The sequence below is a fragment of the Trachypithecus francoisi genome, unplaced genomic scaffold, assembly GCF_009764315.1.
Source record: "Trachypithecus francoisi isolate TF-2019V2 unplaced genomic scaffold, Tfra_2.0 Lachesis_group7, whole genome shotgun sequence".
Lineage (NCBI taxonomy): Eukaryota > Metazoa > Chordata > Mammalia > Primates > Cercopithecidae > Trachypithecus > Trachypithecus francoisi.
Window position 1 is genome coordinate 46,971,643 of NW_022681472.1, and position 257,768 is coordinate 47,229,410.

General features: G+C 36.6%; 2 protein-coding genes, 1 non-coding gene and 1 pseudogene across 4 annotated transcripts in view; 3 read left to right on the plus strand and 1 right to left on the minus strand.

Moving 5' to 3' along the window:
* The window catches only part of LRRC69 (leucine rich repeat containing 69), a 132,561-nt gene extending 115,490 nt beyond the window's left edge, over nt 1-17,071 (plus strand). The window contains exon 10 of the mRNA XM_033203669.1: nt 16,700-17,071. Coding sequence (XP_033059560.1) covers nt 16,700-16,819 — 120 coding nt within the window. The 3' untranslated portion in view covers nt 16,820-17,071. The remainder of the gene's footprint in view (nt 1-16,699) is intronic.
* On the plus strand, nt 3,289-8,699 carry LOC117079584 (annotated as a pseudogene). The gene is made up of 3 exons (XR_004435506.1): nt 3,289-3,317; nt 4,570-4,705; nt 6,788-8,699. The product of XR_004435506.1 is annotated as a nucleotide triphosphate diphosphatase NUDT15-like (transcript).
* A 29,504-nt stretch (nt 17,072-46,575) lies between the features above and the next one.
* On the plus strand, nt 46,576-185,095 carry SLC26A7 (solute carrier family 26 member 7). Its single transcript, XM_033203672.1, has 19 exons — nt 46,576-46,711; nt 46,831-47,136; nt 73,071-73,181; nt 79,213-79,385; nt 102,836-103,000; nt 119,456-119,608; nt 123,299-123,381; nt 125,529-125,676; nt 127,326-127,439; nt 142,588-142,665; nt 143,678-143,773; nt 149,768-149,874; nt 150,891-150,957; nt 154,026-154,163; nt 157,277-157,325; nt 176,259-176,359; nt 180,743-180,797; nt 180,882-180,985; nt 182,026-185,095. Exons 2-19 carry the CDS (start codon nt 46,944-46,946, stop codon nt 182,059-182,061), a joined length of 1,971 nt encoding a protein of 656 aa, XP_033059563.1. The 5' UTR covers nt 46,576-46,711; nt 46,831-46,943; the 3' UTR covers nt 182,062-185,095.
* Nucleotides 185,096-255,548: 70,453 nt separating this feature from the next.
* LOC117079719 lies at nt 255,549-255,652 on the minus strand. Its single transcript, XR_004435571.1, has one exon. It is a non-coding gene; the product is annotated as a small nucleolar RNA U13 (small nucleolar RNA).
* Between the last annotated feature and the right edge of the window lie 2,116 nt (nt 255,653-257,768).

Sequence of the window (257,768 nt, forward strand, 5' to 3'; positions counted from 1 at the left end):
AATTCTTACTATGGCTGCCTTCAGGCACACTCTAGAGTTTGCTCTGTTAGTCTGCTTCTTAGACTCTATGCTGAAAGTCTTTCATTTTATTCCGCTGTAAGCGGAACAAAGGCTCCTGCATACAAGTATGCCATGTCCTCAAGAACCTCCAGAGCCTGGATTAGGCCTTTCACCTTTCACAGCCCATAGCTTCCCCAGGGCCAATCTATGAGCGTGTGTAAATGCTGATAATGTATTCTTACTAGCATTGTTAGTTGTTTCGTAAGTTTACATTTCTAACTCCTGGATGAGATCATCACTACTTATGTTCAGAGATACATTATCTTTCTCAAAACTGTGATTGTGAAACTTCCTTTCATGAACTTCACTATATGTGTTGTTCATGATGAGGTTCAACAAGGGCAACTTTTTTCCCACCAACTTTTTAGTTTGAGACATTGGAAAACAACACATAACTTGAATGAATAATACAACGAACATTTGTATACACTTTACCTAGAGTTGCTGATTTTAAATATTTTCTTCCATTGGCCTTGTCTCTTACTATTTTTTGCCTTTAAGGATGCATCTTGTCCAAAACAAATTTAATATTGAAACAAGCCAAGAATGTAGCCTACCTAGAAAGATTGTATTATTACTTTCTAGGGCAAAAAAATAAAAGAACAGATTCTAATTATCAAAAATATGAATGAATAAATGAATGAATGGATAAATAAATCTGTCCTTCATACCAAGTAGAGAGCTTTTATCAAGAGTTACAATGAATAATACAATATTTATGGGCCAGAAAATATGTAGGTTATTTTAGCTATACTAACCCATGCTTAGGACATGGAGGCTCACATTACTGGCCTGTTTACTTTCCAAGAAGCAAAGTAGAGATTTTATAACAGCCACTTTACGTAGTTCATTTATAATCCTGTAGAATGAAATCCGGAAACAGTCATCGGAGTTCACATCACCTGATGTCAGGTATTTACACATCACCTGATGCCAGGTATTCACATCACCTGATGTCAGGTATTTACTCTGAACTAGCTCTGTGGATCCTGATAGACAGCCTGATAGACAGTATCCACAGAGCTAGTTCAGAGTAAAAGATCTAAGTCAGCTATGGTTGTGTTGTGGAGCTACTATGATTTTTCTCACAATGTCCTTTACCAGAGTTTTTGACACTGCCAAGTACTGTAAAATGTTGCATGTGAATTGGGAGACTAAAAGGAAGGCTAGAAGTATTTTCCTCTTGATCCAGTATGTACAAATTATGTTTGTACTAGACATATTCATGTGTGCTTAAGACAAAGAAATAGAAGCGGAAGAATCTAATCAGAGGAATAATTCTCAACTCAGTTACATGTATATTGGGCTCTAGTGTAGTGGTTGCCTATAAAAGTTCTCTATGAATAAGGAACAGTGATTTAAGTTGTTCAGTTTTTCAATACCTCAATGCTCTTGCTATGGAAATGTCTTTGTCAAAGTTGAGTTGGTGTTTATATTAGAAAGTTTTGAAGTCTTCATGGCACTTAACAAAATTTGTAGTAATTGATTTATTTGGTGTTGGTGTCTGTCTCTACCATTGAATACTAAGCTCAAGGAATTCAAGAACCATTTTGGTTTTGTTCATTGTTATAGAGAGAGAGCTTGGGACAATACCTGATAAATATTTTATTTCTACAGGATGATAAATCAGATCTGGATTTGAATACCAGCTCCTCCTTTAATTAGTTTGTCAACATATTACACCTCTATGTATCATAAGAAAAATCTGGCAAAGGTGCTGCCAAGGAGGGCTAATGTTAAGATTTTTAAAAGCCCAGAATCTAGAACTAACCAGGTAGCCAAAGAGAACATTAAAATAGTAGTTGAGCAGGAATTTGAAACTTAAAACCATCTGCACCTTAAATACAAAGAGAAAAGAGAGCTCATCAGTGGGAAAATGAGGATAGAAATGTATGTTGGTCCTCAAGAGGGGAGTAAATATGTAATCTTGATCACATATGTAGCTATCTGTGAATCGTTCACATTATCATCTGGAATGGATTGTTATATTCAAGAGACATTTAATGAGTACAGCATGTCAGATTACTTGGAAACAGTTTTCAAAACATCCTGCTTTCCACTGGCAATGTTCTGAACACCTTGGACAAGTTGCCATGTTTAATTGTGCTCTGACAGATTCCTCTCAAAACCATCTGATGTGCTGCTACTCTTATTTCATGTCTCTCTTTCAGAAACTACAACCTAATACAAGCAACAGCAGCCAGAATTTATTTGGTACTGAGTGTGCGTCTGGTGCTCTGCTAAATATGTCACCTGGAATACCTCAATTAATGTCCAAAATAACCACATGACACCTATAAGAAATCCCAGGCAATGAGAAATCAAGTAATTTTGCCAATTTCAGAAAGCTGCCAAGTAGAGGATATGGGCAGGGAACTCATACGAGTTATTCCTGATCCTTAACCAGAAGGTCTAGGCTATGTTTCTTATGCTTTTCCAACCTAGTTATTCCCCATTTACTTCAGCTGAACTTAAGACATTTATGTTAAAGATCCTTCTTCTGTCATCATTTATTTCTCCCCTGAAACTTTTAAATTTTTTTCTAACTATGTGTTAGGCTATTTGCCAGGGCTGGGAATACAGAACCCTGACCCTTGAGAAACTCACATGTTCCCAGGAGAAGTGGGATAATAAGGACTGGAATCTGACAAGTTAGGTTTGATGTCCAGCCCTACCACTTGCCACCTGTGTCCTCTTACTTGCCTCTTCAAGGCTAAGCTTCCTCATCTGTCAAATGGCAGTAGTAATAATACCTGTCCTACAGAAATGTGGTTAGGGATCATGAGGTAATGCATAAACAGTGCTTAGTACAGTGGGTGCAGTGGGTGCTCAACAGAGGTAGCATATAGTAGGTGCTTAATAAGTATAATTTTTTATGTGTGTGTGTGTGTGCGCGCATGTGCGTGTGTTTTGTAAACCAAGGCTTTCAAACAAGAAAGAGAGAATGATTGCATTCTTGTGATAAGTAGATGTGAAGCTACACAGGATGCTGTGAGAAGAAGGCATCTGCAGTAAATGGGATTGTCCCTGGTTTAACCTTGGTGCCTACCACCGTGATTGTGTTTGGAGAATCCATAATAAATGTTAAGTTATTTTAAGAGGTATTTCTTAGAAATGTGCTTTGAAGGCTAGGGAGGCATTTAGAATAGATAAAGAACTAGTGGATAGGCATTTCAGGCTAGGCCATTGCTTGTGCAGAGGTAATATTGTGCAAATATAAATTGCACAATGAGTACAGGGAAGTCACGGAAGGTGAGGTATGAGAGATGAAGTTGGAGAGAACAGCGGTGTGAGGTTACAATGACTCTTGTGTGTGAAGTTTGAGCTTAATTTCAAAAGCTAGTGTATAAGTTTCTGGGGCTGTACAACAAAGTATCACAGACTGGGTGGCTTACACAACAGGAATTGATTTATTAACAATTCTGGAGGCTAGAAGTCTGAGAGCAAGGTGCCAGAAGGGGTTGGCTTCTCCTGCAGCCTCTCTTTTTGGCTTCTACATGGCTGGTTGCTTCCTGTGTCTTCACATAGTCTTCCTTTGATATGTGTCTGTGTCCAAATTTCCTCTTCTCATAAGGAAGTCAGTCATATTGGATTAGAGCTCACTTTACTTGACTTCGTTTTAACCTAAGTACCACTTTAAAGACCCTATCTCCAAATACAGTGACATTCGGAGACACTGGGGTTTAAGACATATGGATTTTTGGGTAACACAATTTAGTCTGTAACAGCTACTTAGAGTTGTTGAAGTAGTGGGTTAGCAAGATGACATTTTTGCTTGATAAAGAGAGGCTAGACCTGGTGATGTGGATTTAAAGATTGTTTATATAAGTGTGACACTCGAAGCCCTGGGAATGAGGATTACCCAAGGAGATCTACCCAGTAGGGTGAGAAAACCAGAAGGACAGAACCTTGGAGGACAATATTATTAAAAGGTGGCAAAAGCAGGAGTCAGCAAATGAGAATGAAAAGAAACAATCAGGGACAGAAGAGCAAAACAGGGAGAGTGGCACGAATTCTTCAGCCATAAAACACAGATGTGCAATAAACAGGGCTTTCTTGCTTTTTCTTCTGCTGAACTTAGCTTTTATTTGGGCCCCCATTCTACTGGAAAATTTACCTAGTTAATTCAAGGCTTATGTGGTAATTTTAGGATTTCCTAACTCATTTCAGGTTTTATCTTGATCACTTAGAATTTCCTTCCCCTCCTTTCTCCCTATATTATCTAATTCTTGGAGTTTTTAAGTAGTGTCATGGTATTAGTAGGTAGGAGCCTTATGTTCTGCCAATGTCCTGTTTCATGTAGGCATCCTCTGGGTGTATGATCTTCCTATCTAGATCGAAGCTCCATGGTGGTTTCTACTTGCCATTGGTCATGCTTCTTCTTCCATGTACCCTGTGTCTTCTTGTTCTGATATTGAAGTCCCTTTGGTTTGCTGGTTCTCTTTCAACCACTTCTATACTATTCTCTAGGTGTGAGAAAATTTTGGCTGCTCTCTTACTCTGTTATAGGCTCAAGAATGAGCTGACTAAAGATGCCAAGTTGACAGATCCAGGGCTGAGGAGAAGAAACAGCACTGAAAAATTAAAAGAGGAAGGTGGTGTCCTTTGTGTCATTAAATGGCAGGGCTGGAAGCAGGTTGCATTGGTAAGAAGCCTGATGGGGCCAGGCATGGTGGCTCATGCCTGTAATCCCAGCACGTTGGGAGGCTGAGGCAGGTGGATCACCTGAGGTCAGGAATTCAAGACCAGCCTGGCCAACATGGTGAAACCTCATCTCTACTAAAAACACAAAAAATTTAGCCAGGCATGGTGGTGGATACCTGTAATCTCATCTACTTGGGAGACTGAGGAGGCAGGAGAATCACTTGAACCCAGGAGGCAGAGGTTGTAATGAGCTGAGATCATGCCATTGCACTTGCACTGCAGCCTGGGCAACAAGAGTGAAACTATGTCTAAAAAAAAAAAAAAAAAAAAAAGCCTGGTAAGAATACAGAATTGAAACCAGCAAGTCTTGACGAATCTCCAAGAAATGTAGCTGTAATAGGTAGGAGTGCTATAGAATATTCTTTGGAGGGTGAGGAAGGCTTGACGAAAGATTTTGAAAATGGGAAGATATGTGCATGATTGTAGGCTGTGGAAAGAGCTAGTAAGGAGGATGTAATACTAGTCTGTCTTGTACACCAATTCAGGAAAATAATGCTGTGATTAGGTACTGCTACTTTAAAAAAATTAGTATAATTTTCAATAGAATGTTACTGCGTGATGAACCTTATCTATTCCATCATCTTAAGGGAATGAGTAAACCAAGAAGAGGAGATATGAAGGGTTTTAAACAACTAGAAGATGGGTAATGGTAGTGGTTTTCCACTTACAAAATGCTTTTTCCATATTTTTTTCTTTGAACATCTTTATTGAGTTCGTACTATATGCAAGGTACTGTGCTAAGCTTTCTGGATCCAAGATGAATAAGATGCAGTTCATAGTATTGAGGAAATCACAGACTATTAAAATGTAACGTTAGAAGCCTTATCATAAAGCATTATATACCCATGCTATGAAGTCACAGACAGAACAAAAACTACTTTGGTGGAGGCTTAAAGGTAACTTTCCTCAGGGGGTGACATTTAAGTAATAGAGTTTCTGGTCCTCATATTAACTTTGTGACTTGGTTTTCATTGTCTTTATTCACAGTTGAGGTAACTAAGACTAAGCAAAGTTAAGTAGTTTGTTCACAAATTTCAAATCTATCAAATAATAAAATTAGGACTTTAGCTTACCCGACACCTCCTGATACCACCTTCTATCTCTTTTTCCTGCACGAGAACATGCACATTTTCATTTTGAATCATAAGAGAAAGTGCAAATAAATTTATTGATTGATGATGATACCATTACTCCCAATAGCTACCTTTGTATATTTGAAACACTGTCATGTGAAAGAGAGATGAGGCTTTTCTCCTGCTGACTTGGCAGAGTAGAAAATAGAACCGCTGGCCATTCAGGTCAGATAGATAGAACTTTCTTACAGGATTTTAAACACAGACATGCACACACACAGACACACACATACATACACACACACACACAGGTTAACATCAATCATCACTGAGGAAACAACAAACTTGGAAGCAAGAATAGGAAAATAAGGAGAATTGATATCTATATCATTTCTCTTTAAAAATTAAAAGAGAATACATTTTTATAAATTAAATATGTCTGAGGGCATTATAAAAACATCAACATAATGGCATAAGAATATAGCGTGAATTAAAAACATAATGGTTAAAAGAAAAACCCATTAGCTAGGATCTACACCCTTTGAATGTCCTAGCTCATGGCAGAAAATGCTCAAATATTGAAAAAAGACAATTTCCAATTGAAAAAGCACTTTGAGTGCCAAGCACAACAAACAAGAACAAATCCATACATAGACACATTTTGGTAAAACTATATACCACCAAAGTTGAACTATTAAGAGCTAAAGATGAAATGTTAAGAAAAGATAGATCACTTACAAAGAAGCAGCAATGAACTGACATCAGATTTCTCACTTACACTAACAGATGCCAGAAAAAACAATGGCATACTATTTTCAAAGCACTAAGGGAAAATAACTCAAAACATAGACTTACATATGTAGATATATTGATAGGCAGAAGGCATGGGAGTGTCAGAAAATCATAACAAGAAAGAACTTTTAAAGGAAAATAGTTTTGCTTTGTAAAAGCCATTGATTCTAGACAGTGCAGAGCCGCGGGGGCCGCGGCCCAGAGTCAAGAGTCGGAGTCGTGGTGACCAGCTGCAAGCATCCGCGTTGCGTCCTCCTGGGGAAGAGGAAAGACTCGGTTGGAGCTGGCAGTTTCCAATTCCCTGCAGGTCATTTGGAGTTCGGTGAGACCTGGGAAGAATGTGCCCAAAGGGAAATCTGGGAAGAAGCAGCTCTTCACCTGAAAAATGTTCGCTTTGCCTCAGTTGTGAATTCTTTCATTGAGAAGGAGAATTACCATTACGTTACTATATTAATGAAAGGAGAAGTGGATGTGACTCATGATTCAGAACCAAAGAATGTAGAACCTGAAAAAACTGAAAGTTGGGAGTGGGTTCCTTGGGAAGAATTTCCTCCTCTGGACCAGCTTTTCTGGGGACTGTGTTGTTTAAAAGAACAAGGCTATGATCCATTTAAAGAAGATCTGAACCATCTGGTGGGATACAAAGGAAATCATCTCTAGGTGGCCAAGAAGATTTCTTGATTTTCTTTAAAAACACAAGAATAAGGTCTGGTTAGGGAATGAAATATGTCTACATTTCAGAACAACTCCATTTTATCTAAAAAAGATCTTATGATCGCCAATTTATTTGCAATCTCTTAATGTACCCACCACCCTTTCAGCCAGTACTTGAGAAAATTTTTCTGAAATATGTCATTGAATTGTATTCCAGGCACAGAATATATGATAAATACTGATATTATGGGTGATCTGCTTTCCATATTTACCTATGATATTTACTGTGCAGTTTGTCATTACTAGCTTGCATGGAGTAGGATGCAGTCGAATTTGCCTTAGTGTTTCTGTTCAAATAGAGACCTGAATTCAAATATTGTAGTTTAGGTTCAAACACAGTATGCCTATTGCAAAATTTACCAAATTTATTGATTACCTCTTTTATTAAAGAAATGTTGGGGAGAGGGTAATAAATATATTGTGACAATCTTTGCAACTTACAGGGAATACGACAGGTCATTAGGGTATATTTCCCAGGTTTCCAATTGAGAACCTAAACCAAGACAAGTGAGACAAACCATCTAATATCTGTATCCTCCTATTAACAGGCTGTGTGATGTTGAGTTTCTCTCTCACTCTCTCTGAGGTCCAGGGTCCTTATATGTAAAATGAAGAGATTCGTCTAGAGCATTGGTTCTCAAAGTGTGATCAGGGGTCCTCAAGAGCCTTTCAAGGGTATTCTAGGTCAAAGCTGTTTTTATAACACTTAGACATCATTTCATCATTTATAGTTTTTCCTTTTTTTTTATTTGAGAAGGAGTCTTGCTCTGTTGCAGTGGCACGATCTCAGTTCATTGCAGCCTCCGCCTCCTGGGTTCAAGCAATTCTCCTACCTCAGCTTCCTGAGTAGCTGGGATTACAGGCACCCACTACCACACCTGGCTAATTTTTGTATTTGTAGTGGGGATGAGGTTTCACCATGTTGGCCAGGCTGGTCTGGAACTCTGGAGCTCAAGTGATCTGCCCACCTCAGCCTCCCAAAATGCTTACAGGTGTGAGCCACCACGCCTGGCCATCATTTATCTTTTTCACTCATTTTTTTCATGAGTGTGCAGAGGAGTTTTTGAGAGGCTATCTGTTGTGATATTGTAATAGACTGAATGCAAAAGCAGATATGAGAATCCAGCTTTCGTCTGTCATCAGACATTGAAGAGATTTGGAGAAATGTAAGGCAGCAGTACTCTTTTCACTAATGATTTTTGTTGTTGGTGGTTAGAAAAATGGTTATTTTTTAGTGGGTTTTAATATGGGAAAAAAAACAAAAATAGCTATTTGTCAAAACTGTTATTTATGTGTTTATACATAATGGGTTTTTGTTACCTGTAAATGATTAATAAAAATTTTAAGAAAAAAAAACCATTGATTCTAGCCTTATAAAAATCATTAAACTAATAATATTTAGTAAGTATATGATAGTAAAAAAGTATATGACAATGAAATTAGAATAAATGTGTACAGCTTGTTAATCATGCTAAATAAATTTAAGGATGCTTAACATATTTAAAAATTGATAAAGAAAATTGAGATTTAAATATATATTACTAGATGTTAGCAGTTAAAAAAAATTTAAATGCCATTTTTAAGTTCCTTGTTCCCAGAGTTGAAACAGAGTGAAAACATGCACAGAATACTTGGGGATGATAATCAGATTAACCACACTGGTAAACAATTGCTTTTATATATCTCTAGATTTTTATGTTAAGTAGACAGCAATTATACAAAAAAATAGTTTGCCTGGAAGCCTTTCTTTCTGTTAAAAATTTTTTAATTTGTTAATTATCTCTTCAGAAACTAAACTTAAAGACTGCTGACCTTTATAGCAAATGCTTTATCAGGAAGGGAGAACATATTTGATAATGCCAACGTCTGGTTGCCCCTGTTGTGCTTTACCCAATGTTCTGCTTCTTACGGGGTTTACACTCAAAGGAGGGAGACACTGGATGATAAATGAGTGTTCTCAACATAAAACACAGAACAACCAAATATCAAATTGTAATTGCTTCTATTCAGGTGAATGTAAAATTATGTCATGCTTGCTTTATGAAATAATGAGATGAGGATTGGAAAATAGTCAAACAATTTTGTTCAGTCTCAAATACCAATCTTGATCATAATTCATCCAGATACCTTTGTCTTTTTCTAAATGCTATAGTTCTGCCATCAAAGTTGAGTTAGTCCTTAGCAATTACAAAATGATCAATAATTTCAATGTAGTTGATATTTGAATATTAGCTACTAATGATATAAATCTTTGAAATAGCAACAAAAAATTATCCTTTTTAGTTAGTACTAACTTTATCCGTATTTGAACAATGACTTAGACGTAACCTAAATAGTCTCATAAAATTCTTTCCAGACACTTGAGTGATCCTGTACCCAAGACATGCATTTAATAGTTTTCATTTCTTATAGTCTCGTTAGTTGAACTTAACATTTCCCCAGATTCCTTTAAAGTTGAATAATTTAGGGAGGGAATGGTTTGGAACATGAACTCTCAACCCTGTGTTAAATGATGTAATGTAATTAAAACTACCCTCAAAAGAGATTAGACTGAGTAGGTCTCCCAATACATGAGCAAAAAACGTTCATCTACTTTATGAAAATAAATGAAAATTTGTAACTTTAATTCCTTTTTTATGACAAGCTGCCAGTAATGAAACATAGGATTACATTTAATAATTTTACTCATTACTTACAAAGTAAAATCTTACTTTGCCGTAAAAGGTTATTACTGTTAATATACCACTGACATTCATTTATGAAACTGATCATTTCAACCAGTCAACTGTGAAAATGAATGTAGGTTTTAAAACATTTATGCCATGGTTGGTCAAGTTAACATACATTAGGTACTAAGAGGATCAGAAAGCATTACATTTCTAATTCTAAACAGCCATGAAAGTCATAAGTATTTATTGTTTAGAAAAATTAAAAGGGATATATATTTCTTATTGTTTTATTCCAAAAATAGCAAAATAATGAGAGCATAAATGAGCTCATACACTGTGTCTTGATTACTTTTACTCCTATGAGAACTCCTCGAATACTCTTACCCTTTCAGGGAACTCTCTCTTTTGTTCTTAAACTGCTGGATAGAGTCACAGTAGTATTCTGTATCTATAATTTTCTTTCTTCTAAATAATCTTAAATTGTGTTCAGCTTTAGTTTAGTTTTCTGAAGCTGTATATCATCAAAATGTTGAACATTCCTTGAGGATATTGATTATGCAGAGGGTGCTGTGGGAGAGCAGGACCACTGTGTGGGGGAGGGAATGCTGCTTAGCTGGCTGGCTGGCTGGAACATGACGGGATTTTCTTTGTGGTTTCTGTTCTTATCACAGTCCAAATGGCCCTGAGGGTGGAATGACCATATAATGTATCATCTAAGCCGAGATGCTTTTGAGAGTAAAAGTGGATTTTGTTAATAGCTGGAAAAACAACAGGAAACCAGGACTGTCCTTGGCAAACCCCAATGTATGGCTACCCTTGCTAAATGGAGTAGTTAACTTCAGAGCAGTGCTCATGTCACTTAACACCATGGCATGGCAGTGACAAATTATATTTAGTCATTCCATAAATTTTTGAGGGCCTCTTTAAACAGGGAACTGAATGCTAAGTACAATGCAAATAAGTAGGGGACCTAGTCTGTCCCAAATGATTTAAAATCTGAATTTAAATGCTAAAGATGTAAAAGATATTAGCAATAAAATCTAGATGTTAAATGAGTGATAGAGACCAATTACTTTAGGATTCAAAGCGGAAGATGAGATCACTGTAGATTGTCTGGTCTGGGAAGTGCCCAGAAAGACACTGGGACTTGTATATAGCCTTAAAATAGGTGGAATTCAGATACATGGAGAAGACAGCAAAGAGGACATTTTAGGAGAAGAGAATGGTAGGGAGGAGAATAAATCATGTTCATAGGGCAGTGAATCAGTTTGGTTGGTTTGTGGATAGGAGTGGCCGGAGGAGACATTATTAAAAAATTGAGGTCACATGCCATGAACCTATCAAAGGATTAGACTAAGGGGTTTGAACTTGATCTTGATTGGAAATGAAACCCTACTGAACATGTGGGGGAAAGCTGGTGATAAAGGTGTGTTTTAGAAAGAGTCACTTGGCAATAGTGTGCTGGCTTAATTGAAGTTTGAAGAGAAAAGAAGCTAAAGATAAGAGGCCAGTTAGAGTGGTTGCCTACTGTGGGTGTAAGGTGTGGTGGTGGAAATGCAAGGAAGGAAAGTATCACGAGGAAGGAAGGACAATATAAATTGTTGATTGATTGAGCATGGGAAACCTCTGAGGGGTATGAAGGAGAAAGAGGAGTCCAGAAGGGAGCTGGTTTAGAAGGCAAGACCCCAAGTTTTATCTTAGACGTGTTGAGTTTCAAGTGATGCCTGGATAATTCAAGTGAATATATTTAACCCTTAGTTGGAGACAGATTGGCATAGAAAAGAAATGTACTTCTTCAGTATGTTATTTGAAAACATGTGTACTTTCCAACAACTGTTCATTCTTCTAAACCATTCTGTAGTTGCTATTAAACTATAATAGAAATCCTCACTAATGAAAGAGCCTGGGAATCATACAATGACTAACACTAATCTATAATTTAGTGAACTTAGATTCTAATCTTGTCTCTACCTTGAAATATGAGGCCTAAGGTAAGCCATCTACCTTCTTACTATATCAGGACTAATTTCCTTACTTAGACAATGAAGGGATTAGACCAGTCTCTTCCAGCCTGAAAATGTCTTGATTCCATAAGCAGGGAGGGCTGCCATTGTTATGCTTTTCAGGTCCTGCTAATTTGGAACATGGTAACAGTATTAGTTTTCCATTGAAGCTGTTAACAAATTCCCCAAAACTTGGTGACTTGGCAGAAATGTATTTTTTTTTTTTTAATAGTCAAGTAGATCAGAAATTAAACATGGGTCTCACTGGGCAAAAATCAAGATTTTGCAGACTGGGTTTCCATCTGGAGGCTCCTGGGGAGAACCATTTTCTGGCCCTTGACAGCTTCTAGAGGCCCCCCATATCCCTTGGCTCATGGTTCCTTTCTTCCATCTTCAAAGTCAGTATTGGCAAATCTAGGCCTTCTCATATTACCTCACTTGGACCTTCTCTTCTGTCTCTGTCTTCCACTTTAACAACTCTTGTGATTACATGGGGCCCACCTGGATAGTCCAGGATAACTTTCTTACCTCAAGGTCCTTAATTTCACCCAACCTGCAATGTCCCTTTTGCTATGTGAGGTGACATGCATATTCATGGATTTTAGGAATTAGGATGTGGACATCTTTGGAGGGGACATTATTTTGCCTACCGAGATACCTTTTCCTGAGAAAACAGGAAACCATGTTATGCTCTTTTTCTATTCCTTGTGCTTCATATAATATTGAAATCTTATCCACACTTTTTACTGTGCCATATAAATATATATTGCAATAATTTTTAATTTCTCAAAGTGTAAAATATGGCAGTGATGGTTACCAATTATGTTGAATGATTTTAAAAAATTTCTCAATTCTACCACTCAACAAACATAAAACTTAGCAAAGAGTGATATTTGAATTTATTTTTTTATTTTTTTATTTTTTTTGAGGCGGAGTCTCGCTTTGTCGCCCGGACTGCAGTGCAGTGGCCGGATCTCAGCTCACTGCAAGCTCCGCCTCCCGGGTTTACGCCATTCTCCTGCCTCAGCCTCCCAAGTAGCTGGGACTACAGGCGCCTGCCACCTCGCCCGGCTAGTTTTTTTTTTGTATTTTTAGTAGAGACGGGGTTTCACCGTGTTAGCCAGGATGGTCTCGATCTCCTGACCTCGTGATCCGCCCGTCTCGGCCTCCCAAAGTGCTGGGATTACAGGCTTGAGCCACCGCGCCCGGCAATATTTGAATTTAAAGTGGAAAACTACTTTTTAAAAAATACGTAGAGAATATAATCATGTGTTTGTTTGCTTTAGAAAATAATGCAAATATTAATGAGTGAAAAAGTAAACTGTATTATAGCATTTCACTTTTTGAAGCTTTTTGCTAGAGTGATATTTTTTTCAAAATAAAAGCATATATAATCACAGACCAACTCCTTTTCCTATTCACTGACCTTGACTTGACAGAAAGGATATTTCATTGAGTGTTTTGATTTCTATCTATAAACAGTGACAAAAGCAGTATTTGTCTTTGACAAAATCATGAGTTTTTGTTAATTGAGGTTTGTGAAGAGAGGTCTTCTATAACAGGGAGTGTCTTTATTCCTTTGTAACATGCTCATTTCAAATGGACATATGTCGTACCAGTAGAAACAGTTGCAATGATGCCACAAATAGAAATACAAATTTAAAAGGGCAGCAAGTGGTAAGGTGGTACAAGAATTTCATGTCATGCAAACATTACTAGAGATGATTAATCTAGGTGAAAAAGTATAATACCAAGGAATTATGCTAAGTTGTTTTTCTCAGTTAAGTTTCTAGAAAACAATAAATAGCCCTGAAAAAATACTGTATAAGAAATAGAAATTATTAAGTTAGAGAATAATCAACTTCAAAGTTTCATGTTCACTATACAACTAACAATGGGCCTTTGGTTAAAAATCTCAATCTAATCTAAAATCTCAATCTCAATCAAAATCTCACCAAAATATTCATTTTATTCTAATTAACTAAACAATGTTTCCCCCAAAAAGGGGAAAGAGGGACACAGACACTTTGCATTCCTGCTTGCAATAAGAGCCAACCTAAACTCTGCCCATGCAATGTCTTAATGACATGAGGGAAATGGCTAAAACCACACTGGAAATAGAAAATGCCTTTAATACTTTCTATTATAAACTTTTCACCTCATGAAGAAACTGGACAAAGCAAATCAGATGTCTAACTTGTTTCCTTAGTTTATATTTGTTTCTTTCTCTAACTTCCTCCTGTTGGTTCCTAGCTCTATTTTTTGTTCGGGTTTCTTAAATAGGAGCTGAGGAAAATGTATGTAGCAGTTTATTTTCCATAGTTCTTTAATTCTGGCTGAGATATGTTACAGAAGTAGGCAGGATGAACTGGTTGGGTGAGATGGTTGTCTAGTATATGTAAAAGGAAAAGACCATATTTAGTCTCTGTCTTTTGTCATTTGTTCTCCAACCACAATTTCATCACTTAATCATTATCATTATAATCTAGTTAGGGAATCAATATTATATCTTATAGAGTAGATTTGAAATATTATACGTGTCTGTCATTCAAAAATACTTATGAAATCGTTTTACTTCCTGACTAATGTATTGTTGATATTCCATGATTTAACATTTTATGGTCTATTTATAGTTTATACTGTATTGTTTCTCCAATACAATGTGCACATTCTTGAATTTATGCTCTCATAGTTCACCTTCCTGAAATGTCCTTTGGGTTCTCCCCAGGCAGATACTTTCTAGTCAACTTTCAAAACCCAGCTCACCTTTTTCTTATATTGTGAAATCTTGCTTAATATACAGCCTATGGTGTCTCCTTTCTCTGCATTCATGTAGAACCTGTCTTTGGACTGAGCCATATGTTTCTATTTGTGTGTGTGTGTGTATGATTATTGTCTTTTCAACTAGATGCTAAGATTCCAACTAGATGCTAAGAGGCAGGGATTGTTTGCATATATCTTTGTAGCCTGACACTTTGCCTAATGTTGTGCAGATTTTAGGTAACTTATAATTTGTCAGGACTCTTGGTTGCATGTTAAAGAAACCCAGCTCATATACCAACTTAAGCAGTGAAGAAGGTCCAGGGATGAATCTGGTTGAAGATTTTGTCATGTCTAAATTAGGTTTCCAAATTTATCAATAGGAATCTGTCCTTTATTTATTATCTCTGCATTCCTTTGTTTTGGCTTTGTTTTCCAGTAGCAGCTGCCTAAATTGTGTCTTTTGGGAGTAAAGGGAGAGCTTCCTTCTCTCAATAGATGCAGAGAAAGTCCTGGGGCTGATGTTCATTGGCTTCCTTGGACTGTCTTGCATTATGTGCTTACCCGAGAATAATCACCATTGTCAGAGGGAAGCAATTGAGTCATTGCCTGGGCCTGAGTTACTTGGTCATATATTGAGCCAGGGAGTAAGAAAAGTTGCTCTCTCATTCCCCCAGCATATACACTGAGATTGGAGGAGTGGTAGTTGCCCAAAGGAAAAACAGGGCTTTTGTGCCAGTACAGTGGGAAATGGATCCCAGACAGGAAAAACCAAGACGTCCACTGAGGAGTTCAGTACCTGTTTGCTGATTGATGAATTAATATCTTTGTAGGAAAGAAGTCAGGTTTGTAGATATTCTGTACCATTTTTCACCTTCATCCAAAATATTTTACGGTTAGGATAGTGCTGTGTATCCTCTAAGTGCTTCACAGCCACTGTTGGAGATGGGTGTGAAGGGGATATGACTTATGACTTTGGTTCCCTGCTGATATATCACCAGGATTAAAAGGCTGTTACTGTCTGGAGGGTGGATTAATAACTGTGCTTACCTGTTTGAACCTTTCAATAGGATCTCAGAGTTCTTTTGTGGAAGAGTGAACAGAACAGCCATCAAATTTCTCATTGTGGGTTGTGATGGTATTGGCCAAATGGTTTCATGGTAAAACTAAGTAGCATTATCAACCAATTAAATATTTCCCAGTTACCAGTTGTGGGAGTCTTTTGGATTCTCTCACAGAGCTGTGTTGATTTCGGAAGATGATTATAAAACATAGAAATGGTAAGCTTTTGAGGTTACCATTATTTCAAACATAAATGGTCAATATATGTACACTAAATTGGCTAACAGGGTTTTGACTGCTTGTTTTGTACACTAAGAAGTAAGATTAGAAATATTTGAAGTACAAAAATTTAATTCATGTATTAGGCAACTTGCCTGAGACCTAGCCAGTGAAGATCTTAATGAATAGTGCAGACAGTGAACAAAGAATTTTAGGAAGATTAATTTCCATGGAAACTACATGCTGGGCAGGTAAAACCAAGATGCCCATTAGGAAGTTCAGTAAATATTTGCAGATTGATCAATTTAATACTCCTGAAGGACAAAAGTCAGGTTCATGTAGATTCTATATCATTTTTTCACCTTCATTTCAAACACTTTATGGTTAGACTACATAATGATATGTTTGAATAAAAGCACACATGATCTTTCATCATTGGATTTTGTTTAGCATTTGAGTATGACTTTCTTAGCTAGTTAAGTTTGCGTTTTTATGTGTGAGAAAAGAGCAAATCAAGCATAAATAGAATAGTTTGTCCTTTAGAAATCAATGTTCTGAAACCTCTGAGAAAGCAAATATTTATTTTAATGAAAAATATTTATTGAACACTGACTAAATTTTATTTTTAATCTTTACTTTTTAGGACTGGAAGATAAGCAAGAATCTGCAGCTGGTGCCTCTCCGAGTGTTAATTTGTTCTTACAAATGTTTTACTCAGCGTGACCCTAACCTCTTTGGAATTGCTCAGGTGCAGAACAGGTGAGGTGCTCCTTCATAGCCTCACTCAACTTGCCCTGTCAGCTCTGCATACACAGATTATGCCCTACTTAGGATACCATGCTGTGCCTGTTCTCTTTGTCAACGTATTAAAGGAAGAAAAATTCCATTGTGATGTTCCCAATCTAAGCACTACAATCTGCCTTTAGCTTTCTTAGATTCTAGGTGTGCTTTTTTTGGCTTAAAAAAAGTAAAAAAAAAAAAAAAAAAAAAGAAAAATAAAGATTTGTGTGGCAAGTGAGTAATTTTTTTCCTGCTCTTTTATGACTACCACTCCCCTTTTTCTAGGTGAGTATTAAGAGACTTTGATGGGGAAAAGTATTTATTTTATGAATGTTTTGCAATTGAAAAGCAATCACTGTTTTGTACTAGATAGTCATATTACATTTGTGTGATTTCATCTGAAGCACTAATATCTATTGACCTTCATACAAAAAAATGAGTAGAGCCTGGAAACTCTGATTTGGTAACTTGTAATATCACTTTGTGACTGTTTTTAATTTTTTTCTCTTTTTAAAAAAAACTTTTACATGACAAACTGCCGAGGCAGTAGTGCAGAAATGAGAATTTTGCTCATTTTCTTTGAAGGACAACAGAAAAGTAGAAAAATAAGTTATGAAAATATGTGGTATGCTTTGCACAGACCAGTGGTTCTTGGAAGTGTGTTCTATTCAGCACCATCCACATCAGTTGAGAACGTGTTAGAAATACAAATTATCTGGCTCCATTCCAGAACCACTGAATTAGAAACTTGGGGAGTGTGGCCCAGCAATTGCTATTTTAACAAACCCTCCACATGATCTCTTTGCATGCTCTAGTGTGAGAACCACAGGATAGACTTAGATAAAGCTGCTGCATGTTCAGAAAAGTGAGAAATGTCATTATAATTTTATATATAAACCCCACCAGAAATCTATTTCTTCTTGTCACTACCTATAGTCCTTCTGGTGGAAAGGTGAGTGGAGTCTCTCATCTTCCAGGTAGTTATTATCAGGTTACCTTTATAGCAAGGCCTTTTATGAGTTTAATTCAGGTTCTTTATGCATCAGAGTTGCCTCTAGCATAACTGAGAAATGAAATCAATGGAGCACAACAAAGAGATCCTCAAACCAGAGAGCAGAGTTCAGGCCCCACTGAGACAGAGGTAGGGCCTCAAGGTAACTTTCTAAAGGCTCCATTAACCAAGAATGCAGTTTAAACAAAAATAAAAAACCAAGTACAAATGAAAGACATAGGAGCTCATCAAAAATGCATTACAGGGGTAAAGTCTGCATGCTTATTTTGAGGGAAAATTGCTCAGTAAATTGATTTTGATTAGGGAAATAATTTCTTATAACCTAAGCTGTTGAAAAAGTGTTTTTGTTTTTTTTTCTTTATTTCTTCTAAAAAAAAAAAAACTGGGATACATATGCAGAACATGCAGGTTTGCTACATAGGTATACGTGTGCCATGGTGGTTTGCTGCCCCTATTGACCCATCCTCTAAGTTTCCTCCTCTCATCCCCTACCCCCCAACAGGTCCTGGTATGTAATGTTCCCCTCTCTGTGTCCATGTGTTCTCAACGTTCAACTCCCACTTATGAGTGAGAACATATGGTGTTTGGTTTTCTGTTCCTATGTTAGTTTGTTGAGGATGATAGCTTCCAGCTTGATACAAGTCCCTACAAAGGACATGATCTCATTCATTTTTTATGACTGCATAGTATTCCATGGTGTGTATCTAGCACATTTTCTTTATCCAGTCTATCATTGATGGGCATTTTGGTTGGTTCCATGTCTTTGCTATTGTAAATAGTGCTGCAGTAAACATACATGTGCATGTGTCTTTATAGTAGAATGATTTATAATCTTTTGGGTGTATACCCAGTAATGGGATTGCTGGTCAAATGGTCTAGATCCTTGAGGAATCGCCACACTGTCTTCCAGAAAGGTTCAACTAATTTACACTCCCACCAACAGTGGAACACTCACCAACAGTGTAAAAACATTCCTGTTTCTCCACAGCCTCACCAGCATCTATTGTTTCCTGACATTTTAATAATCACCATTCTAAGTGGAGTGCGATTATCTCATTGTGGTTTTGATTTGCATTTCTCTGATGATCAGTGATGTTGAGCTTTTCTTCATATGTTTGTTGGCCACATAAATGTCTTCTTTTGAGAAGCATCTGTTCATATCCTTTGCCCACTTTTTTACGGGGTTGTTGGTCTTTTTCTTATAAATTTGTTTAAGTTCCTTGTAAATTCTGGATATTAGACCTTTGTCAGATGGGTCAATTGCAAAATATTTTGGTCCCATTCTGTAGGTTGCCTGTTCAGTCTGATAACAGTTTCCTGTGCTGTGCTTCTAGAAGCTCTTTAGTTTAATTAGATCCCATTTGTCAATTTTGCCTTTTGTTGCCATAGCTTATACCATTTTGTCATGAAATCTTTGCCCATGCCTGTGTCCTGAATGGTATGACCTAGGTTTTCTTCTAGGGTTTTTATGGTTTTAGGTCTTACATTAAGTCTTTAATCCATTTTGAGTTAATTTTTGTATAAGGTGTAAGGAAGTGGTCCAGTTTCAGTGTTCTGCATATGGCTAGCCAGTTTTCCCAGAACCATTTACTTGAATAGGAGATCTTGCCCCATTGCTTGTTTTTTTCAGGCTTGTCGAAGATCAGATGGTTGTAGATGTGTGGCATTATTTCTGAGGTCTCTGTTCTGCTCCATTGGTCTGTCTGTCTGTTTTGGCACCAGTAGGATGCTGTTTTGATTACTGTAGTATAGTTTGAAGTCAGGTAGCATGATGCCTGCAGCTTTGTTCTTTTTGCTTAGGATTGTCTTGGCTGTACAGGGTCTTCTGTGATTCTATACGCAATTTAAAAGTTTTTTTTTTTTTTAAATTCTGTGAAGAATGTCAGTAGTAGTTTGATGGGAATATCATCAAATCTATAAATTACTTTGGGCAGTGTGGCCATTTTCATGATATTGACTCTTCCTATTCCTGAGGATGGAATGTTTTTCTATTTGTTTGTGTCCTCTCTTATTTCCTTGAGCAGTGGTTTGTAGTTCTCCTTGAAGAGGGCTTTCATGTCCCTTGTAAATTGTATTCCTAGATATTTTATCTTTGTAGCAATTGTGAATGGGAGTTCACTCATGATTTGGTTCTCTGCTTGTGTATTATTGGTGTATAGGGATGCTTGTGATTTTTGCACATTGATTTTGTATCCTGAGACTGCTGAAGTTGCTTATGAGTTCAAGAAGTTGGGCTGAGATGATGGGGTTTTCTAAATATAAAATCATGTCTTCTGCAAACAGAGACAACTTCACTTCCTCTCTTCCTATTTGAATACCCTTTATTTTTTTCTCTTGCCTGATTGCCCTAACCAGAACTTCCAATACTATGTTGAATAAGAGGGGTGAGAGAAGGCATCCTTGTCTTGTACCAGTTTTCAAAGGGAATGCTTCCAGCTCTTGCCCATTCAATATGATATTTGCTATGGGTTTGTCTTATTATTTTTAGATATGTTCCATCAATACCTAGTTTATTGAGAATTTTTAACATGAAGGGATGTTGAATTTTATCAAAGGTCTTTTCTGCATATATTGAGATAGTCATGTGTTTTTTGTCATTGGTTCTGTTTATGTGATGGATTACATTTATTGATTTGTATATGTTGAACCAGCCTTGCATCCCAGGGATGAAGCTGACTTGATTGTGGTGGATAAATTTTTTCATGTGCTACTGGACTGAGTTTGCTAGTATTTTACTGAGGATTTTCACGTCAGTGTTCATCAGTTTTCTTTTTTTGTTGTGTCTCTTCCTGGTTTTGGTATCAGGATGATGCTGGCTTCATAAAATGAGTGAGGAGTCCCTCCTTTTGAATTATTTGGAATAGTTTCAGAAGGAATGGTACCAGCTCCTCTTTGTATTTATGGTAGAATTCAGCTGTGAATCCATCTGGTCCTGGACTTTTTTTGCTTCAATTTCAGAACTTGTTATTGGTCTATTCAGGGATTCGACTTCTTTCTGGTTTAGTCTTAGTAGGGTGTATGTGTCCAGGAATTTATCCATTTCTTCTAGATTTTCTAGTTTATTTGTGTAGAGGTATTTATAGTATTCTCTGATGGTAGTTTGTATTTCTGTGGGGTCAGTGGTGATATCCCCTTTATCATATTTATTGTGTCTATTTGATTCTTCTCTCTCTTCTTTATTAATCTAGCTAGCAGTCTATTTGCTTTTTAAACTATTTCAAAAAACCAGCTCCTGGATTCATTTATTTTTTGGAGGGTTTTTCGTGTCTCTAACTCCTTCAGTTCTTCTCTCATCTTAGTTTTTTCTTGTCTTATGCTAGCTTTTGGATTAGTTTGCTCTTGCTTCTCTAGCTCTTTTAATTGTGATGTTAGGATGCCAATTTGAGATCTTTCTAGCTTTCTGGTGTGGGCATTTAGTGTTATAAATTTCCCTCTTAACACTGCTTTAGCTGTGTCCCAGAGATTATGGTACATTGTCTCCTCATTCTCATTGGTTTCAAAGAACCGATGGGCTTCCCTTTGTAAGGTGCCCTGGACTTTCTCTCTGGCTGCCCTTAACAGTTTTTCCTTTGACCTTGGAGAATATGATGATTATATGTCTTTGTGTTAATCTTCTCATGGAGTATCTCAATGGTTTTCTCTGTATTTCCTGAATTTGTAAGTTGGCCTGTCTTGCTAGGTTGGGGAACTTCTCCCGGATAATATTCTAAAGTGTGTTTCCCAACTTGTTTCCATTCTCCCCATCTCCTTCTGGTACTCCAATCAATCATACGTTCGGTCTTTTTAAGAAATCTCATACTTCTTGAAGGCTTTGTTCATTCTGTTTTATTCTTTTTTTCTCTATTCTTGCCTGCATGTCTTATTTCAGTAAGGTGGTCTTCAAACTCTGATATCCTTTCTTCCGCTTGGTTGATTGGCTGTTGGTACTTGTGTATGCTTTAAGAAGTTCTCGTGCTGTGTTTTTTAGCTCCATCCGGTCCTTTGTGTTGCTCTCTAAACTGGTTATTCTAGTTAGTAATTACACTAACCTTTTATGAAGGTTCTTAGCTTCTTTGCATTGGGTTAGAACATGCTTCTTTAGCTCATTGTTGTTTTTTATTACCTATCTTCTGAAGTCTACTTCTATCAATTCGTCCATCTGATCCTCCGTCTAGTTCTGTGGCCTTGATGGAGAGATGTTGCAATCATTTGAAGGAGAAGAGGCACTCTGGCCTTTTGGGTTTTCAGCATTTTTTCATTGATTCTCATCTTCATGAGTTTGTCTAGTTTCAATCTTTGAGGCTGCTGACTCTTGGATGGGGTTTTTGTGGTGGACTTGTTGTTGTTGATGATGATGATGATGCTGTTGTTGTCACTTTCTGCTTGTTTGTTTTCTTTCAGTAGTCAGGACCCTCTTCTGTAGGGCTGCTGCAGTTGGCTGAGGGTTCACTTCAGGCCTTATTCATCTGATTCGCTCCCATGCCTGGAGATGTCACTCAAGGAGGCTGGAGAACAGCAAAGATGGGTGCCTCCTCCTTCTTCTGGGACCTCTGACCTCGAGAGGCCCCAACCGCTGATGCCAGTAGGATTGCTCCTGTATAGGGTGTCTGACAAACCCTGTTGGAGGAGCTCACCCAGTTGGGTGGCACAGGGAGCAGGACTAATTTAACAAAGCACTTTGTCCCTTGGTGGAGAAGGTGTGTTTTGCTGGGGGAAAATCCACTTGTCTAGGTTGTCTGGATTCCTCAGAACTACCAGGAGGAGAGGCTAAGTCTGCTGGTCCTTAGAGACTGCAGCCACCCGTCTCCTTAGGAGCTCAGGCCCAGGGAGATCCAAATTCTGTCTCTGAGCCTCTGGCAGGAGTTATTGGAGATCCTGCAGGGAAGCCCTACCCACTGAGGAAGGATGGGTCAGGGTTAGACCTGAAGAAGCACTCTGGCCATAGACTGACACAGCCAGTGTGTTGGGCTGTGGGACAAGAGTTGGGACCAAGCCATCCAGACTCCCTGGCTCCAGCAGGGAGAAAGCGCAGCCTGGAGCTATAGAAATGGGGGCTGCCTTTCCCTTGCCTAGGGAGCTTAGCGTGTTAGGCAATTGTGAGTCCCAGTGCTGGCTGCTGCCCCTCCCGCAGGGAGCTCAAATGGCTTAGACAGCAGGCAGTGGCAGCAGATGCTGGTTGCTCCTCCTCCTGAGAGTTCATTAGGCTTGAACAGATTCCAGCTGAGAGGCTATAAGAATCTGTAAGTTCCAGAGTTGGGATGCTAGGTCCCAGTGCATGGGTTTGCAAGTGGGATCTTCCAATCTGTGGATTGCACAGTTCCGTGGAAAAAGCACAGTTTCCCCAGCTGAGTAGTGCACTCACTCACTGCCTCCTTTCTCTGGGGGAAGGGATTCCCCTTCATATGGCTCTCAGGTGGGCCGCTGCACTACACTGCTCTTCCTTCTCTCCGTGGGTCATGCCAGCCTTCTAGTCAATTTTGATGAGAGAACCTGGATACCTTGGTTGCCGGTGAAGGATTCACATGCTTATTATTATTATTATTATTTTTTTTTTTTTTTTTTGATGCGAGCTTCTGAACCATGCTGCTTCTAGTAAGCCATTTTGGCCCTGCCCCCTAGAAAAGTGTTTTGTTTATCATTTTTAACCCCATGATCTCAGCTACAATGTATGTGTCATCTTGGTCTTGGGGAGAAAATTTTATCTATCCATCTATCTCAGGTGGCACAAAAGAAAATGTTGGCTCCCTAACTTCTCCTTTCTACTCCTGTCCTTGTCATATTCCAAGGTACTGCAACCTGGTTTCTGCTCCTCCATATCATGGCAACTGGCCTTTCAGAGGTCATCAGTGACTTACTCCCAGTCCAGCTCCTCCTCCTCTGACTGGTACTACATGGAAGGTTGGGCTTGATTGACTGTCTTCTGCCTCTTGGAATTATATGCCTGAGGTCCATTCCTTTTCCCCATCCCTTTAACAGAATCCTCTTCTATATTTCTCTCAAAACCGTGTGTTGCATAGGATTCTCTACTCAGTCCCATTTTCTTCTTTTTGAGCGCTTTTTCTTTACCAAATGAATCTCTACTCTCACCAGTTTCATTTAGCTTCATTTATCACATCTCGGTAAGTAGTGTCTGAATCTGTTTCTCCATTTTAACCTGTGTTTCCAAGCTTCTCAATTTCAAGACATCTAAAATAGAACTTCAAATGACTTCCAGACATTTATTTTCTAATAGTAGTAGTCCTGAAAATAACCTAGACAACAAGGAACATGCAAAGAGATATATTTTCTGAAGAAAAACTAATGAGAGTTTCTGATGTTATTTTGGAGATTTTAGAAGCTTTATCAAATGAAAAATGGAGTCCAGCTTCATTTAAAATTTTCTCAGTAATCTCCACTAATAAATATGTTAAGAATGAAAACAATGCTTTTTAACATGAAAGTCTTTAAAAAGCTAATATACATAATGGCTTCTTATGATTACCTCTTCTTAACAAATTCTTATTTTCCCATTTATTCACTTATTAGACCAATATTAACGAGGGGCTACTATCTACCGGGCACTATTCTAATGATATGGCATGAACAAAACTGGCAGGGCCCTTGCTTTCATAAAACTTACTTTCTAATGGAGGGAGACAAACAGTAAACAAGGGGCTAACAATATAATGATAAGTACTTTGGTGAAGTAAAAGAGGATCCAGAAGATAGAGAATTATGGGAATACTTTTTATATAGGGCCTGAATCAGATAAGGTAATATTTGATCAGAGATCTGAAGCAAGTGAATGAGTGAATCCTATGGATATAATGGATAGCAACCAGTTGAATATTTAAAAAGCTAAAAGCCCAGGCTAAATGTGTGCTAAAAAAATTCATTACTCTGATGTCAGGAAATTTAGTGTTATTGGTTGCATGGTCATGTATCAAGTGTCACCATGGTAACCAGACTCTGGAAGGATGCGTCTACTTCTGCCCTGTGGGGTCAACTCATGTTCTGAATCACTGATTAATTAAATTAGAAACTTAATCAATCTCTCTCCACATATACATGTATGTGTATGTGTATGAGAGAGTAGTTATCTTGTCAATCTATAATCCATCTGAAACTCTCCTTTTGGGATCTGAAACTGCAAAATATTTTCTAACAATTACAACCAACTTTTTTATTCTGATGAAGTTAAAGCAACTGGAGAAATAACTTCTTGTGAATTATCTAGCTTCAATTTTTTGCCTTTTTTGTCTCTTCTGTGGCTGCTCTTTGGAATTTTTGTTTTTCACTCACATTTGCCTCAGAGAATAAAAAAGAGAAACTCAAGTTTCTTTTACTGTTTGTTATAAACTCTTAACATCTATGTTGTGGGGGAGTAGCTTCAAACAGAAGAATATATATTATTTTAGGATTATTAATGAATTCTATTTATGTCCTCAGTTATTAAGAGTAATTCAAGTGTGGTCTGTGATTCTTTATATTTGTGTATCTTATTTGTAAATGCAATCCAAATGGATTTTCTCCATTTAATTACTCAATATTACTAACAACTTTTCACAATGGTGTTAGTTGAATTCAGTGGATAAAGAGTTGCTAAATCTAGCTAAAGCATTGATACTATTTTTCTATAATCAAAGCAATAAACCATTATGTATAATAGCTATTTTAGGACTTTTATTTTAAAAAGCATTGTTTTCTTTCTTAACATATTTATTAATGGATATTACCAAGAAAGTTTTTAACAAAGCTGGGCTTAATTTTTTTATTTGATGAAGCTTCTAACATCTCCAGAATAACATTGGAAACTCTCATTGGTATTTCTTCATAAAATATCTCTGCATGTTCCTTGCTGTCTAAGTTATTTTCTAGACTACAGCTATTAGAAAATAAGTGGCTGGAAGTCACTTGCTCTTGCTAAAGAACTATTTTGCCTCGTGTCTGTGAGAATCTCCCTAGGCAGTTTAAAGTGCAAATTTACTGCTGGTACTTTGGGAGCCTTCTGTAGGCCACAAGGCTCCAAATTGCATGAAACCTCCTGACCTGAAGTTCAAAAGGGATCTGGAGACTCATAGAGCAGCCATGGCACACCAGAATTAAAGAATTAAAGAAGGGACTTGTAAAAGGTCCTTGTCTCATTAGAGTCAGTGCCCTGAGGGGCCAGAGAAATCACCTGAGATGACAGGAGACATGTGCCTTGCTTCTAGATGCATGGCTGGAGTGAATGAAGATAGTTAATATGGCAACGCAGTAGTAAACGTAGGTGTTGGCAAGTGAGAAAATGAGCTATGGAAACTAAAAGAGCAAGGCTACTTTAGAAGGTGGGTTGGGGAAGGCAAAGGATCTATAATCATAGATTCAGGCCATCCACAGGCAGCTGAGAGTTCTGACACATTCAAAGGTAAGTGTTTGGGCCTTAAGAAGTGAGATGGGGCTCATCAATATCACTGCAGACTAAAGGTGAGCAAGCTGGTCAGCATTAAGCCTGGATCATGAGTTGCAGGCAGACAGCCTGGGGTAGGGGCTGCATGGGCCAGAAGCTTCACGAGAGCCACTTTATGGGAAGTTACTGGCTTTTATTCTTGTAAGTAATTTGATACATATTTGGAGAGAGAGGAAGAAAGTGAGTGTATTGGAAAGTAGGGAAGTTGGATCATGGCCATTACTCCCCTAGTAAAATTAGAAAAAGCCTCCAGTCACTTTAATTATAACCAAAGCCTGTGATTTCTTTCTGGTGTGACTGAAGAAACCAGGGGTTACTTGTGGTTTATTATTTTATCTTTCCAAATAGAGGACAAAAAAGTGCGTTTAAAATGTTTTAAAACTGACCAATTAAAATGCCTCATTCAAGTAAGTAACATTGGTTTGAAAAAGAAAGTACTACTTCAAAGAATAAAATATCCATATCTCACTGAAAGATTTTGACTTTATGTTTCTAAGTGCTCATCCAACAAATATTTACTGCTACTTCTCATAAAGAAGACATTATCCAAACTTAGGAGATGACGGACAAAGCCTCAGAGAGCTTTTATCTCTCCTAGCACAGTGACCAGAAAGGGATTCCTTTAAAATGTCAGACCAAGCTCTTCGCTGCTCGAATCCTGCCAGTCCCACTCTCCATATTCTATTTCCTCTGCCTGGATCAGTGTTCCCTCAGATGTTCTGGCTCATTTCCCCACAACCTTTAGGAAGTCCCTCCCTGGCTACCCTGTTTAAAATTATAATGCCTGCCCCAACATTTCCCTTATCTTTCTCCTTCATCACCTTCTGTTTCACTCTACAGTTTACTTACTCATGTATTTATTGTCTGTCTTCTTCTACTACAGTGTAAACTCCATGAGGGCAGGGTGTGAATTTTTCCCTCTAACATTTTATTATGAAAATTCTCAAACATACAGAAAGTTGGAAGAACTTCGCAATGAGCACCCATATACTCATCACCTAGATTCTATAATTAACATTTACTGTATTTGCCTTATTAAATATCTATTTATTCCTCTCTTCAGTCATCAGTCTATCTTATTTTTTATGCATTTTGACATAAGTTGTAAACATCAGTATATTTCCCTTCTAGTATTTCAGTGTGCATATCACTAACTAGAGTTAAATACTTATATTTTTAGCTTTTTTACATGAACATTCCTATGCACAAATCTATAAGACTTTGGCAAATACATTCCCAAACCTTGATAAAGATATGGAGCATTGCCACCACCCCAAAAAATGTTCTCATGTCCCTTCTCTGTAAGGTTGATGAATTTTACAAATAAAAATATAGAGTGCCCTGGTAAATATGAATGTTAGCAAACAATGGATACCCTTTTATATGGTAATGTCATAAATATTGCACAGTGCACATTTTTACTAAAAAAGTATTTGTTTATCTGAAATTCAAAATTAATCTGGCAATGCTGCTTTCTGGTAAATTCCATGCTACCCCTTCACCTCCGGCAAACAACCATTTTTCTGATTTTTTTTTTCACCATAGATATTGCCTGTTGTAGAACTTCCTGTAAAAGGAATCATACAATATTTATTCTTTTCTTCTGGCTTTTTTTCCACTTAGTATAATGATTTCAAGATTCATCCATATTGTTGCATATATCATGAGTGTGTTCCTTTTTGTTACTGAATAGTATTCCATATTATAACTGTGATACACTTTGCTCATCCATTCTCCAACTTGGGCTTGTCCAATTTTTGTTTAATATGAGTAAGCTGCTATAAACCAAAGCATACATAGAAACATTCATTAGCTGCCAGTTATGTTCTAGACAAAGGTCAAACTCCTTGACATCCCTTACAGGCACTTTGTGGTTTAGCTTTTCTTACCTCTTCTCTGGTCTCACCTCTTGCCATTCTTTCCTTAAGCTCACTTTCCTCCCAACTGTCTTCCTTTCAGTGCTCTGAACCTACCATGCTATTCCCACTTGGGGACTTCTCTATGCAATTCCATCTAATTGGAAAACAGTTTTTCCCTGATGATTCCTAGCACGTTTTGCTCCTATTCCTGTATTTACCACAGTGGGACCAGAAGCAAGTTTCCTCACTTCTCAAGGCCTCTATCAGTGACCTCTCTACTTGTAACATAAAATATAGTTCCTTTTCAGGGGCTTATTATAAAGATTAAATGAATCAAGTTATGAAAAGCACATAGCCTGGCAACACAGTATATGTTCAGTCAATGTTTGTAACAGATGTCATGGAGGACCTTGAATTTCTAGAAGCTTATGTTTATGTGTATTCAATACTACAGAACAGGGAATGGTTAAAGGTGATGGCAACAGTGCGGAAGATGAATTAAGAGGGTATAATCAAGCAAGGAGGAAAAAGACCAAATTGAATTTATAAGACTAGTCTGCATGAGTACACTAAATGACAGTTGAGTTTATGGCAGTGGGAACTGAACATGAGATAGATTTAGAAGACCTTTATTTTAGAGATAGAACCAACTTACTATGCATCAAAGAGCAAAGTGGATGGAGACATGAATAGCTAGAAACTTTCCATCTTATCTAGGTTTTATTTGGGTATTTGTAAGAACGTGGGTGCCAAGTAGCAAGGTAAGAGATTTGGAAAGGGGCTCTGGATATGGTGGAAAAGGATGAGTTTAATTATATGATAGATATGGGAAATTAAGGATGCTAACTGGACATTAGTGGAAATGCTCAACAGGCCATTGGAAAGAAAAATATAAGCAAAGGCATGGATTCTGATAAGGAATGAACTATATCCTTATATCGTCAGATGACTATGATTTCACTGCTGTTCTACAAATTTAAGCCCTCTTTTAGACTCGTCTTATATGGGGTTTTAGCAAGTGAACAATTAACTTATTTCCTTAGATGTTGTAGTCTTAGATACCAAAGATACAGGGACGTGTACAGAAGGTTCTTGTAATGGGGAGAAGGCCAGAATCACACACGGGGAGCCTGTTGCAAAGTCAGAAGGCACACTCTTGGAAGGGGACCACTTAATAAGGTCTGGCTGTGTCAGTGATGAAATTTCTTTTCTTTTCTTTTCTTTTTCTTCTGATGGATTAAGAGTCTGACACTTTGAATCACTGTGTTCCAATTTGCAGCTTCTGGTGGATTATTTTAAATCCTAAAACTATAAGAAAAAAATGGAGCCAGTAGTTTTGGTTTCTGATCTCCAAGCAGGGGGCAAATACTGTATGACACAGGGAACTGTGTATGTATATGTGCATGTGTATGTGTGTGTGTGTGTGTGTGTGTGTGTGTGTTCGTGCGCACATGTGAGCATTGTCTTTCTTCCCTGTTTTGATTCTTTACCATGGCTAGGCAGGAACTGGAGGTCAGAGAATTATCTGACATTACTCCAATGGCTTTCCTTTGATATAATAAGAACTTCATAGTCATAGTGATGGGTCTTCGTGTCATTTTTTAGAAAAGTAGGTATAGGAAATCTTCATCTATTATTTTGTATAATTTTGTTATTATGTAATAAAAACTACCTAAGATTTTCAAGCTCACAAGTTCTTTTAGGACCAGAATGACTAAGAAAAATAAAATGAATCTGAAATTAGGTTTTTCTCTGAATGTATTTTTAAAGTACATATGCAATAAATAAAGGACCACTTTCCTGATAGAAATTTTCATGGAACTCAAGTCTTTCAATGTAAGCATTTTCAGATTTATCTAACCAAATACATTTATTTCTAACCAAAATATGCTATTTCTATTTCCCATCATATAGAGTCTGTATTATGAATGAGAATTCTAATACACTGTTTTTAGAGCAATATTTAGAGAAACTCAGAGAATCTGTGATGAAAAGATATCGGGTATTTTACTGCTGATTCAAAACTTCACTTTCCATGAAAGGGAAACTTTATTGTTAAAACAAAAAAAGTCCTTTTCCAGTCCTTTTCCACTACAACATACTATGTTCCTTACAATATTAAGTATATTCCCTCTTGTATTTTACCAGTAGATTTTCCAGGGCATGTGCCCCATAACCAGTTTTTTTGGGTTAAACATGTCTTGCTGAATTTGAGAGGCATCTAAAAAATCACATTGGCTTGATTTGGGGAAATCAGAGTGCCAGAATGCTTGAATAGCTGGCAAAGAGTGGGGAGACCTAGTGATAATGTTTTCAGACATCCTAGATTGGCCTATTTCATGGAGCTAGTGTTTGTTGACAGAACATCCACAAGGCTCAAAGCATTTTATAAAAGAATCAGGCACTGCCTGTGCCTAACAGACTTGTAATACACCTCTATGAAGCTTCAATCTAAACAAAATGTTGCTTTTACTAGGGGAAAAGCATTTAGAGAATACAGATGATTGAATGAGTTGATCTCTTGGGGCTCCTGTGATTCCAATAAAGGCTATGCATTTTTGAAAGCTGGTGATTACTGACAAATTAAGGCTTGACAATTCTAGCCAAGAATGTGCTTAATGTTCATCGGGAGAACTGAATTATATTGGGAATACTTCCAAGTTGGTGGAGAATGCCTTGGGTTTTAAAGATGCTTCCACAGTCTTGCCTGATTGTATTTAAATTGTGCTTTTTGATATCCTGGTGAGACCCTAATGAAAAAGAAACCACCAAACAGAGGATAATTTATTTCAGCCTAGTTAAGATTCATTGGATCGAGGCTTGCAATAATGCAAAATAGGATAAGTGCAGAAGAGGAGAAGAGAAAAAGAAGAGAAGTAAGAGAAAAAGAAGAGAAGCAGGAGAAAAGAGAAGTAGGTCACTGAAGAGAGAGCGTGGAAGAACAGTAGACAGCTTTTCCCTTAGAAAATGTGGGAGAGGGGCGGGGTGTAGTGGCTCATGCCTCTAATCCCAGTACTTTGGGAGACCGAGGCAGGCAGATCACCTGAGGTCAGGAGTTCAAGACCAGCCTGACTAACTTGGCAAAACCCAGTCTCTACAAAAAATTCAAAAATTAGCTGGGCCTGGCAGCATGCACCTGTAATCCTAGCTCCTTGAGAGGCTGAGACAGGAGAATCGCTTGAACCTGGGAGGTGGAGGTTGTAGTGAGTGGAGATTGTGCCACTGCACTCCAGCCTAGGCAACAGAGCGAGATTCTGTCTTTAAGAAAAAAAAAAGAAAAAAAAAAAAAACAGAAAAAGAAAATGTAGGAGAGGGGTGTGGAACCTTAAATCTCACCTTTCAGACAAATATGTTCTTGAAAGCTGTAAAGGCAAAGCAAGTTGTCCCAAACTACACCTAAAACTCTCAGCTACCTCTGTTTTAGTTCAATGTGTTTTATTGTCAGTCCACCTATGCTTTGGTCATAGAGTCCTCCAGAAAGCCAGAATTGCTACAACAATCTTTTGAACTTCCTTGTTGTTACAGACATACTATTTTTAGACATGTGAGTGAGTTACTGTCTTCCAGCCCCCAGAACAACCTTCCATTCTCTTTTACTGCCTTCACTCTGTCTGTGGGCTCTTCTCCAAAAATCTTAAGCATGATATTCTAATCTGGGTTTCCAGAAACATCTGCTTATTCCAAATTGGTCAGGGGCAGAGGTAGAAAACTGAAACAAGAATAGACTTAATACTGGTTTATGTGAATCTTGAAATCATTTTCCTAATCAACTTAGTTTAACTTCTTTTTCACTAGTATAATCCTCAGTTCTCTGACAATTCTGGTATCTGTTTTTTTCATGTCCTTCAATGGATGACTACCGCCTTTCTGGGTGTGAAATGTTGGTTAGGAATACATTTTGGAGCTCACAAGTTATATAACTTAATCGGCTTTAAGCAAGTCTATTGGACATATCACAAACTTTTCTTTTTAATTCTGCTCAAAATGTTCAAGCTGTTATTTTTCAGAGTGGCCCACCAAACCCTTCATTAATTAGTGTGTGCACTAGGAAGCTCTTCTAGGTCTCTTAAGAAGTAGAGTAGTTGCCAACCATTTAGCCATTACTAAAGCAATGACACATAGTTATTGTTATTGCATTCATTAAAATTGGGTGGCCCTTCTGTTTTTTTTTTTTAATAAAAGTGGGGCACAGAGACTTGGTAGTGAAAGACACCTGTTTTTGCCTTCTTTTCAGCTTCATAAAATATTTGCTCCATTCTCAAGTCCCATGAGGGAATTCAGAAATTAAATGTTGAAGTATTTGATGCTGTTAAATAAAACAGCCAAACTTGAATGAAAACCCTATTTTTTTTCAAATGGGAAAATTGAAAATAATCTTTTCATTCAATGAATAGGCTTGTCATTGTTGTGAAACAGTCATTGTTTCTTTCTCTTTCTCTCTCCTTCCTTCCTTCTTCCTTCCTTCCTTCCTTCCTTCCTTCCTTCCTTCCTTCCTTCCTTCCTCCTTTCCTCCCTCCCTCCCTCCCTCCCTCAGTGGTGTGATCTTGACTCACTACAACCACCACCTCCTGAGCTCAAGTTATCCTCCTATCTCAGCCTCCCGACTAGCTGAGATTACAGGCATGAGCGACCATGCCAGGCTAATTTTTTTTTTTTTTTGTAGAAAGTGGGTTTTGCCATGTTGCCCAGGTTGGCCTTGAACTCCTGGGCTCAAGCAATCCTTTCACCTCAACCTCCCAAAGTGCTGGATTACTGGCATGAGCCACCATGCCCAGCCCAAGTACCTGGAATTTCAGCAGGGTAGAATTATGTCTCAACTCTGGTAATTGAGGGCTAAGTCCCTAAAGTCCTAAAAATAAACAGCAAGAGAAAAAGAAGAACTAGAGGAGATGGAAAGAAATATTACTGGAGGTACATTCTCACTCATATTTAGGACTGACTTCAAAGAATCTGGCATGCAGTTTCTAATAAATTATCCATGTTCATATGTTTATTCATTTCGATCAAGATGAAAAGAGAAAATCAGAATTCCCACCAGTCTAGGAACACTGTGAAATAGTGTAAGCTATGAAAAATTTATGAGAGATTTTGGGTGAAGGGGCGTCTGGGGGAAGAGAAAACTGCAAAAGGTCTGGGAGCCACAGAAATATTTGGTAATTGAAAATTATTGTCTGGGGATTTAAAAAGTATACCTAAAAAAGATTAGTTCTTTAAAAGGACTGATTTCAAACTGATGTTTAAAATATATGTATTTCTCACAAACTCAGGAAATACTTCCAACAATCATTGATTAATAACTCTTGAGCCATATCTGAGTTGATATATTACCAGTTTTCATGCCAAGTTTACTTAATCTAACCATCTTTTGACCATTAGGCCATGGGATTCCAGTTTGTGACTTTTATAATTTTCTCATATAACAAATAGATTAAATGGGGTCAGAGTAAAATCTCCCCTAAAAGCTACTTGGGATTCTTAACTTAATTTCTCTTGACATTTCTGGAAGTGAACAAAAGCTGCCCTATTCATTACGTTCTGAAAATTTTACTTACATGCATAACTTTATGAACTATAAATCTCTCATCTCTTTGAAAAGCCCTCAAGACAGAAGCTACGTAATGTATCTGGAATAGACACTGATCCCCAATTAATACAGATACAAAATTTGTAACCAGATGTTTATATCTTAATTTGTGTTTTGGGAAAGTTTCTTTTCCAAAAGAAAAGCATAGATATTCTTAACTGCATGAAAAAGAAAATAGAAACCTCTAACCTAAATAGAATGAATGGCAATTTGAGGCTGGTAATTGAGGAAGTCTCAAGTTTCATATTTCCAACTTTGCTCACTTATCCCTCCCCTTATGCCAAAGTTTTCAGGGAATAATGGAGTTAGGAGAAGGTCTTGGAATTCCAAAGTACATCTGAGTAATTTCATAATTAAACCCTCCTGGTATGTTTATTTAATAAAAGTAGGTAAGGACAGCAGATACCCAATGCCCTCATGTTGTCGAATGTGCATCATTTTAATGAGATAAAATGAGATGAGTTGATGTAATGGGTTACAGAAAATTTTACCATCAACATTATCACTGATATAAATTCAATAACTTCTGTGCAGATAAAAACCTCACAAATTTTATCCAGGTGTTCTTAATTGTTCATTATTGACTTCACGGCCACTAGATGACACTGTTGCTTTAAGAGTTAGTGCAAGAAGAGCCATTAATGTTGTAAAAGTTATACAGGAAGCACTATTGTAATAAACATATCATTTATAGTTTAAATGTGTCTGATTTCCCAGTTCTGAAACTCAACTAATACTGATTGTCAATATTATTCCAAATGGTTCTGACATTACTCTTTTCTACATAAAATTTATATATGCACAGAATAAAACAAACAACTACAGCCTCTACTCCCAGTGCCATTCATCACCACACCAGTGTCTAATATTTATCAACTGCTTAATCTGTAACAACATTTGTGCTTTATACTTTAGGTCAATTATTTCATTTAATCCTTCTGTCAACCAAACTTGCAGAAGATTACAAAGCTAAGAAGTGACAGAACTGGAATTCAAACCCCATTTGACTGTTACTACTACCTGCTGCCATTGACAGATGTGCTCCCTGGTAACACAGCAAGCTGGTGGCCAGGGGTAGAACATACCCTGAACTCTGTCATGATATTTCCAATCCAATTCACTACACCAAAATCCAGAGGATGCCCATTTAAATTTGTGTGTCTGATAAAGGACTTTTTTACTGTATGTCTCAAGCAAAACTGTGAATTTCAGATATACAACAACGTCATTTATTTTTTCTGTGAGTATATTCCAAATATTGTGTGGGACATAGCTACACTATAATTTTTTCTTGTGTATCTGAAATTCAAATTTAACTAGGTGTCCTATATTTTTATTTGCTAAATCTGGCAATGCTTAGCTATTACTCCAGTTAAGTTGGGGCAGTTTAACAAAAAACTCAATTTCTTACCTCTCCATTTCAGATTCTCTCCTTTCTCGATACTTCTCTCTGAGAAATATATATTTGTCTTTTTAAAGAACGCGCCTGTAATCAGTGCCCTTTATCCCTTTACTTCTTACCTCTTTCCAGACTTGCTCCATCTGGCATCAGCCTGCCTGCCTCATTTTCACTCTTTTTCTCTCTACCATGTCTTTTTCTCCTCTATAAACATGATTAGGGATTTCTGCCTTTAAAAACCTCAAGTTTTAACTGCACTCTATTTGATTATACTTCTTAAAAGCATATCCCCTATTTCCTTATCACTCATTCACGCTTCAACTGCAATCTGGTTTCTACACCCAACATTGTAATAAAGCTCCTCTTCCAAACGTCACTCAGCGAGTTTCTAATTGCTAAATTCCAGACGTTTCTAAACCTTCATCTTTTTTTGTTTTCTCTGTATTTGATATTGTTCCATCTCTAATCCCATACTTCACTCTATTGGTATTATTTCCGAGGGTTTAATCATCACCTTATTGTGGTGGATTCCAAGATTTCCATTCTCATTTCTCTTGTAATAGTGTTCATAGTATCACCATATACAGTCACATGCAAACATTCCTCTTTGACATTTTTGGACCCCCAAATTTTTGCTATATTATGTTGCTTTTACCACTGCTGTATTATTGAATCTTTGCTTTTGATTTTCAATCTAATTATGTTATAATCAAAAGTAAAAGGAGCCTGTAAAGGGATTAAAAATTCATAGGAGAGATATTATATTCCTTTTTTTTCTATTTCATTTTCGTTATCTCGTGATCACCCTGGGGCTGGCAGGAATAAAAGGCATATTCTTGGGTGGGATTCTTTATTTTTCTTCATTGTGGATAAGTTGAGCTCTCTCAAATTTATATATATATGTGTGTGTGTGTGTGTGTGTGTGTATATATATATGTAATTTGCCTTATTACTAATATCAAGAATACATTCAAAAAGGGCACTTTAGACCTTGAACTCTTAAGTCTTTGGTCCTTGGTTTTAAAGACTCCTACAATCCCAGTTACGTTAAGTATCTTGAAATATATCTCTCTCTCATTCTTGAGTCTTCCTTGGGTATGGAACCTGTGTCAAAAAATTCTGATCATCCTACATAATTTTTAAAGCAACCTATTAAGACAGTGACTCCAAATAATAAGAACGTTTGTAGGGTAGAAGACATTGGACATATATATTTAATTAGATGGATATTTTATTTTAAATACCAGTTAGTAAAAACCCATAAAAATAATTCCTTCTCTATGGACATCTACAAGGATTGAAAGACGTAAGTACTATGTGCTACTAAGCGTATTTATTATTTCTTATTTTGGCCCTAGTTTTAAGTGCAATAAAATCTTGTTTTTATAGATTATATATACCCAGAGTCAATTTCTTAAAAAGGATATATAGATGAGGCCGGACCTTGTGGCTCATGCCTGTAATCACAGCAGTTTGGGAGGCTGACGCGGGCGGATCACGAGGTCTGGAGATGGAGACCATCCTGGCTAACACCATGAAACCCCGTCTCTACTGAAAATACAAAAAAATTAGCCAGGCGTGGTGGCGGGTGCCTGTAGTCCCAGCTACTCGGGAGGCTGAGGCAGAAGAATGGCGTGAACCCAGGAAGCGGAGCTCGCAGTGAGCCGAGATTGCGATGGCCCCACTGCACTCCAACCTGGGCGACAGAGCGAGACTCCGTCTCAAAAAAAAAAAAAAAAAAAAGATATAGATGAAAATATTTCTGCTAGCTCTCCTAAGAAATTGCCTTAGATTAAAAATTCCTAAATCAGTAATGATAGATTCACACTATGCACTATGTTGTGGTTACATCCACTAATGCCTGTGGCAGGTATGGATCTATGCAAACTTTCTTACGGAACATAATGCTTCAGAATTCCTCTCCACTTTGCATTTCAGTATTTCAATTCAAGAACTAATTCATCTTTGTTGACATAGGATTGACACAGATAGATTTGAGTTGTTTTTCAAGGGGCTAAGTAGACAGGTTTGAAAGGAATTACAAACTGTGTAAGATTGTCCATCCCAGGAGAAAAGGAAAACATTTCATTCAAATTGAATAATGGTGGGAAGTAAGACATATATGGTATTATTCCTTTATGTTTTTAATGTATTAATGCATATTAAAAACAACTCAAAACTGCTGAAAGACTTAAACATTATCCAAATTATCTTAGCAAATAATGAAATTTATGGAAGCTAACAACTAACATCTATCAGTGCCTCTCCTGTGTGCCAAGCATTGTCCTTGGTACTCTACTTATCTAAATTCTTCCCTCAAAGACCTTGAAAAGTTGGCATTGAGTTTTGGCTTCGGTGGGATTGAATTTCAGCTTTGCTTGCCAATGTTCTGGTTGGTTGTCTGGTTCCATATTAAAATACTGCAAGTATTTATTTGTCTGTTATGCTCCTTTTGACATGAATAAAAAGTAAAGTTCCATAAGGATTGGTTTACTTACTCTAGTATATGTATTTTACTGCTAGTAATATAGTGTATATGGTACACAATATCATCCCAATCTGTGTGCAATGTAAACTTTGAAACATCTAGAGTAAATTTCAGTAGTGTTACTAATTAATGGGGAGAATGAGAACTCTGGAACTATTCCCTATGTGCTATTTCTTGAAGTAAAAGAAATGCTGTGTGGAAGGTCTAAAAAGTTTCTTAAAAGTTTGCATTTTCAACAAACTAAAATGGCTTATAAACTTATTCTGCATCTTCCAATAAATGAGAAACTTATAATTATTCACTGTCCCTTTTCCTATTATAGTACTTTGACCCCCTCTGTCTGAGTTATACTTGGGCATTTGATTTGACTTCCCGAGACACATAAGCTTGAGCACTACAAATTTCTGAATATTATTATGTGCTGTTTGTGAACAAGTCATTAGTGGTAGCCCATTTTTAATTAGGTTTTCAGTTGTGGAATGTAAACTAGCAAGTGAAAACAAGTGCAAAAGAAAAATATATTCCATGGCTTTAAGATCCTGGGAAAGCATGAATGCTCTAAATTCTTACTGGAAATTCAATTGATCCAGAAAACTAGACATCAGTAAGTGTTGTGGAAGTCAACACACAACAGTGTTGAGTGAAACCCTCAAAAGATGAGTTTATTATAGGTCCAGGGCCATGTAAAATGGTGACCCAGAAGAGCCTCATTGGCACATAGAAAAAATACTGTCCAATAAAAATGACATCATTAGCAATGATTCTTTGACACTCATACCCTAATAATTCTACTTTTAGGGAAACAATCAGAAATCTGGGGCCAGGCGCGGTGGCTCATGCCTGTAATCCCAGCACTTTGGGAGGCCGAGGCGGGTGGATCACGAGGTGAGGAGATTGAGACCATCTTGGCTAACACAGTGAAACCCCGTCTCTACTAAAAATAAAAAAATCAGCCGGGCGTAGTGATGGGCGCCTGTAGTCCCAGCCCTCGGGAGGCTGAGGCAGGAGAATGGCATGAACCTGGGAGGCAGAGCTTGCAGTGAGCTGAGATAGCACCACTGCGCTCCAGCCTGGGCGACAGAGTGAGACTCCGTCTCAAATAATAATAATAATCAGAAAAATGAAGAAAAATATTGAGAAATATAAATATCTTCTGAATTCTTATCAAAGTGTGTTGTGCATTTTGCTCTGTTGATCCTTAACACGAAGAATACAAAGCCATGAAGCTTAACAGTAAAAGCAAATTTTTAAAGTCAACTTTAAAAGTTGAGTTTTAATTTCTAAATAATATACATGAGAATTGTTGGCTATTTTTTAATGTTGCACACTTACTCATATTTCTATGGACACAATAATTGTCTTGAAAAACATTCTTTGTTGCAAGGAAGATGGAACCCTAAAAATAATTATCAGCCCTCCATCTTAGAATAATCCCCTCCTTTGCACATAAAAAGCTGAGTGACCATATCTTAAAATGATGGTCCATATCTATAAAATGACCATATCTATAAAAGTGACCATATCTATAAAAATGATTTTCACATTGCTTGTGTCCTTTTAATTAGGAATGACCTTTTGGTACTATTTCAACCTTAAGAGATTTAGTGAGGCTAACAAGATAGAGGCTAGTTTTGAATTTCCCCTGGTTTTGAAATTTCCCCCTACATGTCAAACACTATTTGGCAGTGTTCAGTAAATTTATTTTTGGACTTATACCTTTGGAACAATACAGGCTGTATGGAATATTTTAGCCATTTTTCTTCTCAGTAACACAATAGTTTTGAATATTTCATTTTTTCCTCTGCAATTATTATCCCTTCCAGGTAGGAACTCTCTATCTAGTTCCAGTCTAATGAAGTTTTTAGACAAACTTCAATATCTTTTAATAGAAGTACTATATTGAAAAGTTACATGACTGCTGAAAACATAACATATTTGATTTCAGTAATTAGTTTGATATGAGTTCTCCATATCTTTTTGGACAACATGAAAAAATTCCCTTTCATTGTTCTCAAATAATCCCTACTAAGGAATAAATTTTGATATGAAGTACAGGGACTTGTAACTATGTCTGGCTTTTCTTTTTCATGAATGATTTTAATAAAGGCTTATATACAGCATTCTTAATCAATTTTTTAGCAATGCCATGGAGTAAATTGTATTCCTCCAATATTCATATGTTAAAGCCCTAACCCCCAGTGTGATGGAATCTAGAGACAGGGCCTTTGGGGGACAGTTAGGTTTGGATAAGTTCATGACAGTAGGGTCATCATGGTGGCAATGATACCCTTATAAAGGAAGAACCTGAGAGTTTTCTTCCTCTTTCTCTCTACTATGTGAGAATGCAGAGAAACGGTGGCCATCTGCAAGCCAGTAAGACAGCCCTCACCAGGGAGCTGAATCAGGTGACACTTTGATCTGGAACTTCTCAGCCTCCAAAACTATGAGTGATAAATTCTTGTTTAAGCCACCCAGTTTATAGTATTTTGTTATAACCACCTCAGCTGATTAGTACCGATAACAAAGTTTGGAGGAATAGCTAATATAAGTGAAAAGCATAATTATCAGTATTGATAATAACAGATTCAGATTAAAAAGATTTTGATACAATGAATTAATTGCCTAGATTCAAGATATCAGACAAGGTTTAATATAAAATGTTGTGCTTAAATTTTTATAAAAATCTCCTACATAAAAAAAATATAGAGAATATATCATTTAAATAGCGGTGGATTTGCAAAAAGTTAAAATTTAATTGTGTGGTAATGTTTATGCTTTTAAAGTCAGAATACAGCTAAGAATTGTGTAAAATTTTGGTATCACATTCTAAGGTGGAAATTGGCAAGCTGTAGCAGGTCATAGGGAGGGTGATCATGATGTTGGACAGTTTAAAAGGCATATTATATAATGGATAGCTTCAGTGTCTAGCCAGTTTTGAGTAATTGGGACTAGATTTACCCTCCTGCTTAAAACAAATAAAAATAACCTGATACAATATATAAAATAGTGGTGTCAAGATTTTGGACATCAGTCAGTAGAGGACTGATCTTGGAAAGATGGAAAGTAAACAGAACAAGCATTAAGATTATCCCATCTTCTTTTAGAAAAGTTTGCAACCATGGTGCCGAAAAGCGGTGGTGGAGAAGAACTCAGGAGGAGGCTGGCAGTCTTCATAGGTTGAAGAGAAGGAGCTAAGTTTGGAGACTCCAAAGCAGCTAGATTTCACATGGCAGAATACCAGAGAGAGGAGAGACACACTGACTCAGAAATCTGCACATGCAGAACATTCAACTAAGTAATGATCGGCACATGAATGGGAGGAACCTACCAACACTGGGGAATGATTAAAATGAGTAGTCTTAGGAACTCACATAGCTTCCATGTTTTCATCACAGTTCATGTTTTCATTAGCCAGAGTAAAAAAATAATCTCACAATCCACAGACAAAGAAGTAGCAAGATGGTAGATTTAAACCCAACCACATAAATAATTACAGTAAGTGTAAATGGTCTAAATAAAGCATAGGTCATCGCATTGGAAAAAACAGCAAGACCCAACTGTATACCACTTAAAAGAAACCTGCATTAAATATAAAGACATAAATAAAAGTAAAAAGATGAAAATTATATTATGAATAACTGATGGAACTTAGTATGTGTAGTCGCAAAATGAGATACAGAAGAGAGACAGAAACATAATCTTCCAAAATATACATATTTCCTTTAGCATAGACGCTACTGTTTCTAGAAATAGGATTGCTAAAGCAAGTTACAGACACACAACTATGTAGTGCTTAGGGAGGTGAATTTCCTACATATGTATTGGGTAAATCTCTTTTTAAGCATCTTCAAGTCTTCTTAAGCCATGATATGGCCATAGTTTATTTTACTTATTGTTTATCAGTTGTTAATCAGAAATGAGAAAAGGCTTTTATTAATCCTCAATTAATTATTTTTTACTGCTTTCTCCTTTGCCTTGCCTGTTCTTCTCTTCCTTTCTCCTCTTCCTTTTCTTCTTCTTCCTTCTTTTCTTCTTCCTTTTTCTCCTCCCTCTTTCCCTCTTTTTCTTTCTTTTTTTATGATTTCTTTGAAAATGTCTTATATTATTGTAAAATGTGTTTGAAGACATAAATGATTCTTTCCCTAGGCATTTTTTTCTTGCTGCTTTTTTGTGTTTGTTTGTTTTTGAGAGATGATCTTGCTCTGTTGCCCAGGCTGGAATGCAGTGGCATGATCATAGCTCACTGCAGCCCTGACCTCCTGAGTTCAAGTGATCCTCCTGCCTCAGCCTCTTGAGTAGCTGGGACCACAGGCATGAGCCACCATGCCCAGCTAAATTTTTCAATTATTATTATTATTATTATTTGTAGAGATGAGGTCTCACTATGTTTCCGAGACTAGTCTCAAACTCCTGTGCTCAAGTTATCCTCCCACCCCTGCCTCCCAAAGTGCTAGGATTTTAGGTGTGAGCCACTGCACCTGGTCCCTAGGCATTTTGTGACTTCAATTGATTTATATTCCTTTTGCCCCTATTATGTATCAAAATAGATCACATAATATGAAATAATAGCAGAAAGGAAAAACACACTAAAGAAACTATTGGAAAGTTCTATTTAATCCAAAGAAAGCAAAGTAAGACATGTTGGCAATCATTGTTAAGAACATAGAACTTTGCTCACTCTACTGTACTGGTTGGCCTATCATGAGAAAAATATTAACAGCACTGTTAAGGACTGTAATTAACTTATCTATGTGCATCCATATTTGAATGTAAGAGTATTTTTGAAATAAACAGCACCATAGAATATTAGAACTCTTTAGAGGGTTATACTAAATTAATTAGGCCTGAAGCTGAAGAACTAATTATGTGTTACGTGTCATTGGGATTGGGTTCTTAAGTAGCAGATTTTGCCTCAATAATTGGGGGAAAAAAGTTCTAACAATTACAATGTTAGAAAATTGGAATAGGTTATTTTTCTAAGCCTTTTAATTTTAGAAATTGGAAGAATTAAAACAGAGGTTGGATTCAGGGATGTGCCTATATGAAACTTTGGGTAAATTAAAAAAAAAAAAAAGTACTCTGTTTGGTAGACTTAATACCAATTACGCACTTTGTGTGGACGTATCCCCATGCCAGCTATGTGGCTTGGTGGGGTAGAATATGGCCTTCCTTAGGATCAGCCTTCATTTTTCCTCTCAAGTGGGAGCCTTTTACAGTGTCTTCTTAGAAATGCTGTAGATCAACTTCCTGAGGTAGGTATGAGTTTGGGGTTGATAACTTCCAATGTCTGATCTATATTTTTCGTTGTAACTAGATATAAATCAGGGCCTTAGGTGTCCTAATCTCCACAGAGACCACATTCAAAGAAGCCTCATGTCAAAATCAAAAGTATTGTGAGAAGAATTTCACTCATTACTTATGTCTCTCAGAAACCATTAAACGTGATTCAGTTTATAACCTGCATAGCATTTCTCAAAAGTCTCTTTCTTCACTTGAGCCTGGTCAAATTCCCTCACACTTCATAATTGCCCCAGAGAGCCTCACATGCCAACCCTCTATAAATTCTCTCTGAAGCCCCAACCCATGAGGGTGTCTATCTATCGTTTGTCTCCTTTGTTTCTTCTGCATTTCCCATCTGGTTTTTCTTCTCTTCGTGCTCCCAGATTTTATAATATTAGGAAAAAAACTGTGTTAAAAAAAGAACTTTCCTTAGATTGTGAGAGAACTGGGAGAAGTTGAGCAAACAAAGATAAAAATCTCATCTTATTTTTCTCCTAGAACTTTTATTCTCATTTTCTCTCCACTTGGTTATCTGATTCTTTAACAGCACAACCTGGAAACCAGTATGAGATAAACTAAATGATTTTTGGGTACTTTTGGATGAACATTTGTATGTTAATACTTACTGAGTGAATCCAATGTCTGCAGCTCCTTCTACTAAACTCTAAATAAGAAGCAAAGCAATTTATGTGAATAATCCCTACTCAAAAGGAATGTACAATCTCATGAGTCAGACTGGATAAAAATCACATGAAATAGATTTAAAGGAGGAAAACCAATAAACAGTGAAAATGACTACAGCTCTATATGCACAAATACACTGAGAGTTACCTGAATGTTCATTACACAGCATAAACAAAACTGTGGAAAAACCAGGGAAAGTTTCATGGAAGAGGTAACCATTGAGTAAATGTTTAGAAGATGTAAAAGATCATGTAACTAGGGAAATTAATATAGAAATAGACTAGTGCATCTGTAATCCCAGCTACTCCGGAGGCAGAAGCGGGAGAATCGCTTGAACCTGGGAGGTGGAGGTTGTAGTGAGTGGAGATTGTGCCACTGCACTCCAGCCTGGGGGTTAAGAGTGATACTCTGTCTAAAAAAAAAAAAAAAAAAAAAAAAGGAAAAGTAATGGCCAGGAGATCATGAGTATACTTACTTGCTGCAACAGAGAGTCTCGGCAAGCTGAAATACTCTTTTTTTTCCCTCAAAAGGAATGCCACTCTCCATCTTCTGAGCTCCCATATGACTCATTGCATGACTTGACTGTTATTTATCACATTCTGCCTTGAGTTAGTTACACATGTTTTGATTTTCTTCATTAAATAGCAACTCCTAGAATATAGAGATACTAGCTACTCCTTTCCCTTCCCTTTTCTGTAACACTTCACACAGAGTCTAGCAAATTGTCATTGTTCATTAAAAACCTGCTGAATTAGAGTTAATGAGAAGCTAGTGAGTAGAAGGTGGGTAGGGGAGCGGAGAAGGACTGCAATGCTTCCACTAATGAGTTTAAGTCTGATATTGGAGATAACTGAAATTCAAACATACCAGTGATGTAATAAAAATGAGATTTTACAAAAATCTTTCTGTTAATCCATGTATGAAGTGGAAGATAACAAGTTCATCTTTTTATTTGTATAGGTATTATCCCAGATGTTTAGGAAGAGATATTCCATATAGATGGTACATAGTGTTGAACTGTAAGCTACTTTTACTCATTGAAACTTTTGAATGAATACACTTAGCCTTCTTGAATTTTACAGGCTGTTCAAGTTGCTTTGAGAATCTTATGTGTGTGAATAAATTTCTTCATAACGGTTCTTCTTTCTTTCTGGCATTGCTGATTGTAAATAGGAGTGATCCATGCTCTGGTTTGGCATGTTTTAAATAATACATATGCACATGGAGTTTGAAAAAAAAAAAAACATCTGGAATTGGAATTCCAGATTTAAGCTTCAAAAAAGATTTTTAGGAAAGATTTATTCTAATTTTAAGAAATTTTTAAATTGAGAGATTTCAGAACTATTTTATTTAACTAATTTCTACTCTCTCCTGGTCTTAAAATGTTTTAGAACAATTGCTAGTGCCGTATGATTTAGGTACTTCTATTCACCTTCAATTAATAAAATCCTGTTCATGTGAATTTTTTGTTACTGGAATTTAACACAAATTTTAAAATGATTGAAATTGCACAACTAATAGATGTTGATTGGTGATTTCAGTTAAGCTTTCAATTATTTTTCTCATATTGTTAACATATATTTGAATTTATGACCTAGATAGGATTTGAAAAAAAATCTTGTGTTTACTTTTATTATAAAGGTAATACATAATCAGTGTATGTATAGCTTCTGAATTTCTTTGGGTATATAATTAATGGAGTATATAAAACAAAAGTAAATTGCTTTTTGTGAAGGAAAAGCAATATAATGTTTCAAGCATGAGTTTACAATTATTTGGTGAGTCCATCTCTCATACCAAGAGGATAGGATTAAAATGCTACAACTTAGTCTCTAAATGGGGATTTCTTTACAGGTCCCAAACTTAAACTATTGAATGGTTTAGAAATTTAATATAATGTAAACAGTTGGACAACCAAAGCAGTTTCTATTTTGTAAGTATAAATAAAGTCCCCCCAACCCCCCCATCCCCTCCCTGTCTCTTCGTTGGATTTAAAAAGAAAGGTATTTTTGCACAGACACAAAGCCAGAGATGTCATCTTTAGAAGATGGAGAGTAACTCTTCACTTTAATTTAAAGACAACGGGAAAAAGTGCAGCAAGAGACCTTAGAAGTAGCCAAGGGTTCCAAGTACTTTGTTATTATAAAGGCTTCCAGAAATCAGATTTCTATTCTCCAAACAAATGGGCATTAAAAAGGGCTCAGCAAACTATGTACATGGTATTCTTTTCCTTGGCTATACAATTTTAGTTAGTATATTGCCTTTTTGGTTTAATTCCAATGGCACAGTTCATAGATTTAAGTTTTCTTTTTTCTTTTGGAGGCTAAGCAAAATGATCATAAAATAAAAATCTTTGACAGTATGTTCTACTGTAAAATATAACACTCCTTCTTAAAAAGAGAACACCTACTCCCAAAAGTTATACAAAAAGAAGGCAGCACCATAAAAAAAGCTAAGGACACTTCAAACAGTAGTTTGAACCATATGACATTCCTCAGTAAATTTCAGTTACAATAGAATGAATTACAGGACTTAATGAAACCATCAGAGAAAACTGAATAAACAGTTTCAGAGACAGGGAAGATCCCCTGTCACAAATATGTGCTCATTGCGATACTTATTTTCTTAGCCCATGAGATGAAATTTCAGTTTGTTTGTGAGAACTAGTTACTCCTTTCCCAGACTGGGCAGTAGCTATCTGAATGTTTCTGTATGAATGAAAACTCGTCTGCCAGGGAATAAAAATGGTAAGGACCTTTAGCAATGCCCTGTTATGTTTCTGAATTTTGTAGAACTGGCAGTCATCTGATAATGTTGAAAATATATAGCTCTCAAAGAAATAGGGCTGGATTCTCCGAATATGTTTTGCACAACAGATCCCTCTGGCAGTTTTATGATTTTGCACAGCTTGTAGGGAGAGACTGGACTAGCTGGATGTTTCCTGGTTTCATTAGCATAGCCCAGCCCACTTCCAACACACGCCCAGAAGTACCTCATTAACCATTGGGATTGCAGCCAAAAACATAAGACTACAGTGAATATAAGGGGAATTACTGGCGAGAGAGCTGTAGACCAACTTAACACCGAACCCATTACTTTTCCAAGACCAGAAAAATATATTACATGTACAGGAACTACTTCTCCTTCAGATAAGAATTCAAGGTTTTAATCTATAGTTTTAAAATCTAGAATAATTAGCTGTATCATAAAAAGACAGCTGCATATATTGAAGTGCTTCTGTTAATCTCTCTCTCTCTTTCATTTACTTATTTTCTGGGCAGCTTTGACATTGTCAACCACAGACGAATATGAGCTTGGCATTGAAAGGAGGTGTTCTGCAATGATTTTTTTTCTTGTTTAGAGAAGTTTACTTCTACAAGAAGAAATCTGAAAAATGACAGGAGCAAAGAAGAAAAAGAAAAGCATGCTTTGGGGCAAGATGCATACCCCCCAGTGTGAAGACATTATACAGTGGTGTAGAAAGCGACTGCCCATTTTGGATTGGGCACCACATTACAATCTGAAAGAAAACTTGCTTCCAGACACTGTGTCTGGGATAATGTTGGCAGTTCAACAGGTGACCCAAGGTAATGTATTGCATTTGAATTTCCTGTATTATGCAGAGTAGATGTCACTTTGCTTTCTTGGAATAATAGTATGACCTAGAAAAAACAATTTAGCTAAAGAAATGGATATTAGCTGTGGGGAAATAAGCATATTGGATATCTTTGGAGAAGAGTTTTCCTAATTGTCTTTTTTCCTCTGTATTTTGATAGCTATTAAGCATTGAATAAACTTTTGAATGACATTACATTTTTTCACTGTTAAAATTCATACTGTTGTAGAGTGAAAGATTAATAATTATGGGAGAATCAGTTTTTATAACATGATCTGTTGATATAGTTTCCTACTTTCACTGAATCAAGCTATAAAATTCTCCTGGCTTGAACACAATCGTTTTGGAACCTAATTAGCAGCACACAATTACCTGTTGTAGCCTTGAGAGTTGCTATAAACAAGGAACAAAGCTTTCTGTACATAAAGGAGGCTCTCTGCCAAGATTGGTATTTGCAAAGAGAATCCTGTGTGTCCTTAGAGCTTATGTTTTACTGTGTATGCTGATTTACTTCTGTATCACATTACCTACTACATCTATTTCTCAGTAAGAAATTTAAACTGGTGAGAAGTCTGATTTTAACTTTCCCAAAAGCAGATTAAATGATATTCTGGATTTAGATAGGTGTTTCTATTGGTGAGAGCTACCGACCTAGTGTGCATGTGTGTGTATTTGTTTGCCTTAAAGATATATCCATTGCAGTTCTTGGCTAATTCAAATAATTTTCTACCTGTAGCAAGGAAAGGAACTAATTTCTGAACCTTGAGAATTTAGAGCAGTTTCCTTGGCATAGACACTGCAGGTTTATATTTCCTTGCAGTTTCACTACCTCCTTGGCTTTAACTATTATTTATATTGTTAAATTATAAGTACTCTTTTAATTAAATTATTCTGTAGCTGGAACAAACTGGTTTATGTATTTGTGTTTTTAGTATGATTAGGAACATCTGCACTAGTGACTTTAGGATCCATAACACTGTCATACTTTATGGGATTCCATTTTACTGAATAGTCTTATATTTTTAATGACCATTTCGCCAATAGCAATGCATAGTAATCTTTCAGAAAAATGCAAAGTAAATAACAGGTTTGAGCATTTTTGGACTTGCTTTTATTCAGTTCTAAATTCAAAACGAAACACTACCAATGTACTTTGAAAACTTAAGTGATGAACTTTTTTTTTTTAACCAGATAGTTTCAGCATGTTTTAAATTTATTTTGCTTTAATTTAATGTAAAATGAAAGAGAATTATGTTTTTAATAATAATTTCAGTTTTTTACCTTTGGAAAATATCAGGTTAATAAGACAATTTGAGGATAAGATAAAGTTATCTATGGTGTATCATTAGTGATATTATGTATGTAGAAGTTTCAGTAATTAATTATACAGTTTTTATTTGTGTATAGATTTTGAGGGATTTTGTTTTATGACTCATGTATTTCACTGGTTATGAAGGGACACATTAGCCAGCCCCAAGACTGATAAGAAGCACAGCACGTACCCAGCCCTAGTGTCTCGGGAAGTTATGAATCTGGCTGCTGGTTCTCTTGGAAGGGCTACCAGTGAATGGATAAGACTACACTACAAAAACTTAAACATTTTTGTTTGTGAAATTTAAGACTAATTATTTTTAAAATGTCTATTCTTTTAAAAACAATTTTCTCAAACTTTTTCATGACCATGTACTATGTATAGAGAATTAAAAAGTGAAATGCCATAAGCTACCATTTGTTGTAAGAGGCAGTGCCCTAAACCCCTACATACATTATCTCCCTCTATCCTAACAGAATCCCGAGTCACAGCAGTCTCCTCTCCTTCTTCCACAGGAGAAAATGGAGGCTTAGAAGAGTTAGAAATTTTCCCCAGACCTCATACCTGATAAGTACTGGAGTCAGGACTTGATTCCAAAGCCAACACCCTTAACATTTTCACTTTATACTCTACACTGCCAAAATAACCAGACTTTTCATAACACCAATGTTATTAGTAATAGAAGACATTTCTTTAGAAAGGTGTGACTATCCTTCCCTTCAAATCACTTTTGCATTAAGGTTTCATCCCTGCAGTTTTTAGATTCAAAGGCAAAGTGACAGGAAAAATAACTAGAGTGGGATACAGTGTAAGGAAGGCATTTAGATATCATTTCCTCTTGTTTGTCTGAATACAATATTGGCAGTTATTATCAGCTCAATTTTCTAAGGAAAATTAGAAGAAAGAGGGATAATTTTTGTTCTTGCATCATAACACAAACAATAGGATCAAGCACCATTTTTTTTTAGCTTTACCGATTTTTGAAGCAGCTTTTCAGTTACTCAGCATAGTTGAATTATATAAAATTGTCCAATTTAATGTTTCTTTTGACCTACAAAGATGGAAGGTTTATGTTTCAATCTAGTAGTTGTTTTTAGTTCTTCTTTCTCAAGAGTGCACTTGAATTAAGAAGGATAATGGAAATTCATTTGAGTGTTTTCTATATGTCAAATACCAAGAAGCTGTTTTAAATTTATTTTAATAAAGTACATCTTTACTTTATTAAAGATTCCCTAATTGTTAAATATAGATGCTTTTCTATTATCAGTAGCATTTTCTGTGTTGACTACAGTCTTTCTGAAATCCTTTATTCTCTTGGTTTTTAGACAGCACTCTTGTTTTTCTCCTACTACCTGTCTGTCCTTCTCTTCTTAATGATTCACTGCAGATGTTCTGCCTCCCACCAAACATTGGTGTCCTGGAGATTCAAACCCTGGCCTTCTCTAAAAGCATAAAAGATGCTAATCACCTATTAATGAAACTTTCTTCTCAACTTGAGATCTACATATTTATTTATTAATTTTTAAAAATCAGCCAGATTATCAGCAAAATGTGATGTATACACTGCAAGACTACCTTTTCCAGCTTTCTTTGAGGGTAGGTGTTGCCCTGTGATTATATTTTGGCCAAGGGAAAATAGGCAGAAGTATACTTCTTCCAGTCCTAGCCCGTGAAAGTCATGTATGATCCTCATATCCCCTATATGCTGGCAGGTATTAGTGCCCAAGGCAAATTTGAAAGCTATGTATTGGAGGTAGCATTGACTCTATCAGCCTTGGTTCCTGAGTGGCCTTGGAGATCCACATATTTAAGTATGCCTAACCTAGAATGTTCTAAATGTACTTCAAATGCAGTGTCTTCTAAAACAAACTGAATGAAATCTCCATTTGAAGCAGAACTATAATAATAACAACAATAGTTTTTAGGCACAGATGCAAGCAGTATTGTAAAAACCCTTGACATATATACAAAACTGAAGCTGGGAGAGGACAAACAACTTGCCTGAAGTCACACAGCAAATGAATGGAAGAGGTAGGATTTGAACTCAAGTAATCTGGTCCTGAGACTATGCCCTCATCTTTATACTAAACTTCTTCTCTTAGACAGTCCTGCGCATCATTCTCAACTCTTTCCTTTCTTTTGCCACCCTGCCCACTAGCATACGATCAGCTGCCAGGTTCTTTTGTTTCTATCCCCTATCATTTTAACCAAGTAGTCTTGTTTCATGGGCCCTGCAGCCGCTGTAATTCTCTGTCTGAACTATTGAAACCATCATCATCTTGTGGGTCTTCATTCCTTACTCTGTCTCCGCCTGTAGGCCATATTCCATACTGCAGCCAGAATAATCACAAAAATTGGAATGCATCGATCCTGTTCAGAATTGTTTAATGAACCTCTATTTTCTCTAGAGTAAAAGTCCAATTCTTCAGCATGTCCTATTAGATCAGTAATAATCTGGGCCTCTTGATACAAAGCTCTACGCAAAGAGATCTCTCCTCTAAGAATCCCTCCCAATCTCCTAGGAAGACGTTTTCTTCCCTCCTACCCTCTTTGTACTTTTTACATATCTCTTTGATAGGCATTAACATATTGTATTATAATATCTTGCGACAACACTTTCCACACTAGTCTGTAAGCTCTGGAAACAAGACAATTTCTTAATCTATATATTCTTACCAGCTTGTATATTGCTTGGCACATGAATGTTTTCTGGAAGAATTAAAACATTCTAGAAGTCACCAATTGTTCCATTGTAGCATGCTATCACTCTAGAGAGGAAAATGAATTTAAACTAATCTTATGTTTTATTATACAAATAAATGTAATAAAGATACTGATAGTAAAAAAAATACTTTAAAATACAAGTAATTGATTTTTTCCAGTGTCTCTTACTTTCTTGAAATTACAAATTTGCAGGTCTCCTGACAAATCTGGCAAAAGATATGTTTTCTTTGTGCCAAACAATGTTAATTTTTTCTTCAGCCAACAGTGACAAATATGAATAGTTTATATAAAAGTCCAGATGCCCAGCTTCTCTTGAAAAATCTGGGGAGACATGGCCATACAGGGCCCACATCCCCATGTGGCAAAATCTGCAGGCCCGTAAGAAAGGCTACTCACTTTTGCCACAGCCCCCACTACTCATATGTTCACTGCCACCCTTCCTGCTGGTATGCCCATTATCTATCTAGCTCTATGAATGGCTAAATTTGTTTCCCCGCCAAGATACTTTCTAATATATTTTGTTGAAATGCCTCTAATTTGCCCTTGAATAAAACCTTTATAGGGAGATGATATAATTTTAGCTTCTTCACCTAGAACCACAGAACCTTCAGGTCTGTGAACCTGGACTCATATATTTCAATATACTTCATTTCTTTATAATCATATGCATTGTCTGTTACGATTTTTACAATGCGTTCTGGGAAGGAGTCCAGCACCTTTACTAGACTGCCAAAGGGGTGGTTACCCCTCTCCAGAGTAAATAGATATAATATAGAGATGTATAAAATAACATGTAGATGTATTAATTTCAAAGAAAGAAAGATAAAATAAACTTCAGGTCCTTCTTTTACTAAGTTCAAATATTTCCTAAAACCCACTTGTATTTTTAAAAGTGTTTTTAACATTTGGCAGTTCTCATTAGTAACATCAGGTAAGAGCCTTTATATTTAGTATCTGCCGTGATGTTCTTTAACTGATATCTTGAAGACCTTCACTGTCAAATATATTTTGTAGATAAGCCAACATTTGTAGAGAATGTCATTGACTTAAAACATGTCACCAACACGGGTGGCAAGCTAAGCAGTATAAGACTCTGGTTTCTAAAGCATTTAGTGCACATTGCAGCCTGAATGACCACTTGGGGGAAAGAGTTTCTCTGTTTCCAACATGCAAACTCAAGCACTGAGACAGGGTGGAGACCTGAAATGCATGACTTTCCATATGAGAACCTAATCCACTGGGGTGGAATATGAGAATGTTGGCCTTGCATTCCAAGGGATCACCTAGACTTTTTCTTCCCAAACCATGTAACTTTTAAGCTGCCATAGGGTTGCCTGGTGTTCAAACCACAAGGTTTTGGGCTGCAGACAAAGATGGATGTTCCTTATAATTATGCAGAATGTGTGGCATTGCTGGCACCAAACCTTGTGTGTGGAAGCTGAGCTTCATTGCACTCCTGAGGGCAGCTTAGTGACAAGCAGAACAATAAGTGGAAATTCCTGAGGCATACTGCATTGCACAGATTAAAGGCTTGTTTAGGAATGTTTCCCTGCATGGTCTCAGCTTTGGGGATACAGAATCCTAGCATTAGCCACGCATCTCTAACTTAGCTCCCTTAATCACTGTATCTTCCTGCTAGTAACTTTTCTCCAGGAGCAATGGCATCCAAATATTCCTAAATGAGTCTAAAGTATATTTTCCTTACCCCATGAAAATACAGAAGAGCTGTGACACATTTTTGTCTTTTCCTTCTCCATTTCCCCTCATCCCATTACCCAATCCCTCACTATAGCTCCAAGCTTCATTTGGTACTTTTGACTCACTTTTTATTTTTCTTTAATGAAAAACAAGATGGTTTAGATGTTAAAGGACCCTGTATTTATTTATGCACTTAGCATAATGCTCCCTATAACATTTAGAGCTGTCCATATGGAAGAACCACAACCTTTAATTTTAGAATGTTGAAAACATGGCAAGATTTGCAACAAAATACATTGGCAGTGAGTGTCAAAATGAGATATGTGGTGTATCTTCTGTTTTTATCTGCTATGAACCATCCCTGCTCTTTTCAGTAACTATATATCAGATTAGTTTGGGCGAACAACCCCTCTTCCATATTTAGTACAAGTGATTTAGGTGAGGTTCTATTCCTGGCACAGTGGATGGTGTCCAGGCTGATCAGGGGACTGAATGCCTCTAGACCAGGATTCTCAAACTGGAGACCTATTAGAACCACCTTGGGGATTAAAAGAACGCTAATACAAGGGTTCCATCTCTAGCAATGAAACCAGATTTTCTGGAAATTGTGCTCAGGCATTGAGACATTGTCTTTCTTCTATTCTTCTTTAAAAATGTTGTGGTTTCTAATGTGAAATAGATGACAGCAGGATCTAGCCATAGTTACTGGACCAGGTAAAGGTTTGTGGGCCAAGATGTGATGATTAGCATAGTTCCATACACCTGGCCAGTGACTGATTCAAGAATAAGTTCTGACCTCTAGGCATAAGGATATGAGTTTATTATACAAGGGGTCAGCTATTTATAATTAAAATGGTAATGGCAATCTAAATGACCTGAGTGGTCAGTCTGGGTCCCAGCACATGTATGAGACCTTTTAGGTGGCCAAAACTTCCTTCGTGCTGAAACTGATGACCGTAGAGGTAATGTGCCTCTACAGTTTCCCAGGACCTCCAAAGCCTGAAAATGAAGCCAATCCAGCAAAATGCATCAGAGAGAAACTGAGTCCTGATGACAACTACTACAGCCCTGACTCTTCATTTCCATGTGCACTTTTTTACTTTGCTTATATAGATTTAAGTTGGGTTTCTTCTAGTCACCTTAATGACACATTTGAGTGCTATTATAGTGTGAATGTGATATATACATTATTTCTAATATTTTGAAACCCAGAAAGATAGGTATTATTCTACTGAAGAGCATCTCATGAAAATATGAGCTCTGAACATTAGGTGAATTGGCCCACTTCTAGGACTGCTAAGATGGATTAAAACCTAAAACTGCACTGCTCCATTCCTCATTCTTCACTGGTATCTGTTCCCCAGCTTGCTTCTAGCAAGACAGACATAGCCTGGGTGGGACCAGGGCTGACTCTGAGCCTCCCTTCACATCTACTCCTCAGACTGCCCCTTCCCATGATGACATGTCACCTGCCTTGATAAAATAAAATCCTGGATTTCCTACCAGAAGAGAGCTTTGCTGGTGAGAAGCAATACAATGAGCTATTGCTCTTTCACCTGAGGTTCTCTCACGGCCCTCTGCTCCACAGAGTAGCTTAGGAGGAAAGAGGGAGGGGAGACATACTTTAATACTGGCCGAAGCATCCATGAATAATAGATTTTACCATGTAGCAGAGGTGACACACGGATGAAATGTTTGAATGAAACTTTACTAAAGGCTAGAGAGCAATGAAAAGGGAAAATAACCAGGCTTACTGCTGTCTGCTTGGTTTGATCCCTCTTGTCTCAGCTCTGTTTCCTCTATCAGAACAGATGACATCTCTAATGCTTATTATCCCCTGTTCAGAGCACTCCTGTGGACATTTAACCTCTCCTTTTCTGAGTCCAAGAGGAAGGCCTGCTTTGGGCTCTCCTAACCGTTTTAACATTGGAGATACCTGCACACAGGCAAGACTTGACTCCTATTCATAGCCAGGAGCCTCAGACAGCATAGTTTCTTCTCATTTAACACCATTTCTCTAAATAAAAAAATTAAAAAAAAAACACATTTTTCCTCTTCATTCTTTGTGCTTAACTGCCTTTTCCTTCTATACAGCTTGTTTTTCATGAGCTAATCCATTTGTTTTTTATTTTAGGTTTGGAGGTACGTGTGTGCCCATTGTCCTCATGGCCACTTCCCTGATAATAGTAGATATAACCAACAATTGCTAAATGTTTAAAGTGTGCCATAAACTGTGCTAAGGATTCATTGTCTATTATATCAATTAATCTTCATAATGACCCTAAGAGTTTGATACTGTTATCTGTATTTAACAGATGAAGAAAAGTAGATTAATTTGCTAAGGTAATCCAGTTAGCATAAGGCAGAAGGAGTGTTTAAATGCAGGTCTTTCTGACTCCTAAGCCTGTGCTTCTACCTTAAGAGCCACCAAAATTTACCCTGCTAGGTAGGATGTCTCTCACATACAGTTTTGTCCCTCTGTTATCTATCTTGAACTGGAACAAAACTAAATTTTGAGTTAGATAGTGGAAACCTTGTTTTTAAAATTCCTTCAGCAACAGTGCAAATACCTTTTTACCTGCTCTTTCACTCTGTGTTGTTCCCTTGCTTCACATGATCTCTTTGGTCTCTCTGTTTCCTTACTGTCTTTATTCTCATCCCTTTCTATTTCTAGCTCCTTCCTGAAACTCCAAATACTACCCCGGGACTGAAACCACAGGTGTGCATTGATTAGCTTCCATAGTATTGGGAATCAATGTTTAAACACCAGAAGACTTAATTTTAAAATTGAAGGCTTTCCCTCCCTTCATTTAAATATAGTCATCTAACCACACAGGTTCCATATTCCCAAATGGCAACAATAGGCTGAAGTTGACTTTTGCCTGTACCCTTTATATGGACATGAACTTTCTAATTGCCATACCCTTCCACACTCCCGTTCTTTGTACATCAGCACTGCTTAACAACTGCTGTTTTATTCTGCTCAGCTCTAGAACAGACATTCTCAAACTCAGCTCAAGCACAACTTGAGAAGGATTAGACTTGTGAAAATGCTTTTCAAGGCCTTTCAATTTCTGCATTTCATCTTTCCAGTCACACCTTGTTTAAGTTCCCTTCAGCATCATATGTTCTATCTATATTGGACTGCACTTAGTATTCTAAAGGATCATGCTTCTTTGCCTCAGGACATTTGCACATGCTGTTTCCTCTAAAATGAATAATATTCCCCTGCCTTGTCCGTTTCACCTGATTATAACCTACCATATTTCAGGAATGGGTTTAGTTCAGTAATTCTCAACCATGGCTGCATATTAGAGTCTCTTGTGGCACTGAACAAAAATACTCATGTCCAATCTCCACCCTAGATTAATTAAATTAGAATCTCTGGATAATTTAGGGCTAATAATTTTATGTTCTGTGCCTCAGCTTACTCAACTAATGAAAAAAATAAAAATAAAAATGAGCAGCCAGGGTTGAGAACTACAGGCTTTCAGAAAGCACTGTTGATACCTCTATTTTGTTTTTCCATGGTACCTATATCCTTAACTAACTTTATAGCATTTGTTTTTGATTCATATTTGATTTAGCACTATACTAGTCCATTTTGACACTGCTGTAAAGAAATACCCGAGACGGGGTAATTTATAAAGGAAAGAGGTTTAATTGACTCACAGTTCCATATGGCTGGGGAGGCCTTAGGAAACTTACAGTCATGGCAGAAGGAAAAACAAGCACCTTCTCGACAAGGCAGCAGGAGAGAGAAGAGAGCAGGGGAAACTGCTTTTTATAAAACCACATGGGACAAACCACCACTGTGATCCAATCTCCTCCCACCATATCCCTCCCTTGACACATGGGGATTATGGAGATTACAATTAGAGATGAGATTTAGGTAGGGACACAGAGCCAAACCATATCAATTGCCTAAGCCATATGTTCCTTGAGGGCAGAGATTATTTACAGTTTAGGAAGACCAATCACCTTGGCTTTAGCACTGAAAGTCCTGAGTTCCAGGAAATATTTTCAGCTCCTATCCCCCAGTATTTGGCACAGAGTAAGTACTAAAATATTTGTTGACAGTGAACAATCATAATTGAGATAGATGGATGGGGTTTTCCTATGCCCATGCTCCTTCTGGTGGCTCCTCTCTTCATGGGAACTTTGTCTCTTTCTGTTTCTATTACTTAAGCTCTTAGGTCTGTTGGACTTGGGGTTTCTTGATCATAGTGATTCTTTATGTTCACGCTTGTGAGACCTCACCTGTGTAGCAAGTCACAGGAGGAAAGTATGATGTGATTGGCCTCAACCTCTCTAATGATTAGAAATACTGACCTTGGAGTAATAATGGTTGTTTGTGGACCAAAATAATGTGTGTTTATAGAAATTTGTTTTCACATAATTATGGTTGTTGAATATATGTAAATTTACCCCAGGAGACTCACTTGTAATAACATTTAACCCTAATCTCGCTGATATTGTAAACTAGACAGCTGGTTATACTGTGGTTTGCTAATAACTATTCGAAGACCACCACAAACCAGTTACCACAGAGAAATAATTTTCATCATTGCCCACATGATTTGGGTTGGATTTTTTATGTGTAATTCTTGGAAGTACTTACCACCACCTAATTATTTTGTTTTTAAGAATACTAATCCATCTTGCTAGGATTCTTTATTCATTTCTATTCAAAAAATATTTGAAAGAATACAGCTTTTTGCTATGTTCTTGGAAAGCAATAGAGGAGTATAAGACAACAATCCAGCCCACAAGGGGCTTATTATTTTTTCCGACTTCAGAAATGCATACAAAAATATATGAGACTATGATCTTGTTATTTTAACCTTGAAGATACCATTCTGGTGTGGGTATTTAAGGGTGGGAACATTTTCTTAATGAAAGTTTGTAGAGTATTGGTTTCAGCCACTTTTTGCCTTGAGTAGATTGTATAACCCAGGAAGTCGCCAAAGAATTCTGTGTTTTTATTTAGGAACATGAAGACTAGTACAATCTCATCTACGTAACATAACATGAAATGACTATTTCGTGGTAAAAATTGGATCAACAAACTGGCAGTCTTAAAAAGCTATCAAGGTTTGATTTGCTACAGATATATATTATATGATGTGGACTTTTAAGAAATCGAGTTCTGCTAATCACTCCTTCCCTAGAAAGGATCTCAAGGGAACTGTACACAGAGGTAAAATCTAGGGAAGGGCAACCACTGTCCCACTTAATCAGCTGAGTTAGTGTGCAAAGCATAGCTCTAGCAAAGCTGGAGTGGAGCAAAGCAGTTTCGACCTGATATCCAAGAGGAGTTTCTTTCTTTCTTTTAAAGCTAAGGTTTGGATGCACTTGTGGGGAAAAGAAAGAGAAACTTAGAGCTTACCTTGAGGCAGGCCCTGGTCCTTTTATTATGCCAGTAGCATGGATTAGGAAATAGCAGAAGAGAGTAAAACATACCATTGACATGAACTCCTCCTACCAGGAAATGTATCCTCTTCAGAGTGTTCAACTTTGACCCCTCCACTTAGCAGCATTCCTCTTGGAGGAGGTGGTAGACACAAGAGGTCTGAGAATTTCTGCTCTACAGCTTGAGCTGAGGTTGTGGGACTGTGTCTGGATAGAATCAAGACATTGCTAAAGGTAGGATTTAGGTCCCGTTCGGGGAAGTTAGCTAAGACATGTAAACTCAGCGTGGTGAGTGTAAAGTTTAGCACTTGAATGTCAACCAGTAGGACTAGTTGACACAAAAAATAGAACTGGGGAATCAAGTATCTGACGCTTAGGCAAAAATGAAGAAACTAGTCAGGATTAGAACCCAGGGCCAAAGTTCTGGGTAGAAAGGAGTCTGAATTACAGTCTAGGAAGCCAACAGCAATGATAGATCTGTGTTTTCTAATTTTCTACCCAGTGTCTGAGCAGTCTCCAGATTTTGGTGGGTAAACCTGAGCTCATGGAAGACAGTGAGAAGATGCACCTGGCTGACAAGAGAAGTAAGGGAAGAAGGCATCAGCCAGCAGCTGTCATGGAAGGTCATGTGTTGGTTTCCCCTGTCCTTGCATTAGAATATCAGGTTGGCCTCTTGGCCTCTTGTGGATTATTGTAGACCCACAGGAATAGGAGTTATTTGACTCTTTTTTTCTCCTGAATATGGAGGGTCAAGTGATTAGCACAATCTCAGCTCTTTATGCTCTTTAGTTTTGAAGAGGGAGTTTTATTGATATTGACTTTAAGAATTACCTCATTATTAAAAATTTATGGACTATAAAATGTTTAATACTTTGATAATACACTCATAAATCTTGAAGATTATTGAATAAAGTGCTTAATATAAATATTTTAACAATTATTAATATAAAACCAATATTTTAACATTTAATAAGTAAACCGTTATTTAGGATAATTCTGAATAATTGTTAATAATGTAACCATGTGCCACTATGCATAAATCTTACCTTGTGCACTGTGAATCTCTTTAACTTACAAACATTATCTGTATTCAAACCGATTCTATGTCAAGTTTTTTCAATTGCAACACAGTAATCGATAGTAATTTTAGGACTACAATTTTACGGAAAGGAAATTGGCTCTGAGAAGTAATTCTCTGGTCCCAATTAGATTCATAATATATGCTTCTCAGCTGAAAGTTATTTCAGTTCTGCAAGTCTCTGAAGTAAAAACTGAACTATAAAGGGACAACCATCAGGCAGATATGGATGATATTGGTAGGCAGATATTGGAAATCTGTTCTAATGGTTTCTTTTTTGTACTCATCATTTTTGCTGCTTTGACTATTTATGACCATGCTGCCTTGACTTTATAGCCTTGGTTCTTTATATTAATCATAGATACAAGCACTTGCAACATTGTATCATTTAACTAAACAAACCGAATAGGAGATTTCAGTTTATCTCTTATTTTAAAAGAGAATCCTTCTTGACTGAAAGCAACTATAAGTGCAAATTTCTCCCTTTACTATGGCATTTAAATCTTGAAGATGCCATCTTAAGAGGATAATAATTATATCCAAACCTATACAAATGCTGACATTTATTTAACTCTTTCTTTGTGCCTGCCCTGTGTTGGGCCATAAGCTCACTTTCTTCTGGGCTTTGCCTGGAATATTCTCTTAGTTCCCTTCTTTCCTTCCTATCACCTTTGCAGGGTTCCTCCTCCAAGACTTAAACAACAGTACTGTAATCCTTCTGAAATGGGTCAAGTCTCTTATGTGATCCTGTGACTTCCAATACTTCTTTCTTTCTAAAAACTTCACATGTAAATATTTATTTACTCTGCGTATTTCCTGTTAAACTCAGATCTGTAGGTGCAGGGATAGTATCATGTCTGCTTCATTTATCACTTAATTTCTTGTGACTAGTTAAGCGATTAGCACAAAGGAGTTGTTCAGTAAATATTAGTTGAATAAAAAAATCATATTGATAGGGATTATCTTTCCTTTTTTTTTTTAACAGTAGAAAACTGAAGTTCAGAGAGGTTAAATAACTTGTATAAGGTCTCAGCCAAAAAGAGATGAAATTGAGATCCAAATCCATGTTGCTCTGCTTTCCTAAATGTTACTACCCCTAGGGCTGGTCCAGAGGACAGCTAGTTAGTGCCAGATGCATTGGGCTTTGCGCTACAAAACCAAGTAAAATAACATGGGAATCCACTTATCCCAGGAAAAGTTCCGGCCTGCTGAGAATCATGCATCTACAGCTTTCCCTGGAATTGAAACACATGTCTCCAACAAGCTCAAATGAATTCTAACATTGTCCCCCAGAAACACCAGGAGAAAAATCAGAATCATTTAACTGAAGCACTCCTAAATGTCACATACAAGGAGGGAGGCTATGGTGTCAGCACAGATGTATCCCTGGATAGACAATGGCCCTACCAGCCTGACACTTCAAAACAAAATAGGAACTTCATGGGAACCTGCAGAATAGAAGCTAGGGAAAAAGAATAAACCTGGAAAACCAAAATGCTACTCAACCCACTCCTTATACCTGAGCCTCCTGGAAGATCACCACACTAGATTTGCCTCCAATCTCTCCCCAGTGCTCCCCATGATGTTGTTTCTATGTTGATACCTCTTTATTATAGGCTATTCTCCCACACTAGCCCACTATTGGATTCAGACACTTCCAAATTGCTTCTTTAAGAGTATTTGCTTTCATGGTTTCCCAAACCTCATTAAGTACTGTATATCTGTTCAGGAGGCTACTTTCCAAAAATTTTTTTTGTTTATAATTGACATGTAATTGTACATGTTTATGCAGTACAGTGTGATGTTTTAATGTATATAAACATTGTATAATGATCAAATCAAGGTAGTTATCACATCTATCACTTCAGATCTTTATCATTTCTTTGTGGTAATAAATTTCAGAATCTTCTTTTCTAGCTATCTTGAAATATACAATACATTTTATTAGCTGCATGCTACTATGTAATTGAACATCAAAATTTATTCTCCTATCTAACTGTAACTTTGTGCCCATTGACTAATTTCTCCCCACTCTCTCTCCCCCATCCCCTCCATGGCCTCTGGTAGTCACTATTTTACTCTTTACTTCTATGAGATAAACCTGTTTAGATTCCAGATGCAAGTGAGATTATGTGGTATTTGTCTTTCTGTGTCTGGCTTATTTTACTTAACGTAATGTCCTCCAGGTTCATCCGTGTTTGTACAAATGACAGAAATTTATTCTATTTTTATAGCTGAATAATTCTCCATGGTTTATACTGCAGTTTCTTTATTCATTTGTCTGTTGATAAATACTTAGGTTGATTTCATCTCTTGGCTATTGTGGATGGTGCTACAATAAACATGGGAATGCAGATCTCTCTTCAACTTACTGCTTTCAATTCCTTTGGATATATACCTAGTAGTGGAATTGGTGGGTCATATGGTAGTTCTATTTTTAATTTTCTGAGGAAGCTCCAAACAATTTTCCATAATGGCTATGCTGATTTACATTCCCCCCAACAGTATATAAGAATTCCCCTCTTTCTGCATCCCCACTAGCATTTGTTATTGATTTATTTTTTGTCTTTTTGATCATAGCCATTCTAATTCGGGTGAGGTGCATCATTGTGGTTTTGATTTGCATTTCCTTGAATATCATTGATGTTGAGCATTTTGTCATATACCTGCTGGCCATTTGTATGTCTTTGAAAAAATGTTTATTTAGTGGTTTTTTTTTTTTTTTTTTTTTTTTTTGCCTATTTCTTGATTGGATTATTTGGATTTTCTGTGTGTGTGTGTGTGTGTGTGTGTGCACGCACCCGCACTTTTCCAGTTTTTTGGTTTTTGCTATTGAGTTGTTTGAATTCCTTTTATATTCTGAATATTAACTGCTAGTTAGATGCATAGTTTGCAAATTCTCCCATTCTGTAGATTGTCTCTTCACTCTGTTGGTTGTTTCCTTTGCTGTGTAGAAGCTCTTTCATTTGATATAATCCCATTGATCTATGTTTGCTTTTGTTGCCTGTGCTTTTGAGATCCTATCCAAAAAATCCTTGCTCAGACCAATGTCCTGAAGCATTGTATTTATAATTTTTTTAGTGGCTACATAGTTTTGGGTGTTACATTTAAGTGGTTAATTCATTCTGAGTTGATTTTTGTATATCATGTTGTTTTGGTTAGTATGGCTCTGTAGTATATTTTGAAGTTAGGTAGTGTGATGCCTCCAGCTTTGTTCTTTTTGCTCAAGATTGCTTTGGCTATTCAAGATCTTTTATGATTCCATGCACATTTTAGGCTTTTTTTCTGTTTATGTGAAGAATGTCATTGATATTTTGATAGGGATTGCATTTAATCTGTAGATATCTTTGGATAGTATGGACATTTTAATGATATTAGTTATCCCAATTTATGAACATGAGGTGCCTTTTATTTGTGTCTTCTTCAATTTATTTAATCTATGTTTTATAGTTTTTATTGTAGAGATCTTTCGCATCCTTGGTTATATTTATTCCCAGGTATTTTATTTTATTTTTGTAGCTATTGTAAATGAGATTGCCTTCTTGAATTTTCTTGAATTCTTTTTTGTATAATTCATTTGTAGCATACAAAATGCTTTTGCTTTTTTTGATTGTTGTATATTGATTTTGTATCCTAAAACTTCACTGAATTCATTTATTACTTCTAACAATATTTTGGTGAGACTTTAGGATTTTCTAGACATATGATCATGTCATGTGCAAATAGGGGCAATTTGATTTCCTCCTTTCCAATTTCAATGCCCTTTATTTCTTTCTCTTGCCTAATTGCTCTAGGTAGGACTATCAGTACTGTGTTGAATAAAAGTGAAAATGGGCATCCTTGTCTTGTTCCAGATTTTTGAGGAAAAGTTTTCAACTTTTGTCTGTTCACTATGATGTTAGCTGTGGGCCTGTGATATGTGGTCTTTATTGTGTTGAGGTATATTTCTTCCATACCTCAATTGTTGAGAGTTTTTATCGTGAAGCGATGTTGAATTTTATTAAATACTTTTTCTGTATCTATTGAAATGATCATATGGATATTTTTCTTGATTTTTTTATGTGAGATATTATGTTTACTGGTTTGTATATCCTCAACCTTCTTTGCATCCCTGGGATGAATTCTAATTGATCATGGTGAATGATTTTTTTTTTATTGTGTTGCTGAATTCAGTTTGCTAATATTTTGTTGAGGATTTTTTGTATTTAACTCCATTAAGCATATTGGCATTCCCCCCACCTCTTTTTGTTGTTGTTGTTGTTGTGTTCTTGTTTTATTTTGGTATCAGGGTACTGCTAACCTCATAGAATGAGTTTGGAAGTATTCTCTCCTCTTTAATTGTTTTGGAAGACTTTGAGAAGAATTGACATTAGTTTTTCTTTAAATGTTTGGTAGAATTCAGCAGTTAAATCATCAGATTGTTGGCTTTGCTTTGATGAGAAGAGTCTTTATTATTGCTTTAATTCCATTACTAATTATTGGTTTGTTCAGGTTTTCTATTTCTTTTTGATTCAATCTTGGTAGGTTTTATGTGTTTGAACATTTATCCATTTCTTCTAGATTTCCCAATTCATTGGTCAATAGTTGTTCACAATAGTCTTTTATGACCTTTTGTATTTCTGTGGTATCAATTGTAGTATCTCCTTTTTAATATCTGATTTTATTTATTTGAGTTATTTCTCTTTTTTGCTTGGTTAGTCTAGCTAAAGATTTGTTAATTTTGTCTATTTTTAAAAAACCCAACACTTTGTGTTCTTGATCTTTCATATTTTAAAAAATCTTTTTTTAAAAAAATATTTCTGTTCTGATCTTTGTTATTTCCTTTTACTAATTTGTGGGTTAGTTGTTTTTCTAGTTTGTTGAGGTATAACATTAGGTTGTTTACTAGAGATCTTTTTACTTCTTGGATGTAGGGATTTATTGCTATAAACTTCTCTCTTAGAACTGCTTTTACTGTATCCTATAGGTTTTGGTATGTTGGGCTTCCATTTTCATTTGTGTCAAGGAATTTTAAATTACCTTCTAAATTTCTTCATTGACGCATTATTGTTCAGGAGAATGTTGTTTAATTTCCATGTATTTCTACAGTTTCCAATATTCCTTCTGACACTGACTTCTATTTTTATTTCATTTAGGTCAGAAAAAATACTTGATATGATTTCATTTTCAAAAATTTGTGAAGAATTGTTTTCTGACCTAATATGTGGTCTTTCCTGGAGAATGTTCCATTTTCTGTTGAGAAGATCTGTCCATTGCTGAAAGTGAGGTGTCAAAGTCCCCTACTATTACTGCATTGCAACTGATCTCTCCCTTTAGATCTATTAATATTTGATTTATATATTTGGGTGCTGCAGTATTGGGTGTATGTATATTTGAAATGGTTATTTCCTCTTGGTATATTAACCCATTTATCATTGTATAATGTCCTTATTTGTCTTTTTGAAATCATTATTGACCTAATGCCTATTTTATTTTAAATAAGTATGGCTACTTCTGTTTGGTTTTGGTTTCCATTTGCACAGAATATCTTTTTCTATCACTTCACTTTCAGTCTATGTGTGCTTTAGAGATGAAGTGAGTTTTTTGTAGGTAGGATATGGTTGAACCTTATTTTATTTTAATTCATTCAGCCATATTCAAAGTGTCACTGACCGTGACACACTGTCTGTGTGTTTCTTCATTTGATAATTTAATCTATTTGCATTTAATGTTATTATTGACAGGTCAGAATTTACTACTATCATTTTGTTTCTTGTTTCTGGTTGTTTTGTAGTTTCTTTTTGCCCTTTTTCCTCTCTCACTGTCTTTATTTGTGACTAAGTGACTTTCTCTAGTAATATGTTCTGCTTCTGTGTTATTTATTTTTAGTGTATCTGTTACAGATTTTTTCTTTGTGGTTATTATGAGGCTTACAAAATATTTTTATAGTTATAACAGGCTATTTTAAACTGATACCAACTTAATCTTGATCACCAAACAAAAAAAAATGAACAAAAACAAACTTTGTACTTTCATACCAACTCCTCCCATTTTGACTTTTTGATGTTTCAGTTTACATATTTTATGTTGCCCACTTCTTAACCCATTGTTGTAGTCATTATAGTCTTTAATAGTTTTGTTTTTTAGTTCTCATACTAAAGATATAAGTGGCTTATATACTATAATTACAGTATAAGAGTATTCTAAAATTTTTGTACTCTCACTTTTACCAGAGAGTTTTATACTTTTTGATGCTTTTTTGTTACATGTCAGCATACTTTTCTTCTAGCTTAAAGAACTTTCTTTAGCATTTTGTGTAAGGCAGGTTTTGTACTGATGAATTTCCTCAGATCTTGTTTATGTGGTAGTCTTGATCTCTCCTTCACATTTGAAGGTTAACTTCACTTAGTATATATATATTGGTATGGTATTCTTGGATATAGTATTCTTAGATAACAGTTTTTTTTGTTTGTTTTCTTTTAGCACTTTGAATATACCATTCTACTGTCTCCTGCCTTGTGGGGTTTCTGCTAATAAATCTTTTGAAAGCCATATTGAAACTCTGTTCCATGTGATACATTTCTTTTGCTACTTTGAGTATTCTTTATTTGTCTTTGGTTTTTGCTAATTTGACCATAATTTGCCTTGGGAATTTTCTCTTTGTGTTGAATTTTACTGGTTACTTCCAAGGTTCCTGTTCCTGGATGTGGCCATCTTTCTCCTGATTTGAGAAATTTTCAGCCTTTAATTTCTTAAATATGCCTTCCAGTCCTTTTTTTCTCTTTTTTAAGTGTTCCTAGTAAGTGGAGATTAGTTCACTTGATGGTGTCCCATTTTTCTTTTTCTCTTTTGATTGGATAATTTCATATGTTCTGAGTTTGAGCTCGCTTATTCTTTCCTCTGTTTCATCAAATCTACTGTTGAAGCTTTGTACTGAGATTTTCAGGTTATTGTATTTTTTATTTCAAGGATTTATCTTTTTTAAATTGTTTATATTTATTTGTCAAATTTCTCATTTTCTTCCTGGATTGTTTTCTAAATTTAATTTTTTATTTTTTTGTAATTTTCTAAATTTTTAAAAAAGTGTTATTCTGAATTCTTTGTCAGCCATTTCATGGATCGTCAGTTCTTCTTGGTCCATTATTGGAGCTCTGTTGGCTTCTTTTGTGGTCTCATATTTCCATGAGTTTTCACAATCCTTGTATCTTTACATTGATTCCTGCGCATTTGAGAAGATAACCACTTCTTCCAGCTTTTGGAGGTACTCTTTGGTGATACTAGTGCTTTAGTACTTAATATTGGAACTTAATCGCAGGTCTGCTATTCCTTTCCATTCTGGGGAGAACCTGTAGTGAGCACCTGAACTTAAATGCTGCACCCAAACTAAATCACTGCCTTGCCATTGTTTCCTGGCCTGGGGAAAATTTACTATGATTAGTGGAACTTAAACACTGCACTATAACCAAAACACAGAACTGCAGTGCTTTGCAGGCCTGGGAAAGACTTAAAGGAGCACCAGCACTTAATTGCCAATGTTTTAGCTGTTCCCAGTACAGGGGACAGCTCCACTTGAGCACCAGGGATTTGTGAGAAATCCAGCCAGGGTTTCAGGCCTCAGGTGGTTATTTTTTAAAGCTCTCAATGAACAAATATTCTTGCCACCCACCAATCTCTGGAAGCCATTGACCATGTGAAATAGGTAAACTGAGTGATTCAGGAGTCTCTCTAAGGGATATTTCTTACAGAGGAAGTTACTATGAACATTCTGAGAAATTCAAATTTCTATGAATTGAGTTCTTTTCCTTGGTCAGATAAATTGTTCTTTCCCCTAGTTTTTAGGACCTTTACCCTTAAGATCTCCCTGAACTTGCCAGCATCATCTTAACTTGGTAGTTGGTTAAAATAGGACTGTATTACTGGTTATCCAAGAGGTTTCTAAAGTACCAAGGATCTTGGTAAGGTTTCTGCTAACCAGCACCACTGTCTGCAAGTACCATCAAGAAGAAAATCTGATATGGCTCTTCTCTGTCAAGATCTGAACCACTCAACTCTGCTGTAGTCATAATGACTGTTTTCCCAGTCCACTATAACTAAGGTATTATAATTTATCTTGCTTTGTGCTACTAGCTTTTCCTGTTGTTGCATGTCTACTTCTCATCTTTAAGATAGTGCCCAAATATTATTTTCTCACTGGAGCCTACCCCAACCATTCTATTTCACATTTCCTCCCTTCCATGCTCTCCAAACTTTCCTCATGTCTTTTATTCTGCTCTGATTTTTCTTTTTTATAGCACTAAATAATATATATATTTTATGTCAATTGTTTATTGTTGTATGCTGCATATTCTCTTACATATACTATGAAAGCAGGGATTGTAGCCTATTTTTAAAAAAGATTTAGCCTAAGTGGCTAGAACAGTGCTGAAAAATAGTAGATAATTCTACTAATGCTTGTTAAATGGGTACATATTATTTTAGCTGCTTCTTACTAAGCTCAAGACAACTTGGAGACCACCATTTTCTTATATACTTTCTTCATCTGAATGCAAAGTTAGAGATAAAGAACCAAAGTATATGGAGAGGAAAATTCTTATCCTCTGCTGCTTCCAGGCTAGGAGGTGGTCTAGAGAAATCTTATAGAAAGTTAGACCTTCACAAAAACACTGAAACATGCCGGGGATAATTCCTGTCTACATTTACCTAGTTATGGGTGTTCATGCGGAAAGAGTATCAGGATCTACAAGAAGATTTTGTGCTTAGTACCTCCTAAAAAACTAGCCTTTATCACTGTTGGGTTGTTCCTGGCCTCTATAATGAACTTCTAATACAAAATTTAAATGATATTATAGAGATTCAGGGATTATGAATTAGAAGTACAAAAGTTGTAATATTATTTAATATTTATTAAGAACAAGTGATTTGGCCGGGCGCGGTGGCTCAAGCCTGTAATCCCAGCACTTTGGGAGGCCGAGACGGGCGGATCACGAGGTCAGGAGATCGAGACCATCCTGGCTAACACCGTGAAACCCCGTCTCTACTAAAAAAATACAAAAAAAAAAAAAACTAGCTGGGCGAGATGGCGGGCGCCTGTAGTCCCAGCTACTCGGGAGGCTGAGGCGAGAGAATGGCGTAAACCCGGGAGGCGGAGCTTGCAGTGAGCTGAGATCCGGCCACTGCACTCCAGCCTGGGCGACAGAGCGAGACTCCGTCTCAAAAAAAATAAAAAAAAAGAAAAGAACAAGTGATTTGATCCTGTGCGGAAAGGAAGGTTGAACTCTCCAGCATCAAATGACCTCTTACTTTCTGTCTCCCTCTAAAAATTGTCACTTAAATTAGTTGTGTAGGGTGTGTAGGGTGATCATAATAAAGCACCATAAACAGTGTGTCTTATACCACAGGAACTTATTCTTGAGGCTAGAAGCCCAAAATTAAGGTGTCAACAGGTTTGGTTTCTTCCAAAGGCCATGAGGGGAGAATCTGTTCCATGCATCTTCTCTAGCTTCTGGTGGTTTGCTGACAAGCTTTCACATTCTTTTGCATCTGGAAACAGCACCTCAGTCTTCACATGATGTTCACATGCCTTCATCTTCACATGGCATTCACACGACTTCATCGTCACGTGGTGTTCACACGCCTTCGTCGTCATGTGACATTCACATGCCTTCATCTTCACATGGCATTCACTTGTCTTCATCTTCACATGGCCTTCACATGCCTTCATCATCGTGTGGCAGTCACACACCTTCGTCGTCACGTGGCATTCACTTGCCTTCGTCATCATGTGGCCTTCACATGCCTTAATCGTTTTGTGGCATTCACACGCCTTCATCATCACGTGGCATTTACTTGCCTTCATCTTCACATGGCGTTCACATGCCTTCATCTTCACATGGCATTTACATGCCTTGATTGTCACATGATTTTCTTCCTGTGTGCTTGCATGTCTCTTCACTTGGTCTTCTTTTATAGGGACACCAGTCATATTGCATTAGGGTTCTACCCTATTCCATGATGAGCTCATCTTAACTAATTATGTAAGATATGACCTTTTTCCAAATAAGATCACATTCTGAGGTAATGGTGGTCAGGAGTTCAACATATAAATTTTAGGGGAACACAATTCAACCCATAACAGCACTCGAATGTGCTTTATGAGGAGGACAACATTTCTGGGGCAGTAAATTCTACTGTAAGAGCTGCCCCACTGAGTTGTGTTAGCTCTAATTTTCTGGGTCATATTTGAAGCTCCATAACCAATGGCTATAGTCTATAAAATATTGTTGGTCTTGTATTCATATCTGAGGGGAACAAAACTAGTGCTTCTAAGTCCTAGCTGTCTGACCTTACAATAAAAAGGTAAGACTGCTAGGCCAACAAAACATAGAGTATCTAATAGAGGGGTTTTCTATGTGTAATTCTAGCACCAATTTGTAACTTTGGATACATTACTCAACTTCTAAACTCCATATGTGTTTCTTTGGTTTTCTGAACACTTGCTATAATGTCATGTAAATATAAATAAACTAGTCTGAAACTGAAATAAAAATCTGAATGTTAATATAGAAATCTTCTCTGTGATAAATAGTTCCCTTTCTCATCACTAGTGATTGAGTCACTTTCTAGTGATCTTACTCAAAAGATTATAATAGGAGCAGAGCCAGAGATTGAGCTACTTACCTGCTTTCATGGTCCTTCTTGGTCTGGGGTCAGGCACTGTGCCTAGGGAAGCCAATCTCAGCACAGCGTGGGTTGGAGGGACAAGGCATACTGGTGGCAAATGTTCAGCTTCACACAAAGGGCTTCTTTAAAGATTGGTAGTGTTCACAAACCCTGAGACTACTGGTGATTTTGATATGGGAATCTAGAATCTCTTCTCCTATAACCATTATCATGCCTACAAAGTATGTTTTCCTAAAAATTACATATTTCAAAGTCTTCTCATGACCATCCTTTTGTGACTGTATCAGCCTTACACTACCATTAAATAATTGTCCCTCTAAAAATAATCAGCCATCTAAAGATTTCATACATCCCCTCAACCATCCTCTTTTGGGACAATTTAGCCTAACACTATGTCTATTCCTTGATACTTTTGTTTTTGTTGCTTTTGCTCTTATCTAAATTAGATTAAGTTACAAAAGTATCTGTCAGCATTTGCAATATTTTTCCCCAAAATAATAGCATTAGAGAGTTGTAATTTTGCTCTTATTTGAATTGAATGCCATGTTTCATTACAGAGAAAGTAGAGATAATTCTGCTAATTTGTTAGCGACGTATTAAGATATTCACTATTTTGGGGGGACTTAACATATTTTAGCTTGTGTGAGTGTGTGTATGTGTGTGCACGTGTGCATGTAGGAGAGAGACTAGGTATCCAGTTTATATCATGAACCAGCATAATAAACGAATCAGAAAAAGGAAACTTTATCCAGCTGTCTCTCCTTTTTTTGAAGTACTTCTGTGGGGGAGGGTCTTGGGCCTTGTAGTTCTTATTTGTGGAAAGGATACTTGATGTTTTACAGTACTGTATATCTGAATTAGTTCATTCCTCCTGTGTTTTGGCCATTGTTCATTGACACATTAACAGAGAAGCAGATTTACATTCAGGGTGAATGATATTGTTGTTTAAAGTAAAAGCTCAATATCTGTGTAATGTGAGATAAAGGAAATGTCTACATGATTTCTGATCTTAGATGTTGTTCTAGTAGAATCTCCTGACATGATATTTTGTATTTAATTTACAGGTCTAGAGATCGTTGAAAAATTAAATATATTTTACATGATTATTTCCATTTTATTTTGATAGAAACATGAGATCTGGGAAAATCCAGTTTTTAAACTAAGTTTGTTATGGATTTTATTTGGGATAAACACGGAGAGTGATGAGTGTTATTGTAATAAGGTAGGCAGAAAAACAGGAGGTAGCTATTCACGCTATTCACAGGGTAAGATAAGAGGATCCAGCTGCTTCCAACTTTATGTTACATTTACCTGTTGCAAACAGAGCAGCCAAATGGGTCTACCTCTGAACAATTTTGATCCTGTCAGTATTGACCACAGTTATCAGAATGTAGTGACCATATGATTAATCCAGGAGCTTTTGCTCAATATGCCTTTCTTCCCCACTACTGATTTAGTCGATCTGTGTGATCTTGTAAAATGTGGGCTACATTTTTTTTGTTACTCAGAAACACTCTGCATTTATGTATCTTAATAGATAACTTTTTATCATGTAACTTATTCTGAAAAATGGATGAGAAAAAGTTGTTTTCTAGCTTTTCATATGACTGATGTAAACAGTACATTTTACAAAGTTGCATGCACTAAAAATGCCAAAAGGTGCTTCTTGGTAGAGATGGGGATATTTAGCCTGCCAATGCTAACATATCTTCAAGACCTGCCCCTTAACACCATCCTTTCTACTTCTCACTGTGCCTTTATGAAATTCTAGAACAGCCTCTGCCACTGACTCTTCTATAGTCACTTTTATCATATTTTCACCAGCCTGTAGGAATACATTACCAGCAAACAAGCAACCCAGATGGTTTTTAAAAAGAAGAAAGGAGTAGTCGTTTGTTGACTTTTCATATATTTTAAATGCAGCAAAAATAGCTTCTACTGCTTGAAAAATATCTGAAAGATAACTACGGAGCTTATTAAGAAGGGGATTTCATTTAATTTAAAAATGGTAAAAGTTCAACAGTAAAAATTATTGATATTAGAATCAGACAGCCAGGCTTTATGGTGTGAGTAATTACCCGGCCTCATATTCAGAGACTCCAGAATCTAATGCCGCCTCCATTCTCGAGTGCCTTTGTAATATGTAAAGTCCTTTATGCCCAATTTAACTGAAGCATTTGAATGAATTTGTCGTTCCAAGGACCAGCCACAATCCAGATAATTTTATGAACCCATACTCATAGATATTTTGGTCACATTTAAGCCATTAGTGGTCATTTACACATGTCTAAGAACATTTTCTATGTGCCTGTTTCATAACAACTCTGTAGGCAATAGTATCTACAAGGAATAAAAATGAACAGTTGTGAATTGTTTCTTACTCCTTGAATAAGAAAAATTTATTTCTTTTTCCACTCAGACACTGTACCTGAAATATAAGCCAAGTTCTACTTAGTTGGGAAGCACATGAGTTTATGCATCAGCCCTACCTCTGTGACACACAGTCCCAGGCTGGCTGTGCATCTGGCCAACCAGCCAATGTTGAGTATGCGTCCATGTTTTTCCAGCCCTAGTTCCCATTGCATTTCAGGCTTCTCATCTGTCAGGAGTAAAGCTTCTAGTCTCGCCTATCTTACAGATGCTATTGTGTAAATAAAATTATATATGTGAAATGCTTCTAAAATTTTAATGTGCCTGGAGATATTTTACAATGTTACTGTCAAACCTACCATTTAACAGCAAGACAGTCTGAACCACTGTTGTTTTTTTTTTTTTTTTTTGTAGACACCTCTGCAATCAAAGGAAAAAACATTCGCCCAAAAATAATGGTTTTTGGAATTACAAAAATGAATTAAGGAGTGACTTTTCTTTTATTTAGGGCAATAATGCTAGTCTCTTGTTGAGCAAGTAGAATAAAGTATGATTCATTTTGTCTATAAGTAAACTAACACCTATTCTATTGTGTAACAGACTGTGTCTTGGGGTTATAAGGTGGTTCTAATTACCCTAGTCTTCTTCACAGGATTGGCCTTTGCTGTTCTCTCATCTGTGCACCCAGTGTTTGGTTTATATGGGTCTCTGTTTCCTGCCATAATTTATGCCATATTTGGAATGGGACGTCATGTTGCCACAGGTAATAATGCCTATGTTTATGCTTCTAATATTACTCGCAAAAGAGACTTAGTGATTATTACTGATTACATCTCCTTAGCAGTGTTAACATCACTCTGAAAACCTCAGCAAATATTAGAGCAAGATATTTACTCTCCATACAGGGTATATCAGATAGTCAGTATACCCTGTGGTTTATTGCTATATTACTGTATAGCCAAGGTTATTGCTAAGGATTCTTTGCATTTTTGAGTTGCAAAGATTCCACAAAAGAAGGGAAATGGGGCATGGTAGTACGTGCCTGTAGTCCCAGCTACTCGGGAGGCTGAGGCAGGAGAACCACTTGAGCTTAGGAGGCAGAGGTTGCAGTGAACCGAGATAGCGCCACTGCACTCCAGCCTGAGTGACAGAGTAAGACTCTGTCTCAAAAAAAAAAATAAAAATAAAAATAAAAATAAGAAGGGAAATGTTATGAATTCACAATGAAATGAGAGAAAGTAAGCACTTGGGAGAAAATACAAGACTACATAAAATTTAGCTACTCAAAAAACAGTGAAAAATATTTTACATGTGTTTGATATGTGGACTAAATGATGATATTTTAGGTTTACTCCAGGCTAGTTTATACAATGCTGTTTACTTTGTGTAACTTTTACCTTACCTACCTCTATATTACCAAATAAAATATGAATGGTGATTTGGTATTAGATAAACCTGGGTACATGCCTTATTTGTTGTTTGCTATTTACATGGTCTTAGGCAAAAATTTAAGCTCCATTGCAGCTTTCTGGATAGTAAAATTGCCTTCCAAATTCTAATGATTACTAGTAAGAACTAGATAATTGATATACAGTGTCTAATTTAGTACTTGCTACATAATAAGATTTAATAAAGTTAGCTATTACTATTACAAAATGGTATCTTAGTCTTAACTATTAAGGAAATCATAAAATAATTTTAACTAGAAATATCTATAGAGACATTTCTATTTATTTGGGGATTATGTGATCTCAGCCTCTGAGTAATAACATTTCATGACCATTTCTTCAATGGTCAATTTGCATTATTGATTGTATCAGTTTCCTGTTGCTGCTGTAACAAATTACTGTAAGTTTGGTCTTTAAAACAAAATACAGGTATTATTCTACAGTTTGGAGCTCGGAAGACTGAAATGATATTCACAGGGTTAAAACTAAGGGGTCAGCAGGGCTGCGTTTCTTTCTTGGGGGGCTCAAGGGCAATCCATTTTCTTGACTTCTCTAGTTTCTAGAGGCTCCCTGCATTCTTTGGCTCATGGACCATTCAACCATCTTCAAAGCCAGCAGTATTGCATCTTCAAATTCTCTTTGACTCTGATCTTTTGCCTCCATTTTCCATGTTTAAAGGACCCTTGTGATTACATTGGGCACACCTGCATAATCCAGGATGCTCTTCTTATTTTAAGATTAGCTGCTTAGCAACTTTAATTTTATCTGCAATGTTGATTCTCTCTTACCATACGGCATAACACATTCAGAAGTTCTGGGGATTAAGATGTGAACATATTTGAGAGGTCATAATTCTGCCTACCACATTGATACATATATTTTCTGTTAACATAACATTTTATTTATGTAGATTTGGCTTTTTAGATTAATTAATTTTGTTTTGAGGGAAGGACCAACATTTATCAATCACTTACAACATTGCTGCCTAAAGTGTGCCTCATGAACCAGTAGGTTCAGCATTATGTGGGAGCTTGTTAAAAGTGCAAAGCCTTTATTTCCATGCCAGGCCTACTGAATCAGAGTCAGCATTTTCATAAGATTTCTGTGTTATTTATACATGTAATCTGTAGGTAACATGTTATAGTATATATATGTATTTATATGTTTATGCATATTTGTGTATGTAGATATATTTAAGTTTGAGAACCGTGGATGTTCTATTTGTTAGGTGCTTTATTAAGAGCTTTACATATGTTATTTTGTTTTGTTCTAGCAGAAGTCTTTTAAATAGAGATTATTACCTTTACATTGCAGATGAAAAGAAAACACTAAAATTCAGAAAGTTTCTGTGAGATCACAGATTAAAAGTCACAGGTGCATGGATTACAACCCAGGTGTGACCAAATCTAAAGCACAAGCTTTTAACTTTACAACCCACTGTTCAAGAATAAGCTTTTCTTTTGTATTGATGCAAAAAAGAGAAAAGCACAATAACTAATTATAAATTATTAAAGCCTATTTTTTCAATTATGTTGTTCCCTAATTTCCTAATGATTTGTTTCCATTTTTGAAAACATTTAAATATATATTCTTAGCAATAAAAAAGATTGTTTTAATACTGACCTCTAAAAACATTTTCTCTATGAAACCCAAGATAAAAGAAAAAGGCAAAACAAGTTTGTTCAATACAGTGTAATTGCTTTAAGAAAACAAAAATACACAATTTGAGCATACTTAAATATACACTTACACAAAATGTTCGATGTCCTAAGAAATCACTGCAAACATTTTATAGATATTTCATGCATTATTTTGAAATTATCATTTACATAAGAGTCTGTATTTAACCAGTTATGAACAGCTATCAGAATCTTATAGTCTACTTGATAAATAATATGCATTTCAAAATATACAAAATTTACAGCCTTAAATGTAGTCATTCAGCATTAAAGCCGGAGACTAATTCTGATTTCCCTTCTGTTAAGTCGAATGGGCTATGACACAATAAATGCTAAAGACATTTTATTTCTCCATTTGTACTTCACCAAAGACAGCCAGTTAGACTTTCTTATTTGTTTTTTATCCCCGTATTTAGGATTCTTTGGGTCACTAAAAAATAAATGATAATTTTCCCTTATTTTGCAACATGTATACATCAGGGAAAATAGACTAATTATTTTTTGACCTCTCTTTAATCTTGGACATATGGACTGAGTGTCACCAATAAGTTCCTGCAAATTAATATACAGAACATACTTCTCTTTTAAATGATTTAATTTTGATGCATATGCATCCCACTTCCACAGTATTATTAACGTATTGCTGTCACTTTCTTGAAGAAGAATCGCTTTATTTGGGATTTTGCCTTCAATTTAGGTGGCTGGAATGCAATGCTGACTTACTAAATACAATAATAAATTATGTTAGAGACATCTTTAAAAGTAAACTATTCATAAAATCAGAGCATAAAGATGTGAAACATGCTGTTTTGCTCAACAATGTGAACTTTCTTATTTTAATGTAAAATAGTTTTTTTAAAAAAGAAATAAATCTGTTGATTACTTTTTGTGGCTTGCAAAGAACATATATTGGAATAAATACACAACAGTCAAAAACCTGGGTATTAATCCAATGAAAACAGCATTACTGTAGAGAACCAATATGTGACAATTAGTAGGATAATCTTAAACTTTTTCTAAATTAGGGAAATTTATTTAAAGAGCAAAGTTTAACAATTTAGGGAGGCTATTGTGAAGACTGTATAAGGTACTTTTCAGAAGAAAAAAATAAACAATTATTTACTGATGGATTACAATATGATAGGACTTGAGGTAGTGTTTTTTAAAATATGAAATCTCATTTATTCTCTACCAAAATTTTGTAACTAGCTATTTTATCATCATTTTACAAATAAGGAAGCTGAGAGAGGTTGGGTAATTTGACCAGGATCACAGGTTCATATTAAGTAGAACTGGGATTCGAACTTGGGTCTGTTTAACTCTAGGGCTCATAGTCACTTCCTATGAGACCCTGTGACCCACAGTACTATTGAGCTATCAGGTAGAAGTAGTGGTATATAAGGGTACCACTAATAGGCTGCAAGCCTAACCAGGGTAAAAAGTTGAGCAAATGAGGCAAGAATAGAGAATTAGTAGGGAGGAGACAAAGACAAAGGGGAGACCTATAAATAGATAATATAGAATGTCATCCACAACAGCCACACATATTCACTGGCAGTCCCACTTCCCTTGATTGTCCTTCACTACCTCAGGAACAGCAAAGCATTATCCTTGCTGAAGAGGCAGTACTCCCATGTCCATACTGGTGTAGGCGTGTCCTCGCCATTGCTGTATGCATTGCTGGCAAGTCCTCTGTCTGGAGATGTTCTTGAAATTGACTCACACACAGATGAAGCTTCCTTTTGTTCGCCTAACAAAGCCTTTTAGATGGCCTTCTCTTTTACCATTTGATTCCCTCCCATCTTCCTCCAAATCCCAGGAAAAACAGGTCTAAAATAAAAAGTTAACTCGTCTATATGTTTTTTAAAAATTCTGTAGTCATTTGTTCAGTGGCTTTTGTACAAAACATTTTGCTCTGTGCTCTAGGAGATTTAAACACCAAAAGACAAACTCCTTTACTCTCAGAAGTATCTGATTTGATCTCTGGAGCATCGTGTTGTAACATACTCTCAGAAATCTGTCCTATCAAGACCAGATTCTATGGTGAATGTTCTCTACTTGGTATTTCCCATCCTGGGTGCTAGAATCTTATTTCTAAAAATCAGGTGTATTGCATTAGTTTCTTGATGTACTCTTAATTTAGTACTTTATGATAAGGACAGTGGTCATGATTTATTGATGATTTATTGAGAATGACTTATCTCATTAAAAGAATATTATTCAATCTGTTGTCTGTATTTACATACCACCAACTCTACGGAACAGAGAAAAGCATACAATGATAGACCATAACAGAGCATGCTGACTTTAGTCTTATTAATAATTATATGAATAGCTACCATTTATCAGGGGTTAACTACATGTCATCTTCTGTGATGTGTGCTATATTACATTATTTAAGCCTCATAACAATCCCATTGGGTGAGAAATACTGTTAATAGACAAAAAGATTGAGGTGACAGTTCTGGGATTTTAGGCAAAGTTTTTTGGAGGCCACAATCATCGTGTTTTTCTGAATCCATAGCAGGTACCGCCTCTCTTATCTAGTAAAACCAAGGATTGGCTGTGTTGAATTTCCAATGAGACCTGTTTCTGTTTGACTCATGTCTGTCTTGCCTTATGCTGCTTTGTGCATGGTTTGTGTTGGAATGTCTACATGTTGAACAGGCCCTTTTCACGAAGTCTCACTTATGACCTGAAGCAAAGTAAGATCTTGAAGTAACGAGAATAAATGTTTGCACAATGCTGCAGTTTGTTTCTATAACCCAAATTCGCCAATCCCTCTTTGAGAGAATCAGCATTTCCATGTTCACAAGGCTGCATTCTCAGGCATGCTGTGCCAAGATGAAGGCTTCAGAACTCTTGGCAGGAACAGGGGAACACACTGAAAATCGTCCCATACATTTGCAAGGCCATGGCAATTCTTGGGGAATACCACCAAGCCTAATCTAAAAACAGTAGACAGAAATGGTATGTTTAATTATTTTATGGGCCACAATATGTTGTTATACGATAATAAAAATATGCTCTGCTATGAGACCACAGAGGGTGGAAAGATTAAGGCTAGTTGGAAAGATCTGGGATGAATCCTTATTATATATGGGATTTGAGCCAGACCTTGAAAAACAAGTAGGATTTGCACAGGCAGAATGAAGAAGCAAACGTTTCAGGGAAAAGGCTGAATTTACTGAGGTTTTCATACCTATCATCTCATTTATACTCCCCTTAGACCCTGAAATGTAGGTATTAGTACTCCCACTTTATGGATGAGACCATTTATATCTGGTGTAATGTGCTTTAGGTTACATTATTGGTAAATTGAGAGTTGAATTTAAATCCAGGCCGTCATCTTATTTCCTGTCCCAGGACATTCTTTATGCCAGTCTGCAGAGAGGTGGGAAAATGTCTGAGCCAGGCGAGAATAGCAAATAGATGAGTGGCTGTAGGTTGAATGAATAAGCATATGTGGAGATAAGTTTCTATTTCATCCATGGAGAGAGGTGAAGAGTGGAGAAGCAAAGGCACAGAGGAGAGGAAAGTGTTTCTTTCTAACAGATTTGTTTGGTTTCACAATGTAGCTTCAACTTTAATGACAGAATCCCACAATTTTTGTTGAGTCTTTTAACTGAATTACTAACAGAAGATTCCCCACACCACTTGGTTTCAGGCACCTTTGCCTTGACATCTTTGATATCAGCCAATGCCGTGGAACGGATTGTCCCTCAGAACATCCAGAATCTCACCACACAGAGTAACACAAGCGTGCTGGGCTTATCTGACTTTGAAATGCAAAGGATCCATGTTGCTGTAGCAGTTTCCTTTTTGGGAGGTGTGATTCAGGTAAGTGATACTGACACTTGAGCACAAAGAAAGGGACACAGCGGCAAAGGAAAGGCAGTTGGTGTTTTATTTTTATTCTTGTTCATGAATTTGTCTTTCCAGATGGATAAAGGCCTGATGTGTTTTATCATTATGGAAATGCTGTTTAGAGTCATTACTGTATAAATGCTGGTTGAATGAATGAACTAGAATCAATAAATTGAAGTTACACAGGAACAGTTTTTGATCTTTTAAGAATGAACTTTCTAAAAAATGTTTTAGAAAATGGAATGAGCTTCCTGGTAAGGAAATGAGGCAATTCCTGTGTCCACATATGACTAGGTCATCACTATAAGGGAAGGTTATACGAAAAATTTCTGCAATGGGAAGGAGATGTCACCAGATCTCTAGTGTCCTTCCCAGTTTTCAGATTTTATGATGTTATTACCTACGCAATAACAAATGGTACTTGGTTTATGTCATAGGTTTGCTGATCTGAGGTCACTGGACTCAGATCTGTACCACCAGCATCATGTTGCTGCCAAGATTGCTACAGTCTATGTCTTCAAAATATCAGAATATGTAATTTGATGTTTCTAATCAGTTGTCAAAATTAGAAAGCTCAGAGGTGACTATAAAATAAATGTAGACAGGCACTGAATATTAACATGGAATTGCCTGTTTGATAGCCATTTTCGCTTACTCTCTCATGGTCAACTGAATTACATGTGCATAAACTTCTTGGGTGGCTGTGTTTTGGGTTGGGAGACTCTATTTTACACTGTAACATTATTTACAAGGTCAAAGATCTTGTAAATACCAAGAAGGGAGAAAAACAGTTGATGATTGGCTGGAATTAGATGGTAAGAGAAAACATGTGACCTAGAAGAAAGGAAGCATTAAAATTCTTAGAGTTACGTTGCCTTCTAGCTATATGAAAAGGCCAAAAGAATTAAGGATGTAAAATGAAATGAGGATAAGAACTCATGTCTTCATAGTGCTTGAGAGAAACAGACTAACATTTGAATGGCAGCTCATTTGCCTAGGAGACTGGCCAGACTGGTAGACCAATCAGTATTTTCTATGGCTTGTATCTGAGCTATCATAAAATAAAAACTAGTTGCTTGGGTACCCTGTAATTTTCTGTTTATTTTTCCAACCATGGATGATGTCAACCTATTCTGAGGCTTGCACAGGTAGGCTTAGTGGTTTTTCCTCCTTGCCTGGCCTATATGAGGTTCTCTGAGATCTGTCGTCTATCTCCATCTTTGAAATAATCAGCCCTGTGAACTGATAGATCAAACATGGATACATTGCCTTGGATTTGGCATATGTTTTCCTTAATTTCTATTCATTTAAAATAAAAAACATCTTTGTATTAACATTGCAAAGATAATATTGTGTCTCTTTTCTGTCCCTCTATTTTTTCACTCATATTTCTCTTTGAATTTATGGTTTTTACTAGAGTCGGATATTCTCTTACTCTACAAAGCATGAAACAAGTAGTTTTAGGTTATTTAATAGTGTAGTATTAGTTTTAGGTATATGTTAGTATAGTAAAAATCTAAGAGTATACATAATTAGCAGTAAGATCCAGCAACCTTCTGCTTAGTCTCATTTTAACCATCTTCTGAAACTTTGAAACAATCATCAGGTATTCTGTTATTATCTAGTATATTTGGATTATGACTTAAAATGATAACATCTAAAAGTCAAAGCCAGGATTTTAACATAAAAAATATATGTCTCATTTCCCCAAAGGAAACTCCCTAGAACTATAAGAGCAAAGTAGAATATTATTAAAGATAATAAAAATAATATTGTTTTCATGGCCTTTTATTACATTAAAATCAGATTCAGAGAGTTGCATATTTTCTCTTGTAACTTCATCAAACATCTGCTTTTCTTCCTCTTTAGCTCTGATCTTGGATATGTGACTTACGTTTTAGCCAAATTTTAAGCAGATGGCTGGACTTTATTTGACCTCCAAACTCTTCTTTCCATTGTCAACTAGAAACTTCAAGAGTTCTGCATCTTTGGGATTTAGTTGATCAGTCATTTTTCCTTTTATTACTTCAGATTTGAAATCCACTGAATCAAAGTATCCAGTTTCTACAAACATATGAAGTGTGTGCTTGCCTTATTTTATTTATTTATTTGTGTATTGTTTTGATTTTGCTTGCATATTATTTGGTTTCGGGTTGATTTTTTTCCCTCTGAAGATCCAGCTGAAAGAATTATTTAGGTTAATAAGATTATATTGTTACAGTGTCTGAAACAATCATGTCTGATATGATTCACAGTTAGAAATGCTCTCAGCTGCAAGGAACAGAGAACCCTCCTACTGGAGGCTTACACCATGAAGATATTTATTGCTTCTTGTATTACAGGAAGTTATAGAAGTAAGTTCTGGACGGGCTTTGGTGTCTGGCAACACATTCAATTGATAAACTAATCTGCTTTCTGTTATTACATAATAAGGGCTCCGTGACTTATTGGGTGTGTTTTCTTTTTGCTTTCTCTTCTTGTAACTGACAAGTAAGTTTCTCCCCATAAAGTGTAGCTTGTATTTGTCTAATTTTCCCCACACACAACCCTTTCTCTACTTCTTTACTTGACTTACATTCTTTAACATTATTTTGATGATTCTAGTATGTCTATCTCTTTAATTTTAATTTATGCATTTTTAGAAGAAAGAATAGCATAGAACAATAAAGGAATTGGAGTGAAACTAAAATGTATACTTAAAGCAAACTGTCTTCATTATATAAAATTTTTGATTTTAGTTTGCTCTTTGCCTTTTTTTTTTTTGCTTTTCCTCCAATGTTTTGTAAGTCTATAATATTTTAGTTTGTTTTCTATGTAAGACATTATTTAAAGAACAAAGTTCTTGTGGGTATTAATACGATCTTAATGCATTTTAAAGTCATCATTGTACCTAGCATAGAACTCTACATGGTAGATTCTCGGAAAACTTGTTGAATTAAAAAATGAATGATCTATTCAGGAATCTGAAAACCAAGAAATAGCAAACATAATGCTAGGTAATAATTTAATGATTTTAAAATATAAACTGAGTCTGACGTTTGTTAATTTTAATTATTATTATAGCAAGATGGGACTGTAAAAAAAAAGGCACACTCAGAACTGTCACTTCCCTTCCCTATTACTGTTATGTCTGTATATATCTGGATTTTCATTTTGTTAGGAACATCTCTTCAAGGTGAATTCCTAGAATGAGATTACTGGGTCAAAAGGTAAATCCAAAACAAAAACAAATGCAGTTTTGTTAGACATTGTTAAAATCCCTTCCAAAGGGATTGTGTCAGTTTACATTTCCACAGCAGTGTATGAGAGTGCCTCAGACTTACCAACAGAATGCGTTCTCAGCCTTTTGAAATTTAGTCAAGCAGGTGAAAAGTAGTATTCAAGGTAATTTGAATTTCTTTAATTATGAGTGAGGTTCAACATCTTTTCATATGTTTAAGATCATTTTGTGCTAATTTTGTGAATTGTCTATTTATATCTGTCTCATATTAGCCCTTTCTCTGTGACAGATGTTGCAAGTATTTCCTTCTAATTTGGCAGTTGTACTTTGACTTTATTTTACTATGCAAATTTAAAAAATTGTATAGTCAAATTTATCAGTCATTTCTTTTATTGCCCATTATTTTGAGTCCATGTTAGCTTTTTTTCAACACTGAGTTTACAGAGAAAATCATCCATATTTTCTTTCTAGACTTACATGATTTAAGTTCTTTTTTTTTCTTTGTATATATAGATTCCCGATCATTGTGGAGTTTATGCTTGTGAATGGTGTGTGATACAGATGTAATTTTATTTTTTTCTAAGTTGCTGCCTGGTTGTGCCAGCAACGTTTATTAAAAAGTCCATCTTTACCTCCATCACTTAAGATGCCACCATTATCATTTCCATATGTACTTGTATCATTTTGGGACTTTCTTTGCTATTCTACTGTCTTTAAATCTATTCTTGTGAAAGTAGCACCCTGTTTTGCAGAGACTTTATAGAATGGTTTAATGTAGGGTAGGACTAGTCAACCTTTGTATTTTTAATTTTTGTGTGTCTTCTTGGCTATTCTTGCATGTTTGTTTTCCTTATGAATTTTAGCACAAACTTGCGTAACTGTATAAAAAGAAACTTGCTGCTACTTTTATTGGGATTGTCTTAAACTGACATCTTTATGATGTTGATTTGTCCTGTCCTAGAACAGAGGATGCTTTTCATTTTGTTCAAATCTAATTTTGTGTTTTTCAGAGTGTTTTAAAATTTTCCTCCTACAGGTTTTGCACATTTTTTGTCAAATTTATTCCCACGTATTTAATCTTCTTTGTTGCTATTGTAAGTGGAGTTTTCTTTACCATTATGTGCTCTGGCTGGCTATTGTTCCTGTCTTTGAAAGCTATTGATTTTTGTATGTTAAATTTGTATCCTCATATCTTACTGAATTCTTTCAGCATTTGAATTAGTTTTATTGTTCATTAATTTGCTAGAATTTTTTAAGAGATATTTTTACTTCTTTACAAAATCATATGACTAGTGATTGCTCTAATCCAGTTGCTTTGGGTTTTGCAACCTCTATTATAACGTTAGATAATTGTGAAAGTAGTGGGCATTCTTGCTCTTTCATGAGTTTACTTACAATGCCATTAACATCTCCACAAATTATAATGCAGTCCTCACGAATAAAGTTATATGTTTCGTCATGTTAAGAAATTATAAACGGTGTTCTATTTTTGTGCTTTTAATAGAAACTAGAAAAAATGTTGAATATTGCTGAAGCTTTTTCAGCATCTATAGAAATAATCTTACTTTTATTCTCTCTAAACTATTATTTATTATATTAATGGGCTCCCTAATATTGAAACAACTTTAAATTGCAAGAATAAATTCCAGTTGGTCATGGTCTATTTTATTCTTAATGTGGTGTTGGATTCCTTTTATTAATTTTCTTCTTTAGTATTTTGCATCATTTTTCTTTAGTGGTACTGGTCTGTAGTTTTCTTTCTTGTAGTTTTCTTTTCTTTCTTTCTTTCTTTATCAGGTCTAAGTCTCAATGTTTTACTTTCTTCTTAATGTCCTTTCTCAATGCTTTTAAGCATGTATAGCACTTTTGGAATATCTAGTACTGCAGGTTTTGTAGAATTCCTCTTTAAAATAATCTGTTGCCTGGTGCTCTTTTGTAAGATAATTTCTTGATGATCTTCTCCAGTTTTTTCTACAAAAATTGATCAGTTTAAGCAGCCCAGTTCTAAAACAACCAGAATCGGAAATCTTTATTTTATTGGAAAATTATATTTTTTTCTAACTTTTCAAATTTATTTACATGTAGGTCTTTCATCTGTTGTAATTTAAAAAAAATTGTTTCAATGTTTTACCCTTTGATATTTTCTGTTTTTGTATTTGTGCTTTTTCCTTTGTTTTTGATCCAGATAGCTAATGGTTTTTCTATTTTGTTACTTTTTAAAGAAAACCAGGATTTCGAAATAGTAGGTCTACTTTTTTCCCATTTCTATCTCTGCTTTTATCTTTATGATTTCCTTCCGTTTACCATTATTTTATTGTTTGGTTGTTGCTCTTTTTCTACTTTCTCCATCTAGGAATTCAATTTATTTGTTTTATTTTTTTCATTTTTATTGATAAAAGCATTTAGTGCTATGAATTTCTCGGTGCTATTTGTTTGAAATGTATTCTGTTGATTTTCATATATATTGTGTTTTGCTTCAGTATTTTTTAGGAATAAAAATTCTGTGATTTCAGTTTGTATTTCCTCCTTTACCCAAAAATTAAGAGAAGAGATTTTAATTTTAGGTGGGTGAGGCTTTTTGCTTTTCAGTTTTGTCAATAATTTCTAGTGTTATTTCATTGCAGTCAGGGAGTACTGTTTATAATAGTTTATGTTACCTAATTTACTAATGTTTTCCTTGTAACCTAATGTACGATCTTTTTTTTTTTTTTTTGTGAGTGTTTCATGAGCACTTGAGAAAAAAGATATAGCCCTGATTATCAGAGTGTAAGGATCAATATATAGCTATTAGGTTCTTCCTTGTTGATTATGATTATTCACTTTTTGCCTTTTTGATCTTTCTTGTACTGACTGAGAAAGGTGTGTTCATTACTGTAGGCTGCCTTAGCTAGAATAATGGTATTGTAGTGGTTTAATTATCTTTTAGGTGAGCTATAAATGTTTGTGTCATAAACATAAGACCATCCAATGTCTCTTACTCATTGGTCTTCAGACAAAATAAATACTTTCTGTCTCTTCTCTGTTACCATTTGATTTATATTGCTAATATAAACAAAGTGCACTTATACAACAATAATGTAATGTGATAGTTTCTGTGTTGTACATTAGAGTGTGGACCTTTTAAAAACAGCGTTATTGAGTTGTAATTGCCATGCAATAAATTCTACATATTTAGAATGTTCAATTTGATATTTTGACATATGTATATATTCATGAACCTATCATCAAGACAATAAAAATATCTGTAATTTCACAATTTTTTTTCTTGACCTCTGTAGTCCCATTCCATTGGCTCCCCTCCTCACCCAACAGTAACCACTGATCTACTTTTTGTCACTATGAGTTAGTCTGCATTTTCTAGAATTTTATAAAAATGCATTTACTGTCCCTCCCCCCCCCCCTTTTTTTTTTTTTTGGTCTGGTTTCTTTCACTCAGCAAAACTTCAATTGCTGTTTATATTGTAGATTTATTGCCATGGTTTTGTAACAGTAGGAACTCTTGTGATTAGAACTCATGCAATTTCTGACAGTTGATAATGCAGTGAATTGACTGGTGTGATAATCTTATTGTTTCCAGTTCTACCATCTATTTCTAAGGCACATTGTCTCATAAGAAAGTCTTTTAGTGGAATTGATGCAGTTTTGTACTATTAGTACTACTTTACACATAGAAAAGAAAATTTTTCTAGCTAAAAACAGTAAAAACAGTAGCAGCCAAGAAAGGAATTGCTTGCACACTCACAATAATGAAATGTTAATTTCAAGACAAGGTGGAACCTTTTAAAGTGCCAGTATCGATAAGCATTTCTACTGGGGACACAAACACATAATAAAAGCCAATGCACTTTAAAAACCATTGTTCCCCTTTCCCTGTAGCTTTTATTATTCCCTGTGATGAGCAATTTGCATATTTGTTTTTCCAAGAGCTGAGAGGGGTCTGGGATTGTCCCTTGACCATTCACCTCTGGAAATTGTCTCAAGTTCTACTTTTCTGAAGGAGCCATAGGACAAGATTTCTGCCATGGGGAAATCTAGTTTGTCTTTTTGATTTTTCTTGCACTGAGAAAGGTGTGTTCATTACTGTAGGCTGCCTTCACTAGAATAATGATATTGTAGTGGTTTGGTTATCTTTTAGGTAAGTTATATATGTTTGTGTCATAAACATATATTCAACAATTGTAAAAGTGTGGGGTGACACAAGGTGTGGTGTTTAGTGACAAAGCCTTGTATTATGATACTAGTGCATTCTGGAGACACATGGTTTTACGCCTTCAAGGATGATAAAAAGACAACTGTAAACTAAATAGGAGATTCTTCAATTACTTTTGGTGTTGTGCTAAACATTTTCTTGCATGTTTTAAATAAGAGGATCAGGAGTATAGAAGGGACGCAGGATTTAAAACTAGTTTATCCTGCCTATTCAACACATCATACTTACTCTTCTCAGAAACATCATCAATTTCATTCTTTTGTAATGCAGGAGGAGGACAATCTGAAATCTCTTTTGATGACGTTTCACTGTTTTACAACCATTACAGCAGAAAGTCATTACTCTGTTTAATCTAAATCTTTTCACCTGTGTTTGTATCTGGCAAAGCTAAGAAGTAATAAACTTAATCAAGTTAGAATTATAACATTCTTAAAATTATAAAAAACTTTCCTCATTGACAAGCTCTGTTCTAAGCTTACTACATGTATTCATATATTTAATCCTCATTAACATTTTAGGAAAAATTACTTAGGAATAATTCTCTATTATACAGATAGAGATACTGAAGGTAAACTGACTGATACAGTTTGGCTGTGTGTTGTCACCCAAATCTCATGTTGGATTATAATCTCCAATGTTAAGAGAGGAACCTGATGGGAAGCAATTGGACCATGGGGGCAGATTACTCCCTTGCTGTCCCTGTGATAGTGAGTTCCCATGAGATTTGGTTGTTCAAAAGTGTATGGCACTTACTCCTTCATTCTCTCTCTCTCCTGCCACCATATGAAGACATGCTTGCTTCCCCTTTGCCCTTTTGCCATGATTGTCAGTTTCCTGAGACCTCCTCAGCCATACTACCTATACAGCCTGTGGAACTGTGAGTCAACTAAACCTCTTTTCTTTTTTTTTTTTTATTATTATACTTTAAGTTCTAGGGTACATGTGCATGACGTTATATCATGTATAACTCCCCAATGCAATCCCTCCCTCCTCCCCCCTCCCCATGATAGGCCCCAGTGTGTGATGTTCCCCTTCCCGAGTCCAAGTGATCTCATTGTTCAGTTCCCACCTATGAGTGAGAACATGCGGTGTTTGGTTTTCTGTTCTTGTGATAGTTTGCTAAGAATGATGGTTTCCAGCTGCATCCATGTCCCTACAAAGGACGCAAACTCATCCTTTTTGATGGCTGCATAGTATTCCATGGTGTATATGTGCCACATTTCTTAATCCAGTCTGTCACAGATGGACATTTGGGTTGATTCCAAGTCTTTGCTATTGTGAATAGTGCCGCATAAACAACGTGTGCATGTGTCTTTGTAGTAGAGTAATTTATAATCCTTTGGGTATATACCCAGTAGTGGGATGGCTGGGTCATATGGTACATCTAGTTCTAGATCCTTGAGGAATCGCCATACTGTTTTCCATAATGGTTGAACTAGTTTACAATCCCACCAACAGTGTAAAGTGTTCCTATTTCTCCACATCCTCTCCCACCTGTTGTTTCTGACTTCTTTTTTTTTTTTTTTTTTTTTTTTTTGAGACGGAGTCTTGCCTCTGCCACCCAGGCTGGAGTGCAGTGGCCGGATCTCAGCTCACTGCAAGCTCCGCCTCCTGGGTTTACGCCATTCTCCTGCCTCAGCCTCCGAGTAGCTGGGACTACAGGTGCCCGCCTCGTCGCCCGGCTAGTTTTTTGTATTTTTAAGTAGAGACAGGGTGATTGCCATTCTAACTGGTGTGAGATGGTATCTCATTGTGGTTTTGATTTGCATTTCTCTGATGGCCAGTGATGATGAGCATTTTTTCATGTGTCTGTTGGCTGTATGGATGTCTTCTTTTGAGAAATGTCTGTTCATATCCTTTCCCACTTTTTGATGGGGTTGTTTGCTTTTTTCTTGTATATTTGTTTGAGTTTTGGTAGATTCTGGATATTAGCCCTTTGTCAGATGAGTAGGTTGCAAAAATTTCTCCCATTCTGTAGGTTGCCTGTTCACTCTGATGGTAGTTTCTTTGGCTGTGCAAAAGCTTTTAGTTTAATTAGATCCCATGTGTCAATTTTTGCTTTTGCTGCCGTTGCTTTGGTGTTTTAGACATGAAGTCCTTCAAGCTACCAATGACTTTCTTCACAGAATGGAAAAAAACGGCTTTAAAGTTCATATGGAACCAAAAAAGAGCCCGCATTGCCAAGACAATCCTAAGTCAAAAGGACAAAGCTGGAGGCGTCACGCTACCTGACTTCAAACTATACTACAAGGCTACAGTAACCAAAACAGCATGGTACTGGTACCACAACAGAGATATAGACCAATGGAACAGAACAGAGTCCTCAGAAATAATACCACACATCTACAGCCATCTGATCTTTGACAAACCTGAGAGAAACAAGAAATGGGGAAAGGATTCCCTATTTAATAATGGTGCTGGGAAAATTGGCTAGCCATAACTAGAAAGCTGAACTGGATCCTTTCCTTACCCCTTATACGAAAATTAATTCAAGATGGATTAGAGACTTAAATGTTAGACCTAATACCATAAAAACCCTAGAAGAAAATCTAGGTAGTACCATTCAGGACATAAACCTCTTTTCTTTATAAATTACCCAGTCTCAGGTAGTTCTTTACAGCAATGTGAGAACAGACTAATAGAGTGACTTATTTAGTATCTTGTAATTAGGAATTAGCACAGTAGGAGTCAGACTCCAGTATACACTTTCTTAACTGCTTCTATGCAGATTTCTAAACTAGTGTTGACAAAGGAAACAAGGAAACTTAATCCATCTACTTCTAGGGCCAGGCATTGTTCTAGGTCTTTCCCATATTTTACCTCATTAATAATAGTGGCAGCCTGGGTACTCGGCATGTGCCATGTGGCAGGACAATGTTCTTGGCTCCACAACGATGTGCCTGTCATTCTCTAAGCATGCCAGGCCCCATTCTCATGCCACTTGTATGACTCCTCTGTGTCTTTCAAGGTTCAGCTCAAATATAATCATCTCAGAGAAGCCTTCCCTGGATCTCTGGACATGCTTATATGTGATTCCTCTTGGTGTTCCTGTAAGACATTGCTCATGTCCTACCTCATAGGGCTTCTCAATCTACCAGGAAATAGTTTTACACATTTGCCTCCTTTTCTAGACTGTGAGTCTCTATAGAACAGAGACTATTTGTCTCTATAATTCCAACAGCTGGTACTTAATAAATGTGAGTTGATTAAATTGAAGAGGAAAAGGTCAGTTAAATGTTAGTGGCATCACTATGTTAAATAACAAAAATTAAATTGAGTTTTTTTTTTCATCCTTTACCAGAAGATAGGGAATGTGTCTGTATCTGTTTAAATTGTAAAACAGTTCTTGATAAACAAATAGTAATAAACTTATACTTCTCTAATTTGCTTATGGTTATTTTGTTGGATCCATCTAGCTCAAGTGTGGAGACCTAGTCAATAAAATCTCCCACCTTTTCTTATGAATATTCTCACACCTGATGAAAAACAAAAATACAACAACTCTACAACTCCTTACACCTCTGTGTCTTTTAATAATATCGTGCTTCCTATCATCCCACTTTATGACTATTGTTTTCTTTAGCTCATATTTCTTAGACAAATATGAAGGAGGAGTCAAATTGTCCATTCCTAGCAGTTCTGACTTTCATAATATCTAGCATCAGAGGCTAGTTTTTTCTTAAAGTGTCTGAGAACTGAAAAGATGATGGTGCCCCTTCAACCATGTAATTCCTAATAAAGATGATTCCAAAGTCCAGTGAATTTCTGATCAATTCCACAAAATTCAGATAGACATTTCCTGAACATATGATCAGTTTGTGGAGTGTTGTATACTTGGCTCATCTCTCTGCTCTCCATTCCTGCTCCTGCTCTGTCTAGTTTAGGTGACTTTTTCCTTTTTCCTTTACTATTCCTGTTATACTGACACTTTAAATGGCCATTCTAACATGAGATTAGTCCTACCAAAGTGCAGATCTGATGTTTGAGCCAGTGTGCAGCATAGTTCTTGGCAAGATCAGGTGTTTAATGAATGTATGGAAAAGTGATGTCATTCACTCCTGCAAAACTCCCTTTTCACTACTTTTACAGTGGACTATATTCTGACTTCAAAATGTCTTGCTTTATTTTCTGTTACTCACTTTTGGCTAGTTTCGTTCCTTCTAAACTTGCTCTGGACATATCCCATGCTGCCCTGTTTGATCCTCATACTCTTCCCTCTTTTTTGAATGCTTTCTAATGGTTTTCCTCCTTAAGTGTCAAGCTTACAATTTTAACCCTATCCAGCAATATTCCCTTCTCCCTCTGAAATCCAGTGGCACATTTTCTATTTCTCTCTTTTGTATGTGTGGTTTACATCTTTGTCTTGGTGTGGTTATTTGCACACATGCCATACATCTAAAACCCAGCTGTTTGGTGTTCTTCTTAGAGTCTTTCTTTTTCCCTATGCTGATGTACACAGAATTCAGGAACTCTTTGTGAATAGCACACACTTTGGTGAGAAATTTAGACTTACCTGAAGATTCTGTGGAACAGGTGGAGGGGGTTTTCTTTTCTTTTTTTAATTTTTAATAACTTTCACTTTAGGATGATTTTAGATTTGTAGCAAAGCACAAAAATAGTACCCAGAATTGACATATAACCCACAGAGTTTCCCCTGTTACTAACATCTTACATTAGGATGGTATATTTGTCACAATTAATGAACCAGATTGATATTTTATTATTAACTAAAGTCTATATGTTGTATTCAGATTTCCTTATTTATTTATTTATCTTTTTTTTTTTTTTTGAGACAGAGTCTCACTCTGTTGCTCAGGCTGGAGTACAGTGATGCAATCATAACTCACAGTAACCTGGAACTCCAGGGCTCAAGTTACCCTCTCACCTCAGCCTCACGACTGGCTAAGACTATAGGCACCTGCCATGCCAATTTTTTAAATGTTAGGCCAATTTTTAAATTTTTTTGTAGAAATGGGGTCTCACTATGTTGCCTAGGCTGGTCTCAAACTCCTGGCCTCAAGCCATCCTTTCATCTTGGCCTTCCAAAGCACTGGGATTATAAGTGTGAGCCACCGTGCCTGGCTGTTAATTATTACCTAATGTCCTTTTATTGTGTGTTCCAGGATCCCATCCAAGATACCACATTACATTTAATGATCCTGTCTTTCTTCAGCTTCCTCACTACTGAACATTGCTGAGACTTTTTAAATTTTAATAATCTTGACACTTTAGAGGAGTACTGGTCAGGTAGTCTACAGAATGCCCCTCAATCAGGATATGTTTGATGTTTTTTACCATGATTAGACTGGCCTTATATATTTTTAGGAGGAAGAGGTGTGTGTGTGTGTGTGTGTGTGTGTGTGTGTGTGTATCTACATATAATTGTGATAAAATACACATAACATAAAGTTTACCATCTTAACCATTTTTAAGTGTGTAGTTCAGTAGCATTGAATACATTCATAATGCTGAGCAGCCATCACCATCATCCATCTGTACAACTCTTTTCATCTTGTAAAACTGAAACTCTACTCTCATTAAACAAGTGACAGTCTCACCACATGATAAACTATAACAACACTTATCATTGTTGATGTTAACTTGATCACCTGGCTGAGGTAGTGCTTGTCAGTTACTCTATTTTCTCACTTTCCATACTGTATTCTGTGGAAATAAGTCATTATGAATAGCCCACACTTAAGGAGTGGAGGTTATGTCAAGTGGGGAGTTAATGAGTGGGTATTGTCTGCATAAATTACTGGAATTCTGAACAGATTTGCCTATTCTCCCCTATTTATTTATTTATTTAGTCAATCATTTATATTAGTATGGACTCTAGGATATTTGTTCTGTTCTTTGGTTATAATCCAATACTACTTTATTTATTTTGCTCTTCAAATTGTCCTGGCTTTGGACACTGGGAACTCTTTCAGTTGGCTCTGTATCTGGCCTTGACACTCTTATTTGTTTATTTACTTTTTTAACACTTCCTTCCTTTCTGGTACTATAAGATAATCCAGGTTCGTATTATATATGCCCTGCTCAGTCCTAGAATCAGCCATTTCTCTAAGGATCTCTGGTTTGTTTTATTAGAGAAAGTTGTTAGACTTTAAGATTTACATGGTAGGTATTCTCATTGCTACCGGGGTGTTGTTGCATCTAAGGCTTTTTATCTGACAGAGCAAGAAAATATTTTTATGTATATTAAACATAATATAATTATGTTTAATTATACAGCAAATCTTATAAGGCAAATCTGTGCAGAATTCCAGTAATTTTGCCTCTTAATACACATGCTTAAACCACTCGCCCAACTCTTAAGATCATAATAAAATATATGTTATGTATATTAATTATATTATGTATAATTTATATGTACGTAATCATATCTATATGTGTTTATGTATCCATCTATGCCTATATTAAATTAAACATGAGTATATACTTAGGTCTCCAACCCTAATGCATTACCACAATGATCATTCTAGCTTTATGGCCTCGTTTGTCTGAAACCTCCCCCTCCAGCAGTGAGAACCTGGCTCCCACCACTCAACATCCATTTGCTTAAGTTAGCAATTCCATTATATAAAATATATAATAATATATTGCAATATAATATATATTGCAATTCCAGTATATTTGCCGGTGGTGGATCTGTGTGGGTACAGGTCTGCAACAACTTCAATTCTTGCCTTCTCAGAGGAAATAATTCAACTGAGGTGCATAAGGCAGAAGGAGAGACCAAGCCAAGTTTTAGAGCATGAACAAAAAGCAAATCAAGTACACTTGGGAGAGGGTCAAGCGGGCCACTTGAGAGACCAAGTGCACTATTTGACCTTTTGACTTGGGGTTTTATATGTTGGCATGCTTCCGGGGTCTTGTGTTCCCTCTCCTCTGATTTTTCCCTTGAGGTGGGCTGTCTGCATGCATGGTGGCCTGTTAGCACTTGGTTGGGAGGGGAGCATGTGCAGTGTGTTTACTGGAGTCATACACATGCTCACTCGAGGTGTTTTTCCCTTCCCACGCAAATGTCCCTAGGAAGTTATAAGCCAGTTAAACTCTGCCATTTTTCCTCTTAATATGCATGGTTGGGCCCACTTACCCAACTCTTAAGATCTTAGTGAGAAGCTGCTGATAACCAGTGTCAGGTGCTTCTATCTATTGGGAGATTTCCTTTCCCTGGTGCTGGCTGGGACCAATTATTATTTTAGAGAAACAGTTTAACAACTGCCTGACCACCACTTGATGGTCGCCTGACATTCCAGGTTGGGGCGGAGGGGGGCCCTCTACTGCCCTGCTCATGTCTGACTAGCTACCTACTGTAACATTTCCCCCCACAAGGGTCCAAGACCCCAATTTTTTTGGAGAAAACAGAGAAAAATCTGGTGGTTCTATGGATCTTGGCCTTTTGCTAGCTGTCAAGGCAAGGTTGACTCTATTGGTTGTTGAAAGTGGTATCCTGCCAAGTCCAAGGGGGACAGGGACAGGACTTTTCCTCTGTTGTGTCCTACTGATGGACAGTTTATCAGTTCCCTGTAGAAGGGTGATTTGGCAGGATGGCATCCCTCACTGAGGATCTGGAGCTTGATGGCCTGAAAGCAAGAGGAGACAAATCGGGTTATTGGATTTAGAAGAATGTTAAAACGAAATAAGGGGTGAGGACAGCTTCCCGATAAGATCTCAAGAGTTAAGTGAGTGGGCTCAAGAATGTGTATTACTGGGTATATACCCAAAGGATTATAAATCATGCTGCTATAAAGACACATGCACACGTATGTTTATTGCAGCACTATTCACAATAGCAAAGACTTGGAACCAACCCAAATGTCCACCAATGATAGACTGGATTAAGAAAATGTGGCACATATACACCATGGAATACTATGCAGCCATAAAAAGGATGAGTTCAGGTCCTTTGTAGGGACATGGATGCAGCTGAAAACCATCATTCTCAGCAAACTATCACAAGGACAAAAAACCAAACACCACATGTTCTCACTCATAGGTGGGAATTGAACAATGAGAACACTTGGACACAGGAAGGAGAACATCACACACTGCAGCCTGTTGTGGGGCTGGAGAAGGAGGGAGGGATAGCATTGGGAGATATACCTAATGTAAATGACAAGTTAATGGGTGCAGCACATCAACATGGCACATGTGTACATATGTAACAAACCTGCATGTTGTGCACTTGTACCCTAGAACTTAAAGTATAAAAAAAAAAAAAAGAATGTGTATTAAGAGGCAAAATGGCAGAGTTTAACTCATATATGACCTTCCAAGGAAATTCAACTGGGAAGGAAAGAATGCCTCAAGTGAGCATGCATGTGACTCCAGTAAACATACTGCACATGCTCCCCTCCCAAGTGCTAGCAGGCCAGCGTGCATGCAGACAGCCCACCCCAAGGAAAGGATCACGGGAGAGGGAACACAAGACCCCAGAAGCATGCCAACATATAAAACCCCAAGTCAAAAGGTCAAACAGTGCACTTGGTCTCTCAAGTTGCCTGCTTGGCCCCCTTCTAAGTATACTTTACTTTTTTTTTCCATTCCTGCTCTAAAGCTTTCTAGTAAACTTTCACTCCTGCTGTAAAATTGTCTCAGTCTGTCCTTCTGCTTTATGCCCCTCAGTTGAATTCTTTCTTCCGAGGAAGCAAGAGTTGAGGTTGCTGCAGAGCTATACCCATGTGGATTTGCTGCAACAGTGGTTTCAGAATTATTAACCCCTACCCCCATGGGAAACAACTTCAGCAGTTAGAGTCTAGTGTTTCTTTTTGCCTTTAGTCTTCCAGACTCTAGTCATTTTCAAAATTATTTATGTTAGCACATTCTTTTGCAACTCATTTCAGTGAGGTTGTTGCATCCATTTAGCCAGTCTGAAAAGACCACATATTATATGATTCCATTTAAATAGCCTTCTGTAAAAGGCAGAACTTATAAAGCCTATGGAGACAGTAAAAAGTACAATCATTGTCAATTAGATTCTTTATCATATTCTACATTCCATTCTGAGAACTCCTGACCTCCTAAATGATTATATATATATACATACACACACATACATATATATAAATGTAGAAAAATACACAAGCACACAATTTACCATCTTAGCCATTTTTAAGTATATAATTCAGCCATATTAAATACATTTACAAAGTTATGTAACCACCAACCACCTCCACCACTTGTAAACCAAGTAGTATCTGAGATAGTTCTCAATCAATTTAGAAGTTTATTTTGCCAAGGTTAAGGACATGCCCAGCGGAAATGAACATGGCGTCACAGAAAAATGGTCTGTGGTCTGTGCTTTTCTCCAAAGGATTCCGTGGGCTTCAATATTTTAAGGGGAAAAGCAGGCTGGAGGAGAAAGAGGGAGGATGTGGTAATCCACATGTAGCAAGGGAATAGGAGCAGGTAGGGGAATTATTAACTACGTATTCCTCTTGCCCTCAGTATATCAGCACTTTACATAAGATAAGGTAAACATAGAGTGGCTACCTGTGGAGATATTTAACCTTTATCTGTAGCTATCTGCCTAGTAACAAAAGGAAAGGCACTTTCTTGCATGACTCAGCTTTCAGCTTATTTCTTTTCCTTTTGGCTTATAGATTTGAGGTCCCAAGTTTTTATTTTTCTTTCACACATATGTCTCCATAACTTTTTTCAACTTGTAAAACTGAAACTCTATACTCATTAGATAATAACTCCTGTTCCTCACTTCCTCTAGCCCTTGGAAACCACCATTCTATTTTATTTCTCTGTGATTTTGATGACTCTAAGTATTTCATGTAAGTGGAATCATACAGTATTTGCCATTTTGAGACTGGCTTATTTCATTTAGCATAATGTCCTCAAGGTTCATCCATGTTGTTACATTTTTGGAATTTCCTTCCTTTATAAGGTTGAATAATATTTTATTGTTTTTATATACTACATTTTGTTTATCCATTCATCCATTGATGGACACTTGGGTATCCACTGTAGCTACTCTGAATAATGCTGCTATAAATATCAGTGTAAACATATATCTTTGAGATCTTGCTTTCAACATTTATTTTGCGTGTATACCCCCAAGTGGAATTGTTGGACCACACGGTAATTCTATTTTTCATATTTTGAGGAACCATCATACTGCTTTTTGTATTGGCTATACCATTTTACATTCCCAGCAACAGAACACAGGTTTTGCAATTCCTACATGTACTTGCCAAAACTTATTTTCTGTGTGTGTATGTGTGTATGTATGTGTGTGTGTGTGTGTGGGTGTGATAGTAGTCATCCTAATGGATGTGAGGTGCTCTCTCATTGTAGTTTTGATTTGCATTTTCTTAATGATAAGTGATGTTGAACATCTTTTCATGTGCTTATTAGACACTTGTATACCTTCTTTGGAGAGATGTCTATACATATCCTTTGCCCGTTTTTGAATCAGATATTTGTTTTTGTCGAGTTTTGGGAGTTGTCTATCTATTGTGGATATTAACACTTATCAGATATATGATTTTCTCCCATTTTGTGGGTTTCCTTTTTATTCTGTTGATAGTGTCTTTAGATGCACAGATTTTTAAAGTTTTCATGAAGCCCAATTTGTTTAGTTTTTGGTACCCGTGCTTTTCGTGTGATATAAAAATAGCACTGCCTAATCCGATGTTGTGATGCTTTTGCTCCATGTTTTGTTCTAAGAATTTTATAATTTCAGGTCTCATATTTAGATCTTTGAACCATTTTGATTAATTTTTGTATATGGTGTTAGGTAAGGGTCCAACTTCATTCATTTGCATATGCATATACAATTTTCCCTGCACCATTTGTTGAAAAGACTGTCCTTTCCTTCATTGAATGGTCTTGTATGCTTGTCAAAAATCATGTGACCATGTATGCATGGGTTTATTTCTGGGCTATTTTATTCTATTGGTCTATATATCTTTTTGTGCCAGTACCACACTGCTTTGATTACTATAGCTTTTTAAAATAAGTTTTGAAATCAGAAAGTATGAATACTTCAGCCTTGTTCTTCTCAAGACCTCTGGTCACATAGAGGTTTTTTTCTTCCATATCTCCGAATAAGACTGAATTGTTTTCCTAATGTCATCAGCAATTTAACTCTTTCCCCCAAACCTGAATGCATTACTCAGCATACAACACAGGGCTCTTTAACATTTCAGGCCCCACCCAAACAACTTTTCAGATTTTACCATCCAGTCACCTGTATCATTCTTCTTCATGGTCCTAGTTAACAGTCCCCTTTACCAAAATCGTCATTTCACATCTCTATACAATCTTTTAGGATTGAACTGTATCGTGAGAAGCTGTGTATTCTGCAACAGTGCTGTGCCTAACTCTTAGTAGGTATTCGATAAATATTAATTGAATGGGCCAATAAGTGATTTGGTATAATGTAAAAGCCAGATACCAGACAAACCAACATAACCTAAAATGCATTCTATATTCTATTCACTTGGCTAATATAATTGTTTCCTATGTACTCTTTGTTATTTTAAAATATTTGAAGGCTATTTGCAAAAAAAAAAAATTGGCCTGAAATCTGAGATACATTCAATTAATGTGGAACACATGGTGTTTACAGAAGCATTACCAAATAGTATCATGCTAGTGAATCTTGATAATGTTTGTCAGAGGATTTCAGCATTAGCCCGCAACAACAGCATTACTACAAATAGCTGAACTATACTGTATGAAATTAATTTCCTCATGAAATATTGCATGGCCAGGTTTTGGGGAGTTGACTAGCTAGATTAGAAATATTATCATCCATATTACTGGTAAAAGGAGATGATGTGGCTGTTTATTAAGTAATTAGCTTTAAAAATCCTTGATTTTTTAATTGATATCAAATTTAAATACTGGGTCTCCAAGCACAAGATTCTAGGAAAGCCCCATTTCACATACTTCAGTTTGAAGACAAACATGGTTCAATCTATGCGACCCTCTTGCAAAGCCTGTGTTGCTTGTGTACTTGCGACCTTTGAGCTGTGTGCACCAGCCTCTGTTTGCCAGATTCCTAATGTCAGTGTGAATAAGCTACTAAAATTTGAGTGGTAGGAAAAGAGGGAGTTCTTAAATCTCTCCTCCCCATTCTCCGCTAGTTCCCCTTCCTTTACTACTTCTCTTCTTCCTCTTCCCTCTAACACGTCTGCCATTGTCTTGGGTAATTAAGAAGTTTGTCATCCAGAAGAGAGAAATTTCTCCTCAGTTAAACCTCATATGTTTTTAATCATCCTTCATATGCCCAGTGGTTTGTATCAGAAATGAGGTCTTTAAGGAACTTGACCTTTCAGAGTCAAGAACTCTCCATGTTAAAGATTTATCTTTTGGTAGGAGGATTTTTTTTAAAGTATAATGATGTATACAAATAGAATGTTACAATATACATTCTATATATTTTGAGTCTTTAGATATTTTAAAAGAGCATAATTCATCTTTTCTCATTTGCATTGCAAGTAGGTTCCCATGTTTTTTAATACTTGAAATGGTTGAACTCTTTTTATATCTTGAACTTCTTCTGGACTCTTTTGTTTGTAATTTTTTTTTTTTTTTTTTTTGAGACGGAGTCTCACTCTGTCGCCCAGGCTGGAGTGCAGTGGCCGGATCTCAGCTCACTGCAAGCTCCGCCTCCCGGGCTTACACCATTCTCCTGCCTCAGCCTCCCAAGTAGCTGGGACTACAGGCGTCTGCCACCTCGCCCGGCTAGTTTTTTTTTTTTTTTTTGTATTTTTTAGTAGAGACGGGGTTTCACTGTGTTAGCCAGGATGGTCTCGATCTCCTGACCTCGTGATCCACCTGTTTGTAACTTTTAAATTGTGGAAATGACAAAGAAGCTGCTACTAGAAGATGGTGGTTTAGCTTCACGCGGTATGGTAGGTGACCACTTAAGGTTAGGTAACCTTTGTTTCCCAGGCAGGGCAAATCATTTAACCCTCTCAGTAGGCACTGGAGTTTAGGAAACGAGTGGAAAACAGAAGGTAAAATGATGATGGTTCTATACAAGGCCTCAAGATTACTTGGCATACTGATGCAAATTTTCCAACCTTCCAAGTATGCATAAATTCCATGTACACACACTGGTTTTGCCACTTCACAGACTTGTATTCTACATTTGGCCTAAATGAAAATTCAACTCTTGTTTTCATCGTACCTCAGTAATATGCTAATTTCATCCTCGTGGCTTGTAAGAGTCAATGTCATAAGTTGGAACTAACTTATTAGTAGAGAAATTGGGAATAATTGGTTCAATGTTTTTCATAGCTGATTGTGTTTTCAGGATGAAAACCAACTGACCACAAATCAAAAGTTGCCAAAAAAAAAAAAAAAAAAAAAACACCATGTTCCACTTGTGCCAACACAATTGATTGCTTGGGTATTTCCTTCAGAACATCTCTCTTTGACAAATACAGTCACTAAAAAATTGTTAGTAGCAGAAGCTGCTGCTTTGGCATCCTGAGTTGGCAGTGACAGATTGCCTGATATCCACATTGGCATCCCATATTATTTTCTTTATTATGTATTGAGTGAAAGGTGGCTGCTAAACTGTAAACAATTTAAATACATTTCCTTCTGCATTAGACTCTTAAGTTTTACAGAGTTAGAAAATGTAGTGTGGCCCTTTCTACATTTGCAAAAGTGGTGACTGGTTTTCCATACTAGGTAAATATGTATGACGTCCCCTGTTGTTCTTCCTACATCATAGGTTAAGCATTTTATAGGTTTCGAAGCCCTTGCATATATTATTTGACACTCACCTTACACAACTCTACAAAATAAGGCAAAATTAACTCTAATAATTTATAGATGATAATGAGGCTTGGAGAATTTCAGTAAGTTTTCTGTGATCACAAACCTAGGATGTGGTAGAACTTGGATCAGAATATAGGTTCAAATTTTCAGATTTGAGCCCAGGAAAATCCACTGTAATTCAGGTTCAGAGCATTATTGCTTTTGGTCAAGGGGTTATTATATTATGATCAAAATAAAGAAATAGTATGTTTTGCAATTTATGCTTTAGTGGTGCCAGATATCAATTTATATTTCTCATTTTCATCACTGTGACCTCTTGATAAAAGGAGATCTCATTGTTATCCTTCCCTCTGATTTCTTTAAGAGTTAATCTCATTTGCCAACTATATATATATATATATATATATATATTTTGAGACAGGGTCTCACTCTGTCGCCCAGGTTGGCATGCAGTAGTGTGACCACAGCTTACTGCAACCTCTACCTCCTGGGCTCAGATCACCCTTTCACCTCAACCTCCTAAGTAACTGGTACTACAGGAACTCGCTGCCACACTCAACATTAATTTTTTTTTTTTTTTTTTTAGGAGACATGGTTTCACATGTTGCCCAGGCTTGTCTTAAACTTCTTGGCTCACATGAGCCTCCTGCCTCTACCTCCCAAAGTGCTGGGATTACAGGCATGAGCTACTACACTGGGCTTGCCAACAAGAATTTTAAGACCTGGCCTAAATATTGTAATTAACACATTAAGAGGTTATATCAGCATGACCTCTTTTGTTTCCATTTTCTAGTGCTTATACTTGTGAATGTAATTTAGCGTTACTTTCAAAATAGTAAATTTTACTTTTTGCAGTTTCTATGACAGAGTTTACACAGTTGCATTAAGCCAAAGTGTGGGCCATCTTCTGAAATCTCTCTGGCAAAGGAAGAACACTCGTTATTGAAGTATCAGGAGTTAGAAGAGGCCAGGTGTGGTGGCTCACACCTGTAATTCCAGTACTTTGGGAGGCCAGGGCAGGAGGATTGTTTGAGCCCAAGATTTTGAAACCAGCTTAGGTAGCACAGTGAGATCCTGTCTCTACAAAATAAATAAATAAATAAATAATAAATAAATAAACAAAAATAAATAAAAAGAGCCAGGCATTTGTCTGTAGTCGCAGCTATTCAGGAGGCTAAAATGGGAGGATCACTTGAGCCTGGGGGGTGGAGGTTGCAGTGAGACATGGTCATGCCACTGTACTCCAGCTTGGGTAACAAAGTGAGACCTTATCTAAAAAAAAAAAAAACAAGAAAAAAGAGAAGAGTTTTGCTGCTTCCTGTCATTCCTGTCAACTTTTGCCCAGCGGAATTCAATGCACAGCTTCTACATAGAGGTGATGATTCTGCCTGGTCATGAAATGGTTTTGAGATGGAGGATGATGCTATGAAGAGTAAGGAAATATTGAAGGACAATGATTTTTATACTGATTTCTGGGCTTCTTAAGACGTGTATCTTTACCCTATCTGTCTTTTCTGGTGCCACATATACAAATAAGTCCTAATGTTTTCTTATTAAATATTAGCCCTTAATAATCATGCCTAGTGTTCCACTATTGGAACGTAAGCTTGTGGGAATTATTTATATCCTACTGCTCAAGGTCATCATCAACATCTGATTTTTCACAAAATAAATTTGCTGCCTCTGGCATAAATGGGTTACTACTTGACGGAGTATCTGGTCAAAGAGTATGTTCCCATTTCTCAGAACCCGGGAGAATCTTGAGGAATGGCTTTCTCTCTTCAATGCTTTTGAGGTTTTATGCCTACTGGGTATAAAGTAGTGAATCATGTCTTTTCCTTTTTAAAATTTTAAATTACAGATATAGTAATGCAAATTTGATTTCTCTTCCACATAGACCCATATATTAAACTGATTTGAGTGTATTTCCCTTTTTTGAAACACATAGAATTAGGAAAAGAGAAAAGTCTAAATTTAGAAAAACATTGTGTTAATTTTAATTGAGATACTGGCATTGTACCTAATAACATTTGAAACCTTTGAAACCTCTTGGAACCTAACAATGTGCTCAGGGAAACTCAAGATATTGTATATATACAATGTAAGAAACTTGTTACACATCAGTTCCCTATGATTCTATCAAATGAAAATGAAAATGTGTCAGACATTAACCCCTCTGGGAACTTTGGGGAGTTTCATCTGAAAGTTCATCTCACTCCTCCCTTCTCCTCTTAGGTGGCCATGTTTGTGCTGCAACTGGGCAGTGCCACATTCGTGGTCACGGAGCCTGTGATCAGTGCAATGACAACTGGGGCTGCTACCCATGTGGTGACTTCACAAGTCAAATATCTCTTGGGAATGAAAATGCCGTATATATCCGGACCACTTGGATTCTTTTATGTGAGTTTTTCATATGTTTTCATACATATCTTTTGAATGTGCAACTTTCACAAAGTAGAATTTGGTTAATTACAATACTGAGATTTTTCTGTATTAAAGCAACTTGGATTTAAATAAAATCTTATAGGATATTTTGAGTGTGACTTAAGGTGTAAAACTAATTTAGTGAATAATTTCTACTAATCTTGGAAATTATTCCTTGTAACGAACACTTGAATATGAGCTAATTTGGGGACATAATTAGAAAAAAAATAACTAGAGTTTTTTGTGAGCCAAGTATTGTTGCCAACTTCTAATGGAAGTCATCCATTGGAATTATGGCCCAGTTTAACAGTAGTGCACTCCCCCACATTCTTTCAGTATTGCAACCCCTGGTATGGATTAAATCAGAGGCCTGGTCGAAATTGGTGTCTAGAGCCTCAGTAGCAGACAATCAGCTATTAAAAACCACCTGAACCTGAGAAAGAGAGCAGCACCTGGCCATTTGCAACACATTTTTCTAACAACACTCCTTTGTTCTTGGGTTTGTTTATGAAGTGGACCTAAAATCTGTAACTGCTCAAGAACTCATTTCCTATTAGAGGTTTATTTTTTAAAAAGTCTTGTTAATGAATTTGATGACAACCAAACTTTGTTTTGTTTAACTTTGTGCATTGCTGTATACTAACATTAATTTTTTGTTTCATAATGAGAGTATTGTCATTCTTAATTTTCTTAAATATTAATGGCTAGAAGGAGTTCAATGAATGGAGTATGGTAATTTATCTATGTGTTATTGAGATTGTTTCTGGCATTTCTGTATCATACATGGCCCCACGAGGATCCTCTTTATTTGCATATTATTCTCTGCACCATTGATTGTTTTAGTAGGATAAATTCCTATAATATAATTATTAGATCAAAGGGGTATAAATTTCAATATGAAAAGTTGTATCCATTAATATTTTACTCTGACCTTATCATTGTCAACTCTGGTTATGGCTATTTTTTAAATGACCATTTGATATGTGAAAAAAATGGTATCACTTGTCTAAGTGTGTTTCTCTGATTAGTTGGTAAAGTAGTCAATAAAAAGCAATGGGCAACACGGAACTGGAAGCTGGTTCTGAATTTCTATTTCTTACATAATATCCTGCTCAATGATTCATTCATTGTAAGAATGATTAACACTAAAACAAGAACACTGGAACTGGGTCTGGAAGCAACATAATTCCAAGCTCCAGCTCAAACAAAAGCCGACCAAAGTAGCTGTAAGCTGTCAGGTGACTGGTTGAAAGTTTAAGACTTTCAGTGACAGCAGGTCTACATGACAGAACCAAAGCAGTGATAGTTTCTGTCTTGACCTTTCACCTGGAAATGACCTGCTTGTCCTCACATGTGCAGCTTAAAGAAATGACTGTCCATTACCACTTGGCCTCTTGAATCATATCTGCATACACAACGATCATCTTTTTTTTTTCTAGTTGTGTTCAAGAAGCAGGGTAGCCTGCTGTGAGAATGACATTGGTCTTTCAGCTTGCTTCTCTGGTGGCACTGTGTATAAACTTCTATTAAACCCTTCAGTTAAAGGATTTTGTGTGTGATTTTGTTTTTCATTTTGTTTTTTTGTGAGGTAAACTGCAAGCTACTTTAGCCTAGTCTTGTAGGTCAACACTGTGGGACTTTTTGGAGGTGTTTCTTTTTTTTCTTGAGACGGAGTCTCGCTTGTCACCAGGCTGGAGTGCAGTGGCACGATCTTGGCTCACTGCAACCTCTGCCTCCTGAGAACCCTGGGAACCCAAGCGATTCTCCTGCCTCAGCCTCCTGAGTAACTGGGACTACCAGTGCATGCCACCATGCCCAGCTAATTTTTGTATTTTTAGTAGAGACAGGGTTTCACCATGTTGGCCAGGTGGAGGTCTTTCTTCAAAACTTTACATTGAAACGGAATCAGATTTGGGCCTATTTTTAGACTGCTAGCTTTAAATTCACGTTACTCAGTTGATGGAAATTGCTATGCTTTGTGTTGATGGAAAATGAAAAAAAAAAAAGTTGCTCTTGCTTTTCAATATCACAGAGTCCTGTACTGTCAGGCTGTTAGATGGGAATGGTGCTTTGGTTCTTTGCCAAGGTTTCAAATGGATGTTGATATTGCAATGCCAAAAATTCTGGTGATCTGAGTGTTAGATTAAGAAATAAATCTTACATCATGCACAGGTTGCACTGGGATATTGAGAAGTGCGCTTTGGTGTACGTAGGCTGAGAGAATCTGATGATGGCTACACTTGCCCCTGGATCATTTAAGTGTTACATAAAGAAGCAGTGCTGAACTCAGCAAGGATGTAGAGCAGAGGATATCATACAGGCCTTGCCTAGCATGTCAAAGAACCTACAGGAAAATGAGTTGACAATTTGCATGACTTTTCACTCTTTGACATGCATCCTGCCTCTGAGTTTTCACAATTGTTATATCCTTTTAGAAAGCAATTCAGGCTGATGAGAGATAAAGCACATGTTACTGATATTCTTGGAACATAAATTGGATATCTAGAATATTTAAGACTCTTGCACAATGAACCAGTCATGATTCCTAATAGTCTCAGGTGGGCTACTCATTTTTGTCAAAAGAATCCAGTTTTAGTCAATCAAAATGTCCATTGATTATTCTTAGGTTGAGGTCTGCAGATTGGGGTCTCTTTATTCTGCCACTATGTGGTTTCTACAGTGCCTTCCTCCCAGGGGATGTCTGATTCTGCACTATTCAGAGAATCTCATTCCCTAGTTGAGTTGGATGAGTATGAACGGCTAATATTTCCATCTCTTTGGTTGCTCTGGGGTGGCAGGTGTCCTTGCCACAATGAAATATTTTTAGGGAGCAATTTGAATCAGATTCAGGTAGGGATTTGTGCTCAGTTCTGCCCTCTTAGATGATAGATAACAGACTTCTCATAGGCTTGAGGGATAAACATGCCATAATGCCTTCCCCTTTTCTACATCTGGCACGAGGAACACACGCCCCGACTCCAGCAAAGCTCAGGTGGTTGGGCTGCTCTTTCTTTTCAGCTGAAAGTTGTTAAAGAGTTTCCTCAGGTGAGGAGTTCTTCCAGAGTGTTAAACATTACTAAGGCTTTCCCCTAGAACTCTGAATGCCCTTTGAGAATTTCTAGGGTCCGCATATTCAAAGGGAGCCTCCAGAATAGGAACTTACCCTTTTATTTAACCTTCCTAAATTCCTTCACAGGTAACTCTTTACTTTTTAAAATTGTTCTTAAAGTTTTATCTCTATATTCATATACTTCTGGTTAAACTATCTTTCTTTTAGTATTATGGCTGGTTCTTAGTAAACTTTATTTTTATTTTTTTATTTTTATTTTTATTTTTAATTTTTTTATTATACTTTAAGTTCTAGGGTACATGTGCATAACGTGCAGGTTTGTTACATATGTATACTTGTGCCATGTTGGTGTGCTGCACCCATCAACTCGTTAGCACCCATCAATTCATCATTTATATCGGGTATAACTCCCAATGCAATCCCTCCCCCCTCCCCCCTCCCCATGATAGGCCCCGATGTGTGATGTTCCCCTTCCCGAGTCCAAGTGATGTCATTTTTCAGTTCCCACCTATGAGTGAGAACATGCGGTGTTTGGTTTTCTGTTCTTGTGATAGTTTGCTAAGAATGATGGTTTAAAGATTACATCAATGCGTTCTTTTTCAGGTATACATTGGGGAAAAAAATTTTTTTTCTCTGAGGTAACTTTTAGCTCTTGTTAGTTTATTAGGGCTCATACAATCAGGTAGACACTGATTTTTTTTTTTTCCTTAGAAAGAGGCAACAGAGGAAAGAGCTTTAGAATCATAGAAACCAGTCTTCAGACCACAGCTCTAGCCATAACTTGAGCTAATGACCCAGTGTCTTTGATTTCCAGTTTTCTTGTCTGTTTTGTACACTGATGATAATTATACTTCTTGGAATTCATTTCCAAAATGAAAAGCATTGAACATAGGTGTTCATTAAGTGGAAGTCATTATCTTTCTCACTAGTAGTTAATAGTTCAATGTAACAAATTATGGATTTTTTAAAGTACCAATTAAGTAACAGATACCAATGCTTTTCTTCTGTAGAGGACCCTTAATCAGATTTTTAAAAAAGACTAAATAACAAAACAAACTTATATGTATTTTAGTGACTTAAGAATGGCTTGAACATTTATAAAACCTTTAGAAACAAATATATCTTCTGTTAGTGGGGGTTGATCATTACAATTAAAGAAAAGCTATGTTTTTTAGTTTATTTTTATTTATAAATGTTTTCAACAGTTCTGCTCAAATCTCCCTCAGCAGTTATAAACCCATTTAATAAATTATAAACAGTGTTGCAATATCTTTTAAAAAAAGCAGAAACAATAATGTTATAAGGGTCACTTCTGTCTTGGGATCCTGGCTCAGAAGTTAAATTGTTCTATTCTTGGCTTCCTTTAAATTCAGATATTTGACCAGTAAGTTGGTTCCTTGCACAGATAAGAAGAAAAAGTTTAATTCTTATTTACAAAAAAATTTTAAATTGAGGAATGATGAAGTATCTTTTTATCAGAAAGGATGTTTTCCTCCAAAAGGCACAATAAAAATTACAAAAATTCCTAGTTTGTATTAGCACATGTGGGTTTCTTTGAGATGGCGCCAGTATCTCAGCCTGCAGCAGCCTGTGATAAATTTGGCAAGGATACTTTCATTGGCATGGCTTTATATGAGCACTGCTCTAAATAATTATGTACAGTTACGTACACTAAACCCAAGAGCAAAAGACAAGCTTGGCAATATCTTCAGCCATCCTTCTTGGAAGTTTTTATGTCCTTCCTTAAAAATGGGTAGTTTCAGAGCTGGAAAACAGTTTAATTCCCACCCCAACCCCTGAAGTACAAGCAAAGTACTTTTCTAGTTTGTACTGCAAAGACTGCAAAGGAGGAACCAAGAACATTAATAAAACGGGATAGAAATGTCAGAAGGAAGTCAGAGCCAATGAAACCTTTTCTTTTATAGAGAATGAGATCACAATTAAATATGTATAAATGGGGTTTATAGGTGGAGAATAAATCTACTTTGTAGACTTAGGCCCTGTGGGATTTCTGAATCAAGAACACGCTTTGATGGTTTGTGAAAGCTCACAGTTTCTCTGCAGATATTGTGACATCTCTATTGTGAATTGCAGGAATGTTCAGTATGCCCTGAAAAATGGACAGAATAAATTAAGGCGGAGAGAAAAAGAATGTTCATCTGTAACTTGATTCAATCAGTGATGCAGGGGATAGAAGACGTGGCAGGTTTAATTTGGATACAAAACAAGTATATGGAAATTTGTAGCCGAGGTTACTTTAGGATTCTAAATCAGAAAGCAAATATTTTTGCAACTCCACCATGTTAGGCTAAGCTCTCTCCATCTCTTACAATTCACTGAAAAATGCGTCACCACAAAATGCAGTGCTCAAGTAATTCAAATTAAACTAATTTACCAAACAAGAGATGACTGGATGCCACCTGGACCTTGGAATGCCTGGTTGTATGTTTGGTCCAAGTGAGTGTTGTATACTCATGATGTCTTTGGCTATTTAATATACCACACTTCCCTTAGACCACATTTGTTCTGAGACTTATTGTATCCCTTGAAATAATAGCAAATGGATTTATTCCCAGTGTATCATATAGTTATTGATGAGAAATTCGGGTATAATCATGTAAAAAAACTACCAGAGTGTTGGTTTTTCTTCTGTCTTGTGTGTGTGTGTGTGTGTGTGTTTTTTTTGTACTGATAAAAATACAGCCTGTGATTAATATCCAGTTTAATCTTTTTCTTTTCTCTTTTTTTTTTTTTTTTTTGAGACGTAGTCTCACTCTGCCACTGAGGCTGGCGTGCAGTGGTGCCATCTCGGCTCACTGCAACCTTCACCTCCCGGGTTCAAGGGTCCAAACAATTCTCGTGCCTCAGCCTCCGGAGTAGCTGGGATTGCAGAAGTGCACAACCATGCCTGGGTAATTTTTGTATTTTTAGTAGAGATGGGGTTTTGCCTTGTAGGCCAGGCTCGTCTTGAACTCCTGGCATCATGTGATCTGCCCACCTTGGCCTCCCAAAATGCTGGGATTACAGGCATGAGCCACTGTACCCAGCCTATATTTTTCTTGTTTTTCTATTTATGTTCACTACTTTAGAGGGAGGTGGGATTTGAGGGGCTTGATCTTATCAATGCCTATTCTAAAATGTTTAATGATATATAATGATATAGGCAAAGTTGATAAGAGACATCACATTCTTATGAACAAGGAGGACTTGTGCAAACATCAAGTTTTAAAGGATCAGAGTTGGTTTTAGGTGCCCCTGAGCAGGAATTTAGATCTGCTTGGACGTAGGATTCAAATGTAATGAGCTTGAAAGCAAGTTGGGGTGGGGAGACGGCATGCCTGGGCAATCATGACTCATGTTTAAAGGTTCCAAGGATGTGAAAGCTGCCTTAATTGTCCAACAGAATAATCAGAATAATCTGGAGGGACTTTACAAGCTACACATGAGTATGAAGAGATCAACATGCATCCTTGATTAAAGAACCGCTAGAACAGATTTACTCAACAAATTGATCACGTCGCAGGCATTGAGGATACAGTTGACAATAACATTTTTGTTCCCATGGAATTTTATTGAAACACTGAGGAAGGATGCAAAGTATGGAGAGAGGAGACAAACAAATTGGCAAATAAAGTAATCTCAGATAGTGTTAATGAAGGAAACAAGGCGGTGTGACTGAAGGTGGCCAATGTGGTCAAGTGACAGGGTTGGGTCTGCTTAGATAAGATGGCCTGGGAAACCTTTTCTGGGGACATGGCTTTTGAATGGAGGCTACAAGGATGAGAGGGACCCAGCCATAGAATGATTTAAGAGTATTCTACGAAGAAAGAGCAGCAAATGCTAATTCCCTAAGGTAGATACAAGCTTGGGATGTTGGAAAGACAGAATGTGTTTGCTTCTAAGTTTCTTTCCGGTGGAATTTCAGAAATTTTGTGATTCTATTTCATTAACTCCTGAGGTTTGGCTACAAGACCAGACCCTACTCTTGTTTTATATGTGAGAAAAGACCAAGAACTACATGCCAGCTCCATTGTTCAATTTCTGTGTGGCCTTAAGCAATTTAGCTAACCTCTCCAAGTCTTATTTTCCTCATGCATTAAATGGAAATAATAATACTCACCTTGCATTAATTAAGAAATTAAATGAATCACTGTGTATAAGATGGCCAGCATAGAGCCTGAAAGTGTTAATTCCCCTACTCTTCTAGGAAGTGACTAAGTTTAAACAGTTTCCCCATTCCTTCTTCCTGAGTTCCCCCTGCACCACCCTCCCTCTGCCTGTGATAGGCAAAAATGTGAAAATTCCTCTCCCTTCAGGAATGGAGGGTGAGGGCACTGTATAGATACAGGTAGGCTTTCACCAAATACGTTTATGTTAAGAAAGGCCATGGTCTGTGTACTAACAGCTTTCAGAATCAACTTGGAAGGCTTATTGCTTCCCTTGTACTAACGTGACTCTGCTGCTGATGTTGAAGGCACAAGGCTGGAGGGTGAGAAGAGCTCATATGCCTGAGAAGCAGCCAGGTGCCATTGAATACCACCACTAAAACCCCAAATCTAAGACTTCATGCTCCACAATAGTCTCCTCTTCAAAGAGATAGCATCTTCCCTCCATAACCCAAGGGAAAACGAACCAGCAAGGAGATTTGGAAAAATTCTTTGCTGGACAGAAAAAATCATGAGAGAGGCATTGGTAAAACGTGCAGGTGTTTGTCTAGGGTTGAGGGGACCTGTGTCAAAATCCTGATTTTGTCACGCACAAGCCAAGTCACCTGGGGCAGGACACTAGTCTTCGGAGCCTTGGTTTCTATTTCTGCAGAATAAATGTGTGGAACTGGTTGATTTTTAAGGTTTTTTTCTGGTCCTGACAAGTGTCTTCTGAACATTTCCTTTGTTAGGCACTTTAGTTTTAATCCTCACCACAAATATTAACTATGCCTAATTGTCCTTTGGTAGATGCTCGTTCAGTTGGCTGTCTCTCTTAACAGTACTGATCACTTGGTAATTATTATTGAAAACTTTCTGTTTTGTTTCTTTTTGTGTTTTAGAATACTTCTACCTCAGCTAACATGAAAAGAGGGGAATTTGCTAGGGTCTATCTGTGATTCTAAGAACAAAAGCTTGGCATCCCCTCTGCCTTCTGTATTAGCTTGCTAGGGCTGCCACAATAAACTGTCATAGACGAGGTCACTTAAACAACGTAAATTTAATTTCTCCCAGTTCTGGAGGCTGGAGATTCACAATCCATGTGCTGGCAGGACTGGTTTCTTTTGAGGCCTCCCCGCTTGGCTTGCAAATGGCCTCCTTCTTGCTGCTTCCTCACATGGTGGAATCCCTGGGCATGCACAGCCCCTGTGTCTGTGTGTCCTGATTCTTAGGAGGATGACAATCATATTGGATTAGGGCCCACCCTAATGGTTTCCTTTTAACTTAATTACTTCTTTAGAGACCCTGTCTCCAAATAGAGTCACATTCTGAAGTACTGGGGGTTAGGATTTGAATATATGAATATTGAGGGAACGCAAGTCAGCCCATAATACTCTCTTTGAGTTGTCTCAGAAGTGAGCAGCATTAGATTTGGTGCTGGCGTCTTATGGCTACTGTAACTTGTTATCACAAATCTGGTGGTTTAACAAAACAAATTTATTCCCACATTTCTGGAAGACAGTTCAAAATCAAGGTCTCATGTGGTCCACACTCCCTCTGGAGATTCTAGGGGAGAATCCATCCTTGCCTTTTCAGCTTCTGCTGGCTCCTGGCATTCCTTGGCTGTGGCTGCATCATGCCAACTTCTGCCTCTGTCTTCACACGGCCTTCCCCACTGTTTGTTCTTCTCTCCTGTCTCTACAAAGATACTGATCATGGGATTTAGGGCCAACCCAGGTAATTGTAGGTGCTCTGATCTTGCGATCGATCCTTTACTTAATTACATCTGCAAAGACCTTATTTTTCCAAATAAGGTCACAGTCGCAGGCACTGGAGTTTAGAATGTAGACTTTTTTTTTTTTTTGGTGGGGTTTGGGGGGCTACAATTCACTCACTACAGTAACCCAACCATGTATGGTGAGGGGGTTTTATGTTTTTGCTTGTTTTTTGTTTGTTTTTTTTTTTTAATTAGAATGAGACTGAAGTTATCCGTGTGATGTAATCAATAAATAAAATTAACACCACATTTCAAAGCTATTTCAGGGCCGTGACTACCACTCAGTGCTCTGTGTTGTGAGATGAGGCTTCTGATAGAAGTACCATCTAAATGGATAGATTATTAATAAATTGTACTCAACATAGGACTTTACAGTAGATAATATGAGTAAAATAGTTTATTCAGTGGTGCTACTGTTGTCTTATTTTAATATACACTCCTTTTGAGACATAGAAAACAGTTCTTTTAGACACCTATCTATATGCTGATTATGCCAGATGCACTTTCAAACCAAAGTATGCACATGTGTTAGCTGGCATATATGGATGTTACCATCGTTTCTGGAGATAGTTCTGGTTTTGTGGTTTGAGGACTGACTCAAAGTCATATATTGGGAATTAAGAATTGTAGATTGCGGATTTGTAGTTTATATCTACTATTAAAATAGTGTGCTGATAGATTTACTACAGTGTGCTAATTTTGCTAATGCTCTGTTGTTTCTCTAGTCAAACAGAAACTTATTTATCACAGATCTTTAGTGCCAAGATAGTGCAGGAATGATAAACAATGCTACTAAAGGGTTATGTGTTGTTTTTTGCATAGAAATATTTATTCAAATAATGTTTTTGGTCCCTTTATGGATAATTCAAAAATGTATTCATCATTACTAGTGAAGAATTATTATCAGTAATATCATTATGCTTTAAAAATATTTAAATCCTTTTTTCTCATGTCCATTTTATTAGAGCAAAACCTAGACCAACCAGAATGCTGAGGAAAAGAATGTTTTGATTAATAGAATTTTCTGGTTAATAAAGTATTGAGCAGAAAGTTTATGTAATTTTTAATACTTGTTAGTATTTTTTAAACATATAAGATCTTTCTATTTGTATTACGAAATTTAACAGAGTGGATAAACTTTGTATTTTTTTTTTACTGCATAGGTATTTCTTTACAGTGCCTTGTTTAGAAATTTATGACAGTCGTGCAAAGAGAATTCAATGTCTGTGGCCCCAGGGAGACCTTTATTTATCTTTTCTTAACTAAATACTGAATATAAACTTTTTCAGCCTTGATGTTGCTTCATTTTTATAAAATTAAAATTTGACTATATCAAAGATGGATTACTTAAAATTACTGCAATGGTAGCTTGAATATTTGACTCAATGTCTTGCACATAACAGAACCTCAATACACAAGTTGAATAAATGAATACTTGATAACTGCGAATCCCCCTAATATGATGTAATCCAAGTGTTGGTAGTGAGAAAGTCTGGATCTTTTCTCTTCTTGTTATTCTACTTATTCAAGGTAAAATCTATGCCTATTTACAGACTTATTGTTACTATTACTATGCTAGACTCAAGTATTCATTCATTCAACAATATTTATTGAGTATCCACTTTTTTCTGAGACACCATTCTGGAAGTTGAGAATCCATCAGTGAAAAAAAAGGCTTATAAGGAAAGGCAAATTAGGTAAAACACATTATATAAATATATTTATATGTGTGTATATGTGTGTGTGTAAATGTCTATGAAGTACTTTAGAAAAAAGCCTCACCTCTAAAGAAAATAATGAGAAGCAATACATGTGCTGTGGGTAGGTGATTTACCTCAAGATGGATTGTTTATGCATATTGATATTTTTTCATTTTATATCATTATATTAAATGGTAAATTTATTTATTTATTTATTTATTTATTTATTTATTATTTATTTATTTTGAGACGGAGTCTCGCTCTGTGGCCCAGGCTGGAGTGCAGTGGCCAGATCTCAGCTCACTGCAAGCTCCGCCTCCCAGGTTTATGCCATTCTCCTGCCTCAGCCTCCCTAGTAGCTGGGACTACAGGCGCCTGCCACCACGCCCGGCTAGTTTTTTGTATTTTTTTAGTAGAGACGGGGTTTCACCGTGTTAGCCAGGATGGTCTCGATCTCCTGACCTCGTGATCCGCCCGTCTCGGCCTCCCAAAGTGCTGGGATTACAGGCTTGAGCCACCGCGCCCGGCCAAAATGGTAAATTTAAACAACCAATATTACAGTCTCAAAATGAGCTGAACTCTCAATATGTAATGAACTAATATTACAGTTTTATTAAACTGACTGGGCAGTTCTGGTTAGATAGCTTACTTATTTATCCATACAGATATAAATATTACCTTTGCTTCTCTGTGATCTGGGGAGAAAATGCTGATCCTCAATAGGAATTTTTATCTACTGGAGCTTAGTGCATGATAGTGTATTCAGATGACTGGATTTATTCCAGAAATTAGAAATTTAATGTGTGCTTAGGATGCCTGGAACTCTATTAAATGAGCATATGTAAATAGGTGTGTGTGCGTGTGTGCATGTCTACCCTTAGCCCCATTCCTATCTCTTTTTCCATATGCCACCCATCTATCATGAGCCTGTTTTAGCTTGTGATTCTCTCTGTCGGTCCACATGACAGTCATTAGAATGACACTCCTCACCAGCCTCCTTTCCTATTGTGTTCTTCATGCTGATTGTAATGAGCTATCCACCCCCGTGTTCTTCTGGAGCATCTTGTGAGATGTGCTTTGCTTGATGAGCCGTAGTTTAATCCAGACAGACAATAAAAACCCTGGGGGGGTTTCTCATTCCGTTCATTCTGGGGTGGTCATTTCTATTACTGCAAACACATGTTCTCAAAATGCACACTACAGCAAATTTGGTATGGCTTGGAAGTTTTGCATATTTCTACTCTTTCTTATACAGACAGTGTCATGGCATACTTTTAATACCCTATAAAACAGCAGAAAAAATATTCTCTAAATGCTTTAAAATACTTGGAAAATACTTGGATATTTGTCTTCTTCTTGACAAATCATCTAAATAATATTCTCGATTTTATCCTCAAATCATGAAAAATCATCAGAAAGCATTTGGACAATTTGTTTTTTGATATCGTCTCTATCCCCATTCCCTGTAGAATATTTCTCATTTTGGATTTTTATCCTGGGATTGATTGAGTAGTGGGCAACTTTAAGAAATGAACCCTGTTCCTTCTGTAGAAATCCTGTGAACAGTTATCATCCACAACATAGAGACAGAGAGGAAAAATGTCATCTGCATCTAAAATAATGATGATATTGTAGTACCTACTTTTCTTTTCAAGTAGCATGGAATAAAATAGAATTATGTGAAAAAGATAATAAGTAAAGCTTCCTGACCCCTAATGTGTTTATTAATGTATCTGATTACATAACTAGTGGGTTTTTTGTTATTGTCCTTTTAACCATATGGATTAAAGGGGGTCTGGATAGCCTGCATTATCCTAATTCTTTTCACCCAGTAAGGCTCCACTTAATTGAGTACATTTTCTTTATCCTAATTCTATTATCCTAATTCTTTTCAGCCAGTGAGGCTCCACTTAATTGAGTACATTTTCTTTGCTCAAAAGAGTTAACATATTAATGATAAAATTCAATATGCAGAATTCAGGCTCAACCTTATGCACCGCCTTTATACCAGGAGCTTTTGATCCTTGGGCCAGATGGGCTGAGTTTTTTGATGAGGAAACCTACTAAGCAGAATTTTATGATATTCTAAGGAATATAGTCCATATAAATTCTTTTAACCCATTATCTATATTATGTTTTGATTCAATATTTTGAGTTGTGGTCAAATTATATTTAATACACTAAATAGAAAGGACAAAGAATACAAAAAAGTTAGGTTACTATAAGAATAACCTGTGTGTCAGAATAAAACTAATCTTTATCACCTGAAACTAGACTTGACAAATTCACTGTGGACAAATAGAAATGAAGTTACAAAAACTGGATTCAGCATGTTCAAGAGAAGGAGAAGTTAAGAGACATTTTGAAAATAAGCATATAAGGACAATTTAAAACCCTAAAGCTATCGAAGTGATATATTTTCATAAGAGAAAACATGGAAGATACAAATAAGCTCTTATGCAGAGCTGTTAACATTCCAGATACATTCATACATATTTAGAAGCATGAAATTTTATTTCATCAAAAGTAATATCTGTATTAGCTTTCTAGGGCTTTCAAAACAAATATCACAGACTGGGTGGTTTAAACAACAGAACTTTATTTCTTACAGTCCTGGAGACTGTGATCGAGAAGTCTAGATCAAGGTGATGGCAATTTTGTTCCCTTCTTAAGGCCTCTCCCCTTGGCTTGTAGATGGTGGCCTTCTCCTTGTGTCCTGACATGGTATTTCCTCTGTACAAGGTTCATGTCTGTGTTCTAACCTCTTCTCATAAGGATACCAGTCATTTTGGATTAGGGCCCACCCATATGACCTCATTTTACCTTAATTACCTCTTTAAAGGCCCTATTTGCAGTATAGTCACATTCTGAGGCACTGGGGGTTGGGACTTCAACATATGAACGCGGAGGGGGCCACACAACTGAGCCCATAACAATGTCAAACCGTGCACATTTATTTGAAACTTTTCTTTTCCCACTTAGCATTATAACAGGAAGGTCTTTCCATGTCAATAAATATACACTTTGTCTAAAATAATGAATTTAATGGATGTAGACTATTATATGTATACATGTAACCTAGAGAATTCAACCAGTTCTCTTTTGTTTTACTCTTTAAATGGTTTCCATTTTTCAATGCTGTTTTAAACAATGTTTCAGTGAATATCTTTGTAACAAGGTCTTTTTACATGAGCTTAATTATGTTCATAGCTTAATGTTTTGAAGTAGAATTGCTAAGGCAAACAATAGAGCAGTTCCAAAGTGTTTATTTTTTCAGCTTTATTAAGATATAATTGACAGATAAAAATTGTATATGTTCAAAATGTACAATGTGATGTTTTGATATATGTATACATTGTGAAATGATTTCCACACTCAGCTAATTAACATGTGTATTGCCTTCAAAGGCTTTCTATACATGTTATCAGATCACCAAAGGATTGCAACAATTTATACTCACAAGGGCATGTAAAAGAGTTCCCATTTCTTCCCCCAGATTACACATTTAATTTATTATTATTTAAGCATCATTAATAATTTGATAAAAGAAAAAATGCTTTCTTATTGTTTGAATTTACAGTTCTTTGATTACTAGTGTGATTGAGCTCTTTGTTCATGTTTATTGACCATTTGTATTTCTTTTGTTATCTGTTTATGTCCTCTGCTAATTTTAAAATCTTTATTTTCTATGACATCAGGTTTTACATTTAACCTCTTTTAATCTAGAATTTATTTTATTCTGCTTAGTTTTTGTTCAAACATGATATATTGGATAATCTTTAATGTTGGATAATGCAACTATTATGTGTTTCTGGGTTTTTATTGTTTTAAATTTTTTCGTATATATATACACACATATGTATGTTTTATGTTTTTAAGTTAGAGACCCTATCTCTCTCTATATATTTATTTAATATATATATTTAATTAATATGTATTTATATATATTTAATACACACACACACACACACACATATTTAAGCTAGAGACGGGACCTCCTTCTGTTGCCCAGGCTGGAATGTAGTGGTGCAATCATAGCTCACTGTAACCTAGAACTCCTGGGCTCAAGGGATCCCCCCGCATCGCAGCAGGCTCTTGGGTAGCTAGGACTACAGGGGCATGCCACCACACCCAGCTAATTTTTTAAATTTTTCATAGGGAAAGAGTCTTGCTATATTGCCCAGGCTGGTTTCAAACTCCTGGCCTCAAGCAATCCTCCTCTCTTAGCTTCCCACAGTGCTGGGTGGTGAGCCACTGCACCCAGCTTTTTCTTATATATTTTGTTATTAGTATCATGTTTTGACTTATTATAAATATACTTTTATATTTGTTAGTATAAACCCATAAATATTTTCTTGCAACATTTTCTAATATATTCTGTGCATTTAATATTCTGTATGAATTTAAGAACCACTATGTTAAATTTCCAGACAACAGAATTCCAGTTGTGTTTCCTTATATCAAACATTCATGTAGAGGATAGATTGTATTTGGCTGGTTATTATTATTCAGCACCTAATTTAGGGTTCCTTAAAATCTCACCCTATCTTTTTCGTGTTAGTAGATTAGATACTTACATAACTATCAATAACATTCTAAGTTGTTGAACAAAGAGTTATTGGCACTTAATGGAAACATAGCCTTTGATTTTAAAAAGGGCTTTAATATTGTTCTTTTGGTTGATTTTACTCTTACATTGATTCTACCTTTTCTGCCACATCAGATCATCCCAGATTACCAAGATTGTGTGTTTGAGGTTAATGTATTATACTTTCTTCCTAGTTTCAGGCAAATTCTTTGATGTAGGTATAACTTCAAGCAGGGCTACACACTTTTAAAGACAAATAGTTGTATTGATTTCTTGACCATACTTTTCGGGAAGTCATGCACCCCTCCCCTCACATTCTATGCTCTAAGTTTTACAAATATGCCCTCTAGGCAGAATATTTTCTGTCAGGTTTCTTCCTCTTACTCCCTCTATCATCTATAACCTGGCCAGTTCCCATTTATCTTCTTTGAGAAGGCCCCCCCCCACCACTCAAAACCCTAAGTCATATATTTCAGGTGCCCTTTCCATGTCCATAGCACTGTATGCATTAATTTGTTGTTTTACTTAGCAATTCCTACACTAGACCATGAGCTCTGTGAATACTGAAGCAATGTCTAAATATTTTACTATGTAGACCTCGCAGTGGGCATGGTGCTTGGTATAAAGTAAGTGACAATAAACAAGTAAGTTAATGCTGAATGACTGAGAACATGTTAATATTTTACATGAAGCCAAATATCTGATGTCAGTTGAATGCCAGCTCTTAACTCTTTTGTGTGTGATCTATATGTGTGCTTATTTGCTTCTGGGGTTTGAGGAGGGCCCCAAAGTTCGGGAACCCATGGTTCCCTGACTGCTGTTAATGATGAATCTGCATATAAATAATGAGTTAAACATCTCTGCCCCTCGAAGTGTCAGGGATGAAGCCAGAAGAGTCATTCTCTTTAGCAGTGTTCTTATGTAGGAAGGTGCAAACCCTGAGTTTGATGAAAGAATCAAGGGTACAGACATTTTGTAGATGCAAATAAATATATAGCATTAGCACTGACTACCCTCCTACCTATACCTTTCCTCTCCCTAGCCATTAAGATAGTTTTATAAAACATCATTGAGTATATTGGGGGTCATATTTTCATGTTAGTATATTATAGGTGACCCTGAATTTTGTTAATTTTTTCTCATTACTGTAGATTTATGCATATGTTTTTGAAAACATCAAGTCTGTGCGACTGGAAGCATTGCTTTTATCCTTGCTGAGCATCGTGGTCCTTGTTCTTGTTAAAGAGCTGAATGAACAGTTTAAAAGGAAAATTAAAGTTGTTCTTCCTGTTGATTTAGTTTTGGTAAGTATATAATGAACATTTAGCTTTTTGCCACACAAAGCTTGCCAGTTCTTGGGGAGATCTGCAGATGCTTACTATATTGTCTACAGTAACCCTCAGCTACTCCTGTCTCTCATTAAAGCAGGGCTAATTTGCGTGGCTATACAGTAATGTAAGAACAGGAAACATTTTGAGTCAATAATTTAAAAAAGAAGGCACACATGTTTTTAATTTATACAACATTTCTCGTATGCTTATAATTTTTTATATAAATAAGAGAACATATAGCTTAAAATCTTAAATAAGGAGGTACTTATAAGGGTGAGACTCAAAATGTCTCTGGCATGTTCTTCTGTAAATTAATAAAATATGATATCATTTCCTATTTATATGGCACCTATGAAATATGTATAGAAATATTATCAATTGATAAATGTTCATTCATGATTGAAAGGTTTTTGTTACTTACCTAATTTTGCGTCATTGAAAGGATGCTCATGATTTTCATTGGCCAAAGCTAGTTCTCTAAAATATTTTTTTGTTGTACCTGGAAAAGCAATACATTACGTTTTGCTCCTAAGGCTTGTGGCGTTAGAAAATATATTTTGAAATTTCAAGAACCTCTAATGGGAACTCTTAATTATACAAAGCATTAAGTTGAAAATAAAATCTTAGCATATAACCACAGTCTACTAATTTACTATCAGTTGGCTTTAGTATTTTAATGATCTTTGAGTTATACATGTATATGATAAATGTTGTCTGAATAACTTCATCTATTAAAATATTCCTTCTAATTGTTGAAATTATGTAGGTTTATGTACAATTATAAGGCTAGCACATTGGAAATAGACTCTGAAGGCTATGACTCATTTCTATACAACTAATACAAAATGCTTCTCTCCATAACTAGGCCATGTATTATCCTATACTCTTGATAATTTGTTGAGATCTATATGACATATGTGATTTATATAATATGTATGTGCGTGTGTTTCAAATAAGTCATAAAAATAGACAGAGTACTATGATTATTAGTTTTCACAGCAACAACTGTGAAACATACCATCTTATCTCGAAGTCCTGTAGATATTAATAAATGCTCATTATATCTTGGGAAGCTATATTGCATAAGTTTCATAAAACCAAAAATTGAAAATAACCTTAGGGAGGAAGGCTGTTAAGCTGGTAGTAAAACAGTTGCTTATTCTCTGCAAAACCAGTTACAATTATTCTTACAATAAGATTAAAGGTATTCCTTATATACGTGCTATCCCTAACATTTCTAAGACTCAAGGCAAAAGTACCAATGCAAGCCCCAATACTTGTAAGTTATAGATCAAAATGTTAAATATAACGGATTCTGTTTTCTTATGTTGACAAATATCCCTTAGTGGTGACTTTGAAAGCTGGGTTAGAACAGAGAATTTTCCTAGTCATTTATATTCTGCCAGTATGGGGCAGAGTGGGGAGACCCAGCCTCTTGGTCTGCTCCCTCCCTTCACTTTCCAGCTCTATCCCACCTGCCAGGGGATTCATATGTATATGTGTGGACACCTCTGTCCTCACATCCAGGCTCCAAACACATCACCACTCCATCACCACTACGACTGTCTCTTTGCCAACTTTCTTGAGCCACACTGGGAGGATGGACTTCCAGAAGGTGCCCTGCAAGCAGGCAGAAGGCCATTTGGGCAGGGAATGATAGATTCTTGAGTATCCAGATTGTGTTTCAGAAAGAAGGGTACAGGTTTGAGTTGGGCACAAACTCCCTACTCCCACAGAGCTCCCTTCTTGTGGGAAAGTCTACAGTTGGAAGAAGTCAGATTAGAACCCTTGGAAGCAGGGGTCCCCAGCTTCTGGGCCATGGACTGGTACCAGTTCATGGACTGTTAGAAACCTGGCCACACAGCAGAAGAACATGACTGCCTGAGCTCCGCCTCCTGTCAGATCAGTGGCAGCATTAGATTCTCAGAGGAACACAAACCCTGTTGTGAACTGTGCATGTAAGAGATCTAGGCTTCATGCTCCTTATGAGAACCTAATGCCTGATAATCTGAGGTGGGAACAGCTTCATCATCCCCAAACCATCTCCCACCTCCTCTCCCAACCTTGTTCATGAAGAAATTGTCTTGCACAAAAAGGATGGGGACTGCTGCTCTAAAGCACTAGTCACACCTGGGGTGCAATCCCCTCTTGCCCAGGTCTAAGGGCAGTACTGGCCTTATACACGCATATTGAATTAATATTGAAGACGGACCAATTACTCAACTGATAAGGAAAGTTTAATTTTGGTAAAGAAATACAGCGAGGAATAAAACACTGTCTGAAAGGCTGATTCAGTAGATAGAGCACTTAATTTTAATATTAACTGTGTATCAAACACCCTGTATACTTCCATTTTCAATAGGAATCCAGTATCTGGTAGCTATGGCATGTTTTCTTTACAACTCTCATTATTTTCTGACCTAGAATAGATGTTTCATGATGATTATGAGCAATTATAATTTATTAATTGGCATAGGAATTTTTAAATATGTTAATATGTCTGATTCTAAACTAATAGCCTGAATCTTTAGCTATTACTAGCTCCTTTAGAAAATGCTACTATTGTATCACAATATTTATAAAGTTTAACAATATCACCTTTATGGTTTTGTTGCTTTTTATCTTTTTCTTTAAGTCTTCAGGGTATTTTGCTTTTTAAGCCTATTTTATGTTTTAAAAACCTCTGCAAATTCAGCTAAATATCATCACAGAGAACAGAACAACAGGAATAGGGAAAAAACCTACAAAATTATATTATTGGGCATTGATTATTAGATATTCCTTATTTTGCTAGTGTGAATTTGTTATACTTTTTTCTGGCCATGTATATTGTAAATTTGTACTTTAAGTGAATTATTGATATGTCTCTTTTACAAGACGAATTACTCCAAACTGATACCATAATCATGTGAAATTTTTAATGTCTATTAAAATTATCAGAAAAATGAAAATCGATGGAAAACAGTAGAATGCAGTGGCTGGTGAACTGGGCTTTGATATGCATATTAAAGATGATTATGGGTATAGGCAGGGAACATGTAACCTTTCTTAGCATATGTCAGTAACAGAAGGATAGGGTATCTGAAACTCCATAGGGGTCATTTTAAAAGCATTGAGCCCAGCAGGCTGTGAAGCAGCATGTTTCACTATAAGAAATCATAAAAGCTAAAAATTTAAAAATATTCAAGGAGACTGCAAATCATCATTGATTACTAACATGGATTAGGAATGTTAATGCAATATCTCAAACTCTTGAAAGGCTGCTGTCATGGAGAGAAAACGTGCTGTCTTACGAAGCATCCCTTCATATCATGGGAGGCAAGTATTTAGGTTGGATTGTGCTGTCTTCATGCACACACACACACACACCTGTATCCTGTAGTTTTTCCCCTTCAAAATTGGACATAATTAGGTTGACAAGGGTAAGATATTAGAAAAGCCATACGATTGGGATGTCATCTAATTTGGAGACTGTCAGTGCTCTCAAAACTGAGTGACTTCTTGACTTTTAATATTTTGTTTATTTTTAAAAGTCTGTGCAACTGCTAGATTATTCTTGATGTTTATGTGACATGATAACAATATTTACTTTTAAAAATTGTTTGAAGGTGTTTGAGAGGTCATTAATGTATATTTTTTCTTTTTGCAAATGGAACCACACAGATTATTGCTGCATCATTTGCTTGTTATTGCACCAATATGGAAAACACATATGGATTAGAAGTAGTTGGTCGTATTCCACAAGGGTAATGTAGTCTTTTTTTTAAAAAAATATTATTTGTTTGTTTATTTTTGATGGAGAAAGGGACAGGGAGTGGGTGGGTATATTTCATTTCTTAATTCTAATTAATTTCTATTACAAAATGATAGAAACACACACTTCATGTGTCGAGAAAGAGTAACTTCCTAGACTTCACCTATTACTAAGGATGTTACTTCAGCATTACTTCAGGTAAAAGGTGTGGGAAATATTTGCAAATATATTATTAACAAAATAGAGGGCATTGACTTTGCAAATTAGTATGATCTGGGATTTAGTCAGCCCTATCTCTTCCCCACCACACATATTCTATGACTATTTTCATTTCAGTTAAATCATAGTAAAAGTAGACAATCATCATCTGAAATAGCAAACCCTAGGCCTGGGTAGTATATAATCATGCAATAGTGGAAGTGGAGAAGAAGGAGTAGTTCCCTAGCTGGCTTTAGCCTTCCTCTCGCCACTAAGAAGGAGTTTAACAAAAGAGATGTTCACCCTAAATGAGCAAAAGGTTGTACCACTTATGGGCTGAAAGAAAATGAAAATATATGAGGGAAGGAGGACAGTATCTTATGGGTTATTCCCTTTGAATGGACTGCATTACATGTACACTGATAATTATGAATTTGGGGCAAAGTTACAATTGTTGAATCCTATAAATTTTTATCTTCCAATCCCAAATTTTGGTTTCTAATTACATGAAAATGGAGAAACAGTAGAAAAATTCTCAGGAATTAAAAACGGAATGTTAAAAATCCTGTCTCTAGCACATATAGACATAGGCTAATGTTGATTATATGAATCAAATTGAATTTTCTCGAAGATTCCTGCTTTTCTACCTTTGAAAGCCAATTTGTTATTCCTTTTATGCCATTTTGTTGTTATTAATAATTAGGCTCACTCAGTCTTCATGAAACTAAGTTATTTTACTTTGAAATGATTTTGTATAGCATAATAACCTGTAATGATACAAATCAATTTGTCTTAATGGTAAACTTAAGTCGGTGGGTTAAAATAAAAAAAAGTCGTGCCTCTCCTCCATCACCTCTAATTCTCCTTTATTTTGAGTGACCTTTCCAGACCCTTCTGCTAAAGGAATTATAACAAGAACATGGCTTTGAACAGAAGTCGAGCTGAGATTGCATTCCAGCTCTGCCATTCACCTCTAATAGTGATATTAGATAACTATTACCTAACCTTTCTCAAAATGTTTTCTCCTCCATACAGTGGATATAATGATGCTTGGTTTGGAGGTTGTTGGGAGAATTAAGTAAAATAGGTGTTATGAAAGGGCCAAGCATTCTACTTACATACCGGGTATTAAAAATCAACATGAATTCTCTTCCAGTTTTCTTCCACTATTGCCTAAGGGATTTATTTATTTATTTATTTATTTATTTATTTATTTATTTATTTGGTAAGTCTCCCAAGGAATCATCAGGGATAAATAAATAATGATAATTTGGTTTTCAAAAGACAATTAGACAAGGGCTGGGTATTATTTGAGAAAAATATTTTAAACAGTTCTTTGAAACGGAAAAACAACTATGCTCCTATATTTTGAAACAGAGGGTTAGTTAGATGGAGCCTTTATACATATTTTTCTTAATGGATGTAAGGCATAGTTAAGTGTACTGTGAAAGGATTGAGTTAAAAACACAGTTAAGATAATGAACTCAATGGCAAATTTAGGGATTAACTCAAGAATTGTAGCTCACAGTAAACCAGTGTTTGCATACAGCACTGTAGTATTCAAGGGAGGAAATACAGTCTTCAACACCAGCCAAATAAATTTTGGAAAGGTTCGAATGAAAGAATGCTCCAGATTTGCTTTTGTTCTGATACAGGAAATTTCTGTAGAGTCAGAATTTCTGTGGTGTAATCTGAATTCCCTGGGCGTAAACGCCAGTTAAATGCATGGAGCTGTCCCTGTGGTGTTCCTTGTAATTTTGCTTTTCTGCTAAATAATGTTGAAAACAAAGGGCTTCTAAGGGCAAGGCTGTTTGGTTTTCTCATGGGTATTTCACTTAGTCTATGTAAACTTCAGAGTCATTACCACAGTTAAATTCATTGCAAGTTGTTACAGAAATTACATGAAGTTTGATGACTTCAATATGGTCCTTCTTTCCACAGAATTCCTTCACCTAGAGCTCCCCCGATGAACATCCTCTCTGCTGTAATCACTGAAGCTTTTGGAGTGGCACTTGTAGGCTATGTGGCCTCACTGGCTCTTGCTCAAGGATCTGCCAAAAAATTCAAATATTCAATTGATGACAACCAGGTGGAGTGTGCCCCCAGCCCCTCTCCACTCCAGTTGTATCACCGCACTGTGCACTCCCAGATCCTAAAAATGTTGAACTTATGAAAAATAAAACTTTCCTAACTGTATAGCAAGAGTGGGTTGAACAAAACAAAAGAAAAATATCAAAATCATTCATAGGAAGCTAAAAACCTGGCATTGATGGTTCATAATACCTTTCATTTTTGTTAAAATAAAAGGCATCATGATGTTCTTTTTGATTTTTTTTTAGGAGAGAATCCAAACAGATTTATTATTGCATGCTAATGTTTAATAATTATGGATTTCTAAGTACAAATAACACTAGTATTACTTTTAGTAAAAAAACCTAAAGAATGTGAGGGTCTATTCTTAGAATACCAAGGGATGTGGATTACACTGATCATATTTCTGAAAATACATTTGCCCATGTCCTGTTTCAAGTCCTGTCATGGTGGTTCTACAGAGCTGTGCTGGTCTACAGAGAAGTTGCAGTGTGGTAGTTTATGAATATCGAACTACCTGTGTGTAAATCTCATTTTCACACTATGTGACCTTAATCTTCTCTGTGCACCAATTTTCTCATCTTTACAAAAGTAGATTTATTCATTCCACAGATATATGTTGAACCTAATATATAGCAGGCACTGGTCTAGGTACAAAGGATACAATGGTGAGCAACGCAGACCATGTCTTTCTTTTACTCGAAACCTTCCAGTGGCTTCCCGTCACACTCAGAGTAAGAGCCTCTCTCATGGTTTACAAGGCTCTACATAACCTGTGAATACTCTTTTCCTCTTTGGTCTCATACCCTTTTATACTCTGTGCTAGCAACACCACCTTGTTTCTCCTTGAACCCACTAGTCATGCTTCTGGCTACGGATATTTACACTTGCTCTTCCCTTTTCTGGGAATTCTGTTCTCTCCAATACCTGCTTAACTCCTCCATTTATTTATTTATTTTAAATTTTTCTTTTCTAGAGATAAGGCTCACTCTGTTGACCAGGCTGGAGTGAGTGGCATGATCGTGGCTCACTGCGACCTCAACCTCCTGGGCTCAAGTCGTTCTCCCACCTTAGCCTCCCCAGTAGTTGAGACTTCAGGCATGCACCACCATGCCTGGCAACATTTTTTTTTTTTCATTTTAAAAACATGGGGCCTTGCTATGTTGCTCAGGCTGGTCTCAAACTTCCAACCTCAAGAGATCATCCTGCCTCAGCCTCCCAAAGTGCTGGGATCGTAGGCATGAGCTGCCGTGCTCAGCCAAATGCCTCTTTTAGGCAAGGGAAGCCAAGAATGAATAATTGATTTAGCATTGTGAAGGTCATTTGTGAAATGATGAGAAGAAAAACCTGACTGAGGTGACTTAAAGATGGAGGAGAAATTGATGACAGAGAGCATTACAAAACATAGTATTTCCCTATAAGGTTGTTATGAGGATTAAAAGACTAAAGTGCTTGAGAACAATTACTTGCTCATTGTAAGCACCCAATAAATGTTAGCTATTTGTATTGTAATTGTTGAATCCCAACTGGTGGGGAGAACAAAATCTGAATACAAACAAGCCTCATTATGTGACAAATTGTACCTGCAGTCTCTAAAAGTTGATTATGATTAAGATATTTTATATTCTCTCATTATGAATCTTGCAGGAATTTTTGGCCCATGGCCTCAGCAATATAGTTTCTTCATTTTTCTTCTGCATACCAAGTGCTGCTGCCATGGGAAGGACTGCTGGCCTGTACAGCACAGGAGCAAAGACACAGGTAACTGAATTGTTCCGCGGGGACAAAGTTCTGCTAGGCCTTTACTCCCATTCTAGGAGAGTGGGAAGAGCTAGCTTCTCTTTAAAGCCCTGAGAATATTTTCACTAATTTAATTTTTTTCTAAGTTGTTTTAAGAAAGTCCTTCTCTCTCTCATCTCTTTCCTATAAATGACACTTCCGAAAGCTAAGGATTCAACAAGCAAACTAAAAAATTCTGTACAGATTGCAGCTTTGTGGTTAGCAACCTTTGAGGCCAAAGCTCCCTCTAGTGGTGCCTCTCTCTTTCTTTCTTTCTAATCTAAATGGTCAACATGACGTTTTCCCATTTTTAACTTCCTTTAAATAAATAAAATAGATTATATGAAAAAGAAATCAGTCACTGACACTGAAATTTCTGTCTATAGAGTTGTACAGGTATTTAAATGTATGATAAGATATCAGCACATATTTTAGGTTAAACAATTATTATATTTTTTAGGAACTCAAAATCAATTTGACATGTATTGAGAGCCTGTGATATACCAGGCATTCTGCTGGGTACTGGTAAGATGATGATGATGATGATGATGATGATGATGATGATGATAATGGTGATGATGACAATCCTAGTGATGAAGATGCTATTGATGATGATGATGGCGATGGTGGAAAAGATATTGAGTTGTGAGCCAGGCATTGGCTGTCATATTTTTGTTATAAATGAACTTGTTTAATCCTATGAAAAATTAATCCTGTAATGATTTAGTAACCTTAAGAAGGAGGTGTAATTATTATCCTCAGTTTCTACATGAGAATGTTGAGGAAAAGAAGGTTAAAGTAACCTACCCAGGTCATAGAGGTAGTAAATGACAGAGCTGAGATTGGAACCCAGATAGATTTGCTCCAAAACTTGTGTCCTTAGCCACTATTTCTTATAAGAAAAATAATGACTATCTTAGTGTAAAAAATTAACATTAACAGCTAACCATTATTAAAACAATTTATGTTTAAGATAGGAATCAGATGAGAACCTTTAAAACATTATTTGTGCCATTTCAAACATTCATTGGGAGTCTTCCATATTGAATACTTTTTTAGGTTGTAGAATAATTAATTTTGAAAAGTATGTGGTTTTTGACTTTGTGGGCAAGTGATCAGCAGATATTAAAATATCTTCAAATCTTGTGCAAAGTCACTTCACTAGTGGTGGGGCCAGGGTACAAGCCCAGGTTCTGGAGTCCAACACCGAACCACTCACTGTGTTTACTGAGCCTGACTATGAAGAGAGAAACATAATACATTCACTCTGGTAAGAAACTAGGAATAAATAACTATAGAATCCAGCAGGCACAATAACTCACACCGGTAATCCCAACACTGGGATTAAATTAAATCTTTAAAGATTTAAATTAAAATATAGCATAAAACCAACTAATAAAACTCATATCAGTGTATCATAGAGTACATGAAAGGAAGCAGTAACCAATGCTGAATGTATTGTAATTTGACAAATAATTGCCACAACTCATCAGCTAAGAAGTAAAATCCTCATTCAACCTTGGTTTATATGGCACAAATAATCTGATGGATTTTTACACAGCTAGGATTTTCAAGTGTAGGGTCATCTTTTGTAGTGGTGTAAATGTTTTTGCAAACTATAATCTCAAATTTTTGTGATCTAAATTTGAAGGTTTAATATGCAGTGAACTTAAATATTATTCCCCACTCTGATGACTCTTCTATCTGTAAAATCCTAGGTTCCTATAGCAGTTTTTTTTTTTTTTTTTTTTTTTTTTTTGGCAGAGTCTTGCTCTGTTGCCCAGGCTGGAGTGCAGTGGCACCACTACAGCTCACTGTAGCCTCAAACTCGTGGGCTGAAGTGATCCTTTCACCTCAGTATCCAGAGTAGCTGGAATAACAGGCATGCACCCCCACACTTGCGTATTTTTTTTTTTTCTTCAATTTTTAGTACAGATAAGGGTCTTGCTTTGTTGACCAGGCTTATTTTGAACTCCTGGCTTTGAGAAATCCTCCAACCTCAGACTCCCAGTGTTGGGATTACCGGTGTGAGTTATTGTGCCAGCTGGATTCTATAGTAATTTCTTCCTGGTTTCTTACCAGAGTGAATGTATTATGTTTCTCTCTTCATAGTCAGGCTCAATAAACACAGTGAGTGGTTCGGCATTAGGCTCCGGAGCCTGGGCTTGTACCTTGGCCCCACCACTAGTGAAGTGACTTTGCACAAGTAACTTGACCTCTCTGGCATAAGTAGACTTGGTTGTTAAAGTAGAATTACTGCAACAACTAAAGGAGTAAATAATGCTTATTTAGCGCAATGCTTGAGCACTAAATGTCCTTAAAATGTTAACAGTGATCATTGATTTTATTATTAGTATTATTTAAAAAATAATTAAATATATTTAGAACTTTTTCTTAACATTTAATATTAAAACATCCTGGTATGGTCGAGACGCAATGAGACAGTTTTCTAGTCCAAGCTGCCTCTTCACTGTGTGGCAGGATCTTGAACAAGTTAACATATTCATTTATCACGTGGGCAAAGAAGGTTGAAATAGAATCTTCGAAGTGTTTCCACTTTGAATGTGTTCCATAACTGGGGTTTCCTTAGGCATTTCCCTGCTTTTCTAATTATTATTTTAGTAATAATCAAACTATATGATTCATCTTTGTAATCTTTAATATTGTGTGTCCTAAAGAGAATAATTTGAGAAAGCTTTATGCTTATTTTAAATTTGGGATTTTTTTTTTAACTTGAGTTGGGTGTACATATGTTTGATTAATATGGTTGGGATAAAGCAGTGCCCCTTCTCTTCTTTGTTCTGGAGGCCACACGTTTGAATGACTAGTACAACAGAACGTTTCTAAGCACTTTTTATTTAATAGGAATTTATTTTTCTGCTTGGTATTCTGTTCATCAGACTTCAAAAGAAATGAAAGATATCTGACAAAACACTAGTCCGGGAAAACAAAGCTCAGTGGCAGAATATTTTCATGCTCCTCTGCTTGTTGAGATGGTCACTAATCTTTTCTACAGCTCCCATTAAATTGCACAGGGAAAGAATCTGATTTAATGTGCATACTCAAATTGAAGATGCTTTCCCATGGTAGTCATTTCAGACCTTTAACATTGCAAGTGTTAAGTTTATGTGGGTAAAACTGATAACTGACATGGTTCCGAGAAAGCACTATGCAAGCCAAGCCTTAAAAGTTTTGTTCTAAATAGGCTATTTGTGAAAGCAATTTTCTATGTAACATGACTTCACAGAAGAACCCCTTAAATGGCTCTGACTCTCTTAGGGACTAGATTTATATCTCATAAATTGACGTAGATGACAAACAATCTTCAATTTTTAGGCTAATGACAACCAATCAAAGGATCAGTGATAATCATCTTACACTTGTTAATGAATTTACCAACTGACTTTTACTCAGAAACATTTCTGGTCTTTCTGTAGAAATGGTATTTCTGTGGAAAGTTATCTTTACAAAATGCAAATGATCATGTTATTTTTGCTTAAAGCCCTTGAAAGGCTTTGCATAGGTCTTAGAATTCAGACCATTCTGCTGTCTACCAGGCACTGAGTGCCTCCTGGCACAGCCTCCTCTTGGCCTGTTCTCCGCTTCATTCTCAGACCTAGTCCTTCTCCAGCCCTTGTGGGTTCCAGTGTCTGTTCCTTTGTCTTTGAGGCTGCCTTTCTCTTCCTCTCTATGTGAATTCCTCCCATCCTTCCTATCTCACTGCCACTTCTGGGTCTGTCGTGTTCCTCTTTGTCAACGTCCTTAGTGCTATTTGACATTAAATGTTCATTAGTGTGATTATGTGATTGATGTCACCCTTCTATCCTTGACTTAAAGCTACTGGAGAACCTTGTCTGGTTTGGTTCAGTGTATCCTCAGTGGCTAGCCTAGGACCTGGCATGTGGTAGGTGTTAGATAACTACTACAGAAAAGAATGAATGAGAAATGAGAGCTTCCAATAACTGTAAGAGAAAACTACCAGTTTTGCTGACATTAGAAAAGACTGGTCAGGCTGGACAGTTTTTTTTTTTTTTTATTACTGCTTAATATTGCACATTTACAGAAAATCCCATTTAAAACCAGGCTTAGGATCATACACTTTAGAGAAGCATTATTGAACAGAAACATAATATGAGCTACACAGATAATTTAAATTTTCTAGTAGCCACATTTTTGAAGTACAAGAAATTGATAATTTTTATTTTATATTTTAATTTACCTAGTGGAGTCAGAATATTATCATTTTAATATTAATATTTCAAAGTTAATAATTTAGAAGTTATTAATGATATTTTAACATTACTTTCTTCTTGGTACAAGGCTTCAAATTCTGGTATTTTAGATTTCAGTATACCTTAATATGAACTAGCCACATTTCAAGTCCTCAAGAGCCATATGTGGCTGTTTTGACAGTGAATTTAGGACAATTTTATCTAGAAGTGAGCTGATGGTAAAGACTTTCAGTGCTTTAGAAAATGAAACCAAATGTTTGAATTGGAACAAGAGTTACTGATCATTTAATACCAAGTGCCCTGGTTATTACACACAATTCTATCTTCCTTTATGAAGAACCTCTTTTTACAGTGACCCCTTTTAGATGTGACACCCAAAGCATGCATATCTAAGAAAGGCCTTTAAGAGAATAAGAAATTTGTGGCACAGATTAGACAAATAGCACAAAAAAATGTTACACTTCTTCCTTTTCTCCTTCCCTGTAAAGAATGGTTAAGTATGGGAGGCAGCTCAGTGTCCCCTGGCTTTCTTCCCTGCGTGTTTCTCTTCACTTCCAACAGAGGAGATCTGCTGGTGCTCTGCAGGGAGCTTGGGAGGCATAACCAGGAGGGATGAGAGACTGCGTCTGCTGCACAGGCAGCTCAGCCACGACTGAAAACAACAGCTGGCATGTTTTTCTGCAACACTGAGATTGTCTCTGCATTCTAATTCACCAAATTGTATTCCTTGATTCTTTCAAAATTTGGCTAATTGCTTTCATCTCCTTTAAAACCTTCTTAATCTAGCTTTAGTTATCCAATGTCATCTCTCTCTTTTTTTCTTTCTGCCCTTTCCCATTTCTTTTGCCATTCCACTACTTTCCACAAGACTGTGCATGCAGTGAGTTCAAGAACTACTTACGCATTCTTTGACAACTACTTAGGATGTAAATGACTGGTATCTCCCTCCACTCCCAACCAAATATAAAGGTATGGATAATAAAAATGCATGTACGGTCATCTTTGTAACTAACATACAGCATATAAAATAATTGTTTGAGAACATAAGAAGAATAAAATATAGATTATTTCATTATCTTTTATGCAGAATTAACTCTTAAAAATCAGTAGTTATGATTTTCAAGCAAAAATATATTTGGACATTTAGTTGGTATGACATGGAAAGAAAGAGTTAAAGAGTAAAATCCTAGCTAGTGTTTGCCCAGTGGGTAATTGTGTGAATGCTTTACTAATTGCAGTAGAAGCCAACCTGAAACTTATTAAGAAGGAGCTAGTTTTGTTTTGTTTTCTGCAATTAAAAAAGGAACAAGCTCATCTCTTTTGTTCTGGTTTTAACTTGTTTTTCAAATTCTTCTCAAGGTAGGTCAGAGAAATGCAAGAAAATATTACCTCATATGCCAAGTAAAATATACGAAGAAAGTAGATGATACTTGAAATATAGCTTAAGTGGGTTATTATGGAATCCTGAAGTTAGAGAATTCTCTTTTATACACTACAAATATCTGATCTTAATTTGAGCTCTTTTTGAATGTACTGAGTTGGCCAATTATGGAATGATGGCTTTCATTGCATAATCTCAAAGATATTTTTACAAATCCAAATATCAGTGTCCTGGCTTCTTCTTTATGAAGAGAAAGAATACCAGTATTTTGAGAGCTTTGAGGGCAGACACTATAATATTATAAATTTCCATGACGGGGGAGTATATACGCTGCGCAGAGCTAGTAAGAGTTTCTTGTCTGATTAGATGAACTTATCTTTTGACCAAGGGCATCAACAATGATGAGGCAAATGCATTAAGGGAGCTAACATAATCCATTTGCTTATGGTCTATTTCATTACATGACTTACCATTTAAGGTAAATAGTCTTTTTCACCCATAGTTTGTCACCCTTTGCCAAATAAGATCCATTTAACTCTTGACTTATTTTGATTACAAGACTGAAATTGTAGTTCAATTGTTGTTGATGAACATACAAAGCACCATGTAAATAAAAGATAAATATTATTAGAGAAAAGCCCAAATGTAGTTGTGATTTACTGTTTTAAAATAGAATTATTTGGTTAGGTTGTAATTTCTATAACAGCTTTAGTGTATTATAATAAATTTGGGAACCTTAAAATATATTTGGTGTTCTTGGATCCCAATTCAGTACATATTTCATATTACCTTCATGCTTTCGAACTCCCTAGTTCTATGACCTTGGCATAATGACTTTGCCTCTCTGTGTCTCAGATCCTTCCAAGTAGTTGCAACTGCAACTGTCCAAAGTTCATTCCATCTCCTAAGATTCAGGGCTTTGGTGTCAGGTACATTGTAAAGATATGAGTGAAGAGTCCCACAAAAAGGGTACATGCCATTGTCTTTTGTCTTAAAATAAACCTTAGCTGTTAGTATTTTTTTCTTTTCATATAAACATGGATTTACTGGATCACTGATTGAGCTCTCTGACTGGATCCTGTGAGCTGCACTCTGACACCTACCTGTTTGCAGTCTAGTAGAATGACAGGCATCATATTTTATTGTTTAAAAATTCTTATGTAAAATCACCAATTACTCCTAAATGATCAGTGTAGTGACAATTTGGTGTACTATAACTTCTTTTATGGACAATCATTAGTTCCCCTACTGATTTAATTCCCAAGTAAGAATTGTTTTTCCCCTTTGGATGCTGAAGAGTGTTTGTGATGAGTTACACAAACTATGGAAGGGAGAACAGACTCCCTCAGCCTCTCCCAACAGGGAAAGGCCCTGAACGACTGCTTGCTTAGCAGAATAATTACAGCTACTGCCACTCCACTCTCCCTCTTCCCATATATACACCTTTTAAGAGTACGAGGTTAGGACAAGTGCTGGTGCTGGACTGACCCTGGGTGTGGACATACGCATGTAAGCAATTGTTAGAGATCTCTTCCCAGGTTTCTTTTTTTTTTTTATTACTAAAAATAAGGTTTATGGAGGTATAATTTAGATATAGTAAAATTTATCCTTTTAAGGTATATGGTTCACTTTTTTGAAAAAAAAATGCCGTATAAGAAGTAAAATCAAGATATAGAATATTTCTATCACCGTAAAAAGTTTTCTTATACTCCTTTGTAGTTAATTCTTTTTTTTTTTTTTTTTTTTTGAGACGGAGGGGGTCTCACTCTATTGCCCAGGCTGGAGTGCAGTGGCCGGATCTCAGCTCCCTGCAAGCTCTGCCTCCCGGGTTTATGCCATTCTCCTGCCTCAGCCTCCCGAGTAGCTGGGACTACAGGCGCCCGCCACCTCGCCCGGCTAGTTTTTTGTATTTTTTAGTAGAGACGGGGTTTCACCGTGTTAGCCAGGATGGTCTCGATCTCCTGACCTCGTGATCCACCCGTCTCGGCCTCCCAAAGTGCTGGGATTACAGGCTTGAGCCACCGCGCCCAGCCTGTAGTTAATTCTTTGCCTCTACCTTCAGCCTCTAGCATCCTATAATTTATCTTTTTCTAGGATGTCATATATATGAAATCTTATAGTATGTAGTCTTTTGTGTTTAGGTTGTTTCATTAGCTCAATGATTTTGAATTTCATACATATTTTTTATTTATTTATTTATTATTATTATTATTATTATACTTTAAGTTCTAGGGTACATGGGCATAACGTGCAGGTTTGTTACATATGTATACTTGTGCCATGTTGGTGTGCTGCACCCATCAACTTGTCAGCACCCATCAACTCGTCATTTACATCAGGTATAACTCCCAATGCAATACCTCCCCCTTCCCCCTTCCCCTTGATAGGCCCCGGTGTGTGATGTTCCCCTTCCCAAGTCCAAGTGATCTCATTGTTCAGTTCCCACCTATGAGTGAGAACATGCGGTGTTTGGTTTTCTCTTCTTGTGATAGTTTGCTAAGAATGATGGTTTCCAGCTGCATCCATGTCCCTACAAAGGACACAAACTCATCCTTTTTTATGGCTGCATAGTATTCCATGGTGTATATGGGCCACATTTTCTTAATCCAGTCTGTCACTGATGGACATTTGAGTTGATTCCAAGTCTTTGCTATTGTGAATAGTGCTGCAATAAACATATGTGTGCATGTGTCTTTATAGCAGCATGATTTATAATCCTTTCGGTATATACCCAGTAATGGGATGGCTGAGTCATATGGTACATCTAGTTCTAGATCCTTGAGGAATCGCCATTCTGTTTTCCATAATGGTTGAACTAGTTTACAATCCCACCAACAGTGTAAAAGTGTCCCTATTTCTCCACATCCTCTCCAGCACCTGTTGTTTCCTGACTTTTGAATGATTGCCATTCTAACTGGTGTGAGATGGTATCTTATTGTGGTTTTGATTTGCATTTCTCTGATGGCCAGTGATGATGAGCATTTTTTCATGTGTCTGTTGGCTGTATGAATGTCTTCTTTTGAGAAATGTCTGTTCATATCCTTTGCCCACTTTTTGATAGGGTTGTTTGCTTTTTTCTTGTAAATTTGTTTGAGTTCTTTATAGGTTCTGGATATTAGCCCTTTGTCAGATGAGTAGATTGCAAAAATTTTCTCCCATTCTGTAGGTTGCCTGTTCACTCTGATGGTAGTTTCTTTTGCTGTGCAAAAGCTCTTTAGTTTAATGAGATCCCATTTGTCAATTTTGGCTTTTGCTGCCGTTGCTTTTGGTGTTTTAGACATGAAGTCCTTGCCCATGCCTATGTCCTGAATGGTACTACCTAGGTTTTCTTCTAGAGTTTTTATGGTATTAGGTCTAACATTTAAGTCTCTAATCCATCTTGAATTAATCTTCGTATAAGGAGTAAGGAAAGGATCCAGTTTCAGCTTTCTACTTATGGCTAGCCAATTTTCCCAGCACCATTTATGAAATAGGGAATCCTTTCCCCATTTCTTGTTTCTCTCAGGTTTGTCAAAGATCAAATGGCTGTAGATGTGTGGTATCATTTCTGAGGACTCTGTTCTGTTCCATTGGTCTGTATCTCTGTTTTGGTACCAGTGCCATGCTGTTTTGGTTACTGTAGCCTTGTAGTATAGTTTGAAGTCAGGTAGCGTGATGCCTCCAGCTTTGTTCTTTTGACTTAGGATTGTCTTGGCAATGCGGGCTCTTTTTTGGTTCCATATGAACTTTAAAGCAGTTTTTTCCAATTCTGTGAAGAAACTCATTGATAGCTTAATGGGGATGGCATTGAATCTATAAATAACCTTGGGCAGTATGGTCATTTTCACGATATTGATTCTTCCTATCCATGAGCATGGAATGTTCTTCCATTTGTTTGTGTCCTCTTTGATTTCACTGAGCAGTGGTTTGTAGTTCTCCTTGAAGAGGTCCTTTACATCCCTTGTATTGGATTCCTAGGTATTTTTCTCTTTGAAGCAATGTGTGATGGAAGTTCATTCCTGATTTGGCTCTCTGTTTGTCTGTTACTGGTGTATAAGAATGCTTGTGATTTTTGCACATTAATTTTGTATCCTGAGACTTTGCTGAAGTTGCTTATCAGCTTAAGGAGATTTTGGGCTGAGACAATGGGGTTTTCTAAATATACAATCATGTCATCTGCAAACAGGGACAATTGACTTCTTCTTTTCCTAACTGAATACCCTTGATTTCTTTCTCTTGCCTGATTGCCCTAGCCAGAACTTCCAACACTATGTTGAATAGGAGTGGTGAGAGAGGGCATCCCTGTCTTGTGCCAGTTTTCAAAGGGAATTTTTCCAGTTTTTGCCCATTCAGTATGATATTGGCTGTGGTTGTGTCATAAATAGCTCTTATTATTTTGAGGTACGTTCCATCAATACCAATTTATTGAGAGTTTTTAGCATGAAGGGCTGTTGAATTTTGTCAAAGGCCTTTTCTGCATCTATTGAGATAATCATGTGGTTCTGTCTTTGGTTCTGTTTATATGCTGGATTACGTTTATTGATTTGCGAATGTTGAACCAGCCTTGCATCCCAGGGATGAAGCCCACTTGATCATGGTGGATAAGCTTTTTCATGTGCTGCTGAATGCGGTTTGCCAGTATTTTATTGAGGATTTTTGCATCTATGTTCATCAGGTATATTGGTCTAAAATTCTCTTTTTTTGTTGTGTCTCTGCCAGGCTTTGGTATCAGGATGATGTTGGCCTCATAAATTGAGTTAGGGAGGATTCCCTCTTTTTCTATTGATTGGAATAGTTTCAGAAGGAATGGTACCAGCTCCTTCTTGTATCTCTGGTAGAATTCAGCTGTGAATCCATCTGGTCCTGGACTTTTTTTGGTTGGTAGGCTATTAATTATTGCCTCAATTTCAGAGCCTGCTATTGGTCTATTCAGGGATTCAACTTCTTCCTGGTTTAGTCTTGGAAGAGTGTAAGTGTCCAGGACATTATCCATTTCTTCTAGATTTTCTAGTTGATTTGCATACAGGTGTTTATAGTATTCTCTGATGGTAGTTTGTATTTCTGTGGGGTCGGTGGTGATATCCCCTTTATCATTTTTTATTGCATCTATTTGATTCTTCTCTCTTGTCTTCTTTATTAGTCTTGCTAGCGGTCTATCAACTTTGTTGATCTTTTCAAAAAACCAACTCCTGGATTCATTGATTTTTTGGAGGGTTTTTTGTGTCTCTATCTCCTTCAGTTCTGCTCTGATCTTAGTTATTTCTTGCCTTCTGCTAGCTTTTGAATGTGTTTGCTCTTGCTTCTCTAGTTCTTTTAATTGTGATGTTAGAGTGTCAATTTTAGATCTTTCCAACTTTCTCTTGTGGGCATTTAGTGCTATAAATTTCCCTCTACACACTGCTTTAAATGTGTCCCAGAGATTCTGGTATGTTGTATCTTTGTTCTCATTGGTTTCAAAGAACATCTTTATTTCTGTCTTCATTTTGTTATACACCCAGTAGTCATTCAGGAGCAGGTTGTTCAGTTTCCATGTAGTTGAGCGGTTTTGATTGAGTTTCTTAGTCCTGAGTTCTAGTTTGATTGCACTGTGGTCTGAGAGACAGTTTGTTATAATTTCTGTTCTTGTACATTTGCTGAGGAGTGCTTTTCTTCCAAGTATGTGGTCAATTTTGGAATAAGTGTGATGTGGTGCTGAGAAGAATGTATATTCTGTTGTTTTGGGGTGGAGAGTTCTATAGATGTCTATTTGGTCCGCTTGGTGCAGAGATGAGTTCAATTCCTGGATATCCTTGTTAACGTTCTGTCTCGTTGATCTGTCTAATGTTGACAGTGGGGTGTTGAAGTCTCCCATTATTATTGTATGGGAGTCTAAGTCTCTTTGTAAGTCTCTAAGGACTTGCTTTATGAATCTGGGTGCTCCTGTATTGGGTGCATATATATTTAGGATAGTTAGCTCTTCCTGTTGAATTGATCCCTTTACCATTATGTAATGGCCTTCTTTGTCTCTTTTGATCTTTGATGGTTTAAAGTCTGTTTTATCAGAGACTAGGATTGCAACCCCTGCTTTTTTTTGTTCTCCATTTGCTTGGTAGATCTTCCTCCATCCCTTTATTTTGAGCCTGTGTATGTCTCTGCATGTGAGATGGGTCTTCGGAATACCGCAGACTGATGGGTCTTGACTCTTTATCCAGTTTGCCAGTCTGTGTCTTTTAATTGGAGCATTTAGTCCATTGACATTTAAGGTTAATATTTTTATGTGTGAACTTGATCCTGCCATTATGATATTAACTGGTTATTTTGCTCGTTAGTTGATGCAGTTTCTTCCTAGCCTCGATGGTCTTTACATTTTGGCATGTTTTTGCAATGGCTGGTCGTGGTTGTTCCTTTCCATGTTTAGTGCTTCCTTCAGGGTCTCTTGTAAGGCAGGCCTGGTGGTGACAAAATCTCTAAGCATTTGCTTATCTGTAAAGGATTTTATTTCTCCGTCACTGATAAAACTTAGTTTGGCTGGATATGAAATTCTGGGTTTAAAATTCTTTTCTTTAAGAATGTTAAATATTGGCCCCCACTCTCTTCTGGCTTGTAGAGTTTCTGCCGAGAGATCTGCTGTTAGTCTGATGGGCTTCCCTTTGTGGGTAACCCGACCTTTCTCTCTGGCTGTCCTTAAGATTTTTTCCTTCATTTCAACTTTGGTGAATCTGGCAATTATGTGTCTTGGAGTTGCTCTTCTGGAGGAGTATCTTTGTGGCATTCTCTGTATTTCCTGAATTTGAATGTTGGCCTGCCCTACTAGGTTGGGGAAGTTCTCCTGGATGATATCCTGAAGAGTGTTTTCCAACTTGGTTCCATTTTCCCCCTCACTTTCAGGCACACCAATCAGACGTAGATTTGGTCTTTTTACATAATCCCATACTTCTTGCAGGCTTTGTTCCTTTCTTTTTCTTCTTTTTTCTTTTGGTTTCTCTTCTCGCTTCATTTCATTCATTTGATCCTCAATCACTGATACTCTTTCTTCCAGTTGATCGAGTTGGTTACTGAAGCTTGTGCATTTGTCACGTATTTCTCGTGTCATGGTTTCCATCTCTGTCATTTCATTTATGACCTTCTCTGCATTAATTAGTCTAGCTATCAATTCTTCCACTCTTTTTTCAAGATTTTTTGTTTCTTTGTGCTGGGTACGTAATTCCTCCTTTAGCTCTGAGAAGTTTGATGGACTGAATCCTTCTTCTCTCATCTCATCAAAGTCATTCTCCATCCAGCTTTGATCCATTGCTGGTGATGAGCTGCGCTCCTTTTCAGGGGGAGATGCGCTCTTATTTTTTGACTTTCCAGCTTTTCTGCCCTGCTTTTTCCCCATCTTTGTGGTTTTATCTGCCTCTGGTCTTTGATGATGGTGACGTACTGATGGGGTTTTGGTATAGGTGTCCATCCTGTTTGATAGTTTTCCTTCTAACAGTCAGGACCCTCAGCTGTAGGTCTGTTGGAGATTGCTTGAGGTCCACTCCAGACCCTGTTTGCCTGGGTATCAGCAGCAGAGGCTGCAGAAGATAGAATATTGCTGAACAGCGAGTGTACCTGTCTGATTCTTACTTTGGAAGCTTCCTCTCAGGGGTGTACTCCACCGTGTTAGGTGTGGGGTGTCAGTCTGCCCCTAGTGGGGGATGTCTCCCAGTTAGGCTACTGAGGGGTCAGGGACCCACTTGAGCAGGCAGTCTGTCCCTTCTCAGATCTCAACCTCTGTGTTGGGAAATCCACTGCTCTCTTCAAAGCTGTCAGACAGAGTCATTTGCTTCTGCAGAGGTTTCTGCTGCTTTTGTTGTTGTTGTTGTTGTTTAGCTGTGCCCTGTCCCCAGAGGTGGAGTCTACAGAGACAGGCAGGCTTCCTTGAGCTGCTGTGAGCTCCACCCAGTTCAAGCTTCCCAGCGGCTTTGTTTACCTACTTAAGCCTCAGCAATGGTGGGCGCCCCTCCCCCAGCCTCGCTGCTGCCTTGCGGTTAGATTGCAGACTGCTGTGCTAGCAATGAGGGAGGCTCCGTGGGCGTGGGACCCTCCCGGCCAGGTGTGGGATATAATTTCCTGGTGTGCCCGTTTGCTTAAAGCACAGTATTGGGGTGGGAGTTATCTGATTTTCCAGGTGTTGTGTGTCTCAGTTCCCCTGGCTAGGAAAAGGGATTCCCTTCCCCCTTGCACTTCCCAGGTGAGGTGATGCCTCGCCCTGCTTCAGCTCTTGCTGGTCGGGCTGCAGCAGCTGACCAGCACCGATTGTCAGGGACTCCCTAGTGAGATGAACCCAGTACCTCAGTTGAAAATGCAGAAATCACTCGTCTTCTGTGTCGCTTGCACTGGGAGTTGGAGACTGGAGCTGTTCCTATTTGGCCATCTTGCTCCCCATCCATATTTTTTTAAATTGCTGAGTTGTATTTTATTGTATAGATGTACTGCAATTTATTCACCAATTGGTTGATATTTTAGTTATTTATGATTTTGGTGTTTATGAGTAAAGGTTCTAGAAATACATATTTAGGTTTCACGTGGACATGCTTCATTTCTCTTAGGCAGTCCTGAGTCATAAGGTAAGCGTATGTGTAAGTTTATAAGACACTGCCAAACTGTTTCAGAGTGGCTGTACCATATTGCATTCCCACCAGCAATGCCTGAGAATTCCAGTTGCTCTGAGTTTTTGCCAGCCTTTGATATTGATTGTTTGTTTATATATTTATTTTTAATTAAAGCAATTCTACTAGGTCCAAATTCCCTTTGATATCTCCATAATGATGTTCTAGGCATCTTCGTGGCCCTGTGAAAGCCTTCTTTTCTCTTGTTAGGAAGGCAGTTTGGCCAAATATTTTATTAAGTCCTGAACATTTGCTTCTGTGAAATCAAGTTCTTCATCAAGTGGAATATGGCTGTAGGAGTCAGGTGAACTGAATTGCCTTTTGTCAGCAGGCTGGCTGGTTAGAACATAATACTAATGGCCTTTCAGGCTTAGTAAAATGAAGCCTGTTCCACTGCCAGAGATCACTCCCATATCCCATATAACTACTTCACAACTGGAGCCTTTACTAACAAAGAACTCCAAATAAGAGGGTAAATGCTTCAGTGGAAATTATCAGCACAGAAGTACCCTAAGCCACATATTCAGTTATTGCCCAAACAACCTCCTACAAAATAAGGAGGGGAGTCAAGCTAAACACCAACAGGCTAAAGAACTTTTAATTGAAATGTCACTTTCACTATTAAACAAAAAAGCCATCGCTGTGATGTGTGATAAAAGTTGATGGTGTCCTATTTCTTTGTGTGAAATTGCTTTTCTCTCATCACTGACTTAATTTGATTGCATCAGTTTGTCGGCTGTCACATTTAACTTCCCTCAGCTGCAAAATATAGATGACAGTCTAAGCAATTTAACAGTTATGTGCCAACATTTTGTTTCTTCTAATCAAGATAAACTAAGAATTATTCCCCCACCCCATAACTTTGACATAATAAAAAAGTTCAAGGTTTTCTTTTTCCTTTTTGTCTGTCTTGTATTTTACAGGTGGCTTGTCTAATATCTTGCATTTTCGTCCTTATAGTCATCTATGCAATAGGACCTTTGCTTTACTGGCTGCCCATGGTACGGTAGTGCTTTTTCACTATCTACTTTTTAATTTAACTTTTCATGAGAATCACGGTATATAAAATTTCTTGGAAGTATAACCTCAACAATCATAAATCTAGAAACCATGTTACAGAAGTAAAGTCTGAATGAGGGAGGGATGGAAAGCTACCACATTTGAGGCAGGCGTGGGAGGGGGTACTGTGGCTGTTTCTTTTTAAGTTTTTGGCTCTCACGTAAGAATGGCATTGTGGAAATAGATTCATTCTGTGCTCATCTGGAGGGTGAAATTAGGCATAGTCGGTTATAAGAAGTATAAATTTTACTAAAACTTTGACTGTTAGAAAAACATATGTGCTAAGGCAAGGAAATAGGAAACAAAATACAGCTTCCCACTGTTGATATGTCTGTTATACAAAGTGACTCAGAACGTTAGTGCCAGTGCTTCACCTTCTTCTTCATAAGGCTGAAGCACCAAAGGACTGCAAAACACTGGGCTTATGAAAGCCTGTCTCCATCCTTTGTTATTCTAATTTTTCATGTGTGTAGTGAGAATAAACCATTTCCATGGGAGAATCTTCCAATAATCAAGTTTGCTTTTCAAGAGAGTTATAAATATCTTCAGGTGAAGTCAGATAATTGACATTTAAGGCAATTATAAGAAAATATATGATGTACATATTTAATTTCATGCAACAAATACATTTCAAACAAATGACCATGAGTATGTATAGTTAAGAGGGCATTGAGCTTCATGACATTCACCCTTACAATTTACTTATTTTCTTTTTGTTCTTGTTGTTTAGAATTGCACAAATATTACTTTATGAATTTCTAGAATATATATTATTTTCCTAAAGTACAGTAATAGGTTAGTTTTAAACAAAACAAATATTGCTTTTGTCTTCTAATTGGTGACTGCTTTTCTCTATTAAGTACTTTAAAAACAAAACAATAAAATACCTTGGCCTTCTAAATTTACGTTACAATTTTTATGTTGCTTCATCTTCAACTTACATTTTATTTCTAGTGTGTCCTCGCAAGCATTATTGTTGTGGGACTGAAGGGAATGCTAATACAGTTCCGAGATTTAAAAAAATATTGGAATGTGGATAAAATCGATTGGGTAAGTAGAAATTTGATCTAAAACTATTCCTTTTCTGCTTAAACTTATGTTACCAAATACATACTAATAATTTTATTTTCAGCAGATAGATTTAGCCATTTGAGACTTGTACACTTTACAAACTACCATTTATTTTTTCCAAAATCTTAATAAAAACATTGAAATATATATGAAACAGAAATAGAGTTTGGTCAAATTTTGATGAATGTGTAGTTTGAGAACTTTTAAAGAAATGCTAATAATTTCAGTGAATTTGGGATGCCCAATTTATAATGTGAATTAATTTTGGAAGTAAGACTTACCAGGGAAATAGACAGTAATAGAAATGTGACAATTTATAACCTGTATGAAAAACTATCATTAATCACTAAGAATGCATGCTGCGTGCACATAGGCTGAACCTCTTAATGGTGACCACTTTCATTCTAAATACAAAAGGTGTCATGAATTGCCTTTTAAATGGGTTACATTAAGAGGACCATGCTTGAAACAGATTAAAATATACTGAACCATGATAAAGTATGATTTCTACTAACATAAATAGCCGACTAATTCTAGAGAAACCTATCTATGCAAGAGCAATCCAGAATCCTCTCCCTCTCCAATATGGGAGATGTACTTCATAAGTACCCTCTGTTTAGCTTTACTATGACAGTCACCATATTGAAATATAATTATTAATATGAAATACACATTTTCTCTTCTTCAGATCATTTTCTCTGAGAGATTTTGGGATATTATTTATGCTGGTGCCTACTTTCATAATATTCCTCCTGAGGCTCAGTATTACTGAGCTCCTACCAAAGTACAATGCTGGGCACCATGAGGAATGTGCAGATGAAAAAAAAAACTGTCCATTCTCTCCAGACAGTTATTTGTGGAGGAAGTAGACACAGAAACACTAACTTATTATGCAAGACAGGATAAAACATGACCTGGAGGGAAAAGTAGGAGCTTAGTTTTGGGGAAAATAGAGGCAGGAACATTTAATTTGGACTGATTAACATGAAAGACTGTCACAGAAGAGCTGAAATATGAACTGAGACTTGAAGGAACAGTATTTTGTAGGCAGAACAAGAGGCCAAAATTAACCATGACCTTTTAAAGGTGATATATGTTAGGTGGGTCATGGAAACAAAGAAATGAAAAGATGCAAATTATTCAACAAGTTACTTGATTACCCTATGGTATTTGGCATGGGTAGAACATATAATGTGAGGATGGGAGTAGTGACAGATGATGTTGGAAAAGTTAAGAATGGGTTGGATTGGGAAAGGCAACTCATGTCTTACAAATATGATTTGATTTCATTATGAAGGCAGTGAGACATCACTGAACGGTGAAATAAGAATAAAATGTATGTATTAGAAAGGTCACTTGAGTAGTTTGAGGAAGATGAATCAAACTGGTGAAGTATACAGAAATTTGAGCACTGCTTTAGCCCTTCAGGCATATAAATGAGGAAGGCCTAGACCAAGGCTAAGACCATGAAGTACAAGAAAAAATCAGATGAAAAATATCAAAGAGATTGTATTTGTTAGTCCTCACTACCAGTTCATTATATAATATGGATCAGTTGGAATGATTTCTGAGTTTTTATTTAGGAACACCAGTGGAGGAAGATGATATCATTCACTGAGTTATAGGATATAGAAAATTCTATTGTTTAGATGCATTTAGTGGTTACCTCTAGTCTTTTTGGAAAAAAAAAAAAAAAAGATTCTCCTACCCGAGTTATTTATTTCATCTTGTTTTCTGTACGTCACCAAGTAGCTTTCCACGAACTCATGTGTTTTATATTCCTTGAGCTATTTCATTGTGACAGTATCTGCTTGTTTTCATACTAGAAAGAAGTTTTTGACTGAGTGTAAAATACTTTCTCTCAGGTCTTTTTAATCTTAATATTATCTTTAGGCATTGAGGGATAAAGTAGATTTTATCCCTCATAATTTTTTTGTTGTTATTATAAGTAACTTGTTTTTCTACATGGATGCCCAATGAAGTTCTTTCTTCTTACTTGTGAAGTTTGGTACTATTATCAGAATATTACTGTGGTTGAGCACTCAGTTTCAAATTTCTGAGCATGACATAATCTTTTGATCTCATAATCAGGAATTATTTACAAAATTTTTCTTCTAATTTATCTTTGAATATTTTTTCAAATCTATGTATTCTGCTGTCTTTTTAGTGAATTTTCTATTTGTTTTTACTTTGTTTTCCTTCATATCTAAATATTTTCCCAGGATTATTTTGTTTTTCTGTGTAAGTGATTTATTTGGACTAGTCACATATCTCTGATTATGTATTTCTAGTTGTGATTATCTTACTTTTTAATTTTAAACATGGCTTTTATTTTCATTCATTTTCTGAGGATAACTTTGTTGGCTTCTAGTGTCCTCCTTGATTATCACCCAAATTTCACAGTATTTGGCAAGTCTATATCGTATTTTGTAGTTAGAAGTTTTGACCATGTTCTGGCTTCATTGATGCTGATTTTTTCCCTTCTGTATTCACATTTTATATTGTTTTGGGTGGATTTTAATAGAGGAGGGTTGAGTAAAAATGCCTTTAATATACTCTCTAAATCTGATATCCAAATCTATACTTAGAACATTAATTCTAGCAGCAGTATGGCAGGTGGTTTACAGTGCAGATAACAAAAGCAGAGAGTTAAGTAGGACACTGTCAAAAGAGTTGAGGAAAGGAACAGTGTGAACTAATGTATCATTAATAATTTGAGAAAAGGATATGACTTGAGATATTTTTTCTTAATTTATAGAACTTGTGAAATGATTGGACAGGTAGATTAAAGAGGAGGAAAAGTAAAATATGATTCCATACCTTCTGATTAGAGTACTGAAGGATATTAGTATTATAACTGAAGGAGAACATTGGAGGAAGGATAGATTCTCTGGTGAAGTTAATGAGTTCACATTTGGACATGTTAAGTTTGAAGGTGTTTGATAGCAAAAATTGTTTAAGAGCTTAGAATTTGTAGTCTCCTACTTAGATGTGATAGTTAAATACTTGGAGTAAGTAGGCAATAGGGTGCAGGCAAAGATACGGTGTGAGAAAGGTGACGTGGATATAGCAGGTGCATGATGATTCAGTGGGACATTGGGTTTAGCTTGAAAATAGCCTTCTATGGTTGGAGTGAATAGGTATCTCTTAGTCGCCAAGGGATTCAACAGTGAAAAGCCGTGGATTATTGGGTTATTGGGCACAGCATTCAAAGGATTATTGGACTATTGGGTGCAGCATTCAAAGTATGAATATTGCACAGACTTTTGTGGATATAGGCTATATACCCAATATGTATAATGTCTAGATTACTAAATAGATGGACTATGCCTAGAATATCATGGAAGTAAAATTATCCAAGATATGGTGTGTGTGTGTGTCAACTAATTTGAAGGTTTAAAGTTTAAAATATCATGTACATAGTCATCACATGGAAAATTAGAAACTGTTTCACCTCTTTACATTTTTTATTATGCTTTAAGTTCTAGGGTACATGTGCACAATGTGCAGATTTGTTACATATGTATACATGTGCCATGTTGGTGTGCTGCACCTATTAACTCGTCATTTACATTAAGTATATCTCCTAATGCTATGGCTCCCCCCTCCCCCTCCCCACAATAGGCCTAACAGTTTAATATTGATGCTATTTTGAGTTGTTGGTCAAAACTCTCTTTGAAGTAATGAGAAAATAGTTGTCCAAATGGAGACTTATTGGCTCAGAACTGAGTTTGAATAGCTGAACATTGGATACAGAATTCAGATCTGTAAAAATTTAATAATAGGGATCTACCATAAAAACAGATAGTACAATAGTTAGGCTAGGGGGAAGTGAGGTAATTTAGTAGCTGTTAAACTGTGCTTTATACTGATGTATTTTCTACAAAGACAAAGCATTGTGTGCCCTACTGAAGGTCAACACTGGGGTTAGTTTGTGTTTGGGGACTGTGAGTGCCAAATAGGGAAGAGAGCAAGTAGGAACACATAACAAAAAATAAAAAATAGGGGCCCAAGAGTCAACTAATTCTTGATAACTGTGACAACTAGCATTTGGGTCTTTAACAGGAATTATTACAGAATGCTATTGGGATTTATTCTAACCAATGGAACTATTTATTGGTCTATGTTGTTAATTTCCATTTGATATTTTTTCAAAGCTATAAATGTAGCCCCAGGAAATAAGTAAGCATTTGGAAAGCCCAACTTATAATAGATGATGTTGTGGGAGAGTAAATATGCTTTAAAAATAGAACCAGATGGTACCAAAATTTCTGGTTTCTCTGATGAATTCTGGCCTCCAGGCTCTGTGGTTTTTTATGTGGCAGGGACCAGGATCCTTAGTTCCCTATACCATATTGAATCATGGAGGATGGCCCAGAGGAATTATACTTATAAAGCTTTTGGTGAGGTATTATTCTGCCATACTTGGGCAGATTCAGTTAGCATTTGAGAGTGAGTGAAACTCAGAGTCATCGTGGGAAGCAAAAATAATGGTCAAAAACTTGCAGCCTTGTTTTGTATATGATTAAGTATAGCATAATACACCAGGAATAAAAAAACACACTATATATGAACAGAAGACTCAAATGGCTGTGTGTTCACCTGAATAAAGAAAACCATCTCAGCTGGGAATGATCTCATAATAAGTAATAACCTAGCATTACATTTGTAGATGATGGATCTTAATATGACATTCATTTAAATTGTATTTTCTCTTTTACTCCAGAATGTTTGTTTGTCCTACATCAAAAGGAATTTTATGGATAAAATTCCCTCCATTTGCTTCCAAGGGCTCAGCTTTTCAAAAAAGCCTGTTAAGAATCACTCAAACTTAGTGTAGATAAATAATCCAGACAAAGGAGAAGTATTTCAAAAACAGCAACAAAAAAGAGCCCTTTAGAAATAGTTATTTCAGACTTGTCTGAAAAACATTTACACTCCTTCCCTCCCCAAGATTCTGCTATTTTTAGAATACAGAAACGTTTCTAACTTCCTCATTTGTGTATGGAATTAAAATATGTTTTCAAAGATGTTTTAAAGTGATAATATAGCTATTAGGACAGAAATAAACAAATTTAGAATTGCAGTCAGAGGCAAAGTGCTGCAAGTTTTGGGAGGAAAAGACAGAGGTTAAAAACGTTGTTTGTTTACTGTTTGATAAATGCAGGATTTAGTGTTAAGAAAATATAATCTGTATTTCACAAATTATTTTGCTTTTAAAGATATTTTTTCAGCACTAGGCTTAGAAATTCCAACTATAATACAATATCTTGTTGCAAATTATAATTTTAAGTGGTAAACAAAACAGCAATAACTTTGGTATTCCAACTAAAAGAGAATTAGAGTTTCATGTAATCTTTTGAAATGTTCCCAAAAACCAAGTTGGCCCTTTTATATTTTAGCTTTCATAATGAATGGCCCCTTACAAATAAAATTATAATGATCTCCATAATGATTGATCTAAAAGTGGCATTGGCAGCATTGTTTGACTCAGTCATTTTAAAATTAGGCTTCCTGAGCCTTATGTATTAGTAAATGACATTAGTTATTTTTATGGCAATCCTAGAAGACAAAATATTGTTGGGAATGACCAAAAATCTGTACACAATTGCTTGTAATAATATTACATTAAATGAGAAAGCGGTGGGAAATCATGGCATGTGTTTGAACCATACACATCAACCAACTATTTACAGATCTTAAATATAGTGTTTGTTGGGGATTGAACTAAGGCTTGTCAGTGTCTGGAAATAAAAGAAGAAACTTTTCCCCACCTTTGCTGCTGAAAGTCTGATGGAGCAGGATTTGTTTCTGTATTTCTGAACTTCTGTTTACCACTTGTTAAATAGTATCTTCTTGCTGAGAGATCTGGTCACAAGAGTGTTAAGAATACAATTGTGAGGAACTTAGCAATCATGAGAAAGAAGTGAATTCCAAAGGATTCACAACTTCTGTTTCTTGTTTCTCTTTCAGGGCATATGGGTCAGTACATATGTATTTACAATATGCTTTGCTGCCAATGTGGGACTGCTGTTTGGTGTTGTTTGTACCATAGCTATAGTGATAGGACGCTTCCCAAGGTAGGATCCTATCTAAATGCTCTGTTTATTCTGACACAGCAGCAAAATACATGCTTACTTGCCATATGGTACTTGCTAGTTACTTTTATTTCTGTGTAACATACAGTATTACAATCTCATGTTTTTCTTGCTGTCAGAGAACTAAGGACAAACAGATAAGAAAATGTTTTATCTGCATATGATATTTAACAATGTTGATCTTAATGAAGATAAATAGCTTATCAACATTATCAAATAGAATATATAAACTCTTTTAAAATAAATAAACCCCTTAGCCTTATGCTGCATTCTAGAGAGATTTCTTTAAATTAAGTGAAGAGAGTTAGTAGCTAATGACCACAAATCATTTCACAATATAATTATTTGGAAAATTAAATAACTTCAGAATATTTTATTTTTCAGAAGTCAGATTAATCTATTTTCTAGATAATTTATTGAGAAACACACTCTCTTTTTGTCATTTTACTGAAAATTTATAAATCATTTCCCTAGTCTGACCAATTCTTTTTCTGCTTTACAAAGTATTCATCTGGGAATAATGTTTCTATTTACTTCATATCCATCTTTCCATTAAAGTTATTTGTGACATAATGTATTCTAAAAAATGTTGTTTTATCTCTATAGAGTCTTTCTTTATAGAATTTATATATTCAGATTCAATATTATCCAGTCCTATCTTGCCATTGATTCTTTCTTTTCTTGCTTTTCATTAAAACAGTATTTTATCAATGCTGCATACTCTCTTGCCTTTTCTCTTTTATAATTCTTCTTTACTAATCCACATCTAGTAGCTTGGAGAGATGGGACTCTATTTATATGCCTCTGTTGTTAACCTCTATCCCCAAATATCCTAGAGATATGTAGATTTACCAATGTCTTCTTATGAACAAATGGGTTATAGAATTTAAATCATTTCAGATACATTCTAGTTATTAAATGACTACTTTTGTTTTCTTCATTGTTTATATAATGATTAGGAAATGACTTGTTTTGTTTTCTATCTGCTTTAATTTTAGAGCAATGACTCTAAGTATAAAAAACATGAAAGAAATGGAATTTAAAGTGAAGACAGAAATGGACAGTGTAAGTTTAGTTTTACTTTTCCTTTATGCAATTGTTAATAATTTTGTGGGTGAGATAATTTTAAGATATCACCAAAATAGATAAATTATGATAGTTAAAAATATAATTGTTTTTAATTAGTATAAACTTCGAATGGTACATATGTGATCACAATATATGTGACAAACGACATGCAACAAATCAATAGAACAAAAGAAAATCTCTTTGGATTCAGCATTCAAATAAAAGTGTAGCGAGGTTCCTAGAACTACAGTTCACTGTAGAATCATGGCCAAGATTGATTCAGGCATTTGGACACCTCTTTTCCATTACTGAGTTGCATAAAGTAATCAAACTAAACTGATAGTCTATTCTGAATTAAGTCATGGGGAAAGACAGAAAATAGGAAAGGGAATGAAGCAAATTTGGTTCATGGTATTGCTTTTTTTTTTTTTTTTTTAAACTCAGTCAACTGTATGTTAGCAGAGGGTAATTCAGTCCAGTGGCTACAGAATGCCAATAGAATTGGTTTCTTACACAGTGGGAAACTTTTTAAGGACACAACTTGTATAAACAGTCTTGCTCTGCTCATGCTTAGGAAAGCCAATTGATTATGTCTGAATTCTAGTTTGTTGTTCTAAAGGATGACTATAACAGTTTAAAGTGAGGGGGAAAATGTTGACTTGAAATATTTTTGCCAATTAAAAAAAAATTGCCCTCATTTTGAACTTGCTTTGTAAATGTTTGACTAACCTTTTTCCCTTTATTTTTCACATACACTTGTTTCAGTATCTCATAATTCCCCTAAGGATAGAGTAAACTGGCCTCCCACCAGAAGGACCAGTGTCAGGGTATTTCCAAATAGACTGGAAGTAGGAAGTAGCATCAGGAACCCTCTGCAGCACCCAAGGGAATGGCTTATGTTTTTAATACTGTGGAAAGATTTGTTTCACAGAGAGCTATTTGGGTTTCGGGCCTTCCAGGGTGTTCTAGGCTCAAGTTTTCCACCAACTTTGCCTTTTGTTTCTTTCCTTAATTTTTCCATGGGAATTTAGTGCTTGTGCAAAGCCCCAGACTGACTTTTGGGCCCCTGAAGTCTCCTGTGTATCCACACCACAAGTACACATGTATTAGCCCTGACCTCCTCAGCTTTGAGACTGAATTTGGCTTTGGATTTGACTATTTTCGGCTTAAAAATCACTGTTTAATAAATTCTGTCTAATCCTTAACTTCTTCTTGGGCTAAACATGTAGAGAAGTGAATGAGGGGATTTACGGGAAGATGAAAATGCTAGAAATTTCTCCACATTTTTAAGTCTTGATTGGTTTTGGTCTAGTCACTGACCTGAATAAGAACTGTTTTACATGGAGATTTTAATTTTATTATAATATTACATCTCTCTAATTTCTCAATGTTTTTTATAAAAAATAAAAGGGACAAAACTAAGATAAAGCAAGAGTTGAATGTAAGTTCTCAGGTGGAATTTTCAGCTAAATTAAAATAATCTGTCATTTATCTTTTCCATTTATTCACTCTTCCGCCTCTTCTTCATGTGAAATGACCCTTCGTGATTTGAGAGATCTCTTCCCACTCAGTGAATTTAACCCCACTGATAATTTCTTTTCTAGAACAATTTGAATCTCTATTCTTTAACAAATACATTTTTTTTTCATATTAACTTAAAACAACCCACTGGCACAATCACGTAGTTCAGGGTTGTCCAACCTTTTGGCTTCCCTGGGCCACACTAGAAGAAGAATTGTCTTGGGCCACACATAAAACACATTAACACTAATGACAGTTGATGAGCTAAACAAAAATTGCAAAAAAAGTCTTATAATGTCTTAAGAAAGTTTATGAATTTGTGTTGGGCTGCATTCAAAGCCATCCTAGGCGGCATGTGGCTCACGGGCCATGGCTTGGACAAGTTTGATGTAGTGTGATTAGAGGGTCAGGCTAAGCTTTTGTGCTTTGGGATGACTAATATGACAGGCCTAAGAGTTAATTTTTATTTTTTGTTTCTAAGAGGTTTACTCTTGTCCGAACATTAGTTTGACAACTTAAGGTCTGTTTGTTTTCTTGAGTTATTTGTTGCAAAGCTCCTCACTTTGCAAAGTTCAATCAGTTTTGTAACTATAGGAACTTTTTGAGATTTTCTAGTTTAAACATTTGCCTCACTTTTGGAAATGAGGGAACTGAGAGAAGTTAAATGAATTGTCCAAATTAACATACTTAATGTTTTCTTTCTTTCATACTTCTATCATCTGTCTGTATGCATCGCTATTCTTTGCATCTCCTCTTCTATGGAAGTAAAGCCTGAAAGAGTATTGCTTACTTAGTTGATAAAGAGTTGTCATTTTGTAAAATTTACCCTCCTTTCCATTTCTAGATCAGACACTTGCCCCAAAGGTCATAGAGAAGACTGTTTTAGTTGCGCATCACCAAGTGATGGGAAAATGGGCAAAGCAGACACCTTTTGTGTCAAAACTTTTCCTTCTTCCTTTCTGCATCGCTCACCACATCCTGGCAATCCAGTTCCTAGGCCTGCCCAAAGTAAAGTTATATTCCTACTACTACCTGTAGGTCTCTGTCTTCAAATTACAACTATTAATCACCTGTAAAGTATTTCAGCTGAAGGAAAGCTATGTCATTATGAGGTAAATAACTGATGGTTGACCCTTTAGGACACATTTTCATTAAAAAAAAGTACTGATGGTTAAGTAAATTAATTTTTAATTGATAGATTGAATAAAAGAAATACTTTTGAAAGGATAGGACTTCCTGGAACTCTTTGGATAGTCTAGGCTACTGCCTCCCGAAAAACCAGCTAGGAAGAATAAGGGCCACTTTCTGAAAAGCTGCCAACTTATCTTGCCATTATTAATGTTTCTTAGTAAACAGGAAATATGTATTTCCCCTAAGGAAGTGTGATAGTACATTAAGGCCTCTAAATACATTTTAGTAATCAAAATGTTAATTGAGAGATTGCTCATAAAACTGAGTGACATTTAGACCTGATTGTTTGTTGGCTATAATTCTCTATTATTTAATTCAGAATTCTAAATCTGTTTCTTTTTCTCCTCTAAAAGGAAAACCTGCAGCAGGTGAAAATTATCTCAATAAACAACCCGCTTGTTTTCCTGAATGCAAAAAAATTTTATACTGATTTAATGAACATAATCCAAGAGGAAAATGCCTGTAATCAGCCACTCGATGATACCAGCAAGGTAGGATCAGTGGTTTGATTAGAATGTCATACTACATGTAACCTTATATCATGACAATAAAACATATATCAAGTAAGTAATAATACATCACACAAGTATTTCGAGATCTCTCCCTTCAGCAAAACCTATGATTATTTGATTCTTTTAGTTGATTTTTAGGTAATCACTCTCTTGTTCATTCATTCATTTATTCAGCATATATTTAGTGGACATGTGTCACAGGTACTATAGCACTGAAAAGAATAAATAAGACAAATGATCTAATTTAATGGATCTCTTAACCAATCTCCAGAGGATTTTTTGTTTTTGTTTTTGTTTTTGTTTTTGTTTTGGACGGAGTCTTGCTCTGTCGCCCAGGCTGAGTTCAGTGGCGCCATCTAGGCTCACTGCAAGCTCCGCCTCCCGGGTTCACGCCATTCTCCTGCCTCAGCCTCCTGAATAGCTGGGACTACAGGCACCCGCCAGCAGGCCCAGCTAGTTTTTTTGTATTTTTAGTACAGACGGAGTTTCATGGTGTTAGCCAGGATGGTCTCAATCTCCTGACCTCATGATCCGCCTGCCTCGGCCTACCAAGTGCTGGGATTACAGGTGTGAGCCACTGCACCCGGCCGAAAGGATCTTTTTTTTTTTTTTTTTTTTATTTTTATTTTTATTTTTTTTGAGACGGAGTTTCGCTCTGTCGCCGAGGCTGGAGTGCAGTGGCCAGATCTCAGCTCACTGCAAGCTCCACCTCCCGGGTTTACGCCATTCTCCTGCCTCAGCCTCCCGAGTAGCTGGGACTACAGGCGCCTGCCACCTCGCCCGGCTAGTTTTTTGTATTTTTTAGTAGAGACGGGGTTTCACCGTGTTAGCCAGGATGGTCTCGATCTCCTGACCTCGTGATCCGCCCGTCTCGGCCTCCCAAAGTGCTGGGATTACAGGCTTGAGCCACCGCGCCCGGCCCAAGGATCTTTTTTTGAAACCAAAAAAAGGCATTAGAACTAACTCTAAACATGATGGAATATGATAAATGACTTCAGAGACGCATAAACTGTTGCAATCATTTTAATAATATTATTATAAAATTCCAGAATTATTTATCTCCATTTATGCTGTCAATTAACAGAGATACTGAATCAAATCTGCATCAGTATGATTTAATATAAATAAGCTATCTATTATCATTTGAATCCTTAAGCCCTCTGTAATGTTAGGAGTGTGGCCTTTGAGGCCAAGCTGCCTGGGTATGCCACTTACTACCTGTGGAATTTTGAGTTGCTGAATCTTTGTTCTTCAGTTTTCTCACATGTAATTGAGATGATTAAATGAGTCAATGAAGGCAAAGCATTTAGAATAGTGCTTGGCCTACTCAACACTGTAACATCTTAGTTAGCATTATTAGTTTGGTTGACTACTGTCTCCGTGAATCTTTTCTTGACTCCTCTAGAGCACAAGGATTGCTTCTTTTTCTTGTGTCCTTGAGCTACTTATTCCCAGTCATTTAGGTACATAGAAGATCTTGACCCTCCCATTTCTGATGTCTTAGGAGCTGTCCTGAACCACATTCTTGTCCCTTACAGCTTCACACTTCTGCCTTTGGGCCTTACCCTAATTTGTACCATAGAAGTCTTATATACAGGATCAGATATGTAATTTACAGGGGCCCAGTGCAAAATGAATATGTGAGGTCCCCTGTTCAACAATTATTAAGAATTTCAAGATGGTGATAGAATATCATTAAACCAGATTGGAGACCTTTCTAAGCGTGGGCCCCTTTTGGGAGGAAAACTGTGGAGGTAAAGTGCCCTTCTCATCACACTGTATCAAGGGTACCTACAATCAACATGATTTATCAACATGTTTATTCTACCTTGATCACCTGGATAAGGGAGTGTTTGCCAGGTTTCTCCACTGTAAAGTGACTCCCTTCTCTTTTATTCTGTGCTCTCCGGAAGAAAGTCACTGTGTGCAGCCCACACTTAAGAAACATGGCGTTATGATCCACCACCTTAAGGGTCGAATATCTACATAAATTATTTTGAAGTTATTTTTCACAGGAGATTTCACATGAAGTATTTTTAAGACGAGGGAAAGGAAACTCAAGTTCACTGAATCTCTCTCAGGGGCCAGTCCCTTTAGTCAGGCTAACTTAATCATCACCAGCCCTGAGATGTAAGTGGCATTACCTGAATGTTACATAAAAAGGGAGGTAGAAATCGAGAGAGATAAAATAACTTGATGGAAATTGTATAGCTGATAACTGTGAGTCAGGCTTACAATACATAAGCTGTGGCTATAAAGAAGAGAAAACAGAGGTTCTGTAGTCAGCCTTTAAGATAAAAACTCATCTTGTGAGAGAAGCAGTGTAATCTAGTGGTTGGGAACAAGAGGCTTGGAATTGGAAAGGCATGAACTTTGGTTCTAACCCATGCTCTTACTAGCTTTGTGACTTTGGTGAAGTTATTTAACCTTTTTAATCTTTGACTCTCTTATATAAAAAATAAAATTTGTCACTTCATACAATTTTTCTGAGGATTAAGTAATTAGTGTGAAGTCCTTGGCATACAGTGAGGACTGAAGAAATATCAACTGCTATCATCATGATTAACAAAAATAGCAATAGTACATTATTTGCGAAGTAGATAGCGCATGATCTCATTAGAGGCATCAATTATTGTCAGACAAGATTAACTGTAGGATATAGAGCTGGTTTTTTGTTTGTTTTTTAATCCAGCATTTTCATGTAGTGGTAATATATATGATCAGTGGTTCTCCCTCTTAAAATGCAATGTTAATAAAGATGATTTCTGATTGAATATGTTATTTTAAAAATGTGCAAATGTTTAATTTCTAATCCAAAATCAAAACAAACTTAGTCTTGCAGGAAATATTCTGAAGAAGACAGTCTTACTGATAACATAAATTATTTACTGAATTGATATATACTTAGAATTAATTATCATTTTATTATTTCAAAGTTTGTTTTATACATTATTCTGAAAAGAATGCTAGTGATAAATAATTTTGGAGACTACTTTTTTGTTATTCTTTCTAAATAAAAGAATGATGTGATTTTTTCAGACAGAAGTAAAATTTTATAACATTTTTGTTCTTAATGTTTGTTTTTATTTTAGTGTGAACAAAACACGTTGCTCAATTCCCTATCCAATGGCAACTGCAATGGTGAGTTAGCTTTAAGGAAAAAGAAAATCTAAGTGTTTGACTTGAATATAGACCAGAGAATAAAATCTTCCCCTTCTCCTCATCTGCCTCCCTCCTCTGTTCTTCTTCCTCTTTTCTCCTAATTTTCCTCTTCCCTCTACTCTCCTCTTCCCTTCTACTGGCTTTAGCTTAAGCTTATGTTACCAAATAAGCACTAATACTTTTATATGCAGAAAATAGATTTAGCCATTTGTCTCCTTCTCCCTTCTCTACTCTTTCTTTCTCCCTCCTCCTCTCCTGTCTTCTCCCTCTCCCCTTCACTTCTACTCTTCTTTCTCTTCCTCCTCTGTCTTCTTCTTTCTTCCTTTTTTTCTATTTTATCTGTCTCCTCTTTCTCTCTTCATTCTTTTCTTCCTTTTTCTCTTTACTTCTTCCTCTTCCCTATTCTCTCTTCAATCTCCTCCTCTTTTCTTCTTCCCTCCTCTCTCCTTTTCCCTCTCCTTCTTCTTCCTCCTCTCCCACCTCTTTTCCTTTTCTCTCCTCTTTCCTCTCCTTCTTCTTTTCATTTACTTAAATGTTTGACCCACAAATTGAAGTTCATGGCATTAGTGTAGTTTTAATATGGATGAGGATTTATCATGAAATATATCTTTGAATACATTTTGGATCTCCACCCAAAACAAACCAGCAATTTAAAGCTATTACATGTTCAGATTTACCTGCAAAATCAGGTGACAAGAACAAATGTTTTGATGGTGGATGCTTGTTAAATTACCAGGTCAAAGTTCTCTAGAAGTTTAATTATCTTTCTTTGCAAACTGATGAATTGATGTGACCGCTGTCTCAGTATAGAGAAAATTAAAAGATATACAAGAAAATATGGATGAGAAGTGTTGTGATATTATAACTAAATGATAACAAAAGAGTTGAAACAAATTTGTATATTTATCTTTTAATTTGATATTTACTAAGATTAAAGCCTCAGTGTAGTTAAATTATTCATAATTGTGACTTTTATTTAATATAAAAGGTTTTACAAAAATTTCTTATTTTTTTGTATCATGCAATATTTGCTTAGCCAATTCATTCTAAGTAGGTGGAAATAAAAGTGATTTTTATTGGAAGTCTTTGATAAATATCTAGTTGTATTATTTTTATTTTGAAATTTTGGAAATAATTTTAGTTACAAATGTGTTAGATTTTTAAAAAGTGTTACTAATGGAAGGACATCTATTACCTTAAACATATGCTTCAAAATAACTGTATTCTTTTTAGCATGGAGCTAAAGAAATAACATGATTTTTAAAAGAATGAAATAGCATTATACATTTTTCTGTTATTAGATCACAAGTTTGAAGAAATAGGTTGATGCTGAAAATTCAGGGTGAAAACTGGATTTTTTAACTTCTCTTTTTCTTAATAAGGGGAAGTCAATTATGAATCTATTTTTTAAATTTACTTTAAATACTTTTTATTTTATTGTAGATTCAGGGGAGACATGTGCAGGTTTTTATTACATTGGTATATTGATTAATACTGGGGTATGGCTTCTAGTGAATCTAGCACCCAAATAGTGAAAATAGTACCCAGTAGGTAGTTTTTCAACTTTCTCCTCATCTTCTATCCTCCCTACTTTTGGAGTTCCCAGTGTCTATTATTTCCATTTATATGTCCATGTGTACTTATTGCTTAACTTCCACTTATAAGTGAGAACATGTGGCATTTGATTTTCTATTTCTGAATTAATTCACTTAAAATAATGACCTCCAGCTCCATCCGTGTTGCTGCAAAAGACATAATTTCATTCTTTTCTATGGCTGTGTAATATTCCATGGTGTATATATAGTACATTTTCTTTATCCAGTCCACTTAGGTTGATTCTATGACTTTTCTATTGTGAATAGTACTGTGATAAACATAAGACTACAGGAGTTTCTTTTTTTTTTTTTTTGATAAAATGATTTCTTTTCCTTTGGGTAGATACCCAGTAGTGGGATTGCTAGGTTGAATGGTAGTTCTCTTTTTAGTTCTTTGAGAAATCTCCATACTGTTTTCCATGGTGGAGGGCAGGGTTTGAACTAATTTACATTCCCACCCACAGTGTGTAAGCATATCCTTTTCTCCATATACTTACCAACATCTGTTAGTGTTTGACTTTCTAATAATAGCCTTTCTGACAGGTGTGAGATGGTATCTCATTTGATTTTGATTTGTATTTCTCTGATGATTAATTATGTTGAGCATTTTTTCATGTTTGGTGGTCGCATGTATGTCTTCTTTTGAGAAGCATCTGTTCATGTCCTTTGCTCAGTTTTTAATGGGGTTATTTTCTCTTTCTCACTGGAGTTCAAATTCCTTATAGATTCTAAATATTAGTCCTTTGTTGGATGCATAGTTTGCATATATCTTTTCCCATTCTCTAGGTTGTCTGTTTAATCTGTTGGTTGTTTCTTTTGCTGTGCAGAAGGCCTCTAGTTTAACCTAAGCCCCATTTGTCTACTTTTGGTTTTGTTGCATTTGCCTTGAGATCATAGTCATAAATCTTTTGCTTACAGCAATGTCCAGAAGAGTTTTTCCTAGGTTTTCTTCTAGAATTTTTATAGTTTCAGGTCTTATATTTAAGTCGTTAATCTATCTTGAGTTAATTTTTGTATATGGTGGAAGTAGGGGTCCAGTTTCATTTGCCTGCATGTGGCTAGCCAGTTTTCCCAGAACCATTTTTGAATGAGGAATCCTTTCTTCATCTTTAATATTTGTTGATATTGTTGAAGACCAATAGGTTATAGGTATGTGGATTTATTTCTGGATTCTCTATTCTGTTCCATTGATCTATGTATCTGTTTTTGTACCAGTACCATGCTTTTTTGGTTACTATACCTTGTAGTATAGTTTGAAGTTGGATAATGTGAAGTTTCCAGCTTTGTTCTTTTTCCTTTAAGAAAATTTTGAATTATTTTAGCTCCATTTTGGTTCCATATGAAGTTTTGAATTATTTTTTCTATTTCTGTGAAAAATGATATGTGTTAGGAATTGCATTGGATCTGTAGATTGTTTCAAGTAGTAGTAATTTTAATGACATGGATTCTTCATTTCCATGACCATGGGATATTTCTCCACTTGTTTGTGCCATCTGCAATTTCTTTCATCAGTGTTTCATAGTTCTACTCGTAGAGGCCTTTCACGTCCTTGTTTAAATGTATTCCTAGGTATTTTTTTTTTTTTTTTTTTGTGGAAGTTGTGAATGGGATTGAGTTCTGGATTTGGTCTTTCAGCTTTGTTGGTGTACATAAATGCAACAGCTTTTGTGCATTAATTTTGTATCCTGAAACTTTACTGAATCATTCATTAGTTCCAGAAATCTTTGGGCAGAGTCTTTAGAGTTTTCTAGGTATAGAATTGTATCATTTGTAAAGACAGATAGTTTGACTTCTTCTTTTCCTATTTGGATATTTTTTATTTCTTTCTCATGCCTGATTTCTCTGGCTAGCACTTCCAGTATTTTGTTGAATAGGCATGGTGAGAGTGGGCATCCTTGTCTTGTTCCAGTTCTAAAGGGGAATACTATCAGTCTTGGCTCATTCAATAGACATAGACTGCTTTTATTATTTTGATGTATTTTCCTTTGATACCTAATTTGTTGAGGGTTTGTGTCATGAGGGGATGTTGCATTTTATTGAATACTTTTTTCTGAATTTATTAAGATAATCATATTGTTTTTCTTTTTAATTCTGTTTACGTGGTGAACCACATTTATTGATTTACAAATGTTGAACCATCCTTATGTCCCTGGAATAAAACCCACTTGATCACAATGAATTTTTGTTTCTGATGTGCTGCTGCATTCACTTTGCTACTATTTTGTTGAAAATTTTTGTGTCTTTGTTCTTCAGGGATATTGGACTTTAGTACTACTTTTTTATTGTGTCCTTACCAGATTTTGGCATCAGGATGACACTGGTTTCAAAGAATGAGTTAGAGAGGACTCTCTCTTCCTCAATTTTTTGGAATAGCTTCAATGAGCTTGGCACCAGTTCTTCATTGTATGTCTGGTAGAATTCGCCTGTGAATCCATCTGGTTCTGGACTTCTTTTTGGTTGGTAGACTTTTTTTTATTACTGAATAAATCTCATAATTATTTATTGGTCTGATTAGGATTTCAATGTCTTCCTGGTTCAGTCTTGGGAGGTTGTATGTTTCCAGGAATTTATCCATTTCCTCTTTGTTTTCTAGTTTGTGTGCATAGAGATGGTCACAGTAGTCTCTGAGGATCTTTTGGATTTCTGTGCTGTCAGTTGTGATGTCACCTTTACCATTTTTCATTGTGCTTATTTGAATCTTCTCTCTTTTTTTCTTTTGGTTTATCTAGCTAATAGTCTATCAATTTTGTTTAGCCTTTCAAAGAACGATTGTTTCATTTCTCCTTGGTATTTTTTTTTGTCTCAATTTCATTTAGTTTTATTCTCATTTTTGTTATTTCTTTTCATCTACTAGCTTTGGGTTTGATTTGTTCTTATTTGTCTAGTTCCTTTGGATATGATATTAGGTTGTTAATTTGAGATCTTCCTATCTTTCTGACGTAGACACTTAATGCTATAAACTGTCCTCTTAACACCGTGTTTTTTTTTGTTTGTTTGTTTGTTTTTGCTGTATCTTTGAAGTTTTGGTATGTTGTATCTCTATACTGATTTGTTTCAAAAATACTTTTTATTTCTACCTCAATTTCATTGTTTATTCAAAAGCCATTCAGGAGCAAGTTGCTTAGTTTCCATGTACTTGTGTGATTTTGAGAATTCCTCTTAGTATTGATTTATACTTTTATCCCACTGTATTCCAAAAAGATGCTTCATATGATTTGAATTTTTTTTGAATTTATTTAGATTTGCTTTATGATCAAGCATGTGGTCAATTTTACAGAATGTTCCATTTGCAGATGAGAAAAATGTATATTCTGTGCTTATTATGTGAAGTGTTCTGTAGTTGTCTATTAGGTCTATCCAGTCAAGAATCCAATTTAAATCCAGAGTTCTTTTGTTAGTTTTCTGCCTCAGTGATCCTTCTAGTGCTGCCAGTGGGATATTGAAGTCCCCCACTATTATAATTTGGCCACTCTCCCTTTTCTTAGGTCTAGTCATATTCATTTTATAAATCTGGGTGCTTCAGTGTTTGATACATATATATTTAGGGATAGTTAAATCTTCTTGTTGAATTGAAACCTTTAATCATTATATAAGGCCTTCTTTGTCTTTCTTTCTTTTTTTTTTTTTTTTTTCCTTTGTTGGTTTAAAGTCTGTTTTATTTGATACAAGAACAGAAACTCCTGTTCTTTTATGTTTTCCAATTGTGAGATAGATCTTTCTCCCCTCCCCTTACTTTGAGCCTGTGAGTGTCATTACACATAAAATGAGTCTATGGAGGAAGCAGATGGTCGGGTCTTTAACAAAAAATCCATTTTGCCAAGCCATATCTTTTAAGCGGAGCATATATACCTTTTATATTCAAGGTTAATATTGGTATGTGAGGTTTTGTTCCTGTCATAATGTTGTTACCTAGTTGCTTTGTAGTCTCAAATGTGTAATTGCTTTATAAAATTTGTGAACTTTGTACAAAATATGCTTTCATGGTAGCAAGTATTGTCCTTTCATTTTCATGTTTAGAACTCTTTTGAACATTTCTTGTAGGGCTAGTCTGGTTGTCTTTAGCATTTCCTTGTTTGAGAAAGACTATTTCTGCTTCTTTTATGAAGCTTAGTTTGATAGAATATAAAATTCTTGGTTGGCCTTTTTTTTTCTTCAAGAAGGTTAAAAATAGACCTCCAACCTCTTCTGACTTATAATATTTCTGCTGAGACATCTATTGTTAGTGTAATGGGATTTCCTTTGTAGGTAATTTAGCCCTTTTTTCTAGCTGTCTTTAATTTTTTTTTTTTTCTTCATGTTGGCCTTGGGCAGTTTGATGACTCTGCTTCAGTGATGTCTTCTACAGTATCTCACATGTGTTTTCTGAATTTCTTGTATCTGGATAATTACCTTACCTGCAAGATAAAAGCCATTTCTCTGAACTATTTGCTAAAATATGTTTTTCAAATTGCTTACTTTTCCTTCTCTCTCAGGAATGCCTATAAGTTACAGGTTTAGTTGTATTACATAATTTCAAATTTCTTAAAGGCTTTGTTTGATATTTAAAGTACCTTTTTCTTTATTTTACTGTCAGGGTTAATTTGAAAGACTAGTCTTCAAGGTCTAAAATTATTTTTTCTAGTATATTATTAAAACTTTCAAATGTGTTTTGAAATTCCTTTAGTGAGTTGTTTAATTCTAGGTGCTCTATTTGGCTTTTATAAAAATATAGCTATCTTTCAAATCCTGAATTGTTTTCCAGTTTCTTTGTGCGGGTTTTCAACTTTCTTCTGGTTCTCACTGAGTTTCTTTTGAGTCTACATTTTGAATTCTTTACCTGTCATTTTGGACTTTTCCTTTTGGTTAGAATCAATTGCTAGAAAGCTAGTTTGATCCTTTGGAGGTTTCAAGACACTCTGTCTTTTTGTACTGCAGTAGTTCTTTCACTGATTCCTTCTCATCTGAAGGAACTCTTGCTTATTTTTGAATTTTATATAGTTTGGATGGGACTTTTACATTTTTCATTCTTTTTTCCCTTGAGGGTATACTGCAGTGTATGTTTTTTACAATCCTTTGTCTTCATTTCTGGGTGCTTTCAGGGCAAGGTTCTGCATGAGTTCCTTGTTTGTGGACAGCTTCTATGCACTGGCTTTCTCAGATGCCGCCTATTGTAGTGGTATATTGAATGTAAGAGCCAAAACAGTATCTTCTGCAGGGCTGAGGGTGCAGAGGTCTCAAGTAGCTTTTCTCCTGCACTAGCACTATGTCCTTCTGGCAGCAGGTTTTTATTTTGTGGGGCAGTTCAGAGCTGGCTCACTCTCCAGGAGGCTGAGGAGTGGAAGTACTCATTCTCATGGGAGGATGGCAAGGGGAGATCATGTTGGGCTATGAGTAGGTCTCCAGGGAAAGGGCAGTGGGGCGAGCACCGGATTCTAATGCTGAGCTGGCAGGAATGCAATTTACCTCTCTATCGCACCCCTGCCATGGGGCTCATGACCTTCAGTTTATATAAACTTTGTCCTTTGGCTCATGGCTGCAAAGTGGCTGCAGACTGTGGATAAAGCCCTCTGTCCACTCCCACTAAAACCAACTCAGGGCAGAGCCACCTTCCCCAGTCCAGAGCAGACAACTCTGTAGGTTATGTCCTCCATTGCAGGGCTGCTGCTGTTCTGTATAGGAAGGAGAAGTTGGTCCCTGCTCATTGTGCAATCCCAGGCAGGGTGGATTCACTTTCAATGGTGGTGGAGCTGCCATGAGAAGCACTTTCTCCAAGTGCTTTCCTTCACACATACCAGCCCCCAGCAGGGAGAACCTCTTCTGGGTCTGCAATAGTGGATGAGGGGAGTGGGAGATGATCACCTCTCCATGTCTGTTCCTGGCTGCTGGTGCTGCCCCCCTTCAGTGATTGGTACCACATCTATGCTTCCTTTGTCCCAAGGGGGGCTTTGGTGAGCTGAGTGCCCACCCATAGAAGTGGCTGAAGGTTAGATCTCTAGGGGTCTGAAAGCTCCCCTGGGACCCACTGGTCCTCTGCACCTGCCAAAGTCAGAGGTGGTTGTAGAAGATGTTTGTGGGCAATCTGGTGGTACAGCGACTCAATGACACTGAATCTTCTGGCAGGGAAGAAGTCCACCATGGGTGCACAAATTAGTATGCTGCCATCTTAGCTTAGATCTGAGGAGAGTGAGGGCACACATGTGTGAGCTGGTCACCTGTTTCTTTGACCCTGAGAAGTTCTCAAGTTGCCACCAACAGCATTACACAGTCACAAGAGCAGAAGGACTCCCTAAGAGTTTGGTAGTCTGCAGATTGTCACAGAGGTGAGGGGAACAGAGAAGCACCCCCACCTATATTTTCTATGGAATTCTGAGTTCCTCGGCTGCCAACCTCTCGGATTTTGCTGCTTTTTTGTATGCAACCCTGCTTCTTCTATTGGGATTTCTGACAGTTCCTGGCTCTCTTTCCTCAATATTCCATTCAGAACACGCCCATTAACCAACAACTTTGACCTAGTTTCTGAAGAGAACTGGTATCTGATGTCCCTATTCAGCCATCTTGAAAAAAATAAATTATGAATATTTTTAAAAAGCAAGAATGGCATGGTTACTGCCTTATTTCTCAAGTCTTAACTATTTTTCTTTTCCCATTGACTGTCTCTTTCATTTAACATTATTTCCCAAATAATTTGGTATTTGTTTCTATTATGGCTTTATCACTAGGCACAAAAACTTAATAGATGGTCAAATAAGGGAGGGAGAGCAGGAAAAATGAAGGCAAAATCACTGAAGTCCAAATCATTACCTAAATACTTGTTAGGATTATATAGGGTCATATGGTATATAAAATTAGCATCACTTCTTGGTAAGAGAGAAAAAGAAACAAGAAAGAAATGAAATATATAATCATACTATAATATAATTATATTTTATATATAATGTATAATTATATATTTATATAAATAATATATGTTATATATTATATAAAGTATATATAAATAGGCTCAGGAAGGAGAATGGCGTGAACTCGGGAGGCAGAGCTTGCAGTAAGCCAAGATCGCGCCACTGCATTCCAGCCTGGGTGACAGAGCGAGACTCCATCTCAAAAAAAAAAAAAAATCAAATCTTAGAAATGAATTTAAATAAAAATATATAGACCCACACAGGATGAAGGTGTAGAACTTTATTATGAGACATTAAAAATACCTGTAGCAAGTAAATATTCATAAATAAATGGAGGGAAACACAATGCCCATTGATTAGAATACTTGATATCAAAAAGCATAATTTCTAAAATTGATCTATAAATTTAGATTTAATATCAAGTAAAGTTTCAATATAATATTTTAATGGCTTTTTACAAGCTTATTTACATTTTTAAATAAAAACGCAAATGGCCAAGAATAGTTAAGACACTTGAAGAATATGAACAAATGAAGGGTATGTCCTCTTAGTATTGAGATGTATTATAAAGCTCTAATAATCACTGCAGTATAGTATTGGATCACAAATAAATAGGTCAATATGACAGAGTAGAGAGCTCAGAGGGGGAAAAGTATTGCTGTTTTATTTATGACAAAAATGGCACTATAGAGCACTGGGAAAGGACGGTCTTGTTGATAAATAATGCAGAGACAATTATGTATCTATATGAATGAAATTAGGCCCCTAATCCACACCATACCACACATATGTATGAGTTAGATCAATCTGAATATAGTAGACAAAATGTAAACTTAGAAGAGCATATAGGAAAATATCTTAAAAGAACTTGGAATAAGTAAATTATCTTAAAACAAGAAATATAAAGCATTAAGCATAAAGAAAATGATTATTAAACTTCACTATATTATTTTTAAGAACTTTTGTTTACCAGAAAGCACTATATAAAACATGAAAAAATAAGTCAGAGTGGAAGAAGATAACTGTAACTTATAAAATGCAGAAAGGACTGCTTTCTACTACAAATCGACGAGTAAAAAAAGGCAGATGACTCAATAGAAAAATGAGCAAAAGACATGAACAGGCATTTCACGAAAAGGGACATTTTTTAAGTTACCAAAATACATACATATGAGAATATACTTGACTTCACTATTATTATTCACAGCTATTGTTGGGGAAATGCAAATTAAATAACACTATATGTATGATATTGGTCAAAATAGAAAAATCTGACAATACCAAGGATTGGTGAGGATACAGGGCAACAAGAAGTCTCCTACAATGTTGGTGGTAGTATAAACTCTTACAAGTTGAGTATCACTCATCTGAAATGTTTATGACCGGAAGTGTTTTAGGTTTTGAATTTCTTTGGATTTTGGAATACTTACTTATGCATTATAAGGTATCTTGGGAGTGAGACTCAACTCCAAACACGAAATTAATTTATGTTTTATGTACACCCCATACACATAGTCTGAAGGTAATTTTATACAATATTTTAAATAATTTTGTGCATAAAACAAAGTTTGTGTGCATTTAACCATCAGAAAGCAAATGATGTGGACAATCCATCTCCAGTTGTTTGGCATTACCATCACTCCTGACTGAATTTATATGCTACCAATAAGCAATCATTTTCTTACATTTATCCACATGTAAGTACTGAACAGTAACAATTATGACATGCCATTAAGATAGTAAAATGATGTGTTCAAGGTAATATAATGTCATGTTGACATTGAGAAAGTTTGGATTTTGGAGCATTTCAGATTTTGCATTTTCAGATTACCATCTGTGCATCCACCTTGGAAAATGGTTTGGTAATGTCTTATAAAGTTGAAGATACACATATCCTGTGATCAGCAATTCTGCTCTTAGTTGTACACCCTGAAGAAATGATAATTTATGTGCAGCAAAGTATACAAACAAGAATATTCATGACAATATTGTTTGTAACTATCCAAACGTGGAAATAACTCAGGTGTCCAACTAAAGCAGCAGGTGCATATAAATTGTGACATAAGTTATACAATTGAGTTTTTACTTAATATATTTGTTATATGTTATACTCACATAATAATGAAAATTATATACATCTTATAAGCAATGTTGGGGAAAAAAGTAAGACAAATGAAAACATATTGTAAGGTTCTAATTTCATTCATATAAACTTAGATGAATAAAAAGCTGAATTATATTAGTTTTTGCACTTCTAAACACAATTTAGAAAATAATCTCTTAATATTTGTATCTGGAAAAGTATACAAGATTTTTCATAAAATTGTTTATTAATCCCCCAAAACTGGAAATAAGCAAAACACCCATTAGCAATACAATGGACAGTCAATATATAGAATGTTTTTGTAAGAAGATAAAATATACATTAAAATATCAATTGAATTACAGCATATAATATGTTGTAAATCAATATACAACATAATAAAATAGAATATAAATATATGAATGAACTGCATGGACCCACATTAACATGGATGCATCTCAGATGTCAGCTTTTCTGGTCTTTTCTAGTTTATTGTGTCAAATTTACTTTTACCTGCCTTGTGCTCTCGGAGAACACTTATGTAATACTAGAATAATACTTATTTAACTTGAGTGCCTTACTCTCTGAACTGAAAAATTTTTAGGGGAGTTTCTTACTTCTGCATCCTGACCAGGCCCACTTTGCACAGAACAGTAGCTGATGGGCATGATCACCTTTGCTGGGTCTTCGTGAAACTCTTTGGTACCCAGTGGCCCTTTGATATTTATCAGACATAGTTGATCAGAACACTTCTTCTGACATCCTCCTTCTCTCCCCTCCAAAGTTTCCTCGGTCCTCTTATCTCTCTCTCTTGTTCAAGTAGTGCCCTGCTCTACTCCCCTATGCTTTAAATGCTGAGGTTATGTGTACTGTGCTTATTTTTTATTTCACATCTTAATTTCATCCCTAAAACCTATAACTTGGTTTCATTACCTTTCATTTTCACTTCTGTGACTCTGATTCTGTCCTTAATTATGTTAGAAATGAATTAGTATTATTTTCATATTGTTTTTTATCTTCTGCTATGAGATAGCCTTTGTTGTATTCTATAGATAGAAAATACCCAGTATGTATGCGCATACTAGACAGAATAACAGATCAGGGCATTTTTTTTTTCTATGAGCCAAAGTAGCCTCAGAACCCTCTCAACATGTTATTGTAAAAAGCTACTACAAATGGAGTTGACATGCAGCTGAGATCTAATTGCCATTCCAGCTTGTTTCATTCTGTGATGTAATGATAGATTAATGTTAAATCACCTCTACTTTAAAAAATCCCTCCTGTTCTTAATAAATTATAATGGTTTCCTTCTGAGGATCAAGTGTGGCACCTGAAAGCTTCCTTATCCTTCCAAATTGCTTCCCTTCTTATCACACATTGTACAAGTTCTCCATCCCAGCCAGACAAATCCATTTACGGCTCCAGCATCTAACTTAATCATCTCTGGGTCTAAGCTTTTATTTGGATTCTCATAACTAGAACCATCTCCTTTTCTTCCAATCCAAATGTTACACTTTTTCTGAGGTTTAATAGGGAAGTAAAATATATTGAAGGGACACACTTCCTTTCAATCTTGTTAGGGAGAAAAAAGTCAACTAGATCCATATAGAAGAATACTCAGTCAAGTGCAGACTGGAATTCAGTATCTTCACCTATAAAGTGGAATTCAATAGTAATAGTGAAACACAGAAATTACCACATGATTTAATCCATCACATATTACCTGTATGGTTATAGAGTCATTTTCCTCCTAACTAGATTTTAAGGTAAATAATGCATTTTTAATTTCCATTGTATTATCCTTCATTGTCCAATGAACAAAATATTTGTATAGCAATTCACAGGGCATTATTCTCAATAACTAAAATAGGTAATAGGCAAATGCTCTACTCTTCATTTTAAAATAATTACCAGAACACTCTTCATTTTACTGATGACGTTGAGGCCCATAGGGGAGATGTAACTTGCTCTGGATCATGCAGCTAGTTAGGGGTAGAGGCAGGACTTAAGTCCCAGTTGAAAGTAGGCTATATACATGAAAGGGTACTTAAAATTGAGATTCAAGAAGACTGGTCTAAATGCAGCCTGCATGGAGGGAAGCAAGAATGATAGGGCGATAATAATCTAGAGAAGAGGAGTGAAGTTTCTATCTTCCTCTTCTTTGGTCACCAGGTTGTGAAAATGAAGACGAACGACTCAAAAGAGATTTCAGCAGTGTAATGAACAGCAGCTGGAACTGTTTGGGAGTTGAAGTAAGGGAGAGAATAATACAAATGATGATTCTGAAACTTTGAAACTCTCTAACTGGGAATAATAGTAAAGCCAGGAGAACAGCTAAAAGGAAAAGTGAGTTTAGGTGGGACAATGGTAAACTTAAGCTAAGTGAGGTCATCCAGGAGACATCAAGTGGGTTTTGGGGACTACAGAATAGATCTAGAAGTGATTAAAGGAAGAAAAGATGTAAACTGAGTAAGGGAATGGGCAAGAAGGAAGAGAATTAAAAATAGCCCTCACCACTAAAAATCGTTTCAGAAGGAAAAGATTTGTAGTTGAGCACATGATAGAATAATCAAAATATATGAAACAGGGTTACATCAAGTATGAAATGGAAATCATGCTATTTCTCTTAGTAAAAATTAAAATTTCTCAATTTACAGAGAAATCTTTCATTACCACTTTTACAGTTTGAGTCTCCAAAACACTTCAGTCAGTTTATGTCAATACCAAGATGCACTCTGTTGAGGTCTTTCTTAGCATTATGACTTGCTGGGTCTACCTCCACCACCTAGTCATCTACTTAACTTCCAATCATTATCAAGTCTCAGCTCACAGATCACATTCTTCCATTCTTTCCTGCATTAATTCATGTTCTTGTTCACTCAGTTAATCTGTATTGTATATATTGAACATCTAATAAATCCTAGGCACAACAATGAGTGCTGAATATTCAAGGATGAAGAAAGTAGACATGAATTCTGCCATCATAGACGTTGAAATCTAAACAAGTTCCCACCCTTATTACTCATTTCCCAAATAAGCAGTGCAGTTATATTAGTTTCCTATTGCTGCTGTAATAAATTGCCATGAATGCAGTGGCTCAAAACAGCGCAAATTTCTTATTTTACAGTTCTAGATGACAGAAGTCACTGAAATGAGTCTGGAGATAAAATCAAGTTTGGGCAGGGCTGCATTCCTAGAGGGTCTAGAGGAGAATTCATTCCTTGCCCTTTCCAACTTTCAGAGGCCATCTGTATTCCTTGGGTCATGGCCCTGTCCTCCATTTGCAAGCCGCCAGTGTGACATCATCAAATCTCTCCTCTCTGATCCTGAAATATCAGAAGAGATGTGGTCTCTTCTGTCACCACATCTTCTCTGACCTCGAACCTCCTGTCTCCTTGTATGACACTGGACCTACCTGAGAAATCTAGGATAACCTGCCCATCTCAACATCCTTAAATTAATCAAATCTACAAAGTCCCTTTTGCCATGTAAGGCAACATATTCGTAGTTTCTGGAGAGTCAAATGTGTGCATCTTTAAGAGGCATTATTCTGTCCACCACACAAGGTCTCCTTCACCTCCGTAGCATTTTCTGCACATCTCCAGCCCTCTTCACACTTTAAATTACTAGTTCAACTGACTAGTTTCCCAACCTGATTGTGAGTCTGTTGAGGGCAGTGATCACTGTCTTCCTTGTTCGTCATTATACTTACATTTTCTAGGACAGTGCTTAGAGTAGGCACTTGATACATCTATATTAGCTGACTGCTGGGAGAAAGGAAGGAAGGAAAGAAATGTTCAATAATATGTGCACATGTTTTCCAAAGGGAATGTTGTGGTTTGTCTTAAATATTTCTTAACTTCTTATTTTCTTGAGAATTTGAGATGTAAATCTGCTTTTCAATAGTTAATTGATATCAACAGAAAATACTTTCTTTTAAAAAATTATGAGTTACTCATGGATTGTCAAGAATCTTTTGAAGTATATAAAAAGCACTCTTAAATTATGCAACTATGAATTTTTTTAATTAAAGAAGTTAATGAATATTCCACAGGAGAGAGCTGACTTCCACAGTCTGGAGTTAATTGCCCACCCACACCTGATGGTTAATTTCTTTCTGAAATGTTGTTTTTTTGTAGATAAAGCCCATCATTTACCCCATTCCACATGGGAATAGATTAGTTGTCTCCTTTGCACATGCTCCAAGCTTACCTCATTTTGCTTAAGGCAGGATATTAGCTGTGCATTCACATTACTCTTTTCTAGGATTACGTGATTTTTATTGCTCTGGTTGATTTACTTAGAAGTTTAGAACACAAGGTTATAGCCATACAATTAGTACAACGGCAGAACTGAAAGGATACTGTATAAAAGAAAACTTCACTTACTTTTGGAAAAATGTTAGAAATGTCCATTGTATTTAAATTTTCATTTGAGTGAATTGGTAATTTTACCATTAAGACTGTGTTTTTTCATTTAGAAGAAAATCATGAATTGCTTCTCTTAAAATAACTTACTTAAATTATTAACCACAACTACAAGGCATGAGCCTGTTGTTTTGCTTTACTTTATTTTTATTTTTGGATGGCCTGAAAATATACACGTATTTCAATTAAAGGAATAGCACAGAAGGAGGTTGGATTAAAAAAAAAAAAAGATGAAGCAAACAATGGCATGAACACACTCTCAGACAATGGAAGGGACGTTTTAAAATCACTATTGATAAAGCCCCAAACACTTTCAGAGTTAATAATCTATCATCATGTACATTATGAGATAATTACAAGAAAATAAAGAAAATTGTAAGTACAATTTAGAAGTGAAATATGGTAGGATAGAAAAGAAAAAAAAAACTTATTTAAGAATCTTCAATACCATTTTATCACGATTTTTTCATCAATTAAATGCAGTTATCAATCTCTCTAAGTAACATACACACAGATTGTTTTTCACTGTAATATTTTTTAAGTTAAGAATGACAAATAAGTATTTGATCAGCTACTAGTGGCTTCCTGAAGCACTGAATTGATGGAAATTGTAAGGTCTTGTTTGACCTCAGTGGAAAAAAAATACCAAATTCATTAGCTATGTTTGCCGTGGCTGTGGATAGGGAGGATTGAATTCATGTCAGACAGTTATAGATAATAACTGCTAATATTCTTTCAGATTACAGTTTCTTTCTAGCAAGACTGTCTTTTTTTGCGGGGCGGTGGGGAGGTGGACAGAGTCTCACTCTGTTGCCCAGGCTAGAGTGCAGTGGCGCTATCTCGGCTCACTGCAAGCTCCGTCCCCCGGGTTCACGCCATGCTCCTGCCTCAGCCTCCAGAGTAACTGGGACTTTAGGCACACACCACCACCCCCGGCTAATTTTTTGTATTTTCAGTAGAGACGGGGTTTCACCATGTTAGCCAGGATGGTCTTGATCTCCTGACTTTGTGATCCACCTGCCTCGGCCTCCCAAAGTGCTGGAATTACAGACCTGAGCCACCGCGCCCGGCTGCAAGCCTGTCTTATAGACATTAGTATTATGTTTGGTAGTAAATAGATAATAAGGCTTAAATATCTTAGAAAAATTCTTAATCTATTAATTCTTAATATTTAAGTTAAATATGAATGCTAATTTTTTATATGGAAATTTTTGAACAAATAACTTTAGATTGCAGATTATTATGAAATATGTACTATTTTATAAAACAGGTATCATTTGGTAAGAACAAGACTGTATAAGTAGATTAATAAACGACAAAATTTGATATCAATTTGTGTCATTGTTATTTTAAGATGTATTGTCAAATATGTCAGTGGTTTAAGTCTTTCATTTAATCAAAGCCATTGGATTTTTAAAACTTACTGATGATTTTCTTTATATTTAATAAGAGTACCCACCTTTAAGCAGTGATATGCTGGTGAATAGCAAATGATTCTTGGAGTGGGGATATAAGGTCGGATGGTGGAGAAGTTCTGATATGTAGCACTTGCCAATTTCCATGGTGTAAATATTTCTACTATCACTAATTTTAAGCTACCAACATGCTGTCATTAAGCATGGAAGATATATACACGATTGACTTTCAAGAACTGGCATCATCTGGCCCAACTCATTACTGACTTTAAAGAAACCATATAAATTTTATTTTCTAAAAAAAAGTTTGAAAAAGTCAACATAAGAAATCTTCACATATTAAGCTCCAATATACATTGTAAACATGATTAGTCTTACTAATTTTTAAATCTTACTTTGTAAGAAAACATCTAACTTCATTACATATATTTTACCTATGTATATTATGTAACTTTTTAAGGTTTTCTCATAAAGTTTACCTAATATTTAATTGTCAGAGATTTTTATACTGTGAAAATTTAATAGAACATTTCCAAAAATGTATTTATGACCAGTCAACATTCCACTGTTGATTAGAACAAGTATTCTCTGCTTAGAGTATTTTTCTTTTTCCTTCAATCTTAATACTTTCCTATCTCCGATAATAAGCCAGGGTGTATTATACCTAAAAATATAAATAAAAGCCTCTGCATTAGTAGAGGTAAATCTTGTGTATAATCAGGCAAATAATGAATGATAATGATTACAGCTGAGTGGTCAATAGATGAGCTATGTTATGGCTATTTTCAATGTTGCCTGAGGTTCTAGTTTTAGGCCTATGGAAACATAGCCTGAATGTTCACTAACCACTTAGCCCCTCTTGCCCTGGGAGAAACAGCAGAACAGAAGGCACTAATGGAGTGCCTGGCATATAGTTGGTCCTCATTAAATGGTTGAATGGGAGCAGAAGGAGTTTTAGATTTAAGCTGTCATTAGTGTTGGATTAAGGCTGTCCACATGGTTAGAATGCTTACACGTCTACATTATTTCTCCTTTTTGGAATCTGATATATCCTGCAAGGCTGCTTTTTGCATGAGGCCTTCCCTGATTACTCCAAAGAGACTACACTGTTTTGTAAATTCACATTTTTATTCATTTTATCATTTTAATCATGTCATTTATATACCGATGCTATCCTTGACACTCAAAAGTATTATAAACTCCTAAAGAAAGGAATAAGACCTCACTCATGTTTGTTATCACTCACTGCTTAAAAAAATTACTCCTTAGAAATATTGATTATCTGGTGTTATTATCTTCTCCTTCTTGAACATAGTACAAACACAATATAGTTATTATTCAATTAATAGTATATTATTTGATTAATAGATATAAATATAGATCTAAAGATGAAACTGAAAACCAAGTCTTATACCTATCACTTTTCAAATACATAGAAATTACTTTGTAGCATATCTCCTTTTCCTGACAGTTACTGTCATATATAAATTTTCAGTGTCATTTTTTATTTTCTGTTTTACTGCTTTCTTAAATCTGTAAGCAGGATTTTTTTTAATTGCACTATTTCCCTCATATTTTCTCCCAAATTGAGAAACAACCACAGTCCCACTTTTATATAGTCACTATACAGAAAAACCTTGAACATTTTAAATGGCAATGCTATTGAAATTAAGAATTTTTTTTCAGATAATTTCATAATAGTTAATGAATTGGATTTAAGTGATAGACTTTGCCTACAGTGGTGGGGGAATCAGCATGTGTGATCTGCTCTGAGAGCCACATCACTCCTCAGAGGGACCCCAAATGTGGCCTGTCACTGTGAAGAAATAGGTCATATCATGTAAGGAAATTGTGGCCCTAAGAATGGCTATCAAAAAGAGGTCATGAACTCCTCAGTAAAATCTTATTGTTTTCATCAGGTAAATTCAGAGGCCGATTTACTATGAACCGAATGAAGCTTAATTTTCAGGGCCCGTCACACAGATCCCTTCCAAGGCTGTGTGACAAGCCCTAGCAATGGAGTTTTTTTTTTTTTTTTTTTTTTTTAAAGTGTGATTCCAAAATTGTATACACTTTCAGGCACCACAAAACAGAGCTCTACTTTGGGCATGCCTATTAAGGAAACATTGTGATATTGTGGGAAAGGTACTATTCAGAATGTCTAGAGACTTTGCTTCTGTCTATGTTTAGCACTAACTTGTCAGATATCCTGTAAAAAGCATTTAAACTTTTAAACTGAACCTCAGTTCGTCCATATATGAAATGATACTGGTAATTAACCTATTTTGTCTTCTTCTTTGAGTCATGTCATGATCACCTGAAATTGCATTCCAGTAATACAAAATCAGAAAGTTCAGAAATAATTAATAATTTACTGAAAAATGTAAAAATTAAAAGTGTTTTGAATTAGTGTTGTTAAATGTGAGGCCACTGTTACCCTCCCACCAGTCAACAAAGCCAGCAGCAGAAATCTCTTAAAATTCTCCCTAACTCAAGTCTCTGTTTCTCCTACAGAAGAAGTTTCACAGTCCTGCCCTAATGAGAAGTGTTGTTTAATCCTGGATTGCAGTGGATTTACCTTTTTTGACTATTCTGGAGTCTCCATGCTTGTTGAGGTATTTATGGAGCTTGTGTTTAGAACTGTTTCTTCCCTTTTGTTCAGTAATAGTGGTTTTCACCACCTTCTCTCTGTAGTCTTGAGCCTGCTTGTTGCAATACACATCTTACCCCATTATTTGCAAAGGACGTAGAACTTCATGCCTCCCATCACTGTAGATTTGTTTTCAGGAGATCCTATTCAGCTTCTAGTTGTATGTATGTGTGAGGGTCAGGGCTAAGAATATTTGCATGGGGTAGTCAGAGAGAACAGTACATAGACTTGAGATACAGTGGGCATAGGATCTCCTAGGCAGTCAATTTACAAGGATTCTAGAAAGGAGAAAAGCCCATTCTAGAGCACAGGCTGCATAAGCAAGTGCCTTGATGATGGCAGAAGGTTTTCTCTCACATTATGGTTGGGTACAGTTTGGCGTAATACCATTCCTGGTCTCACAAGCAGTGCCCAATGCAACGGCTTTTCTCTGTTCTCTCAGGCAATAGTGCCTCTTTCTCTACCCTGTGATCTCCATGTGGTCTCCATGATCCAGGTATGCAAAAAATAAAACTCCACTTATGGATTTAAAACTGACATAGCTTCCAAACCCCATTTCCACAGCTAGAAGACCACCTAATTTTGTCAATTCACAGAAAACTCAGACACTTCTAAGATTTTTTTTACCTCCTTCTTTTTTTAGTAAATACTAAGTCAACAAGGAATTCACCTTCTTTCTTCTTTCTTTTTGTTTTTTCCCTTAATACCCTGAATTGGTGGTGGTGGGACGTCTTGAGGGTGGGGCAGCATCTGTTCCTCAGTTTCTTCAGTCCTCTGCCAGCTTCTGAGCCTGTGAATTGGCTCATCTCATCTTCAGGTGTTTACTTCCCAGAGGTTTTCTTACTCAGACCACCTAGAGCCTTGCTGTGTGGCTTGACATTGAGCCAAATATTTAATTTAAACCTTATGGAAATTTCTGGAGCTCTTTCATCACCCATTGATCTCTCCCTGAACTCTGGTTCTGTCTGTGCAGCTCAGGGAAGCTGCCACATTTTTATTGTGTCCCCCTCATCATGCCAGGGCCCAGAGACTGCTTTGTGGCAGAAAGCTACCATGATCAGAGGGCTCACCCCATTTTTTCCCCCTTTCTCAGGAAACTCAGCTGCCCTGTGCTGCCCTGCCTGGTGCCGATTGTCTAAACATGGTTGTTGTATATTTTTGTCCAGTTTTGTACTTCTTTGTGGAGGAGGGGATAGTCTTATATTAGTTATATATCATGGTCAGAAAGTGGAAACCAGACATTGACTTTTTTTTTTTTTTTTTTTTTTTTTTTTTGAGACGGAGTCTTGCTCTGTCGCCCAGGCTGGAGTGCAGTGGCCGGATCTCAGCTCACTGCAAGCTCCACCTCCCGGGTTTACGCCATTCTCCTGCCTCAGCCTCCCAAGTAGCTGGGACTACAAGCTCCCGCCACCTCGCCCGGCTAGTTTTTTGTATTTTTTAGTAGAGACGGGGTTTCACCGTGTTAGCCAGGATGGTCTCGATCTCCTGACCTCGTGATCCGCCCGTCTCCACCTCCCAAAGTGCTGGGATTACAGGCTTGAGCCACCGCGCCCGGCCCAGACATTGACTTTTAAAGGGTTCAGATCAGTATCCTTGAAAAGGTCTCATGTTGTGGACTTGCATTGTTTTCTTGTGGTGTAGTATACCTTGTGTCTCTATTCATTTATATCTTAAATTTACTTTGAAATGTCCAGCCTTTCAAACTCACGATAGTACAAAGGTCAACATTAGTATTGCTTTCCTACGAAGATATGGGTGGGAGTGTGTGGAGGGGAATTGCTTAGTATGTGGAAGTCACAGCATAGTCCCAGCTGCATCACGCTAGCTGAGGTGTGGGGGAAATCATCTCACTTGTCTGGATCTCAGTTTATTCATTTTGTAAAAACGAGGCAGCGATTTTGTTTCAGAATTGACAGATATTTCGAAAATAAACAAATTGTTTAAAACAACTGAAGTTTAAGTATCAGAGGCCTGAAATCTAGTGGCTATTTTTAGCAAGTCGCCCTTTCTCCCCACATAATATGTTTTCATTTTCTTGTGGTTCACTATAAAACCTTTGAACAGTTGGACTTAGGATTCAACCTGAATACTTCATGTTTTCTACTAGCTGAAACTAAATTGTAAACACATGGTCCCTCTTCACAGGAGGGCCTCTTGTATTCGGCATTTTTATTTACTCTGTGTTCCTAAAGTCTACAAGAGTCTCTTAAAATTGTGTGTTTAAGGCGCTTCTGGGGTGCTCATTGAAAATGCAGTCTTCTGGGTTCTGATTCTGATCTAGGAGCTTCATTTTAAACACCCATAGGTGATTCTGATGCAGGAGGCTCAAGGATCCTATTTTGAGAAACACTAGACTAGGATTGGTTTTTTTTTTTTTTTTTTTAAAACTGGGAAAGGCCAGTATGTATAGTTTTTTTGTTCAATTGCATTTTAAATTGGTTTCTGAAATTATCAGCTTCCTTCTCTAGAGATTACAAACAGGACTTAGGGTTAATAAAGAAAGCAGGAGAAATGATTACCTACTCCCACTGAGTTTAGGATCCACGGCGGACAATTCAGAGAAATTCAAACCATCTTGGCACTGGGCATGTTGCAAAAAGACTTATTTTTCATCTTTCATCTTAGTGGTTTTAAAGATCTGTACACTGGAATGACAGGATCAATCAACTAATGCAATTTATTTTTAGATTGGCATAAAATGACATTCCCTTAGCCAGGTGTGTTTTATCTATATATACAAAACCAGCAGTTTTGTATCAGTTTGCCCTTTTAAATTTCCTTGTTATGCCTATTTTCTTTATTTCATTATGGTTACAGTAACAGCATGATCTATGTTAAGAATATAGACTTTAAAGATAGACTTAAGCCTGGTTCCAAATATCATCCATATACTAGTTCTGTGATCTGGACTTAAGTGTTTACTTGCTTTTCTGTAAACTGGAAGTAGAAATACCCCCTTCATCAAGTTGTTGTGAGCTTAAAAATGATGTATTGCATACAAAGCACCTAAGAAAGTGTCTAGCAGTTAGGAAGAACTCAATTGCTAGTTTCTATTATTTTTTCTCATTTTAAAAATGTCATTTCTTCAAGTGTAATTAATATCATTGCAGCTAATATTATTTTTTAGTTCCAGCCACCCTGGAAGAAGGTTCAGAGTGAAGAGCCACAGCAACTCTTCAGCCCTTCATGGCTTCATGCTTTCTAATAACAATCCTTGCATTGTTTTCTTAGTTGCTTTAGCATAAGAAACATTCTCTTGGGAGTTGTAGGTTGAAGGAAGTGGGGTGACTTCTCTTTATTCTTTTACTTGGGACTTTGAGGAGGTCAGCGAACTGGAGATTATATTTATCAGCATCTACAAACCGCCCATAGGATTGTGTTTATGTTTCACTGAGCTTAAGAAAAAGTCAAACACTGAGAGGTCACCTTGAATTAAATATTTTAACTTACAAAAATGGGAGCCATTTATTCAATGGCAAAGATGCAGTCCATGTTTTTTGCTCTTTTCTCATTTACACTCAGTAATATATCTTCTATTATTTCACAATTCTTCTCACATAGAAAGAACTTCTTACTGCTGGAAGAATATGAATGAAATTTTGAATGTACAATGCACACTATTAGAATATATTGTAAATGAACCTTTCTATATTTTATGTGTAAGATACATCACTATTATATAATGAAATCCATCCCCTGGTAACTAAAACGCCTAAATTAACTTTTACAGAAGTTCATAGACTGACTTTGATTTGGGTGAATTTAAGATCAGAGCCTTTTATAAGTTGTTTCTGCTTGAGATTTTCTAGGACTTAAAAGATGCCAAACAAATGAGTCAGGATCTCTGATCTTGCATTCCTTTTAAAATGGAAGTTGGGTAATCAAACTTGGCTTGGATTATAGTGAGGTTCTCAATTTACCATTCATGCACAGGGTTTGTAGAGCACGTGAATATGTCCAAATTATTGTAAAATATTAAAACAAGCAGTAGGTCAGCAGCTTTCTTCATTTTCACAAATGCGTCCTTGTTTTCTATTAAAAGAGGTTGAGAACAATTTTATATGATTCTTACAGGGCAGGAAAGTAACTGTTTTTACTTTTATTAAATGATGTGGAAAAGGTAAGCAGTCAAATTTAGTTGCAAGAAAGGTAGATGCCCTGCTGTATTAATCTTAGTCTTTTAGATGCTTGCCAGATTATGCCTGACTGTGTAACAATGCCTCCCTCTGGTGGTTTGACTTCATAAACATTCGCTTTAAAGAAAGTTTGATTTCTTCTGAAGCCCATCTTATTTCCTCCTGCTGGCTATTCTGAATTAACTGTTCATATCCTATTTTAATTCTTCCAGGTTTACATGGACTGTAAAGGCAGGAGTGTGGATGTATTGTTAGCCCATTGTACAGGTAAGAACATGTCCCTGACTAACGTTGAATGTGATTCTTCTGCACTTCCACATGTATTCTTATATCACTTGTGCTTTCTTGTAGCTTCCTTGATAAAAGCAATGACGTATTATGGAAACCTAGACTCAGAGAAACCAATTTTTTTTGAATCAGTATCTGCTGCAATAAGTCATATCCATTCAAATAAGGTGAGTTGATTAACTTGGCCTGAAGGAGTTATAAGAATATTCAGGATATAGAATCGAAGCTTTGCATCTTTTGTATCAGCTTATTATTCCATTGGCATCTAAAATCTATTAACAGCCACCCCCCGGCCCCAGCCCACTTCAGACCCTCAGATTTTTTATTCCAAGTAAAAGAATGTTTCCATTCTTTTTTTAGGCCAGTGACAAACTGTTGTTTGGTAACTTGGATCTTCCAACAATGTCACTGCTCTCAGGATTGGGTGGTTGCCTATCAATTGCAAACTGCTTACTTGTACAACAAATGCTTCTTCCAGGATCTACTGTCCTAGGGATTTGAATCCACTTTTCTCAAATATACAAACTCTAAATATGGCCTTAAAAGTTTTTTCTGCTCTGATATCTTGCCTCTAAGCTTATGTTGACATCTTTGGAAATATTATTTGCAGAGTCTAGTGCTCACATGATCTGAAGTGTCAAAGTTATCTTACAAATGCTGGGCTTATGGTTTAGTTTTATAATTGTTCTTAGAGGTTTGATTTCCTGCAGTTTTTCTTTGAGTTTTGAATTGTTTTGCCTTTCCTCATCCCTAGAATAACATTTGGTGCCTCACAGAGTCATCTCTATTGTATACAATCAGAACAGTATGTATTTACAAAATAATAATAACACTATTATTATATCTAACATATATTGAGTGCTCTAACTATATTACAGGAATATTCTGATAGCTTTACTATGTTGTTTAACTGAATTTGCCATGACCTTATGAGGTAGATATGATAATTTAATCCATTTTTAGAAACAAGGAAACTGACCAGGGAAATTACACAATCTATAAGTGGTAGAGTTGGTTGCAGAGTCAGCAGTTTGACGTTGGACCTGGAGCTTGAACTGCTCTACGCTGATGCCTCATACAATGTTCTTTTTTTTTTTTTTTTGGCTTAGCTGGACAGCTTGCTTCAGTTACTACTGTTCTTTTACTTTGGTACCAATTTAAGAGTTGAGTAAGTAGCACATACTTATTTCTTCCTCTTCTATTTCAGAATTTGAGCAAACTCAGTGACCACAGTGAAGTCTGAGACCCTTTTGTCTCAGTACAGCTCTTGTCTTTACCAACTGCCTGAAGAGGCCATACGCTGGGATTTTGCACAACTTTTTTGTTGTTTAGATCCTACAGATGACCTCTGCTACAATAAGTATGATGTAACTTGGTAACTGCATAGCAGTTGGAAAGAACTGCCAACTTTTTTTCTCATTTTTGTTAGTAAGAAGATTCACTTAGTTATTTTATATAAAAATCAGTATGTGTTTAGTTTTAGTGTACTGAAGGGTAAACGTGGTTTTATTTTATTTTACTATAATATTTTGTGCTGTTTTACTTCTATTGTGCTGTAAGTTGATGTTTAAAATTGAGGAATACTTTTGTCATAGGCAATTTTGAGCATTTACAAGCCATTTGTAAAATTTTAAGATAATCTGTAAGTAATACATAAAAACAACTTAGCAAATGTGCCATTTTCACACAACTTCTCTCTGTATAGGCCTCTGAAATATCAATAAGACTAAATATTACTTTACACAGTAAGATGTGAAATTCACAAAAAGTAAAACAAACAAAACAAATGAAAAACTGGAAATAATTCATTTCCATATCTTTCCATACATCCATTCCTGAAGTATTCAGGAATATTTTCATAATCGAAAGAAACGGGTATCCCAATAAAACCAAGTTCTTGACGTTGGTCTGTTTTGCTCTGAATATTGGAAATGCTTAGGATCTTCAGACCCAGTACCTCTAATTTTAGCATTTCTACCCAATAAGAGGCTCTGTTTTCCACAGAAGTTTTGTTGGAGAAAGATAATATGAAATTACACATTTTATAATTTTTAGATGAGAAAATACCACTAGCAGAATATCTTTGAGCTATTCCAGTATAAGATGAACTGTAATAATTTTTAACTTTCCTATTTCAGAGATAATCAATATAATATGTTTAACTATATGCATATGGATGTATAGGTAGGTAGATCTTCATAGATTTTTTTTTTCTTTTGTTAGAGGAAAGCTAAATGTGATTATCTGCAAACCCATCAAACCAACAGGATAATTGACAAATAAACGCTATAGGCTAGGCTGAACTGTATGTTATTGTTTTCATGCTTGTACATATATTTTCAATCACGTACAAGTACGTAGAATTTCACATTTTAATTTAGCAAATTGATTTACCTAGGAAAAAATTATCACCTTCAAAGATAGGCATAGACACATAATTATGCTTAAGCTTTTAACAGCATTTTAACCACTCTAAAATTTACCAGAGTAAGAAAAAGTTAGGTACTTTAAAGTGAGTTTGAGAAACAGGTTGAAAATAAAATTAAAATACCAGCCATTTAGGCACTGTCTCTGTCATCTATAAAAGTAAATTCTAGTGCCTGCCAAGTGATGGATTATAATGGTCTCTAGCAAATGTGTGGTAAACATTCATATGACCCTTAATTTTAACATTAAATTGTAGGTAGGGCAATGCAATAAAATGAAAGAGAATTAAGAAAGGTTTCAAATTCTTATAACATATCCAGCCATTTCAATTTTGATTGAAATGAACTACAAAGAATAGTGTTTCTCCCTATGGTAGCCTCAATCTCAATGAGTGAGGCCAACTCACATTCCCATTAAACACTCTTCCAAGGAAAAGCAGAAGTAATAATTGGAGGTAAAGTTTCCTTAGAGAAAATAATTTTATTCTGCTTTGTCCAGTTAAATTATTCCACTGGTGGATGGTAATATTCACTATCTCTAATTCATTGGTCACTGGCAGGTAAGCATGAGTCAAGGAAAGTCAAAAAAGAAAATATATTTTGCAGTGTATAAATTGATATTTTGCTATGCAACTCCTATAATTGAACTTATATAATGCAGGCACTTTCTAATTTATCAGAGATTATGGATCAGGTGTGACATTAAAATCATAGTTAATTGATGGATGTTTTTTATAGTTTGTTGACAAAATGGACACAGTATTGTCGGAGCAGTTATATTTTAATGCACTTCAGTGTTTATAGTAGAAGTTTAGTGGATAAAACTTTAAGTCCAATAACTTGGGTGTCAAATGCTAATGTTGTATTCAATGTAAAGGAAGACCAAACCATGTACCTTATGAAGACCTTTGTTTTAAGAGTTCCACACACCAAAGCTACAGTGACTGTTAACCTGGAGGAAGTCTCTGGTATTGAGTTCTGAGAGCTTAAGAGGTAAACATGAGTTTAGACACACAACATTCTAAAATGCAAATGTTTATTTCGAAGCAGGTATTGACAACACAAAAACTGTATAGTGGTCTTGAAGCTGGATTGTTTCTATAGTCACACTGAATTATATTTATGAGATTACCTTATTTTTATATATGACAAACTACTTGATAACACTTATTATGGTAAAATAAAATTGGAAAAAATTAAAACTGACCTATAAGAGTGTTAAGAACCTAATAGAGTGACATATATAAATTAAGCATAAAATATGTAGCCAGGAAAAGACTGTTAACATTACATTTATGCAAATTAAATGCCCATAAATTTCACCATTTGTCTTTCATTTTAAAGGTTATTTGCCCCCGATTATATGATTCAAGTGTTATAAGATTTAGCTTGAACTATTTTACAGTAATTTATTTGACAGATCTCTATTCTATAAACGTGTAATGTAATGAAGAAAGAGATCTTTCTTTTTTAATGAAAACATTAATGTGTTAATACCCTGTATGGGTAATGCTTGACCTTTAGTGGTTGCCAAAATATATTAGTATATTGTTGAACATACATTATGCCTTAGAAATGCACATTCTGAATTCTGTGGGATGATAATCTAATTCAATATAGAATATGCTATTTGGCAATGAGTTTGTGGCCAGCTTTCAAATAGGGAGTTAAATGGTACTTTCACAACCCAAAGATTTTTAGTTAAAAATCATGTAGTCTAATATGCTGCAGTTATTTTTTATATTTTTCAATGCATTTAATTATCTTTTTTATAATTCTTTGTACTAACTCAGCATGTAACAACCAATTTACATGGAAATAAATCAAAATATGATAACTATTATGCTTAAATGGATTTGCGTCTATTATTTCATAGTATTTACTCTCCTGCAAAGCAAATAACACATACTGTTTTTTGGAATGACCACAGAGTATTATGTGTTGAATATTCTTGGAAGTATCCATTATTCTTGGTAATTTGTTCTCACAAAATTTCAACCTAGGACTGTAAGATACTGTGCCTTAATTTATGGACTGCTGATAAGAATACTTTGTGCTACAAAACTACATTTAGACATACTCTTTCACCAGGTTTACATCCTTTGCATTCCAATTTTGATTAATATATACATTTTATTTTTTATTTGATTTGGCTCTTCATTATATACTGTAGTTTGTCTTTCCTGACTTCCTAGGCTGAATTCAATATTCTTCAGTCTATTAAAGGCTACTTTTCCAAAGACAAGAAGCAAAGGAAGTCTTCTAGGTGTTAGAGATATGGCAGATAATAAAACAGAAAAAGAATAAACGCCCTCACAAACTTTGTTGTATCAAGGGAAGGCAAAGTAGAATACATTTAAAATGCATTTATTGCAAGTTAGATGATGATATGTGCCAAAATGAAAATACATTAAGGAAAGATGATAGGAAGTATGGCAGAGGATAAAGTGTTGCCTTCCTACATAGGGTGGCAGTAAGGTGATTAATGGTAGTGTCTTAGTTCTGGCTGCTATAACATATTACCAGACTAGAGAGCTTACACAATCAAAAGTTACTTCTCAGTTCTGGAGTCTGAGGAGTCCAAGTTGAAGGTGCTAGTCAATTTGGTTTCTGGTGGGGGCTCTCTTCTTGGGTTGTAGATGGCCACCTTCAAGCTATGTCCTCATGTGGGGGAGAGAGAAAGAGTGAGAGAGAGAGCACTCTTCTTCTAAGGACACTCATCTTATTGGATCAAGGCCCATCCTCATAATGTTGTTTAACCTTAATTACCTTCTTATAGGTCCTGTGTTCAAATGCCATCACTTTGAGGATGAAGGATTAAACGTATGAAGTTTGAGGAAACACAATTCAGTCCACAACATTCTAGCCTTCACCAAATTCATGTCCTTATCATATGCAAAATACTTTCATTACATCCTAAGAGCCCCAAAAATCCTGACTCATTCCAGTATCCACCCTCAAGTCTGAAGTTCAAAGTGTCATAAAATATCATCTAAATCATACATAGACGAGAACAGAAACAAGATAAACTCTTATGCAAAATTCCTCTCCAATTGTGAACCTATGAAGCCAGACAAGCTATATGCTTCCAAAATACAATCGTGGCATTGTCATAGAAATGATATCCCCATTCCAAACAGGAGAAATAAGAAAGAAGGAAGTAGTGACAGGTCCCAAGCAAGTCCAAAACCTACCAAGGAAAATTCCATCAGATCCAGACACAAAAATAATCCCTTTTGCTTTGATCCCCCACCTCTTTGACCCTCTGGGGTAGCAGTCCTACCTCCAGAGTTCCACAGGGTGGTTCCACCCGATCGCTTTGCAGGGTCTTCCCACCCCTAGAACTTCAATTTGAGGCTATCTGCCCCATTAAAATTAAGGCAATGTCCCCACCCTTGGAAACCAAGGAGGCAGCATGGATGATCTCTGGGTTGCTTGTGGTGTCATTCTTTCTTTTCTCGAAGAATATCATGTTACAGCTAACACCACATGTTAGCTTTATGGTGGTGTGCTGTAGAACCTAAAAAATCTGAAAGCTCTCCTTCATTTTGTCCCATCTCTGTCTCCTTCAGTTCAAACTGGCAGTGGTTTGCTGACATAATTTTATCTCTATTTATGGCTCCTGCTGAGGTGACTAATCAGATTCACGGTTCATAACCACATTCATCTACTTATCAAATGGTTGTTTCGCCACACCCTTTGTGCTCTCTTCAGAACAAGATTTCTCATTTTATGCAACATGAACAGACTGATAATTTACCAAATCTTCAAGTTCTTGTTACTTTCTGCTTAACAACTCCTTGTTTAATTCCCCTTTCCCCTCATACTTTACTAAAAGCAGTCAGGAACAACCAAGTCACTCCTTCAACGCTTTGCCTAGAAATAATATCCTTAGCTAAACATCCAGTTTTATCACTTGTGTTTCTACTGTCCAAAAAAACAATAGAACATAGTTCAGGCAAGTTCTTGACCACTTTACAACAAGGGTCACCTTTCCTCCAGTTTCCAATAACATGTTCCTCATTTCTATCTGAGACAGCAGAATGGCCTGTTATGACCATATTTCTACTAACACTCCATTTAGGATTACTTATTTATTCTCCAAGAAAATGGAGACTTTCTCTTTCCTTTTCTCTTTAAGCCCTCACCACAATCACCTTTAAGTTCATGACAGTCCTTTCACAACAATCCAGGCTTTTTCTAGCATGCACCTAAAATGCTTCTTCCACATTTTTAGTTATTTGTTGCAGTAGTATCTCACTTCTCAGTACCAAAATCTGTATTAGTCTATTTGGGTTGTTACAATAAAATACCATAGACTGGAGGCTTAAACAACAGGAGTGTACTTCTCTCAGTTTCAGAGACTACAAGTCCAAGACCAAGGTGCTGGCCAATTTGGTTTCTAATGAGGGCTTTCTTCCTGGCTAGTAGAAGGATGCCTACTCTCTGTGTCCTCAGGGAGGAGAGACAAAGAAAGAGCAAGCTCTCTGCTGTCTCTTCTTATATGAACACTAATTCTATGAGATTGGAGCCTGACACTTATGACCTCATTTACCTTTGATTACCTCCTTATAAATCCTGTCTCAAATATAGTCACATTGGAGATTAGGACTTCAATGTATGAATTGTGTAGGGACACAATTCAGTCAATAGCAAGGAGTTATGCATTTCCTAGACTTTTAACGATTTTCTCTTTTTTTTCAATCTGAAAACCAGCCTTACTAGAATTGTATTTTCATTTACTGTATGTCATGCTTTTGTATTAAAAACATAATCATTGATCGTGGTCTGGTTAAAACATTCTGCCGCTAGAGACAGTAGGTTACATAGACATAACTAGCCATATCTGGCTACTCAGATGAGACTGTGGCCATGAAACAGAGTGATGTGTTCAGGAATGGGTTTGCAACATGCCAGTGGGGATTCAGAAACTGCGGTATATGGTGTTCTAGTGATGGTTCCTAATGATTAACTATCTCGTTAAAGAAGATAGAATTGAACTAGCTAGGCTAGTTTTCTCTAAGTTATCATACTGTTTTAACAAAAATAACAGCATAGACTTGCTTAATTTCACCAGTTGTCTCAGAGATAGGCACAGAACACAGTCTTATTGATAACTTTCCACTTGAGTTTTTGCTTTCTTTTGTTTTGTTTTGCTTTTTTTTTTTTTTTAAAGAAGAATGCTCAGTTACTCCAAATTGATTGAGTTCTCTGAAACAATTTCTTTTAAAGTACTTCCTCTTCAAAAGTCCTTACTTTTTTTTTTTAATTGATTCAGCAACGGGATTTTTTTTTTTTTTTGACGAGGTCTCTCTCTGTCACCCGAGATGGAGTGCGTACAGTGGTGTGATCTCAGCTCACTACAACCTCCGCCTCCTGAGTTCAAGCAATTCTCCCACCTCAGCCTCCTGTGTAGCTGGGACTACAGGCATGTGCCCCCACATTTGGATAATTTTTGGATTTTTTAGTAGGGATGAGGTTTCCCTATGTTGGCCAGGCTGGTCTTGAACTCCTGACTTTAGGTGATGAGCCTGCCTCGACCTTTCAGAGTCCTGGGATTACAGACGTGAACTACTGCACCTGGCCAGAAATTCATTTTGATCAGACTTACCTCTTTTCTCTTCTATATAATAAAGACACCTATAGTAAGAGTAGGAAGTTTTTCAGTATTTTTTTTAATTTGGAGCCTCTTGTTTTAAAGAGTCATTTAGAAATTGGCTCATTAATAAGTCCTATAAGTATCCATAAATTACAAGAACAGTTGTTACATTAAAAAATAAAATACTTTGATAATGAAATAAATAAAAATAAAACTAGAAATCTATCTTTATTTCCTTTACTGTTAGAGCTGCTTTTTAAAATCTTCTTGGTTTTGAAGCAATTTATGGACTCATAAGGCTAGAAAAGTGAGGAAACATCGAACATCTTTTGGACTGGCATGTGTCTTCCAGATCAACTTTCCTATTTAACGCCTCTCTTTCTATACTTCTTACACCTTGATTTATATCTTACAGGCTTCTCAAGCTTCCATGCTCCGTATTTTCTTAAATCTGTAGTTAGGGACCTATTGTTTAAATAAGGGTGCCTTTATTTATGCTAACAAAGCCTGAGAGAGAGCAGGAAAGGGAGAGAAGTGAACGCAATTTCTGTGCACTGAACGGATTTTGTGGGGAAAAATAAAGACTGAAGATAAAGCTAGGTTTACAAAAGGTATTTCAGGAGAAAGTTGGTAGGCATGATTGACCCTGTGGTGGTATGATTTCAGGAGTATCTGAATGTCCCCGAAGTCCAAATACCTACTTCACAGTCTTCCAAGAGGCTTGAAGTTCTCATCATCAGTCATTCACTTGGGCTGGAGTAAATAGTATATGAAAGGAAAACACAAGAAAGCCATTGTAACACATTGTGTTAGTCTTATGAAGAACTAGTTCACTTAAAGAGCTTATAAGACATTGTCCCCAAAGACCTGAAAGAACAAAGCATACAATAAATTTTGATGAAGAAGGATGGCTAGGAATATTTTGGGGGCTACAGAGGACAGGGCTTGGGGTGGTAGCATGATGTTGGGAGGCAAGATGGGTGGTGATGGAGAATGGGTGGGGGAGGGGAGGCAGGCTGAGTAACAGGCCTCAGGCATTTTTGGATGACCGGTTCTTCCCGTGCCCCCAACACCCGATGACACAGACATGGCAGAACTGGGTTTCATAAAGCCAAACACAATTCTTCCCACATTACAACTCTTTCTGGGGCTTGGCTCTATGCCTTTTGCTTTGGCACTGGAATTAAAATTTGAGAATAACAGTGTGATTGCCCCAAATGGGACTGACATCTAATTTCTGTCTCATGGAAACCTTTTGTTTTTCCAATTGTCCCTCTCCACCTAGCCAATGAAAACATTGAAGTAGGAAGGGTCTAGCTTAAGAAAGTAGAGGTGTAATCAATTAAAATCAATCAAATGATGTTGCTAGAGTCCTTCTGAATCTTGTTTGAAATGCGAACCTTATAATATCTACACCAGAATTGAGTGTTTGCTTGCTAAATGCAAACAGATTCCAATGGCCTACACGAGACCTAGTGAATCAGGATTTATTTGGGGTGGACTTGGGAATATGTATCTTAAAATGACAATCCCTTTAGTTTTAGACCCTAAAATTTAGGATCGCAGTCACAAAGACTTTCTTTAGTCTGGTATTTAAAAGAAGCCCTGTACTATAATTCTTAGGTACTTATGTTTTCATCACTTCATCTGTTTCAGTTTGTGCATCATTTGTAATGTATTGTGGCTGTATGGTATCCCTATAGTGTTATGCTTAGGTAACAGAAACTGGGTACATAGTTATGTCACATTGCAAAGGACGATGTCAAATTAACCAAAGCCTTTGCTCAATATGAGCATGTCAGGGGCAGAAAGTATTTAAAACATATTATCCCTATACATATATTCTTGGGTGACTTACAATAGTTTTCCTAAGAGTGCAAGTTTGGATGTAATATCCCTTATCATGGAAAATTTAAATCTTCTCCTTGTTTCACAAATTTATACTTTTCCAACACATATTGATGTAGTCGTATAAGAAAATGATCCCATCCTCCAAGTTGCCTCTCATACACATCCACTAGAAATACATCGTAAAAGAAAAGGAGATATTTCCCTTCCAGCCTAAGGCTAGATGGGTAATTATTTTCTTTCAACACCTTCATTGAAATTCCCTGTGTAATGCTACCAGAGTGAATTATAGTTAAACCTTTTATTCTGCACATATGGAGCTGGAATAAAGAGATGGTGCCAGCAATATTACTCGGCTACTTTCAGTTTGGGGATTGAGGCTGATGTAAACTATCGTAACTAGAGAGAAAATGATATTCAATTATGAATCACTGCCAGATGTGTGAATGTATGTCTTCAAGTTTCACTTTCTGGAATATGCTTGCTGTAGTTTATTTCTTATTCACTTTAAAAGTCATTCTCATTCCATGGATAACAGATTTAGTTGCATTAAATGCCTAGTATATCCAAAAATTAATAAAATATATATTTGGACTCCATCTCACAATTCAAAACACAAATCAGAAATTGATCTAAAGTGCATGTTAGGTAACAGTGTTCTGTAGCCCAAGTTACAGAGGAGCTGTGTGGGACACTTCACTGTGCATCTCATACCACACTTGCCCAGGTCACCAGCAATGTGAAGGAAAGAGAGAGAATAAAGGAAAATAGGACACAACAATTGTTAGAAAAATTACTTGCAGTCTGAGTAAAAATGGGGGAGAATTTGATATTTCTGTTCTTTAGACTCAGGGTTCCAACTCATGTGGTATATACAGACTCAATTGTTTGGTGTCCAGATGACGTGGTTGGAAGGTGATCCCATTTCTGCAGTTTGGTGTTCCTGAAAATTCCCTCTCTCTATCCTAGAGTGAACCTTTAGCGCTGTCACTTCTTTGTGCTTAGTAATTCTACTATTTCCACTTTCCAGTATTCCAAGCTGCAACTACATCTTTAATCTCCCTTCTAAATCCTGTTCCTAAGGGCCTTCCACAGATAACCTTGCCTCTATCTTCAGGAAACCATTATGCATTTTCTTCCTCAACTTTCTATTCATTGCCTGGTGACCTAAAGATACATACATTCAAATCCATATGTACTTTCATTTTTTATTCTAACCAAGGTCAAATCTGCTACTCTGAGTTTCTCTTAACCTTGTTTGTTAATTTAGTTTCACTTTAAAAAAAAAAAAGAAAAAAGAAAAAAAAAAACTTCCACTGTGTTTTCCCAGGCACAGCTGTGTCAGTTAATTGTCCTTTTCCAAGTGTCTTCAATCTCTTTTACTAAACTGGACGTAACTATAGTATATTAAAAAAATAAGTTATTTATCCTCTCTCTTAAAACAAAAATCTTCATTTGGCCATGATTCCTTTTCTGCTCTTTATCTCTGATTTTCTTCAGTGCCCCTGAATAATTTCAATTCCAGTGTGCTGAAACAGTAGACATTTGCTGTCTCTACTTGCTCATCTCTGGCTTCTGCAGAAAACTTTGCCTCTATCACACTTCTAAAGGGTTCTGCGCAGATAGCCATTCACTTCAAATGTCCAAAGTCAGTGGCTCCTCTTTTCAGTCCTCTTCTTACTGATTTTATTTGCTTTTATACTCTTGACCACTCTTTTTCATAAAATCATACTCCTTTGGCTTCTATAAATCACTTATGTATCAAACAAAATTGAACATCTCTTATGAGCCAGGCACCATGCTGATTGATACAGGCACAAGAATCAATAATTATTTGCCCTTAAGGATTTTAGATACTTGTGGGCAAAACAGGAAAAAAAAGAACTATAATCCCACATATTATATATGTGCTCACAGTTTAAGATGCCATTCAAGCTACTGTCTATGATCACCTATTTTGTGGTCACTTTTTAGAGGCAAGACAGGTACCTCCACCCAAAGCTTGGTTTGAGACTGATGATGCCACAAAGGTACGAAGAGGATATGGAAAGGTTCATTAACTTACATAATTTGTCCTTCTGATAAGAGCAGGGAAGGCTGCTTCAGCTGAAAAACAAGGAAAAGAGACTGACTTAAACTTCTTATGGTGGTTAAGGAATGAAGCTTGAAGGAAAGTTCCTGAAGTGTTTTGAACTTTCCTGCAGCAAAGGAGAAAGCACCCCAGCTTTCTTATCAGCTTGCTCCAATGTGGGGCAGAAAGGAAAGACAGAGGTGTGAAGCTTAAAGGTTGTCAGGAGTAGTCAAACTTCAAAAAATGGAGTCGTTTTTATTAAAACTGATTCAGTTAATGTTAGATGCACACCTATGTTTTGCTAAAATATCATTCTTTCTTCTAATGTTATATACTCACCATATTTTATCATAATTATTCACTTATATACTTCTAAATGTACTAGCAATCTAGTAATCATTGGTGAGTTCCTGGCCATTTAAATGTTATGTTTATTATGTATTTGTCGAAGGGATGGATGAAATGATCAATCAATAAAAATAAAAAATATTTAATGATATTAAAAACCTAGAAATCAACTAAAGAAAAGAGGTTAGCGTTTCCAAGAGACCCAGAAGGCGAGCGTGTTTGGAACATCAGGGAACAGTAAAAGGCTTGAGGCAAATCTGAAGAGGTAAATAGAACTTCACTCATGAAAAAGCTACTGCCCCTATTGATCACTTTAAACCTGCCAGTTTTAAATCACATTTGCACTGCAGTTACCTAACTTGACTCCTAGAGAACTAATCTCTACTTTCAGATTATCTGAAAGCAGGTATTTCTAAGAAGCCATCTGAAGGGTAATGAGAAGCTTCAATTCTCCAAATCTGTTGTCAATTTGTGACAGCTCTCAAAATTTCTACTGATAAAACTCTCTTTCATAGTTAAAGCATTAATTCAATATGTCATCAGTAAGGACACTATAATATGATAAAGGAAAATAAAGCTATTAATTCATCATCACAATTTACCATACATTATTGCTTATCAAGAACCCAGACTTGGGTAAATGGGACTTACGGAAAAGTGGACTTAGATTAATAGAACATTGACCTTTATTACAGTCAATTAATATGCTGTGTTAATTATCCATTTCTTCTTAAACTACTCTAAAACTTATTCATCATTTATCATGATTTTGAGGTTTACTGGATTCTGCTGGTCTTCCTGGGCTGACTCATGTTGCTTCACTCAGCTGCTGAGTTACCTGGGATCTGGGCTCATCTGGGTAAGCAGAGATGATTGAGTTCTCTTTGTCTATGTGGTCTTTTTAGGGGGGTCTTCTTCAAAAGCCTGGAAGCCACAGAACTGTGACAGAATGAAGGTGAAGTTGCAAGGCCTCTTGAGGCCTAAGGTCAAAAACTTAAGAATGTCACTTTCACCACATTCCTTCCACCACAGGCTAGCCCAGTTTCAAGGGGGTAGAGAAGTAGATTCCACCTCTGTGTGGGAGAAGCAGCAAAGCCACTTGGCAAAGGCACAGATGTAAGCTTCCAATAAACGACCTTCTAGAGTTCTCTACCTTTGGTTACACAAACTATTAACATTCCTTCTATGTGTAAAGTATGCTTATCCCATCCAGGAACTTCCAAGTTTCACCCCGGTTACAGCACCAGGCTTTAAGTCTAGGACCTAATGATCAGCATCTGGTTGGGTATGGATGAATCTCCTCAGATGTAGCTTCTCTTGATGATGAGATATGTGAACTACAAACATGTGTTAGTTAATTCTCCCATTGTTGTAAAGAACCACCTGAACTACCTGTTGAACTACCTTCAACATACATTGGTGAGACAAGGACAGAATCACCACAGTAGACACTCCCTTTAAAATATTAAGAATGGAGCAACGAGCACACCCAGCTCCCGGATTTTGGTTTCTAACACTATTACCCAAGAGAAGGAAGCAGGACTCCTTGGAGAAAAAGATGATTCTAGGGCTGGAGTAGTCTAACCATAAAAAAAAAAAAAAGAAAAAAATCAAGAAAACCCAGGTTGAGAGACGAATACCTTTAATGTGTCCCAGATGCCTGGCAGATACACCTCAAAATTGTCAAGGTTATCAAATGCAAAAAAAAAAAAAAAAAAAAAAAAAGACTAAAATATTGTCACAGACTGGAGGAGGCTAAGAGACATGATGACTAAAGGTATTGTGGTATTCTACAGGGTATCCTGAAACAGAAAAAAAAAAAAAAATTAGAGAAAATGTAGTGAAATTGAAATAAACTGTAGAGTTTGGTTTATTGTAAACTATCAATGTTAGTTCCTTAGTTGTGACAAATGCTTCATGATTATGTAAAATGTTAATAGAGAAACTAGATGAAGAGTATACATACGGGAACTCTCTGTATTATCTTTGCAGCTTTTCTGTAAATATAAAACTACCCTAAAATAATAATAAATTTTTCAAAAGAAGAGTGAAAAGAGAAGCAGTCTCAATTTTGTAGCAATTCTGAAAAACAGTAGGGCACATGTCACCCGTTTCCCCTTTTCTGTGGGCAAGAGAAGTTATTTGGTTAAAGCCTTGTTCTACAACCTGGGAGTGATTCTTGAATTCATTGTTACTGGATCTTGTAACAAATAACAGATCTTGGATCTGGCTACACTGTCTGGCCTTTTGGTTCTGTTCTCTAAAGACCTCTTCACTCTTTCATCAGAAATAGCTGGTCTTTGCAGCTGCATCTCAGCCTGCTTCTTTTTCATAGACAGTTCATACTCAGAGGCCTTTTTTTGTCCCCATTTCTTTCTTTGACCCAAAGAAGCAGTGCCTGTCAGAACCATTCTCTGAAAATTGTTGCCAAGTTTACTGAAGTTGATGCCATGCCCCAAAGTGGCATCCATAATTCTTTTCAGGACTGTTCTGTGTCTACCTTGGGCATAAAAAACTGCTGTTTGCCAACACACTTTTGATTCTTAGAAGTTTTTTTGACTCTAAGAGTGGTGAGATCAAAAGCCTACTAGTCAGACACCACTTTTAAGTCTGTCTCAGATTTTAAAGGGTGTTATAACAACATAGTTAAATAGGTACTTATGATAAATGATCTTTCCTAAGATCATTTCTTACACTGGGAATATTCTACAGGACGGACATGTGAATGAATTTTACCTTTCAGCATAGCAATTTCTAGATCTTCTATATTTCTTCTAAATTCTGCTTTCAAACTGAACAGTTCTGTCTTCAGCTCATCTCTCTTCTCTCAACTCATCAGATGCAGCTTAAAAAGCACTTTCAACATTTCCTGGCACTCTCCTTACGGATCCACGCATTCATTTTCTGTATTTCAAATTGCCGCAGGCTATATTTTCTCTGTTGTTCTGCCACCACATGACTGAGTTGCTTTTCTTTTCTTTTCTCTTTTTATTTTATTTTTTTCTTGAGAGGGAGTCTCGTTCTGGCTCCCAGGCTGGAGTGGTGCGATTTCAGCTCACTGCAAGCTCCGCCCCCATGGGTTCACGCCATTTTCCTGCCTCAGCCTCCCGAGTGGCTGGGACTACAGGCGTCCACCACCACGCCCAGCTAATTTTTTGTATTTTTTTAGTAGAGACGGGGTTTCATCGTGTTAGTCAGGATGGTCTCGATCTCCTGACCTGGTGATCCTCCTACCTCGGCCTCCCAAAGTACTGGGATTACAGGCCTGAGCCACCGCACACGGCTATAAAACTGAGTTGCTTTTCTAGTTGTCTCCAGTAGCACTTCTTCACTGCTCTTCCAGCCTCTGCCTATTTCCCAATAGCAAAACTAATGCCACATTGTTTCTAGTTTTTACATCAGCTCCCGACACCAGTACCAGTTTCTGTATCACTTATCTATGGCTATGTAATAAACCACCCCAAAATTTAGTAGCTTTAAAATTGGCAATGTATTATCTTTCAGAATTCTGTTGTTTGGCTGACTTGATTTGTAATCTCACTCGTGCACATTCTTGTAGCTACATGTAGCTGAAGGATTGGCTAGAGATGGGCTCAGCTGTGATGGTGAAGGTTGCTGGAACTTTCTCTCCATGTGACCTTTTATTTTAGGTTTTTCACCATAAGAGAGAAATGGAGAAGCTGGAAAGCATTTTGAGGCCCACTCTCTGGCACTCATGAATGTCATTTCTGCCACATTCTATTGATCAAACCAAGTTACACACCAGCCCAGTTACTTAAGGGGACATAGGGATTGACTTCTCTGGATGGGAAGAATTGCAAAGTTGCAGTTAAAGGAACATGCTTATTAGAGTGGGAGGAGTTTGTGGCTATTAACCTACTACATACCCAAGGTTAGGAGGAAACATCCTTTTATTTAGGAGCAGGTTTAGCTCTAAGTAAAAGTCCCTCTCTCTACTGCCCCAGAAAAAAATGACTTAAACAAGATGGGTCTTTTTTTGTCCTTCATGAAAGTATCTGGTCCAGAGTGGCAGCTCTGCCCCGAGAAAGTCACATGGCTTCCTCCCCAACTTCAGTTAGATTTCTTCTGTTACCCTGCTAGAGAACACTTAACAGACAACCTTATATCCGGAATCATATCCAGGCTCTCTTGTCTATTTTCTTGATGTTTTCATAATGGTTATTCAATGTGGTATTATTAATGACATAATCATTCTATATGTCTCTATCTAATCTATCTACCTACCTCTCCCTTCATTATCTATCTATCCCCTTTGTATCTTTATCATTTATCTTTCCTATCAAAACACAAGTTCTATGAAGGCAGATCTACTATGTGTAGTGCTTTATTGTCAGTTCCTAAAATAGCAGTTCCTGGAACATAGCAGTTCGTCCTTCAAGCCTGTTGAATGGATAAAAGCTATAAATACAGATAAAGTCCTGATATACAGCTATGTCTCAGCAACTCAAACATCAACTTCTTATATCTGCCATTTGCAGCCCCTGACTTCAATTCAGAGTTGGGAGAAGCATGTGCTGACACACATGGAGGGGAGGAAAGTGTAAGTGAAGGAGCTTGCTCACTGCCCAGAAGTGTCTTTTGCTGCCTTCTTTCCCTACCTGATAACTCCCACTTCCCAATCTGTGACCTAAACAATTAGTTGTCTCTGCCCTGTCTCACAGATTTCTTAGCAAAATTATTTGTCCAGGGTATCTATACCGCATCCCACTCCTTTTTATGATAACAAAATAAAAGATACGTTAAGGAAAAACAGTTTTAAAAAGGGAAACAGCTTATTTGAGGCATTGTTAAATTAGCCATTTAATTTGACCAGAGACAATTCTCTCCTTCACCTTAACCAACTCCAAGAGAAGGCAAAATAAATATGGAAAGTAATAAGTAATTGAAAATATAACAAAATGAACATATTTCTAGGTTATTAGGTAATGTGATTGATACATTTTATAGCAAAATGCATAAAATGTTTAAAAGTAAAATATAATAAATTATAATTCTTGGTTATTTACTGTGTGTCAGCATGATTTTAAGTGCTTTACAAGTTGTAAAATTTGATGCTTAAAGCCACTAAATAAGTAGAAAGTATAACTCTTAGTTTGTGTTAAACATTGCTTAAGATGTCCAAGCATCTAGGCACACTTTTTAAAATATTTCAGGAAAATCCACATTTTCTTTTCTATATGTATCTCTATATATACCTACCTATTCTATGGGCAAAGTTGTTGAATGTATAAACAATTTTACTAAAGCAAAATAGAGTGTGCTTTTTCCCATTCATATAACTGGTTTATATCTGAGGCCAATTACTAAAAGTCATGATTTGTAGGGCTAGAAATAATTGGTTTTCAAAGCATAATGGCAAATATAGAGAGAAAAATCTTGGATCATCAGAGGAGACAAGAATGTGTTTAAGAATCTCTTCTTCGCACTTTTTCCAGAGCAAAGAAATTAGAACAGGGTGAGATTTGTATTCCCAAGCTTGTGTACAGTGAGAGCTCTGTATTAGGAGAAGGGTGTTTGCCTTTTCTTAATCTACTTGGCCGTAAATTGCAGAGCTGCTAAACTGAAGGTGGCTGATAGGTGCTTGAGAAAAGTAGTACTGAAGCTGCACAAAAGGATGTGCATTGGCCAAGATCGTGATGGGTTCCCAAAAAAATAGTCCCAAGAAGTCGATATCAAACTGATATTAAGAATCTATCAAGGGCCGGGCACGGTGGCTCATGCCTGTAATCCCAGCACTTTGGGAGGGTGAGGCTGGCAGATCACTTGAAGTCAGGAGTTCAAGACCAGCCTGGCCAACATGGTGAAACCTCATCTCTACTAAAAATACAAAAATTAGCCAGGAGTGGTGGCGCAGGCCTGTAGTTCCAGCTACTCAGGAGGCTTAGGCAGGAGAATCACTTTAACCCAGGAGGCAGAGATTGCAGTGAGCCGGTATTGAGCCATTGCACTCCAGCCTGGGCAACAGAGTGAGACTCTGTCTCAACTAACTAACTAACTAACTAACTAACTAACTAAATACATAAATAATTATCGGATCTGTAAAATGGGAGTATAATGGTTATAATCACAGCTCTGAAGTCCTACTGAAATGGTTTTGGATCTTACCTTAAGCGTTTCCTACCTATGTGGTTAAGAGCCCATTGAGCTCAAAAAACTCATGGGAAGATTATTTGCTAAATGAGAGAATTGATGCAAGGCACTTAGCACATTCTTTTGTTTAATAAATATTTATTGAGTACCTACTACTTTTCTATGTGCTTAGTATAGATACTGAATGAAAAGGAACTGGAAACTGGCATTTGATGTTTTAATATAGAGATGGAGAGACAAAACAAGGTAAATAGACTTGCAAATAAATGCTTACAAATTGAGAAAGTGCCCTGAAGAAATAAGCAAGGTACCACCATGGTAGAGAATAACATAGCCAATAGAAAGGTAGACGAGGGATTGGGTGAGACGGTTGGGAGCTTACTCTGGGTAAGCTGCTCAGGAATACTTCTTGGAGCAGGAAGTTTAAAAGTGAGACACTATGGATAAGAGGAAGACATCCAAACAAAAAAGCCAGGTTGGGGTAGAGGAAGCAGGCATGAGAAGACTCCAAGAGAGGAAATTTCATGCACAAAATTTCAGAAGCAGGAAAGAACTCAAGTGTTCAAATGCTGAAAGGACCACAGCATGGCTTGGAGACAGTGAGTACTACAGGGGGACAGAAGGGTGAGAACAGGGCTTGGTACAGAGGAAACATTTACAAAAGGCAGCAGCTTTTATTCTTGTCATTTATATGAGGAAGAGATGAGGCAATATGTAAAAAATATCTAATATAGTACTTGAAACATAGTAGATGCCAACCAATAGTATCTCCCATTATTTTTGTTGTTATTTGAGCAGTACTAGTGGCACTGCTATTTTTTGAAAAGCAGATCACACTTCAGGTGCCTCCTGTTAGTGCTCTGTTCCATCTTTGTTTCTGTCACAGTCTTCATGACTCTCCCTGTTGCTTTTATCCTTACTTTCAGAGAACAAATATTCAGCTGTTGTATTCTCTAGGCATTCCACCCATGATTAGTAGTTCATCTGGAATACTTGTATCTTGAATATATTTACTTCATTTACTTCAAAGCTTTTTGATCCTTTTATTTACTAGAACATTTTTTAAAAGAGAGATGTCTAAACAAAATAATTTAAAAATTGGGTCAGTTCACTAAAATACACCACATTTGGTATCAAGAGCAATAATTTGTACTGTGATTATCTGGAAAAGCATCGGAGTCTCGCCCTAGTGAGTGGGGTCTGGGAACCACCCCCACAAATGTGTCTGCCCTCTCCAGTCACTGGGAGGCGTTACTTTCCCCAAATGATCATGAATGATTGATTTGAGATTCTGGACTCTTCAGAGCTTCTTCAAAAGTGGACAAAAGACAGTCATGCTTTGAGCCTTGGTGGCATTTAGTCAGCTCTTTAATGTGATTCTAATGGTTTGTGTGTGTGAGAGAATTAACAGTAAATTCATTATGAAAACCCATTTACCACAGGGTTGACACCAGCAAAAGCCTGAGGCAGCTCAGGGAATTCTGGGACACAACATCTGTTTCAGTGAACATAACTCAGACATTCCAAATCCATGCTCGCTCATTGGTGCTTAATAGCTTCTTGCACAGTTCCTTTTCTCCTCGGGACATACACATTCAGACACAGAAAACCATAAAGGCCAAATGTCTTCTTTAATCCTCCCAGGCTTAGCTAGCTAAAAGGAAACTGCCAAAAGCCATAGCAACTGCCTATGTGAAAAGAAAACAGAAATAATAAGATCAGGAACAAATAGAAATAAAGCTAATTTGCTGCTTTAATTCATTCAAGATTCTCTTTTTCTCTCTTTTACTGTTTTTGTGTGAGATTTTCATGTATATTTCAAATAGTATGTATAATTCTAACATACCTACTTTGTTATGATTTACTGTTAATAACTTTGCTGAAGTGCAAATGGCCTCACATGCTAATTAGGTGTGCTTCCTGTGACATATGCAAACTGACTTAGGAACTAACATATGCTGTTATTACTCATAATAGATCAGCTTTGTCTGAAATATTTGTGCCCGAAATTACCATTTGGCATCTCTTCAAATTCAAATCCACCTTCTGCCCTGAGATGGAATTCAAGAATTTGTTTTCTGTTTTATATATTTTGAATAGGCTGATTTCACTGCTACAATAAGGAGTGTTCAGTGTTTACATTATACTGACTATTTATGGGGGTTTAATATGTTGCTTGTTGCAAATCACATCCGACGGAAACTTGGCAAAGTGGCACAGAGATGTGGGACCACATTCAAGTATATTTAACATCGTATCAGGCAGTTGATCTTTTGAAAATCTATGGTGTTAAATGGTGTTTAGCAAAATCCTACAAACTCTTTTTAATTTTTTGCTCTGTAGAAGTTTAAAATGATGTTGTCTTGCACCTTTGCAGAAACAAACAAACAAACAAAACTGTATTTTCTGGTTGCCAACAACTTACTAAGTCCTGGGCGATGGGAGAACCTAAAATCAACTTACTCATTTTAGAACTGCAAATACTTTGTAGGTTGTTACTAGATTTTTGTATTTTTGTGTTATTTCTTAGTATGTCTTCCTATGGCTGAGTAGAAGATGGAGGCGGGAATATCTGGAAAAAATATATGTAAGTGCTAAAAATGACACCCGAAATGAAATGCTTGGTTTATATTACATAATTTTATTCCAGTTTTAAATATTGTACTAAATTGTAAAAGCTTATTAGCTAGATAATTCTCAATAAGTGGGAAGGGAAGAAGTAGTTTCTTCACCATTTTGGAAACTTCAGTTTGTAAAGTGGAATGTTGTAGATTTTGGAGAGAATTCATGTCATTTAATCAGAATCAGAATCAGAGTATGTGAATAACAGCATCTTCAGTTAGCATTTAACTTCAAAGGAAGATTTTTTTCTTTATTGACACTAACCTTGTTGGGGGAAGCAGTTGAACATGGACCCTGAGCATCTCTGCATGTTCTTGCCATGTATGTAAACTGCAAGCTGTATTCACCACCTGATAGTGCCCAATCTTCATAGTCACAAGGACCCCTAAACAGCAGGGTTACCACAGCATCACTGCAATGTAACTGCTCACTGCCTAGTGAAGGAGGACTGGTTTGCTTGCCCTTAATTCAGTAACTACTGGACGCCTGGCTCTGGGTTCCTCAGCTGCAGTACAACCCACTGTATGTGTGGCACCCACCTGGGCCCATGGGGTTTGGAGACAAGAATCTGGACCATTGTGCTGATGTCCCTGCTGTTGGCTGTGCCTTTGTGTCTGGAATTGGTGGGTTCTTGGTCTCGCTGACTTCAAGAATGAAGCTGTGGACCCTCACAGTGAGTGTTACAGTTCTTAAAGATGGTGTGTCCAGAGTTGTTCATTCTTCCTGGTAGGTTTGTGGTCTTGCTGACAGGAGTGAAGCTGCAGACCTTCACAGTGAGTGTTACACCTCTTAAAGGCAGTGTGGACCCAAAGAGTGAGCAGCAGCAAGATTTATTGCAAAGAGCAGAAGAACAAAGCTTCCAGGAGCATGGAAGAGGACCCTAAGGGTTCCCTGGGCTAGCTCAGGCAGCCTGCTTTTATTCCCTTATCTGGCTCCACCAACATCCTGCTGATTGGTCCATTTTACAGAGAACTAATTGGACCATTTTGACAGGGTGCTGATTGGTGCATTTACAATCCCTGAGCTAGACACAGAGTGCTGATTGGTGTATTTGCAATCCCTTAGCTAGACATAAAAGTTCTCCAAGTCCCCACTAGACTCAGAAGCCCAGGTGGCTTCACCTAGTGGATCTTGTGCCAGGGCCGCAGGCAGAGCTGCCAGCCAGTCCCGCCTGTTGCACCCACACTCCTCAGCTCCTAGGGGGGCGGTTGATGGGACCTAGGGCCCCGGAGCAGGGTGTGGTGCTCGTCGGGGAGGCTCGAGCTGCCAGGGAGCCCACTGCAGGAGGGAGCTCAGACGTGGTGGGCTGCAGTCCTGAGCCAGGGAGGCACCTAAGGCCGGTGAGAATTCAAGCTTGATGCATGCGGGACGGCAGTGCTGGGGGACCCGGCGCAACCTCCGCAGCTGCTGGCCCAGGTGCTAAGCCCCTCACTGCCCTGGCCGGGGGTGCCAGCCGGCCGCACAGGCCGCTGTGTGTCCGAAGCCCGCGGATCCCGCGCCCTTGCCAGCCGGAAGTCACACTGGCCCGCGAGTGCCGCGCGCAGCCCCTGTTCTCACTCGCGCCTCTCCCTCCACACCTCCCCGCAAGCAGAGGGAGGTGGCTCCGGCTTTGGCCAGCCCAGAGACGGGATCCCACAGTGACGTGGCGGGCTGAAGGGCTCCTCAAGCACCGCCAGAGTGGTCGCCGAGGCTGAGGAGGTGCGGAGAGCGAGGACTGCTAGCACGCGGTCACCTCACTGTGAGTAATAAACTGTCTTGTCTACTTTGGGCGTTTATGGAACGATTGTAACTTATTTCTTCTCTTCCTCTGAGGCTGAAGTTGTTCCCTGACAAGTATATTTGGAAAGATCCTCCAAAAGGTTAACTTTCATCCTAATTATTTAAAACTGTACATTGACAAAATATAATACACAATAGAAGGTATTTTACATAGATAAACACTGCCTAGACATTACCTTTATTTGTAAAAAATCATTGCCTAAATCTTATTTGAGCAAGTTAAAAATATCTTCCAGTTACTGGCAAGTATTAAGTACACTTTTTTCATTTATTGTCTCAATAACCTTATGAAGTCAGTATTATTATGCCATTTTTATACATGAAGAAAGTTACACTGAGCTAGTTCAATAATCTGCCCATGTCAGATGGCTTTTGAACCGAGGTCTGTGTGATTCCCAGTCCAGTGCTTTCAATGTCTAAATTCAGCCACCTTAAGAACAATGACTGCTTTAAATATTTTATGATTGACTTCATTTCCTGATAGAAATTTTATGTACTAAAACATTTATTCTTGGAAGTAAGTCTTCTATCCTGTGGCATGACTCCTCTACCCTTTTCATTCCACCACATTATCTTTCTGAAGTCATCAGTCATATATTTGGGATAAAAATCAGGATTTTAAGTCATAACTTGAGCATTTCTTGAATGTTGTGAGACTTGTGCTGTATCTAATAAATAAGATGTTTCAAGTAAGCTTAATTGTTCCTACCAGTGAATAACCAGATATCTCCAGAAAAGGTTGAAATTATTTCAAATAAACTGATTCATGGTGTTTTTGATTTGCTTCACTTTTTTATACAATAGAATCTAGTTTGCCACAATCCTTGACGCTATACATAAATGAGTAGAATTTAGGCTAAGTGAAGAACCAGATGGTCTAAGATGGATGAAATGCAGTAGTCTGTTGAGCCTATTTGATATGTTATGTTTAGGGTTTTTGAGTTCTAATGCTGCTGGCTGGCCGGACAACAATAAAATCACTACAATAAATAAAGCAAAACCAGGTGGTTCTACAAAATCAGTCTGATTAAATTTGTGAAACTTTACTTACCATCAAATCTTCTAAATATATGCAAATGATTAATATGTGATTGAACATCTATTGGTGCTCTATTATATTTAGGCTACAAATTTACAGGAAAAAAAAACAGATACTAAAATGTACTGTGGGAAAAAGCAGTGGTGGATTCCTGTGAACCAATAAGGATACTTTCAGATTGGCTTTGGAGAATCTCTAATTTTTCTGCTGAAAACAGGAAAGTTCTGAGCATTTCAATTACAAGTTACTGCCTAAAATAGGAAGTAGGAGTTTTAATGATATAAGATAAATTCTGTGCACACAATGGTACCCTGGGCCAGCCTGGTTGATTGAATTTACTGAGCTCAGTAAGTGAGTACTTTCCCTTATAATTTGAGCAAGGGAAAAGCAGGTCTAGGCTCTTCGAGATCTGGAGCTTAGACTATTGGGAATACCCTCTTTAAGTCAGAAAGAGATTGTGAAATTATGTAGGAAAATAAATATTTAGAATGAAGAAAAAAGTTAAATTCTATTTCAAAAAGCTGACAAATATCACAAATGCCTCCAAATTCAGAAAAATAATTATTTTTAAATAATTAACTTCTGGATTCACTTCCATACTATTTTTAGAAACATGATTTTGTTTTCCCTGCGTACTCTTTGTTCACTTCTTCATATAACAATTATATAACTTTTTTAAAGAGAAAATAAAAAAAATAACTATTTCCTTTAGCATGGCTGCATAAATTTGTATTTTTTATTGGTAATTTTGAAAATCTTTTAGATTCCTAATTTGGCATTTGTAATATCGTGTGAACACTTAAGATGCTTATCAAAATTGTGAAAACCCATTTCTTCCATGTATTAGCTTGGCTATTTCAAGGTATTTCAAGTTTTCTTGTGCAATGACTACTCTTCAAAGGCCTTTGAACTGACAAATGGCATTAACCAGTTGGTCAGTATCTTTGGTGTAGTATTTGAGTATTTTATCATTATTGTCTCTATTCATGTTCTTCAAATTAACAGGTAATTTAGATCTTTTTTTCCAGTATTTTAATGTGACTTGCTCTTTTTCATTAATGGGATTCTCAAACAAACCAAATACCTACTCATGATTTCCATTTCAAAATCATCTTTTTGTGTAAGGAATTTCTGCTTTTGATAGTATGTAAGTTTTTGTTTTGCTACAATTTATTTCTCATTGCAGAATAACTTCTTCTTGATTTCCTTTCCTACATTTTTGACTCCATTAACTTTTATGTGTTTTAAAAATTTGATTAATATGTAAATCTTGAAAGAGATGAAATATAAAGCCAAATAAGCTATCTATAATTTCTATTTTTTATTGAAACTTTCCAGAACACCCTCCAAATTTTACATAATATGGCACATTTTCAACTTAGCCTCCTTCACCAGATCCCAAAAGATAGCCAGACCTTTGCTAAAGCAAAGCACTGACGATGAAGCATGATGGAAGAGTAGTAGGTCTAGAAAGAGACACCAGTCTTAATTGACTGAGGTTAAAATGTCTTACTTTTATAAATCTTAAAAAAAGAAATGTTCTGTCACATGAACACATTGTTGAAATCTTTCTCTGGGACTTTGAAAAGACTCAGGTAGGTGAGGGACTCTGAGGCTTAAGCTTCCATTGTTTTCTGGAAAAAGCTCTGCTGCCAACCAGGTGACACATCGATCCCCGAGCACCACCAGGAGCAGGTGAGCTCTGAAGCTGTAGCTGGCATTCATGGCAAAGCATTCCAGAAACCTTTCCTTGCAGGGTTCAAAACAAGGAGCTAGGAAAGGTAAGGTGGGCCATTTCATCAAGGACTGGTTCAGAAGTGAAGGCTGACAAGAGTGACAACTAGGGCTCCTCTGAATATTGCATTGTCTTCTGTTCATTACTGAAGAAACAAATCAACAGTGCAAATAAATAAAAAAGGAAGTAAATGGACGTTGCTTCCCAATACTTCTCTATTTTCTTACTGAGGCAGCCTAAAGTTCATTTCTGAAAACAGTCTCAAAATTGTATAACTCTTGAGATTGGAGGGCTAGAAGCCTCTAATCTTTCCTAGGTTACACCAGGGAGGGCCATTGCTACATTGGGCCTGCTCCATTTCTGGCCATGTTGTACCACAAAGAGAGAAGGGGCCAGAGACAAAGCTTCTGACATGGAAAAGAGTGGCCAATAGTCCTGGTTTTTGTGAGAAAAAGGGGTTTCCCAGGATGCATGTCTAAGTTAAAAAGTGTCAGAGACCCAGGAGAACTGGATTTATAGTTTGCCCTAAATCAGAGAGACCAATCCCCTAAATGGAGACCTATATCACAATATTTCCTACAGGTGAGAATATAGACTTTGGGTAAGCGAAACTGAGTTTCTATTCATAGACCATGAGCAAATGGCTTAACCTTTCTGAGTCTCATTTTCCTCATTTGTAAGCTAGAGATGACAATGCTCATATCATATAATTTCTGTAAGGAATAAATTACCTGCTGAATTTAAAGATCCGAGTATGTAGTCTGATCTGTAACAGGAGTTCAAAACTGATGGATCTCATCAATGTCATTCACATCATCACCCTTCAAGCAGTTAGAACTGTTGGTTGGAGTCAGCAGTGGTTTCCAGGTGGTGATGTTTTCAGCCAGGTAAACTATAGCAACAGGGCTCATAGAGTCTGTCCCTACTAAAAGTAGGGTCTTTGAGAATGTCTTGGAATATTGGGGAACAGTATTCAGTTCCCCAAGAACCAGGCAAATTAGACAAGAACCAGGCAGATTAGACAAGTCCCAGCCAAATGGGTTGGTTTCAGGGTGGCAGATCTGGCCCATCAGGGAATTAGAGCCACAGTCAGAAAACTGAAACAGGTTGGAATCTTAGATTCATTTCCTTGGGCAACAAAAGCTTTTCTATACCTGTCCCGTAGAGAAATTTGTTTATGGAAATCAGTACTAATGTTGAATTCTTAGCACTGAGCCTGGCTCCTGGTAGACACTGAATAAGTAAGTACTTTAGACTTGCTTTTGGTAGAAGGGTGATAGAGATGACCTACCCTCAGCCTAGTGTGCCACTCCTAAAACCTCTGACAAGTGAGTCAATAACCTTAATGTGAGACCTGCAGGGATCACCCTCAGCCAGTTGCACATGAGTTCACCTATTCTCTATTGCCAATCTGACTGCTAAAATTTCTGAGTTCAGATATTCCCTAAAGTAGAAACCAGGGATAAAGAGTCTAAATTCCAGTAATCAGTTGAACTATAAAACCCTAGTGGGAGTGACAGCTAGAACATTCATAAGCTCTAGACCTCAGTATGTGAGAGGGCATAAAGCAAGAGCAATGGTAGGTGATACCGCAGGTACATCTCAGCTATAAGCCGCTCCAGGAGAGAAGTGATGGTTTCTGTTTCTATATCCCAACAGTGACAATTCCATCACAAGTGACAATAGCTGTTTGCTGCTGTTGCTGCTATAAGCTGAAAGGTTAGCAAGAATCTTTAAGAAGGTGGGGAAAGAACAGGACCTAACTTCTTTTGGATTATTGGCTTCATATAATAGTTGGGGATAGTAAATACTCAGGGCTCCACAAGATTTATTTAGAGAAGGGGGAAAGTCTTTGTTTCAATTGTAGAAACTATTCTGGGATCTGGAAGAGCAATTGAATAAGCAATATATAAAGTGATAGGACAGCCCATTTCCATGGGACAGTAGCAATCATCCTTATTGGGTTGTGCTTACTGGTGTTAGGAATGCCAGGGAAGCATGCTTCTGGCAAAATTGAGGAAACCGTTGAGGTTAGAGGGAGCTGGGAACTCCCAGAGAAAAGCATCCTCAAAGCCTTTGGGAAAGAATATGTTACTAGGTTGGTGTAAAAGTAATTGCGGTTTTTGCCACATTAACCTGTTAATTAATTATTTTATTGTAAGTTCTGGTATACATGTGCACAATGTGCAGGTTTGTTACATAGGTAAATATATGCCATAGTGATTTGCTGCACCTATCAACCCATCACCTAGGTATTAACTCCCATATGCATTAGCTATCTATCCTGATGCTCTACCTTCCCCCGCCCCACAACAGGCCCCAGTGTGTCTTGTTCCCCTCCCTGTGCCTATGTCTTCTCATTGTTAACCTGTTAATCTATAAGCTTCAAGAGGATAGGAACAATTTCTGGCTTGTTTTCTGTATCCATAGCCCTACCTCAAATATCTAGCACAGTGATTAGCTTGAAGAAGAGGTCAATAAATTTTGGTTCAATGGTTGAACAAATAAATTAATGAACAAGTGAGAACCTTGGTCTTCATATGCCCTGGGAGACCTTAGGTATTGTTTCTCCATCCTGGGATCTGCTACATAACAGGAATATCAGAAAATTGAGTAAAAACACCAAATTTTAGAAATTAGAAGGATATCAATCACATCCTAGTTCAAGAGGCAGACAGTATTTCTTAGTTGCCACACTTAATTATTTGATCCAATGAAACATATTGTCTAAAGCTATTGCACAGATTTGGAGCTGAGGAGTACCTTCACTTGAAATCCTTTTGTCTGATCCTGTGAAGCCCTGTGTTCCTTGCAAGAAAAAAGAAGTAACTGGTGTTTTGATGTATGTAAGAGAGAAGGATGGGTCCTATATTGGGCTTGAAGTGGTTTAAGTTTAAAATATAACAAACACACCCACTGTCTGGCAACTTTTTTCAAAAATGGTTACATTCTTAAATGTTAAGAGTGAATAAGAGCTCTATACAACTTACTCTGCTGTCTTTTATGAAGGCTTGTAAAGGTATATAACAGTTATCCCCTAGAGAAAGACACAAACGTTGTATATTAATTTAAGCTTTATGCTTTATTGTGGACCACCTTTGGCACATGATGTAGGGAATCTCTTGCCAAAAATTCTCATGGAGAGAGTTAGTACAATCCACAGAATTCTTTTGGAGGAAACAAACAAGCAAACAAATGAAAAAACCCAAAACAAAAACAACCAGTTAAAGAAACATCCTAAGGCATAACATGCAAAAGTACTTTTCACTAATCAAAGAATCATTGCAGAGTTGACTGACAATGCTGTAATAAATGACCTTCATTGCTGCTCAGAAACAATATGCTCTGTGAATACAGCACATTCTACATTATCCAAAACTAAGAATTGAGGATTGAGGCTGTTTTTAGTTCAGCAAGGGAATGAAGGATGACTGTTCACTTAATTCCCATGCCCTGGAACATGCCCCTAGCGAAATTGTTGACCTTTCTCTGTTTACATTCATAAAACAGAAACTCTAGCCTGTTTAATAAGGTTGCAAAAAGAATTAGCTTGAACTTGTGATTAATTCAGCTGCACCAACTTAGTTTGCATACACTAACTAAACCAGAGAAATTTAGATAGTCTAATCTATATACTTCATTCAATCCAAGTTGACCAAGGTTTCTAAAATGTGTGCATTTGAAATTTTTTCTAAAGAGTTGAAAAATACATTCATAATCCTAGTTAATAGTAGTTTTGTATTAAAAATGTAAAAATGGAGTATATTAAATAGATTTTATCACCATAAAGCCACTCTTTTCTATTGTTACTTTTAAAAGTTAAATTAAAATTTCTCTTGCCTGTGGTCATGATACCTGAGGAAGCTCACTCAATAAGTGGGTTATTATTTTAGCTACTTAAAAATGTAACTTGATATTACTCTGAAATGTATTGAAAATTCAAGGTAGTATTTGGGAGGACACGTTTTGAACAAACAATTAGTGATCAATGTTATTTGTGATGGATGAAAATGATAAGAGTGAGCTATTTTATTGTCTGGAAATCAATCAACCCCCACAACATCCAAGCTTAGGTAAACATCTTTTCCTCATATGCCTAACCCATCAATTCATGACTCTCTCCAACAACCTATGGGGGATTAGAGTCGATAGCACTTGAAGAGGGTGTTACATAGCCTACAATAATAGCCAAAACCATCTTCTGCTTCAGTGCCAGCCCTCTCAGAGCAATGTAGCAAGACAACAGTATCTGTAATAGTCTATTCTCACACTGCTGTGAAGAAATACCCGAGACTGGGTAATATATAAAGGAAAGAGGTTTCATTGACACAGTAGTGCACAGCTAGAGAGGTCTCAGGAAACTAACAATTATGGTGGAAGACACCTCTTTACAGGGCCGCAGGACAGAGAATGAAAATCAAGCTAAGGGGGAAGCCCTTTATGAAACCATCAGATCTCATGAGAACTTACTCACTATCACAAAAACAGCATGGGGGGAACCACAATTCAAGATGAGATTGGGTGGGGACACAGCCAAGTCATACCAATATCAAAGCCTAAATTATTGTGAGAATTGTCTTCATAAAGTAAGCAAGTTGCGAGGAAAATGTTTCAAGACAATAAAAAGATTAATATTATTTATACCTCATTTCATTATACTCTTGGTTCAAATAATTCCTTCTTCAAAGAAGTTCCAAATCTTCCAAATATAATTCATGTTGTCTAGTTGGATTATAGGATGATCATTTAAAGGTGATGACTGACCACTCATTCACTCATTCATTCATTTAATAAACAGTGACTGAAAAGTAAGCTAAAGGAAAGTCAGACACTCTCAAGGAGCTCACTGGTCACTGCGAAGAGACAGTTTTCCAAAGCAGTAAATTGATAGGGAGACTATTGTCAGGATTTGGGGTTTGTAAACCTAGGAGTTCCATTTGTCAGTGTATCCCAAGATAAAGTGATGCAGGAAGACAAACTCATGAGGTAAATACGTTAACCAGAATGCTAATATAGGTCGGGCGCAGTGGCTCATGCCTGTAATCTCAGTAGTTTGGGAGACCGAGGGGGCTAATCACCTGAAGTTGGGAGTTTGAGACTAGCCTGGCCAACATGATTAAACCCTGTCTCTACTAAAAATACAAAATTAGCCAGGCACGGTGGCAGGCCCCTGTAATCCCAGCTATTTGGGAGGCTGAGGCAGGAGAATCGCTTGAACCTGGGAGGTGGAGGCTGCAGTGAACTGAGATCGTGCCACTGCACTCCAGCCTGGGCGACAGAGTGAGACTCTGTCTCACAAAAAAAAAAAAAAAAAAAAAAAAAAGCTAACATACTGTATTAGTTAACTTATAATGAGAATGCTAATAAACGGAAATTAGGAATTTCACCTTATGGCTAGTGCATTCTCTTTTATAATAGCATAACCTATATGTAATGTCAAATTATATTCAGAATGGTGCATGGGGAGCAAAGAATCTGAAAAAGTGGAAGCCGATATTTTTGAGGACTGTTTTGACCTTTTTGTCTTACACTATAAAATTCTATACAGAGACCTATAATCTTTAGTCTCATGGAATCAGGTCTCATTCTCCTAGACAATGTTAGGAGACTACAGAGTTTTTGTTCTGTCACTATCATTTCTCTGGGTTATGTTATTGTACTACAATGATACAACAATCAAAACAGTGTGGTACTGGCACAAAATCAGACATGTAGACCAATGAAATAAAATTAATAGTCCAGAAATAAACCGTTATATATATGGTCAAATTATTGTTCAAAAAAGATTGTAAGGCTACACAATGGGGAAAAAATGATCTCATCCATAAATGGTATTGGGCAAATTAGGTATTCACATGCAAAAGAATGGATCCAAATCCCTATCTACCCCATATACAAAAATTAACTGAAAATCAATTAAATACCTAAATGTAGGACTTGAAACTATACAACTCCTAGAAAAATACATAAAGGAAATACTTTTTATGGCATTGCTGTAGGCAATCATTTCTTAGAGATGACACCAAAAGCATAGAGAATAAAGTAAAAAATAGATAAACTGAACTATATCAAATTTTAAAACTTCTGCACGGTAAAGGAAATAATCAACACAGTGAAATGGCAACCTATGAAACGAGAGAAAATATTTGCAAACCATGTATCTGATAAGGGGTTAACAACCAGAATATATAAAGAACTCCCACAACTCAACAATAAACAGGAGTCTGATTGAAAAATAGACAAATGGCTGGACGTGGTGGCTCATACCTATAATCCCAGCACTTTGGGAGTCTGAGGTGGGCAGATCACCTGAGTTCAGGAGTTCGAGATCAGTCTGGCCAACATGGTGAAACCCCATCTCTACTTAAAATACAAAAAATTAGCTGGGTGTGGTGATACACATTTGTAATCCCAGTTACTCGGAAAGCTGAGACAGGAGAATCACCTGAACTTGGGAGGCGGAGGTTGCAGTGAGCAGAGATCGTGCCATTGCACTCCAGCCTGGGGGCAACAGCGAGACTTCGTTTCAAAAAAAAAAGAAAAAAAGAAAAAAAAAAAAGAAAACTGGACAAATGACAAATGGACTTGAATAGACATTTCTTAAAAGAAGATGCATAAATGGCCAAAAAGCATATGAAAATATGACCAGCATATCTAATCATTAGGGAAATGCAAATCGAATCCACAATAAGATATCAACTAATAGCTGTTATGATAGATGCTATTTAAAAAAAAAAAAACCCAAAATGGAAAACAATAAGTGTTAGTGAAAATGTAGAGAAAATTGAATCCATGTGTACTATTGGTGGAAACGTATAATAAAATGGTGAAGTTGCTGTGGAAAACAGTGTACCAGTGAAAAATTAAAAACATAATTACTATATGACCCAGAAATTCCACTTTTGAGAATATATCCAAAAGAGTCAAAAACAGGATCTCATACAGATACTTGCACACCCATGTTCATGGCAGCATTATTCACAGTAGCCAAGAAGTAACCTAGGTGGTAGCAACCTAAATGTTCATCAACAGGTGAAGGATAAAAAAAAGTTTATATATATATATATATATTTAACATGATATATATCATGTATCATGTTAAATATATCACATATATATCTCACATATATATCACAAATATATATATACACACACACACCCCCATGTAATACTATTCAGCCTTAAAAAAGAAGGAAATCCTTTATATGCTACAACATGGATAAATGTTGAAGACATTATGCTAAGTGCAATAAGCCAGCAACAAAAAGACAAGTACTACATAATTCCACTTATATGAGGAATCTAAAGTAGTAAAACACTTAGAAACAGAGTAGAATAGTGGTTTCCAGGGGCTAGGAGGAGGGGCAAAAAGAGAGTAGTGGCTCAATGGATATAGAGTCCCAGTTTTGCAACATGAAAATCTAGAGACGTTACATAATATGCATATAGTTAACACTATTGTACTGTACTCTTAATGATTAAGAAGGCAAATATTGTTATTTTTAACACAACATAAACAAACAAAATAACCCTAGCATTATCCTGAAACTATTTCTTAATCCAGCCTTTCTTCAAAATTGAGCTATTTGGAAGATTAGTATATATTTATTTTTCTTTTTCTCATTTTCTATTTGGGCCATTTCCACCAGGATTCTTTCCCTATTATCCCTCTCTGACATTACCGGAACAAATGTTAACTATTATTTTAATTGCTAAACCTGATGGCTAGTCTACAGACCATACTTAGTGGATTTTCTGCAGCATTTCATGTGTTACCTTTCTCCTTTGTAAAGGTCTCCTGTGGTCATTTTAACCCTATGCTCCTCCTCCATCACTGATCATCATTTTTTTAAGATCTCCTTTGGGTCTTCTCTTCTTTTGCCCACTATAACAGATTCAATCACAGATCCAGCAGGAGATTTGTATGCTATTTATACATGTGTATATATTGCATATATTTCAAATATATATTTATGTGTATATATGTACATACATATATAATTATATACACACACATATATAGTAATATATAGTAATCAATATGTAAACTGATTGTGGAGACCTTGGTTTATGCAAACATACATATATACTAAACAGCCTTTGCATCTAATGCTCAAGCCCAATAGCCACAGGCAGGCTGTCAGGGATCACAGCAGGCTCCAACTCTATGAGCATGGGCTGGAACCCCAGTGGGATAAACTGCAATCCGTGTCCATTCTTGTTTCCTCTGACCTTGATGATGAAGGTATTATGCAGAAGCTGAAGTCCTTCATTATGGAGCAAAATATCCATGCCTGGTCCAAAAGTCAGGGAAACTGAAAGCAAATCTAGGGCATAGGGAGAGCCACTGTAGGCCTGGCTGCTGCTTCCTGCACTGAGGTAATGCAGAGATCTGCAACAATGTGTGTGTTTCAAAATAGCTCTCACTTCCCTTCTCCCCTCCAACTCTACTAAGAAACTCCTCAGCCCCAACCCAACTGGAAAGATAAAAGAAAAGGGGATTTTGGGAAATATAGTTCAGCCTAGCCAAGTGGGCACATTGCAAAGTCATCATACCCATTAAGTCTACAGAGTTCTGTATTTTGTTCTCTTCTTTTTTATCTTACATATTCTTTCGGCCACCTTACACATCTCCGTGACTTCATCTATCATCTCTCAGAGGGTGTTCCCCAATTCCATGCACTCAGCTCAGCTGACATCTCTATGGAGCCATGGATTTAGATATCCACTGCCCACTGGACATCGCCTTTATAGTTCATGTGACCCTCAACTTGTCCAAAAATGAGCTAATCTCTCTCCTCTTTGTATAGTTCTCATTCTGGTTACTGTTACCATTATTTACCTAGCAACGAAACCAGAAATCTTATAGTCATTCTATATGATATTCCCTCTCAAACACCTATGAAACGGTGAATGGTGAATATTAATTCCTACTTATTCTATTTCTTTTACATTATCATTGCTATTGTTCTAGTTCAAGCCATTATCATCTCAAGCTGAGATCATTGCAACGACTTCCTAAGTGTCACCCTGCCCTCTCTCCCTTTATCCCATCATCTTCTGTGTGCTAAGCATGGAAATATAATCATAAAACCCTTTGTTAATCCCCTTTAACCTACCTGGTGAAATCTAAACTTCCTTGTGTAGCATATAAGATTCTCAATGATCTCAATGATAAGATTCTTAATGATCCCTTGGCCACTTTCATAACTATGGCGTCTATTATCTTATTATAGCTATTGTATTTAACCTTCTTTTTTACAAGACTCAAACTTGTCCTATTTTATTCTCGGTCTTTCCCTGGATATTTTCATTCTGGGACTGGAAGAAAAATATTCTTCCTCTCTGTTGGTGAACTGTTAGGATATGAATCTCCAATCCCCAGTGGTTGTGGTCTCTCCCCTGTGGAAAATGACCCTGTAGAAAAAAAAAATCTTTCTTCAGTGATTCAGAGCCATAAAATGCAAAACAAAAGAGAGATTAGAGACAGGGAGAAGATGGAGCAGCAGAGTGCTAATGAAGCTTTATCCTTGGATTGCATTGTCTGAAAGGCTACCTCTGCCTTTTTGTAGTTTGGTTATTTGAATCAACAGATTTTCTTTCTATGTGTAAGTTCATTTGAGTTATATTTCTATTGCTTGCAATCAAAGGAGTACTGACACATACATTCCCCATTGTACATTCATTGCTTAGTCATACACATTTTTCACACACATTCCTCCTCATATTTTTGTGAATGAGCTGGAGAATCACCTTTCAAGACACTATTTAAATACCACTTCTTACCAAGTTCTTTCTCGATACTTTCAGGTTGTTCTTTCTCGATACTTTCAGGTTAAGCTGATATTACACTCTTTGGGCCTCACCATAACACCCAAATTTACCACTTTGTATTTACTTATCTATTTCCCTTATTATTTGGTAAGTTTTTGAGAAAAGGAACCTTACCTTATTCATTGTGTGTATGTCACTGATAATGTCTGACACAGAGAAATGATTAATTCATATTTGTAAACTGTGAATTTGATCTCACAATTTATGCTTAATATTTTGGAGGGAGATTATTTTTATTCTCAGAAAGAAGTCCTGTCTTACATTTTGGTAGTACTTGATACAACTTTCTTGATATCACTTTCTTTCTTGATATCACTTAATTTATATACTGTGTGAACAAAGAAAGGAACAAATGTTATTACTCCTATTTTATAGAAGGTATAAGTGAACTGGTTTATATTATTTGTCAAAAATACAAATCAACAAGATATGGGGATAAAACCAAAAGGATATCTCCTTTAGGACTTGGGTTAGTGGACACTGTGATGCAAGATCAATATTAACATGAAGTCTATCCAGTGGTGGGGAGTCAAGTCTTGAGGCAATGTTTGCAGAGTAAATATTTTAGTGGTTGTCAGTTTTAAAGTTGTTATGTGTAATTATCTAAGAGTTAAGTTTCATGTTCTTTTTTTTCAAAAAAAATTAACAATGATAAATTTATTTACTTATGTGTAATTGTTCAAGGAAAGCTCTGTAGCTTCCCAAGTTAGATTAGTTTCTTACTATTCAAAACAAAATTTTAATTTAGTCTATACGAAATTGTATGAGATAACCACGGTATTTTTTTCTTTTCTTTTTTTAAAACAGCATCTTCCTGTATTGCCCAAGCTGATCTCAAACTCCTGGGCTCAAGCAATCTGGCAGCCTTGGCCTCCCAAAGTGCTATGATTATAGGCATGAGCCCCCGCGCCCAGTGTATACAGTCACTGTATTTCATTTTCAGATTCTATTGTACTGTTCACTGTAATTGACCCAAAGAAATAATTTTAGTGATTTGACACTATTTTACCATACTTGAAAATGATAAATATATGTGTATAAGTCTAGCCAACTCGATTGTGATCAAATAATTGTAAATGGTGCATTTTAATTCCAATACCAATATTCTTGTATTTTTAGCACATCTGAAGATATTTTTGGCATAATAATACAATACAGTGCTAAATTTGATGGAATTATAATATAAGCTTTTCTTCATTGACTGCAGGAAAACTCGGACTCAAACAGCACTTGATATCAGTAGTCAACCACCACCATGTCGCTTCTCTAATCTTTTGAGGTTTTCAACCAAGAAAAAGGGCTAAGCCCATCTGATTTTAATCCTATAGGCAAAGATGTTTATCTGAGTCAGTGAACTCTGATTCTTTCGTATATGAAAGCTGAAAATCTTTGGGGGAAATCCTTTACAAAACGTAATGTTGAATGGAGATGTTTTGATTTTCCTTGTCTCCAACTGCAATTTCTCAAAGAAGAGCTATAACAGAGCTGATTCTTTTAAACTAGACACCACAGCTCAGAAGACGTAGCCTTTTCTTTCTCTCTTACTGCCTGTCCCTTTTCCTCCACCCTCTTCTGATGTATGTAAAATGCTAATAAGCTGAAAAGAGTTAACTGAGCACAACTTCTTCCTAACTTGATATTCTTGCCTTTGGCCAACCACTTCTATTTTTCACTTTCAGTAGGCTCAGAAGGGGTAAATGAGGAATAGTGAGACAAATTTAAGAACGTTCCTGGAGAAACTTATAACAGATTTCTTTTCGTCTTTAATATTTTTCAGCAGTGATAGAACCAAATAAGAAAGAAAGAGATAGCAGTAGTAATTTGGTTTTGTTGCTGGTTATGGAGGATTGGAGGGAACAATCCCTCTCAAAATATTATGCTTGCAAGTTACACAAATTGGGTTTAAGTTTTATGAGAGAAAAATAAAGTTCCAAAGAATCTGTAAACAAAAAAAGAAGACTTATTTTGGTATTAATCCTTCTAAAGCTATTGTTTGATGCACTAACTTTTCCTCACAGGTGCTTACTGAGATTTGCACATTGTAGGCATTCAATAATTATGGGTTAAATTATTTTTGATTCAGGACAGGAATTACATCAATTTTGTATGAACAAATCATTTTTACTTGAATATTAATCACAAAACAATAAATGATGTAGCAACATAATAAGTCTTATTTTATGATTATTATTATCTATTGAGCACCTTCAATTTGCTTGCCATTGAAATGTACATATATTACTAGGTGGTTCTCTGAGGTAAGAGAACTTTCCAGATGGCTCAATTAATTTCTTAGAAACCAAATAAATCAGCTATTTGATCAGCAGACATCTGTTATCAATACTCTAATATTTGATAAAAGAATGATGTTCTACTTTTGGTAGTATTTATCTTTATAAAATATACATATATAAAATAAGATAAACGCACGAAAAGGTTCTAAAATTTTCACTAAAATCTTCACCATTTAGACAGAAATATTTTGTTTGCTGCAGTAGTGAGAAGGCAATTAGACAATGTAGCATTTTCTATATTGTGTTTCTTCCTATAAGTAAATTCAGACATTTTTGCTTTCTTAATATAAATTATTAACCTCAACTGGCAAATCCTGCTTTTTAGGATATTATGATGGTGGATAAGAAATATATGAGTTTAGGGTTTTAAAATATTTAAAATGAACTGAGCCAGGTGTGGTGACTCACACCTGTAATCCCAGTACTTTGGGAGGCTGAGGGTGGATGGATCACCTGAATTCAGGAGTTCAAGACCAACCTGGCCAACATAGTGAAACCCTGTCTCTACTAAAAATACAAAAATTAGCCAGGTGTGGTGGTACACAGCTGTAGTCTCGGGAGACTGAGGCCAATCACCTGAACCTGGGAGGCGAAGGTTGCAGTGAACTGAGATCGTGCCATTACACTCCAGCCTGGGTAACAGAGTGAGGCTCTGTCTCAAAAATAAATTAATAAAAAGTAAAATAAAATAAAATGGACTGAAAAAACTGGACAGATCCAAAGTGACAAGAACAAGTCAGTTTCTATTAATCTCAGATCTAGGTGGTTCAGATGAGGCACAATATGACCAGGAAGCTAGCAACCTACCACTTTTTGAAAGTTGGACAATTTAATACTGGCAAAGACTCAAAATATGCTTGAAGTATGTAGTCTACGGGTTTGAAGAAGCTTTTGTTTTGTCTATCTAATCAAATCTTAAACTTTAATTAAGAGAGAATGTGAGAGGGATAGAATGTGGATCACACGTATTGTTATTGCATTGTAAGTTGGAATCATAGGAGCAGTCAAGACATTTATTGAAATTTAGTTTCAAAGCACTCTACATTGATGTTCTATTATAACAATTTCATTTCTATTGTATCAAATGATGGATGAAGATGCAGTTAGTTATCTGGTCTGATGGATGTGATACTAGGCAAAGGTGTAGTGCTCTGTGCTTCCTTATTTAATAATTGAGCTTACACTTTTCCCCCAGAGGACAACTATATACTACATTTTCAAGTAATTTGCTATCTTTAAAATTCCCGTTCAGTTCACAACACAATCATTGTTGCTTTATTATCAAATAAGAATGTCATAAGATTGACTGTAAAATAATTGTTAGAATTTGGTCAGCATTTTGCCTTTGATAATAGTGCTGTGGAGTGGTATGTAAAAGTACATAGGGATCTGTTATGGACTGAGTTGTATTCTTCTGCCCAAATTCATGTGCTGAAGCCCTAACTTTCAATGTATTTGGAGACAGGGGCTTTAAGGAGGTAAGGTTAAGTGAGGGCATAGGGCAAGGATCCTATTCAATAAGACAGACGGCTCTATAAGAAAAGGAGCAATACCAGGAGTGTGCATGTATAGAGGACAGGTCATGTGAGCAAACAACACAACGCAGCCCTCAGCAAGCCAGAAGAAAGTCCTCACCAGAAACCAAATCTTCCGACATTTTGATCTTGGACTTCCAGCCTCCAGAACTGTGAGAAAATAAATTTCTGTTGTTGAAGCCTCCCAGGATGTGGTAGTCTGTTGTGGTGGCCTTAACAGACGAATACAGGATCTTGCAGGATATAAACTTTCCGAGTATTACCTATAGCTTCGACTCTTCTTAGTTTCCCTAAGTGACTAGTTGTGGACCTATCACAAGCTTGTTTATCAAGATGCTTCTTGAACTTAGGGTTTTACAATATTTAAAATGGATAGTTTAAATATTTTTAGTACTGTCTTTAGTTAGCAAGTTCTATGCTTGTTACCCACGTTAAAATGTGTGGGGTTTTTTTGCTGTTGTTGTTTTTGGAGATGGAGTCTCGCTCTGTCGCCCAGTCTGGAGTGCAGTGGCGTGATCTTGGCTCACTGTAAGCTCTGCCTGTCAGCTTCAAGCCATTCTCCTGCCTCAGCCTCCCGAGTAGCTGGGACCACAGGCACCCGCCACCATACCTGGCTAATGTTTTTGTATTTTTAGTAGAGACGAGTTTCACTGTGTTAACCAGGATGGTCTTGATCGCCTGACCTCGTGATCCACCCACGTCGGCCTCCCAAAGTGCTGGGATTACAGGCGTGAGCCACCGCGCCTGGCCTAAAATCTGTTTTATTGTAATAAAATATACATAACATAAAGTGTACAATTTTAACCATTTTAAGTGTACAATTCTGTGATATTAAATACATTTACAATATTGTGCAACTATCACCACCATGCATCTCCAGAATGTTTTCATTTTCCTTAAGTAAACTCTATACCCTTTAACTCCTCATTCTCTGTTCACTCAAACACTGGTGACCACCTGATATGGTCTGGCTCTGTGTCTCCATCCAAATCTCACGTCGAATTGTAATCTCTAGTATTAGAGAGGGGACTGGTGGGAGATGATTGAATCATGGGGGCAGACTTCCCCCTTGCTCTTCTTGTGGTAGAGTTTTCAGGAGATCTTTTGTTTGAAAGTGTATAGCACCTCTCTCTTTGCTCCCTGTCTCTCTTACTGGCCATGTGAAGATGTGCCTGCCTCCCTTATGCCTTCTGCCATGATTATAAGTTTCCTGAGGCCTCTCTAGCCATGCCTCCTGTAGCGCCTAAAGAATTGTGAGTCAATTACATCTCTTTTCTTCATAAATTACTCAGTTTCAGGTAGTTCTTTATAGTAATACAAGGATGGACTAATATATCATGCTTCTATGTTCTGTCTCTATGAATTTGACTACTATAGATAGCTGATACAAATAGAATTATACAAGATTTGTCCTTTTGTGACTGGCTTATTTCACTTAGCATAATGTCTTCAGGTTCCATCTATCAGGGGCTATATTTAGAATACTTAAAATTGACATTATGTGGACACCATGTTTTGAACCCTATAGTTGCTTTATACAGAGGTCTAGGGTTGAGGTCTCAAGGTAAGGTCTAGGCCCACAAGATGAGAACACACTAAGAGGCTAGAGGCAAAGACTATTTACCAGGTACTTACAGACAATTTTATTATTTTAAAAACTGGTGTGGTCATACAAAATTTTACGTGTACTTGTTTGAAATACACTTGCCTATGGGAAAAAAAGCTAATGAGTTTTTGGATGGAGTGAATTTATCTTCATTTACCATGAAAGGCTGGTCATGTTTAATAAATATAATAATAATATTTGTAAATTGCCTGCTAGAATGAGCATCAAATTTCAGCTAGATTTGCAATCATTTGCCTGTGACAGCTTATTTGGTCACATGATATTTTCTCTTTTGACAAGCAGGTACCTATCCTTAATAGTTAATAACCTCTAGGCTGGGTATGCATCACAATCGTATTTATTTATTTATTTATTTATGAGACATAGTTTTGCTTTTGTTGCCCTAGTCTTATTTGTCATATGTCTGTAGCCAATGGTTTTCTCTTGATGATGTACTTTGTTCTCACGAATTCACCAATTTATATTAGTCTACATGTGATCATTATATATTTTAATAATAGCTTTCTTGAGATATAAGTCATATGTCACAAAATTGCCTATTAAAATATACAATACAGAGGTCTTTGATATATTCATAGTTATACAGTCATCATCTCTATTTAATTTTAGGTCGTTTTATCACCCCCAATACCTACTAGCAATCACTGTCTATTCCCTAGTGCCTAGAGTCACTATCCTACTTTCTGTCAGTATGGATTTGCCTATTCTAGACATTTTATATAGAAAGAAACATACAGTGTGTCTTTTCAAACTAGCTTCTTCACTTATCTGAAAGTTTTTATTGTTCATTTATATTGTGGCATGTATTAAGACTTCCTTATGTTTTATTGCCAAGTAATATTCTATTGTATGAACATACTATATTTTGTTTATTCTTTCCTGTTGATATACAGTTGCATTATTTCCACTTTTGGGCTATTTAGTACAATGCTGCTATGAACATGTGTATGCAAGTTTTGTGTGGACATACATTTTTCTTTCTTTTAGGTACATAGCTAGAAGTGAAATTATTGGGTTATGGGAAGGTTTTTTTATTTCTTCAAATTTGCCCAACTTTGTGTATGATTAATATACATGTCAGTTATTTTCAGAGTGTATAAGTGTGCCTTTACACTTATATATGTATAGATATATAATCTATGAGTGTGTATTTATATATATGATTTCACATTTTTACGAAAGTGAATACTTAAATTACTGAAATAAATATTTAGGCATCCCATGCACCCACAACAATGTCATCTATGGAATATGCTAGAATCTTGGATCCTGAAACACTAACTTGAACATTTATGGATTTAACCTACCTTTATGCTTTATCATGGTAACTTCATGAGCCTATTGACTACGATAGTTAAAGTCCTCATCTCTAAAGGGCTGTTAATAGGATAGAGTCAATTAAATAAATACTGAATGTAAAGAATCCAGGATGTGCCTAGGAAACAGTAAGCTTTGAATATATGACACATACCCTTATTCATCAGTATATTTCAGCCTAATTCCTGAGTTTCTTCCTTTGCTATGAAATTTTGTATAAATTGGAAAACCAGCAGTTGGTATTCAGTTTAAATGGAATAATCATCAAAGGCATTCTGTTGAATTAGCTTTTAAAGCACTTAATTCTAATTCATATTATGCCTGATGTGTAAAGAGGCAATAAAGACAAAAAATAACTTTACGTCTGTTGTAAACTTTATTCCAAAGATAAATTGCTATCATTATCACTAATAACATCTCTCTATATAAATTTGATTTGATTCCTTAAATTTTGAGAATATCAGAATGTCCTTCTGTATGCATAAATTAGACCACCCCTCAAAATGCAGCTCTAATGGTACTCTTCGAAATTGAAACAATCTTTTAAAATGTATTTTAGAGCAAAGCGAAAAAGCACCCATCCTTCTTAAAAATATCTAAATCCTATCTGACTTTTTGAATCATTCTCAAAATTCACATTAAAAACCTCTCTTCCTTGCAATCAGTTATTCCTGTTACTGTTCCTCTTCAGAGAATCATGATAAAACAAACAAAAACCTTTAAATATTCGTCTAACCTTTCCAGTGATTCCTGTGCAGTTTAATCAAATACCACTATTTTGTAGTTAGTGTGTCTCTCCCCATCCATGCTCGGATGGGTGTTCTTTCTGAATAGGTTTAAGTAACTTCCAAATATACCATGATTCACAGTTGACATTCTTTTGGGGCTTACAAATAAAGCCAACAAACAGTACAAAAGAAATATCAAATAGCAGGATGGGGCCACTGGTCAACAATTGTAACTCCTACAGTGTAGGGAGATAAACTTTATGAATATAACACAGAAAGTACCTGTAGAACTCTAAAAAAGTCAATGCCATGAGCTATGGCTTGGAGAAGCTGAGCTCAAACAGAAAGTTATTTTGGCCACATTTATCCTGTAACTTTTATTAATTTCCCGATGGCATTGCCATGAAAGAAAAAGGCTGTACTGTGTAAGCCATTGGAGGACGCAACTTCTGAGAATGAGCATGGGGGTTCTGGTATTGCAGAAATCAGTGGGAGATGTTAAATTCTTCCGCAGAAGACTCTATCCTTAAAATTTAAAAATTGTGAACAATTTCAGGTATATACTGAAATACATCCCTAGTTTCTGAATTTATCCAGATACAGCAAATAATGGGGGGTGGCAAAAGAGGGAGGAGGGCTTGGAATAGAGTTGACTCAAGAGTTATTCAGTGACTAGTACAGAATTTGATGAATTCAGAAGGAGACCAAGGTAAGCTCAGGATAGATGAATTCTATCAGCCTCTCCTACTGAAGAGTTTCATCACTGCCAGAGTGAGATGGGACTAGGATTCTGGCACTAAATCCAGAACCACTCTGTTAGATTTGTATATGATTTTAAAGCAGTGGAGTTCACATTATGTCTCTACTATCATAGCAAAGTATAAGCTACTAAATTTCATGGTGCCCTAGCATTCTTTACATTTTATGTAAAATGGAGATGATGACATTACTTCGTCAGAAAAGTTATGTCATCAGAGTATTTAATTCCATCAGTTTCTACACATATCCCTGCAATGCTAGAATTCTTATAATCATCCTTAAAAATTGCTTGCTTCAACTATTGCAAAGGACAGGGCATATAGTATTTCCTCTCTGAGCAGCATCATTGAGGGGTTAGGAAAAGAATATACAGGATATCCTGGCAGTTAGTCGAAATAAAACAAGACAACAATAACACTTCATGGTGTCAGAATTACCTTAGACTTTATATAAAGCACATAGAACCATATTGACACAAAGTAAGCATTTACTAAATGTTAGTGATATGTACCCTTTCCTGTTTTTTTATGTTTTGTTTTTAATTAACACATAATTGTATATATTTATGGATACAGTGTAACATTTCAATAAATATATACATTGTGTAATGATCAAATCAGAATATTCAGCAGATTATATTTGTTTGCATCTAATTTTAATTACTATTTAAGAAACAACATAAATTTACTAAATGATAAGTTCATTCTTAACAAATGCAAATCATGCTGTCTTTGTAAAGTTCTGATACCAAAGTCCACTTCGGGTATTATCAAGGGGCATTATTTCAGTTGCTGGCTTCAAACAGATGACTGTCCTTGACATTATTGTGCTTCCAGGACTGACCAGGTGAGCAGTGTCCCTTACAGATCATAGCAGCGTTAAACACATTCTCTTCCTGGTTGAGTTGCACTTTATGTCAGCAAAGCCACTGGGATTGGGATTCGAGTTCCTTGCTTTGGCATGGTGGTATTGCCATGCATGTTTCTCTTTATGGCCCTCAGTTTGACTTTCAATCTCCATATAACATTCGTGTTGAAAAATTCTTTTTCTGACTTCAAGAATATTGTAAGATTACGGTCTTTGCATTCTCCAGCAAGCAACATTTCATTCACCCATACTAGGCTTTCATTTCTTCTATCATTGACTATTTTAATTTGTTCCTGGTGGCATTCCAGATTGTTTGCTAAACTGGCTGCACATGGTTTTGAATGTGGCTGCTGCCAGCATTGTTACTAAGACGTGGTCTATAGATCATATTTCTGCTATCTTACAGTCTTTATATTGACTGCCTCGTGGACAGCATAGTGCTTTAAAAATCCTTTTAATGACCTGTAGAGCTATCAATGGCCCTAATTCTGTTTACTTTTCTGACTTTTAAACATTTTTAAACTCCAACACAGACTCTTCAGTTATCCAATATTATTTAGGTTTTAACTTTTATGTAGAGCATAACTGGTAGAGTGAATTGGTAATTGAGTTATCATGCAGACTGGTTTCAGTCTGTCCCATGCGCCAAAAACCAGAATGATTTGAAGAGTGCACAGAGAGCAGAAATTTTGTGGTGAATAATTTTAGATGTATTTTAAGATTAATAATTTCACTTAATTATCACCTTACCTTCTTGAGATGCCTTTGGTTATTTTTATAGTGTTTTTTCTTATCTTCTGCCCAAACAAGGTAAAAAAAAAAAACCAAAAAACAAAAAAACAAAAAAGGATACAATGGCCTCTCAAATGTGTACTTAACTTGTGAGGATTAGAGCAATCACTGAATAAAAGTGCTAAAAGGAGATACTGCTGTGTGTAATGACCTTAGTTGTTTTGAGACATTTTTTACTTACCTTGAGGACATATAAACTGTAAAGCCACAATCTGCAGCAAGTCATTTCTGGTGCACCATATGACTTTGTAGTTGGGATCATCAAATTTTTTTCTGGACACGAGAGGAGTAAAAGGATGTAACTAGTCCTCTGTCCCACCTAAATTATCGCAGCTAGGAGGCAGGATTTGTTTGTGTTTGTCTGTGTTTGTTTCTTTCCTATCTCTTCATATTTTCTCATATAAAATTAGTTGGAAATTAAATGGAATTTTTTTTTTTTTTGCATATATATAGTTGTGATTTTCTTTTTGGGAGTAGGGTTTGGTAGATAAATCACTATTTTTTTCCAAGTTTGGGAAGCAGTTGAGAAACAAGATGTAGGAAATAGAGAGCTGGAGGTCAAGTATAAGCTTTATTATAGAAAAATGTGATTGAAGAACGTGACTATAGATCTGCAATCAAATAAACCTGATAATGCTTTCTGTGTCTCTAAACCTAGACTTTAGAACAGTCCACATGAAGGAGGGTTTGGTCTTCAAAGCAGTCACACCTAGAATACCTCTTCATATTGGATCAAAGCCAAGAAGAAAGAAAACAATACTCTCATCTTCTTATGATTTCAGCTTTTTAGAAAATTAGTTTGAAAGAGTTTTTGTAGGAATGGTGTGTTGGATTATTTGGCTTACTGCCTCTTGCTAAAAATGGTAAGATATAGTGGAATGAGCACATACATTTGGGATACTGCCATAACAAATATTAAATATTTTGGAAAAGTTAAAACCTAAAGAAATAAGCAGAATAAACAGACTATCAGAGCACTAAAATTGTTTCTTTGTTAATTTCAGGCTGAGGGTAAAACTGACACACTCTTGGACCTCTTGGGGCAAGAAAAACAGAAGTTAAAACCCAAGATTTTGTGTTTTATAAAATGTTTTCTTGGCCGGGCGCAGCAGCTCATGCCTATAATCCCAGCACTTTGGGAGGCCAAGGCGGGCGGATCACAAGGTCAGGAGATCAAGACCATCCTGGCCAACATGGTGAAACCCTGTCTCTACTAAAAATACAAACAAATTAGCTGGGCATGGCGGCGTGCAACTGTAGTCCCAGCTACTCAGAAGGCTGAGGCAGGAGAATTGCTTGAATCCAGGAGGCGGAGGCTGCAGTGAGCCACGATCGTGCCACTGCACTCCAGCCTGGCAACAGAGCAAGACTACATCAAAAAAAAAAAAAAAAAAAAAAGGAAATTGTCTATAGTTTAAAGACTTCCTCTCACATTCAAGTAGGACCTAAAAAGTCTTACTCTGAGGAGATTAGGTTAACCTATAATTAAAGCTATCATTGTATATCTCCCCAAACATGAAAAATATACCTTAGTGGGGCAGTGAAGTAGGAAAATAGAAAGAAAAAAGAGAAAATATCTAAAGTGTGACAAGAGACAAATATTCCTCTTTAGTTTTGTCCCCAGGTTTGAGATGTTTCCTAGCTGGTGGTACCATCAGATGCCTCTGTATAGGGCATATTTGTCCTGGACTTTAGGAAGTTTCTATGCAATAAAAAAAAAAAAGTACAATGCTTACCATTCTGCCAAATGTAAAAAGGCATAAACAAGGCACTATGAGTGAGAAGCAGAAGAGGTAATAGCAGCAGAAACAGATTTCACATATTAGAATTATTTGAATATTATAAAACATCTGTGATTTCTATGTTAAAAGAAAAGAAGATGGCTGCTTCTGATTATGAAAGGTTAACCTCTACAGGACTTCCCCTACCCTTGTAAATAACTAGAAAACTAGAAAAAAGTACAAAATAACTTTTCTTAGATGTTGAAAAAACATCAGTGCAAGCTGATGTGCTCTGAGGGAAGGGAAACAAAGATAGGAAGCCATGCGATCACAACAGCTGTATGTCTTGTGGCAGTTTTTGAATTGGTGCAGAGTTTGGAAGCCCAAACAGAGCTCAGAAATTTTACCAACATGAAGAGTCAAATAATTTTCAGGCAAATTCTGCAAGAGAAATTCTGCATGGAAGAAAGAGCTATACAAGAAAGAGTTGTGGAAATCTACGTAATGATTTCCTTGAAGCTTTGTCTTAATATCCATCTGTACAAGCATAGGGTAAAATCCGAAGACTGTACAAATAACAATGATCGTGAAAAGAACAATTAGTAGGGAAGAGTAAATTAACCAATATTAAGAGTTCATGAAGTCTGGAAATCATTTGCATTTCCACTAGATGGAAGAGACCATGTTGAGTATATTAAGTGGAGACTGTGAAAGGGTCACATGTTAGTAGCAGGATTAAACTTAGGTTAGAGTAAAAGCCACTCTACTCAGGCCCTACAAAATACTAAAACAAGCCCTATAAAAGATCAAGCTGATTCACAAGTGCTCTAATTGCCTGCCAGAATAGCTCACAACTCTAAAGTAATACAGTAAAATCCAGTTCTCAATGATGTAAAATTTATGCTGTTTAGAATGTAATGAAAGTTACTGAACATGCAAAGAAGCAGAAAATAATAACTCCTACTAACTAGGAGAAAAAGCAGTTAATAGAAACAGACCCTGGAATGACAGAAATGATGAAATTAGCAGACAAGGATTTTAAAAGAGCTCTTATAAATATGCTCTGTGTGCTCCAGTATTTGAAGGAAAGTAATAAGAAGGCAACAAAGCCAATGATATCTATAAGACAATTGGAAATCTAGCTCTGAATAGTTGGTGATAGTAAATATTTTAAAAATTTAATTTGTGCTAATATTGTAATTATTTTTGAATAAATCTTTCAGAAAATTACATTAAAATATTTATAGATAAAGTGATACACAATAGGAATTGCTTCTACTTTTATGGGTATGGGAGAAGTTAGATGAGATATAAATGAAGCAAGATTGGCTAGGAGTAGATAATTATTTGAGCTGTGTGAGTTTTGATTGTATTCAATTACTGTATCTGCTTGTGTGTAAATAGTGAAAGAAAACTTGATGGAACTGTTTTTCAGCAGAAAGGATGAAGACAATGAAAATGAATAAACTGGTAAATTGGCCATAATTTAAACAACACCTGGAGAGACAAGTAGATGAAAAACTGAATGAGAAAGGTGAGAGGACACTATAGGACTTTAGCAATATTTGATTAGAGTCCCAGTAGGAGGAGCAGAGGTAATATTCAAAAACATAATGGCCGAGAAACTTCCAGAAGTGAGAAATTCTTCAATTTACAGAATCAAGTTACCCAGAAGATTCCAACTATAATAAAATGTAAAAGTCCATACCTAGTCATAAAATAACAAAATTATGACAAACCAAAAAGAGGAAATACCTTTAAAAACTTGAAGAGACCAAACCCAAATTCTGCTTGAAGTACTGAAAACTGTAAGTTTTACTCAACTGCGAAAGTGGAAATTTCTGTAAGTAGAATATTTTTAATTTTCCAGGGAGAAATTGTCCACCTAGAATTTCACACCCATCAAAAATATTTTTCAAAGGTAAGAGTAAAATAAAGATATTTTCAAAGCAATGAATCTGAAAAAAATTATTACTAGAAGTCTCTCACTGAAGGATATTTTAAAGGTGCTTAAGAAGGATGATCCCAGATGGAAGTCATGAAATGAAAAAGGGAATTAAGGGTGAAAAAGGGTAGTAATGTGAGGAACTATAAAGAAACATTGATTATATAAGGCAATTATAATAATATCTAATAGAATCAAAAATTATTGAATCAAAATATCTGAAAAAATATCAAAAATATCAATCAAGAAGGATAGCATTAAATATTCTCAGGCCCTTGTGTTATCTGAAAGGACAGTAAATGTTTTGATTAATTTAGTTTAATATGAATGTTGTAATTGCTAGGATAACCACTAAAAGAACAGAGCCAGATAGAACAGAGGAAAATGCTAAAAATATCAAGCAATACAAAAGTAAGCAATAAAGAAGAGAAACAATATTGGTCGAGCAGTACACACAGATGATAGATTTAAACCTGAACATAACAGTATTTATACAAATAATAATAACATAAAGGTTAAAGTAAAATACAAAGGTTTTCTGAATGAATTTCTAAAATTCCAGTCACACTATTTAAAAGAGAAACATCTAAAACCTAAGGATATGGAAAAGTTGAAAAAGTGGAAATAGGAAATATATACTAGGAAATTATTAACCAACTGAAATATTTTGTAGGTATTACAATAGACAAATTAGATTTTAGGCAAAAACATTAAGGGAGGTAAAAAAGATTACTTCATATGAATAAGGAAAATATACCAATTTAAATCTTAAATTGCACTTAATATTGCTTCAAATATATAAAACAAAAATTGCCCATTCACTGAACCATAAAAGCTCAAAAATTTTAAAGAATTGCCATCATACGGGGACTATTAACTGATAAAAGGCAAATAAAAGCTAAAAGTCAATATAAAAAGCAGAGCTAGAAAATTGTTAAATATTTGGACATTAACTATTGTGAGTTAAAAAGAAATGAAAATGAAGGTAACACTTTTGACTGAATGATAGCAAAATATTACATATAGAAAATGCATGATGGAACTACAGTTGTACTTACAGAGCAGTTTATAGATTTAAATACCTATATTAGAAAATAAGAAAGGTTGGGCCGGGCGCAGTGGCTCAAGCCTGTAATCCCAGCACTTTGGGAGGCCTAGACGGGCGGATCAGGAGGTCAGGAGATCGAGACCATCCTGGCTAACACGGTGAAACCCCGTCTCTACTAAAAACTACAAAAAACTAGCCGGGCGAGGTGGCGGCACCTGTAGTCCCAGCTACCCGAGAGGCTGAGGCAGGAGAATGTCGTGAACCCAGGAGGCGGAGCTTGCAGTGAGCTGAGATCCGGCCACAGCACTCCAGCCTGGGTGACAGAGCGAGACTCCGTCTCAAAAAAAAAAAAAAAAAAAAAAAGAAAATAAGAAAGGTTAAAAGTAACAAAATAAACATCTATCTCAGTAGTTAGAAAAGGACAACAAAAGAAATCCAAGCAAAGTAGAAGAAAGGATGCAGTATTCATATTTATATCACCAGAGATTAGTTATATAGAAATGTACAGTGGTAAAGATTAACAAAACCAAGAGTTGATTCTTTGAAAAAACTTACACAAATTATGAATATCTGGCCATTCTAACGTAGTTGTAAGTCAGTATTCCATCAGGGGACAGAAACTACATTGCTAATGTTAAGAGATTATTAGCTAGTAGCAGGGAATAGTCTACCAAGGGAGGTAAAGAAAACTCTAACCAACCTGGAAATAGAAGACATAGGGGCAGCTTTGAGCTGAGAGAAAGTACCCAAGGAAGGAAGAACCTTGGAAGAGGGACCCTGGCAAGGATGAGCTTCACATCTCATGGAGAGGGTGTGGCTGTGGCCCACTGCCTCTGAAAAGAATTTGCTAAATGCCACAGGCCAGATCTGGAGAACAGGAAATCATTTTCTGAGGGTGCCAGCAAAACTTACTAGGAAGCTGCCTACTGGGTGCATTGAAATACACTGGAAAACTATCCACTGAGGTGCTGCTGAAATCACTGAAGTGTGTGTCACTGGGAGTTTCTGATGCTGCTGGCTGCTGTGAACCACAGTAGCGAGAAGAAAACTCACTGGAACCAGAAAGGAAAGCCCCTTCTTACAGCTTTCTTGTAGTGCTCTCTACTGACCTAGTTTAACATTGTGCTAGCTGACAAAGGATAAATATGTACAAGGTCTAGCTCCAGTACTGTAGAGGTAGGGTGATGAAGGATGAGAGATCAATAACTGGCACACATGAAATATTATATGAAAATACAGTATACAAATTGTGGGTGCCAGTAATATCTTTCAAATATAATGTTAACTTAAAGGAGAAAATCACAGAATAATGATTATGCTATGACTCTGTTTTATACCGAGTTGAAAAAAATGTCAGTGAATTTATAAAGTATGGTAAGAACATAATTGTCATAAAGTAATTGTCATATTCCAGAGAGGGAGGAAAAACATTGTGAGCAGTTAAAGACACTTAGTGTGTTTCAGGTGGGGCCTGATTGTGCCACCTGAAATTCTCTTTCTTGATCTGTATAGTGGGTATAATATATGTGTACTTTATCACAATGTGTTAAATTATATTTATATGTTTAATAATGATATTAATATAGATACACCGGTTTTCTGTGTTTGTCTGGAATATTTTTTCTAGTTTTTATTTTCAACCATCTTGAGTAGTTAGATGTATCATACTGCTATCTAGAGAGCTCAGGGGATTTACCAAAGTGGTGACTGAAGAATGAATAGTTTTCACATGATATGGTGGTTTGGCTGTGTCCCCACCCAAATTTCACGTGAATTGTAGTTTCCATAATCCCCATGTGTGGTGGAAAGGACCCCGTGGGGGATAATTAGATCATGAGGGCTATTTCTCCCATGCTATTCTCATGATAGTGAGTGAGTTCTCACAAGATCTGATGGTTTCATAAGGGGCTTCTTGCTTTGCTCAGCACCCATTCTTGTCTTTCCTGCTGCCTTGTGAAGAAGGATGTATTTGCTTTCCCTTCCACCATGAATGTAAGTTTCCTGAGGCCTCCTTTGCCCTGCGGAATTGTGAGTGAATTAAACCTCTTTTCTTTTTAAATTTTCCAGTCTCGGGCAGTTCTTTATAGCAGCATGAGAATGGACTAATATACCAGAGAAAACACTAATTCCTTATTCTGAGATGTTATATTTTGAACATATGAATTTTTGACTGTCAGTGCTACAGCCTAAGTTTAAATTTCTTGTTGTATCAATAAATAAAATGGAACTCAGAGAGGTAAATTATTAGTTCAAGGTTACATGACTACCTGTGGCTAAAAGCTGAACTTATACAAGGTTTTCTGACTTTCAGTTCAGTGCTATTTCCATTACCCTGTGATGTTTTACCTATTGCATACCTTCGAAGAATGCATCACAACATCAAATGGAATCTAAATGGGGTAAACATGTTGACCTTATAGAGTCCCACGTATACTTTATGTCCTAAAGAGGCCCATTTTAACATGCTACAGAGAAGAAGGCTACTTTAATCACTTTTGAAGATTGTAGTCAAGCAACAAGAAACATGCATGTATTAATTTCATCTAACTAGGCTAACTTAGTGAAGTGAGGGCTGCTTTCTACTAATTTGATCCTTCCCTCCTTAGTAACTAAAATGATATGGTTTTTTGCAGGCATTTCCTTACTTCATATCTATAGAGAAGCATGGATGTAGTGTGTAAGTCCTAATGAGTGCATTTCTACAAGGTCTTTCATTTTCTTCAACCTGAGAATTGGTTCCATTCTTTAGATAAGTAGTTTTATGCAAAATGATACTACATGTTCTTTGACCAACCCCCTGAACCACATTTTACTCACTGTAGTTCTGACTTGGCTTAAGATTTTATATCTCCTTTATCTCTATGGGACAGTTCATAGCTGCCTATTCAAATAGGTTCTTTTACTTAAGAGTATCAAAAAAAAAATCACAGCCAATTTGAACCAAATATTTTTGTCTCATGAAACTTAGAACTCCAGGAAGGAAGCTAACTTCAGGTGTAGCTCATCCTGGAAATCAGACATTATTATTAGGGTACTCACTCACTGTTCTACTTGTCCCTATTTGACCTCATTCTGCATGTGAACTCTTACCATGTGCCAGTGAAGTTGGCTTCCCGCAGCCCAGACACATATTTTTTTGGAGTCCCTCTTAGCTCCAGTGAAAAGCTTTAGAAAATACTCTAATTGGCTTTAGCAGAATCATGTGACCATATGGGAAATGGCCAGCTTTGGGTAATATTCTCTTTTTCTTGTGTGTAGAGGAAGGTATGGTAGTTTGAATGAAAGCCTGTTGGGACTGTAAGGAATCAGAGACCTTATTCTCCAAAGGAAAAACAGGGTGCTTTAAAAGCAAAGAAGGGGAACCAAGGAACATATTGCTATGACTAAAATCATAGCTTTCATAGTCCATTTGTAAGGTCAAAATTACCGTTCTGGAAACATGTGTCTTACTGTAGTGCAGCTCGTGTATCGTATATTCTACACATGCACAAAGAATAATGTTAAAAATGTCGTATGGAACGAAGCATGCTTAGAAAACCTATATATTCTTTGACTTACAAGATGTTTTATATTTCATTTAAATATAAAAAAACTTGGTCTCCATAGGTGTTCTTAAACATTTTTGATGAAAATATAAATTGACATAACATCTCTAGAAAATATTTTTCCATTGTGTAACCAAAAGACTTAAAAGTCTTCTTGAGATTTGACCTAGTATTGAACTGCTTCAAGGTAATTATTCTAAAGAAATAATAAGGAACGAAGATAAAGATCATGTAGAAGAATGTAAGTTATAGGGATATTCAAACTAATGAAAATTAGAGGCCAGGTGTAGTGGGTCTTACCTGTAATCTCAGCACTTTGGGAGGCCGAGGCGGGTGGATCACCTGAGATCGGGAGTTTGAGACCAGCCTGGACAACATGGAAACCCGGTCTGTACTAAAAATACAAAAATTAGCCAGGCATGGTGGCACGCGCCTGTAGTCCCAGCTGATGAGGAGACTGAGGCAGGAGAATCGCCTGAACCTGGGAGGTGGAGGTTGCAGTGAGCTGAAATCATGCCACTGCACTCCACCTGGGTGACAGAGCGAGACTCCGGAAAGAAAGAAAGAAAAGAAAAGAAAAGGGAGGGGAGAGGAGAGGAGGGGAGGGGAATTAGGAACAGATTAAATGTCCTAATCTAGGAGAATGGTTAAAAGAAAGATGGCATGTCCAAATAATGGTGTATCATACAATCATATAAAATGGTTTTGAATCTAGTTTCTTTTTCCTGAGACAATGATTTTGAATCTAGTTTCTTTTTTTCTCAGAAAAAAAGAAACTAGATTCAAAAGCATATACTTATAATAGTTCATATTTCATGTTTGTAAATAGTTACATTTATACAGCTACACAAAAGTATCATGCTTTTCTGGGGAAAGAGATTATATGTGATTCTGCATTATGTTTATATTGCTCTAATCTAAATTGATGATCTATTGTTATAAAATTTTTAGAAAAGTCTTAGTCTACTGAAAAGTATATCCTAGTTACCTTTAGTGATTGTATTCATCATGATCAATTAAGAGTTCTAGGTGCCTTGCCAATTGCTGTGCTGCTGTGACAATATAACTCGTTCCCACAGAGCTCAGTGCAAAATAGAGCTGCTTAGAAAAGCTCCGTCACCTCTGAGTACTTAAGTGTGTTTGTCAACAAGCACGGTGTAAGCTGTTTTGATGCCTGGAAAGAGAGGGTGGAATCCAAGTGACTAAAAAAGGAGTCTGCCTTTATTTTTCCCAAAGGGTACTAAAAGATATAAACTTCTTGAGGGCAGGGTTGGTGTCTGCTGTGCCCATCAGATTGTCTGTTGCATAGGGGGTGTTCACTAAGTAGCCATTAGATGCATTATTTTCTCACTCACAGAAAGTAACCACTCAAGTAACAATACCAGATAGCTATGAAAACATCTCCTCACTCACTGCCTCTATCTTTGAAATATTTAAATGTTGGCACCTCTGAAGAGATGCTTGTCAGTTGGCATTTATAGAGACAAGCGTCATGCAACATGAGGTCTATAGCTTCTCCAGGTAACTGTCACCCTTTCTGACGGGATATGCTATGAGAAAAGTGTCATGCAAACAGCCCAGAAACAAGAACTAAACAGCACTAACATCAAACAAAAGCAGCCCCTGGATTTTCTGACAAACCAGAAATAATTATCCAGGTGCAGGCAGCATACCCAAGTTGGCATTTGTAAGTTCTTACATTCAGCAATAAATATTGGGAGGGAACCATGTCTGCAGTCTTGGGAGTGACTGAACCTTAGTTATTTGATTTATAGTGTTCCAGATCAGAACAGAAACCCCTTTCTTGCTTCAATTACATGTTGGATTCTTGGCAATATGTATAGACCAAATGGAGCTTACCTAAACCTGCTTTCCATTGACTTTTACCCTCATATTTTCTTCTACTAAGAAATTGAAAATGACTAAAGGCAGCAAATAAAACCTGTGGCCAGGACATAGCTCTGTAGTTGTTTGGCAAAGGTTAGGCACAGTGAGTGAATAACAAAAGTCAAACAATCTAGGAATCCACAGATTGAAAAGATTTAAATACATTTGTTACAGCATGTACCCAAATACCTACTAAAGAAATTACTGTGCAGGGGTGCATGCCATAGGGATACTTTGTGTATATGACAAATAAGGAAAATGTCCTTAAATCCTTCTTGGACTAAAGCCCGATACCCATTCTCTGTGTTTAACAGATTCTCAGAAGGCACGGCAGAGTTGAGCTGTCTCGGCCACTGTGTGCCAGGGAAGCATCACCTAGAGGTTTGGAACAAAATTGAGAGTGGGATCATTTGAAATCAACAGGGTACAAAGTAAGCAGAGTAGCATAGCTCCTAGTGGCACACTACTCATTGCATGACCCACATTTAAACAGCAGCTTCCTGCTGAAGTCAGGCCATAAAGGGATGCCTGAAGGAATTCTGAATAGGGTGGGGAAGAAAGGTGGGAAAGAGATGAATGCACAGTGTCTGGAGTTAATAAAATTCATTTCCTCCTAAGGCTCATGGCCATGGGATAGAGAGAAGAAGGCTGAAGGCAAAGGTAGGTGTTCCTGGGCAGGTAAGAATCATGAGTGAGGGAGAATGCATCATGCTTCTCCTGTAAGAATGCTGATTCCTAAAGGGAACTCCTGAGGACATCTGATGGACACTGGAGTCCTTGTGGCATTGTTCATGCAGGGGATGCTAACACAATGACAGACAAGCAGGCAGAATAGGGAAAAGTGAGCAAGTAAATATGCTCACCATTGTTAACGAATTGTTTGTTTTGAAACTTAATCATTTTTGAAAGGTTCCCACCTTTGAAAAGCTGAGTAATTTCTTTACAGCAGTGGTTCTCAAACTTATCTGTCCATGACAATCACCTGGAAGGCTTGGTAAAGCACGAATTTCCAGGGCTCTGTATTTAAAGTTTCTGATTACATGTTTCTGGGGTAAGACTTGAAAATTTGCATTTCTATTAGGTTCAAAGGTGGTGCTGATGGTGCCAGTTTGGGCAGCGAAACTGAAAACCACTGCTTCTAGCACACAGGGACCTGGGGAGTGTTTATAAATGACTTTGATTCAGTAAAGATCTTTCTGTCTCAGCTTCCTAAAGTATCAATTTCATTAAAATACTAACAGAAAAAGATAAGTAGAAAGTAAGCATATTAATGTTTAGTAATTCCTTGGAGTACGACAACGGGCAACTTTGCCTGTCATATATTTTGTTCTTTGGTTTCATTTGCCCCATGGGGCATATGAACTTAGATATTCTGCTTGTCTCCCCTTTCTATGGTAACCATCTCCCTACTCCTAACTCAAATAGCAGTCCAAGGTTTTAGAATCCTATGACTGTTATGTCAAGACCCCAACCCTCCCTGTAGCACCACTGCTATGCCACTGGGGCAGCAAGGCAAATTCAAAGCGAACGACTGGCAAAGATGATACATTTCTCTGGAGACTCTAATGCATTTTTTGCACAACCAGCTTAATTAAGAATCCGTGGCAATATATTAACCACAAGCTTATGGATCTCAATATGCCAATCAAACATAATGAGATAAATGCAAATGTCAAAGCACAGACTCTTTTCCTAGGAATATCAGAAGGCTTAAAGCTGTACCTCAGTCTGTTGTCAGAAAGCAATGGGAATGGCTGGGCCTGAGGAGGGCAGGGTTTGCCCACTGCAATTTAAAAATCCATGGCAAGACCTCCAAGACTGAGCTCTTACATCTCCAGGGTATGAAAATAAGGCTAAAGGCCGGGTGCTGTGTCTCATGCCTATAATCCCAGCACTTTGGGAGGCCGAGGCAGGCAGATCACCAGAGGGCAGGAGTTTTAGACCAGCCTGGCCAACATGTTGAAACCTCGTCTCTATTAAAAATACAAAAATTAGCTGGGCATGGTGGCAGATGCCTGTAATCTCAGCTACTTGGGAGGCTGAGGCAGGAGAATCACCTGAACCCAGAAGGTGGAGGTTGCAGTGAGCAGAGATTGCGCCATTGGACTTCAGCCTGGGTGACAAGGGTGACTCTGTCTCAAAAAAAAAAAAAAAGAAGGAAAAGAGGCTAAAAATGGTTGGTTTACAGCCTCACATTAAGATGATGATGATGATGATAAATCTCAAGATGCTGACCTACTTCTGAAGAATGAAGAACAGGGCTAGAAGTCAGGAGCCAAAATCCACATTTGCATTCCAGATCTGTCACTATAAGACAAGCCAAATGACATCCCTTTGAATATCTAGTGAAGTAGGAAGACTGATAACTGCTTGTTTTATAATAATGCATATCAGTAAAGGAAGTAATGGATTTAATGATATTATTTTATCTTCTGAATGACTAGGTTAAAAAATGGTTAAAATAGAGGACTGTCATCTGTTTGGTGTATCTGGCTCAGGGCCAGATTTGATGAACTTATAACGGTTGAACAACTTGCAACGTAAAGCTGGCTAACAGATGGTTGTTAACTTGAAATGTGTGTTCTGGTGGCTGAAGGGCTCGGCCTTGCTAGGATTGGTGGTGTTCGCTATTTTTATTCAATAACAAATTGAAAGCACAGTTATCAAATTTATGAGTGACACAAATTTGGAGGAGACAGCTAATATCTTCTGTGAATAAATTAACAGTGAAATATATTTTCTTTTCAACTTGGTAATAAAGTGACTATAATAAAACATATTTTAACAGAGAAAAATGTAAGGTCCTCCACCAAGACAAAAAATGACCCAGACAGCAAGTCCTACCAATAGGATAGGTGACTTAAACATTATATGCATGGAAAAAAGACTTGCTTTTAATATTAAGCATTTATGAGATTTAGCTTCTAAGAAAGTCAATGTGATTTTTTGCCTTTAACGAATTATACAGAATGACACAAGTGATAGTTTGCTGTAAATTAGCCAGATTATATCCTGAGCATCATCCTTATTTCTGGACAACACTCTTTTGAGTACAGAGAAAAGCAACCAGGTGGGGGAAGGGAAAGATTTCACATGAAGCGTGGTTGAATGAACTGAAAGATTTTAGCCCTTATACATGAAAACTAAAAGGACAATTAGAGGTCTGATTTAAATTACTTAAAACTATAGTCATGGTGAAGAGAAACTTTTATTTATTTTTGTATGTAGAGCCCTGGAAAATATAATTAGGACCAGAACTTAGGGAGGCAAATTTTAGGTCAGCATGAGAAAGAAATTCTTTCTTTTAAAAAATGTTTATCAAAATGATACATTGGTTACAGAGGCAAAAAAATGCTGCCAAACATGTAATTAAAAACTACAGTTATCTTCTCCCTCTCAACCCTAATCCTTGCTCCCTGGAGGCAACCTCTAGGGAGTTATTTTACTTAATTTCCTGGTACTCCTTCTATTTTCCAAATGTCATGCATACTCTAGTTTAAAAAATTAAATCTAATGACTTCTATAGAAAATGAGAGTTTGGTTCTCTATTATTCTCCCTTCTCCTTCTCCATTCTGTCAATTTAGTTAAAATAACTGTTTCTGCTTAAATCAATATCCAGGATGTACTTTATGTAAATAGTTTATGATTGAGACATATGAAGTATTATGAGTATATTTTCTTTCTTTTCTTTTCTCTTTTTTTAGACGGCAGAGTCTCCCTCTGTCACCCTGGCTGGAGTGCAGTGGTGCAATCTCAGCTCACTGCAAGCTCCACCTCCCGGGTTCATGCCATTCTCCTGCCTCAGCCTCCCGAGTAGCTGGGACTACAGGCGCCTGCCACCACACCTGGCTAGTGTTTTTTATATTTTTAGTAGAGATGGAGTTTCACCATGTTAGCCAGGATGGTCTTGATCTCCTGACCTCGTGATCGGCTCTCCTCGGCCTCCCAAAGTGCTGGATTACAGGTGTGAGCCACCACGCCTGGCCAACTATATTTTCTTATAGAATGATTTGTCTTCTTTGGAATTAATAACTGTTTGTTTTTTGTTTTTTCCCTTAGGTAATTTGTGTTATTTCATCCCCAAACTCTCTAGGACAGCTGCATAACTTAAATCAATACAATAAAATGCACTAGTCCATCTCTTAGCACTATTTTTTCCTATCAAAATTCTCTCTGAAGTCCTCAGCTCAGTGGCTTCCATCTTGATGTAGCTGTGGTTCGTGCGATTCCCTTTACTTCTTTTTTGACTCTTACAGTATCCTCTTTCTTGTTTTATTCCCCTATTTGGTGGAACATTTTTCTGCAGTAGTTTCTTCAGAATAAATGTATGAGAAGTAAAATTTTTGAAATGAGCATCTATTCTTCTTTAAGTTTGAGAATATTCCTGGGCTTAGAATTTTAGATTTGAAATTACATTACTTCTAAGTTTTGAAGACATTGATTTATGCTATTGTTTTCCAACTTTCAGGATCTTTGTTAAGAAGCCTAAGCCCTTACATTCATGCTGCTTTTTTTTGCCCCCCTTCTGGGAAGATTTCAGTAACTTCTCTTTTTTTCTTGTTAGTCTGAAATTTCTCAATGATTTCCGTTGGTGTAGAACTTTTTCATTCATTTTACAAGGCACTTGGGAAACTCTTGGTTTTCAGTTCTTAGAAAGTCTTTCATCTTCTTCTTCTTCTTTTTTTTTTTTTTTTTTTGATCGAGTCTCACACTGTCACCTGGGCTGGAGTGCAATGGTGCAATCTTGGCTCACTGTAACCTCTGCCTCCCAGGTTCACGTGATTCTCCTGCCTCTGCCTCCTGAGTAGCTGGGATTACAGGTGCACACCACCACACCCAGCTAATTTTTAGTAGACACGGTTTCACTATTTTGGCCAGGGTGGTCTCGAACTCCTAACCTCGTGATCCACCCACCTCAGCCTCCCGAAGTGCTGGGATTACAGGTGTGAGCCCCCATGCCCAGCCCCATCTTTCGTCTTCTTTATTAGTTTTTTTGAAAGCAAATTTCCCCTTTGTTTTTTTTTTTTTTTTTTTGTTGTTGTTGTTCTCTTTCTAGAATTCCTATTAGTCAAATGTTGTACCTTCTGAATCTTCTAATTTTCTCATATTGTCTTTCATATTCTCTTTCTTTGTATTTTGTTCTGTGTTTTGGAGAGTGCCACAAATGTGTCTTTTAATCAGTCTATCAGAGTTTTCATTTTCATTACTATAGTTTGAATTCCAAGGGACTCCTTTTTGTTTTCTGAAAGTTTTGTTCTTATAACATTCTGCTCTTTATTTTATGAGTACAGAATTTTTACCTCTTTAAACAATAAATGTTAATATTCTTTACATTATGTGTCTCTTTCAAGTTCCTTGTTTTCTCCATACATTGATTTGGACTGTCTTTAATGTTAGAGAGTTTCTTACAAAAAATGCTGTATTGAATATCCTTTCATATTCTTGGGTGAGTGTGTTAAATTTGGCTTTCTGGGAAATAGAGTCTCTGCAGCAAGTTTACTGGGAATTCCCTTGAAATCAACACCTGAGGGGGAAAATGTTGAGAAATTGAATGGGAATATGGTTGCAATCAGTTCACAGACAATCACATGGAAAGCTCTGGAGCTTGGATGTCTCCTCACAGATGCACAAATTAATTTAAGCAAGTGGGCTAGACTTATTTATCCCATACCTATAAGGGCTATTTCCAGGGAAGGGGTGTGATCTTATGAGAGTCATCTCTCTTGACCTGCGAGCAATTCCCTAAGAGGGAATCAGCTGTACTCCATAAGCCAGCAACACTCACACAGTTGACAATATCACCTCAGTCCTGAAGAGAACTCAGGGTGATACACTACAGCACCTTCTATAGAAAGGCACTAAAATGCTATCATGTAGATGAGGTGAAGCAAATGGTAGACCTTACTACAAAGTTATCATTTCAGGAGAGGGAATACCTTGAGACAGCCTCAGATGTCAGTATCAAAGGTATTTCTCTTGGGCTGGTAAATTTCCACAGATGAAATTGGGAAAGGAGATGGATAGTGGCCAGTGTACTAGAAGACCATTCAGGGAGCTCAGTATTCACTGTACAGACCTTGTCTTAGTCCTCTTGTTTTCCAAAGATGCTTCACCTCCACCATCCACTGTGCCTTGTATCTGAGTGTCCACAATCTTCACAATTTAATATCTTTAGAAAGTAAACCAATGCGCTTCTGCCTGGATGGGAAGAACAGCTTCCTGGCTTTGTAGGGTGAGGGAGGGAATCTGTGTGTCAGAGTCTTCTTACATATCCTTTAATAAATTCTCCCATATTTAGACTGACATTACAGATGTACCTGAGCTTTTTCATGGTTAGTCTTTCCCCTGGCAGGCTTAAGTTTCAAGTTTCTTTATTCCTCCAAATCAGCTTCCAAAGTTTTATTGACATTCTTGATAGATGTTTAGCAATTTCTTACTCATTTTACTTGGATTTTGGAAATAAAGAGAGGAGATAAATGAATTGTTCAATCTTCCATGTTTGACTTTAAGTTCCAGTAATTACCGTCTAAAAGGCAAAATGTGCTATCTGCACTATCTCAAGAGATGATGAATTCTCAATCACTGGAGGTGTTCGAGCAGAGAACAAATGATCACTTGGTATGCTGACAAGATTCCTGTGTCACATTGGAATTAGGAGCTAATTTTATCCAATCTTGAGTGTCAATGGTTCCATATGTTGTAGGATAAAGGGCTTTATGTCCACCAGAGAAAATGTTCCATGGAAGTCAGAACAGAATTCCATGTAGTACAACTTCCTCATTTTGTAGATGGGCTTAATACTCAAGGCCTTTTCTGACTTAGCTTCCATTTACTACTTTCATTCCAAACTCACGACATTACCCCAACACACCCTTGGATTCAGCTATACAGAATTTCTGGCAGTTTCCCAAAAGTATGATGGTATTTCATGCCTCCTTGTGTTTCCACATGCTGCTCACACCTAGAGAGCTCTTTTCCTTTTTTTGTCAAAACAACTCCTACCCGTCCTTCAAAAACTTAACCCAAGCATATCATCCTACACAAAAACTTCCCTCAGTGCCTTCTCTACGTTTTATTTAGTTGCTTCATTTTCACGTGTTCTCCACTACACTGTAAGTGCCTTAAATAGAGGAAATATTCATATGCACTTCTAGGGCTAGCACAGAACTTGGTGAATAATAACAGCTCAATAAGTCTGGTTGAATGAATGCTTGAGTGATGAATGAGTAAGAAAACTGAGTCTGAGAAATTTTAAGTGACTTAACCAACAATACAGAATTGATCATTGACAGAGTTTGTTGGAAACGTAAGAAGGGCTTTCAAATTTCCTCTAACATGTTCCTTTAATCACAAAACCTCACATAGTTTTCATTTTCTTTTTTTAAAATTATACTTTAAGTTCTGGGGTACGTGTGCAGAATGTGTGGTTTTGCTACATAGATATACACGTGCCATGGTAGTTTCCTGTACCCATCAGCCTGTCATTCTTCCAATGTTATCCCTCCCGTAGGCCCCCAACTCCCAACAGGTTCCAGTGTGTGATGTTCCCCTCCCTATGTCCACGTGTTCTCATTGTTCGACTCACACTTGTAAGTGAGAACATGTGGTGTTTGGTTTTCTGTTCTTGTGATAGTTTGCTGAGAATGATGGTTGCCAGCATCATCCATGTCCCTGCAAAGGACTTGAACTCATCCGTTTTGTGACTGCATAGTATTCCATGGTGTATATATGCCACATTTTCTTTATCCAGTCTATTATTGATGGATATTTGGGTTGATTCGAAGTCTTTGCTATTGTGAATAGTGCTGCAATAAACATACATGTGCATGTGTCTTTTTAAAATTATACTTTAAATTCTCGGGTACATGTGCACAACGTGCAGGTTTGTTACATGTGTATACATGTGCCACGTTGTGTGCTGTACCCGTTAACTCGTCATTTACATTAGGTATATCTCCTAATGCTATCCTTCCCCCCTCTCCTCTCTCCACAATAGGCCCTGATGTATGATGTTCCCCTTCCTGTGTCCAAGTGATCTCATTGTTCAATTCCCACCTATGAGTGAGCATGTGTCTTTATAGTAGAATGATTGATAATCCTTTGGGTATGTACCTAGTAATGGGATTGCTGGGTCAAACAGTATTTCTAGTTCTAGATCCTTAGGGATCGCCACACTGTCTTCCACAACGGTTGAACTAATTTACACTCCTATCCACAGCGTGAAAGCATTCCTATTTCTCCACATCCTCTCCAGAATCTGTTGTTTCCTGATTTTTTAATGATCTTCATTCTAACCGGCGTGAGATGGTATCTCATTGTGGTTTTGATTTCCACATCTTTAATGACCAGTGATGATGAGCATTTTTTTATGCCTGTTGTCTGCATGAATGTCTTCTATTGAGAAGTATCTGTTCATATCCTTTGCTCACTTTTTGATGGGGTTGTTTTTTTCTTGTACATTTGTTTAAATTCTTTGTAGATTCTGGATATTAGCCCTTAGTCAGGTGGATAGATTGCAAAGATTTCTCCCATTCTGTAAAAACCTCGCATAATTTTCTACCCACACATGCAGGTATGAAATGACCTGTCTCTTTTCTTCCTCCTTTTCCTTTTTTTCTCTGTTTTAATGTACTTCTTTCAAAATGTATTTAGTATCCTCTTTTTGGTGGGTTTGGAAAATACAAACATAAATTTCATTTCTCTGGCTCTAACTCCATTTCTCTGTTACAGATCTCCAGTCTTTCTCAAAGCTTTATCTATTATTTCTAGACTGTCTCACATTTACTCAAGATTAAGTCCTCTTCATTACTACTTTTTTCTCCCATGTATGTATCTCATCTCTTCCCTCCTTTAGGAAGATCACATGCTTGGGCCTCTCTTGCCTTTAAAGCCATTCTGTTACTTGTTACTATCCTGATGGTAAGGGTTCACATGAGAATCTTGATGTCTGTGACAAGCCTGTTGTTCCTTATTGTTTCTTCTTGCTTTTTGTTATATATCATCATATTAGTTCTAAAATAAAAATTTCTTTGAACCTCATTATCTTATGGTAGTTTTAAAATATGACTGATCATGCAGCCTCCTTCTCAGGATTCACATAAGTCGTATAAGTCTATAAGAGTTGAACTAGGAGCAAACTCAAGTGGCAGAGACCTACCCGCCTCTTTTGAGAACTCAGGCTTTGTTATTGGGCAAATTTGTCTGTGAAATTTTCTTCTTCTCTTAGGATGGGTTGTTTCCTAAGAAACTTTTCAATCCCTTACACAAATAAGCTCAAGCTGGGACTGTTCTTCCAGTCTGCTAGAAATACCCAACCATGTTTGAATCCCAGCAGTGAACATAATTTAGACTCAAGCTGTGATCATATCTATATAAGGAGAAAAAATGAATTACATATTCCAGTTGAGTATATGTATTCATAAATGGATAAGCAAGACAAACTGATCAGGGGCCATGGAATAAGCAAATGCTCTGATAATCTGTTCTGAGTCATTAATAATTTAGGAGTCAAACTTAGATCAACTCTCCCACCTACACCCCTTAAGAGTATTTGGATGAGTAGGTCAAAAGTACTGTTTGTTTTTATGTTATTTTATTATAAATAACACAATACTAAGAGCTGACGTTTATATCATTTTGCCTTGTGCCAGACAGTGCTCTAAGGGCTTTACATGCATTAATACATTTAATCCTCATAATAAAATCACATGAGATAAGAAAAATTTTGGCCCCATTTTATGAATGATAAAACTGACTTACAGAGAAATTGAATCACTTGCCCAAGATCAAACAGTTAGTAAGTGACTGAATCAGGATTTGAACCACATTTTGAACTGACTCTAGACCACAAGCTCTCAAATGCTGTGTGGTTCTGACCTTTCTCACTAATGTAAAACAATGCCCTCCAAGAAACTGTGACACAGCAATAAAGTTCACAATATGTGACACAGGGAGGAAGTAACACAACCATGTCTAAAACAAATAAGTGCTACTTTTTAGTCACTCTGCTAAAATGCTTTACCTATGTTTTTCAATTAATACAACAACTCTTTCATTTCTGTCCCTGTGATGAAACTAAGTCATTTGTCCTGTTTTACCTGACTGGTGAAACCAGGATTCTAGCTCAGATCTGTGAGAATCCGAAACTAAGATCAGAACTGCCTCTCAAGACTGCCTTCCATGTAATCTAGGAGAGACCCTTGGCTTTATTTGACTTAGCATTTGCAGTTCACAATAGTTTCAAATGATCCACATTCCCGGAAAGGTAGTACAATTAGCAATCTTAGAACATTAACACTAGCTGCTGTGCAGGCTCCAGGCCGGCCCACCATTCAGGACTGTAATTTATGGCCACTTTGTGACTCACTGTTCATATTTGTGTACAATTTAATTTTAAAAAGCATGCTACACAGGTATTTGAAAATTTGAAATTCATGAGGATCTGGGGCAAGTCTTGAACATTATAAAATGAAGTTGTACTTTCCTCCATGTTGTCTGACCCCACAGGTTTATATACATATATGTATAAACATATCTATGTTTACTTCTGTGTATAACATATGGCTTGCTACATTCAGGTTGCATTTTTTAAATGGCTGGAATGGTAAAAAGACTGAAATCCTGTTATCAGTTTTTGCTTTATTTTGTTTTGCTTTTTTTCTAGATTTATTGTTCTGGACATTCACCGAAAAATCTCAATTAAATTTTTTTATAGGTGTAGGGGATAAAAGTGCAGTTTTGGTACATGGATATATCGCATAGTGCTGAAATCTGGGCTTTTAGTGTAATCATCACCCGAATATTGTACATTATACTCATGAGGTAATTTCTCATCCGTCACTCATTAGTCTAAAAAGGGAATAAGTTATTAGTATTAGTACCATAAAATAACATCATGATATATATAACATATGCTAGTTTTACAAAAGTTCATTTGTTCTCTAAGGAGAGAATATGTATTTCACTTATTTTGAGGAATAAAAATGTTAATGACTAGAATTTAGGATAAAATTAGATGATTCCACAAGATGTCACTATTTCCCTTTCAGTGGAAATAGTTTGCCATTAAATTGTATTTAAGATATTTTAAATAAATAGAAATAAAGTAAATAATGTCCTTTTGTATGGGTGAGTCAACCAGTATAACATACTATCTACAAAGAGACATTCAAATATACAACACAACCCTGCATGTCAATTTAGATACTGGTACAGTGTAACCATCTTAGCAAAGAGCCTGATGTGTACAGTATTGATACATACTTTAAAAAGCAGGATCCAAGTACAGTTCAATGGTCTGTTTAGCTCCAAAGAAAAATGTAGATAAAAGTAATTTTCCTATTAAAAAGTAAGGGTTTCAATTATAGTCTACAAAGCCTCACAACTACCTTATTACTTGCTTCTTTATTCCTAAAATCATTGAAGCTTCACAACTTTATTGACCCAAGTATAGAGGATTAAGTCCTAAAAACACCAGAGAATGGATTTAGAGGAATGTACGGTTCCCCCTCCATTTCAATAACCAGATCAAATATGGAAGGATCAATTTGATTTTGCATAGAATATGAGGGCTAGTTTTTCCTCAAACCACTTTCATTCTCATGTCATGTTCTATTCTCCTGTCTTAATCTGTTCAGGCTGTATACAAGGTCCCACAGACTGGGTGGCTCAAACAACAGAAATGTATTTCTCACAGTTCTGGAGGCTGGGAAGCCCAAGATCAGGGTGCTGGCAGATTTGACATCTGGTGAGAGCCGTCTTTTGGTTTGCAAGTGGCTGTGTCTTCAGTGTATGTCACGGAGCAGACAGAGAGGGAGAGATCCTATTCAGAGGCTCCAGCTTCAAGATCTCTCAAAGGCCCCACCTCCAAACACCATCATATTAGGAATCAGGCTTCAACATATAAAGTTTGAAGGGGCACAAATATTCATTCCACAGCACTGTCTAGACTACCTTAGCCATAAATCCTTGAGAGAAAATAAACGGGATGGTATGGTAAAACACAAAATAGAACATTTAGAATAACTTTTCATTTTTCAGAAGCCCATATTCTTTCTACCAGACATGTTTGAAGACTTCTGTTAACTCAATAAAAATGCAGTTTGGTGACCTGATGTGAAAAGATGACATAGATTAATTCATCCAGCAAAAACTTGTTAAGCTTTGCTTTAATTCCATTGTTTTGATAGGGAGGGAAGACGTGAACACATGAAAGATAAGGTACCAGTCCTCACGGAGCTTCCGGTCTAACGAGGAAGAAAGACAACAAGGAAGTGTAATATACTCTCAGGGCAATGGCAGATGTATTCATAGGCTATAAGTGCAGTAGGCTCACAGTGAAAGTGAGGGTCTGCAGCTCATGTTCAAGAAGTCCTAGTTGCTCATTGAGTTAGTAGTTTTACTCATGACAGTTTACTTGACATTAGAATAAACCACCCAATGAAGAACATACTTTATAGATCACAAGGCACATATACATTTGTACATCTAAGATATTTATTTCAAAATAATGTTTTATTCAAGCAAAAGTGAGGATATCATTCTTTTTAGAGGTTTTTCTAATAAATTCTTATGCTTAAACCTTCCATCTCAGATTGAGTTTGGAAACACTTGACTTTATGTTCTCTACCCTAAGTAATCTATTTATTTCAATAACATAAATCTGAATGTTTCATTAGAGAAACAAATTGTGAGCAAAGAACAGTATGTTGAGGCTTCTTGTCCTTTATAGACGTCTAATAGATCTTCATATAAAACAGAGTGTTTTATAAAATAGAATTATTGGTCATCTCACTGAACTTGTATCTCTGCTGGATAATTGCATAGATTGATTAGCATTTTAGTAGAAAGAAATGACAATTTTTCTCTTCAGAAAGTAAAAAGTGTTTTAATCTTTAGTTAAGAAGAGGAGTTGTTGTTTTTGAGATAAAGTCTCGCTCTGTCCCCCAGGCTGGAGTACAGTGGTGTGATCTCAGCTCACTGCAACCTCTGCCTCCCGGGTTCAAGTGATTCTCTTGCTTCAGCCTTCAAAGTAGCTGGGGCCACAGGCACGCGTCACCACACCCAGCTACTTTTTGTATTTTTAATAGAGACGGGGTTTTACCCCATTGGTCAGGCTGCTGGAACTGCTGATCTCGTGATCCACCCGCCTCAGCCTCCCAAAGTACCGGGATTACAGGCACCCAGCCAGAGAGGACAATTTTTATTTTAAAGTTTGGCATAGTTGATATACACAGATTAGAGTTCTCCTTTAAATCTTTAGTAGTTTCAAAAACTGACAGATAATACCAGAAGTCTTAAAAGAATAAATAAAGAGGAGCAGGAAGCAAGAGGATGCCAAATTTTCCACTCTAGATATTGGTAATATTAATTATGGGATGTATATAGAACGGAGTAGTATGCTATTGTTAAAAATTATTTTGTGTAAGATTAGTTAATAAAATAAATATATTTATGGTATGCTTCAAATGAAAAATCACATTATAAAGCTAATTATTATGATTCAAATTTGTGTTTTAGAAACCCTATGTACTGTTTTGCTAATCTGTACCTCTTTAATTTTGTAGAAGTAACTTATCATATATTTGAAATAAGAAAAAAGTAGTAGCACTGGTGTTTGTGTGCCTTCTCTTTATTCTTTTTAAGATATAACTGCTCTTTAGTCTGCTTTATTTTTCATTCTGTCATTATTTCAAAGGGAGACACTCTATCCTAGAGCCTTTGTATATAGTTATCTCATGACTACCGTAGAAGTATTTATTAGTCATTTTTATTTCAATGATAACAATTGTTAATTATGTTCCTAAGGGAAAGAAAAATGCCTGAGGCCTCAAGTCACAAAATTATCAAGTACTTACATTTTTGGGGAATAAATGCCGAGATTGCATGCAAGTTTTAGTTTTCAAACTAATGTTTGTCCCAAAACCTCCAGCACAGTAAAATCCATTCCCCGTAGGTGCTTCTCAAGAGCTTCCATTGCTACTTAAACTCTAAACTGCCTTCTCCTGGCCTTCTCTCTAAGTCTCTGTCTCTTATTCTTACTAAAAGCTGCACTCTCTCTGACTGTGACTTTGATATTAATTGAAGTCCATTGTATTTCCTTCTGGAAGCTATAGGATCTCCTGTAAAGTGTTTGAGCCTACCTTGTCAGCAGTGGTGGCTGACGCACTTCTCTGATAAGTTTAATCTCACATCTCATGATTATAGAATAGTAGCAGAGTACAAAGGCAGCCAAAATATAAGGAACATGATTAATAAGAAAAATATTACCAGCAGTGCAACTTCCATGTGAAAAACTCACATGCTCACACACCACTCAACTAAGAAACACAGTTCATTTGATGCAATACTGGTGAAGATTGGAGAATGTCCCAAATTAATCCATATTTTGTTTCCTGGCTCTCATTCTTCAAATTTCAGAAGGCAGTTAATGATTTTCTTTGAATGATTTTTAAAATTTTATTATTTTGACTGTAACTCAAATTATCTGCCCTAGTATAGTGAACCTCACTTTGAGTCTCTATGTATTGGCCCAGCCATTGTTTTATGAACTGTAATTGTGAAGGGGCCATCCATTTACTGACATGACCCCAGTATACACTCTCTCCACTGAATATCACCTGAAGCCACAGCCCTGGGTACCCTGTGGGTCACGAGTTCTACCATGATTGGTTTCAAATATGAATATACAACCGTCATGACTTTTATAATAAGAAAATAATTTATAAAAGCTCTAAATGTGATTTCTGTCTTCCAATCTATAGCTAATTTTTATCATGTTTGAACATGATGGAAATTATCTTTACTCAGTGTGATCACATTTGCTTTCCACCATTTTTCTTGTTTTGTGGATTTCTACATACATACTTGTTTCTCTGTTCATGTGTTTTTGTTCTGTTTTCTTATTTTGTTTTATATTGGAACATCTAAATATTTGAGCATGGATTGAGAACTATTTCACATGGAATGAATACTTCAGGTTTGGAACATCCGTTCCTCCAGCAAAGGTTTTCTGAATTGCTCTTCTCCTTTTCAGTGTGTTTTTCACACATGAATTGAGATCTTTCACAATCTAATCACACAGAACTTTTTATCAGTTTCTGGAATGTGATATGGTCTCCTCATTTCTTGCCAACCTGTTCCCTCAGCCTGAAAATTTTTCCCTACTTCTCACTTGGCCTAACTCCTACTCTAAGTTTTAACGTTGGTTCCTTTGTTAAAGCTGTCTCTCCCCATTCCTCTCTCTCTCCAAGTCCCTCCAAAAATACACAACATAGACTTAGAAACTTCCAGAAAGAGTTTCTCTATCTGGGCCAGTTTGGGTGATTCTGTTTAGAAATCTAGACTCTATCTCCTCTGGCTGGTGGGGCTGGAGGTGACCTCCCAAAGGTGGAGATGGGTGCAGCAAGGAGGTCTTTCCAGCATCCTTCTTTCTCCTCCCTGCAGTACCCACAAGGAGGCCCCTTCTCAGCCAGAAAAAAAGATGATTACAAGAAAGATACTTTGAAGGTGGCTTAGTCAGAAAATCAGAGCAAATGTATAACCTGGTTATCTAAGAAATACAACATGAATGTCTCTTATCTGGCAATTACAGCTGTTTCAAACTTACTTTTTGATTCCTTCCCCAGTGCACTCATCATCAAATCATTAATTCCTTTTTCTGAAACACCCCTTCTTTTCTGTTCTCCAAGCCATTGGCTTAAAATGTCTCCTTTTACTTTTGTTTCTTTATGCCACCAAATATGCCATCATATAAAAATATTCCCATGAGTTACTGTTCTCCTTACTGAACTTCCTCTCGAAGCTCTTTGTTATCCTTGCTCCAAGTCCTGATTGAGTATTCCCCAGGCCTGTGGGAAGGACATCCCTGCAGTATCATCCAAGAATGCCCTGTTGGTGCTCTCAGTTGTTGCAGTTACTATTTCCTCAATCCTGTGCCTTCCTCTCTCTGGGTTTAATCATTAACAACAAAACGTTGTTATAGTTCACCCTCAAGTAGCTTCCTAAGAAAGAATACATAGGTAAAATTTCAGAGACAGCACTTGTCTGTAAATGCTTTTCTTGTGTGTTTGTGTGTGTGTGAGAGAGAGAGAGAGAGACAGAGTCTCACTCTGTCACTCAGGCTGGAGTGCGGTGGCACTATCTTGGCTCACTGCTACCTCTGGCTCCTGGGTTCAAGCAATTATCCTGCCTCAGCCTCCCAAGTAGCTGGAATTACAGGCATGTACTACCACACCCAGCTAATTTTTTTTTTTTTTGTAGTTTTGTAGTTTTAGTAGAGACAGGGTTTTGCCATGTTGGCCAGGCTGGTCTCAAACTCCTGGCCTCAGGTGATCTGCCTCGGCCTCCCAAAGTGCTAGGATTATAGGCGTGAGCCCCTGTGCCCTGTCTGTAAATGCTTTTAATCCTGCTGTCTGCTGATTAATGGTCTGGCTGGGCATATAATTCTAGGTTAAAATTTACTTCCTCTCCAAAATTTGAGTATATTCTTTATGACCTTCTAGCATTGAAACTTGCTGTTAAAATGTGATATGTCATATGCCTCTCCATTCCTTTGTAAGGTGATGTTTATTTTCTCTGAAATTTTAGTTACTCCTCCTTACTCCCATGTAAAATTTCACAAAAAAATGTGCCTTGGTGAGATCCCCTTTCCATGGGTTGCACTGGGCACCTGATGAGCCATTTCAATTGGTAGCATAATGTACATACACTCTGGGAAATGTTCTTGTATGAGTGCTTTTATGATGAATTACATTTAATATTTAAGAGTGAGGGTTCTAGAGTTCTGAAGCATTTACATTAGGTAGTTTAAAAATCTTTTTCTGCTACTCAACTTCTTATCTAAAAATTAGTATAATAGTATAACCTACTTCATAGAGGTCCTCTGGATTAAGTAAAAGAGGATGTGTAAAGCCCTTAGAATAATGTTAGTCATCCATTTTTTTATTTTAGACTTGAGTTTGAACATAGTGGATTGTGTTTTGTATGGAAGATATTATAGTTCACCAAAGAGAGATTAAGCATGACAAATCAAAGAGAAATATAATATATAATAGGGAATTTGGCTAAGGAAATGAGGAAACTGTTGCAGTTTTTAATTTCCTGGGCTTTGTTTCAAAGCGCAATGGATGAGTTAACCAATATTCACTGAGTGGAGGAAGCCTAGACTTCCAAATCCAGGCTCTTTTCACGAACTATTTTATAGGGACTAGTAAGGAAAAAAGAGGCTTCATGTACTTCTGTTTATATGAAGTCACATTTATCTAGCTGCCATTTACCACCTTGCCTTTCATGCTCATTGCAGCTGGATAGAACATTTCCAGGTGGTCTCATGAAACTTTTCTATGAAAGTCTCTTTTGATGCTTGGCGAAAGGGAAACCCTCACTTTACATAAGGACTTCACACATCTTTTAGCAATGCCTGAGGAAGAGAACATAAAATCCATCACTCAGGGACATCATTTGGATTTGTGACTCTCTCTGGAGGCCAATGTGCCCATAAAACAATGAATGGATCAGATCCATTCAAACGTGGAGTTTTTTATTTATGACAGATGTAATATTGATAATATCCTTCATTTAATAAGTCATCCAAGTATAATTCAATGCAAGTTCCTAGTATAAATTACCAGCCATATTCATCTTGTTTGACTGTTTTATAACACCAAAGAGGAGTGAGCACAACTGCATAAAAATTCCATGGTGAAATTGGAAAGGAGAGCTGCTTCTGCAGCAGGCCCAGTTATTCCCCCTTTGAGAAGGGGCACAAATCTGGACTCTGCCAGAAAGCCAGCTCATGTAAGCTCAGTTCAGTCTGACTGTGAATGATTTGTGGCCAGACAGGTAACAGTGAGGAAAGGAAGGAATTCCTTTAAAAAGCTCTGTTGACTGTGTCCTCTTTCCTTTATCGCTACACAGCTCTTTCCCACTGTTTTCCCTGGTAATGGATTTCTGCCTAAGTCACTGTGATTTAGAACGTAGATAGCAATTTCTGGCCTTTTTAGAGCATGTAGATTCCTGTGGACTAACATGACCTGAGAATAGCAAGGGAAACCTCACAAGGAATCAAACACTAAATGAAAAGAATATTTTGATGAGAGTGTCAAATGTAGACATACATATTGTATGCAGTTATTAGATGATATAGAAATAGGTAGAAAAAATCCATGTGAAATGCAGAGTTAGACCCAGTGTCCTTGTCTCCATCTCTCTTTCTATTTAGCCATCACAAACTGGCTCCATGTTACTATTAGAACTGCCTCCTCCATAGCCACCATGGCATTGTAGTGACCAAATTTTTTTTTTCACCATTCTAGCTTGATCTTTCTGTTGTATTTGACCTGAGTCATCAAATCCATCTTCTTTAAATTTGTGTTTCTAAGATACAGTATATTTTAAAACCTACTATGTGTAAATCCTCTATTTCTGAGTTTCCTTGTTCTGCCGGATTAGTCCCTTTTTTTCTGTGTAGAATCTAATTATGGATATGGGTGCTCAGGACCATGTTTTTGCCCCATACTCTTTTCTCACCATGTTGTTGCAACATGAGAAATGATCAATGTCTTTTTCAAACCATCCATGATCACTTCTGTATGAGTGATTTAAAAATTCATATGTCTACCCCTACTTTGGAAGTATTTGACTCTTCTGCTTTCTTTAGGCCTCATATGAAGTTACCCGTTGAATGATGTTTGTTACGCCTCCAAAATATCTTCAGGAAGGCAGCATGATGGGAGACATCATTGCTGAGAGAATGAGCTTGGTAGTTTCCTGAATCTTGGCTTTACTCCTGGCCCTGGCCCTTGGTAGTTGTGGGTCTTAAGGCAAAGCTGCCAAACCAGCCTGTTAAGCCCTCCAAGGGCTGTTTTGAGGATTAAATTTGATGACATCTGTAAATCACTTATTATAATTCTTAGCCCAGAATATATCCTCTATAACTTGTTCTCCTGGGTGATATACAATATGAAAGTTATCCTGTGTGATATGCTATATTCAGAAACTCAACATACTCTAAAAGTGTACATCTAAAATAGAATGTATGATATTTCCCTAGAACTGGCACCCTCACTGAAGTCTCTGTTTTAGTTAGTGGTATCACCTCCTTCCATTTCCTCACCTGAAATCTCAGTGCATGTGGCTTTCCCTCACGTCAGTACTCCATATGGAATGCTTTTCATAGCCACGTCGTTTTCTTCAGGGCTGCTTTCCAAGCCCACTCTGACATCACCTGAACTATTCCTTTTTTTTTTTTCCACGTCAGATAGGTAATGTGCCGACATCGTAACAAGGTTTGAGGAAGGCACAACTCATACATGTGCGTGACAACCCATCCACAAGCTTATGAACTAGAAAAAAGATCACTACTCCATTTTTTGCTTTGTCATTTTCCCACAAGGGTGCCAGTTTACCATCCAGCTACCCAATGTTGACCTCTGAATTTGGAATTAATTTTCCAGAGAATAAAGGTGTTCGATAAAGTGATTTTTTTAAATTTTATTTTTTTAAATTTTTTATTTCTGTAGGTTTTGGGGGAACAGGTGGTATTTGGTTACATGAGTAGGTTCTTTAGTGGTTATTTGTAACATTTTGGTGTACCCATAACCCAAGCAGTATACAATGAACCTGATTTGTAGTCTTTTATCCCTCACCCCCTTCCCACCATGTCCCCGCTGCAAGTCTCCAAAGTTCATTGGATCATTCTCATGCCTTTGCATCCTCTTAGCTTAGCTCCCACTTATGAGTGAGAATATATGATGTTTGGTTTTCCATTCCTGAGTTACTTCACTTAGAATAATAGTCTCTGTCCCATCCAGGTTGCCGTGAATGCTATTAATTCATTCCTTTTTATGGCTGAGTAGTATTTCATTATATATATTTAATTATATATGTTATATATACATACATGTGTATATATGCATATATATGTGTGTGCATATACATATATGCACACACACATACCATAGCTATATAGCTACATATATCCCACAGTTTCTTTATCCACTCATTGATTGATGGGCATTTGGGTGATAAAATGATCTCTATGTGACATTTTAACTCAAAGGTTTTATGATTCTTATTTGTTTTAGGAGTTCACATTACTACTTTTGCCAAAAATCTTAATATCCAGCTTTAAAGACATTTCCTAATTTGACTACATTTTTTTGAGCAATTGTGTCTTCCCTCAAGCCTTGGTCCTTCCTGTCACCCAACCATGCCAATGTCTTCTGTCACATGCTTGCTCCATTGCTCATACACTTTCCTCATTGTTAATTAGCTCGTTTCTCTTCTTGCTGCCGTCCATTCTTTAGGAATCTGACAGGGGAGATTATAAGTAAGAATGATGTGTGATAGATGAAGATAAAAAATAAAATAAGGTAACATCGGGCCAGGTCAATGTGTGATAGATGAAGATGAGAAAATAAGGTAACATTGAGCTAGGTCTTTTTCTGTGGTCTCTGAGGCTTACTTTCTAACGAATGAGGCCTTCTTATTCTTATGAAAGGCATTATGACTGCTGGCAGCCCTATGTTTACATCCTTCAAGGTGTTAAATCCCATGGAGAACCCTAATTGACTCTGATTGGTTCATGAGACTATTGTTGCTGTTGGAAGAATGGTCCAGTCCACTCTGAATGACTAGGCCTGGTCAATGTGTTTTCCAGTTGGTGGTAGGCGGTGGGTTTTGTGGCTATAACCAAAGTGAAAACAGTGCATTACCAGAAGTAGGAAGGGCTATTGCACTAACCAAAACAATTGATGTTCACTATAGTCTCTACAGGTTCACTTGACATAATATATCCCCCCAGTATGTAAACATGTACATAAATATATTCATTCACTGATTCAAAGACTATAATATGGTCTTGTCTACCTGAGGCAAATGTCCAGCTATTCAGGATTGCAGCAGACAAGGGTGGATGTCTAGTACATATCTACACCCCCACTCACCTTTCATAAAGCAGAGTATCTGCTAAAATGCTGCTGCTCAGTCACTACAATTCCCACCATGAGATTAGCTCCTGTAAATGGAATATGAGTAGAGGTGTTCCACTCCCAAGCCAAGATGATTAAGAAGCAGATGATGTGCCTTTCTCTATTTTTGCTTTTCCTTTCCCTCAGTTGGAAGCAAAAGTCATGGAACCTTTAGGTGCTGGCAGCGCTATACCCTGAGTCATCATGTGGAGTGTTATGTGCCAAACATTCTCACTGAATTGTGTAAAGAAAAAAATATGCTTTTATTAAGTCACCAATATTTGGGTATTCATCTTCTGTAGCAGCTAGTGTTAACCTAATGAAATGGGAAACATCCACATAACTGACATCACTCAGAGAAAAGAAAAAGGTGATTGTATTAAATTGACAATAGCATTGATCTTCTTCCTCAATGCATAATAGAAACTCCCTGAAGGCAGAGACTTTCCCTGTTCTCTTCAATGTTGTATCCCAAATACTAGAACAGCTACTGGCACATAGTA

Bases quoted from the DNA above. Each gene is read 5' to 3' on its own strand.
- SLC26A7 (XM_033203672.1), top strand. From the start codon at position 46,944: ATGACAGGAGCAAAGAAGAAAAAGAAAAGCATGCTTTGGGGCAAGATG. The intron at 103,001-119,455 runs GTGAGTTTTTCA...TCATTACTGTAG, and splicing joins GACCACTTGGATTCTTTTAT to ATTTATGCATATGTTTTTGA. The intron at 150,958-154,025 runs GTAAGTTTAGTT...CTCCTCTAAAAG, and splicing joins TGAAGACAGAAATGGACAGT to GAAAACCTGCAGCAGGTGAA.